The sequence below is a fragment of the Quercus suber genome, unplaced genomic scaffold (genome assembly GCF_002906115.3).
Source record: "Quercus suber isolate HL8 unplaced genomic scaffold, Cork oak 2.0 scaffold_524, whole genome shotgun sequence".
Taxonomy (NCBI): domain Eukaryota; kingdom Viridiplantae; phylum Streptophyta; class Magnoliopsida; order Fagales; family Fagaceae; genus Quercus; species Quercus suber.
Genome location: NW_027069973.1, coordinates 211,231 through 477,462, shown reverse-complemented (window position 1 = coordinate 477,462; position 266,232 = coordinate 211,231). Strand labels below are relative to the sequence as shown.

The following is a 266,232-nucleotide window of genomic DNA, read 5'->3' as shown; positions in this document are numbered from 1 at the left end:
TCTAAAAACAGTATTTTCTATTTTTCAGAGAGAGAGAGAGAGAGAGAGAGGAGAGATAAGAACAGAGAGAAAAAGAGAGAGAAATACCTTGAGGCTGAGCACCAGAGCAGCCGAGTCGCCGAGATTGATCTGCGATCTTCGAAGTTCGATCTACGATGTCGATCTGCCACGAGGGGCAACTGGCAAGCGACGAGCGACGAGCGATGGCGACTAGACAAGGACGACGATCGAGCTACGACGACGACGAGAGACGAGCGAGCTGTGCCTGCAAGCGACGTGACCGTCTCACCGTGGGTTTGGTTTGCTCTAGGGTTTGGTTAGCACTTTGCTCTGTATTGAGGTTTTTTTTTTTTTTTTTTTTTGATAATCTCCTCTGTATTGTAGTATTGGGTAATGGGGTTTGGTTTGTAGACTGTATTGGGGTTTGATTTCTGATTTCTGATTCTCTGCCAAGACATGACCGTGAGTTTGATTTCTAATTTGCTCTGTACTGGTTTTTTTTTTTTTTTTTTTTTTTTTTTTTTTTTTTGAGTGAGAATCCATGGGTTGCTACCTCCGTATTATGTTGGGCTTGCCGTGGGCAGTGGGCTTAGCTTTGTTACAATTTTTTTTTTTTTTTTTTTTTTGCTTGAAAGTAGAACAAATTTTTTTTTTTTTTTTTAATTTGAGGGTGTTCCAAATTTTTTGATTGAGGGTGTTCCTAATATGGATTAAATATAAATATTTTTTTTTTTAATTTTTTTCAGGTCAGGGTGTTCCTGGGAACACCCTGACTTGTATGTGGCATTGCCACTGATTAAATATAGTTAATGGTAACTTTGGACTTGTCAAGAGTTGACAGAAAAGCCCAAGGCCATTGGAGCTAGTGTCTTATTAGTCCATTTTGGTCCCACTCCAAGCCACACACAAAACCCAATTGGAAAGGCTCATAGGCCAACCCAATTAGATAATCAGTTAAATATAAAGGGAGAAATATACATACTTTTTTATTAGAAAAAAGAGAGACATCATTGTGAAATGGTGTGTATGTGTGAGTGAAGCCACTCGATTATTCTCCCTTGGAAACTGATTGAGAGACCATACTTCTTGGGCGTAAAGTGGAATTGGAGTGAAGATTAAAAGTGTTCCCAAGAACTTATAATCTTTTGTTTTGAATTTCACTACACCAAGGTACGCTATCTTGTTCTTAAATTCTGAAATTTACATAGTGCATGTTATCAATCATGAATGAAATAGATCTATATTTGTTGCTTCCGCTGTGTGTTTTGTATGAGATACAAAACTAGATTTTCCAACATTCTACACTCTAAAACTGAGAAAAACGAACAATCATTACCACATCCAATGAAAAGATTTTTCTTAAACTGGTTTTTCTTTGATTAAAAAAAACTACATTTTACATATTTGCAAATATTTGGGGCTTAATTAACACTTTAATTGATACATGAATATCTCTATTGATAAAACTTTGAGGGCCTTAGGCAGTTGCCTATTTGCCTTACCCATTAAACCAGCAATATTGCTTCTTTCAACAATTTCGACTTAATTTGGGTGTTTTAGGCAATATATCAATTTAAGGTCGTTCTAAAATAGAAGAGATTTTATAATTGTTTTAAAAACTTATGGCCACTAAACCAGCACTTTTGGAACATAAAGTGTGTTTGAGAGGGGTTCTAGTGTTGTTTTGTTTTAGAATTAAAAAAAGGGCTTCTAATATATTAAAAAAATAGTTTCAAAATTATAATTTTAAAATTAATAAAAGACAGTTGTAATTGTTAATTTATATAATAATTAATTTATCTCTTCTCCTATATCCATTAAATCCCTTTAAAACATAAAAAAATTATTTAAAGAATATTATATTTATTTAATCAAATCAAAATGATTAATGAATTACCTCATGAGCTACTTCAATAGTAGGCTCATTTCTCTAGGGTATGACCTAAATTTAGAGATCTTAGGTTCAATCTGCCACACTATAATAATCTTAAATGACAACTATTCAAACTTATAAGTGTAATTACTTTTTTTTCACCTTTTTAACAATTCCCTTCTATTGTGTATCTCCCCCTCAGTAGCCATGCTCTCAGAACCAAAATCGATTCTCTGGCATGGCTTATGCTGATATATTTTTGTCATATTATGCCTACTGATAAGAAGGAAGATGTATTATACTACTGAGAGCATTCGCATCAGGTGTGCCAAATGCCAAATATTTGGCATTTGGCACACCAAACACCAAAAAACCCTTCTCATGAGGTGTTCTATATCCTATAAATTTTGACACACGTGAACAATACCGTTCCATCTTTGGAACGGTACAGATAGATGTGCTATAAAAAAAAACTTTTTTATTCCATTTCTCTCTCTTCATTTATGACTCTTTCTTCTCTCTCTTTCTTTTTCTTCTTTCTTTCTCCGCCTCACTTCATCCTCTCAGTTTTCACCTCTCTTCCTTTTTTTTTTTTTTCTTTTCTTTCTTCTTTCTTTCTCCAGAACCTCCACCTCTCCCTTTTTCTTTTCTTTTTTCCCCCTTTTTTCTTTTCTGTCACTTTCTCTGTGCCTTCTCTATCTCTTTTTTTCCCCCTGTCACTCTCCCTCTCTGTCTTTTTTTTTTCCTCCGCCTAGTGGCATGTTTGGATGTTTAAAAAAGGAGGGGAGTAGAGTAGAGGGAGGGAGAGTAATGCAATTACCTTGTTTGGAAGTTTTTAAAAGAATGATGGGAGGAGTTTGGAGGGTTTGGACTCCCTCTAGCCCCCTAATTTTAATTCCCCCAAATTGGAGAGATTTGGAGGGGGAGTAGAATACATAAACTATTGACCAAGTAAATTACCTAATTTACCCTTATTATATTAACAAAATTACACAAGGGGAAGGGTTAATTACTCTCTTCCCTCTTACTAATTTTAAAAACATCCAAATAAGGTGGAGGTGAATCATTCTCCTCTACTCTCCTCTCCACTACTCCCCTTCCCTCTACTCCCTCTACTCTCCTCCCTCTCTAAACTTCCAAACAAGCCATAGGCTGTTGCCATTGAGATCGGCCGTCGCTGTGGAGATCTCTGATTCTGATCCCTCTCTCTCTTTTTTTTTTTTTTTTTTTTTTTTTTTTTTTTTTTTTTTTTTTTCGTTCGGTTGTGGATTCCATGTGATTGTGATTATGGGTGAGTTGGTTCTTTTTCAAGCTCTTTTTTTTGGGATAGTTTTGTGTTGATTTTGGGGATTTTTTTTAAGTAGTATTGGGTGGTGGTGGTGGCTAGTGGATTTTTGTTGGTGGTGCGGTTGTACCTGTGAGTGGTGGTGGCGGGCTGTGCTGTGTATGGTGGGTTTTGTTGAAGGTTTTGAGTTTTTTTTTTTTTTTCCTCTTTTGTTGAGGTTTTTGGATTTGGAATTTGTTCGAGGACCGGTGATTGTGGTTGTAGTTTGTGGCGGTGGTTGTAGTGGTGGTTGTTGTTGTGGCGGTGGTTGTAGCGGTGGTTCTTGGTTCTTGGTTGGTGGTGACTGCCATGGGGCTATGTGTCTGTATATTGTTGGGTTTTGAGTAAATATATTATTTAAATGTGTTGTATAAATTATTTTAATGTTTAGAATGAAAGAATAGAACATCTGATAAATGGTCTATTGTAAAATGATGTGCTAAAATAATAAAGTAGGTTTTTGGTATGTCAAAATGACATTTTTTATGAGAGAGCTGATAAGAATGCTCTAAGGGCTAGCAAATAGCAATAAAATGTATAATGGTTAGATAAAACAAAACATTTCTCTTATACAAAGGTGGACCATATATTTGTGGGGGTCCATCCTGTGAGGGAGATGCTGTATATAACCATTATATAGAATGTCACATTCAACAACAAAGACTTATGTTACCTAACTTTTCTACGGCCTCACATCTAAAGTGTCTCTAAATGTAGGTTTTTTTTTTTTTTTTTAGTTTATTTATTTATTTGTTGAAAATTGGATTAAGTAGACTTGTAGATAAAAACTAAGACTTTCGCTTAATAAGTGCCCTTAGGGCATTAATAAATAAACTATTTTAAAAATATTTTGATACAACTTTTATGATAAATATAAAATACTGTTCTGTTATTTTTATTTCTTTTTCCATAGAAAAATTTATAAAGTATTTCCTAAGTAGTGTTCGAACAAAATCCTTTAAAAATGTACATAAAAAATAAATAAAAAAGGATAAAAAATTAAAAATTAAAAGAAGAATTTATACCGGAGAAAGATAGTGTCCAGTGTCCACCTTGAATTTAAGGTAATTACACAACATTTTGAATAATGATTACGGTCTCACCTTGAATTTCATGCATTATTCCCTTCGTATTCATTACTCCCAGCCTTGTGGGCCGCTATGCCTTAAGCGCCTATTCTCTAACATATTTTTGTTTCTTTGAATAAGACATTTCTTCCAAGTTCCAAGCGCAATGGCCGGGCAAAATTGTTAAATTATTGAGTCATAGTATTTAAGTTTTATTAACATCTCTCTTACAAGTTTTTTTTTTTTTTTTTTTGAGTAAACATTAATATTTATTAGAACACACACAAAGAAAAAATGAATATTTATCTTACATTAGTTGTGTGTGTCTAATGTCTATTGTTTATAACTTCAGTCTACATATATATATATATATATAGAGAGAGAGAGAGAGAGAGAGAGTTACACCTGCTGTAACTCTTTAGAGTTACATCTTTTCTAAACCATTAGATTTCAAAAAAGACACTCATTAATGGTAATATTCTAATTAGGATCTCATTAATTATCCCTTATTTATTACATTCCATACCTATCTCTAAACCTAAAAAAAAGTATTCATCTCTCTCCTTCTCCTCAACTACATGTTTCTCTCTCTTTCTTTCTCCTCCACTGCTCTTCCACCTCCATGGCCAAGTTGCCGGTAGATGAGAAAAAAAAGAAGAAGCCACAGCCGCTGGTTGCACAATGGGATTTCTGATCTCCACGATTGACAAACAAATTTTGAAGGTGGAAGAGATTTTGATCCCCACGATTTCTGATCACCACGATTGACAAACAAATTTTATCCACTACAAAATTTTGAAGATAATCAGTACTAATGCCAATACCACAACCAGTCATCATTGATCATCAAAAACATTCTATTCTTATGTTTGAAATGAATGGAAATGAAAAAAATTGGTACCTTCACCCTTCCTTTTTTTTTTTCGTGCCTTTTTTCCATCTAAACCCTCACAACTTTACACCTTTTTCCCACCTTTGATAACTAAACCTCACAACATATAATTGCTTCCCAATAAACAATCGGTTGCATAGCAGTAGCACACAAGCAAATTCAATTTTTCTAGCTCGTTGAGAATACAATTCGATATCATCAAAGGTACCCAGTTCACATTTAATTCAAATTCATACAAGAACTTCTAATAATAACATAAAGTATGCATCTATAACCTCAAACACCAATTTTCTCAAATCGTCAGAATCTCTTCCACCTTCAAAATTTGTTTGTCAATCGTGGTGATCAGAAATCCCATTGTGCAACCAACGGCTGTGGCTTTTTTTTTTTCCCATCTGCCGGCAACTTGGCCGTGGAGGTGGAAGAGCAGTGGAGGAGAAAGAAAGAGAGAAACGTGTAGTTGGGGAGAAGGAGAGAGATGTATACATTTTTTTAGGTTCAAAGATAGGTATAGAATGTAATAAATAAGGGATAATTAATGAGATTTTAATTAGAATATTACCATTAATGAGTGTCTTTTTTGGCTGTTAGATCTACTTAAAAGTTAAATATAATGATTTAGAAAATGTGTAACTCTAAAGAGTTATCGTTCTACAATTTTGGGGCCACGAGACCTATAGATAGGGCCTTAGGTATGGACCTAGAGCTTATTATATTTATATAAATATTTATGAGTTTAGTTCAAGTTATATGGTTGAATTTTGGTTGTTGCTACTCAAAAATTGCCAAATCTTTTTGTTGACTGTACCTATATTTCTAGTTGTAACGTATATGAAATAAGATAATCTAGCAACACTTATTTGGATCAAAGAGTAGTAGAAGTGTAGAACACCACCATCATGGTGTCAAAGGAGAGTCGTTTGGTAACGTTATTTGTATTTTTTGGAAATACGTGTAGGTGAGAAAGTGTGTGGAAATATGTGTAATGTTGTTTAAAAACTGAAAACTGTTGCCTAAAATGCCATACCAAACAGCCCAGCATCACAAAGTCTCCCAGCATAGAATTAATCAATCTTGACATAAATGGATCCAAGTTATTTTACAAATTAGCGACGAAGAATTGTTACTTTGCAAAGTATGAAGAGTAATTGAAAACTAATTCAATCAAGTGGTAGGACATTTCAATGAGCTAGTAAGCAAGGTCAAAGACTCAAAAGTATGTATTCAAGTTTTCAAATACGAAGTAGATACAACTAATCATATATACTTCTAAAGGATTGAGACAATTAATTAGAAGTGCAATAGCCTAATAAACTACTAGGACACAGAACATAAAAATACAATTGACTTACAAACATTAATAATACTAAATAAAAATCTTCTTGCTTCTCCCCCATCACTATCTTTAATAGTATACTGGAATTGAATCTATTATGTTGTGGGCAGGTTCATCCTAGAAAAAAGTCCTATGCACTCTAACAGCTACTGACCAAAACATTTAGTTTGAAAATATATTTATTATGAAAATTTATAAAAATATACTGTAAATTATTCTACATTGCAAATAAGCGCGTACAATGATTGCAATTTAACAATCCCCACGGTTATAAGGGTGATAGGCTCATTATTTTAGGACATGATGTAAACTTCAAAGTCAGCTTAAATATTGAATTATCAATAAAAAGAAGCTATAGAGATACCTTATAATACACACTCATACTTTAATTGAAAATTTGAAATAGAAAGACAAATATGTAACATGGATATAAGAAGTTCATCAAATGCTAGTGTAATACAAACTTCTCTTATTGTTCTTTGTTCCTTTTAATAAATTAAAAAAAAAAAAAAAAAAAAAAAAAAAAACAAACAACCCTACTCATTGTATAGCATATAAGGAACATTTATGACTAATTATTTGTTTGATAACTACCTAATACGGGGCACAACATCTGATTCATACTCCAAATGAGTCATTTTGAATGGAATGCTTGAGGTTGTTAAATTGCCCTCATTTGCTATCCTTTGAGTTCTTCCATGATCCATTTCCAAAGCCAAACATTCCTCAAGTTCTGCTAACACATGACTCATGTCTGGCCTTTGGATAGTATATGACGGTATGCATGACATGACTATCTCTATTGCTTTCTAGGTAGAATTGGTGTTGAATTCTCCTTCTAATCTTGGATCAACAATGTCTTGAACATCACCCCTTTCAATCAAAGGATTATCCCAGTCAAGTATGTGATTGTTTTTCACAGGGCCTCTTACTATTGCAGTGCGGCCAGTGATTAGCTCAAACAAAATAATCCCAAAGCTATAGACATCGCTTTTCTTATTAAAGTTTCCAGATGATTGAAATCTGCACATAAAACACAAAAGGATAGATCAATGCTAGAAACTCCTAGATTTTTTTTTTTTGAGAAAGTAGTAACTCTTAGATTGATATAATTTTTCTAGTAATTGCTTCCATTATATCCAAGTCGAACTCAGTATTTAAATGATTAATTGCTAGAGCTTTAAATAGTATTTGTTGGCACTCTTATGCTTTTGATAACTTCCACTAGTGAAGAACGTGAAACGGGCATCCAAATTTTTATAGTATGTACTTAAAAACCACAAAATTTCACCAATTCTGTGCAATTAAAAGAAATTCGTAAAATTGATAGGTTTTAAACGCATTGGGAGCTTAAGAGCCAATGCTGTGATCTTTAGTGTGTAGCGGATTCCGTTTAAACATATGTACATGAGACTTGAATAACTCTTGCTCCAATTTTTAATTTTTAATTATTTTTTTTTAAAATGCATATCAAATCAGAAGACACTTACTCAGGATCAAGGTATCCCAATGTACCAGTTGGGTGAGTTGACACATGAGAGTCATTTTCAGTTGCAAAGGCTCTAGACAGCCCAAAATTAGCTATCTTGGCCTGCATGTGTTCATTCAATAAAATGTTGGAAGGTTTCAAATCTCAATGGATTATAGGTGGCTTGCAACCATTATGTAGATACTCCAACCCTGCAACTCCACCAAAAAACCATTTAAACTTATTCAAATTTAAAAAAAAAAAAAAAATCAAATCAAATCAAAAAATATTGAAGATGAATAATCATGTAATTGATTTGTTTGCAAACCATGTGCTGCATCTACTGCAATATGAATTCTCTCATTCCAAGTTAAGACACTTGTATTCGTCACTGCAGCCAAAACATATCAATTTATCTTTTAGCTGGGATGTTATCAAAAATAGCTCTGATTTTGCTATCATGCAAAGAAAATTGAAAAAATTTGTGAGCTGTTAGTCAAACTACGCATTCCTAATCAGCTAATCCTAATTGTATGAAATAGCAATAGCACTTCAGTTATATGAAGATTAGATTGATTAGTTGGCACCTCTCCCTCCCCTTATTGGTTTGTTTCAACTGTTCTTTTGTTTTGAATCAGTGTATCATGAAAAGATTAGCTGGGCCTCTGGATAGTTCCCAGTCCTTTCATCCTTTTATTTTCCAGCCTCTCCACATTCTAATATTCTTAGATAGTACCATAGTTGCTTCACTATGGGAAAAAAGTTGAATACAGTTTCATAGGCCGTGGTCGTTGTGTTTCATTATAAGAGCAGGCAAAATGGGACTGCCCACTGGGAAATACTTGACACTTTTCTCGTATGAGCTGCACCTGTTAGGTGCCCTGATCTTACTTGAAGCCAACCAAATGTAGTTATAGTGCTCTATCCAAGTCTTGCCCTATACTAAATCTTGCTTTTGATTTGACAAAAATAACTTATAAAGGGTCATATGATGAAGAGCCTTTGGACACAAATGGTAAATGGTAAATAACTAAATACCTGATAAATTTTGGAGCAGATTGCCATTAGCCATGTACTCATATATGAGTGCCTTTTTCACACCCTCATCACAGTATCCAACAAGAGAAACCAAGTTTCTATGATGAACTATCATTAAAAGTTGTGCCTGTATTTCAAACCAACACTCCAATTTATTTGGATGAAAAACTTATAGCTGCATGACTATGTAATTACAGTTTCTATTTAAAATTAAATATTCAAGTAGTTAAAAATATTGGCTGCAATGTCCAATCTAACCTCTGCTCGAAATTCCTTATGTCCTTGGTTTGATGAAGCAGAAAGCAACTTAACAGCAACTTGAGTTTCATCTTTCAATTTGCCAAGGTACACTTTTCCAAATCCTCCTCCTCCAATGATGGTTCTGAAGTTACTAGTTATGCTCACAACCTCTGAGTAGCTGTACTGTTGATTCTTTGATTTGAAGTTGGATTTGGTAACCATATCTACAAGAAGGAAGATTTTCACAATTGTAATATGCACAATCTATTAAAAAATGTTAAAGAGGGTTTTGTGGGAATATGTATCGTTTATGTTCTAAATCTCTCATTTTTGTGTCCTCAAATTGATTTCATCTCACACAGTAGGTTAAATCCAGAGCCTATAATCCCGGACAGGAAATGCAAATAAACTCATGGCCTTGGGCCACAAAGAACATTTTAGCCGTCTATGGGTAAAGCTAAAGGAAGTCCTGGATTTCATTCTCATCTATGTTTTGCACTTCAGGATGAGTTGTCCAAATTTATAAGGTCAGCATGGGCTCAAGATTGTATGAAGTGATCTCCCTAATATAAGATTGCTGGCTTTCTCATTCTGTATATCATGAATTGAAGATGACTGGAACAGGTGCTTTTACAATACAGCAGGGGATCAGGATGACATGGTTCTGGTGTATAGAGGGTAATAATGTTCTCATTTCTATATAACAGTGAACTCCATGGAGACTATGGTTGATATTCACTGACTCTGTTGCATGGTAGTTGGATTGTTATTTACCTAATTCATTTTTTTGGCAATACTAGGTGGCTATAAGTATGGATCTGGTGTGTCGAAGTAAATGTAGGACCTTGGTGGAGTTGTGGCTTCTTTTTGTGTATATGGAGATCTTATATGACTATTTGAAGTCATGCCAACTTTCCCATGAGTGTAATTATTACTGTTATTAATGTTTTTTCTTTGATTGAGTAAAAAAAGGTTCTGCCACACAGTCCCCGCATGCCAATCCTGAGAAAAATACATCCTACTTAAAACCATGAAGTTAGGTACAGGACAAGTCAAACGTGACCCAAGCAGGACTCATACCCAAGAATTGCATGAAGAGAATGAGTGCAGTTACCACTTGCTCACATGTTGAATGGTACATGGATGTATTCAAAATTGTTGATCAATTGCATAATTTTCTGTCTTGATTGTGTGGTTTGCGACAATGGCCATGGGTGAAATCTTATTTTTGATTCACTTTATTATTTTCAATTTCTATACTTATCTTTCACAACTTTCTTAAAGCCCTTGGTATATCACAGGAAAAATACGACTAGTGGGGATTGGGTGCTACATCACTTGTAGACGACCTCGCTTCAGTGAATTGTCATAACAACTACAAAGAAAATAAAGAAAGAAGTACCTCCTTTTCTTTTCCTCTTATAGATAACCAGAGCACTAAAGATGAAAAGAAGGACCATGACTACTGCTACAGACGATGCAACAATTGGAACAACGAACTCCTTTTTCTTCTTTCTCTTGCATGGAACTGACAGACAAAGATCTGGATTTTCGCCAACAATTGCATAAAATGCATCAAGGTAATAAGCCATGGTAAGTAAGCCCTTAAACATAATCTACATAAATAGATGGTGCAGTCATCATGCAATACAAATTGATGTTTGAAATATAAATGACATCTGATTGTCCATATCAGTGAACAACATTTACTTTTTTTCTAGCTTTGGCTGTATTAAAAGCAGTTATAAAGTATGAAATTAGAATTACTAGGTACATAAAATATTGGAGAATGGAAGATAAGCTAACCTCAAGACCAATTTCCCACTCCTAAACTTCTGCAGAAGAGCCTCAGGAACTGAACCTATGAGGTTGTTCCCACTTACATTACTGCAAAGATATTGTTATGCAGATCACCTCAATTTCCTCCCCCAAAAGTTAGGTTTGCAATACCAAGATCAAAGCTCAACAACTTACAGGATGTTCAAATTCGGCAGTTCTGACAAAAATTCTGGCAGTAGCCCGGTTAAGTCATTGTATGATAAATCCCTGAAACAGGAGTTAGCAAGATTTTGAGAATAACATATCCACATATGTTAAGCTAAACAATTGTTTTCTATTTGAATCTTGATATGAAACTGCAGGACTTCCGTATAGCATTTTTCAATTAAAAATTCCTGGGATTAAATCCCACATATACACTCTCCAAGCATTGACACCTTTGGCAATTAAAGGATCCATCATCCATCTGCCGATTGGTAATCTCAACCTAGCAGATGGTGTTGGTTGACTTGCCAGTGTCTAGCTAGGACTATTTTATAGTTACCGAAAGTTAAAAATCAATCACAATTCAAATTAAGACTCACAAGGACTGAATTGCTTTGAGATTGGAGAATGAAGTTGCAATCTCCCCTGTCAAATTGCTTGAGCTCAAGTTCCTGCTTGTCATTATGAAAGATGGAAGAGTTGTGTCATTGTTTGAAAGATAGTTTACAGTTCCAAAAAATAATTTCTCATTTTTGGAGAGGTGCTATGTTTGAACATTCCATCAAAATTAAATAAATTCAATCAAATATGAGAAGGCATGACAGATCATTTTTTTATTGCATTTGAAAGGAGTTTGTTCCATAGTAAAATTTCCTAATATGGTGCATCATATTTTCATATCAGTTAATATCAGGGTCCATTTTATGTGATCCTCCAGTTTGAGGTGGAGTTTTCCCTATTAGATGATATATTGGTTGAAATATCACAGCATGTGTCAACAAAAGTTTTGATGGTTTGAAAGTGCACTCACCGAGAGATGATCCTTGGATGATTGTCGTCACTGCAGTTCAAACCATCCCATGAGTATTTACTTGGGACACATGGATCGCCTTGCCAGTTTCTAGTCACATTGTAAAGTTTCTTGATGTCCATGATAGCTTCAACTATAATTTTTTTATTCAATAAGAAAGTGGCAATGAAAGTCAGGAGAATTCGTGAAAATCATATAGAAAGATGAAAAGTGACAATTAGATCCAACATTTGCAGAAGTTGAACATAGATGCCTTTGCTATGATGATGAATTCCCACAGTGCAGCATATATGATGTTTAAAGTGAACTACCAATAATTGGAATTCTATGGTGGCCAGCAACAAGGCAAGTCATGATACCACGCTGTTTCATCAAATCTGTGAAATAATTTGACAATTTCTTTTGCAGTAAATTAAAGAACTTGTATGACCCTATTCTATGTTGGCATGAAGAATTTTATTTTATTTTATTTTTTATTTTTTTTTTTCGAGAAGGGATTAACACAGATTTCATTGATAGATGAAAAAAAAATTTACATGGCCTGAAAGTTGTGGTGGTTCTGATAAAAGTTGCATGACAAGGATTTTTCAACTTAAACTACACTAAAAAAATTTCATTTCCTATTGGCAATGAAAAGAGGCTCATATGGCAGTCTCTTCTTGATGGAGCAAAGCTATTCATCAAGCCTTCCTATTCTTGGTATGTTCCATTTAAAAAAAGCTACCTCTTTTTAATTATTGGAAGGATTATCACCAATATTCTGAAGTCTAATTGTATCAGCAGTTGAAGTATCTCTTATTCATATAAGTTAGCAGAAAACTAAGCATAATCCATGCAAGGAAGATATACAAGAGAAGAAAGCATTACCATCATCTATGGAAGTTGGTTTATTTGGGAGCTCTTTGAACACAACAATCTCAACAGCATTGAGGATTGGAGGAAGTGTAGTTCCCTCTGCTGCAGATATTGAAAAGTAAATCTGCTTTCCACTAACTGGAGGATCATTTTGGACTATGGTTTGTGGTTTTAGATAATCCAGTTTAACAGATTCTGTCAGGTAGCGCTCGCCATTTAAATTAATTTTCAGTTCCCTCTGCTGGCCAGCTTTAAGCTTCTCAATCTCAGCAAAGTGAAAGTAGACATAGCATTTTGAAATAGAATCTGGTGGACTCCCGGAGAAGCTCAAGGGTATGCTTGAGTTCTGTGTTTTCGCGGCAGTCCTCAATACTACATCTGGTATATTATAAGGATTCTCGCTGCTCTTGCTATATATGGTTGAGTCTGTGGTAATTTGGATCCAATCGAATAGTACAGGATTCCAAATACGATCATAGGCATCATTTGGATACCTAATTGAAAAGAGAGAGAGATCATATTCATGTTATGGATGACACTGGAACAACTTTGCAGTTGATGAACATGAACAAGGTAACTAGAAACTTAAAATATTGTCACTATGGAAAAAATTTATGAAATGCATCAGGGAGCTGAGCTCACTTTTTTGTGCGTGGGTAATTCGATAGTTACAATGGTGTTCAGACTTTTCTTAAGATATAAGTTTGAGAACATATAACAGAAATATGATAATTCTGAGTGATGTGAAAGATCATAAAATGGAAGGCATGCAATAATTTTCTATGTATGCAATGGAATAAGTTCTAACCATGCCTTTGAAGATGAATATTCAGCGATAGACAAAAGTTCCGTTGTAAAAATAAATGAAAAATGAAAAATTAACACGAAGCAAATATGAGATCCAGAAAATTGTTGAATTAATTTGTTTCTAGCTCAGGAAGGTATAAAAGATTCACCTTACGCTTATATCAGAACTGTTCCTGCCAATGTCATATCCCCATATTTTTGTAAGTGCTCTGCCTTGAGTTTGATAATGGAATTTTCCAAATGCCGCAGTTCCAATGCTGAAACGAAGGGTACCCCACGGCCAGTGTTTATTAGACACACATCTATGTAATCCGTCAAGGGGACATGAATAACGTCATAATAGAAACCATATGGACCAGCATTTGTTAAATTCACTGTTGTCCATTCATTAACCCCAAGATGTAGGTTGAATACCGGTATCTGGTTTTCACCATCGTAATTCCCATAAACGAATGTTGCCCTGATCAAATAATTATTGTTTTTGCCTTGCTCTGGCCTCAGGGTGTAACAATTCCTTGTTCCCTGGGGAAAACTTCTCAAGTTCTTGACATACCGTTGAAGATTTGCAAGTGAATCAGAGGATACCGTCTTAACTATTCCAGTGTCTATCAACCCTTTATCTGATATGTAAGGGATGCTGGTTTCCTCATCAATGTAATCTTCATTGCTGCCACAATCAATGGTAATGAAACCTTGAAATTTTGAAAAAGAAAGACGGAGTTAATTACACATCAGCAATCTATATAGTCTCCACAAATAAGGTACCAATGAGTTTCAGAACACCCTATGTTTTTCAGTGATAAAATAACCAAAATTCCTAAGACAAATTTTCAACTAGCTTAAGCTCCAAGCTTGAGTGAGTCAATGTTGTTGCAAGTTGCAACACCTACGTTTTTATGGCCTTGTGAACTCCCTGTTGGAAAAATAATAGTGAATAAACAATTTTGATACAATAAACAATATCCCAAATAATTAGCAAGAATATAAATAAGCAATAATAATATAAATTTAAGTAAAATTAGGAACAATCTTACAGTGCTATAGAATCATGCAAAGAACGTTGTCTTTAAAGGTTGATTTGTGCCATCCAAAGTAAAACTTGGTATGATTGGTTCTCTTGGCCAAACAACTCCCTAGGATTAGACTATAGCGTCGACCTTTATAATGTGCGCACTTCCACTCACAAAAGGTTTAAGAAGAACCCTCTATATTGCCTTTTCTTAGAACAAATATTCTTGTAGAAAAAAATATGTGAGAGAGAAAGATAGTAGACTTGTGTATATCTAAAATATAAAGTAGTAAAAAGACCTTTTAGAAAATACGTTATTGTTAAGATATATGTGGTTCACTTATTAAGAACATATGTCATTTTTTTTATGTAATTGACTAATCCTTTGACAAAACGCACTTTACTTGTATTTTGATAGATATAAGATGTGTTTAATACTTCAAATAAACATATTGTTCAAGTCTAGTATTAAAGCCATAAAGATTGGACCAAGAAACAAGTGAAGAAAAGTTGTTCACTAAAGCTGGATAGATAGCTCGACACTTGCGGACAGATAGCTCAACACCTCTTGACAGCTAGGCTATCTATCGAGCTCTTCAGTTGAATGTTATCACAATCTCGACACTTTTCGATAGCTGGTGGATCAATTGAGAAAGCTCCTGTCTCCTTGACAGCTCCTCGAAACTTCTCAATAGCTGTATCTGTCGAAGTTTAAAGCTCGACACCTCTTTGACACCTCCCGATCGATCGAGGTTATTGGAATTCAGATTTTCAAACCTGATTTTTAGCTCATGCTAACATGTATATATAGAGTTTCTTTTCTCACAACCCTAAACCTATATAGGGCTTATTTTAGAGGCTGTCACATAAGAGAATATAAGGAGAACATATGCAAAATGTGACTGAAGCCTTATTCTCTTTGAAAGAAGCTACTGCGTCTTTGCGCCTTAGGGTTTTGTAACCAAGTGCTTCTTAATCTTCATTGTTGATGAAGTGAAGAACTTTGCTGCCAACAATCTTCTTCTAGTTGGTGATTAAGTCGCATACTGGGATCTGTGCAATTGGTTAGTCACGTATTGGGATTCGTGCATCAAAGAGTGGCATTCATATATTGAAGAGTTCAGAGGTTCTAAAGCGGTAGAAGGTTTCTACTGTGAGTTCATCTACAGGCATTGTAGAGTCTAGGGACAAAGATTTTGTACTAGATCTAAAATTTCTCTTTACTATAGTGGATTACTTTTTAGGAAAGTTTCCCCCCCAGGTTTTTTACTATGAAACTAGTTTGTTTCATTCGTTTTTCAGGGTCATCATATCTTGTCTTATTTACTTTTCCGCTGTGCATGATATTGATGTTTGTTTATTTTAATAAGGTTTATTCATAATAAATCTAATTAACAATTTTGGTTTAAAACTTGTTAATTCTATCAATTGGGGTCTAAATTTCCCAACAGTTATGATGAGTATTATATAGGCTATTTATAAAGATAATAGTCTATAGTTATTGGTTACTAATAACCCTTAAAAGCCCAACGGCTATATTATCAATAATTACCTAACGAATATTTTCCTCATAATTGCCCAATGACTATTTTACTCATAAATTTTCAACGGCTAGAAAATAAATAAAAATAAAAGTGTTTGGAATACACACCCACACCAACGATCCCCCACATGTTACAAACACAAATAGGAAAGGCACGCAACTAAAGAAAGCATGCATCAATATGGTATCAGAAGGTTTTAACCATACATAGGATAAATAAGTAGGAACTAAAAGACAATGGTGGAGTTAAAACTCTTTTAACCAAGCTATTAGTAAACCAAACTTACCACCCACATAACTTTCTTTATCAAGGTTGTTCTTAAGTGGGTTGGGGCCTTATCTAGGCCATGCGCCACTAGGTTTCATGAGAGCTCTAAAGACTTACCCAAAAATCTCATAGGAAGTGGCACAACTTCCATTCACACATAGGTGGCATCCATCAGGAGTGCATGCAGAACACCCCATCCCAACAAGTAGGGAGTATGGATCCATTAAGAGCCTAAAACTCAATCTCCAACAATCTGTAACTTAATTGGTGGCATCCATCAGGAGTGCGTGCAGATACACACCACCCCAATAGGTAGGGATATGGATCTATTAAGAGCCTAAGCTCATCCTCACCAAATTCTACAACTTAGCACTGTCTCATATCATAGGGATGGACTCATCGCTAATCTCCTTAACAAGATAGCGAAAAACACATAATAAATGATAGTGCCCACCTGGACCATTAATGACCTCTACCCATTTAATCCCTTACATGGAATCACCCATTATAGAGGTTGGACATTAGTCATAGTGTCACAACTTGGGTATCAGTCCAATCCCCCTAGATGTCTCACTTACCAGCCTTTTTGCGAGTGGTTTGGTCAAAGGATTGGCCAAGTTCTTTTCTGACCTCACAAAGTCCAAGGACATAACATCATTACCAATAAGCTACCTCACAATATTGTGCCTCAATCGGATATGTCGACTTTTTCCATTATAAATTTTGTTCTTAGCACATGCTATGGCAGCCTGTTAATCACAATGAATACAAACAGAAGCAATAGAGTTAGTAAAAAAGGTATATCAATTAATAAACTTCTAAGCCATTTGACTTTGGACCTAGCCTTCTCTAAGGCCACTAACTCTGCCTCCATGGTGGATCTCACTGTGCAAGTCTACTTGGTTGACTTCCAAGAGACAGCCCCTCCAACTAGTGTAAACATATATCCACTAGTGGGCTTCACCTCATCTGTATCAGAGATCTAGTTAGCATCACAATATCCTTCTAAAACAGTAGGATAGCCACAATATGACAAACCAAAATCAAAAGCCCCCTTTAAATATCTCAATAATTTAGATGTTGCATCACAATGCTCAATACTAGGATTATGAGTGTATCTACTCAATCTACCAACAACATATGCAATATCAGGACAAGTATAATTTATCAAAAACATTAAACTACCAATAATTTGTGTATATTTATCTTGTGAAACACTATCACCACGATTTTTAACCGAGCGCACCTTTGAGTCATATGGAGTAGACATAGGTGACATATCAAAATGTTCAAATTTTTAAAGAATTTTCTCCACATAATGAGATTGTGATAGTATAATGCAATTAGGAATGGGAATTTATATCCGACCCGTGGATACTCGACCCGATAAATTATAGGGTCGGGTATGGGTTTAAAAAAAACCCGAAGTAGATCCGGGTCGGGTCCGGGTTTTGTCCATACCCGGCCCGAACCCGGACCCGGGCCTAGACCCGACCCATTTAAGGGTAAAATACCAAAATACCCCATCTATATATATATATATATATAACTAAAAAAAAAGCCCTACTCCCTTAATCCCATTTCACTCAGCCGCCAACTCTCTTACACTTACATCACTCTCCTCTCCCACTCGGCTACTCTCATTCCCTCACTCTCATCGCATCACTCTGTTCTCCCCAACCTCTGATCTCTATCACCACTAGCCATCACGTGCACCTCCGATCAGGTTGTTTTCTCTCTTTCTCTCAATCTCAGCTCATACGATCTCACACTCTCACTCACTTTCAAGCAACGCCACCCAAGCAGCGCTGCCCAAGATCTCAGCTTCTCATCGCCGTTCCAAGCATTCACCACCGTCGGTCCAAGTTCTCACTCACTCTCAATCTCATCACCGGCCCAAGCTCTCACCGCTGATCTATTCTCTACTTCTCTAATTTTTTTTTTTAATATGAGTCTCTAAGAATATGATATGTTTGTTTCAATTTTTTTGTTTGGTGTTTTCTACTTAAACTATGGACTTCAACAGATGGGTTGTGCTACTTCTAGTTATTGTAGTTTAAAGACTTGAAATTTTGAGACTTTGTGGTGTAACTGTAATATATTATGGAAGAAATTGTGTATTTTGTGTTTGTTGTAAATGCAATGCCTAAACGGAGATGGGAGACAAAAATGAATTTGGGCTTCATACACAAATTTTTTTTGGTTTGGCCACAATTTGGGCCGCGGGCTAAATAGGGCCCGTGGGGCCCCGCGGGGTGGGTTTGGGCCTCAGGAAAAAATTCGATTAATAATCGGACCGGGTCTGGGTCACGGGTCTAGACCCGCAGGTCGAGTTCGGATATGTAAAAACCCGACCCGTTGCCATTCCTAAATGCAATCATTGTCCCTAGGGATCTTAATGCCCAAAATAACATTTGCCTTGCCTAAATCTTTCATATCAAATTTAGAGGCAAGAAAACTTTTAGTATCATGCACAACATTATGGCTAGTTTCAAATATAAGCAAGTCATCAACATATAAACAAATAATGACACATTTATTATTATAAAACCTACTATATAAGCATTTATCCACACCATTAATCACATATCTATGTGTAAGCATCATATTATCAAATTTCTCATGCTATTGTCTAGGTGCTTGTTTTAATCCATACAAGGATTTAACCAATTTACAAACTTTGTGTTCTTGTCCATGGACAACATAGCCCTCGGGTTGCTCCATATGAATTTCTTCCTCTTAATCACCATTTAAAAAAGCAGTTTTAACATCCATTTGATGTATAACAAGTTTGTGAATAGATGCAATGGCAAACAAAATTCTTATAAATGCAATTCTAGTAACCGGAGAATAAGTATCAAAATAATCAATATTATGTTTTTCCTTATAGCCCTTAGCTACTAAGCGTGCTTTATACTTATCTATTGTACCATCTGGTTTTAATTTCCTTTTAATTATCCATTTGCAACCAATAGGCCTAACCTTAGGAGAAAGCTCAACTAATTCCCAAGTATGATTAGACATAATAGAATCTAATTCACTATTAATAGCTTCCAACCAAAATGGTGCATCAATAGATTTAATTGCATCATAATAACTTACAGGTTCATCTTCAACAATATAGGCAAGGAAATTGTTACCGTAACTCTTTTCCTTCGTAGCTCGCTTACTCCTTAATTCTTGCACATCGTCAACAAGATCATTAGAAGTATCAATAGATTCATGCAATACTTTTTCCTTATTTTTTAAAGGAAACAAATGTTCAAAGAATATAGCATTTTCAAATTCAATAATAATGTAAGATTCTAAAATATCACTCTTGATAACTAGAAATCTATAACATGAATTGTTGCTAGCATATCCAATAAACACACAATTACATGTTTAAGAACCAAGTTTTCTCTTTTTAGGCTCAGGCAACATAACCTTAGCCAAACACCCCCACACTTTATGGTATTCCAAGTTAGGCTTACATCTTTCCCAAAGTTCATAAGGAGTTTTACCAGTTTTCTTATGAGGTACCTTATTTTTTATATGGCAAGCCGAAAGAATGGCTTCCCCTCACATATTAGAAGATAACCCAGAACTAATAAGCATAGCATTTATCATCTCTTTAAGAGTTCTATTTTTCCGTTCAGCTATTCCATTAGATTCAGGTGAATTAGGAGGAGTTATTTCATGAATTATGCTATTTTGTTCACAAAATTCTTTAAAAGAGTTAGACTCATATTCACCTCCTCTATCAGTTCTAAGTCTTTTAATCCTTTTATTTTTTTGGTTCTCAACTTCATTTTTATACTTTATAAACATTTCCAAAGTTTCATCTTTGGTTCTTAGTAAATAAAGTTCAGTGAATCTAGAATGGTCATCAACAAAGATTACATAAATTTTTTTACCACCTCTAGTCATTGTGTGTTTTAAATCACCCAAGTCACTATGTACCAAACTAAGGAGTTCGGATTCTCTTGTTACAGATTTACAAGGTTTCTTGATGATTTTATTTTGGGCACAAATTTCACATTTTTCCATGTTTGCTTCACTTAGTGAGTTTATGATTCCACATTCTTTCATTTTCTTTATGTAACCAAGATTTATATGTCCAAGTCTACCACGCCACACATCAATAGAATCAACCAAGTAAGCATAAGAAGATGAACCATTGTCATCAATGACTTGATCAACATTAAGTACAAAAAGACCATCATTATCATAACCCTTACCAACAAAGATTTCATTTTTAGATAAAGTAACTATGCCACCATCAAATAGAACTTTAATACCAGCTTTACCAAGCAAATGTACCAAGATGAGATTGTGTCGAAAATGAGGTATATGGAGGACATCGATGAGTGAAAGAGTTTTACCAGAAGTTAACTTCAAGAGTACCTTCCCTTTGCCACTCACTGGTATAGGCCTATTGTCCCCAACATAAACAAACTCAATTCCTTCCACTATTGGAGTGTAGGAAGTAAACTCCTCTTTGAATGCACCAATATGTCTTGTGGAAGCCGAATCTACTACCCGTCCTTACACACTTGAGACCAAATGTGCCTCGGACACCACTGCTGCAATGACCTCTTCAGTTTCCACCACATTTTCTTTGTTTGATATTGAGCCCATGTTGTTTTTATTGTTTTTGAAGTTGCCTCTCACTTAACAAGTTGCTGCATAATGGCTTGTCTTACCACAGTTGAAACAATTACCATTTTTCTTTTGGATTTGAGGATTTGGGTTATTTTTGTTATAAAACTTTCCTTTGCCTTTAGGATCATATTTCTTATTGTATTGTGGAGGTCTAAAGGGTCCTCCCTCTACAATATTAGCCTTGGAATAAATTCCTTAGCCTTAGAAGAAATTTCGGACATTCTATTAGTCTCTTCTATTTGAATATCGACAATAGTTTTTTGAAGATTTAAATAAGTTCTATGATGGTTATACCGGTGCTTATACTCTTTCCAAGAGTCCGGCAACTTATAAACAAGGCCTTGAGCCATAAACCTTTTGGGTAAATTATCACCCTCTTTGACTAAGTCAGAAACTAATTTTTGAAAATCTTCAATTTGGCTAGAAACAGTTTTTTCTTCACACATTTGAAAAGACATATATTTAGTTGTAGCAAATTTTTTAGCACCCTCATCCTCAAACCCATAACGACCATTGAGTTCATCCCATAAATCTTTAGCACAAGTAAAATGATAATAATTATCAAATAACTTATTAGCTAAACCATACTTAATAGTATGTGTACATAATTTATTTATTTTTAACCACTTTGCTAATTTTTCAAGATCATCAGGTTTGGGTTCATGAAGAACACTATCAATTTCAGTAAATTCCAAGATGGGCAAAACCCTTTCTTTCTAACATTTAAAATTATTTCCATCAAAAGGTTCAAGCTTGGTAATTTCTAAAATGACTTTAGGAGAATCAACAACTTGTTTATCCATTTTGAGAAACCGAATCAACCTTTAAGATTGTTGGAAAAATAATAGTGAATAAACAAGTTTGATACAACAAACAATATCACAAATAATTAGCAAGAATGTATATAAGCAATAATAATATAAATTTAAGTAAAATTAGGAATAATCTCACAGTGCTATAAAATCACGCAAAGAGCATTGTCCTTAAAGGTTAATTCGTGTCATCCAAAGTAAAACTTAGTGAGATTGGTTCTCTTGGCCAAACAACCCCCCAAGATTAGACTATAATGTCGACTTTTGTGATGTACGCACTTCCACTCGCAAAAGGTTTAAGAACAACCCTCTATTGCATTTCCTTAGAACAAATATTCTTATAGAAAAAAAAAATGTGAGAGAGAAAGATAGTAGACTTGTGTATATCTAAAATATAAAGTAGTAAAAAGACCCTTCAGAAAATGTGTTATGATGAGTATTATATAGGCTACTTATGAAGATAATAGTCTATAGTTATTGGTTACTAATAATCCTTAAAAGCCCAACGGCTATATTATCAATTATTGCCTAACGCCTATTTTTTTCATAATTGCCCAATGGCTAGAGAATAAGTAAGAATAAAAATGTTTGGAACACACACCCACACAAACACTCCCATGCTAAGACAAAACTTTATATGTATGTGAAAGCCAAAACTTTGGTTTTGGTTTGTTTAAAGTTTCAAATTATTCAGATGTTAACCTTTTTTTTATACCAAAATTGTAGTGTTAAGTGTTTACTAATTAAAAGCTACTAGCCTATTACACAAGTGAATAAGAATTAATTATTCATTTGATAGAACAACTTCCTAAACCGCCTAATTGTGTTTAACAAATTTACACAGATTGAGGAACATAGTGACTCTAGTCAAAGAGACATACAATTGAACAGACAAGTTGTATTAAAGCTTGAGAAACATTAAAATGCCGAGGCAATAGGGACCAAGGAAAAAAAAATGATGAATTGAACATGCACATGGGCAGCTATATTAACGAAAAGAATCATAAGATAAGTGAATGAAGCTCTGAAATAAATCTTAACTGCACAATGCTGTGCTGTGCATAGGGGTCGTTGTATGCATGCTAACAAATTAACAAATAATAACATTAAAATATCCTAGATAATTTTAAAAACAGTTCTGAACATGGAAACATGTTTGAAAAAATTTGCTACTCAGAACATTTTGGAAATTGCAATGCTTTTCCATTAGACAAAAAACATTACAATATCGATTGTGCAATATCTTGAACAGAAATGTTTGTCTTGACAAGGTTTCTTACAAATGTCAAAAACATTGACTTTGATAGTCAGGTACAATAATAAGTATGCATCTTCCTAAGAAAAAAAATAAAAACTTTATCTCATTTTTTTTAAAGTCTAGTTAATAAATACTCTTAGAGTATTTGTTAATGAAAAATTAAAAAAAATTAATATCACTTTTATGAAAATATATAATACTGTTAAAAATTTTAATATGTCACATCAATATTTAAATGGAAAAATTAAAATAACCAAAATTTTTCATATTCTTTATACTTTCTTTTAATTTTTCCTGCAGTTTCCCGATAATCAAACATATCTACGTTCAAAAAAATCCAAAAAGAAAAACTATACTTTTTTTTTTTTTTTTTGATAATATGTAGAGCTTTTAACGAACCAGAGAGGGATTTTTTAGAAAACAACTACAAAACCCAAACAATATTATTAGTTAGGCAACATTTCAAACATATTGTATTTTTAACAATTCGACTTCAGAAGAGTCGATTTTACTGTTCATATCTATTTTTTGTTGGGTGCGTGGATAAAGAAATCAAGTCCTTTGTAATCAATTTTTACAATACAAAGAAAACGACTCCACTGGAGTCGTTTTCTTTGTATTGAAGACGACTCCAGTGAAGTCGATTTGCCCAAAATCTCACCACCACCACCGAAGAGCACAACCCAGCAAATGAAGAACCCAGCAAACGAACCAGCAACACCGACGAACACGAACGCAGGCGCCGACGAACCCAGGCCAGCAACACCGACGAGCACGAACGCAGGCGCCGACGAACCCAGGCGCCGATTTCACGAAACCCCGACGAACCCAGGCTCCGATTTCACCAACGAGCAAATGAACGCAGCAAACACCGACGGCGAATGAAGAACCCAGCAAACGAACCAGCAACACCGACGAGCACAAACGCAGGCACCGACGAACCCAGGCCAGCAACACCGACGAGCACGAACGCAGGCGCCGACGAACCCAGGCCAGCAACACCGAAGAGCACGAACGCAAGCGCCGATTTCACCAAACCCCGACGAACCCAGGCTCCGATTTCACCAACGAGCAAACGAACGTAGCAAACACCGATGGCGAAGCACGAAGAACAAAGAACGAACCCAGCAAACGAAGAACAAACTCCAGGCGCCGATTCTGACCAAACCCCGGCGAAAGCTTCAGGTGATCGGATACGACTCCGTTTTGGATTTGATTTCTTCTGGTTCGTTTGCTGGGTTCTTCGTTTGCTGGGTTCGTGCTCTTCGGTGTTGCTGTGTGGAGTCCTTGGTGGCGGTGACCGTGGAAGAGAAACGGCGGAGAGGAAGAGAGAAAGCTGAGGAGTGGCGGCGGAGATGAGAGGAAAGTGCAGCCCTAAGTTTAGCGCCGCATAGCAGACCGTGGTGTTGTTTTTTGGGCAAATCGACTTCACTGGGGTCGTCTTCAGTATTGAAGACGATCCCAGTGAAGTCGTTTTCTATGGGTAAAAATTGATTACAAAGGACTCGATTTCTTTATCTACGCACCCAACAAAAAATTGATATAAACAGTAAAATCGACTCCTCTGAAGTCGAATTGTTAAAAATGCAATATGTTTGAAACGTTGCCTAACTAATAATATTGTTTGAGTTTTGTAGTTGTTTTCTAAAAAATCCCAACCAGAGAACTTAAGAGAAGCCCATGTTAGAACCATGGCAAATCTCCTGTAAGAAAACGTCAGCCTTTGCTAGATCACCTAGCCAGTAGCCACACATGAGGAGATTTATTAGCTTCCTATACAAACCCAATTGAAAATACATACACCGAAAGCCTTTGCTAGATTACAGACTATATAGCTCTAGCTTGAACTCCTCATCAATGCATAACTTTGACCCAGCCCCTGAATAGCCTCTGTGCAAGCTTTAGAATCACTTTCGACAATTAATCTCTCTAAGTTCTGGGCTAGATCTCTGATCAAATGGACCCAAACCCAAATCCCTCTCTTTCTCTCTCACTCTCATATCGACCCAAACCCAGATTGGTTCCCACCGCCTTCCGAGAAGTTTTTAGATCTCCCATCCCATGGTGGACTCGTTGGAGACCGACACATATGGAATGCTCGATTTCACCTTGGACTATGATTGAGTTGTAACTTGTTTTAAAAGAATCTTAAGCTTCCTGGAAACTTGCTGGGTTTTGGGGTTTCAACCACCGTATGTGGTACACTGGTGCTCCAAAATGGGTTGTAGATGGCTTGAGGAGACTGAGTTGGCTATATAGATTTGATTGGGTTTCGACCACCTAAATTGGTGTTTTCATTTCAAATCAATCTAAGATCTTTGGTTTTTTTTAGAGTTGCGGGTTTGATTATAAATGTGAATGTTTGAATATGTTTTCATTTCCGTATGTGAAGGTTGCATTTACATCAACTCAAACGAAATTTGAAAGGGTGGATTTTTTTAGGATTTGATCTCAGACTGTATTTGGATGCCAAGAAATTGAAAGGAAAAAAAAAATGCAGATTAAAAATTATTTTTAATTATTTTTTCTTTTTCTTTAAAAATTGAGGAAGAAAGATTAATATACATATTTTTTTGATAGGGAAAGATTAATATTTAATTTAATTATGATGCTGATATGGCAATCCAAATGGAAGTCTATATGGCAAAAAAATAATTTTTATTTTGGCTATTAGCCATGTTACTATTTTCCATCAATTGCTTAATGGTGGAGATTATTTTGATACAGTACCAAAAAGTTATTGAACAAATTGACACAATTAAAAGGTTAAAGACCAAATTAAAATATGGTATAAAGAATAAGGATCATCTTTATAATTTATCCTAATTTTAATTATGTGGTTATCAACACTCTTTTTCACTTTTCCACTTCAGAGGCCCTTTATTGCGCATTTTATTTTTAAACTTTTGAGGCCCTTGATCGCCACTTTTGAACTCAAGTCTTTACTTCAGCCCACAAGTTGCCTTATTAATGAGATTGCGATTTACTAATTGTGTGACAATGGCAAATATAAAATGGGCTGCCCAATAGGGCTCTACCTCGAGTTGAATCCATTCAAGCTACAATAATGTTGCGGGTATGATAATTTTTTACAATGAGTTTCACCATTTTTTAAGTGATTGATGTGGAATTAACTGACATTCATGAACTCGCTGCTTTTTTTTTCACAACTCACAGTTTATTATCTTAGTAGATGTGAAATTTGATTATGAATAAAAACTGTGTCCATAGCATTATTATTCAAATTAGCTTAATTGATAAAATTTAATTTTCACTTAAATAAGAGATATAGAATTTGAACTTTACCTAGTCCAAAAACTAATTAGTGTCTTGAGCTTTATGATAAAGAAAAAAAATATCATGTAATGAACATTAGGTTGAAATTATATCGTATTTATATAATAATAAAATAAAAAATTGTCTTCAAGTTGTGTACTAGTCTAAGAACCATTAGGGACTATGTTGTCTTTTTTTTTTTTTTAAAGAAATTATTTATGAATAAAGATAGTGCATTAAAAGAAGAAGAAGAAGAAGAAGAAGAAGGAAGAGGAGGGCTGTATCCATCTCTAACCTTTGGGACAAAGACCCCTTTATTGCAATTGGTGCACCTTTAGTGTAATCAAGTGCTCTGGGCATGGTCCAGGCCCAGGCCTCACATAAATATATATATGTATATATATAAAGCAAAAACAAAAAACTTTGGGCTAGGATAAAAATTTATAGGCCGAAATTTATGGCCAGGTTACAGCCTGAATCCATTGTTGTAAGTGCTCTTCTTTTTACTCAAAAAGCTTAATGAGTAGTGCCCAATAATTTGTAGTTCAATTGACGTGTGTGTTTTTAACGGGTCCAAGGTTCGAATCCCTCTCCTACTTAAGATATATTTAAATAAAATAAAGAGAGCTTAATGAGTGGTGATTATAAAATACAAAACAAGAGAATTTACAATCTGAAATTGGCTTTAATAGGGACTTGATCTGTTCAAAATATAGAGCCACTATAGTCGACATTCTAGACCATTATAATGTACTTGTTACTACATAACAATGTTTCTTTAAAAAACTAAACCCTTAAGCACATGCAGAATATAAATTATGCATAATTATAATTTACTTGTCCATTGGAAAATATAGAAACAAGTTATAATACACACTCGTACTTTCATTGAACAAAAGACAAAACAAGGATATAAAAAGTTCGTCAAATACTAATGTAACACACTCATACTTTCATTGAACAAAAGACAAAAAAAGGATATAAAAAGTTCGTCAAATACTAATGTAACACAAACTTGTCATATAGCATACAAAGAACACATGACCACTAATCTTTTATTTGATGACTACCTAATATGCATCAATAGAGCTTTATAACTCAATTGGCACTATCTAGTGTTTTCAATGAAGATGTCCAAGTTCTAATGCTTCCTGTCCCAACTATCAAATAACCAAAAATAAAAATTCTACCTACTATGGGGCACAATATCTGATTCATACTCCAAATGGGTCATTTTGAATGGTGTGTTTGAAGTTGTTAAATTGCCCTTAGTTGCCATCCTTTGAGTTCTTTCATAAGCCATCTCCAAAGCTAAACATTCTTTAAGTTCTGCCAACACATAACTCATGTCCGGCCTTTGGATAACAAATGATGGTATGCATGACATGGCTATCTCTATAGCTTTCCAGGCAGAAGTACTATTGAATTCTCCTTCTAATCTTGGATCAATAATGTTTTGAACATCACCCCTTTCAATCAAAGGATTAACCCAGTCAAGTATGTGATTGTTTCTCATAGGGCCTCGTACTATTGCAGTGCGGCCAGTGATTAGCTCAAACAAAATAATCCCAAAGCTATAGACGTCGCTTTTCTTATTAAAGTTTCCAGATGATTGAAATCTGCACGTAAAACACAAGTGGACAGATCAATGCTAGAAACTCGTAAGTTGGTGTAATTTTTCTAGTAATTACTTCCATTATATCCTAGTTGTACTTGTTGATTAAATGGTTAATTGCTTGAACCTTAAATAATAGTTGTTGGCACTCTTATGCTTTTGACAACTTCCACTGGTGTAGAATGTGAGCCGAGCATCGAAATTATTATAGTATATAGTTAAAAACCAAAAAAATTCACAAATTTTGTGCTATAAAAAGAAATTCGTAAATTTGATAGGTTTTAAATGCATTGGGAACTTAAAATTGAATGATGTGATCCTTATTATGTAGCAAGTTTCATTTAAACATATATACATGATACCTAAAAAGTTAACTACGCTCCTGCTTCAATTATTATTATTATTATTATTTTTTTAAACATGCATATCAAATCAGCAAACACTTACTCAGGATCAACATATCCTAATGTACCACCTGGGCGAGTTGACACATGAGAGTCATTTTCAGTTGCAAAGGCTCTAGACAGCCCAAAATCAGCTATCTTGGCTTGCATGTGTTCATTTAATAAAATGTTGGAAGGCTTCAAATCTCTATGGATTATAGGTGGCTTGCAACCATTATGTAGATAGTCCAACCCTGCAACTCCATTAGAAAACCATTGTAAACCATTTCAAATTAAAAAAGATATATATATATATATATATATAGTAGATGAATAATCATGTAATCAATTTGTTTGCAAACCATGTGCTGCATCCACTGCAATATGAATTCTCTCATTCCAAGTTAATACATTTGTGTTTGTCACTGCAGCCAAAACATATCAATTTATCTTTTAGCTGGGCTGTTATAAAAATTAGCCCTGATTTCCCTATCATGTAAAGAAAATTAATAAAATTTGTAAGCTGTTAGTCAAACTAAACATTCCTAATCAGCTAATCCTAATTGTATGAGATAGTAATAGTACTTCAGTTATATGAAGATTAGATTGGCTTGGCACCTCATCCTTCCCTTTTTGGTTGGTCTTTTGTTTTGAATTAGTGTATCATGAACTAATTAGCTGGGCCTCTAAGGGGCAAGACTTGGTTACAGTTTCATAGGCCACGGTCGTTGTGTTGCATGATAATAGCAGGCAAAATGGGACTGCCCACTGGGAAATACTTGACACTTACCTAGCATGAGCTTCACCTGTAAGGTGCCCTGGTCTTACTCAAAGCCAACTAAATGTAGTTATGGTGCTCTATCCAAGCCTTTCCCTATACTAAATCTTGCTTTTGATTGGACAGAAATAACTTATAAAGGGTCATATGATAAAGAGCCTTTGGACACAAATGATGACCAGTAAATAACTAAATACCTGATAAATGCTGGAGCAGATTGCCATTAGCCATATACTCATATATGAGTGCCTTTTTGGCACCCTCATCACAGTATCCAACAAGAGAAACCAAGTTTTTATGATGAACTCTCATTAAAAGTTGTGCCTGTATTTCAAACCAATTCAACAATTTAATTGGATGAAAAACTTTTAGCTGCATGATATAATCACAGTTTCTATTTAAAATTAAATACTCAAGTAGTTGAAAAGATTGGCTGCAATGTCCAATCTAACCTCTGCTCGAAATTCCTTATAGCCTTGGTTTGAAGAAGCGGAGAGCAACTTAACAGCAACTTGAGTTTCATCTTTCAGTTTGCCAAGGTACACTTTTCCAAATCCTCCTCCTCCAATGATGGTTCTAAAGTTATTAGTTATGCTCACAACTTCTGAGTAGCTATACTGTTGATTCTTTGATTTGATGTTGGATTTGGTAACCATATCTACAACAAGGAAGATTTTCACAATTGTAACATGCACAATTTATTAAAAAAGGGCAAATTACAACCTTCCTACTTGTGGTTTGGCTGAAATTTAAGTTGCTTACTTGTGATTTAACTCATGGGTTACGGAAATCTAATTGAGCTAATCTTAGGTGGATAAAGTGTCAAATTTTAAACCACAGATAAGCAACTTAAATTTTGACCAAACCATAGGTGGATATGTTATAATTTGCCCATTAAAAAATGTTTTGAGGGATGTGGGGGAATATGTATAGTTTATGTTCTGAATCCCTCATGTTTGTGTCCTCAAATAGATTTCATCTCACACAGTATGTTGAAGGTTAAATCCAGAGTCTACTATCCCAGACAGTAAATGCAAATAAACTCATGGGATTGGGCCACCGAATCCATCTGCAGCGACATTTTAGCCTTCTACAGATAAAGCTAAAGGAAGTCCTAGATTGCATGCTCATCTATATTTTTCACTTCAGGATGAGTTGTCTAATTTTATAAGGTCAGCATGGGCTCAAGATTTTATGAAGTGATCTCCCTAAGTTTGCTGGCTTTATCATTCTGAATATCATGAATTGAAGATGACTGGAACAGGTTCTTTTACAAAACAGCAGGGGATTGGGATGACGTGGTTTTGGTGTATAGAGGGTAATAATATTTTCAATTCTATAGAACAGTGGACTCCATGAAGACTACGGTTGATAATCTCAGATTCTGTGGCACGGTAGTTGGATTGTTATTTACCTATTTAATTTTTTGGCAATGCTAATTGACTAAAGGTATGGACCTGGTGTGTCAAAGCATATATAGGAACTTGGTGGAGTTGTGGCTGCATTTTTGTGTATCTGGAGATCTTACATGGGTACTGAAAGCTTGCCAACTTTCCCATGGATGTAATTATTACTGCTATTAATATTTTGTCTTTGGTCGAGCAAAAAGGTTACCATTACAGTCCCAGGATGCCAATCCTGAGAAAAATGCATCCCACTTAAACCATAAAGTAAGGTACAGGACAACTGAAACATTACTCAAGCAGGATTCATACCCAAGAATTGCATGAAGAGAATGAGTGCACTTACCACTTGCTCACATGTTGAATGGTCCATGGATGTATTCAAAATTGTTGATCAATTGCATAATTTACTGTCTTGACTCTTGATTATGTAATTGGCCACAATGGCCACGGATGAAATCTAATTAGGCGTTCACTTTATTTACTTCAATTTCTATAATTATCTTTCATAACTTTCTTAAAGGCTTTGGTGTATCAAAGGAAAAATAGGACTAGATGGGATTGGGTGATACATCAAGAGGACCTCACTTTGGTGAAAAGTGATAATGATTACACAAGCAGAAAATAAAGAAAGAAGTACCTCCTTTTCTTTTCCTTCTATAGATAATCAAAGCACTAAAGATGAACAGAAGGACCAGGACTGCTGCTATAGATGATGCAACAATTGGAACAACAACCTCCTTTTTCTTCTTTCTCTTGCATGGAACTGACAGACAGAGATCTGGATTTTCGCCAACACTTGCATAAAAGGCACCAAGGTAATAAACCATGGTAAGTAAGTCTTTAAACATAGTCTACATGGATAGATAGTGCAGTCATCATGCAATACAAATTGATGTTTGAAATATAAATGACATCTATTGTACATATCAGTGAACAACATTTACTACTCTCTTTTTTTTCTTTTTCTTTTCCAGTTTTGGCTGTATAAAAAGCAGTTATAAAGGGAAAAGATAGAAAACACAGGTAAGTGACAAAATGAACTTAGAATTATTAAGTACATTAAAATATTGAAGAAAGGAAGATAAGCTAACCTCAAGGCCAATTTCCCATGCCTAAACTTCTGCAGAAGAGCCTCAGGAACTGAACCTGTGACGTTGTTCCCACTTACATTACTGCAAAGATATTGTTATGCAGATCACCTCAATTTCCTTCCCCAAAAAGTTATGTTTGTAATACCAAGATCAAAGCTCAACAACTTACAGGGTGTTCAAATTCAGTAGTTCTGACAAAAATTCTGGCAGTGGCCCAGTTAAGTCATTGTATGATAAATCCCTGAAACAGTAGTTAGCAAGATTTTGAGAATAACATATCCACATATGTTAAAATAAAAAACTGTTTTCTTTTTGAAAAATTGATATAAAATTGCAGGACTTGCATATAGCATTTTTCAATTAAAAATCCCTGGCATTAAATCCCACAAATACACTTTCCAAGCATTGAATCCTTTGGTAATTAAGGGATTCACTATGTATCTGCCGATTGGTAACCTCAACCTAGCAGATAGAGTTGCTTGACCTGCCGGTATCTAGCTGGGACTATTTTATATTAACTGAATGTTAAACATCAATCACAATTCAAATTAGAACTCACAAGGACTGCATTGCCTTGAGATTGGAGAACGAAGTTGCAATCTCCCCTGTCAAATTGCTTGAGCTCAAGTTCCTGCTTGTCATTAAGAAAGAAGGAAGAATTGTTGCAATTTTTTGAAATATAATTTACATTTCAAACAAGATTTTTCTCATTTTTGGAGAGGTTCTGTGTTTGAACATTCCGTAAAAATTAAATAAATTCAATCAAATATCAGAAGGCATGACAGAACATTTTTTTTTTTATTATTGCATATGAAAGGAGTTTGTTCCATTGTCAAATGTCCTAAAATGATGCATCATATTTTCATATCAGTTAATATCAGGGTCCATTTTATGTGATCCTCCAAGTTAAGGTAGAGTTTTTCCTATAAGATGATATATTGATTGAAATATTACAACATGAGTCGCCAAAAGTTTTGATGTTTTGGAAGTGCACTTACAGTGAGATGATCCTTGGATGATTGTCACCACTGCAGTTCAAACCATCCCAAGAGTATTCACTTGGGACACATGGATCGCCTTGCCAGTTTCTAGTCACATTGTAAAGTTTCTTGATGTCTGTGATAGCCTCAACTATAATTTTTTTTATTCAAAAAGAACGGGAGAATGAAAGTTGGGTGAATTCGTGATACAAAATCTTATAGAAAGAAGAAAAGTGACAGGTAGATCCAACATTTGCAGAAAATTGAACATATATGCCTTTGCTATGATGATGAATTGTCAGATTGTAGCATATATGATGTTCAAAGTGAACTTCCAACAGAAAATTCTATGGTGGCCAGCAACAATGCAAGTCATGATACCATGCCATTTCATCAAATCTGTGAAATAATTTGAAGATTTCTTTCACAGTAAATTAACGAACTTGTATGACCCTATTCTATGTGGCATGGAGAGATTTGTTTATTTATTTTTATTTTTTGGAAAAAAAAAATACAGATTTCATTGATGGATGACAAAAGTATTGACATGGCCAAAAAGTGTTGTGGCTCGTATAAAAGTTGTATAACAAGGATTTCTCGACTAAAACTGCTAGACAAAAAAATTTCATTTTCTATTTTGGCAATGAACAAAGGCTCATACGGAAAACTCTTCCTCTTGTTGGCTCCGTCTTCCTAGTTATTGAAAGGACCATCACCGATAGTTTAAAGCGGTATTGTATCAGCAGTTAAAGTATCTCTTATTCATATAAGTTTGCAGCAAACTGAGCATAATCCTTGCAAGGAAGATAGAAAAGAGAAGAAGACATACCATCATCTATGGCAGTTGGTTTATTTGGGAAATCTTTCAACACAAAAACCTCAACAGCATTGAGGATTGGAGGAAGCTTAGTTCCCTCAGCTGCAGATATTGAAAAGTAAATCTGCTCGCCACTAATAGGCGGATCGTTTTGGGCTATGGTTTGTGGTTTTAGATAATCCAGTTTAACAGATTCTGTCAGGTAGCGCTCACCGTTCAAATCAATTTTCAATTCCCTCTGCTGGCCAGCTTCAAGCTTCTCAATCTCAACAAAGTGAAAGTACAAATAGCATTTTGAAAAAGAATCTGGAGGACTCCAGGATAAGATCAAGGGCAAGCTTGAGTTCTGTGTTTTGGCAGCAGTCCTCAATACTACATCTGGTAAATTATAAGGATTCTCACTGTAAATGGTTGAGCCTGTTTTAATTGGGATCCAATCAAATAGTGAAGGTTCCCAAATGCGATCATAGGTATCATTTGGATACCTGAAAAGAGAGAGAAAAAGAGAGATTATATTTTTGTTGGATGGTACTAGAACAACCTCATATATTATTTATGTAAGTAGGCATTCAAGTGCTTTTGTAGTTTATGAACATGAACAAAAAAACTAGAAACTTAAAATACTGTCACCCTGCAAAATTTACAAAATGCATCAGGGGGGAGAGCTCACTTTTCTTGACATATAAGTTTGAGAACATATAACAGAAATGTGATAATCCTGAGTGATGTAAAAGTTATCGTAAAAGGAAAGGCATGCAATAATTTTTTTTTCATATGCAATGGAATTAGTTCAATAATTTTCTTCATATGCAATGGATTAAGTTCTAGCCATGCCGTTGAAGATGAATATTCAGTGATAGAAAAAACTTCTGTTGTAAAAGGAAAAGAAAAATGAAGATGAAGCAAATATGGGATCCAGGAAATTGTTGAACTAATTTATTTTTTTAGCTTAGGAAGGTATAAAAGACTCACCTGACGATAAAGTCAGAACGGTTCCTGCCAACGTCATATCCCCACATTTGTGTCAGTGCCCTTCCCTGAGTAGGATAAATGGAATTGTCCAAAAGCCGTAGTTCCAATGCTGAAATGAAGGGTACCCCACAGCCAGTGTTTATCAGACACACGTCTATGTAATCCGTCAAGGGAACATGAATAATATCATAATAATAACCATATGCCCCAGAATTTGTTAAATTCACTGTGGTCCATTCATTGACTCCAAGATGTAGGTCAAATATTGGTTTCTGGTTTTTACCATCGTAATTCCCATAAACGAATGTTGCCCTGATCAAATAATTATTGTTTTTGCCTTGCTCTGGTCTCAGGGTGTAACAATTCCTTGTTCCCTGGGGAAAACTTCTCAAGTTCTTGGCATACCGTAGATGATTTGCAGGTGAATCAGAGGATACCGTCTTAACTATTCCAGTGTCTATCAATCCTTTATCTGATATGTAAGGAATTTTGGTTTCCTCATCAACGTAATCTTCATTGCTGCCACAGTCAATGGTAATGAAACCTTGAAATTTTGAAAAAGAAAGAGGGAGTTAATTAGACATAAGCAATCTATATGGTCTCCTGATCAAATAAGGTACCAATGAGTTTCAGAGCACCCGATGTTTTCAGTGATAAAATAAATTTGGCACCAAATTCCTAAGACACAAATTTTCAAATAGCTTAAGCTCCAAACATGGTTGAGTCAAATGTGGTTGCAACACCCACCTTTTTGTGGCATCGTGAACTTCCATGCAGAGACAAAACTGTATATGCATGTGAAAGCCAAAAAATTGGTTCTGGTTCGTTTAAAGTTTCAGACTATTCAGATGTTAACCTTTATTTTATTTTATTTTTTTCAAAATTGTAGTGTTTGTTCTAGTAATTATAAGCTATTACACAAGTAAATAGGATTTAATTATTCAAAGGGAAGTACAACTTCCTAAATACCCTGGTTGTGTTTAACAAATTTACATACACACCGATTGAGGACCTATATTACATAGTGACTATCTAGTCAAATTAACATACCATTGAACAGACAAGTTGTATTAAAGCTTGAGAAACTTCAAAATGAGGTAATATGGACCAAGAAGAAAAATGATGAATTAAACATGCACATGGGCAGCTATGCTAATACTACTGAAAAAATAAGTGAAAGAATCTATCCGAATTAAATCTAAACTGCAATATGCTGTGCGTAGGGGTCGTTGTATGCATGCTAAAAGATTAACAAATAACAACATTAAGATATCATAGATGACTTTAAAAATAGTTCTGAACATTCAACATTGTGAGCATGTTTGAAAAAATTCGCTATTCAGAACATTTTGGAAATTGCAATGCTTTTTCGTTAGACTAAAAACATTACAATATGGATTGTGCAATATTTTGAATAGAAACGTTTGTCTTGACAAGTTTTCTTAGAAATGTCGGAAACATTAGTGACTTAGATACTTGACAGTCAAGTTCAATAAAGTATGCATCCTCGTAGGAAGAAAAAAAAAATTATCCCATCTCCCATCTCCCATCTCCCATTTGTTGTTGGAGAAAAAGAAAATGCTTGTGTGAAGTTTAACCACAAAAATGCTAGCCATTGCCGTTGGAGATTTTAATTGGGATTAGATTTAGCTGGTGATATTACTTTAGTTTAAGTTTTAAAAGTGAATAAATAAATGACATATAGCGGCATGGTTGGCGTTTTAGAAATATCACCCTTAACCTGTAAGATGAATATCAATTTCTTCCTTGAATTTTCGATTTGCATTATTTTATTTTATTTTTTAAATAATTTGATAATCGAGAGAATAGAGATTTAAATATAGGACGTATTCATTTGATCATTTTTTTGTTGTTGATAATTTTATATTTCCATTTCCGTATCTACAATATTTTCCTCCACCAATTTATTTAACAAGCTATCACAGCATCTCAAACATGGCATCAAAGCCAATGTCCTCTGGTCATATGCTAACATGTGCTAAACGCACCTCACTTGCTCTTTGTCGTCAACGGCACGCTAAGATCGTCTTGCCACATGGCTCCAAACAGATCCTACCACCCTTTAATGAATAAGGCTGATGCTGTAACTTATGGTACAACTTGTGACCAATCAAATCTTATATTAATACTTTCTATAAGTAAAAGGATTTAATTTTTTTTTTTTTTTGAAAAACAAGGATTTAATCTAATTTAACGTTATGATAATAAAGTCATTTCCAATTATTAATGACGTGCTAGAAACCTTTTTCTCCTTTTTGTGTGTGTTTGTTTCTTAAAAAAAAAAGATTAAATTTTATGTTTACACGATCTAAGAGCATTCGCATTTGGGTTTCTAAATGCCAAATGTTAAGAACATTTGGCATTTAAACCCCAAAATCCATCAGCAATGGGAAGTTCAAATCTCAAATGTTAAAAAAAATTTGGGATTTTGCTACAGTGCCATCTCAAATGTAAGATGGCACTGTAGCTGGGTTGTAAAAAAAAAAATAATTTTTTAATGCTGTCATTTCTCTCTCCTCTCTCCTTTTAACCCGGCCATTTCTCTCTCTTCCCTCATTTTTTTCCTTTCGTTTCTGTCTCTTCCTTCTTTCTTTCTCATCTACTCTCTTCAGACCCAACACCCTGCGGTGGAGATCGGCGAAGTGGAGATCGTTGGGTGGCGAGATTGGCACGGCGGAGATCCGTGGGTGGCGAGATTGGCACGGCGGAGATTGGTGGGTGGCGGTATATGTGATCGGCGTTGTGGTGGCTGGTATATGTGATCGGAGATTGGTGGGTTTGCTGGTATATGTGATCGGCGTTGTGGTGGCTGTGGCATGGTGGAGATCGGTGGGTGGTGAGATCGGTGGAGCTGTGGCGTTGTGATCCGGTGTGGGTTTGTTGGTTTTTTTTTTTTTTTTTTTTTAAAGATCCCTCTTAATTGAAAAATCGCAAGAGAAAAAGGAGAACATAAGCAAAAACAACAAATTTTTGGTATTTTCCGTTCAAAGAAAAAAACCCAATAAAATTTCCACACGTCACGACTACTCAAATAATTTCAAATGCGTTTTTGTATAGGGAAGAGCCTCTGATTCGAAGAAAAAAAGAAGAAGCGATAGGCAATAACCTTTAATTAGTAATGCTACTCCCACAGTATCAACAATTTAATAATAAAACCTAGCCTAAAATGTACTTTTGGTCCTTACATTTTGGACCAATTTTCATTTTAATCCTTACTTTTTAATTTTATAGCATTTGGTCCCTAAAATCAAAAAGCATTCTTGTTTTTTTCCCTGCCATCATCTCACTAACGGAAAATAGCATATATGGCAGACGAAGTGCACAGTTGGCACCCAAAACGCCTATGTGGCCATTAAAACAATAATCAATTTTTTATTTGGCATTTAAATAATGCCACATTAGCATTTTAAATAATAAAAAAGCCACATAAGAAAAACAATTAAAACACAATTCTAAACTTATGATTTTAAATAAAATAATTAAAATAAAATTTTCTTTTCTTTTCTTTTCATTATTTTGTTGGAAGAACATGTCTATTTATGTTCTTTCTATTCTTCCCTAGAACATGATTGATCATGTTCATGTTCTTCATATTCTTAGCAAATTAACCCTCATTTTCTTTTCGTATCTTTATCTTTCTAGTACTTTCTTTGTAACCAAACACATCAAAATTCAAAACTCAAATCAAACAATAATCAACATACACCAACCAAAATTCAAAACCAAGAAATTAACATACACCAACCAAAATCCAACCTAGAAATCAACATTCACCACCAGTCTCGAACTGGACCTTCGAAATCATAACTGAAAGGGAAGAAATATAGGATATGATACCTAGTGTGACAGGACGGGCTAATTATGGTTCGTGGGCTGAAAAAGAGGTGAGCTTGTTATGTGCAGGCCTGACGTGGACGGACTCAGAATGGACAGATGATAGAGGAATGGGCTGATCAGCCGTGGGCCTGCTGAACCTCTTAATGGGAATACTTGTGGCCCATTCTCGGAAAACCTTAAACAGAATCCTAGTGCAAAGTGGATTCTAGAATTTACGTATATTGGTGGAGATCTTCCCCATAAGGAGAAGGCTTGTCCACCATGTTTTGGACTTTTAAAGATGATTTCTACAAGGAAAGGACTTCGACTCCAAAGGAAAAGAGGGAAAACTTTAGACTACTATAAAAGCCCCAATACCCTCACTAATCAAGGTACACATTATTTACCCTCTCCAGCACACTAGAGTTGTGAGAATATTTCTGACTTAACTTTCGGAGGGTATTTGGCCAGCACCACACCGGTGCTCTCTGTTAGGTTTTCTTCTTTGTATTGTGTAGGTTCACGATCGAGCGCGTAGGCATCGTGTGACTTACTGGTGAATTTCTCAGTTTCATCAGTTGGCGCCGTCTATGGAAAACGGAAGAGTGATCAGACGTTGCTTCATCCCTGAGACAGAAGGGTTGCATGGTGCTCACTCGCTCGATGGCAACCACCAATGACATCCAAGGAGAAGAACCACCCACAACCACACTCGAGAGACAGGTTTGAACTCTCATCGCGGCCATGGAGCGCCTCACCAAACAAAATCATGACCTAGAAGAACAGTTGCGTCAGAGGAACACAGCACCCAACAATGAGAGGGAGGAATAGAAAGGTACCAGCTCTATGCAGAGAGACCGAGAAGGGCCTAAAGGGAGCAACGCCCCAAGCAGCCCAGAACGACAAAACACGAGCCTCCCATCCCTCATGGACGTGACTCCTCTGCCTATCTTCGCAGAGATGCAGGCGATGAAGGAATAGATGGAGGTCATAATGAATGCCCCTAAAGGACGAGTGTCCAGCAATCTCGACGACTTAGTGAACCGGACCGACTCTCCATTCACCGCCCCCATCAATTCTTTCCCCTACCGCACAAGTTTCGGATGCCACAGATAGAGAGTTATGACGGAGTCAAGGATCCCCTAGATTACCTGGAGACATTCAAGACCTTGATGCATCTACAAGGGGTACCGGACGAAATCATGTTTAGGACCTTCCCTACAACACTGAAGGGTCCCGCGAGAATTTGGTTTAGTCGGCTGACGCCGAACTCTATCAGCACTTTCAAAGAGTTGAGCGCTCAGTTCACCTCACACTTTATAGGGGGACACAGGTACAAGAAATCCACGGCATGCTTAATAAGCATCAAGCAGAGAGAGGATGAGACGTTAAGATCCTACATAACCCGCTTCAATAAGGAAGCGCTCTCGATCGATGAAGCTGACGACAAAATACTGGTGGCGGCCTTCACAAACGGGTTGCGGAAGGGCAAGTTTTTGTTCTCACTATACAAAAATGACCCCAAAACCATGTCAGAGGTACTCTACAGGGCCACTAAGTACATGAATACAGAAGATGCGCTACAAGCCCGGGAGGAAAAACCTAGGAAGAGAGAGCGGTAGGCGGACGTACGACAGGATCAAGGGCAAAAGAGACCAAGGACAGGAGACAGAAGGGACGAAAGGCACTCTAAGCTCTCGGGAGGGAGGTTCACGAGCTTCACACCTCTAAACGCCCCGATTGACCAAGTTTTGATGCAAATCAAAGACGAGGGGGCGCTAACGTTCCCAGGGAAACTGAAAAGTGACCCAAGCAAACGGCCTCGAGACAAGTATTGTCGTTTCCACCGAGATCATAGTCATAACACGGCTAATTGCTATGACTTAAAGCAGCAGATTGAGGCCCTCATTAGACAAGGGAAGTTGCAGAAATTTATCAACAAAGAGAGAGCGGATCCCAATCGCCAAGAGTCGCCCCCCCAATGGGATAATGAGCGTCCTAGACCCCCTATCGGAGACATAAGGATGATTGTGGGAGGAACTACGACTACTGGTTCCTCCAAAAAAGCTCGAAAGACGTACCTCAGATCGGTCCAGAACGTCCAGCTAACAGGCTCTGCGCCTAATATCGCACGGACGGAAAGCCCTATCATTGGATTCTCTGAGGAAGACGCAAGGAGACTCCACCATCCACACGACAATGCGTTAGTTGTCAGCATACATGTGGGGGACTATAATGTTCACCGAGTATTAATCGACAACGGCAGCTCGGCAGACATTCTATACTATCCAGCATTTCAGCAAATGGGGATCGACAAAGCGCGATTGATACCAACGAGTGCTCCACTTGTCGGTTTCGGAGGAACAAGGGTATTCCCAATAGGCTCAATCACACTCTCGGTAACAGTGGGGGATTACCCACAAGAACTGACTAGGGATATAATATTCCTTGTGGTGGACTGCTTGTCCGCTTACAATGGTATTCTCGGACGGCCCACACTTAACTCGTGGAAAGCAGCAATATCGACGTACCACCTAATGATTAAGTTCCCTACAGACTATGGGATTGGGGAGTTGTGAGGGAACTAGGTGGCCGCCCAGGAATGCTACATTGCCATGCTAGAAATGGAAGATCATCATCAGACGATGTGCGTAGAAGAGCAGCGGACAGTCGCAAAACCGGTCAAAGAGCTGGAGGAGATAATACTCGACGAGTCAAAACCTGAGCGAACGACTAGGATAGGGACATTAGCCCACCAGCCGGTGCGTCAGGCCCTCGCAGCATTCCTCAGGAGGAACTAAGATGTATTCGCATGGAGCCACGAGGACATGCCCAGGATCGATCCCTCTGTCATGGTACACAAGCTCAATGTGAACCCCGCAACCCCACTCGTCCAGCAGAAAAAGCGAGTGTTCACTCAGGAACGAGACCGAGCGATAGTGGAAGAGGTCAAAAAACTACTTGAGGCGGATTTCATTCAGGAAGTATATTACCCGGAATGGTTGGCAAACGTAGTCATGGTCAAAAAGGCTAGCGGGAAGTGGCAAATGTGTGTCGACCATGGTTTTAAAAACCGGTACGGTAAAAGAACCGGAAAAGGAGCTAAATATCGGTTTTATGGTCGGACTGGGGTCCGACAGATGGTCGAACCGATGACGTCATAAATAATTTAATTATTATTTATTTAAATTATATAAATAATTAATAATTTTTTAATATACTAAAAGTCTAAAACTAACAAACCTATAATAACAAATATGTTTCCTTTAAAAAAAATACAAGAATATAAGTATATAATATAACATCTTTTTATATAATTTGACTTAATAACTTTATATTACTGATTTTTGCATCAAATTGCAAAGAAACACCTTTTTTTTTTTTTTTTTTTTGCAGTAATAATTTATTGACAAAAGCCAATGGATTGGTCACAACATAGCACTCAGCAATAGATGGTCCATAACTTGCTTTAGAAACATCACCTGTAATAAAATATATCCTTACTTATTAAAGCAAAAAAACCTAAGCAATCTCAAGAGGGCTCAAATCAATAAGTTATACATTACAAAATAATCATCTTGAAATTCTAATAAACTTTCAACAAAACCAAATAAATAAGTTCATTAGTTATTACATTTACATCCAAATGAAAATAACAAATAAGTTCATTACAACCAACAACTAAGTTTTAAAGTTTCAAACAAACAACAACTAAGTTTTAAAGTTTCAAACAAACAACTAAGTTTTAAAACCCAAGCCTCATTTGTTATGAAGACAATCGAAATCAATATCATCATGTGAACCAAATGCTCCACCACTAGCATCATAATCATCATCCTCATCCTCATCTTCTTCATCTTCAACACGAATAGGATGATTTTTATCTCTAAATCCGGGAGGAGCATCATCTTCATCACCAAATGATTTCAAATTGATGTCATCATCATCCTCAATCACTTCATTGTCCATATCTATACAAATTCCAAAACCAAAGAACAATAAATGAAACAACAATTCTCATAATCATTTCTCATAAATCATAAATAGTCTAATTAAAATATGCAACTAGGCAAAGAATTGTTATAAGCTAACCTCTTTGTACATGGCTAGAAGACCCTTCTTCAATTGGATAGGCTCCCTCTTCATATAATGCATTCTCTATCTCCTCATGATCTAGAAATGGAGGTTCCTCATCTTCTACTACCCAAAATTCAGTTTTATCGATACTTGCATAATCAATAGGATCAAAATTGAACTTCTTCCTTTTGACTCTATCATAAGATGAACATAATGAATAATTTAATTAGTAACCAAATCACTTATATTTCACAATCACAAAGAACCCATTTGACCAAATCAGTGAATCACTCATATTTTCCCACAAAAACATTGAAACAAAGAGATTATATAATATATACATTTCTTTCAATCGGTAGTTATAATGAACAAACACAAGATCATTAAGTCGTTGATGCTCCAATCTATTTCTTCTTTTGGTATGTATTTGTTCAAAAGCACTCCAATTCTGCTCACATCCTGAAGAGGCAACTGTTTGGCTAAGGATCCGAATTGCAAACTTTTGTAAGGTTGGAGCACAAGATCCAAACAACTTCCACCACTCATCTAAGTTCCATATACAACACAAAACAAAGATACAATGAATCAATAAACACAACTATACTTATCCCAAAAATATAAAAAGAGCTATGATCTTTAAAACATATTTACATTTTAGTATTAGCTAACGTAAACAATATCTTACCCGGCTGAGATGTCTTGGCTGATTCTTGAGCAAGTTGGGTTCCAAAAGTTTGTTCACGCTCTCGAAATAGCCTTAATTCCTCCACCAACTTCAATCGACCAATTGAAACTTTTGATTCAATAACATCTGTTACAGCAGATTGTGTCTCTAGCCTCTTATTAAGAGTGGATGAGTCATATTGGAATGCAGGATTCAACCAGTAAGCAGCAGCATGAATATCTCTATAGAATTGATTATCCCAACGATCCTTGATAATATTAACATAAGGCTCCCATAGTCTCTTCTTGTCCTTGAAATTTTTTTTGATTCCATCAATTACTCTATACATGCCATCATACACATAACCCATAGCTGGTTTTTCATCAGAATCAACAATAAAAAAAAAAAAAAAAAAAAAAAAAAAAAAAAAAAAAAAAGGGTGTTTCTTTGCAATTTGATGCAAAAATTAGTAATCAAAAGTTATTAAATCAAATTATATAAAAAGATGTTACCTTATATACTTATATTCTTGTATTTTTTTAAAGGAAACATATTTGTTATTATAGGTTTGTTAGTTTTAGACTTTTAGTATATTAAAAAATTATTAATTATTTATATAATTTAAATAAATAATAATTAAATTATTTATGACGTCATCGGTTCGACCATCGGTCGAACCCCGGTCCGACCATAAAACCGGTATTTAGCTCTTTTTCCGGTTCTTTTACCGTACCGGTTTTTAAAACCATGGGCTGAGCCCATTGGCCTCATTTGCGACCCGCACAGGTGACGTGGGATTTTTATAGTATTTTAATTGCTCTGGCTGCCACCTCAGCTATTTTCGTTGGTTGACTGACGGAAAGGACTAAAATGGAACGCGTAAATTGGTTTTAGGGACTAAAAGTAGAAAAAATAAAATGTAGGGACTAAAATGGAAAAACGTCAAAATGTAGGGACTGAAAGTGCATGTACGCCTAGTTTTTATTTATACCCACTATTAATATCACTTTTTCATTTGCCAATAATCACTTACCACATCTGCAATTTGTAAATATTTTTGTAAAATAGTTTGTATCTTTGAAGTTTGAACAATTATGATGCTAACTTTGAAGTTTGAATCCTTTCCCACCTAATCCCCAATTCACTTCTTGTTTTCATGGTGGTGGATGGATGGAACTATCCGTGACCATGCATGACTTTTGCATTGGTGCATGCAACAAGGCAAACAAGTATATTGATTTTGACCACAATCTTTTAGATTTAGGGAAAAAAAAAAAACCCCCATCGATATGAAAATAGCATGAACAGATCTCGTTAAACATTTACCAATTAGTTGATACTATCATGCACCCCTGAATTGATCAGTAAATAGAAGCAAGTGAAACTTTGTGTAATGTTGTGATAGCATGTGACTCGCATAGGTCACACCCGTGGTTATTGTAGAATAGAAAAATTGAATGATATGAGAAACAAAAATAAACTCTATGACTTGACTCTTATTTGGTTGTCAATCCACTTCAAGAAAGAAAGAACAGAAGAGACTAGAGCAACCAAAGTTTTCATAAATTTGTAGGAGAATTTTATAAAATCACGATGCTACCAAAAGAAGGGAAAAAAGAAACGATTTTGTATACCCTGAATGTCTTAAAAACACAAAAAGTGTCAACTAGTTGAGTTATAATATTTTTGGCATCATAGATGAAATCTTAAAACAATACTAGCCTCATGCAAAGGATACTTTATGTCCACAGACTACTATTTCAACCGCGTTTAAAACGTGGCTATAGGCCCCAACTATAGCCACGTGTTTTTAAATGTGGCCATGCCTGTGACCTACAGCCGCATTTAAAACACGGCCATTACCTATCTAATTTGGCCAGAAGAAAATAAGTAAATTTGTATTGTGTCAACTTTACTAAGTCTACCATTGTGATTAGAATCCCTTACGTTTATTTTGAAATTTTATATTAAAAATTTTGAAATCTCAACTATGAAATTTTTAAATAATTATGTAGTTCATATACGCGACAAAAATTACCTCATCAATTACTTACATTGATTTCAAATCCTCATCAAATTTTATTTTAAAAAAAAAAAGTAGATTTCATATTATGCAATACTAATTTATATTAGATTAGGATTAAGTTACACCAAATAATCCTATGTACATAATTTTTCTTTTTTGTTACAATTATTGAAGTGATCGATTGTGAGTGATGGAGAAAAAATAGTGAATCCATGCATGTTAGTGTTGTAAACCACTCACTTTTAACCACTTCAGTAATTGTGTCATAACATTATTTAGTTATATTTAATATTATTTCAAGCAATATTACACACCTATGAATTTTAAACTATTTTATTAATTATTTAGAAATTATTTTAAAAATCCTACTATTTGAATACATCTTCTCTACGTTATTAATGTGCATGTCATAGCTTGTGCCAATCGAATATTATATATTATTTAATCCATAAACTCTTATTTAATAAATTAAATAATGTTACTGATCTCAGATAATCTTGAAATTTTGCAAACATTGAGAGTATAGAGAAAAAAATATAAACCAACGGTAAACTTATCAGAATTTGCATAAAAACAAATTTAAAAAATAAAAAATAAAAAATAAAAAATAAAAATAAAAATTCCATAGACATTTGACGGTAGTGAAAAGAGATGCTAGAAAAGTAGTCAGCTGCTCCTTTTCTCAGTCGACGGCTGATTCCGCTGATCTCGTGAGTTCTGCGGAATATCATAGCTTTCTGAGAAATTTTCGAAAGGCTAACATGGTGCCCAAAGTCACGGCGATACATATCCGTGAAACATTATACCTTATACAATCTTTGCTTTTTTTAATAAAAAGTATGATAGGGGAATTTATGTACGTATTCACGAGACTTCGTACTGTTATACCTTATCCAATCTTTGACTTTTCTTCTCTCTCAAGTTTTGATTTATGTCAAAAACGTAAATTACTGAAACTAAGAAAAAGAAGAGTTTAAACGTGGCCTAGCAAAATGTTCTAGGAATTTTAGGCGGTGATTGGGCTCTCTTCAAATGCATGCACTTTAGATTGATGATTTTTTACTTTATTTTATTTTATTATTTTTTTATTCTTTTGAGAAGCAGATTGATGGAAAGAAAGTAACCTAACCAATCTCAGCAAAAAATAGAAAAAGAAAAAAGAAAATAACCTAACCAATGCGTAGAGATTCTCATGCAAGTCTAGAATGAATTTTCTTCTCCAAATTTTATTTTTTTTAATTCTTATTACTTTTTATTTTTTATTTTTATAATTCATTTGATAAGAACAAATGATATTCCATATAGAAGCCACTACAACTTTCCATTTTGTGAATCGATACTGTCCCTGCATGTCACATGATAACTTCTTGCTGGTATATCAAGTGATATATTAATTATTAAGAGAAATGTTTGATATTTATAATATGGTAACCTGTTTATTTTTTCAATTGCATATATAGATGCATGCATGGCCGTTTATACACGGAACGGATACTCTGGAAATTAATGGATACTCCGCAACATAATTTTATCTTTAATTAAAACTTAATAAAAATTAAGAATACTTTAAAAAAAAAAAAAAAAAAGCACTTAAAATGTTAAAAATTGATAGAATATAATAACATACTTAATACAAATATTAATTATTGAGATATTCCGCCAAAAAAAAAAAAGTATTACGTATTGAGATTTCTTTTTGACAATTTAATAGTTAGGGAATGAAGAAATTAAAACCTAAATGTTTTCATTAGAAACATTTCATCAGGAGGTGTTGGCTAGCATGATCTACAAGGCTCTTTGTAACTATTATGCATTCTTTGTATGCGGTAAACATAACCGGCTCAACAAATATTTTTGGAAACAAAAAATTTCAATGATCAAAGCTTTAAGTTTTTAAATATAATAATATTAGTATGCTTGTGAAACACGTGAATTAATTAAAAACTCTATATAAAGAAAATATATATTTTAAAACTATTATTAAAAATTTAGTAGATTTTCATTTAGATTAAACTATTGAAATACAAATATATTTTGACCTACATGGCAAAAGGAAAACATTTAATGTGCAAATTTCATTATATTGAAGTACAAAATTATTATGATATATGACCAAAGATTCAAAATAACTAAAACATATTTTAAATTTTATTTGAAAAATTTTCAAAATTTTTAAGATATAATTTTGTTGAAGTAGAATTTTAAATTTCTTAAAACTTAGCTAATAGACTTTTATTTGTAAATCATCTTAATCAATGAGAATGTAACGTTTGTCACAAGGAGAAGATAGCCACTTGTCGGGCCATGAGTTATAAGCCCAAATTTTTATATAATACTATATGTTATGATATGATATAAAGTAAATATTTAAATAAATACCTGAATAATAATCCCTCAAACATATGGAATCTAGCCAAAAAAGTATGGTGTTATCTTATAGAGATAATTCATTTAAATAAAACTACTCTGAGAAATATTTAAAATTTTGAAATGGAAATAATTCTTTTTTTTTTTTACTATGAAATGGAAATAATTTAAACTATATATTTTGAAAGTTTACACGGTTCTTCACAATAACTTTATATAAATTATCATATCAAAAAAAAAAAAAAAACTTTATATAAATTAAAAGATGCACTTATTAAAATAATCACAAATTATTTACTGTATAATAAAAGTTGGCCTATAAATCATGGTTGTGCCAAATGGCTATCTTCTTTCAATGACAAATGGTTAAATTATCATTAATTATTATAGTTTACTTTAGGTAAAAGCCTATTAGGTTATTGTGGGGGAAAAGGGCCCAACCCAACGTAATGGGCCGAAGGCCCATAGGAGGATTATTTTGCGACCGAGAAGAAGAAGATGGAAAAGGTAGGGCCCGGCTGGAAGTGGGACCCTCAAAAGGAAGACTTATCACAATCCGAAGAGGATATCTCATGTTCGAAGAGGTTGTAATCCTCTGACGCGATATCATAAATCAATTGAATGTGTGAAAGGCCAGAATGACCTTTCGAGGACTCCACCTGATCAAGATAAGCTCTGAGTATGCTATGGAACGATAAGGATGGATAAATATCTAAGGGGAAAGCTGCTGCCACCGTATTTAATGTACTGCAACAACTTTTCTGGCCGCATTTATGTGGAGAAGACTCCAGAACAGTGCATCCTAACCTACCGCCACTCACACAGAGCTAAAAGAAGATGCCTGACGTGACATGTACTTCAGCAAACTCATGGATGACGAACACGTGGACGATGGAGATGAGGAGAAGAGTGACTATATAAAGGAAGGAAGCTCCTAATAAGGAGGGGAGGAAGAAAACTTGATTGTAACCCTAAGATTTTTGTTCACCAGAAAAAAAAATATTGTAGCTCTTCGGATTATCAAATTTTACGTGAAAATTAATGTTGGCTTGTGTTTGAAAGCTGCGATCCATTGTTATCATTCCCATACTTAACCTAGCTCTTTCACCCATACTCTACAAATTAATTGTTTTTGGGCTTAGGCCACAAATACCAACCCTACAATTGGCGCCGTCTGTGGGAAGGGCTTGAGTGTAAGGGAAAGTAGCAGCAGGTGATCATGGCTGAACAGGGGCAACAACTGGCGGAATCTAGGGCATCCCAGCATATTGATCATTTTTTCAATTTGGAGTGGAGGCAAGACCGTGAAGGCAGTGTGCATACTACACACACTGAACGAACTCAACCTTGTGGCGGAAGTCACGTTTCTCATGCAGAGAAAAACAGTATGCAAATAGAGATTGAGAGGTTAAAAAGGGAGCTGCGCCATGAGAAGAGAAAACGTCCNTATATATAAAATTAAGTTTGAGAAATTATAACTTGAATATGTAAATTTTTAAAAAAAGAAAAAAAGAAAAAAATATAGGCATATGCCTAAACTTAACTCGCCATTATAATTGAAAATCAATGTTTCATAAGTAATAGCATTAGAAATTCTATAAAATTCACAAGGAAAATAAACAAATGTCATAAGATTTTAACAAAGTCTTTACTAAAGAAAATCTTGCTACATGTCTAAAAATTACATATATTAAATAAATAAAAAGGAAAATCTCAAACTCTAATGTGTATTTCTCTCAGTCTCTCACACACTCACACTATACACGACCAAAAAAAAAAAAACAAAAACAAAAGATGCTTAAACTAAAAAGCAATCAAGAAATAAAGTATTAAAAAAAATAAGAAAAAAAAAAAAAAAAACACCTAAACAAAAGAAGATAGTTGGTGGCATAGAGTTATATGGTCATACCTACATGCTAATTGTTGGCCAAGTACATCTATTCAGACTTCAAATTCAAAGCATAAAAAAATTTATACACAATAGCAACCTATAGCAGTAGGTTTTAAGAATTATGAAAATTGAAAAGTGAAACAATGCTTTTTTTTTTTTTTTGGATTTTTTTAAGGTTTTCTCTTGTTTAAATTACCATATTATCACGTATTTAAATAATAAAAGAGTTAATAAAGTGAATATATTAGTGTAATTTTACACAATTCACAAATCCAACCAGGTTAATAAAACCCAACTGGGTCATATGGGTTGCTTAAAACTCATTGGGTTGCATCGATTTTGACCGGGTAACATACTTTTCCGATCCAATTGATCACTCAGCTTGGTCAATGTGCCAGGTCACCGAGTCATTGGTTCGACCAGCTGGGCCAGGTTTAATAACACTGGTGTAGAGTCACAAAATTTTGCACAATTTTTTGATGTGTTGCTAATAAAAGTGAAATCAAGAACTCTATCGGAAAATAATGTCACTCCAACCAGTATTTGTTATGTCAATAGTTGTAAAAAAATTGTCGTCTCTAACATTTCTATTTATATATATGGCTTTAGCTTGCCTCCAATAGCAATTTCACTAGACATCTCCTTTTTGTTTTAACTAGAATGTAACATGTGCTTACATACAAGAATGTTCAATTGTAATTGTACTATTAATGTTAAGTTTGAGTATTTTATGGATAAAGTTTAGTTACAAAATTGATTGTAGTCTAAGGCTATAATATTACTCAATATCATTAACATTTTTACATATTTCGAAAATCTAACCGTTGAATTGTATATTTTTTATACTCTTAATACACGTCAAATTTTGTGCAAATATGGTATTATTTACTATATAATCTATAAGATTATATTTTATGCATAATTTTAAACTACAAAAACTTGCAATTTAAATAATTTTTTGATAACAGGACTATTGATTTTTAATTTTCTAGAAATTTTACAAACATGGAGGATATAAGAAGAAAATGTAATTTAACGATGGATTTGTCAAAATTTATCTCTGATAAAAAGATATTGAGTAAGGTTGTAGTTTTAAAATACAACTAATTTTGTAACTAAATTTTATCTTTAAACATATAAAATATTAGTTTGACCAAAACTTTTGTCTTTTGGAGTAATTGTGTTTTATAATTCAATTAGGGGCAGAGTTGTGCACCATTGGGCTCCCCCAAATGTTTTTAAAAATACTGTGGACTAAGTAAAACTAATGCCCCAATTTCGTCTTTTCATGAGCTGGTCACCCCATCACAAGACCTGGCCCCCCAACTTGTCTTTGCCCCTTAGTTTTTTATATGATTGCATCTTTTGCCCATTAGTCTTTCCCAATCCTCTGCTTAACACGTCAGACACCCATATTTTTACTAGCTTTTTTAGTTTAGCTTTTTTCAAAATAGTTTATAACTTTTACCTTCCAGTCACTCAAAATCCATTTATCACGTAGTATTTTCACATTCTCTTCAATTTCACTTCATTAAAACTCTTCCTCAACAAAGCATATCCTAAGAAAAAAAAATATATCTTTCTTAACGAGTTTTATAATATGTAGTTTTGTGAATTTTGAGAGGTACACAATTATTGTTTTTCCTTTTCATTTTTATTATAATTCAATCTATATTTACTAATCTTATGATTATGGTTTATGGTTTTCTTATTAAGTTAAATTTATATATATTTGAGAGGTACAAAAGTCTTGAATTTAATTTTTCATGATATCTTTTGTTTTATGGTTGCTAACAGTTATTTTGTCATATTTAATTTCTATTAATATTATTTGTTCTTGCAATGTAGTCTAGTTTTATTATATACTTATATTTTATTTCTATGAATATTATGGACTTAAAACTGTATAAAGGAATAAGAGAAACTCAAGGGGGGAAAAAAGACCTTAAGATGATCAATTGGTCATTTAGTTTTATTAGTATTTTGGGTACTAAAAAGAATTACATTTATTAAAAATGTCTAACAAATATTTTTGCACTATTATAGGTACTTCCAAATTAATTGAAAAACTGTTTTTTGAAAATTAATGCATGATATATATGAGAGAGAAAATTTATAGATATCTAATTTTTAGTTATAGCTAGATAAAAAAATAAAAAATAAAAAAAAAAGAAAAAGAAGAAGGTGATATTAGTAGTCGATGTGAGCTTAAAAGATAACTAGTAAAATCTAATATGACAATTTTGTCTCCTCCAAAGTAAAATTTTTAGATCCACCCCTGAATACAATGTCAAATAAATAACGAAAATTGTATGCTTGTGAGATTATGATGATCATTTGAAGGTATAAAAATAGTTTTTTCTTGCAATTTTGATGATATTATTTTCATCAATATGATACATATTTAAGACATCATTAGCTAAATAGTTAAAAATGTACATATAGATAATAGCACATAAACATAGAAGTAAAGAACTTCTTAACCTATTACACAATATATATTCTTAACTATATTTAACCTTAAAAAATTCTATTTTTTTATTCTATTTTGTAAATCGATTTCATGTATTTTTATCAACTATATTTAATTGGTGAAATATTATTGAAAATAATTATAAATTACTCTCAAAAACCAAATATTTTTGAACTTTCAACAAATATCAGAAATTATTATCCCCTTTCTCCTTCTCAACAATCGCCCTTTTTTTTTTTCTTTTTTTTTTTTTTAAGAAGGATTTCCCTTAAAAATAAAGTTCATTATAGCCATCATCCGTGAAATTCAAATTATGTAGTTAAAAATCAACCAAATATTAGCAAAAAGAAAACAAAATAAAAAATCATATATTTCAGTGACCACCCTCATTCTCTAATATCACAGTTTACAACATCATTAACAACAAGAGATCCCTCTACGTAGCGACAATATATATACTCAAAAGATAATATTTGGCTCCTATTATAGGTTTACATTTGCAAAGAACCATAAATGGGAAAGTATATATTTTTATATTCCTTTGTGTTTTAGCAAGCAAGCAAGTAAATAAAATGCTATTGAAACATAAATAAACTAATAAAAAACACCATTAACATTGCACACACCCAACACATATTATTACATAACCACAAAACCTTTTTAACCTCTATGTTTTCTCACAACCGAACAAAACTTTACCAAAATTTCATTAGTCAAGTGGAAGTGACACTTCAGAATATGTCTTGTTCTCTTGTTCACTGCTACGTCAATTTTAAGTTTCGAAAAAACACTGGTATATGGTTAAAAAACCGTCGATAAAGGTTATATTAGAAAATATAAAAATGCCTATAGTGACGGTTTAAAACCGCTAGTATAGATTCAACCTACTGTGACGGTTTTCAATTTCTAAAAAGTGCAAGGTTAACAAAACAGCCAATATAGGTTATGCCAACAGTTTCAAAAAGCATCGGTAAAGGGTTACAAAACTACTGGGACCTATACCGGTAGTTTTAAAATCGTCGGTGTAGGTCAGCTGTATTGTCACACTTGTTGGGCAGCACTACTACAAAGCGCCCAAAAAAAAAAAAAAGCGTCGGGATAGCCATTTGGGTCTATACCGGAGGTTTTTGGGTTATAACCGTGGTTTAAAAACGTTGCTTTTAACACTATAATGTCAGAGAGACTCACTATATGCATACAATATTCAAAGCGCCTGAAAGATTAGATACAAAATGCATATGTATTACGTATTATTGCCCTTCAAACATTAAATTGTCTTTTAGACTTATTGTTTTTCCTCTTTTTTCCTTCAAGAATCTACAAATCAAGATATTAAAAAGAAATGTACAGATTCAAGTAAAAAAATTAAGGGATTAATGAGAAGAAAAAAGGCAAATTTTCTAGTGAAAACTGAGAATATGCAGACTTGAAAAAGTCAGTTAAAGGATTACAGCCGAATTTGCTCTCAAAGCCAATATATATTGTGAAGGCGAGTTCAATCTACCTCATATGTGGACTAATTATGTGACTTATTAGGGTCATAACTCATACAAACTCTCGTACACAAAGCTAAATTAAAACCCAAACTTAAAACACCACAAAAATGAAACCCATATATACAAAACCATAGCTTTATAAGTCAACACAAAAATGAATAAAAGAATTAAGACCACACCACCACAACAAACTCATTCATACATTAAAAAAAAATCCAACTAAACAATTCCAATACCATAGATCAGAGGAAAAAATAAAAGAAAAAACTCACTTCAAAGGCAATTTTTGATTCTGCTTGTAATTGGGCGACTTCTACGTAAGTTGAGAGAGACAATTGGAAATATATATATATATATATATATATATATATATAAATTCAATAGATTTTAAATACAAAGGTGAGACATTGATTTGTTATGGAGAGACGTGAAAGAGAGCCTCAAAGTAGGACAAAAACAATGAATTGAATTTAATGCAAAAGTATCTAAGAAAAAAAAAAAGAATAGAAAAATTAGTCATTTTTGTTTGATGTGAGATGGACAACCTCCAAAGATAAGCATGAAAAAAGGGGGAAAACCCCCCTTAAGATTACCAGGAAAAAGAATAGAAAAATTAGCATTAAGAAAAAATACAAAAACAAAAACAAAAACAAAAACCCTTAAGATCACAAGGTCTATGAGAGAGAATTTTGAGGTTTTTAAGGATTGTGGATGGAACAAAGCTATATAAATTATCTTGTTGGCTTTTAAACCAAATAACTCATTGACACAAAAATTAAAATATTTACATTGGATGTTTGGTATAAAATTAGACTCCAATTGAAATTAATTCAATCTTCTCTAAGCTTTAGCATTGTGTGTGTGTGTGCGTGCGTGCGTGCGCGTGCGCGTGTTGGGGGGTGGTGGGGGAGCAATTACAGCATCCACTTTCTTAATTAGCAGTAGCAATAGGTTACAAACTAACAGCACAAAAGCTTTTTAAGTTTAAGTGTTTAACTTTATAAATAAAATAAACTCATCACACGTACTTTGCAATTATACTCTTTTTTATTTATGTATTTATTTGGTTTAATGTTATAATATTTAAAAGTGATATATAAATAACTGTTTTTTTTTTTTTTTTTTAAAGAAAGAGGTAAGGTAATGTGCCTAAAACTTAGGAACATTTAATTACTTTTTTAACAAGTTTGTATTTTTTAATTTAAAATTATTTAACTGAAATAGGGGTATTTTAAAGATATTAAGAATTTGTGTGAGAATATTTTAGTACGCAAAATGTTGAAACTCAAATAAAGAATCCTATTATTAGTGGTATAGATAAAAATAAAATAAAAATAAAATAAAAAATCAACGTTTGAAGCATTAACACACTAGAGGGATTGAGATCTAGGTATTGCACTCGGTGCAATTGCTATGAACGACTAAAATTTAAAGTTGCAAAAAACAACTTTAAGTCTCAACCATTGAATAAAAAAAATGAGAGAAAGTAAAATTAATAAAAAAAATTGTTATGAGATGGGAGGGGGTTAATTGCATAGTGCAATTATATATTGCAATTGCACCAGATCTCAGTCCAGAAACCACCATGTTGAGAAGATGCCAGAATCTGGAATAAGACACCGGAGCCGCCATTCATGAGATGTTAGAAATTAGAAAAGATACAAAGAACTAGGACACTATTACTGAAAATGTTCAATTAGTAAAATTACATTTACATGAGGCAAGGTGAACTGTTAAAATTTGTGTTGATCCAATTAAAGAAAAAAAAAAGGTAAAACTGATTGAACATTTATTTAACTCTAATTTTGCATCATATGTAAGAAATTTTCAATTCTATGCATTTGGATTTTAATTAGTAGAACTGAACATGTGACATCAACTGTTGGTGGGGGACTTATCAGGAATCATCATGGTGCTTGGGTTAAAGGGTTCATTAGATCCATTGGCCGAGCTAATAGTATGGAGGCCGAACTTGGGGCAGTTAGAGATGGTTTAGCTCTGTGCACAGACCTTGGGCTGCTTGATATTGAACTAGATGTTGATTCTAAAGCTGTTGTTTATTTACTTTCTAACAATGATAGCTCCACAGCTGATTTTGCCCCTATTCTTAATGATTGCAGACAATTCATGTCTCTAATCCCAGCTCTGAAGATCAGCCATTGCTTATAGAAGCTAGCTCTTGTGCCGATGGGCTAGCTAAGGCAGGTTCTAGAGGTGGGCAAGATTTTGTTATACTGGAAACTCCACCTGTAGAGATTATCCAGCTTTTGTTTATAGACTCTTCAAGGTCTGTTTGTACTAGACTTTGTTCTAACCCAGCTGCTCTTACTGCTGGGTAGTTGTTGTTTATAAAATTCCCTGTTAACCAAAAAAAAAAAAAAAAAAAACATCAACTGGTCAACATTAGAGTCCGTCAATTATTATTATTATTCAAAGTAGCTTTCCAGACAACAAGTGACAATGGCTCCCTTGTTTGAAACTTTCAAGTTTAAACAAAGCAATTATCAAATCACTAAAAGCTTGATTTTTTTTTTTTTTCCTTCTTTTCTGTCAGAACTTTAAGGGAAAAATGTTTTGCATTGCTAGATTACTGTTTGTTCTTGGGCTCTTGGGCCAGGACCTCCAACCCATGAAGCCTGAACTCCAAATCATGGACCACATTCATCCATTGCAAGGATTTTGAGAAAGTCTAGCATGCCTTCCGTAGGAATTTGGTACCTAATGGAAATATGTATGTACGCAGCAAAAAAATAATGGATTTATTTCATTCGTAATTAATAACATGTGCTATGTAAGTTTCAGAATATAAGAACAAGAGAGTGTACCTTGATTGGGTGAAATTTAAAACCAAAGATTAGAAGAACTTGTGAATATTTTTTATCTTCACTCCAATTCCACTTGATGCCCAAGAAGTATTGTCTCTCAATCAATTATTGTGAGAGACCACGCCCCCGGCCCGTTTTAATGAAATGTTGGGCCAAACCCACGTGAATGGGTGGAGTCGTGTTATTGCCTCTCAAAATGGAGGTTCGACTAGTTATATTTTCCCCTTTAGATTAAGGGTTTTACAATGGAGTCGCCACTTATTTAATTGTTGGAAAAAATAAGAAAACCATAGTTGAAAAATTCCTCATTTTATTAATTTGAAATTGAATTTACATTGATCATAGGAAAATTACATGCTTTGGTCCTAGATACAATCTAAGATAAAGTACATGGCTTTGTTTCCTAGTTACAATCTAGAAATTGAAAATTACAAGGATAAGCATTTGATCTACTAACCCTTGATCTAAGTTCGGAGGCTATGTTACAAAGTGGGAAGGTGTTAGGCACCCACCTTGCCCGGTGAAACCGGTCTTCTAGACTATGGTGGCCAACAATCATATCATATCATCCAATATGTCAATCAATTTACATGTTGAATTTAATGTGTGTGCATGTGATAAACCCTAATTCAATTTATTAAGCATTTCATTTGAATTGAAAAATAAATTCTAGTGAATGTGTGTGGATGGTGATAATCTAGATTCAAGGATTTGAAAGAATTATTAAACAAACATGTTTTTCATATTTTTGATGTGGATTTAAGATTAAAACTAGTGATATGCATGAACATGTGATGAACAACCAAGAACATGTGAAGAACACATAAGAACAATTAAGAACATTCAAACATATTCAAGAGAATTTAAATAATCACTATCATGCTTTAATCCTAAATTCTCATCATGGCAACACAATAAACAAGTTAGGGAAAATGATTATACCCTCATGCAAGATCCATACGGTGGAGGAGGAGACTTTTGGTGGAGGTCCTAAGGGTGAAAGAAAAGAAGAGTTAGGAGAGGAAGAGTGAGTCTCACTCAATACCTTGAGTCTCAGGAAGACAAGATATGACAAGACTACTCAACTTCACTAGAACTCAAGAGAGGAGAAGAGGGGGGTTTTTTGTGTCTTGGAATGAAGGAGGGGGAGGGTTTATATAGTGGTAGTGGAGGGAATATGAATGGAATGCCATTTAATGAGGGTTGACAAGGATTATGAACCTAGACCTCATTTTAGCCTTGGGGAAAATCTGGTGCATTAAATGGAGAGATTGGTGGGAGTGGGGAGCAAGCCAAAATTCGGTTTTCCCGTAGCTGCTGTAACAGCTTGTAGAGCTAACTTCGAAAAATCATATCTGACCCAATTCTGATCGGAATTGTCTCGTTCTTATGCTCAAATTGAAGCCCCGGATGTCTAGTTTCTGGAAAAATTAACCTCATTCACAGATTCAAAATATTCTGAGAGATATTGATAAATAGTGAGCAGAGGTCATTTATTAGAAAATGGTTTCAGCACAATTAACATTAATAGGTCCCAAATTAGCTCCCAATTAACATTAAATGGCTCCAATCACTCCCATTTCAGAATTAATTGGTTCCCAATTTACTCTAATTAAAGATAATTACACAAATTACTCATTGAATAATTAATGTTTAACTATCTAATTAATTAGGTGTATGCAACCTCACCATAAAATGTAGTCCTAACCAATTAAATTATGACACATCATTGTTCTCAAATTGATTACACCTATAACCAATTGAAATCAATTGTTCATAATCACATATAGTCGGACTCAATTTGTGATAGTACATCTTAGCCATTAAAACTTGATTTGATGATAACTTTCAATCTAATGGTCCGATTAGGGCTTATGACCAGTCGATTTGATCTTAAACATCAAGATCATTTTGGTGAAATGAGTCCAATGATCTAATGGCTAGAATCAAGATGCATATTTAAAAGTGAAAGTACCATTTTACCCTCCATGCGAGGTTAAATGCGGGTTGCAAAATGGGGTGTCAACAGAATGCCCCTCATTGGCAGAGCTTGAAAAGCGAATGTCAATGTATGAAGAGACACCTAACTTTGCAATCAGCATTTAATCGTGGTGAATGTATGATGCATGTAAATGGTCATGTTATGGATCAAAATGTGGACCGAATCTCAAGGGAGATTGCCTACGTACTCTTGGTGAGAGGATCAGGTCCAAACGTAGTTCATGCATGCAAATTTTTTTTTTTTTTGAATAAGTACAAGACATGCTTACCTGAGGTCAAAAAAATGGAAGACCAAGGATCCTGACTCATGTTTTCAGAGGACCTAGGATTTTGGATCTTGGCTCGTGATTTCAGAGGACGAAGGGTTTTTTTTTTTTTGGGCTTTGGTTCATGTTTTCAGAGGACCAAAGGTTCTGGATCCTAGCTCATGTTTTCAGAGACCTAGGATTTTTGGATCTTGGCTCATGTTTTCAGAGGACCTAAGATCTTTGGGCTTTGGCTCATGTTTTCAGAGGACCAAAGGTTCTGGATCCTGGCTCATGTTTTCAGAGACCTAGATTTTTGGATCTTGGTTCATGTTTTCAGAGGACCAAGGGTTTTTGGGGCTTTGGCTCATGTTTTCAGAGGACCAAAGGTTCTGGATCCTGGCTCATGTTTCAGAGACCTAGGATTTNTTTACACAATCAATTATTCTTAGGTATTATTTTTATTAATTATATATATATATATATATATATATTAGTTAGTCAATTGGAGCATTTTTCTTCTAATGTAAAGCTTCTAAAAAAAAAAAAAAAAACTTTTAGTTCTAAACAAAATTACAAACCATCAATATTTTCATCTAAATTTTTTATAATTTATTTATTACTTGTAATTACTTCATCAATAGATCCATTTTAAGAGTCAATTAATTTTATTTTTATTTTTTTTAAAAAAAGATGTTCATATCTAAATACATATTTTCCTAATAGACATTTATAATTAAACATATACACAGTTAATATTGATTCCCTTGCAATAGATAATGTTAGTCATGGCGTTAGTCGTTAGTGTTTTAGGATAGGTTTTAAGTTCAAACATTAAGAGGTGACAATGTAATGTTGTTTTGACTCAAGAATATTACTTCTCATCACCTAAAATCATTTGATCCTTACTTAAACCCTAATAAGAAAATGTATGCAATTCTTTAGGCCACCTAGTTGGTCTTCCATTACCTTTATATATATATATATATATAAAATATAAAATTACAATTTAAAAAATATATTTTAAGGGGTGTAACAAATTAAAACCACATGAATGGCTTAACCAACATCCTCACCCTCTTCGCCAACATGTGCGGACTAGAATATGAATAGAGATTGTGAGAAAGAGTTTAGATAGAAAGGAAATAAAATACTCCATTTCAATTTTTTTGTTTTGTTTCAAAAATTCAACTTTTCAAGGAAATATTATTTATTATTTTGTCTGCTATATAAAAAGGTATACGTTTTCTTTGCGAGACACATGGCATAAATGATATTATTCTGGAAAGTGATTCACAAATCATTATTAATGCTTTATCTAGCAATGGCAACTATCTAGCAAGTATCTCATATGTCCTTCAAGGTGTTGAGTTGTTGAGGCGGACGTTTCGCAGGTCTGCTTTCTCACACACCAAAAGGAAAGGCAATATGGCTGTGCACTTGCTAGCACAGCACGCTAAGAGCATTCACAGCCGGATTCTAAATCTCATCTTATTTTACCATCTCAAAAAGTCACTTTTTCAATTATACAATACAATTTCACAATTCTCCAACATCCCAACTTTTATATCCCAATCCTACTCATTAAAATAATATTTTTACACAATAAAATAATATTTCTCACAATTACCATTATACATTACAACACATTATTTATACATTATTTATTCTTTCTCTCTCTTTCCTTCTAGTCAGGAACCACAATCACCACCACCGCTGCCACCACCACCACCGGCAACCCAGAAACTACCATCAACACCAAAAAAAAAAAAAAAAAAAAAAAACCCAGAGAAAATCACAACAACAAATCACCATGAACAAACCCAGCCACCCCAACAAATCACAACAACAATCCCAAAACAAAAATTTGAAGAAAAACCCACCATTAACAATCCATGCCGATCTTTAAAGTGATCGGATTTGCCACTGCTGCTGAACCCCAACAAACCACCAGTCACCACCACCACGCCACACGCCCACCGGAAAAATCCATTAAACCATAAACCAACAAACCCATTAAATCAGAAAACCAACAAACCCCGTCGGAATGGAACGGATCTCCACAGCACCCACGCGATCAAAACCCCATCGGAACGGAACCCACCTCGCCATCGGAACGGAACGGAACCCCATCGGAATGGAACGGATCTCCATTGGAACGGAACCCACCTCGCCAACCGATCTCCATCGGAATGGAACGGAACCCCATCGGAACGGAACCCACCTTGCCAAACCGATCTCCACGCACGACTCGGTCACCATGTCAACACCACCAAACGCCGATCTCCATCGCGCTAACCTCCGCCCATCAGCCGATCTCAGCCGCGCCACCAGCTCGCCACCACGCCGATCTAGAAATTCGATCCGGCGTGAGCTCCAATCCGGCTTGGTGATTCGGCGAGAGAGAGAGGGGATGAGAAAGAGAGAAGGAAGAGAGAGAAAAGAAAGAGATAAAATGAGGGAGGAGTGAGATATTTGCCGGGTAAAATAAATTAAAACATATTTTTTTTATACCATTTTACTACAGTACCATCTTACATTTGAGATGGTACTGTAGCAAAATCTCAAATTTTTTTTTTGCATATGGGATATAGCCTTCCCATTGCTGATGGGTTTTGGGGCTTAAATGCCAAATGTTCTTAACATTTGGCATTTACAAGCCCAAATGCGGATGCTCTGAGGGTCTATCTGAGTTTAGAACTTGGATTGAGGAAGACCCGTGCTTCCTTATTTCTGTACTAAATGAGGATGCCTCTATGTAATCTGATTGTTTGTTGTATGAAATACAATTTTCTTATCAAAAAAGAAAAAAAGGTATACGTTTCCAAAACTATCCTCATTAATTTAAATTATAGAAAAATAATGGCATTGAATTTTTAAATAAAGTAAGGACAAAATTTAGTTACAAAATTAGTTGTAGAATAAAGCTATAACTTTACTTAATATCTTTTTACTGGAGGTGAATTTTGAGAAATCTACCATTGGATTACATTTTCTTCTTATAATCTCCATGCTTGCAAAATTTCTAGAAATTTAAATATAAATAGCTATGTCATCAATAAATTATTTAAATTCCAAGTTTTTGTAATTTAAAATTATGCATAAAATATAAGCTTATAGATCATATAATAAATAATATTCTATTGACACAAAATTTGACGTGTATTAAAAGCATAAAAAATGTGCAATTTAATGGTTAGATTTTCAAAAAATGTAGTAATGTTTGTATTTATTAAGAAAGGTTATAACCTACGGTTACGACCAATTTTGTAGCTAAACTTTGTCTATAAAGTAAAAGATAAGATATAAATTTTATTTATTAATTTTAGAAAGAGAACTTTATTTTAAGACATCTCAAAATAAAATATAAGACCAACAAATTAGAACGAAGAGAGTATACTTTTTGGTGCTCTAATGATGAACATTGTCTAATACTTGAATTGAGATATTATTGACAAATTAATTTGATTTATAAGTCGTTGGGCCTTTTGTCTGATAGCTCAAGTGATACTTTATCTGTAGTTCAAATATTCTTATATCTGATTTCAAAAACAATATCCTTATCTTAAATATCAAGTCAAAGTCAAAAAAAAAAAAGAAAAAAAAAGAAAAAAAAAAGAAGAAGAAAGAGAAAGAGGAAAGAAGAGGGTTGTTGAGCTTGGTGCAAACTGGATTCAGGCTAGTATAGTTATTATGGAGGTTTGGTAGGGTGTTTTGGAGCTTACACGTATTTCTACACTTTTACCCACATATATTTTTAAAAATGATGAAATTTAGGTAGTATCTTAAGTATTATTTCTTAAATTTCATTTTTTAGATTTAGTCATGTGCTTATTTAACTTAAAAATACACTTTTATCCAATGAAAAAAACTATATGACAAAATTTTAATAAAAAAACTTAAATAACAGCACCTAAGTACTGTACCTAAGTTTTACTCTTCTAAAAAATATAAACAACGTTATTAGGACAACGTTAACTCTATTTGGTTGGTAAGTTGTAAGGCTCTAGAGGCTACACGTTAGCAAAATAAATAAGCTGCTACAGGCCCGTTTGTCCTGACGTGGCGCAATCATATAGGCTAGTAGAGGGTACTGGAATGGGATTGGACGTAGAGGAACAGGACCCAAAGGCAAGGCTTTTTCCAACGTCCAACAACCATAGAAAATTAGGAATGGAATGCCAAAAAAATGCCTACGTCAACTCAATAGAATCAAAAATCAAATAAAATCGTTTATTTTTCGTCAAAAAATAAAAAAATCAAATCGTTTCTGCTCAAATAATAATAAAACAATATTAGTAGCAAGAAATGTTGAAATTTCCTTCTTTTTTTTTTTTGGTGGAAGAAATGTTCAAATTTCAAACTTCACCAGAAATGTCTAAACTTTTTTTTTTTTTTACGTCTTTACTTAAAAAGGAAGCTCTTCTCTGTTCTCATGATGTAAATTCCGTTAGATCTCACGACTCAGAAGTCAGCGCCACATCTACATCAGCTTAACTCTACGCATTCATTTCCTCCTCATTATTTTTCTCTCTCTTAAATAAATATTTTAAGAGAGAGAGACTCTTACATTTAATTTGTGGAGTTTAGTAGTTTTGATTGAAAGGAAAGAAGGAAAAAAGTGGTTGATAATGGAGAGGGAGTTGAGAGAAGGAATGGAACCAAAACAAGAAGAAGAAAAAGAGGAAAGGTTGGGAAATAATAATGTAATGGAAATGAACGAGAAAGAGAATGAAATAGAGCAAAGCAAAGTGGGTATCATGAGAGCCCTTGTTGAAAGAGAAGATCCCTCTGCCAAGGTACTTTTTGTTTTGTTTTTTTTTTTTGGTACTGTTTTCAGTTATGATAAATTTTTTAATCTTTGTTCTCGTTTTCTTCACCATCGGCATGTTTGGTTGTTTTTTTTTTTGTCTCTCCAAGGGGGTTTTGTGCTCGTGCCAGTTATAATGATAGATAAACAAATTTGAGAGTAAAGAAGGCCGCGGGTCAAATCAATTTAATTGGTGATATGCTAAATATAGCGTAAAATTTGTTTCAACAATCTATTCAACAACCCAAAAAAAATTGCAAAATTTGTACCGCATTTACTGCAAAAAAAAAAAAAAAAATTGCAATATAAAAAGCTTTCAATTTGCATGTCTAGGACATCGAACTTCCATATTGGAAAAAAATGTCAGAACAGGATCCTTTCCATTTCGTCGATTTCATTTTATTTTTCTGGATCTAAGAGCGTAAAAAGATTACATACTGTCACCTTATTTAAATTTTAAAATACATGTCATTGTATAGAGCATGTATACTTTTAGATTTGTAACATATAATTTGCACGGTGAAATGGATCCGTCTCGAATGGAGAGAATCCTTCCCCGAAAAGATGATGGAAAATTTAATCACAATTTCTGCATTTATGAATCTCAGCTCAATGAAACAAAGAGGCAGATACATTCATTCCTCTAGTTATATTTTGGTAACCTCAAGTGCTTATAAGCAGAACCAAAGCTCATGTGTAGACTCAAGTTACAATGTGTTTGAATATACTTTGTTATGCTTATGCAGGATGTGGATGATTTGATGATTCGGAGATTTTTGCGGGCTCGTGATCTAGATATCGAGAAGGCTTCTAACCTATTCCTGAAGTACCTGAGCTGGAGGCGTGCATTTGTCCCTAATGGCTCCATAGCCGAATCCGAGATCTCAAATGAACTAGCCCATAACAAGCTGTTTATGCAAGGCCTGGATAAGAAGGGACGCCCCATCGTGGTTTGCTTTGGTGGCAGGCATAAGCAGAACAATCTAGAGGAGTTCAAGCGTATGTTATTATGACTTCAAAACTACTATATTTCTTGAGTTTTCTATTCTCTTGTAAATTGGATTTGTGCAATCTCTCTGCTGCAAATAGGAGCTAGCTGGTGATTAGCTAAATCAAATGGAGATGTCTTTACTTTTTGCAGGTTTTGTGGTCTACAGCTTAGACAAAATATGTTCTAGGTAACTTGCTCTCCCCATCTCTATTATGACATTAAATGTCTTTGAAGAATCATTATATTTGTGAATTTGATATGCTGTGTTAATTTGAGGTGTTATATCATCACATAATAAGATATAAATTGCCAACCCATCTATCTCCTAGAAAGCAGCCTCCCCAAATTTAATTTTCAAAAAAAATAAATAAATCTGCTTTCCATACATAACATGATAATTTAGAGCAATAGTAGTTGCGGGTTTGAGCAAAAAGTTTTTTGGAATTTTATATAACATTTCCCATGCCTTTTGTTTTCTAAGCCAAGCAGACCCTGGAGTTATCTCTTATGTGTCCTACATTTGATGAATAAAGAGTCAATTTTATTTTGTAGACATCTTTTAATAGCGTATGCTGTCTTGGTCTTTCAGAATGCCAAGAGGGGAGGAAAAGTTTTTGTGCATTGGAGATCTTGAAGGATGGGGATACTCGAACAGTGACATTCGAGGATACCTAGCAGCTCTCTCTATCTTGCAGGTTTGATCTATTCCTTTATCTAAAATGCCATATTGACTGGTATAACTCAACTAAATGAACCAATGCAATTGAAGTCCACATATTCACCAATCCATTTGTGGGACTTGCTTTTCCAGTTGTGCATGATAAACCAAATTTAGGCAATGATAAAATTTTACTTTCGTAGGCTAATCATACAAAACAGGGTTGCACCAGAAAAGCTTATTATCATCAATTTGATTTTTTAATGACAGGATTGCTTCCCAGAGAGGCTAGGAAAGTTAATTATAGTCCATGTGCCTTACATTTTCATGACTGCGTGGAAGATGGTTTACCCATTCATTGACAGCAAAACGAAAAAGAAGGTAAAGTATGAGGTGTCTTTGATTGCAAAAAATACACATTCAAGCATGTAAATCAACCCTAAGACAAAGAAGCAATTATATATTACAATTATGTTTTGAAACAAAAACAACAATATATATATATATATATAAGTATTAAACATTTCATCATTGCTCCTTATTTTCAAAATGTCAAAGTTCTACAATTGGGCTTTTAAATGTTTAAGAGCACATGTTATCCAAAATGCACTGTGCATGCATACTAGAATGGTACATATCAGGAAAAATCTTTGGTATGTATTCGATCAACTAATTAAATTGTGTACACGTCTACAATGCTTCTGCAGATAATTTTTGTTGAGAACAAAAAGTTGAAATCCACATTGCTGAGTGACATTGAAGAGAGCCAGCTGCCGGCTGCATATGGAGGCCAACTGCCATTGGTCCCTATCCAGGACACCTAATTTGTTTGGGTCAATGGTAAATGGGGTTTCTGTTTCTTCTCTAAGTCCCTACTGCTCATAGGCTTGGTAGAAGATTATACACAACATATGGTTGCTGCAAATCTGCATTTTTTGTGACGTTGCTACTCTAGAAGGCATGCGGTTATCACGCTATTATATGAGATTATACATATACTCTTTTGCTTGTTTGCTGCAACTATATTAAAACAAATAGCATGTAATCTGTTAAATCCAGCATTAGATCTAGGTCGCAATAACATGTGAAATGTGATTGCAAAACTGTCTTCTCTATTGAACTCATTCTTGAAATAACAAGCTGTGAGCCGATTTAGAATTATATCAAATATGGATCATGACAAATTCATTTCAATGAATTACATAAAAAAAAAAAAAAAAATTGCAATATAAAAAGCTTTCAATTTGCATGTCTAGGACATCGAACTTCCATATTGGAAAAAAATGTCAGAACAGGATCCTTTCCATTTCGTCGATTTCATTTTATTTTTCTGGATCTAAGAGCGTAAAAAGATTACATACTGTCACCTTATTTAAATTTTAAAATACATGTCATTGTATAGAGCATGTATACTTTTAGATTTGTAACATATAATTTGCACGGTGAAATGGATCCGTCTCGAATGGAGAGAATCCTTCCCCGAAAAGATGATGGAAAATTTAATCACAATTTCTGCATTTATGAATCTCAGCTCAATGAAACAAAGAGGCAGATACATTCATTCCTCTAGTTATATTTTGGTAACCTCAAGTGCTTATAAGCAGAACCAAAGCTCATGTGTAGACTCAAGTTACAATGTGTTTGAATATACTTTGTTATGCTTATGCAGGATGTGGATGATTTGATGATTCGGAGATTTTTGCGGGCTCGTGATCTAGATATCGAGAAGGCTTCTAACCTATTCCTGAAGTACCTGAGCTGGAGGCGTGCATTTGTCCCTAATGGCTCCATAGCCGAATCCGAGATCTCAAATGAACTAGCCCATAACAAGCTGTTTATGCAAGGCCTGGATAAGAAGGGACGCCCCATCGTGGTTTGCTTTGGTGGCAGGCATAAGCAGAACAATCTAGAGGAGTTCAAGCGTATGTTATTATGACTTCAAAACTACTATATTTCTTGAGTTTTCTATTCTCTTGTAAATTGGATTTGTGCAATCTCTCTGCTGCAAATAGGAGCTAGCTGGTGATTAGCTAAATCAAATGGAGATGTCTTTACTTTTTGCAGGTTTTGTGGTCTACAGCTTAGACAAAATATGTTCTAGGTAACTTGCTCTCCCCATCTCTATTATGACATTAAATGTCTTTGAAGAATCATTATATTTGTGAATTTGATATGCTGTGTTAATTTGAGGTGTTATATCATCACATAATAAGATATAAATTGCCAACCCATCTATCTCCTAGAAAGCAGCCTCCCCAAATTTAATTTTCAAAAAAAATAAATAAATCTGCTTTCCATACATAACATGATAATTTAGAGCAATAGTAGTTGCGGGTTTGAGCAAAAAGTTTTTTGGAATTTTATATAACATTTCCCATGCCTTTTGTTTTCTAAGCCAAGCAGACCCTGGAGTTACCTCTTGTGTGTCCTACATTTGATGAATAAAGAGTCAATTTTATTTTGTAGACATCTTTTAATAGCGTATGCTGTCTTGGTCTTTCAGAATGCCAAGAGGGGAGGAAAAGTTTTTGTGCATTGGAGATCTTGAAGGATGGGGATACTCGAACAGTGACATTCGAGGATACCTGGCAGCTCTCTCTATCTTGCAGGTTTGATCTATTCCTATATCTAAAATGCCATATTGACTGGTATAACTCAACTAAATGAGCCAATGCAATTGAAGTCCACATATTCACCAATCCATTTGTGGGACTTGCTTTTCCAGTTGTGCATGATAAACCAAATTTAGGCAATGATAAAATTTTACTTTCGTAGGCTAATCATACAAAACAGGGTTGCACCAGAAAAGCTTATTATCATCAATTTGATTTTTTAATGACAGGATTGCTTCCCAGAGAGGCTAGGCAAGTTAATTATAGTCCATGTACCTTACATTTTCATGACTGCGTGGAAGATGGTTTACCCATTCATTGACAGCAAAACCAAAAAGAAGGTAAAGTATGAGGTGTCTTTGATTGCAAAAAATACACATTCAAGCATGTAAATCAACCCTAAGACAAAGAAGCAATTATATATTACAATTATGTTTTGAAACAAAAACAACAATATATATATATATATATAAGTATTAAACATTTCATCATTGCTCCTTATTTTCAAAATGTCAAAGTTCTACAATTGGGCTTTTAAATGTTTAAGAGCACATGTTATCCAAAATGCACTGTGCATGCATACTAGAATGGTACATATCAGGAAAAATCTTTGGTATGTATTCGATCAACTAATTAAATTGTGTACACGTCTACAATGCTTCTGCAGATAATTTTTGTTGAGAACAAAAAGTTGAAATCCACATTGCTGAGTGACATTGAAGAGAGCCAGCTGCCGGCTGCATATGGAGGCCAACTGCCATTGGTCCCTATCCAGGACACCTAATTTGTTTGGGTCAATGGTAAATGGGGTTTCTGTTTCTTCTCTAAGTCCCTACTGCTCATAGGCTTAGTAGAAGATTATACACAACATATAGTTGCTGCAAATCTGCATTTTTTGTGACGTTGCTACTCTAGAAGGCATGCGGTTATCACGCTATTATATGAGATTATACATATACTCTTTTGCTTGTTTGCTGCAACTATATTAAAACAAATAGCATGTAATCTGTTAAATCCAGCATTAGATCTAGGTCGCAATAACATGTGAAATGTGATTGCAAAACTGTCTTCTCTATTGAACTCATTCTTGAAATAACAAGCTGTGAGCCGATTTAGAATTATATCAAATATGGATCATGACAAATTCATTTCAATGAATTACACCAAGGTAGTTGAGAAGCATCCTTTACTCCAAAACGCAATGTTGCAGCAAGCATGACTACAATATGCTTGAAACGCCTCCTATGCTAATCAAGAGCCACCATGGCACCATTATTTAGGCTTGCACTGGTGGCAATGGGTATTCAATAATGCATGTATATACTATATAATACATAGCACTCTGTTCCCTAAAAGACATCGGCCCAAAATATTTCCAGCACGTACGGATGAAGTAGCAATTCGGCCTGTGGCATAAAAACCAGTCCAAAAAGGACGTGTCTTTTTTTTGGTTATTACATAAATTAGAGCAAATTACACATCACCCTGAACTTTCCTCCCCCACTCTTCCCCAAACTATCATTTCATTCAATTGACACCCTAATTTGAGACAGTTACATAAATAAATAAATAAAAATTCCCCTTCGTTGGAATTGAGAGTTTAATTAGATAGAAATTGTAATGTTTTTAGAAACCAATAAGGGTATTTTAGTAATTACCTCCAATTTTTGTCTCAGCTAATGCCTAATTTAAATGACGAGGGACTCATCGATACAATTCTTTCAAATTGGAGCGTCAATTGTGCAAAGTAATAGTTTGAAAGACATTATAAACAATGTGATTTTAAGGTGCAAAAGTGTAAATTTCCCTATTGCTAAAAAAAGAAAGTATAATTTTCCCTAAATTGATTGTGCAAATCTTTAATTATAAAATGGTGTGCCAACAATATGCACAATTTACTTTCTTCAATGGCTCTGTTTGTTTTGTTGTAAAATTTTTTTCAAAAATCATTTTCAGTATTTTCAAGTGTTTCATCGTAAAACCCTGATCAAACCTTAAAATATATCCTGTTGACCAGAAAATACAATGACAAAACTTATTATATATTTAACATTTCTAAATCCAAGCATGACAAGTGGACAACAACCCCGCCCCAACTCTTCTCTCTTTCCCGCACAACCCCCTCCCCTTCTCTTGTAATGAGTATTGGTCTTTTTATGTGTTTTCTAGTTTTGAAATGGAATTTGGCTGTATAATCCTTCTCTCCTCTTGTAATGAGTATTGGTCTTTTTGGGTGTTTTCTAGTTTCGAAATGGAATTTGGTTGTGGATATACAGGCATACACGTTCTGTAATGAAGGAAAATTTTCATATTTTATGTCATACCAAATAAATGATTTCCACAGCATTTTTAGGAATACAACTAAACACCAAAAAAATATGTTTTGTGCCAACAATGTGCACAATTTACTTTCTTCAATGGCTCTGTTTGTTTTGTTGTAAAATTTTTTTCAAAAATCATTCAGTATTTTCAAGTGTTTCATCGTAAAACCCTGATCAAACCTTAAAATATATCCTGTTGACTAGAAAATACAATGACAAAACTTATTATATATTTAACATTTCTAAATCCAAGCATGACAAGTGGACAACAACCCCGCCCTAACTCTTCTCTCTTTCCCGCACAACCCCCTCCCCTTCTCTTGTAATGAGTATTGGTCTTTTTAGGTGTTTTCTAGTTTTGAAATGGAATTTGGCTGTATAATCCTTCTCTCCTCTTGTAATGAGTATTGGTCTTTTTGGGTGTTTTCTAGTTTCGAAATGGAATTTGGTTGTGGATATACAGGCATACACGTTCTGTAATGAAGGAAAATTTTCATATTTTATGTCATACCAAATAAATGATTTCCACAGCATTTTTAGGAATACAACTAAACACCAAAAAAATATGTTTTCAGCTGAGAACATTTTATGTCAGAAAACATTTTAGAACGAAACAAACTGAGACAGAATGAAATTGGAAATACCATTAAAACAAAAGTTTTCAACAAGAATCCATCTGTATTATTTAGGACATTGGCACCTTCTTTGTAACTGGCAGCAGATACAAGGTTTAAAGTATATAAGGGATATGTTAACAGACAAAAAGGAAAAGAAAAATAATACCTAACCAACAGCACGCACAATTTATTTTCTTCAATAGAATGAAATTGGAAATGCCACTAAAACTAAAAAAAAAATTAACAAAAATCCAGCTGTATTATTCAGAACACTGGGAACTTGTCCAAAACTGGCAGCAGATACAATGTTAAAAGTATATAAAACATAACTGAACAGACGAAAAGGAAAACAAATTCCGTTTCCAATTAAATTATCAGACTTCCCCAGAGAAGAGGAAACTATCTTTATGAGATCTTGCAGTAAAAAATCAATTCCAAAAACGCAACTCCCTCACCAATTCTCAACCAATGAGTAACTTGTTTTCAGGCAAGAAGCTATAAGTGGGTACCTCCAAATTGTATGGTGCTGGCCCCTTGCGAATCCGTCCAGAAATATCATAGTGTGAACCATGGCATGGGCAAAACCAACCACCAAAGTCACCAGCATTTGGCAGGGGAATGCAACCTAAATGAGTACAAACCCCAACAACAATAAGCCACTCTGGATCCTTAACCCTCACTGCGTCCTCTTGTGGGTCTCGAAGAGAACCAATATCTACACTATTAGCCAACTTGATGTCATCTTCAGTTCGACGCCTAATGAAAACTGGCTTCCCACGCCACTTCACTGTAACGGTGCTTCCAGGCTCAATGCTAGATAGGTCAACCTCAAGGGAAGCAAGGGCAAGGACATCTTTGCTGGCCGACATGCTCAAAACAAACTTAAGGACAAGTAAACGGATCACAGAGGCATACACGAACCTGCCACCTGTCAGTACGAAATAGGCAAATGCACGCTTGCTGGGGTCACCAGGTGGATAGCGTTCATGGTTGAACTCATCATATACAATTTTTGAAGTAGGATTCTTCACAGCTGCCACCGTGGCTGGGATATCAGAGATCATGCCCACATCATGCCCTGGGGCGAGGACTTCAGAAGAAAATCCTGGAACAATAAACCAAGCATTTAAGGAACAAGCATAAAAAATTACTGAATCCCATAGAAACATTTTTGAATGCCAACTTGGTAATAGAGCATCATGTCAATCTCAATCCTTTTAAGAGTTCACATCAGAATTGAGCATATGATTTAATTAGCATAAGAAAATGGACATTGCTTTGTGGAGTCTTCCTGATTTTGTCAATTAGGGAATTATTAGTTAGCCACTAATGTTGCTTTGTTTTGTTGGATCTGTTTGCTCTGAGGTATTAGTGATTTTTGTTTTAAGTTTGTGGAGGTGTGCAATTGTTTGTTAAGTGTCGCAGCTTGCTGTATGCTCCTGTAACCTGCTTACAGGTCTCTTCTGGTTTGAATAAATTACTTATTCATCCAAGAAAAGAAGATGGTCCTTGCCAAAATGTTATTGTAAGAAATGTAAATGGTCTCTAGGATAATCACAAAAGACCATATTTAAGTAACCCCCTTAAGACCTATATAGATCTCCCTAGGCTTCAACCATCAAACATATAGCATATTCGTGCGGTGCACAGAAAAATGGTTGTACCTAGTCACAAAGGTCCCACTAGGATGGTTGATAGGCTTCCTTAACCTCATTCTTTTATTTAAAAAGGTTAATTCCCATACTCAAACACAGGACCTATCGCTTTTGGTAGAAGGCACTTGCCATTGCATCAAGGCCCGATATTCGTGCAGTGCACATATACAATCTTAATCAAATGAACAACCGTCGTAAAGCTAGTTCAAAAATCACCCAAGGGCTCCGATAAATAAACAAAAGCTAATCTCAATCTAGAACGGTATTTATTTTAGCCACAGAAACATACAATACTATCCATAAGTGCCCCACACATCCCCCCCCCCCCCCTCCAAAAAAATTATAAAAAAAGAAGCATTTCAAGCATTTTTGTTATATAAAAGTTTCATTTCTTAATAAAAGTCTCACATATCCAAAGAGATTCATACAATAAAATCCCAAATCCCAAATTCCCAACACGGTTGCCAGGAAAGTAATTATAAACTGATATTCTACAGAATCTTAATCTGCTTTCAATTTGTGCACCTCTAAGAAAACAAAGGCAAACACATAATTTTCCCACATTTCTGGTTCTAAAACGAATCTCTGAGATGAACTAAGCCACAATAAAAATAAAAAATAAAAATCTTAACTTAAAGTACAACAACCGAATTAAAATTTAAAATTGCAAAACATCGTCGTTCGTATAATTTTCTACGCTAAAAAAAAAAAAAAAAAACCTAAATAACAAAATAACGGTCAAAGGAAATGGAACGATAATCAGATGTGAGTGATGGAAAAAAAGAAAAAAGGAGAACCGTAAATGTTACCTCTGATGAGATCTGTAAAACGATGGGAAGATATGATGGATCTGGAAGATTGATCGGAGGATTCGTCGGTGTCATTTAAGAAGAAGTGATTAGGGGAGCGAGAGAAGAAAGCTGGGGTTGTCTGCGACGGCCTCCATGATAGAGATGAGAGCCTCCTCCCTGCAACTCTTAACATCTCTTCTTCTTCTGTTGTTTAGGTTTCAGTTTGAGAAGCGAGAGAGAGAGAGAGAGAGAGAGCTGAGGGGGTTAAGGTTGGTTTCTCGGCAACGATTATTTGATCTGGGAAACCTATTGCCAGAATAGAATACTGCTGTGGATTAACACGATGTCGTTTTGTACTAATATTTATATTGTTGTTCTACTGGTTTTTTTTTTTTTTTTTAACAGTGATACGACGGCGTTTCTCATTTTGTAATGCAAGGGAGCAAATTTTTTTTAATCAGTTGTGGTTTCAATTCTTTGTTTCTCATATTGTTGTTTTAATTGCGTCGTAGAAATTGTTTAAAAAAAATTGGGTTTAGAAATCATTGCTAAAAAAAGAAAAAAAAAAAGAAAAAAAAAAAAAAGAGGGAAACAAAAGATTTATTTATCATCGTTTTTTAGTAACTGAATGGTTAACTTGTGTAAGCAACGAAAAAACTATTGAGAACAAGATTTTAAAGAATATTATATTAATTTTTAAGATTTTTTTGGTAGTTCAAGAGATTTTTCTTAAAAACTATAAGAGATGTGAAATGAGTCTTTTTATTATTATTATTATTATTACTATTATTTATCCTTGGAGAGTATATTAAGCAATTTTAGAATATAATTATGTTCCTCCAAAACTTGGAGAACATTTTAAACCATGTACATGCAAAGTCTTTCCAGTTTCTACAAATTAAATTCCTTTAAAACAAATATATTGTTAGTGTATTTTTATTTTTATTTTGAGGGAAAAGACAGGTTTGCATATATTAAGAAAAATCCACTAAATCAGTTTGAAGTACAAAAATAAACTGTGGAGGAACATCCTTCTTCTACACAAGAAAGTCTGGAACATTAACAACAAATCTAGCCAGACTGTGAGCAACTTTTTTACCTTCTCTCTTAACATGAAAGTAACATAATTGAGTAAAAGAATTAGAACATACTTGTACATCTTCATGTAGTAAGCCATAAGGGGTTAAGCTTTCGTTACCACTTCTTTAAGCTAGAATCAGCACCAGAGAATCTCCTTCTAGGACAACATTGGTAATAGCTATCTCGGATGCAAATTGGAGAACTTTTGCAACGACCAAAGTTTCAACTTCCAGAGGGCAGTAGGCTTGTGGGAGTTGCTGCGAAAGGGAGGCCATCACCAAACATTTGCTCTTAATGATTGCTCTTTATTATCAGACCAAGACACAAAAAACGATTGACGTCTTAGTTTGATGATAAAGAGCACAATCATTAGAAATAGACATTATAAATTGAAACTCTCTCTCTCTCTCTCTCTCTCTCTCTCTCTCTCTCTCTCTATATATATATATATATATATAAGACCAAATATTTTTGGTGTATTAATCCTTTTGTTTTAACTTCATCACTTTTAAATGAATTGTGTGAACCTTTATTTTGAACAAAATTACTTGATTTCGTACATTTTCAAGTCATAGTTAGGGATGTTCACCAAACAACTCAAACAACACGATTACATCCAAATCGGCCAAAATCGCTCGTAAAATGTAGTAACCGCATTGCACTGCAAGTGATAATGAACCACACCGCATTGTGGTGCGAAGTGTGATTTTATAATAAGAAAACCATAAAAACTGCACCGATATATTTATTTCTTTTATATTAAATATATATTAATAATTTAATATTATATAAGGTAAGTGACTGTTGATGCCTCGTGGCGGTTCGACCACCCATCGTGGCGACGCTCGCGCACACTTGAAAAATGTGTGTCGATCAGGGCCGGGAGCTTGAAGGGTGCTGTGGAGGAGGGACGTACTGGTGTGTGACTAGAGAATGAGTCAATTTTAATTGAGTTACCAAAGGTAAGTGAAGTAGCTACTAATCATTGGGCTTTTCTAAGGTATGATTGGTCACTTGACTCTATTTGATTTAATTACCAATCTTAGGCTAAGAAAAAGGTTGTTTTTCCTAATCTAATATAGATGGATGAAAAATCTTGATTTTTGAGTTCAGAAATCTAGTTACATATGGGGAAGGTGTTAGGCACCCCAAACCGCCTGTCCGTAGATAGTCCTTTGTTTTAGTAAAATCTTAATTTAAGGACGTTGGCAATTAAAAATCAAGCTATTGGCATTAGCTTTCGGAGCTTTAATCGAATTGGGCTCTAAGGTTTGGTTTCGGAAAGGGTGTGGTCTTGATCGATACTTCCCTAATGTACTTGGAATCGGTGCCAAATTTTCAAGACGAAAATTCGGCAGCATTTTGCCTTATTTTCGTGGCAGAAATCTGGTAGCGCTTCACCTCAGATGCGTCATAACACACAAAACACTATTCTCACCAAGCTTTTACCATGAGAATACGGCAATAAGGATGCCCCATTTTCATGGCAAAAATCTGGCAGGGTTTCATGCCTGTGTATACAGTGCGTGCCAACATGCTCATTCTAGGAAGAGCTGGAGCCCCTCAAAGCATCAAATGTATTGATGCGCATCGTATACACGGGGAAACCAATGTCACTTGGTGACATGGATCAAGACGGTCACACTGCAATGATTGTGCACACAATATAGCATGAATATTCACCTACAACAATTGCCTTGGGCACATACCCACACTACAATTGTGGTCAACTAGGTGAGGAATTTGAAGGGCGAGATAGAAGAGCTGAAGGCTGATATTGTTGAAAAGGAGTCTCATCTGGATCATCTCCAGAGGACAAATGATCAGCTCTCTAATTCTTTAGAAGAGGCTAAGGATGCTTATGTAGACGGCTTTAAGTCGTCTAAGGACTTCAAGGATGTTTTGGATCGGCATAACACTACGAGTTTTGAATATTTTCGTCAGGAGGCGATGAAGGCTTTTTCAAATGTGGATTTCTCCAAGATCAAGCTCCTTGAGGCTGATGATGGTTCCTTACTCACTAAGAGTTTGGATGGGGCTAATGAGGAAGATGACGCCTTTGATTTGCCTCTAGTAACTTTCATGGGATTTGTTGTTTTGGATCATTTTATTTTTTGGTAAGTACATTTCATTTGTCCATGTTTTGGACATAAGTTCTATACATTCGTCCATGGTATGAAATTACTTTTAAAGGGCTTTTGGATGTTGGTCGTCTACCCTTATTGCTTATTAAAAACAAGCTAAATATATATATATATATATATGTTCTTCCATGTCTTGGACATATTATTTGTTTAAAGGTCTTTCTCGACGTTGGTCGTCCACCCATATTGTTTATTTAAAACAATACTTCGTATGTTTGTTCGTCCATGGTTTGGACTTTGTTTAAGGGTTTTGAACGTTGGTCGTCCACCCATATTCGTCAATGGCTTGGACTTTGTTTTAGGGTTTTGGACGTTGGTTGTCCACCCATATTCATCCATGGTTTGGACTTTGTTAAAGGTTATGGATGTTCATCCATATTCGTCCATGGTTTAGACTTTGTCTAAGGGTTTTGGACGTTGGTTGTCCACCTATATTCGTCCATGGCATGGACTTTGTTTAAGGTTTTTGGACATTGGTCATCCACCCATATTCGTTCATGGTTTGGACTCTATTTAAGGGTTATGGACGTTGGTCATCCACCCATATTGTCTGTTAAAATGAAATTTTTGTTTTAGCTGAATTTCTTTGTTTCATGCTATATATATTTTTTTGTCTTTCACTTTGTGAATTTAAACGATTATGTGAAAGGTGTTCATTCCTTTACTTTATAACTTAAGGTTTTGTTCCACTGTTGGTTGTATTTTTCCTTTCTTTCATCTAAAGGTGGCTTTTGACAGTACGTCTCTGCATCCAGAAATTTTATTCGTCTATGCTAGCCTTTTATAGATCATATGTAGTATTTTGAGAATACTTAGTAGAAAATCCAAACTACTTTGTATACAAAGCTAGAAACTTTGTATATAACAAATTGAAATCCATAGCCATTGCACATGCTAGTAGCTTGTGCTTTTTAGGGAATTAAAATGTTAAGAGAACATAAAATGTTAAAAGATAACATAAATAGACCACTAGTAGCAACTTATTGGTATCACTTCCTTAGATGCTCCACATTCATTATATGTTGTAACTTTCATCCATCTAGGGCTTCTAAGTAGTAAGTTCCTCATCTTTTTTAGCTAATGACCTTGTACGGTCCTTCCCAGTTAAGCCCCAACTTTCCATGAGCTAGGTCCTTAGTAGCTAAAGATACACTTTCTAAGACAAGGTCTCCAATGCCAAGGAGCTCCGTCTAAGCCTTGATCCTTTAGATGAATTGAGGATGCAAGAAAAATTAGTGAGCCACTTATCCTTCTAGAGGCGCTAGAATAACTGCAAGGAAAAATGTCACTGGGGAATGTAGACATTGCATTTTATAACAGTTAATAAACTTTCGTCCTCGGCCCCAATGATGAGCTTGACATATGTCAATCAAGGATAATTAAAAAGTTCACAATATTTGTAAGTAATCACAACTCAAAAGTGCTCAAATCGTTGAAATCGATACTAAAAAATGATCTTTGCTCACTGTTTTGACTAGGGATGGCAATTTAAATTCGACCCGCGGATACCCGGTTCGGTTTTTACCCGGCCCGATAAAGAATAGGGTCGGGTATGGGTTTTTAAAAAAAACCCGAAGTAGATTTGGGTTGGGTATAGATTTTATCAAAACCTGGCCCAAAACCCGACCTGGATAAAACCCAGTTTCCCTAAATTTACAAAAAAACCCTTTATATATATATATATATTAAGTTGTAAACCCTAATCTGATCTCATTTCAATTATCTTCTCACGCCTCAGACACGCCCTTAGCCCCTCACGCCTCAGCCTCTCACTCCCTTAGCCCCTCACGCCTTAACCTCAAGAACAAGAGCACGCAGCCATGCACATGGGCAAGTTTGGGTGGGTTTCGTCTCTGTTTGGTTGCATAGAAAATTCAGTTTTCTCGAGAACCAGATAGAAAACTCGATTAGTGTTAGCTGTATAATGTTTGATGAGCTCTTCATTGTGTTGTTGATTTTTTTTTTTTTAAATGATTGTTTTAGTAATATGTGTTTTTGATGAGCTTGTCTTTGATTTGTTGGAGAAATGATGAGATTGACTATGAGTGATGGCAGATCTGTGGATTTTGAGCTCGATAATGCTATATTTGAATCAAACTCTCTCTCTCTTTAATTCCCTGTTTTGTTGCTAGAAAAATTAGTTTTCTCAGGAACCAAACAGAAAATATATGTTGGTTTTAGTTCTATATAGTTTTGCGTTATTGAGATTTTTAGGTTCGTTTAGTAACAACTGATTTGGGCCACGTTATATGGCTTGAATGAGCTTGAATCTAGGAAAAAAAATCTTAATGGGCTTCAAAATTTTTTTTTTTTTTTTTTTTTTTTTTTTGTTAAGCCAGATTTGAGCCCAACTGCTAAACGAGGCCTGGCGGGGCGGGTCTGGGCCCCAGAAAAAAAAAAATTCGATTATTAATCGGACTGGGTCCGGGTCGTAGGTCCTGCCTCACGGGCTAGGTCCAGGTATGCAAAAACTTGGCCTGAACCCGACTCGTTGCCATTCCTAGTTTTGACCATAACTTTTGAGCCACAAAGTTTTTTTAGGTGAAGTTTGTTTCATTGGAAAGCACACATCTTGAGCTACCAACCTAGGATAATTAAAGATTTCACAATAGTTTGAAAGTAATCACAGCTCAAGAGTGCTCAAATCGTTGAAATCGATACTTAAAAATGATCTTTGCTCACTGTTTTGACCATAACTTTTAGGCTACAAAGATTTTTTGAGTGAAGTTTGTTTCTTTGGAAAGTACACATCTTGAGCTTCAATTTGAAGATGGGCCATCAGAGTTGTTAAATTAGGGTTTCTAGGGAGTATGAGTATGCATGGTCGGGACCTGTGTACACAGGCCAATTTTCTGGGTTCTAGAACTTCATTTTTAGGGCTCCAAAACATCATTCTTTGATGTGGGCCAGCCCTAGACCCTTGGGAACGTCCAAAGACCATTAAAAAGCCCAAAAAACCCTAATTTTAACTTATAAATACTCATCTTATGTCTCCATTGAAAACCCTAGCTAGATAGAGTTATTTTTTGGCCTCCATCTTCTCTAAAACCCTAATCCTCTTTTCTAAAACACACACACACACACACACACACACACAGAGCACCTTTTCACGTTTTTTATAAATTAAAAACCTCTCTTTAGTTAGTTCTAAGGCAAAAACTATTTTTCTAAATTGATTTTTCAAAACCTTTTCAAAAAAATTTTGTTCTTAAGTTTTGATTACTAACTATTGTTGTGTTCATTTGATTATTCTTGTCCTCAATCTAATCTTTATATTGTAGGCACTGAGGGGTGGATTAAACAATCTCAAATCTGTGATTCTAAAGCAAGGTGAGCCTCTTTCCCATGATTTCTCACTTTGCTACGTAGGATTCACATGGTTCTTAATTTGTTTTATTTGTTATACATGCCTAGAAATATGTTTTGCTTTGTTTGATTTTGTTTTGTTATGTCTTACCATGCTTTGAATGAACGGTTGAATTGGATATTAGAAGCAAGCTAGGTTTTGTTTGATTGTTATTTTGTTGCTACTTTAAACTGTATTTCTGGGTGTATATGCGTGTGCATGCTTTATTAATGCGTACGCATAATTCATGTATGTGCATGCATACGTATGCCTAGAAACGTAAAATTAGGGTTATTGATTTTTGTGTGTTTTGATTAGTTTTAATCCTCTATTTAGGTCTTGTTAAGTCTAGCTTTCACATGTTTAGGTCTAGGGTTAGTAGAATAACATGTTTCACATGCTTGAATTGATAGATTGATGAATAGGGTTTATGCTTTGATGAATCACATGAACATACATTGATGATTAGGTGCTGAGGTGTTATGGTGCGAAGAGGTAAGTAAGGTTAGTCATGCATAATTACATGAACATGCATTTGACTTGGTTGATGAACATGATGAACTTTCTTGATTGATGAACATGATGAATATACTTGATTAATGCCTTGTTGATGTTTTTTATGATGTGCTTGCTACCTTTGGATATATATTGTGATGTAATCTTTATATTGTGATGCGATCTTTAATATGTTGTGTGTATTATTTTTTTAAGTGCATGATGTATGTTTAGGTTAAAGATTAAGGATCTCTCAATAAACTCTTTAATTAAATATGGTTTATCAACACATAATGGAGGCTAGCCCACAAGCCAGGCGATCTTAGGTGTCTAACACCTTCCCAAGGCATTAATCAAGTATGTGGACCCATGTATGTAAGTGATTAGCCCAAAAGGCCCAATATGGTTTCTAGACCTAATCTCAGTGGTGACTCCACTTTTCTCCGCCACGGTCCACTTTGTCAAGGCATACTTTCCTTTGCCCCCACAGAGGGCACTGGTGGGATACTGGCCTTGATTTAAGTGAGGTTTGGCCTTTATCTAGGAGACCTTGAGTGGGTCTCCTTGATGGGTAAATGGAGTTAGTGGGAGCGAATTTCAGGGAGATTGCTTCCACATTCTGAAGTAGTGGACTTGTAAAGTAAATTCTATTGGTAGCATCTAAGTGTAGCTAAATTTGTCTAGATGTAGAATGACCATTACCTTAGACAATCATGATGTAGACAAACCTTATAATATGGACGATTTTTTATAATCCACCCATGTAATTGAGTGATCCTTTGTATGGACAGTCATAAATGCGTTGGAAGACACCTTAGACGAGATTGTTACTTTATTCCTTAGAATGACCATTTGTGTGGACGATTCCTATGTATGGATGACCATAATTGCATGGATGGTTGATTAAGGAGTTATGGTGGAAATAGGAAACATGTTCCTGTTCTGACTAACCAATATGAGATATGTAAAGTTGACTTTATTCAACCATGTGTTGGTTTTATTTCGTACCAAATTTTCTTGTAATTTAGCAATTAGAAACCCTGTATTTAGGTGGAAATTATGTAAGGGTTGTGTGTGAAAGAGTGTGAAGATTTGATCAAGTGTGTGCAATCAAAGAGCATCTCGTAACTGGAATTTGCGACTGACTCGCGAATGGTAACTTGCCAGAAGTGTCACACGTGTGGAGCATGCAGGAAGTTGAAAGGTCATGACAGCTGGATCACTATAGGACAAAAAGTACAGTATGGCCTTTCTGTTAGTTGGTGACTGGAACTCGTAACTCATCCCAGTCGCGAGTCACTCGCTAAAACCCCTTGTTTTGCAGAAAAATGACTTTTCACATTCCTTCACATACCCTACTATAAATACCCTTATACCCACGAGATGTAGATAGATTCCAGAGAGAATTTTGAGAGAAAAACCCCAAAGAACACCAAGATTAATTCATCCACAATCTTATACATTTGACTTTTCAAATTTCTCTACTCTTACCATTTCCATTGATATACCCTTGAGATGAGCTTTAGCCAAATCCTCACCTCACCATATTCATATCAGTAAGAATGTTATTTGGTGCTTGGGAAGCAGTTTAGAGAAGACCAATTCATTTGGTTGATGCAATGGGCTTATTGTGGGATCCGATAAGTTAGGGAAGACAAGGTTAGGCTTAACCCTGTTGGAGCAAGAAGCTTGGAGGGCTTAGGAACATTAAGTAAATTAGGCTTGGAGGGTCTATTGCTATTCATGTATTCCAACTGATTTTCTAGTGGATCATTTTACCGCTTGGAAATCGGTGGAGAGGTTTTTTGTCAAGTTCTTCGGTTTCCTCTTTGATAACACGTGCCAGTGTTATCTTGAGTTTGCATCTCTCTAACCCTTACTCTTTGCTTTTAATTACTGTTGTGTTGTTATTACATTATGGCTTAGATTAGTTTGGTTGTTTGGGTATGACTTGTACTTATCATTCCGCACATATATTGTTTGAGTATAAGCTTGTGTTAGTAATTTTGAAATTGGGGTCTAAATATTCACTAGTATTTTACACACCAAGTGAACTTTCAAGATAGACGAATAATTTTGGACAGACGATCTCCTTAGACGAATAATTATGATCGTCGGTGGGTCATTCCCTATATGGATGAGCAAATGAAGAGTTCCCTCTGGAAGAGTCTCATCTAGAAAAGCTAGCATTTGTTAGATAAGGTTGTTTGGGAAAGTTTTCCTTTTCAAATGGAAGATACCATGGTCGTCCATACTGTTAGACAACATACTTGGGTAGGTGGTGATAGAAGGCTGGCTTGGTAGACATTTTGGATGAGTTTATTGTAGAGTGGCAGGCAGTTCGCTTAAGGTTTGAAAATATTATCCTTATCAGTTGCCCCCCATTCTACCAGCTTTTGATGTACCTTGTTTGGATGGCCGTCGGAATCAAAAGCTATTATTGTTGGCCTTTGGCTTCTGACGAAATTGGTGACGAACAACTTACTTAACTCCTAGAATGAAGTTATAGTATTTAGTGGCAACTTGCGAGCCATACCTTAATTGGGCCCTTTAAAGTTGTTGGAAAAATCCTGCACATGATCTAGTTTGGAACGCCTTGGAGATGCATCATCAACTTGAATGTAGCAATGTGATCGCAAGGATCTCATGTTTCGTTATACAAGTCTAAAGTAGGCATTTTGAACTTGGACGGTATAAGATTATTTGTGACTGATGCGGTGAAAGGAGAGTCAATCATGTGGATGAGGTCATCTATGTGTGTTCTTCCTCTTGTAGAGTCCGTCATTTCTCTCATAGCTATCTTCACCTGGTCCACTTCTCTCTCCAAGTGTGGTACCCTACAGGTAGCGGTTCTTCTTGACTAATGTTCTCCTTCAACCCCACTTTCTTACCTCCTTTCCTCTAGGTTTCATCCAAACTTTTCTTTGTCTACATGTCAATGTCAACAATGACTTTTCTTATGGACTTTTCTGGTTTTGTTGTGTTAGCTCCATAACCACAACTGCCATAGAATGCAACTATTGCTGGATGGAAGCTGATGGAGGGTCAAGGGCGTGATTTGAATGACTGGAAGCATCTTCGTCATTTGGGTGTTTAGACTAGTAGCCATTGATCTAGTCTAACTTTTTTCTTTGGGAGCAAAGTGGCAGTAACTCACTTCTTCTTACAGAAGGCACCAACTAATGATGCTTGAAAATCAATAGGCTGAATGCTCCAGGTTTCAACGGAGGTTGGATGACTTGAAAAGAAAAAAAGAGACTATCGATGGTAACCAGGGTGAACCGGCCAAGGACCCTCTGACAGTTTAGTCAGTTTTCTCTCTAAGACTCAAGTTTAGTGAATGGATGAGTAGTGAAACATACCTTGGTTTGGTGAGGCTTGGTCCCTTTTATAGAGAGTTTGAAGTGGGTCTACTTATTAGGTGCCACTAACATCATGGGAGATGTGTGGACTTAGTGGGGAGAGTGGAGAAAATTTTGGGGAATTCACCCCATCGGAATAGTGGTCAGTGAAAAACACTTGAAATTTTACTAAGTGTTTGTTGCTCGTCTACACCTTCTTGTGGTGTAGACGACCAACACTTCTCTGGACAATCGGTATCTCTTTGGACAACCAGTAACCTCTCCTGAAGACCTCCTCTCATGTTTATGGTGCGTCTTTCTCCTTTCTCCTTTCTGAAGATTATCTTGGATGAACCTTGTTCTTATGGACGACTCATATGGGCAATAAACACTTTTTAATTACCCATCACAAAAAGCCCAAAAACTTTATATCTTATCCAATTTCATTATCATTATTTAGCTAAGTTTGTATGGAATGGCCTTTGTTTTGTTTTGGTTGAACTTGAAATCATTGGGTGCTTTTGTTTGGGTTAAACTTTTGTTTTGTTTTGTTATTCTTCATGGAATGACCTTGTATGGAAGTTTATGCAATGACAAAGGTTACAATATGTGGGTGTTAAATTAAAACATATTTGTTAGATTTGTAGGGCTGATCTTTTCACAATTTTAAAGTTTGCAAATATTGTTAAACTTGTTTTGGCCATTTACACTATTTACCTTTACATAACACAACACTCCCACACTTAGGGGTGTCCATGTGACTCGATCATCTGCCCAAACCGAAAAACCCGCCCAGACCGACTCGCTCGCTTCCCGATCCCACGACTCTGGCGGTCGGTCTTAACCCTCCAAACCCGATTCTGGCGGGTCGAGTGGTGGGTTTTCTCCTCTAAAATCGCAGCCACCCGACCCGCCCGACCACCACTTCAGATGAAAGCCTCCCCCGTTCAATTCGGCGACGATTACCCATCTTTGGCTTAGATCCGGCGACAATATTTCTCAGATCCACTTAGATCCGGTGACGATTACCCATTTTTTGCTTAGATCCGGCGACAATATATCTCAGATCCACTTAGATCCGATGATTTTAGCTCAGATCCAGCAATATTTTTCAAAAAATCGCTTAGATCGGTGACATTTAAGCTCAGATCAGTGACGTGTAAGCTCAGATCGGTAACTTTGGCTCAGATCCGACGATGATTAAGCTCAGATCGGTGACCTTTTGCTCTCCTCTAACCAGATCCGACGCGATTTCGTTCCCACGCTCGTCGCCGCCGCCGTTCGTCGGTTTCAACTAAACCGACTGATCGTTTTTTAGAATCTAACCGACTCGACCCGTGGTGATCGGCGGTCGGTTGCGGGTCTGATTCTCTCCCACCCGACCTGAGCGGGTCGAGTTCGAGTTGGGCACAAACCCGACCCGGCCCGACCCGTGGACAGCCCTACCCACACTACTAGTCCACACTTTCAAAGAGATAAATTTTCATTTGATAATATTAACAAGTACAAACTAACCAACAGGTGTACCATTACAAAATGTGAGAAACATAAAAAAAAGTGTACTCACTGCTAGAACTACATACATTAACAACTACATCATTTCTCTCCTCCACCTATGTAACCCACCAAAGATATTTCCACCCCCCCCCCCCTTTTGTGTCACGTGATCCTCACGTAACTAACTCTTCACGCTTAACTAACAAATAAAACCCCCAATCTAAACCAAAAATCCTAACAACTCATCCCACCAAAATTTTGCAATTGGAGCTCCTCCCCCATAGTGGATCTGCCATAACTCCTTTCCCTAAATCATAATCAAAGCTCCAAATCAACTTTGAAGCTCTAAATCAGATGGAAGCAAGCTTTTCAACTAGTTCAAGTTTAAGGAGGAGAGCACCAACGAGGTGCTTCTGTTATGAAAAATTGGTGTTAGTTGTATCGTGGACAGCAAACAATCCCAGTAGAAGGTTTTATGGATGTCCAAATTACTGGGTATTGGGTTTTAGTTTATGAATTTCACTCTTTTGTTTCAATTTTTGGATTAGATAGTTTATAGATAATAATTTTTTAGAGTTTGATTTGCATTTTAGGTTGGGCGAAAGTGTAAATTCTTTCAATGGCATGATGATGAGATATGTGAGCATTTTAAGGTGCTTATCCCAGAGTAAAGGTAGATGATTATCACACTTAAGGCTGAGGTTGCAAATTGCAAGAAGTGAGAAAAGTTTTACACACTGTGCTTGGCATTGTTATTGGTGATATATGGGATTTTTCTTTGTGTAATTTTATGTTTGGTTGGATAGGGGGGGGGGGGGGGAAATATCTTTGGTGGGTTACATAGGTGGAGGAGAGAAATGATGTAGTTGTTAATGTATGTAGTTCTAGCAGTGAGTACACTTTTTTTTATGTNTTTTTTTTTTTTTTTTTTTTTTTTTTTTTTTTTTTTTTTTTTTTTATGGGATAGACTTTGAAAAAATTCACTTTTCCCTCTACTTTCTTTTTCATCCATAAATGGGAAATTTTCCAATGGCAATTGGGTGGAAAGGTGCTCTTTGTCACTCACCAGAAATGCTTGACTGATAGTGCATGCATGTACTCCAAATGTTAATGTTAAGGTTTAATTAGTTATATAATGTTTGGATGTTCCAATTATATAATTTTATGCTATTTTTTTCTTTTTATAATTGATATTTACTAAATTATAAAATTGATTATTTATATTCGTCATTCATTGTTCTTTAAAATATTATTTAAATTAATGAAAAGTATAATTTATCTTAGTCTTAAAAAAGTGTGCATTTGCATCAGACCTAGGTGTAGTTTGCGGGTTATATGAGACAAGATATGGAAAGCGATATAGACATGTGATAATATAGAGCATAGATAGAGAGAAGAAAACTAATTCATGGCAATGAACTCAAGGAAACAAGCATGGCATAGAACCAACATGATAATGCTATTAAAAAAAAAAAAAAAAAAAAAAAAAAAAAAACGCTCCTACTCTCCTACTCTACTTTCCTACAAATGCCTGCTTCTCCTCCCACATAATCCCACACCCACTCAAGCTTGAAAATCCCAATCACAATCTATTGTGTTTCAGCTTACATAGTACTCTCCAAAGTCCAAACACTCGAAAATCCAAATGGCTCAACAAGTTTTACGACCTTCCTTATGAAGGTGAAGGCATTTCACATTTGCATGGCTTGCAAGAACAAGCCCACAGCTGAGGAATCTCTCACGTGCAAGACATGTGCCACGCCGTGGCACGTCACGTGCCTCTCTGTTCGTCCCAACTCGTTAGCCGATACTCTCCAATGGGACTGCCTTGACTGTTCTCTACTCTCTGCTAACCCGGTTTCTGTCTCCAGCGCCGGAGAATCGTCGAGCTCCGGCGGCCTTATCGCTGCGATTTGCGCGATCAAGTCAGACTCGTCGTTGACTGATCGTGAGAAGGCCAAGAGAAGACAGCAGCTACTGTATAAAGACGCGGGACCGTCGGATCATGGGGATGTGACTAACGGTGATAACGAACTCCTCAGTATTCTCAATGGTTATTTGAACTATTCCTTCTGCATGCAATTACTGGAAAGACCTGTGTCGGTTAGTACGCTATATGAGACGCTATATGTTCTTTGTAACATGGTTACTTGAAATGAATCTTGCTCCATTAATTGTTCTTTTGACATGAATCCCGCTTTTATTCCCCTACAATGTTGACAGCATTTCCCCATGGAGACACATCTTTTTAATGTTCTCATTGTGATATTATTGAGGAAAGATGGGAAATGATTTCAGTTCAATGCATTAATAAGGTTATCCTTAAAAATACAACTCCATTTTGAAACCTCAATAAGATGCTTCATTTTTTTTTTTCAATAGCATTTGAGTTATGTCAATTTGTCTATTTTCTCAAAGTTCTATATATTTAATTATCCAGGAATCTAAATTCAAAAATATTATATTAAAAGTCATCAATTCCTCATAAACTGGGAGTTGATGTGCCCAAATGCTATATCATGTGGGATGTCCAACCCGAAGGCAAAGAAGATGGTGTTCGCTCTAATTGTGGCATGAAGAAAGCTTAGATCATACTTTCAAGCCTATACAATTGATGAGAATATACACGAAATTTCCAGATCTATAAGATGCAAAAATAGAGAAAAAATATACATCAAAGAAAAATAATGACACACAAGACAGTATTTACGTGATTCGGCAATTTACCTACATCCACAAAGTTGTAGAGATTTCATTATTCTCAGGGAAAAATATAGAGTATAGCAATACAGTTTTCTCTCTCAAAACAACATCTAATCTCCAAAACAACAATTTTTTATATTCTACGCATAGGATTTACAATGGGCTACAAAAAGGGGCCAAAAATTGCTTGGGGCTATCGGCCCAAGCTTCCGCTCCATGGTAGCCTCAAAAAATCTTCCATTAAAAACCATAACAATATTATTTCGGGTTGAGTCATAATCTGGATTAAACACAACTAGGCTCCACAAAAGCCCAACAAATCTCCCACTGTAATGACAGATCAACCCATCAAGAAGGCCATGAAAAAGCTAGATGCAATTGGATGACTTGTTTTATAGGCAATAAAATTGAGTCAATTCGACATCAAGTACAATCCACAATCCGCAATCAAAGCACAAGTGCTAGCTGACTTTATTGCACAGTCCACAGTGGAAGAAGTAGAAGAACAAAATTCATATATAGGCTAGACGATTAAAGTTGATGGCTCATTAAAAAAGAAAGCAAGAGATGCAGAATCTAGTATCAACAGAAAATGAAATCTTAAGTACACCCGTTCGACTACAATTTCCAGCCACAAATAATGAGGCAGAATATACGACATTATAACATGACTATGAAGCAAGAGCTGAGAATAACATGACTAAGGCATTATAACATGATCGTTCATAGCGACTTACATCGCGTCATGCGACAAGTAAAGGAAGAATATGAAGCAATTGAAGAACAGATGAAAATGTATGTAAATATCGTCCATTAACTAATCAACTGCTTTGATAGATTCCAGTTTCTACAATTCCCAAGAGCTGAGAATTGCCAAGCGGACCAATTGGCAAAAATGGCTTTGTTAAAAGAATTTGACCAGATTGGCCAAACAAGAGTAGAAATTCAAATGAAGCCAAGCACTGAAGATATTAGTATCCTTCCAATTCAATCAACCAATGACTAAACAATTTTAACAATCGACTACTTAAGGAATGAGAATATTGTTGGGGTTTATGCCCTAAAATTCAATTTATTAGCATGTTATAAATAATTATATTTTTTAATTATATGAGACTATTTATAAATGAACTAATAAGACATTATCTTGGTCCATGAGATACATGATATATGATTTATGTGATTTAATCACAGAAGATATAAATCACAAGTTATTTGTAAACTCAGAATTTTAGTTCGTAATCGGTGATGAAATTGGGCATTTCATCTGCAAAGACTATAACATATCAACTAAGATGATTTGTCTTGATTATGGAAGTGGAGATTTCTAGTTGATATGTTAGTATGTTTTAAGAATTAAGACATATTGAACTGAACCACTGTGAGATTTATTATTCTCCTAACGACTGTCAAATGAATAATAAATCTTACGACTTCTATTTACACCAACTCTAAATCCAGAGAGAATAATAAATATAATCATGAGATGTAGGTTGTTTTGATATGTCAAGAGTGAGATCTAAAGTCACGATCAAAACCTCAATATGTTGGGTAGCCATATTTAATGTTGATGGAACATATATTCTCAAGATAGAATTCATAATCTCTGAATGAAGATATAAAATATTCTCTTAAGATAAGTTTAATAAGTTTAGTTATTCAAAGTGTTGGGCCCAACTACTTTAGTAAGAAATTACTAAAGTATATATTTATGAAATTGGATTTCATGAATATATGACGAATAACTTAAAGAATTAAACCAAGTACTTAAGGATTAAGATGTAGTAATCTTCAAAGTGACAGTCAACATTCATGACTTTGTATTACTACGAATATTTTAATGAAAGGGTTGCATGTATAATAAAATCTTGGGATATAATTTATTAATAAGCTCTAGAGTGCAATTATATTCATATAGTAGTATTGAATATAATTAATAGTAACTTCGGACTTGTCAAGAATTGACAAAAAAGCCAAGGTCTATTGGAGCTAGAGTCTTATTTGTTCCATTTTGGTCACACTCCAAGCCACATACTAAAGCCCAATTGGAATGGCCCAAAATGCTAGTCCAATTAGATAATCAGTTATATATAAAGAGATAAACATACAGAATTTCATAAGGGGGTCTTCATTGAGATCATATAAAGAATGAAATGGTGCGTATGTGAGTGTGAGACACTTTCTTACTCTTCCTTAGAAACTAATTAAGAGACCACACTTCTTAGGCATTAAGTGGAATTGGAGTGAAGATTAAAAGTATTTCCAAGTACTTCTAATTTTTTGTTTTGAATTTTACCGCACCAAGGTACGCTTTCTTGTTTTTAAATTTTGAAACTTATATAGTACATGTTATTACTTGCAAATGAAGTAGATCTGTTAATTTTTCGTTGCATATGTTTTGTATATGATACAAACATGTACTTTTCCATCAAATCTGTCGAGCAATCCTCAAGAAGCAAGGAAGATGAGACAAAGGGCACGTGGCACTTACGGGTTGCATGGTTTGGGAGTCACATACAGAATTTCATAAGGGGGTCTTCATTGAGATCATATAAAGAATGAAATGGTGTGTATGTGAGTGTGAGACACTTTCTTATTCTTCCTTAGAATCTGATTAAGAGACCACACTTCTTAGGCATTAAGTGGAATTGGAGTGAAGATTAAAAATATTCCCAAATACTTCTAATTTTTTGTTTTGAATTTTACCGCACCAAGGTACACTTACTTGTTCTTAAATTTTGAAACTTACAAAGTACATGTTATTACTTACGAATGAAGTAGATCCGTTAAATTTTTACTGTATATGTTTTGTATGTGATACAAACATGTACTTTTCCATCAAATTTGTCGATCAATCCTCAAGAAGCAAGGAAGATGAGACAAAGGGCATGTGGCACTTACGGATTGCATGGTTTGGGAGTCACTACTTGGTTTAGGTCTAAAAACCAAAATGAAGGTCTACTTATTAAAGTCTAAGTCCGGAGTTAAGGTATGAGGATAGGAAAGTGTTAGACACCTAATCCCATCCGACCTATGGGCTGGTCTTTACTAAATTGCTAGGCCATATTTAAGTAAGGAAAATATTAATAAAGCCCAAAGTCTAATTATGCAATTATAAAAATTAAAACACGCAAGACAAATATAAAAGATTACATTGTAATATAAAAGGAAACAATTTCTCGTGATTGAAAGCCTCCCCTTCTTATGATTTTTTTTTTCCAGATCTGGTTTTGGATGGTGGCTCATGACGGAATAGGTTTTGGTGGTGTTGGAGGTGGTAGTTTGGTGGTGTCGTGGGGTGTTGATGGTTCAGTGTGCTTGACTATGGTGTTGGATTTGCTGGGATGCTAGTTTTTTTTTGCAAATTTGATTTTCTCCCTTGCGGATCTGGGTGTTTTTTAGCCAACTTGAGCTTGTATTTAATTGTTGTGTTTCTAATTAAAGGAATTTGAGAATTTTAGTTTAGGTTGGTGAGAATTTTAAAAGGAACCAAACATATAGGAAAATGATTTTCACAGCATTTTCACACAATCAAACACAATAAAATATATTATAATGAAAATGTTTTGTGTAAAATATTTTTAATGTATAATATTTTATATTTAAAAATATTTTACTTCAAAACGAATGGAACGTAATATGTAAAAGCATTGGTTGAAAACTTTACTCGTGATAAATAATTAAAAAAAAAATACTACTATTAAAAGAAGTTTAGATTATCAATCAAACATTACCTTCATTAAATCTTTGTAAATATTTAAAGTCAAGTGTGGTTCGTTTAAAAGCCAAACTTGTTATTAGTTAGTTTTCATTAGTTTACATGAGTTATTTTTAAAGTCGAACTCGTTATTAGTTAGTTTTCTTTAATTCAGAAGGATGCAAAACCAGAGTCAGTTATTAGTTAGTTTTAATTAATCATATCTAATTTATTACGTCATTCTGAGCATTTAAAACCAAATAGTTTTTTTTTTTTTTCTTTTTAAGACAAACCTTTTTTTATTTAGTTTGCATTAGTTCACAAATAATAATAAAGAACCGATTGATTCATATAATGTGATATTTTCCGGATTTTAAAATTTAGTAGATACCAATTCATGCACATTTGGTATACTGAATAAAGATACTATAAGAATAATAATTTTTATTACTGGTAATAGAATGTGTTGTAATGGAATTTCTAAGCATATTTATACGTTTGGTTGTAAGTTGTAACATTATAACAAAATTTAAAACCTGTATTTATAAAATTATATTACAAAACAAAACTTCCCCTATTAGTTATTACACATTAACATTTGGAGTACATGCATGCACTATAGGTCAAGCATTTCTGGTGAGTGAGCAAAGGATCACCTTTCCACCCAATTGCCATTCTAGGAAAATTTCCCATTTATGGATGAAAAAGAAAGTAGAGGGAAAAGTGAATTTTTTCAAAGTCTATCCAAAACAAAAAAAAACGCTCCTACTCTCCTACAAATACCTGCTTCTCCTCCCACATAATCCCACACCCACTCAAGCTTGAAAATCCCAATCACAATCTATTGTGTTTCAGCTTACATGGTACTCCCCAAAGTCCAAACACTCGCAAATCCAAATGGCTCAACAAGTTTACGACCTTCCTTGTGATGGTGAACGCATTTGCATGGCTTGCAAGAACAAGCCCACAGCTGAGGAATCTCTCACGTGCAAGACATGTGCCACGCCGTGGCATGTCACGTGCCTCTCTGTTCGTCCCAGCTCCTTAGCCGATACTCTCCAATGGGACTGCCCTGACTGTTCTCTGCTCTCTGCTAACCCGGTTCCTGTCTCCGAGGCCGGAGAATCGTCGAGTTCCGGCGGCCTTATTGCCGCGATTTGCGCAATCGAGTCAGATTCGTCGTTGACTGATCGTGAGAAGGCTAAGAGAAGGCAGCAGCTGCTGTGTAAAGACGCGGGACCGTCAGATCATAAGGAGGTGACTAACGGTGATAACAACCTCTTCAGTATTCTCGATGGTCTTCTGAACTGTTCCTTCTGCATGCAATTACTGGAAAGACCTGTGTCGGTTAGTACATATATATACTCATAATTCTATTTTAATTATTTACTAGTTGTTCACTAGTGTCATTGCACATGCTTGATCATCTTTTTTTGGTTATTTTGCTCAATAAACCTAAATAATTCATAGCGTACATGCATGTATACTTTTGACAATTTCTGTGGTAAAAGTAAAACGTGTTTACTTTTGTTTATGGGCACTGTTTAAAATAGAAATGATTCAGAACTTAGGAAACCCCAATTTTAAGTGGATTTTACTAGACTAAGTCTCTTTCATATTTTGATGTATATTTTTAGAATCAAGTTTTATGAGCAATCATAATGCTATATCTATCTCAGCCCACTAAATGTTCAAGAATGAATCAAATCTAGATTCTAGATTGCCTTTCATAATTATGATGTCATATTTAAAGAAAAATGCTAACGATATTACCAATTTTAATATCTATTAAAAAATAAATGCTAATGGCATTACTGGTTTTAATACCTATTATAAAAGAAATGCTAATGGTATTACCAGTTTTATTATCTATAAAAAACATTTCTAACGGTAATACCTGTTGCACTACCTATAAAGAAAGAGAAATGATATGTACACAACATTTTTACAACATTTTTACAATAAATCTTAAGTGACAGGTTGTTACTGGTTATTATTGTTGGGACAAAAAAGTAATCTTAGTGTTATGTTCAAATTTGAACCAATAATAAATTAATAACTAACTACCTATGATTTATTGTGAAAATATTGTAAAAATGTCATGCACGTAGAATCTCTCATAAAAAAATGCTAATAGTATTACCAGATTTACTATTTATATAAAGGGAAAAAAATACCAATGATATTACCAGTTTTACTACCTCCAAAAGAATATTAACGGTACTATTAGTTTTATTACCCCAAAAAAAAAAAAATGCTAACAGTATTTATTACGAAAACGTTATAAATTAACATGTCAATAAATGTAATTAGTGTTGATGAAGTTACTTACGGTATTACTAGTTTTAAATATCTATAAAAATGAGAGAAAAAAAAAATGCCAATTATATTACTAGTTTTACTACCTCCAAAAGAGAAAAATACTTAGGTACTCCTGAAGTATTACGCAATAGTACTCTCTTCTCTTACACTTATAATGAACCCTACCATGAATTTAATGAGTGGATTTCACCATGAATATAAAAGAATGGAACATCATTTACAGTACCTAAGAATTACTCTAAGAGTACCTAAGAATTACTCTCAAAAGAATATTAAAGGTATTACTGCCTCCCAGCACCCTTATTGTGGTGATCATTTTACAATTATAAGTGCTTGTGAGGTGTGGGGGGTGAGGGTTGGGATTCAAGTTTCTAGAATGAAACTTCACACACATGTACACTTAGATTAAACTAGAGTAGAATTTCTATCTAATTTAAAAAAAAAAAAAAATTTTTTTTTTTTTTTTTGAACAAACGGTATTACTGGATTTAACTCTATAAAAATGAGGAAAAAAAAATGACAATTATATTACTAGTTTTACTACCTCCAAAAGAGGAAAATACTAAGGTATTCCGGAGTATTACGAAATAGTATTCCCTCCTCTCACACTCATAATAGATCCTACTATGAATTTAATGAGTGGACATTACCATGAAGGTAAGAAAATAGAGTACCATTTATAGTACTCCGAAAGTACCTAAAAATTACTCCTAAAAAAATATTAACAATATTATTAGTTCTACTGCCTATAAAAATAAACTAACGGTATTGCCGGTTTTATTACAAAAAACTATATAAACTAATATCTCAATGAATGTAATTAGAGTTGTATCATCAACATAATAAATAAGTTTATTATTTTATTATTATTATTATTATTATTATTATTATTATTATTTTGTAATTACGTTGATATGTAAAATCTATGTAGCTTTTCTATAAATAAATAAAAAAATGTAAAATATATGCAGTAAAATTTATAATATTCTTAAAATTACTTATATTTGAATTCAGCATTATGGTTTTACTTCACTTCTTTCCCTAAATGTCTGCTGGTGATGAATTAATTCCTTCATTCATGTGTTTAGGTTAAAGTAAAAATGAAATGGTTTTGATGGATGTTTCTGTATTTGGTGCACGTTAATGATCTCAAGGTTTCCTTCTTTTTCTTTTTTAGACTCCTTGTGGTCACAACTTCTGCCTGAAGTGTTTCACAAAATGGATAGGGCAAGGCAAACGCAACTGTGCGAATTGTCGCAAGGAAATCCCACCAAAGATGGCAAGACTTCCTCTGATAAACTCTACACTTGTCACTGTCATTAGATTGGCAAAGATGGCAAAAGTCAATGCTGCAGTTGGGACGTCAAGGGATTATCCTGTTATCCGTAACGAAGATCGCCCGGATAAGGCATTTTCGACTGAACGATCAGTAAAACGGGGAAATGCTAATGCAGCTAGCGGAAAAATATTTGTGACTACACCTATCGATCATTTTGGGCCAATTCTCCCAGAAAATGATCCGATAAGAAATCAAGGTGTGCTGGTAGGGGAGACTTGGGAAAATAGATTTGAATGTAGGCAATGGGGTGTACACAATCCTCATATTTCAGGTATTGCTGGGCAGTCAAAGCATGGTGCCCAATCAGTGACCCTCTCTGGAGGCTACGAAGACGATGAGGATCATTCTGTATTTGGTGCACGTTAATGATCTCAAGGGTTTTTTTTTTTTTTTCAGACTCCTTGTGGTCACAACTTCTGCCTGAAGTGTTTCACAAAATGGATAGGGCGAGGAAAACGCAATTGTGCGAATTGTCGCAAGCAAATCCCACCGAAGATGGCAAGACTTCCTCTGATAAACTCTACACTTGTCACTGTCATACGAATGGCCAAGATGGCAAAAGCCAATGCTGCAGTTGGGCCGTCAAGGGATTATCCTATTATCCGTAACGAAGATCGCCCGGATAAGGCATTTTCGACTGAACGATCAGTAAAATCGGGAAATGCTAATGCTGCTAGTGGAAAGATATTTGTGACTACACCTATGGATCATTTTGGGCCAATTCTCCCAGAAAATGATCCGATGAGAAATCAAGGTGTGCTGGTAGGGGAGACTTGGGCAAGTAGACTTGAGTGTAGGCAATGGGGTGTACACAATCCTCATATTTCAGGTATTGCTGGGCAGTCGAAGCATGGTGCCCAATCAGTGACCCTCTCTGGAGGCTATGAAGACGACGAGGATCATGGCGAATGGTTCCTATACACAGGGAGGTATATTCTTGTTTGTACCATTGGCATTTGTACTTGAATTCTAGCTTTACTATTGGCTTGCTTTTCACAAGAAAATTTAATGAGCTGAAGTGTATTCTTAATGTAATATTGATTTCCTCAATTCAGCAAGTTTATTGCATCAGTTTGGAGTTTTTTGTTTGTCTATGTTTAAATTTTTTTCATAGTTTGGTCACATAATTAAATGATAGTACCTGGTTATATTAGTTGAAATTAAAATTGTCAAGTTAGGATGGTTGATTATCTAGCCTTAGGTCTTAAACATGTGATTGATTATTTTCTTATCCCAACCCTTCCCTTCTTCTAATGCAGTGGTGGAAGGGACCTTAGTGGCAATAAACGCACAAACAAGGAACATTCTTTTGATCAGCAGTTTGAAAATTCTAATGAGGCATTACGAATAAGTTGCCGGATGGGTTATCCTGTTCGTGTGGTGAGGTGAGTCGTGTTAATGAACTTTATGATATATTTGGTAGTATGCAACTGCATCTGGGACTGTAATTGGTAAGTTTTTTTTTTTTTAATTGAATTAACTTGCATGTAGAAAACCTATGTAATGACCTACTTAATTGGATATCAAATCTTGGTTTCTTCATTTCTTATGGATTAAGCAGTGAACTTAGAAATACAATGGCTCATTGCTCTGGATGTCAAAGCATCGTAATCATATATTCTTTTAAGTCTGTTGATTCAAAGACAAAATAATCATAGTTTCAACCAATGACTTTTGGTAGCATATACAAAATGAATATTTTTTTTTTTTTTCCCTATATAGGCAGTTAGTGATGTATTTTCTCTTTGCAAAAAGTTCCCTATAGGGTCAGGCCAACTAAACCCTTGTTACTAGTAAAAATTTTGTTAACTACTGACTAGGAATTGTCAATATTGTTTATGATCAGTTCCTAGGTGAAGATTATTTTATTTTATTTTATGAGGTACTATTTTTTTGGCTTGAAACTTGTTGGTTGTTGCTATTGCATGAGGTTGTTCCGAAGGTATGCTCTTCCACTTCGATCAGAACGTTTATCTCTTTTCTTTTTTCTTTTTTTGGTCGGGCAGGTCTCACAAGGAGAAACGCTCTTCCTATGCCCCTAAAGATAGGTTACGTTATGATGGGATTTACAGAGTTGAGAAATGCTGGCGGAGAACTGGGATTAAAGTAAGATGCTTGTGATTGTTTAAAAAAAGAAAAAAAAAATACTCACTAGGATAACCAGTTAGGGCTGTGTTCTTGGTGAACTTGTTGACTGATGAGTGTTTGTTGCATTAGGGATTTAAGGTATGTAGATATCTTTTTGTTAGATGTGACAATGATCCTGCCCCATGGACAAGGTTTGTTATTTCCATCATACCTCTCTCTCTCTCTCTCTCTCTCTCTCTCTGTGTTTGTGGATTTGTGACTTTGTGTATGTGACATGAAATATTCAACAGTGATGTTCATGGAGACCGTCCAAGACCACTGCCCGTCATTGAGGAGTTAAATGTTGCGATTGACATAACTGAAAGGAAGGGATCTCCATCCTGGGACTATGATGTAAGCTAATGCTCTTTTACTTCATATGTTCAAAGGGGCTCTTTCTCCATTGATTGCATTTCTTCTTTCCTTCTGCCATCCATGATATCTATATAGTTTTATCTAACAATTAATATGGTTTCCTAGGAGTCTCTAAGTCTTCCTGTTGTGTTCTTATGGTTTGTAACTTAGTTGTGAGATTGATTTTCAAATGTCCTATAATGTTCCACTTGGATTCTCAGGAGGAAAAAGGTTGCTGGATGTGGAAGAAACCTCCACCATGTAGTAGAAAGCGGGCCAATAATGGACATTCAGAAGAAGGGAAGAGAACGAAGAAAGTTAAACGGCAAGCACAAAATAAGTCTGTAAAAGAGAAACTTCTAAAAGGTTTCTATTCTCGTCTAATTTACATTTACAAGCTGAATGTTACTCCCTAATTTTCATGTGGTCATTGTCGTCTTCTCCTACCTCACTATATTGTTCTATCTACAAAGTAAAATTGTGCTGTTGTGTAATTGACCGAGCAGAGTGTAGCTGCTACATTTGCAAGAAGGTGATGACTTCTCCACTTACTACCCCTTGTGCTCATAACTTTTGCAAAAGCTGCCTAGAGGGTGCCTTTGATGGTCAAAGTTTCGTGAGACAGAGGACGTGTGAAGGCAGACGAACATTACGAGCACAAAAGAACATCATGAAATGCCCTTCGTGTTCAAGTGACATAGCTGAGTTTCTTCAGAACCCCCAGGTTTGCGAGGCAGATATTAACCGAGCATTGCATTGAGGCTCAACTTACGTGCATGTGATGTTTGTGTGTTGATTACAAAAGCATGCAATAAGAACACTAGTAGATGGATCTTATATTTTATTGGTTGAGACAAGTCATGTAACATTCAGAACGAGTTTTAGTTGTTTGTTACTAAAACTATGGAAAATTCTAGTGACACAACCTTTGCGCACAATTTTGTACAGAACTCGCCCATGTGGCGAGTTGTGGTTGGTGGAGGGATAACCCATTACCACCCATCCACCAACCACAACTCATTATGTGAGCGAGTTGTGCACATAGTTGTGACACCAGAACCACTCACTAAAACTATTATTATAAGATGACATCATTTTTTTTTTTTTTGATAAAAAAATAATAAAAAATTTAAATTTAAATTTAAATGATGTCATTTTTTTACTAACGTGTTATCGTGAACGGTCCACATTTTGTGATCCATCTCTTTTGGTTGCATTCTTGATTGAAATTGCAAGGAGTTACAGGATCTTATTGATGATCTCCAAGTTTCTGTCACAGGTTAACAGAGAACTGATGGGGGTGATAGAATCACTACAACGCGAAATTGCAAAGGAAAATAAGGAGTCTAAAGAAGAAACTGATGGCATCCATGAGAAGCCAAAAAGAGTCGATGTGAGTAATGAAATTGCAGAGGAAGCCAAAGAAAATAACTTGAAAGGTCAGATTGAAAGTGAAATCCAGCTAACAGAAAAGATGAAAAAGACCAGTGGCAAATGTACACAAAAACGTGGTAAAAAGAAGGGCAGCACATCTTGTAAGCGACTTGATGATGGAAAAAGTGGCGTTGATCCTTCGGAACCTGAAAAAGCTGCCGGTGAAGAATTACAAGATCCTATTGCAGAGAGCAAAGTTTAACGGACCATCTAGTTTGCTTTGGACAATGAAGGCTTCGTATAGTTTTTTTTTTCCCCGCTCTAAAAACTCATTCACCTAGTAGATTTGAACCCCAGCCTCAGTCATCACTATCACCCTATTCGTCTTGGGTACATTGTCATCGTAACTTTAACCTCTTTTAATTTTTTTCTTTTTTCTTTTTTCTTTTAAGTTTGCGGAAGTGTGGGCAGTCAGAGAGCTTTTTGCCATGCCTGCAGAGCTGTTACCACCATACAAAAACAATATCTTAAGAATAATGAGGCACTGAATGTTCTTTGTAACATAGTACTTGAAATGAATCTAGCTCCATTGTTCTTTTGACATGAATCCTGCTTTTATTCCCCGGCAATGTTGACAGCATTTCCCATGGAGACATATCTTTTTAATGTTCTCATTCTGAAATTGACTTGCAATTTTGCAATATTATTGAGGAAAGATGGGAAACGATTTCAGTTCAATGCATTTATAAGGTTATCCTCAAAAATACAACTCTGTTTTGAAACCTCAATAGATGCTTCATTTTTTATCAATAGCATTTGAATTATGTCAATTTGTCTATTTTCTCAAAAGTTGTTTATATTTGATCATCCTGGAATCGAAATTAAAAAAAAAAAAAAATACTATATTAAAAGTCACCAGTTCCTCATAAACTAGGAGTTGATGTGCCCAAATGCTATTTTACGTGGGATGTCCAACCATTCAATTTGACTTTGCTCTGTTATTGATAACAATTAAAAAGGATTATTACACAAGCTTGTCCCTTGGGGGTATGGTTTAGGTAGGATCAGGTGCGATATAATTTTAAACTCCTGTTGAAAAAAGGGCCAAAAAAAAAATGGAAAGCAGACAAGCTCCACCTGCAAGTAAGATATTGAGTGTGCAGCTTTTCACATACTTCAGGCCTTTATATAATGTTATGGTGCTGTATAATTTGTATGAGTAAGTGGTTAACATGTAACAAGCACAGCCCCTAATTGTTGCTGGCTTTTTAATATATATAATCTTCAAGATCAAAAAGATGAAGAAAAAAAAAGATATTCTGAACCCGGCCCATACATTCTTTTCATACACCATTAGATTCAACCGATATTCTATTGCATGCCTCATTCAACATAGAAAATGCTTATACCCTGACTCAACCAGGGTACAAGGAAAAAAAAAACATTATGCAATGGTCCCAAACACAAATTATGTAGGCAAAGGAGATACTAGAGAGACAAGGGTAGGTAGAAGTTGGGTGTGAGTGGAGGTGATTCAGAGGTTGGTAAAGGAACACTAACTTCTATCACATTGTCGGGTAGTGGAATGTGAGGGGGCTTAATGACCCTCTCAAGTAGAAGGACGTAAGGACGATGGTGTTGAAGCTGAAATTGTCTTTGGTACGCCTAGTTGAAACCAGAGTGAGGGAGGAAAATTTTGTGCTATTCAGGGGTTTATGGCTCCTGGGTGGGTTTCATCAATAATTATGCTCAATATAAGTTGGGAAGAATCTGGATACTGTGGGACTGGAGTGTACTGTGCAACTGATCAAGGCTTCAGACCAGGTCGTTCATCTTATCTATAGCTGTTTCTTAACTAATACGAGTTGCTTTATACATGCAGACAACAAGGGTATCGAGAGGAGAAAATTGTGGAAGGATCTTGAATATTTCAAGCTTCAGATCAGCAACATAGCTTGGGCTATTGCAGGGGATTTCAATGTAGTCAAATGTGTGGAGAAGAAACTGGGCCATGACGAAGAATTCAACCAATGCTTATACGATATTTGAAGTCCTGGACCATCCATTTGTTGGGTGTTTTCATACTTGGTGTAATAAGAGGGAGGGAATGATTTGGTGGATAGGAAGCTTGACAGGGTTACAGTGAATGAACATTGGTTTTCTGACTTTGGTTATAGTTTGGTGGAATTTCTTGCTCTTGAAGTGTCTGACCACTCTCTTGCATTGGTGTCTATGGGTGAGAAGAACTTTGGGCAGCCATTTAATTTCTTCGATTTTTGGGCTGATAACCAGCACTTCTTAGAATGGGTTGAGCACATTGGGGTGTGAAGTTTAATGGGACTCCAATGTTCAGACTTCATTATAAGCTAAAAGTTGTGAAGCAGGTTTCAAAGAAAATGAATAATGAAGTGTATGGGGGGTTTGCTCATAAAGCGTGCTAAGTTGAAGCTGGAAGCGTGCTAAGTTGAAGCTGGGAGCTATCCAGAAATGCCTATTGTAACCTTCAGGAAATCCTGAGCTGATATCTAGGGAGAGGGAACATTGGCGAGAATATCAGTCCTTGAGAAAGGTTAAGGAGTCTTTTATGCTCCTTGGATCAATTGACAACTTTGTTTGCTCGCACTATTTTTGATTGGTGGATTTGGGGTTTCACACATTGCTCTTCTTCTTTAGAGTTTCAAGTTTCTCTTAGATTTTCCTTTTGAGACTTAAGGACTTTTTCGACATGATAGGACTGATGCCCGCTCGAAGCAGCTATTCTGTTTTTGGCTCTATGCCTTTATCCAGTGTTGGTTTTTTTTTTTTTTTTTTTTTGAGAATATCCAGTGTTGGTGTTGGTGTAACTCAGTAACTCAGTAACTGTGTAAGGTGTTGGTTTTGGTGAGATTATTAATTGTCTTTTAGTGTTGGTGTTGGTGTCTTTTGGTGAGATACAATAAATTAGCTTTATCTGATTGGTTCTAGTCTTGTGATTGGGGGCCATGGGGCATTGGGCTCTGTCTGTTGAATTGGAGAGTAGATGGGGGCATGGGGCCTGGTAGTGCAATTGTGCTCTGTGCTAGTGCTAGTGTGCAACTAATAATTAATAAATATGGTTGTGGCCTATGCACTGTGTGCTAGTTGATTAGTTCAACTAATGGTCATAAATATGTAATAAATCACTCTTTTTTTAGACTTGGACTTAAGCTATACGGCCTAATATATTTTTGTGCTGCAAAATTTATTGACTTTTTTCTTTGTTAAGTAATAGTGTGATATTCCAAGTAGGGAAGTATCAAACAACCATAGTAATTAGTTGAACTAATTAATTTTGTTTGTTTGGGATATTAAATTAACCAATAATTAATTGGGGAAAGCAACTAATAAACAATAATTAATAATTTAATTAATCAATACATTATATAAGACAAACAAGTTAAATTATGTTAGGTTAAACAACAATTAATAATTTTATAATTAATAAAACAACAATATAACAAATTATAGTTTATAAAAAGACAAACAAATTAATGAAACAACTAAACAACAATACATTTGGAAAAAATTCCTGGAGCTGCCATTGGAAAAATTTATACTTCTTAAAGAACACCCTGGAAAAAATTCTTGGAGTCGCCACTGGAATGAAGCCCAATTAATCGGATACAGACAATACAACATTAGAGTAGATACACAGTCCTAATAACTAGGATGAGATCATTTGAACATGAGTGTTCAGCCAAGGCCTGGTCAGTACATTATGGGGCTAAGGCGAAAATTTGTTGTTGTCAATGTCTATTACGGCAAATATCACTAGCTACTTTTTTTTTTTTTTGCTGAATATCAGTAGATACTTGTTTTAGGAAAAAGAGTATCAGCAAAATCATCTCCAATTTATTATATGACCAATATCGTATTCTGTACATATATTATTTTTACTTCGTAATATTCATCTCTCATGATTTTGTCAAAATTTTGTCATTGTGAAAAATGCTTAATTCTTATTCCGTAGGTCTATAGCCCACGGGTGAAATAATACCCACTCTTGAGTGGGATATGTGGTGAAACGTGTGTCAAAAAGTGTTTTTTTAAGGAAAATACTGTTACACACTTTATTACTTATATTCTCACTTAACAAAACATACAACTTGTTATAATTTGCCAATGCTAAACCTATTGAACCTAAAATTTACTTACTGCCACGCTAAGATTTTGAGAAAAATATATCAGTTTCAATCTCTCTCTTGAATATCATTTTAGCCTCTCAAATATTAAAATTGGTGCAGATAAACCCAAAAGAAAAATTTTGATAAACAAAAAGAAAAAAGAAAAAGAAAAAAGAGTATCTTGTCCATTTCTTTGACCCATAAATCCTCCAAATACATCCAAAAAAAAAAAAAATTTAACAAGTTCCCAAGATCACAAAAAGAAAAAAAAAAAAAAAATCCTTAAATCACGACTTCTCTTAAAATAAAGGCTCCCCACCCGCTAAAAAAAAATATATATTTAATATATAAAATAAGATAAATGTTATGTTTATAATATTTTTACAATACTTTTGCAATAAATTTTAAACGACAAATTATTATTGATGGTTAAAAGAATTATTTCAATTATGAATTTTTTGTGAACCAATTGTGGATTAAGTGATAGTTTTAATTTCAGAATAATAATATATTCTTGCGTTAAAGTATATATTATTTAAATGATTGGTTGTGATGGTTAAAAAAATAAAGTGAGTGGTTGTGGTTTGTTATTATTATATTAATATAATTCCTTATGTTTTTTGGGAATCATCGTATTATTATTGTACTATCAGCCAACTCACCTAACTTGTTTTCATAATAAAAATAAAATAAAATAAAATAACCAAACTCATCTTATTATAATAATTTTTTTTTTTTTTTTTAAATAAAAAGAAGCGGTAGACTATGCAGTAAGTACGAGCGGTTTCCGGCTTGCAATTGATTTGAAAATTGAAAGCTGCCTGCACTTGCAGGAGCCAGGAAGTACAAGTAAATTCCAGTAATAGTGCCTGCTGCATTCACTCGCAGGTTGCTCTAACAAGCTGAGAGTATAAACAAACCCAGTTTGTTCGCTCAATTCCATATGGAGGAAGTGGAGAACAAGCAAGTCATATTGAAAGAGTACATAGACATACTTCCAAAAGAGTCAGACATGGAAATCAAGGTTAATAAGATTAAGCTCAAGGCTCCAAAAGGGTCAGGAGCTTTTCTTGTCAAGAATCTCTACTTGTCTTGTGACCCTTACATGAAAGGCCGTATGCGTGAGATCCAAGCCGCAAATTACTTATTTCCTCCCATTGTTCCTGGTCAGGTAAACCCATCATCATCTCTTCCACTCATACTTCACTTAATTCACTCTTGTTGTAAGTTTAGTGTAGTTCTTGCTAATATTGTTTTGAGTAAGTTTTTCTAAGATCAGACAAGTTTTATCATCATTTTGATGTGGTCCGCTATGTTTGGCTCTCTATCATTTTCATATAGGTTTATCACTTTTCCTTCATTATTTGTAATTGATTACATTAGAGTTGTAACAAAATTGTGTTTTTAGACTTCCTTGTTTGAATAACGTAGATATCAATTATATGAAGACGAGGTTCCATAATCTAGTATTTCACCTATTGTTTATAGAAGTCATTTTTTCTTACAAATTCTCAACAATGGCGTGTTTTGATGAAGGCCTTGGAAGGATTTGGTGTATCCAAAGTTATAGATTCTAATGATCCAAATTTCAAGCCTGGTGATTTAGGGCTCGTTTGGATTAGCCTGTTTTCATCACTCAAATTGAGTTCTCATCACTCAAACACAGAATTATGTGGGACCCACTGAATACTGGAGTGTTTGGCTTGATTTCTTCTTCCAATTTTCATCACTCAAACTTAGTTTGAGTTGAGCTACAGTGCAGAAAACTGGAAACATCAAATTGGTGTTTTCAGTTTCTGAGTTACATAACTCAGTGGCAATTCTGTAAAATTTTTGAGCTCATGGAGCCCACCTGTATGACTTGTCCCATCAAGTAACTCTCTCTCTCTCCAACCGATTCTTCTCTGTCTCTTCTCCTTTTTCTTTTTTGTTTTCTTTTACCCAGGGCTCTCTCTTCTTATTGCCCTTCATTGCTCCTCCATAAGCCGCCGCCGCCACCATGCCAATCATCACCATAACAAGCAACCACCACGAGCAACCATAAGTCGTCACCATCAACAAACCAACATTTCTTCAAAAACCCAGCAACTGTGAAGAATGAAACCCAGCAACCAAAGACTACCCTCCATCGGATTTGCAGAGTTCTCTATATCTCCTTGGCAAGATCAAAATTTTTTGAATAAAAGAAATTATGCAATTGGTAAATGTAAAATCCAAGCAAATTTGAGTAAATAAAACTAGATGATCGAAACTCAAGCAAGGCTTTTTTCAAAGTTAATAAAACCCGAAGAATTCGAAATTAACAAAAACAAAGAAAGTACAGCCAAAAAAAAGGAAAAGGAAAACGAAGCGTTTAGTTACCGAGTCAAAGAACCGAAGATCAGTGTGAATCTAGAACAGCGATCAAAGAGCTCTGAATCCAAAACCGAGAGCATAAAATTAAGCGGCAGTGGCGGCGGATTGGCAGTAGAGCTTGCCGAAGATGTGGAGCGCAGTGACAAAGCCGATGAAGTAGAGGCTCATGATGAGCACAACGGTCGGCAAGATCTTCAGGAAGGAGGATGAGAGGATTCTGTGTTGGATTTTGGTGGTATCTCCAGAGGTTTTGGGCGGCGTCTCCGATGGCTGGGGCTGATTCCTAGCCGGTTTGGAGGTTTGGGTATTTGTGGGTTTTGAAATGAACATCTATAGGTACTGAAGGGGAAGAAAGAGAGATAGACAACAAAATTTGGTAGAAAAGAGGGAAGTCAGAGAAATGAAAGGGGAGAGGATGTGAAGGAGAAGTAAAGGGGAAGATTTTTTTTGTTAGTGGGACACAGGTAGCAACAGGAGTAACAATGGGTTGTGTCAGTGGATGGGGTCCACGGTTTTGGAAAAATATTGTAAGGATATGTAGTTGAGTTATGAGTCCAAACAGCTGTTTTGTAATTTTTAAATGAAGGTGAGATTTGAGTAGGGAGTTTTGAGTTTTGAGTTTGAGTTATGAAAACTGAGATACTTCTAAACCAAACGGGCCCTTAGTTTCCGGATTTACTGGCTAGGAAGAATACAGTTTGATTCACAGAACTGAGCAGTTGAGGAAAATTCAGGCAAAGGATATTCCACTCTCATACCATGTCGGCCTCCTTGGTATGATAACTTTCTAGTTTTGATATCCCTCGTATTTTTGTATTGCTTCACTTTCACCTATGCACACAGTAACATATTTAATATTTTTTGGCAATGATTTAAACTCTCACCTAAGTACACTATGAGTCTATAACATATAATAGTAGTTCATTTTAGGCGCTATCAGTTTTCAAGTAATATTTTTTAATGGTTATAATAATGGGAAAATTGTGAGATCCACCTAAATCTGATTTGACAAAGTTCGACATTAAGGGCTTATTTGGTATATGTGTTTAAACATATGTTTTTAGTTTTTAAATAATATTATACGTATTTTCACATATTTTTTACCCATACGTATTTTTAAAAAATACAAACAACGATACTAGAATAACAGTACAAAATGGGCCTTAACAGTGCTTTTTTCTCTCTTTCACAACTCTACAGCTCCTCTCTCTCTCTTTCAGAGTAGTTATTGTGTACTCCGGGTAATGTTGGGACCTACTCCTCATGTGAGAGGATCGAGCATTGCTACGAGAGTTTTGAATAAATTTTCCTTCCCTTTTCCTTTTTACTCTGAAGTTCATCTCTCACACCTTTCATCATCACTTTTTTCTTCTTCTTCTTCTTTTTTCCTCATGTGTTCAAGATCCCAAGGGCCCTTTTTTCTTAGTTGTCTTTTATTTTATTTTTTTTATTTTTAATCTTCATACAAATATGCATTTGAAGGTTTTTCGCTACAAGGCCTGTGAAGTGAAATTGCTTTATATTGTGGTTTTGATTTTTTTTAATAGTAATATTGTTACAGGATTGAAGTGAAATCGATGGTTGAAACTGCTTGGTTGATTTATCTTTTGGGGCGGATCTGAGTTTGTGGCATAGGTTTCTCACCATTTTGTGTCATGAGTTCCATTGGTGGTTGGTTTGGGTATGTGAACAGCACCTTTTCTGGGATTTCTTTGTAAAATTTGCGGTTTTTTAAAGTATTTCGCAAAAGAGAGGGAGATATGAAAGAAAAGAGAAATTGTGGCCGCGTCAACGTTGCTTCAACGCTTCTGGAAAAGAAAGAGAGATGGGTAGAGGAGAAGAGAGAAGCGAGAAAATAGTTAAGTTTTTTAGCCCGGACTCTCTCTTTCTTGTCAAAGGCAAAACCCACGGGATTGTGTCAAAAAATGTTCAACTTTATTATTATCAATAATTTTAAAATATTACCACAGCGCACCCTTGGTGCGGTGGTCACTCTACAAATATAAGTAATTGTGGGATGTGGGGGTAAGGGCCGGGGTTTAAGTCTCCCGGAGGGAGCTTCACACACATATACATTTAGATTAGGTTAGAGTAGAAATTTTATCTTGTATAAAAATAATAAAAATAAAAATATTAAAATATTAAGTTTATGAAAAAGGAAATATTTAATTATTTTAACTACTAGTCTAACATGGGTCAAAAAATTGTTGTTCAAGGAAGAAGTTACTTCTTGATGCTGTAAAAGCCGCCTCCATTCATTAATTAGAAAATTCTCAATTTTGCTGTGTCTAACTCTGTACTTTTTGTCAATAAAAAAGTTTTGTTGTTGTATGGCTGATTTAAATTAAAATTTAATTTCATAAATTTAATCTGAATAATTTTCCAGTAAGATTGTGGTATAGTCATCTAAAGCAGTCCCTAAGCAGAAGAAGAAAGGGGAATATGTCTTTGTCTCTGCAGGTTCTGGAGCCGTTGGTCAACTTGTTGGCCAGCTTGCTAAATTGCATGGTTGCAACGTTGTTGGAAGTGCTTGCACAAGCCAAAAGGTAAGTTTTTCACATTTGGGAATGTTATTTTATCCCATTTTACCGTTTCAAAAATTTACTTTATTAATTATACTATACAATTTTACAATGCTTCTAACATCCCAACTTTTATTTTACCATATTACACATTTTTTGAGATAGAGTTTTAATCTATGGCGTCCGCTTCTGATGATAACTCTTTATTTATCATCAGACCAAGACACCAATCAGTTTTTGGTGTAGGCGGGGATTGAACCCCAAATCTCTTATTCAACCATCAGAGACTTTACCAGTTGAGCTAACTGAAACCCACACCATACTACACATTAAAATAATATATCTATACAATAAAATAATATATTGACGTAATAAAATAATAATATATTTTAAAAAGAGAGAAAATGAGACACGCAAAAGTGCTACAGTACTGCTAAGACCGTGCAAATGAGACAGTGGAGAGACTAAAATAATAATTTTTGAATTTGCAATACTGCTGCCATTGCAAATTTGCAATGGTACCTTCACCCAAAAAAAAAAAAAAAAAAATTTGCAATNCTTCATTGATATTGATCACTCTTACTATAGGATAAGAATATTCGTAACTAATAAACTGAAAGGAAAGAAGACCTGACTAGGATAGCTTCCTGGCCTAGGTAGTTTTATGTGGTAGTTAGCTTTCTTTTCCCTAGATTGCTTAGTGCTGAGCTAAGTTCCGCCCTTTCCTATTAGCTCCGAATACCCCCGAGAGGGAAAGAGGAGGGTAAGGTACCGAGCAACCTCTCACCCGATCTTCGATCGGGAACTTCCCCCGGGTTCTCTTCCCTACTTGCCGGTTCTCCCTTCTCGCTTTCCTTTCATTAACAACTGGCCCCTGTCCCGTACCTCTCCTTGGCCTGGGAATGATAGAAGAAGGAATGGAATGAAGCCGATAGAGGAATCTGTTGAGTAAAGCCCGCCCTTGATTGAATAATTGATGGAATAAGCTTTTCCCCCAGATGCCGCCGGATGGGATCGTGAGCCTTGTCTATCCTCCAGAACTCTTTCTGTTCATCATCGTGAACATCAACTATTTTTTATTCTAATAAAATTTCATTGCTTATCAAAAAAATGAAGCAAAAATCAAGGAATATATGGTTGAACCTAGGTGATAATAACAACTTAAGTTTTCATAGAGCAGTAAACTTGAGGAATGCTAAGGTTATTGATCCTAATCAGGTTAAGGGTATAGCCGGGGGTTACTACCAAGAGTTGCTTGTTATCTTGAGGGAGTAGGTATCTCAAGATGCAATGGGGGTAGTTCCACAGATAATGGATGTTCAAATTGCTAAAAGGCATAAAGTGAATCTGCAAAGAACTATTTCTGCCAGTGAGATTAGCAACCATTGTTCTCTTTGGCAAGAGATAAAGCTCCTGGTTCAGATGGATTTATGGCTTGTTTCTTCAAGAGAGCTCGGCCTATCCTTTAAACTTTGGTGGTTCTAGCCATCCAGTCTTCCTGAGTTAGGTAAGCTCCTTAGGGAAGTAAATGATACCATCATAACATTGGTAACTAAGGTTACTATCCATTGAACATGAAGGATTTTAGGCCTATTTCCTATTTCAATACCATCTATAAATGTATTACAAAGATCTTGACTAATAGGTCCAGTGCTTGCTTAAATGAAATTATTAGCCCAAATCAGATGGCTTTTGTGCCTAAAAGAAACATAGCAGAAAATGTTTTGGTTGCTCAGAAGGTTGTCAAGAATAACCATACAGATAAGGAGAATGGTAGGTATACCATAAAGGTAAAGTTAGAAAGGCTATTGATTCAGTAGAATGGATGTCATCATGAGCATCACTTAAAGTATTTGAAAGTATGTCCATGATTCAGTTTGAAATTGATTATCATCCTTAGAAAAAAAAAAAAAAAAATTTGCAATGGTACTTTAGCAGTATTGCAAATTTTTTTGCAATTCTGGCCATTTGGTAGTTTGGGTTTTGGGTTGTTTTTGAGGTTTAATTCTAAATCTGTCATATGTATGGCATTTGGCCGTCCGGATGTGAATGCTCTAATAAAGCTTTTATGCTTATGAGCAATAGACTTTTCTTTGTATGATCAATCAACTCCGACAAGCAAGATAACTTAAATGAGTGATTTTAGGTTGATCTTTTGAAGAATAAGCTTGGATTCGATGAAGCTTTTAACTACAAGGAAGATCCAGACCTTGATGCAGCATTGAAGAGGTTAATGATTAGTTTTTGAGAATGAAGTATGATAAAGAACTTGTTATGTGAATTAATAACCCCATTTTCTTCTATGTTTATCCTTGAAATAATTTGGTTTCGAATGAATGACTTAACTAAATAGGTACTTTCCACAAGGCATTGACATCTACTTTGATAATGTGGGAGGGGATATGCTTGATGCAGCACTTCCTAACATGAGGATTCATGGCCGAATTGCACTTTGTGGGGCAGCGTCTCAATTTGGCCTCTCTAAGCCACAAGGGATTCACAACTTGATCAATCTCATAACCAAGTCCGTCAAATTGGAGGGTTTCGTGCAACACAATTACTTGCACCTATATCCACGCTTCTTGGAACATGTTATTGCCTTATTGGTTATTACAAGCAAGGCAAAATTGTTTACATTGAAGACATGAATGAAGGATTGGAAAGTGCTCCTGCTACCTTTGTTGGGCTATTTTCTGGAAAAAATGTTGGTAAGCAGGTCATTCGTGTAGCCTCGAATGATTTGTGCTCGATGTGATGCATTTTCATTGAAAACATTCCGTAAGAAGGTGAAGTGAGTTTAGGGCTTCATGATGAATCATGAATAATGAGACATTCATTCAAAGTATCTAGTTTATAATTGAAATACTCTTAATCCTTAGATCATGACTGAAACGTTTGAAATAAAAATATGTGGTTCGTGTTGTGTACATAGTTATATACATGTGTTAGTTTTAGACCCTTGAACAAACAAGGTTTAACCAAGTTTAAGGCCAAGTTGTTACTTAGATTAATTATGCAAGTTTTAGGTTAAACAAATAATCAAACATATCATACAAAATGGAAAAGTAAATAATACAATGATATGATGACTCAGAAAACTTTATGAAACAACTTGTTCTAAAGGAAAAACCTGGGCGGACTAATCTCAAGAAGAAAAATCCACTATCAAATGGAAGTTTACAATCAAAATATTTAATTCATAGTAAACCTAACTAAAGTTAGCAACTTTAGCACTGAATCCCACGAACTTCTGTGATATGGATCTGTTTCAACATGAACCTCTAGTCCATGAGTACTCCAAGACCATCCTTGAAAGTTTTCGTAGACCTACAGTCTAAGACTCCAAGATCACACTTGAAGATTTAAATTTCTAGCACCCTTGATGACTAGAATGATGGCAGCAACTTCTACAACACCGGATCTTGAGTTTCTTCAAAGAATACTGACAGTAGAAGATTTGAGAGAGATTTAAGTACAAAAACCCCAGATCTAAAATAAGAGGCACAAGAGACACTCTTCTCTCTCTATTTAAAAACTCTCTACGACTAGCTTATAATGTTCTTTAAATACTATAACAAAAAGATCATGATTTGGGCTTGAAACAGACAAATTATGGACTTTTTACGTTTGTTGATCCGCGACTCTCGATCGATCGAACTTCAGTTTTAATCGATCAAAACTGTGAAAAATCTAGATCCTTGAATCAACTTCATTCCTATTCTTTCACATTGAATACTAGTATTTTGAGCATTGTCTAATCAATTCTATATACTCTATGAGCTATATCTAGACAATTTTGTGTTCATGTGTTTGCCAATAAAACTATACAAGTATAGAACTTAACAACATATAGTTGAATATATAATGAGTAATCATACTTGAACACTAGAGGAATAAAAATTATTTTAAAGTAATAAAACAAAGTTTAAGAATTCGCTCAAAGTGAGATTTTGTTTTGTTTGAGTTTGGGACAAGTGAGGTACTGGCCAAAGTTTCTATATGCATCTTGCTTGAGAGAGACACAACTGAGGGATGAATAGGGGTGTAATTGGTTCGGGTCGGTTGGTTTTGAAGGAAGTTTTTATATTGAACCAAGGATTTTCAGTTTTGCTGTATTTGAAACCAACACCAATTTGTAAGGAAGTAACACCGAAACCAACCCGACTACAGTTGATTTCGGTTCTATTTGGTCGATTTTGGTGTTTGGGATGTGAGAAACAAAATTAGAAAGAAAAAGAGAAGAAGATGTTGGTTTAGGATGAGAGAAGAAGACATACCCATAGACAAACCATGATTAACAATAGTGTCTCCTGGAGAGAGAGATAGAGTAAAAAAATTTAGGAAGGACAACAATGTTGGAGAGAGAGAGAGAGAGAGAGAGAGAGAGAGAGAGAGAGAGAGAGAGAGAGAGAGAGAGAGAGAGAGAGAGAGAGACAACAAAAAATTCTAGCATCGCCATCGAACCAAAAACTAAAAAATTTGAAAATTTAAAACCGAATCGAAAATAAAGAAAACTGCTCGAAACTTGAAATTTCAATCAATTTTGGTGTCCATTCGGTTGGTTGGTTATTTTTACACCCTTAAGGATGAATGAAAGTTTCATGTTTGGTATTTTTATAAATGATTACTAAAGAGCTCACTCGATTAGGAAATTCTTGCTTAAGCTAGAAGACATCTCACTCGAGCAATGTGCATTCTCACTCAAATGAAACAGTAGTACTATGTATGTTTTTGTAGAATTTTGCACCCAAAAAAAAAAAAAACCGGATTTTTTTTTTTTTTTTTAGTTCCTAATAATGACTAGTAAAATTCTTGACAACATTTTAGAGTGTTTGCCTCAACATAAGTGGCCTTTTAAATGTTCTTATTAGCAACTCTTCAAGGTTTATAAATAAACAATAATAATATCAGTTTTATATATACACATACGTTCAAGTGGAACAAATATTATCTTAGAAATACGATTATTTCACACCTTTAAAATATCAAATAATCCTATTTATTTGATTTTTTTTTAATTTTATATACATTTTTATGTTTTAAACTGTTTATTTTTTAGATGTAAAATTTTTAATTAAGTCTTTTTTATCACAGTTTTTTATTATTTCACTTTCACAAATTGTTGGAAAAATTTTCGTCAATGATTATTCAGCACATTCATAATAAGTTCATTCAAACTAATTTCAAATTAAACTATATATACCCAGTTCAATGTTCTTTGATTAAGCAAACTAACTTCAATTAATCCAGGTTTCATCATGAAGATCACACACAATACAACTTCCTCTCTAAGCCACAAGGGATTCATAACGTGGCCTACAGAGTTCAAACACATAGTAGACACTAGTACACAAAATAACAAAAACCAAGAAACACACAAAATACAAAGAAAAGAAATAAAGAGGGGAGAGAAAGAGAAACAAAAACAGAGTAAAAGAACTGTTAAGAGTTAACCAATATGCCAATTTTTGGCCCAATTCAAATAAGTAATAAATATGAAATATCACTACTTAATTTTTTTTTTTTAAATAAAGAAGCCCAAAAGTTGAGGGGAAGTTTGATTAGTGTTTTAAATAACTATTTTCAGTTTTTAAATAATATTTTACGCATTTTAATGTACTTTTTCACTTACACGTATTTTTACAAATATTTTTAAATAATAATTTTTAGTTTTTAAGCACATGTACCAAACGAGCCCTGAGCATTTTTTATTTATTTATTTTTAAACTTAAACCATTCAAATTTGAAGAGCAGTTTTAGGAGGATAAATTATTTTACTACTTTTTTTGTCACAAATGTAATGGTTAACCATCACTTACATATAAATTCACAATTTTATCTCCACCAATCACACGCCACGGAAAAATGGTGACAAGGAGTAAAAAATTTATGGCCTTTGACTTTTTCAAATTTGAAAGCATGGAATCACCTGTACAGACACATAGTTGATGCTAGTTCACAAAATAACAAAAACCAAGAAACGTACAAAACACAAAGAAAAGAAATAAAGAGGAGAGAAAGAAGAAGAAGAAGAAGAGGAAGGGTCTCAGCGATTGGTGACTTGTGGGTCGTGGACCTCGTGGTGGCGACCATCGGTGACGTGGTGACCATTTCTGACTTTGTTCTTCTTTTTTTTTTTTTTAAATTTTAATTTTTGTATTGGACGATTTTTGTTTTCGGGCTAAAATGACCAATATCACCTGGTATGTCTACCAATTGGTATGTAGAGTGTTATGATATGAGAGGATTTTTGTACCAGGGCACTGACCCTGGTCATACCGGCCAGTATGGTACCATATTGACTGTCTTGCGGGCCGCTGGCTACAAAAATATTTTTTCTTTTAAATTGGAGATAAAATAAGAGAAAAAAAGTTTGGAAACACTATATAGGGCAACGTGCCAGGTTTTCTTGGTTTGCACTTTTGTTTTTTTTGGTACTCAACTCTTCCTTCTTCTTTTTTTATTTTATTTTTATTTTTTAATTTCCTTCTTTAATTTTTGTCTTTTTCTATTCTCAGCTTTTCCTCTCTCTCTCTCTCTGTTTTTTTTCCCTTCGCTTTCTTTTTTTGTTTTGTCGTTTTTGTTTCTCAGCTGTTCTTTTTTACGTTTTTTTTTTTTTTAATAATNTTTACGTTTTTTTTTTTTTTTAATAATTTCCTTCTTTAGTTTTTTGTTCTCTTCTATACTTTTCATTCAGTTGGTTATTTTTTTTAATCACCTGTTTTTTTTTTCTTTTTTGGGTTGTGTTTCATCTTTTTTTTCTTTTCTTTTTTTATCTAGTAAAACTATGAAAATAAATTTATACAAAATACATTTTATATCCTTTACTTTTTCATTCCCAAACTAAACATAAAAGGGACTAAAATTTTTTATATTCCCTAATTTTTCTATCATCTCTCCTGTTTCTATCTTTCCACCTTTTCATATTTTCAACCAAATAGACCCTCAAAATTTGTATCTAGCTATATAATTTTTGTTGTCAATGTCTATTACAGCAATATCACTACTTGTTTTAGGAAAAAGAGTATCTGCAAAATCATCTCCAATTTATTGTATGACCAATGTTGTATTCTATACATGTATTATTTTTACTTTGTAATATATTCATTTCTCTCAGAAGTTTGTCAAAATTTTGTCGTTGAGAAAAATGCTCAATTCTTATTCCGTTAGTCTAGCCCATAGATGGAACAAAACCCACTTTTGAGTGGGATATGTGGTGAAGCCGCATGTCAAAAAGTGATTTTCTTGGGAAAAAACTGTTACACATATCATATTACACACATTCTTACTTAATAAGACTTACAACTTGTCATAATTTGCCAATGCAAAAACTATTGAACCTAAAATTTTCTTACTGCTCTAAGATTTTGAGAAAAATATATCAGTTTCAATCTCTCTTAAATATCATTTTAGCCTCTCAAATATTGAAATTGGTTCAAATAAACCCAAAAAGAAACATTTTGATAAAAAGAACCAAAAAAAAAGTATCTTGTCCATTTCTTTGACCCAGAAATCCCCCCAAATACATCCAACAAAATAATTTTAAAAATCCCAAGATCACCCAAAAAAAAAACCAAATTTCTTCTAATTTACAACTTCTCTTAAAATCAAGACTCCCCACCTGCCCGCCAAAAAGAAAAGCATCTTTAATATATAAAACAAAATAAATGCAATGTTGATAAAATTTTTTCAATACTTTCATGATAAATTTTAAGTAACAAATTAATACTAACAGTTAAAAAAATAATTTCAATGGTGGGTTGAGTGATTTTTTATTCCTAATAATAATAATATATTTTTGTGTTATTTTTTTATTTTATTTTATTTTTTTGCAGAAAAAGTTTACATTTTTTAGGTGACTTTTGTTATTATATTAATATCATTTCTTTTGTGATATATATTTGTAGTAGAATTTCTTTTTCTCTACCTTGTGTGACTGTTTGTCTAAAAAAAAAAGTAGCAGACTATGCAGTAAGTATAAGTGGTTTAGTTAACCAAAAAACAGAAGTATGAGTTGCAATTAATTTGATAATTAATTGAATGTTGCTAACACTTGCATGAGCCAGGAAGTATAAGTGATTTCGAGTAATAGTGCCTGCTGGCTGCTGCCTACACTTGCAGGTTACTCTCACAAGCTGAGAGTATAAACAAAACCCAGTTTGTTCGGTTAATTCCATATGGAGGAAGTGGAGAACAAGCAAGTTATATTGAAAGGGTACGTAGACATACTTCCAAATGAGTCAGACATGGAAATCAAGGTTAGTAAGATTAAGCTCAAGGCTCCAAAAGGGTCAGGAGCTTTTCTTGTCAAGAATCTCTACTTGTCTTGTGACCCTTACATGAGAGGCCGTATGCGTAAGATCCAAGCCGCCAATTACTTATTTCCCCCCTTTGTTCCTGGTCAGGTAAATCCATCATCATCTCTTCCACTCTTACTTCACTTGCTTCACTCTTGTTGTGAGTTTGATGTGGTTCTTGTTAATATTGTTTGAGTACAGTTTTTTACTTTTCTAAGACCAGACAAGTTTTACCATGACATTGACGTAGTTAGCTCAGCTGTGGATGACTTCCTATCATTTTTATATGAATTTATTATTTTTTTTCTATCATCCATAATTGACTATGCTAGAGTAATAACAAAAGTTGTATTCATAGACTTCCTCGTTTGAGTATCGTAGCTATCAATTATACAAAGACAAGAGGTTCCATAATTTAGTTTTTCACCTTTTGCAATTTTCATTATAAAATTCATTTTCACAAATTCTCAACAATGGCGTGTTTTGATGAAGGCCTTGGAAGGATTTGGTGTATCCAAAGTTATAGATTCTGATGATCCAGATTTCAAGCCTGGTGATGTAGTTTCCGGATTTACTGGCTGGGAAGAGTACAGCTTGATTCACAAAACTGAGCAGTTGAGAAAAATTCAGGCAGAGGATATTCCACTCTCATACCATGTCGGCCTCCTTGGTATGATAACTTACAGAATTTTACAAATAATACTTATTACAATTGATTTTTAAGAAAAGAAAATTTCAAAATTGAAATTATTAAAATCCTACACAAAGTCGATATACTATAATAAGATAAAGAGAATTAGTCATAATATCAATTGGTAAAAAAGATGTAAGCGAACTTCAATACAAAACCTTAATGTATCTTAAAAAGAAAGAATAATGGAATTTTTTATAAAAACTATATTATACAATTTTAAATAAATATTATTTAAGTGATATTAAAATATAAAATGTCCTCATATAAAATGTCAACTTAGATCACAAGCTATATCCATACGGTCCAAGATATAGAGTGGAGACAAGTTCATAATTAAATAAATTGTTATGATACGTAATTTATTATTATGAATAATTTTTAAATATTAATTTTATGAAAAATGAAAATTTTAATTATTTAACTATTAGTCTAACATGGGTCAAAATATTGTTGTTCAAGCATGGAAGAAGTAACTTGGTCACTTATATGTTGACGCTGTAAAAACCCCACCTCCATTAATTGATTAGAAAATTCTCAGGTTTGCTGTGTCAAACTTAGTACTTTTTGTAAATTAAAAAGTTGTATTGGTGTATGGCTAATGTAAATTAATTAATTTCTTAAATTTAATCTTAATCATTTTTCAATAGGATATATAGTGTCGTCTAAAGCAGTCCCTAAGCAGAAGGTTTTTTTTTCTTCTTCTTCTTCTTCTTTTCAACACAGGTATGCCAGGTTTTACTGCTTATGCTGGATTCTTTGAGATTTGCTCCCCTAAGGAAGGGGAATATGTCTTTGTCTCTGCAGCTTCTGGAGCCGTTGGTCAGCTTGTTGGCCAACTTGCTAAGTTGCATGGTTGCTACGTTGTTGGAAGTGCTGGCACAAGCCAAAAGGTAATATTCTCTCTTTTTCCTTTTTGTTCTTGTTATTGATATATTTCTTTGGGTTGTGTTTGTTATACAAACATTGTATTTCATAGCTGAAAACGTAACTTTAAGTCTATGACAGGATTTTCTCTTTTTCTTTTATCTTTTGAAGGATTTATACACCATCTTTATCTTTGTAGACACTTCCTAAACACTATATATAAGGCTTTTTTTGCATAGCAATAGACTCTTCTTTGTATAATCAATCAACGCTGAGATAACTTAAATGAGCTATTTTAGGTGGATCTTTTGAAGAATAAGCTTGGATTCGATGAAGCTTTTAACTACAAGGAAGAACCAAACCTTGATGCAGCATTGAAAAGGTTTATGATTTGTTTTTGAGAATGAAGTATGATAAAGAACTTGTTATGTGAATTAATAACCCCATTTTCTTTTATGTTTATCCTGAAACAATTTGGTTTCAAATGGATGACTTAAATAAATAGGTACTTTTCACAAGGCATTGACATCTACTTTGATAATGTGGGGGGGGATATGCTCGATGCAGCACTTCGTAATATGAGGATTCATGGCCGAATTGCACTTTGTGGGGCAGCGTCTCAATTTGGCCTCTCTAAGCCACAAGGGATTCACAACTTGATCAATCTCATAACCAAGTCCGTCAAATTGGAGGGTTTCGTGCAACACAATTACTTGCACCTATATCCACGCTTCTTGGAACATGTTATTGGTTATTACAAGCAAGGCAAAATTGTTTACATTGAAGACCTGAATGAAGGGTTGGAAAGTGCTCCTGCTGCCTTTGTTGGGCTATTTTCTGGAAAAAATGTTGGTAAGCAAGTCATTCGTGTAGCCTCTGAATGATTCGTGCCCAATGTGATGCATTTTCATTGCAAACATTCCATAACAAGGTGAAGTGAGTGTAGGGCTTCACATTGAATAATGAATAATGAGACATTCATATGAAGTATCTAGTTTATAATTGAAATAATCTTATTCCTTAGATCATGAATGAAACGTTTAAATTAAAAATATGATGTTCGTGTTGTGTGGATGGTTATATACATGTAGTTGTCGTATATAATGAGTGATACTTGAACCGTAGAAGAATAAAGAGTATTTTAAGGTTATAAAATGAAGTTTAAGAATTCTCTAAAAGTGAGTTTCTGTTTCATTTGAGTTATGGCCAAGTGAGGCATTGGCCAAAGTTTCTATATAGATCTTGCTACAAGTGAGGGACGAATGAAAATTTCTTATTTGGTATTTTTATAAATGATTACTAAAGAGCGAGCTCAATTAAGAAATTTTTGCTAGAGCGAGAAGATATCTCACTTGAGCAAGGTGCATTCTCACTCAAATGAAATAGTAGTAGAAAGTATATTTTTGTAGAATTTTGCACCCAAAAAAAAAAAATCCAAACAAACAAATGAAGAAATGATTTTTTTTTTTTTTTTTTTATAAAGATCCTAATGACTAGGAATAGCCATGACAACATTCTACAGTGTTTTCAATATAAGCGACCTTTCAAATGTTCTTATAACAATTTTCCTACAAGCCAAATCTCGTCTAAGTGGAACAAATATCATCTTAGAAATACGATTATTTCATGCCTTTAAAATATCAATTAAATGCTATTTATTTGACTTTCTATTTTATATATATTTTTATGCTTTAATACTGTTTTTTTTTTTTTTTTTCTAGGTGTAAAATTGTTTATTAAGTTTGGAATTACAGTTTTATTTACTTCTCTTTCACAAATTGTTAGGAAAAATTTTGTCAATAATTATTTGACATATTTATAATAATTTTTTTAGTGAAATAGTTTATAATCGATTTAGTTGGAGATATTTTGGGAGCCTTTTTGGAAGTGGGGGAAAAAATGCAAAATTTAACTATATATTTTTATTTAAAAATAATAATAAATATCATTGTATAATTTTAAGATAATTTGTATACAATTGTAGGGACCTTTTACTTATACAACAGTGGGCTTTGAGACCCTTTAAATTTTTTTGGGACAAGTGGTTCTTAGGCCTAACAACCTTAACTTTAAGCCGGCCGTCTCATAATTTGTAGAATAATTTCAAAACCAAAACCATTCTCAGTTAAAGTGTTAAACAACAAAGTTGTAATGTAAGTTTGTTTCAACTTTTTGATATTATGCTTTTTTAAAAAGCCAAAGTTTTAAAAAGTGCAGTTTGAAATTAAGATTTTTGAAAAAGTTAAGTGTTTGGTAAAAATTGTTAAAAAGTGATTTTTTTAAAAGCTAGATGTTTGGTAAAAGCTGTTAAAAAATGTTTTTTTTTTTTAACTGAGTGTTTTTAGCTAACGCTTAAAAAAGTGACAGTTTGAGTGATAAATTACCAAAAAAGACAATGTATATATAAATGAGTATATTTCATACTTAAATCAACTACTTCATAATATTTAAATCAAATTTTCTTCATTCATTTCAAAAAACTACATTCATAATATTTTTACAACACATTCACAAAAAAAATCATTTGTGATAAATTGATATTGATTTTAATTTGAACGTACTATTAAAATGATTTTTTTCTCATCAATATTAGCTAATAATAACTTACCACTTAAAATTTATTGTGAAAATATTGTGATAGCATTTCTTAATTTTAATTTCTTATTCTTTATTTTATTTTTCCTTTATTTCTTTATTTTTTTTATCCATATTTCCTTCTTTTTTTCCTTCTTTTTCTACCCCCTCTTTTTTTTCTCCTCCACACACGTACCCTTACTCTTTTCTCTTTTTCCTTTCCCTACCACTTCCTCCAAACTCTAGAACATTCCACAGAGTTCTCTTTCTTTTATTTTTTTTAATTTTCTTTCTTCCTTTCTCTCTTTTCTTTTACCCCATTTCGTCTACAAGTTTCTTTCCCTCTATCCCATCAAAACACACAAACTTAAAGGTCACACACAACCACACCATTTGATTCTCATCAAACGAAGATAGAAAGAAGGGGAAATCGCTAAGGGAGGAAAATCGCCTCCATCATCTGCTAATCTACTCTGCCTTCACTGTTGCCTGTCTTCCTCCCCATCCCTGCTTGATCTCTTCCCCACTGTTAACGACATGCGATAGAAATAGGTCAAATTGGTTTTTTTTTATTATTTTTTTATTTTATTATTTTTTATTTTTTATTATTGGGTTCCTTTGTAAAATTGTGTTATAAGCAAAGGGATAAAATTGGGTTTTTAAGAATAATTAGTGGGAAATTTGGAAAATTTGTGCAACTTCTAACGGTAACATGAAACATGCATCAGCGCTTTTTTACAATAGAGCTCCTTCTGCTTTCGCGATTTGGACTTTTCTTTCACAAATAAAAATGTAATTAAAAAAATTAATTTTTAAAATCTTACCAAATACATATTTTATTTTTTTGGTTAAAAACAATACATTTCAACTTTTAAAAGCTGAAACAAATAACCACTTAAAATTACTAAAATATTTTATTCGTTTGTGTTCTTGTTTGCCACTAAAAAACACGCTTTTTAGACAGGTGTGATAGTTATAATCATTAAATATTAAATATCTTTTCCCAAAGCCCAAAAAGGGCCAGAAAAAACAAATATCGGTTTTTTTTTTTTTTTTTTCATAGGAGTGGGCTCAATTGTAGTAAAGAATTCAAATGACGGTGACCAACAACAGGTACTGAGTTACCATTATTGTACGACAATGGCACATCTGCCTCCACGTCCACATTGCGATTACAGATGTACAGTCTGATTGTGTTTAGGTCCCCCTAGTCAAAGGAAAGAAGTCAAGGAAAAGAACAGTACAAAGAAAAATCAATAGTAAAAGAAAATTCCAGAAATGTCCCGAGAAGCTCACTCGCTTTGGCCACTGAATCCTTATATATATCTTATCAACAATCGTAATTGTAATCGCTAGCCCCAGACTCAAAAAAAACAGTTGGCTGTTGGCAAAAGCCCAAATCATCCTCGTACTTTACAACTCAAAACCGTGTTCTCTGCATAGTTTCTATCAACATTCTTCGGCCCGTGGTATACTAGTCTATATCCCATTAAGGCCATAACTGATTGAAATGATTAGGTATAAGATGTCATTTAAAATCCATAATAGATTAATATCACAAGTATTTTTGTTTGAGCAAAATATCCAGAACTCAACTCATCATGTATTGTTAAATTTATGTCTAGTTATTAATACTAGCAATTGTTCTTTAAATCCCTTGTTTTTGGATCGTCGAATCCCGACACAACCTATAGGAATCAAACATGCTTGTCACCACCTTCATCCTAGTTGAATTGAACAATATTAACCTTTCATTGTTTCAGTCCCCTTCATCGGCTCACTATTGTATTTGTTTACTTGTGTATGCATAGAAAGGAAACCTCACTGGTAGATGTTGTGGCAATTGTCAACTCATTCTAGCTTTTCAAGTGAGAATGGGTTCTGGTCTTGAATTTATTTGACAAAGTATCTTCAACTCTGAATTTGATTATCTCTATAGTAGCATGGTTATCTTATGTTCACAGCTCACAGTAGTGACTCATACAATGAAAAATAGAAGCACCTACAGTTGCTACCAGCATATCTTAAAAGACCATCTTTTATATTACTTACATAATTGATAAGAATTGTTTCTAAAATATCAGATCGTGAAGGAAATCGGGCAAGATCTGTCAGAATTCAAGTGTGGCCTTGCTCATCTCTTCTGTGAGTGATATGTTATCAGTCAAGTGATTTTACCTTCACATTCATTGTGGTTTATTTGACGGAATTTCATCCTTTTATTTTAAACATTTTAGTGCAGCACACAAGTGCTTCTCTTACTATCAATGAGAACTATGACTCTGATGTCCGGGAAGATACTGAGACATTCCTCAACAGGATAGTTCCAGAGGTTTGTTTGCCTTCTTTCATGTAGTAACTAGAAATCTATAGTCTATATCATCTGAAAATAAATCTTAACTGGTTTTTGGATATCTATTTTCAGGGACGGTCTGCTCCTTGGAAGCATACAATGGAAGGTAAGTATGTAGTTTTTTTAAACTGAATTGGCTAGGGGCTGGTTTCTAATTCTATATATGCTCTGTATTTTCTCAATTTTCTTATACACAAGTGTTGATTCTTAGTTGTGTAACCTTTGCAGGCCCAGATGACATGCCAGCACATATCAAATCTTCAATGTTTGGCTGCACACTCACGTAAGATGATCTTATACTTGTTGTTATGATTGTGTATTTATTCTGAGTTATATCATCTGTTTTCCAATTAACCAGTCTTCATTCTTTTACAGGGTTCCAATTACAAATGGACAGCTTAACATGGGAACCTGGCAGGTATATGACAGCATTTTTAATTTTCAAAATTCTCCAAAAATATCTAACGATCAGAAGATCATTTTCATATGGATTTTTTTCATGATTAATCTAACGTGTTTCAGAAAATTAATTACTCTAGGACTAGCATTTGGATTTGTATGTAGTAAATACTAATGTGTCATGGACTTGCTAAAAATAATAATAATAATAATAATAATGTGTCATGGTTGGGGAAGCAGTTCTTATCCTCTTTTCTTTTGGCTATTGATAAAGATGTTTAGGAAGAGAATAGCATAGTGATGCATATCATTCTCTTTTACGAGCCAGTTAAAATCCTATTGATCTAGGTGAACTCCTATAACTGTAATACTTGGTGTAAGATACAGATGAAACTGAAAATATGTCCTTTAGGACACATCAAAGATATTTATCAAAAAAAAAAAAAAAAAAGACACATCAGGTAAGGTGGTTCTAATGGAATGGCAGAGGCATTTTTCTGGACTTATCTGTGTAGGGCTTAAAATCATCAAGTGTAAGAATTTTTTTGTAATTCATTAAAGATGAAAATGTTGGCGAGGATAAAACGTGGACAAAACATTGCAGATCATGCCAATAATCTTTGGCCCACATGGCATATCTCTCTGCGCCCCCCCCCCCCCCCCTACAATTTTTTTTCTCCTCTCCTTCCCAGGTAAACAAGAGGTGTACGTGAGATCATGTTTCATTCCCGTATATGCTTCACATAAATCAATTGTAGCACACATGCTTTAGGTGATACAGGTCACATCTAAATTGACTCTAGTGATTAGTTTTATAAGCTGTTTGACCTTTGCCTGCCTGGTAATTACCATATCAAAATATATTATAAGTTCCTTCTGCCATTATGCCTCAGGGGATATGGCTGTGTGAGCACCGTGACCAAGCTACTCCTCGCAAAGTTGTGGTTACTCTCAATGGAATATGAGGTTCAAAAAATTCGAAGATTTCTGTTTCTTTTCTCATCTGTGTATGTAAGCAATAATATACTTTTTTTAAGTATTTCCATGACTTGATGTGTTGGTAATGAAATGTCAGTGTTGTGCTGCATTGTCGCTTGGTTTTAAAAGGATAAAGCTTCATGAAGATGGCATCTAAGAATTCAGGCAATTATGAGAAATTTAGATTCATTAGTTTGATCAATTCATGATAATGCCAACCCGTGCTCAAGAAAGTTCAAAATTATCAAGGACAATATCAATAGATTGATTTTAAACAGATTAATGAAGCAATATGTGTTGCCAGTAAAGTTGGTATTCTACCTAGTATTTGTTGTCTATTGTCTGTCGTGTCCTTGTTGAATCAGGAGATGTTAATGGATTGCAAGCCTTCAACATCTACTGTGCCCTTTAGGACACTTGTTAACNTAAAACAATATTTCCAAAATCCGCCCCCATCAACTTAATTGTTTAATCCATAATTTGGCCTATTGGACCTCCTTTTATAAGACTTGGGAATCCCAACCCATCAAATGACAGGAATGCAAAAACCAATAGCCAAGACTCAATGACTATTAACTCTGCCCCAGTCAAGATTTCAGCAAGAAATGTAAAAGCAAATGAGAAGAAGTTTGAGCCTTTGAGGGATGACAATGGATTTTTGCGAAACAAAGGTTTTGCGAAATCTCTTTCCAACGGATTTTTGGCTACAGGTCTTTCGTACTTCTCTTTGTTTTTATGTGGATTGCAGGTGTTTAACTGTTTATGAACCATGCGCATTAAAGTTTCATTCAATAACGTACGGTCTCATGCCTCATTTTAAGCTTGCAATTGTTGTGACTAGACTTAGTAAAGAATACCAAGTTGACAACGTACCCCAAGAGAAATCAAATCATTACATGGTTCAATTTTGTTTTGATTTTTTTTTATTTTATTTGCACCATATCCCCCTTTTGGGTCTTTGCTGATGCAGGCTAGGTTCTCTCTCCATTTTTTGCCTTTTCTTAATAAAACCAATCATTATTTATCCAATAAAAAAAGGAAAGTAGTTTTGATGTTGTTGGTCTATTATCTAAGCATTTCCAACTTCCTTTTTGGCGGACATAAACATAGATAATTTTAGGTATTAACGAGTGAAAATTATTTTCCCTTGCCTTCATGCTCTGGAACAAGAAAGGTTTACCCCCACCCTCCACTACTTCTGCTCTAAAAGTTTTACTAAATAATAAAGGGCAGAAAAGGGGGAAGGGGAAAGTCAAAAGTGTAATTCGCAGTAAAAGATTATAGAAAATAAGCTATTTATTCTCCAAGATTATGGGAAATTATTTACTTTACAATGTGTAACAAACAGATTAAAGTAAGAACAAAAACCATTCATTGAAGGAAACAGACAAACATTCTCAGTAAACACTAAAAAGCAATGGATAAGACTTAGCGCATCATAATTCGGAACTCATCAAAGCTCAAGACGCCGTCTCCATTGAGATCAAACATTCGAATCATAGCTTTACAATCCTCGGTGGACTTGGACTCACCGAGTCGATTGAGCATCCTTTTCAAGCTTGTGGGGGTGATACAACCTGACCCCTCCATCTCATACATTCCAAAAGCCTCTCTCAGCTCCTCCTTCTTGTCTTCCTCTCCTCCTGTGTCCATTAGTTTCCGGAATTCCTCGAAGTCGAGCTGCCCATCTCCGTTCAAATCAGAGGTTCTCACAGCTGCTTCTGCCTCATCAATTGACAGTTCGCCCCCAACAGTCCTCACACAGCTTTGTAACTCAGAAGGAGATATTTTACCATCTCCATCCTCGTCAAAGTAATTGAACACCCTTTGGAGCTCGCTGCTGTAGTTTCTGCTTGCATTGGAACCAGTTAGGGAAAGAGAACGCTTATCTGCCTTTCTGCTTGGTGACAATTTAAGACGTAATCTTCCCAAAGCTGATTTTTTTGGTGAACTTGAACTAGGCTTTTCTTCCAATATTGTAATTGGAGAAGAGGAGGATGAAGCAGAAGAAGAAGAAGAAGAAGCTATATCGTGTGTGGTCTTCATGATGAAAACTGGATTAATTGAAACCAGTTTGCTAAATCAAAGAACTTTGAACTGGGTATATATCTGAACTAGAACCTAGTTTGAATGAATATATGTAACAAGAACCTAGCTGTTAATCCATTATATTAATAAAGCTCAAAGCTAATTACAAATTTCAACAATCAAAAAAAAAAAAAAAAAAAAACATTTCTGCTCTATTCAAGTCATTTAAACTTAGTTGATATGATACAACAGGAGTCAAGTCCCAAACAATTCAAACACATCATAATATGTTATTGAAAGACAAAAAAAAAAAAAAAAAACATTAATCTAGTCTAGCCAATAACAAAGAGTTGATGTTGTCTCTAGGGTTTGGAAATGGAATTGGTGATTTTGGTACCTTAGGGGTGATGAGATGACAACCCCTTCTCTGGGGAGGAAGAGTTATGGTTTTCTGAGCCCACTTAGGACCAGCTGCCGCCATTGAATTGGGATCGTTGGTGGTGGTCGTCGGAGTCGGTGGTCGACTTGTGTACAGCGAGTTCACGCGAAGGGGAGCCCAGGCAGCACCAGCAGCAGCTGGAGGCTTGGCAGCTAAGAATACTGAGGAGCTTTGCATGGTGGGTTCCAAATCCGAGCCCACCTTATTCAAACTAAGCCCAACAATGTTCCAGACGTAAGGTGCGATGGTCAGGGTTATAAGTGGCACAACAGTGTATTTGATGAATGCTAACGCCCACTTCGCTCCACACATTTTTCCATTCCATTCAATTGGGGCCTTTTGTGCTGTGTGTGGTTTGAAATAAGAGCAATTTTGGACACAATTTTTTTTACAATTGGTTAAGTTGGTATTAATCCAACTTCTAATATTTTTCCATTTTAAATCCCACAATTTTACGCATAATTTTTTATCAATTTTTTTATTATGTCAAAAAGGAGAGTTTTAAACCTAGTATGATGACCACTAAGCAAATTGAAGAGTTTTAAACCAATTACTACAAGTTATAAACCAAACTGAATACTTTTGACTATTAGTTGACCTTCTAATATTTTGCCACATAAACCTTGGTCCTAAAATTTTACACATCACTTTTTTATTAATTTATGTATTATGCCAAATTGAGAGTTCTAAATAGACTATTACTCAACAAACTAGAGAGTTTTAAACCAATTACTCCCTAGTAAAATGGAGTTTTAAACCAAACTAACCTACTACCACTATATATATACTGCACCACACCAAAACTCTTTATACTTTTTACCTTCTCTATGCCATTTCGGCTCTTTTGTTTTTACAAATTCTTCTTCCTCAAGCCTCAAGGTATCTTTTACATGAATTTTTCTTCGTAGTTACTTTCATTTTTCATATTTTTTTCTTTAATATTTTGTGTTTTTGTATTTTTTTTCTTCATATTTTTACTTTCATTACCCGTGTGTTTGTTTAATATTTTATTAAGAACCAAACTTCTAGACACCATGTTTGATTCTAAAGTTTTTATGGATGGAGTAAATGCTAAAAGAAATCTAAACGTAATGGGCCACCAAAGTATCTTGATTTTTTTTTATTCTCATGTTTGACATTTTAGTTTTGTTGGATGAATACTTTGTTTCATAGAATGTTATTTTTCCATCGCTTTATTTGCTTTTTTTTTTCTACCCCTAAAAGCCTCGGTGGAACTTGAAAATTTTCTTTTCTCACTAAGTTGTTGTATTTTGTTGTTCCATGGTTTACAAAAGTTTAGGGTCCTTTTGGTAATGTTATTCTAATAACGTTGTTTAAGTGTTGTGGAAATACGTGTTGTGTTGCTTAAATACGGTAAAAACATAAGTAGTGTGTTTTTGTTTCTTTATTTTTTATTTTTCAAAATATGTATATCTTTGTTTTACTATTATAAATATTGAATAGTGAAGATATTTAACAATAGTTAACTATTTAGTGTATAACACAGATTAGTGACTAGATATTTTATACATATAATTAAAGCCAAAACTGAGAGAATATCCATTTAGATTCTAAATTAGATTTCAATTGTTGTCTAATTTTGCGTCACATGTACTTTTTTTTTTTTTTCTGCATGAGTTAATGTTGTGCGAAAATTCAAACCCATATATGTGTATAATTGTGATTGTTTTTAATTGTACCATGCATATGCACATGTATGCATGGGAATACACTAGTCTATATATTAAAAGCCAAAACTCAGAGAAAATCCAATTAGATTTTAATTGGATTTTCAATTTTGTGCCACGTGTCCTATCTAATTTTTAATTTTTGTGCCAAATGAATTATTGAATGTAAAAATTAAAGAGTCCAAATCTAATAAGATTCTAAATTAGATTTCAATTGGAGTCTAATTTTGCGCCACATGTCCATCTAATTTTTTTTTTTTTTAATTTTTGTGACAAATGAATTATTGGGTGCAAAAAACAAAGAGTCTAAATCCAATTAAATTCTAACTAATATATATATATATACACACACATATCTATATATCTATATATATAATAATAGATGAAACTAAGAGAAACTAAATTAGAATTCTAAATTAGAGTTCCAATTTTGCACCATGTGTCCTAAATTATTTATTCTCAAAAAGTTTTATTTTTTCATTTTAGAATCAAATGTGGGACAACATCATAAATATTCATTCAAATGAATTATTAAGTACAAAAACTAAAGAGTTTAAAATAAATTAATCGTAAAAAAAAATGCTTCACAATAATAATAATAAAAACATGCACAATTTATATTTTATACCTAATAATAGTATCCTTACAAAAATTTGTAAATAGTTAATAAAATATAAAAATGACTATCAATAGTGTACGGCATAAGGATCCTGAAGCCCACTTGGGCCCTGAACCTCAACCCAACGGTATGGCCTATGACCCCAACCCCTTTGTCTGACTCCGAGCCCTAAGCCCTCTAAGGCTATAGGTCCAGGCCTTATGTCGGCCTAGAGCCCATTAGGCGAACACTCTTAATCTATACGCATCACATTCCATCACTGGACCTTGTCTGGTCAACCGTGTCTCAAACAAGATAGCGACTGCTCGGGGTATCGCCTCCCGGCTACCCGGCAGAACCTTGGATAGTATTGCCGCCGAGCAGTTTTCTAAAGTGGGAAGCAGTTCCAATGTCACTCCTCCCACTCCCACCTAAACACCCACTTAAAGGCAATGGAATTGGACCTCCAAACCCACTAATAAACTAAAGTAATCATAATCCTTCCACTAATCATAAGCTATAAATAGGAGATGGGAATGAGGAAATGGGGTTGTCAACTCTGGGAATAATACGAAGAAAAGAGAGAAAACACTTAGAAAGGGGCAAAGGAGCGATCCTGTGAGGAAAAGAGAAGGACTTGAGGAAACAAGATTGTATTTAGGCCTATCGGGCATAGGACCACCCACAGTAGGAAACACAAAAACCCACAAAATAAATAGATTGTGAGCAATTATAGTGGTTAAGCCCATTAGCCCTATATTTTGGGTACGCATAATTGGCGCCGTTTGTGGGAATCTCCTACAAAGCTGTGGATTTGTCAAGGCGTGTGCGAGAAAATGTTTGGAGGTCTGTCTGGGAGTTACGCTGAAAGTGGTTCTGGGAGGTCTTCACGGGGATCCACCTAGAGAGAAAGAAGGCAGAAAAGGCATGAGGATAGGGAGCATGAGGAAGAAGGGTAGTCCGGACTCGGAGAGGGGTCATTTCAAATGTACCGGACAGTGTCGGGCGCTTCGGAGCACAATCGTCTTAACAAAAGGGACAAAGAACACGACCAAAGGGACGAGGAGCTTGAACATCTTCGTAGGTTGGTGAGAGACTTGGAATTGCAAACAAGAGGTAGGCATCAGAGAAGGAGCCATGAGGAATGAAGGGAAAGGTCGGCTAGTGTTGGGGATCATCGTGGAGCGGGATCCTACCAATCTGAGTCATATTGGCACCAGGATAGTTCACGGGAATATGCAGACCGAGATTCGATTTCTCCGAAGAAGAGGGGACCTCAAAATGCGACCATGGATGCTATAAGCTGCGCATTACGCCGAGTTGCCCAGACACCATTTTCGAGGGACATTGAAAGGGCACCTATGCCGAGCAAATTTACTAGGCCTCCGTTTAATTCCTACGATGGAAAGACGGACCCGGTAAAGCATTTAAGCCATTATATTCAAATGATGTCTCTGCACACTCATAACGATGCACTGATGTGTAAAGTGTTCCCCTTAAGCCTCGGCTCCACTGCCTTGAGATGGTTCAATGGATTAAGTAATGGCTCAATTCACAGTTTCTCCGAATTGATTCAAGAGTTCGGTGTACGGTTCGTGACTTGCAGCCGAGTCCCTCAACCCGTCAACGTGTTGCTATCAATGAAAATAGGGGCAGGGGAAACCCTCTGTAGCTACACTAACCAGTATTGGAAGCTACACAACAAGATTGGTATATCGGCTTATGAGTAGGAATGGCAACGGGTCGAGTTCGGGCCGGGTATTTTCATACCTGGACCCGACCCATGGGTCTGCTCCAAAAATGAGACCCGGCTCGTTTATTAAAAGTATTTTTTCCTTAAATCCAAACCAGGCTCGTCGGGTACCCACGGGCCCCACGAGCCCCGCCAGCTATGCCACGATTTAGGCCAAACCATGGCCCAATAATTAAAAAAAATTTTTTGCCCAGATTCATTATTTTTGAAAATGTGTTTGCCAAATTCTTTATTTTTGAGAATGTATTTGCCCAGATTCAAGGCTTGAATCTGGGCAAAACATAGTTTTTTTTTTTTTACACTAGAAGGAGTATACGTAGGTAGAGAAAATCAAAGAAATCAAAGAATGAAATTGAAAAATAAAAAGAACCAATAGGAAATCATGGATGAACAATGACCAAAATTTTATGATTTTCCCTTTCAAAATCACAAAAACAAACACAAATCCTAAAGCAAATACAAAAATTTCAAATTTATAATTTTCCCATTCAAAATCACAAACACAAACACAAATTCAGATTTATGATTTTCTCATTCAAAATCACAAACACAAAATTTTAGATTTATGATCTTCCCTTTCAAAATCACAAACACAAACAGAAATCCTAACACAATCACAAACAACTCACATGCTTGAGACGAAATGAACTCAGAAAAAAGAAAAAAAAAAGAAGAAAAAAAAAAGGATAGAGAATGAGGTGGTGACAGATCGGAGGTTGAGACATCAGACATCAGACACCTTTGTCTGGTCCACTGTTCTTTACAAGAATCTATAGAAAAACTTCAACTGACCTTTACTTTCTTATATTATATTATTACAAGACTGCCATTCTAGCTCTTCAAAGTTCAAACTTTAAATAAGTAATTAAAGAACAGCCTTAGCTTGATATGAGATTTACAATTCAAATTTCAAAGTGCCATGCGGAGACAGATCTGGTTAAGTGAGAGGCAGTGACCGAGTGAGAGTAGGAGAGGAGAAAGAGAGCAGCGGCTGAGTGAATGAAATGGGAATATGGCGGTTAGGGTTTTTTTTTTTTTTTTTTTTAACTTATATATATAGGGGGTATTTTAGTATTTTTAACTTATATATAAACGGGTCAGGTCGGGTCCGGACCTGGACCTGCTTCAGGTTTTTTTTTTAAACCTATACCAGACCCTATAATTTATCAGGTCGGGTAAAATCCGACCCATTAGGGTTGGATCGGCCCGGGTATTCGCGGGTCGGATATAAATTGCCATCCCTACTTACGAGAATCTTTGACGAAAAAATCGCGTGAGTACTTTCAAGATGTGATTGCCCAAAGATTTCGACCTACGGGAATCTTTGACGAGGAGGCCTCTGAGGATATGAGGCAGTTAATGAGGCATATCGAGGAATATAAACGTTTGGAAGATGATCGGCTACAGAGCAAGGGCAAGGCACAGGTCACAAATCATCCTCGACATATCAGCTTGCAGTCTAGGCCCTGGAAGGATCTGAGGATTCAAGAGCCAGGGCCACAGATGGGAGAGGTAAATGTAGCCTTCAAGGAATTGGTGCATAGGGTCATTGACCGGATTAAGAATAAGCCATACTTTCGGTGGCCAAACAAGATGGGGGAAAACCCATCCAGGAGGAATCAGAACTTGTATTACACTTACCATAAAGATAAGGGGCATACTATCGAACAATGCAGGGAGTTAAAAGATCATCTTGAGCAATTGGTAAAAATGGGGTACCTAAAGGAGTTCGTGGTGAATCCCAGGAATCAGGAAGCCGAGTAGGGCGCCAGTCCTCGTGGAAATCCTCTTCCACCCCCACTAGGTGTGATAGAAGTTATCCACGCGGCTCCAAGAAGAGCTCAAGTGTCTAACAGTACTGGCTGTGGTATCGGCGAAAGGATGCACAGGTGATCAACGACTCAAGAAGAAGTTGAGGTGTACTTGAGAGCCTATCACCTTTAATGACAATGATTAGGAGGGCACTGTTCAACCACATAATGATGCTTTGGTGGTCACGGCCCGAATAAATGGTTTTGTGGTAAAGAGGGTAATGATAGATCAGGGGAGTGGAGCTGACGTGATGTATCCAGACCTGTAAAGGGGGCTTAGCTTGAAGAAGGAAGATCTCTTCAAGTATGATACGCAGCTAATAGGATTTGATGGCTGGATGGTGATCCCAGAAGAGCAAATCGTGCTTCCCATGAATATGGAAGGAAAAGAGGTGATGGTAACGTTCATAGTGGTCGCCTCGTTTTCCCCTTACACAGACAATGGGGGCAGTACTGCCCACCCTACATGTGAATGTCAAGTTCCACACGAAGCAAGACATTGCCACGGTGCAGGGAAGCTAACAAGTGGCCAGGCAGTGCATGGTAGCCTCTATTGGCCAGGGAATCAAATAGAGGGAATCAACTGAGAAGCTTTCTCATAGCAATTACAGAAGCCCCAAGGGGGAGCGGAGGCTAGCTGTGCCGAGAACTTGGTGAGAGTAAGAATATTGCTAGACAAGGATAGGAGTTTTCTGATTGGAGCAAGCTTAAAGGACGAAGAGAAGGTAGAGATGTTACTGCTTCTTGTATAGAATGTAAATGTGTTTGCCTGGAACCTGTATAAGGTACCCGGGATGGACCCCGAGTTTATAGTTCACAAGCTCAACGTAGATCCCCTGTGCCCTCCCAAGAGCAAAGCCGAAGAGATTAGCTAAGGAGCACGTCTACTGTCAGATAAGAGGTCAAAAGGTTGACGGGAGCCGAGGCCATAAAGGATATTTTCTTCCCTAAGTGGCTTGCAAATACCGTGGTGGTAAGAAAGAAGAACTGTAAATGGAGGGTCTGTGTTGACTTTACTGACCTAAACCGAGCATGTCCAAAGGATCCGTTCCTGATGCCAAAGATTAATCAATTGGTAGATGTCACATATGGGCATCTAAGGATGAGCTTCCTAGACGCTTTTCAAGGTTATCACCAGATTGCCCTAGCTGCCGAGGACCAGGAGAAGATAGCATTTATAACCCCTGATGCAAACTACAACTATACCGTGATGCCATTTGGGTTAAAGAACACCGGGTCTACATATCAACGAATGATGACGAGAATGTTCAGGGATAAGATAGGGCGTACAGTCGAGGTGTACATTGATGAAACGGTAGTGAAAAGCAAACAGGAAGTGCAGCACATTGATGATTTCAAAGGGGTGTTCGAAGTACTTCGACAGCACAAGTTGAGACTCAATGTCGAGAAGTGTGCTTTCGGAGTGGAGGCTGGCAAGTTCCTAGGGTATTTGATCAGTAATCGAGGAATAGAAGTCAACTCAGATCAAATTCAAGCAGTAAAACTCCTGGAACCACTGAGCAATCTGAAGGAATTCCAAGTACTGACAAGTATGTTAGCTGCCCTCAACCGGTTTATTTCCAAATTTGCAGACCGTTGCCGTCCATTCTACCAACTTTTGAAGAAGTGGAAAGATTTCCAGTGGAGTGAGGAATGTGAAAACGCTTTTCAAGAGTCGAAAGAATATTTAGTGTAAGAGCCCATGCTGATAGCACTAGAACCCGAAGAAGATTTATTCATGTATCTTTTGGTGTTGGAACATGCCGTGAGTGCCATGCTTCTCAGTGACCGGGGCGTGCAACAACCAGTATATTACATTAGTAAGACCCTAGTTGATGCCAAGACAAGGTATTTACCCTTGGAGAAGTTAGTGCATGCCATCCAAAAATTGCCACACTACTTTCAGGCTCACACCATTTATGTATTGACCGAGTATCCCCTACAGTCATTATTGAAAAGATCTAATTTCACAAGGAGAATAGCCAAGTGGGGAACTTGGTTAAGCTCTTTTGACATTAGGTACTGGCCTAGAAGTTAGGTAAAGGGTCAGGTCCTCGCCGATTTCATTGCAGAGTTTTCCCCAAGGGTGGCAAATGAGATGGTTTGTCCGGTCGAGGTAGTCCCGTGAAGGTGTTTGTGGACGGTGCCTCCAGTGCATTTGGAGCCGAGGCTGGGATTGTAGTTATCACCCCAAAAGGAATAAAGCTGGAGCATTCCTTTATGTTAGGTTTCAAAGCCTTTAATAACAAAGCCAAGTATGAGGCCCCGCTGGCCGGATTGAAAGTGGTTTCAGATTTAGGTGCTAAGGAAGTGGTCGTCTACTCGAACTCATGGTTGGTGGTCAATCAAGTGCAAGGAAGCTTCGAGGCCAAGGATCCCCGAATGATGGAGTACTTACGGTTGGTGAAGCAAATCATGGACTGCTTTTCGAATGCCAAAGTGGTTTAGGTAGCTATGAGGCAAAACCAGTACACTGATTCTTTGGCCACGTTGGTGTCTTCCTCAACTGAGGAGATCCCTCAGTTAATAAAAGTGGAGTTGGTAGCAGAACCAAGTATCAAAGCGAGGACAAGTGTTTCACAGGTGATCGCAGTTGAGCCATGTTGGATGGATCTGATCATCGACTTTTTGGCTGAAGATCGTGTGCCTGCTGATGAGAAAGAAGAAGAAAAGATTCGCCGGATAGCGACTCGGTATTGGCTATCAACTGATCGTGAGTTGTATCGAAGATCTTTTAGAGGGCCCTACCTGCGGTGTTTACACCCCAGCAAGATTGAAGGGCTCCTAGCCGAGCTGTGTGAAGGGTGTGCGACAGCCATGTAGAGGGACGTTCATTGGCACGCCGGGTAATGATTCAGGGATTTTAGTAGCCACGATTGCAAAAAGATGCTAGCAAGTATGCTCGAAAATGTGAACAGTGTCAGAAGCACACCCCAATGATTCACCAACTAGCAGGGAGCTTGAATCCCATTAGTAACTCTTGGCCCTTTGCACAATGGGGGCTGGATATCGTTGGTCCATTTCCTCGAGCAACAAGGAACCAGAGGTTTGTCCTTATGGCCGTGGGTTACTTCACCAAATAGGCAGAGGTAGAGGCACTAGCAAATATCTAAGGCGTGAATGTTAAGAAGTTCATATGGAGGAATATAGTGACGAGATTTAGGGTACCAGAGTCCTCAGTGTCAGATAATGGGTTGCAATTTGACAGCAAAGCTTTTCGCAAGTTTTACGATAGCCTTGGTATCACAAATCGATATTCTACCCTGGCATATCCGTAGAGCAACAATCAAGCCGAGGCTACCAATAAGGCCATCATGAACAAGTTGAAGAGGAGATTAGAAGGTGCTAAGGGCAGGTAGGCAGATGAGTTACCTAGTGTTCTATGGGTGTACTAAACAGCCCCGAAAAGATCTACAGGAGAAACCCCGTTCTCTTTGACCTACAGAGCGGAAGCAGTCATACCAGCAGAAGTGAACTTGTGTAGTGCCCGGGTTTCAAGATTCAGTCCTGCCGAGAATTCAAAGTTAATGCTAAAGCAGTTGAACTTGTTGGAAGAACGCCGGGAATCAGGGACTATACGGTTGGCAGAATATCAGCAAAAACTTACCCGGAGGTACAACAGGGACGTGAGGAAAAGGGAATTTAGGGTGGGAGACTTGGTACTTCAGAAGGTAGTAGGAAATACACGAGACGTCAATGCAAGGAAGTTAGCACCAACTTGGGAGGGACCGTATAGAGTTACCACCATTGCAGCGTGGGGGCATACTATTTGGAGGATTTGGCCGAGAGACCTCTTCCCCGACCATGGAATGCACACAATCTAAAAGGATTCTACCACTGACAATTAGTATACAGGGGTACCTATTAAGTAATATTCAAAGGATAGAAACATGTCCTTGGTTCGATCTCTATCACCGAGCAGGTAGAAACCTTACATTAAAATATTCAAAGGACAAAAACTTGTTCTCGATTCTATCTCTATCACCGAGCAGGTTGAAACCTTACATTAAAATATTCAAAGGACAGGAGTCTGTCCTCTGTTCGATCTCTATCACCGAGCAGGTGGAAACCTTACGTTAAAATATTCAAAGGACAGAAGCCTGTCCTCGATTTGATCTCTATCACAGAACATGCGAAAACCTTACATTAAAATATTCTGACAGAAACCTGTCCTCAGTTTAATCTCAATCACCGAGCAGGCGAAAACCTTATGTCAAAGTGTCCTAAAGACAGAAACTTATCCTCGATTCGATCTCCATCACCGAGCAGGTGGAAGCCTTACATCAGAGTGTCCTAAGGACAAAAACCTGTCCTTGGTTCGATCTCCATCACCAAGCAGGTGGAAGCCTTACGTTAAATTACTCTAAGGACAAAAACAATACCGCAGTCCAATTTTCATTACTGATCGTATTGAAATCAAGCATTGAATGTTTTCTCTAAAACTTTTCTACAGTTCAATTCTCATCGCCGAGCGGGTGGTTACCTAACCCTAAATTCAGTTCAAAGGTGGAGGCTTGTCCCTGGGAGGATTTTCATCACCCGTTCTCGATACAATCCTAATTACCCTACGCTAAATTTTCCTAGATAAATCTACACATGTCAAATTCGATTCTTATTACCGAGGAGCCAATTCTTTCTAGACATAGGTGATCGCTTCCGGAGTGGTCCCAGCCATCATACATGCCCAGGTGTTATCCAGCCTTTCAAAGATAAGGAAGCAGTTTCAATCATTAATCAGAGACAAACCAGGATTAAACTACCTAGTCATTTGGCACACGCATATTTGCAAAAGAGAAAGACAATCAAATAACATAATGGAAGCAAATAATCACAATTAAAACAAGCAAATGAAAGATTAAACCAATGTTTTGTCACCACAGCCCAGTGACCATTGGAAATTAAAACTTATAGAAATGATAAGGCTATTGTTCTGCTACCACAGCTCGGTAGCAATAGGCAAACCGATTTAGTAATAAGGGAAATCAAATAAACAAGAAAATAAAAGCAACACAAAAACAAAGGTTAAATGGAAGGTTCTGCAGGCGAGACACGCATGACTCCATTGGTTTGGTGGGTAGGCTCATTTTCGGCTAGCTCATTGGCTACTAGTGATTGTCCTTGCCCCTCCTCAACATGAAGACTGCTGGTGACCTCAAGGTCAACCATTTCCTTGTGGGTGTCAATGTCACAAACCAATTCCCTCATGCTGAGGGTATCTTCTTCATTGGCAGCATTGACTTGGCTTTGAACAGGGGGAACTGGAGCCGGATAAGGGATTTGCTCGAGATTCCTTAAAGGGGAATCCTCCACAACCCCTATAGCCTGTAAGGCTGCCAACCATCCCTCTCCGAATCCATGAGTCCGGGCTTGGTGAACAACGGGCTCCACAGAGTTCTTAGCATCTGCGAAGCCTTGGTTGTACCCCCTCTCCTCGGCAACTTCGAGAACTACCTTGAGATCGGCAATTTCATCAGCTTGAGTTAGGGTTAGACTTTCCACTTGTGCCAGTTTGAGCTCAATACCCCCTAGCTTCTCTTCTGTCTCAGCTAAATTTTTCTCGGCCACTAACTAAGCCTTCTCGACGGCCTTAGCCTTCACTTTGGCTACCTTAGTAGTCTTCGCCTTCTCTTTCATGGTATCTTCTGCCATGTCTTTCAAAGCTTTTTTCTTTTCTGCATCCTCGGCCAACTCCTTCATCATTTCATTAAGGACATGAGTCAGCTACGCAGCTTGGCAGTACAACAGTAATGAGATAAGCAAGTATCTCGAGATAAGCAAGTATAACAAAGGAATACATATACCACACAATAAATGAAAGACGGGGAGGGAAGATTACCACTATCGTATGCCATTGAAGCTGCCGGGCCAGCGAATCCTCAGTCGAGTCCGAAAGGACACTTATATCCTCAGGCAGAAAAAGGCCCTGCACCAAACTTTGGGCGACCCAACCCCTTTGGCCTGCGCCTAGGTCCTTAAGCTAGCGATCACTGGCAGCGGCTTTTCGCCAAGCTTAAAGGACGAATACCAGGCTGCTGCGATTCGAGATAAGGAAGCAACATTTGTTCTGACTTAGGCCGCTGGTCGGAGAGTGCCAGTGGATTCCTGGATGATAATCCCGTTAGACGGCCGAAAAGGGGTCTTTGAGGGAGCATCACTAGGAACCCTGGGGGGAGGATCGCCAACACGTTTTTTCTACTTGGCACGATTGGAGGGTGGAGGTGGAGTTCTTTCTCGGGCAGGAGGCTGTTGAGACTGACCAGTTAGGCGGCTTCAGGGCAGGAAACGGTTAATGAAAAGGGAACGCCTTATCACCATGTCTTCTTCAGGGTTGGCCGGTTCTTCTACTTCACCCTCAACCACTTGAGCAGGAGCGACAGGCACTTCAACGGGAATGTGCTGTTTATGACTCAGGGACACACGTTCGACTGACTCGTCTCTAACTAGAGCAAGGTCTTCCACAGTAGTGTAGCGAGGGCTGCATTCCCAGGCTTCACCGGTGGTTAAAGAAGGCGGGAGGAAATTTGCGTGACGGACGTCTATGTACGATAGAAGTGGGCTATCTACAAGCAATGCCTGGCTGAATGCTTGCCAGGTCAAGTATACAGGGTCTACACCGAGTATCAAATGGGATGCTCGGAGCTATCCATTCATATGAACAAAAATTCCTGACCTAAGTACAAAATTAAGATCTCATACGTGTACAACTCGGAGATCTGGTTGGAACCTTTTTGTTTTTGTAGCAAAGCAACAAAAAAGACCGGTTAATTCAATACATAAACAACTAATTAAAAGAAGCAAACTTAAAGCAAATAAGGGTTCTCGATACCGACCAACTTCGCACAGCGAGAACGGACAAGGGAGCTTGTTGGTAAACCAATTGCCACTCACTCGGACAAATTCTCCCGCCGAGTTTCTGTTAGAGTCGGGAAGGCACGATATCAGCCATACCCGTGTATCTCTGGTTTTTAAGTAATAATCGGACCTAATATTTCTGCACAGACTATACATAAAATTGATATCGTGTTGGTTTAACTGCAAACCGAATATGTGGTTTAACCTACTCACACAACTCACCACTAGGTAAAAATTGGGGGGGGGGGGAGTTGGTCGGGACACAAACCATAAAACCTAAGGGTGCCTATAATGAGAGGGTCAACTACGAATCTAACCCCACCCTCGAGAACAGCCATTAAAGGGAAAAAGATGGTGTTTACACCAGTACGCCTATGGAGGTCGATATTGCCCTTGTGGCAGTAGGCGATATCAACGTCTCCAAGGACATTATAGGCCACCCTAAAGCTAGCCAAAGATGCCTCTGAAGATAGGAGGTGAGAATAACCCATTCCTCAACTAAGATTAAAAGAAAACTGAAAGAAGAAGAGGAAATGAAAGGAAAGGCAAAGAGGACTTACTCTGGGACTCTAAGAAGGGATGGTGTTCTGGTCTGGAAGAAGAAAGCACAAAAACAGTATGCTCGGTAGAGAGGTAGTTTGGAGAATGAGGAATGTAAAAGTGAAGTGGAGATCTAGAAAGAACTACTTATAAGAGCCAAATAAGGGAATAAATAACATTTAATAAATGGGAAGCGGGAAACCCTACGAATCCCCATCTCAACTGCCTCATGCGCGCCCTTCAGTTCACGAACCGTCAGGCAATGATGACGGCTGAGCCAACAGTTAGATACAATACACCTTTTAAAGGCGCATTAATGAGCCTTTCAACTGTCAAGTATCTACCCGTTGGATTTCTCGGGTAATTTCTATCTTTTGGTGTCCTTGATTCATTCCCAGGGACTGGGCACGAATCAAGGGGGGCTAATGTACGACATAAGTATTCCCAGGCCCATTTGGGCCCTAAACCTCGGCCCAATGGTATGGCCCATGACCCCAACCCCTTTGTTCGACTCCGGGCCCTAAGCCCTCTAAGGCTATAGGCCCAGGCCTTATGCCAGCCCAGAGCCCATTGGACAAACACTCTTAATTTGTACGCATCACGTTCCATCACTAGACCTTGTTCGGCCAACCGTGTCCCGAACAAGATAGCAACTGCTCGGGGTATCGCCTCTCAACTACCCTGCAGAACCTTGGATAGTATCGCCGCCGAGCAATTTTTCTAAAGTGGGAAACAGTTCCAATGCCACTCCTCCCACTCCCACCTAAACACCCACTTAAAGGCAATGGAATTGGACCTCCAAACCCACTAATAACCTAAAGTAATCATAATCCTTCTACTAATCTTAACAGGATTGTATTTGGGCCTACCGGGCATAGGACCACCCATAGTAGGAAACACAAAAACCCACGAAATAAATAGATTGTGAGCCCATACAGAGGTTAAGCCCATTAGCCCTATATTTTGGGTACGCACAAATATTATTTCAATTATATATATAGAAATTATATTATGCATCTTATTGTATATTTTTAAGTATATCCATGCATATGCATGGAATTAGAAGATAGTATATATACATACATATAATGAGAAATCATTACATATTTTAAAAATATATGGTTTAAAAAAAGGTATAAGTTAATACCGTGTATAATTTGAACTTCTTCTGAAGAAAAAAAATGTATAATTTGAACTGTGTAATTATGTTTGTTTTTAATTGAACTCATGCATATGCATGAGATTAAACACTAGTATATATGTAAAACCAAAACTAAGAGAAAACCCAATTAGATTCTAAATTAGATTTCAATTGAGCTCCAATTTTGAGCCATGTGTCCAATTTAAGATTTTAAATATTTAGTATAAATACTTATGATCTAAACCACCTTAAGGTTGACTTGGGATAATATGTGGCATTTTATGGACTATGTAACATGCTAGAAACCATATGTGGGCAACAAATATGTTTCATTTTAGTACCCAAAAGAAAGATACACATTTGTTATTGACCAAATTGTAAGTATATACAAGTTAATTAGGATCAAAACATCTTCTTAAAACTATATGATAGAATATTTAAGATAAGTACTAACAAAAAATTACGTAAAATTATTATTATTTAAGTTAAATATAAACTACAGTTAAAAGAGACTTAAAAAAAAAATTACAACCTAAAAATATTAAAATACTATAACTAAACATATGACCTACAAATCTTAGTATAGGTGAAATTGTAGTCGTACATAGCATAGGTTACATGCTGGTTGGAGTTATATGACTCTTAAAGGTTCCAATTAGCTCAATTAATAAAATTTCTGATGGTTGTATAAGAGATTTAGGGTTCAATCTCCGGTTACACTAAAAACTGATTGGTGTCTTAGTCTGATAATAAAGAGCTATCATTAAGAGCGAACGTTATAAGTTGAAACTTTCTATAAAAAAAGAGTTATATGACTCTTTATATAAGTCAATTATTAATATTTTACTTTTATTTTGTACAAATCATAACATGATATATCAACCCTTATAAGAAAAACTCTCAGACAAATAGTGAAAACTTATACATCGTTTTGACTACATCTTTTCACAGATATTTGATGTATACTCTCACTCTAACACAAACTCTAACCTAAAATGTTATGAATGTTTATGCAAAGGAAAAAAGAGACCCTTAACCATAACATCTTAATTTTGGATCAAATTAGGAATGTTTTTGCATAAGATCATTTTTCCAATGCAAAAATATTTATAAAATTTTTGGGTTAGAGTTTGTGTTTAAGTGGGACTATAAATCAAACATCTGTGAAAAGATGCAATCAAAACGATATAAAAGTTTTCACAATTTGTCAAATAATTTTTCTTACAAGATTAATATATGGTTTTCACAATCAAAACAATAATTTTTTTTTTTATTTTGATTTAAATTTTGTGGTTTGAGTTATTAATTTATGTTTTTTTTAATTAATTTTATTATGGAAATAAAAGCTAGCCCAATTTGTAACCTAGACCCAATTAGCTGACGACTTCAACCCGTCGAACCGACAACTCATGAGACTTGTGATTTCGTTGGCCACGGGTCCATTCCCCAGTCACTCAATTTGATCAGGCCAAATGACGAGTTGACCCAAGCCTAACGTGACCTGACCCTGACCTGACCCGTGGACATGGCCATAAATGTGAACTACTCTTTCAGTATTTTGTTCCCTGTCGTAGGGGTTAATCAAGATGAACAGTGGCCAATAAAATGAAATGAAAGGCAAACAATTCAAGTGGTTTGGTTGTTACGCCACGTATGAGAAATGAAAGTCAGACGTGGATAAGATCAAAATATGGGTTTGGATCATTTTATTTTCATAATATAGTAAAGTGTAATAAATTGTTTATCTCTTTTTATATAGGTTTATTATTTTTTTTTCACCATTTACAATTGGGTACATTAAATAATTGTAAAAATTGATGTGAAATTAATTCTGACCATAAAATTTTTCTTTTGATTTTGACTTTTGTCAATCACATACTTGCAAGTCAAATGCAAACTGAAGTCCGTTAGAAAGTCGATCACATCTCTCGCACTAAGAATGCTTTTTCACGCATAAGACCCAACACTTGAGTCTTTAGCCTCTAAAATAGAGCAATCCAGGAAAAATCTAGCCTTAAACACACGATAACATAAAGACCCCGGATTATTGATCATACGCCAAACTTGCTTAGCCAATAGTGCATCGTTAAACTTCTTAATTTCCTTGAATCCCAAACCACCTACTTTTTTAGCCTCACATAATTTCTCCCACTTCACCCAATGAACCTTCCTAGTGTCCTCACTATATCCCCACAAGAACTTGCGTATTAAGACCTCCAATTCTTTTATAAGGCCCTTCGGAAGTTTGAAGCAACTCATTGTATACGTCGGAATGGCTTGGATGATCGATTTAATTAAGACTTCCCTCCCGGCTTGGGATAAAGTTTTTCCTTCCAACCTTGGAGTTTTTTTCCAAACCCTTTCCTTCAAGTAAATAAAGCTTTGCTTCTTAGCTTGACCCACAAGAGCAGGAAGACCCAAGTACCTTTCATATTTTCTGGTAGTTGGCACACCCAATAACTATTGGATTTGAACCTGAGTATCTTGAAGGGTATTGGAGCTAAAGAAAATATTTGTCTTGTCACGATTAATTTTTTGACTCGATCCTCTCTCATAGACAGCTAGGAGTTCAAGGATGTTTTGGCATTCCTCCTCCCTTGCTCGACAAAAAAGGACACTATCATCGGCAAAAAATAAGTGTGAAATCCTTAGGCCATTTCTGCAAATTACCCCTTGAATGAGCCCCTCAGTTTCAGCTTTGTGGATCAAACTTTGAAGTCCCAATGCACACATGAGAAATAAATATGGAGAGAGGGGGTCCCCCTGTCTCAACCCTCTACTTAGCTTGATGTTTCCTACAGGTTGCCCATTAAGAAGCATAGAATAAGAGACAGAACTTAAACAAGACATGATGAGACTCACCATCCTTTCCCCAAGCCCTAGGTGCCGCATGGTTTTCTCTAAGAACACCCGTTCTACACGGTCATAAGCTTTGCTCATGTCCAATTTGAGTGCCATATAACCCACATTTCCTTGTGTCTTTCGTTTAAGATAGTGTAGTGTTTCAAATGCCACAAGGATATTATCAAAAATGAGTCTCCCCAATAAAAAGGCACTTTGAGATTCAGGAATAGTTTGAGCTAGGACTTTTTTTAGACGATTCACCACAACTTTGGATATGAGTTTATAAATGACATTACACAAACTTATTGGCCGAAAATCAGCCACTTTTTTTTTTTGGGTGTTTGATTTTTGGTATCAATGTAATAAAGGTGGTATTAAAAGATTCATGCACAACACCTGTGTTAAGGGCCTTAAGTACAATTGCAGTTACATCGTCACCTACAATATGCCAGAAAGATTTATAAAAAATGGGAGACATATCATCGGGACCAGGAGCCATGAAAGGTGCCATTTGTTTGAGCGCATACTAAACTCCACTGCTTGAAAATCTCGGTCAAGAAAGCTTGCAGCTTCCTCGGTCATGGTTGGTTGGATGCCATTTAAAATCTCCTCAAAGCCCATTGGATCAGAGGAAGTGAAGATGGATTTAAAATACTGCTCCAGCACCCTGCCCATCCAAGTTTCATCAACCTCCCACAGCCCTGCCTCGTCCTTCAATCCCTCAATAAAATTGCAGCGGTTTCGTTGGGTGGCACGACAGTGAAAGTACCTAGTGTTACTATCTCCTTCCTTGAGCCAAGCATTCCGCGACCTTTGCTTCCACATGCTTTCCTCCCTGTTTTTAAGACTTTGGATCTCCCCCCTCAGCTTATATATCATCTTTGAATTATTTCTGTAACGCCCATTCTCTTCGGCCACCTTCAAGTCTTTAAGTTTTTTTTGTTAGTGAATTACGTACATGGCCAAATGTCTTTTTATTCCACTCCCTCAGGTTGTTTTGGCAGGTCAGAATCTTGTCATTAAAGCTCTAGGCCGAAGCATTAACAGATTGGTTTACCCAAGAGTCTTTCACCACAGCCTCACAAGTACGGTCTTTCAACCACATGGACTCGAAACGAAATGGCCTACTCTTTCTATAAAAGCGCTTGAGTTTCCAATCCAAACCAAGTAAGAGCAGTTTGAATACTACTTATTACTGAAAACTGAAAATATTATAATAAAATAATTTTTAAATATATAAGTAGTACCATAAAACTTAATTTTAAAGATATTTATTTGAAAAATGTATTTGCAAGTATCGTGACGTGCAAAAACACTGGAAGTGGCCACTGTGCAAACATACACTAAATTTCAGTGCTGGGGCACACCAATGAGTGACATTTATGAAATTTAAAGCACTGATATTTGTCAATCGGCATGGCCCACAAACGGTTGATAAGTTTTCTTTTGAAACAAAATACTTGTTCACATTCACACCACTACCGCACTCCAAAACCAACATTCTTAGCTCCTCCCTTCCTCCAACCTCAAAAAACATGACTGAGTTGGTCTCTTGCATTGCAGCAAATATCATTGAGAAGCTAGGGTCCCTTGCTTACCAAGAGATTTCCTTGGCATGGGGCATTGCAAGCGATCTGAAAAAGCTTGAGGACACTATGTCCACCATCCAGGCCGTGCTGCTCGATGCTGAGGAGAAGCAAGCAGAAAACCACCAGCTCAGAGTTTGGCTGGAGCGACTCAAAGCTGTCTTTCATGATGCCGTGGATGTGGTGGATGAATTTGAATGTGAAGATCTACGGAGGCAAGTTGTGAAAACATATGGAAGCACTGGTAGAAAGGTATGCCGTTTCTTTTCATTTTCTAACCCGCTTGCCTTCGGTATTAAAATGGGTCATAGAGTCAAGAAGATCAGAGAGAGGTTAGATTTGATAGCAAAGGATAGAGATCAATTCCATCTTAAGGTGCGACACGATGAGAAGCATATTGTGCACAGGGAGACCCACTCATTTGTTTGTGATTCTGATGTTATTGGGAGGGCTTATGACAAGCAAAAGATAATAGATCTTTTGATGCAACCAGGTGATGATGGTAATGTTTCTGTGATTCCAATAGTTGGAATCGGAGGTATAGGCAAGACTACACTTGCTCAGTCAGTGTATAATGATAAAATGGTAAAAACCAGGTTTTATCCCAGAGTTTGGGTATGTGTGTCAGTGGACTTTAATGTTAAGAAGTTAGCAAAAGAAATCCTTAAGTCTGCAGGTGGTGTTATTAGTGAAAGTATGAGTATGAATGAAGTGCAAGCTAGTTTACAAAGCATTTTAGAGAAAAATAGATTTTTTATCGTTTTGGATGATGTTTGGAACGAGGACCGTAACAAATGGATTGCAATGAAGAATTTGTTAATAGAAGGTGGTCCAGGAAGTAAAATTCTTGTCACTACACGTAGTCAAAAAGTTGCCTCGATGATGGCTTCTGGGCCCTTCCACCGCATAAAAGGTATTTCAAAGGATGTTTGTTTGTCCTTGTTATTAAGATGGGCCTTCAATAGAGGAGAGGAGAAACAATATCCAAAACTAGTAGAAATTGGAGAACAAATTGTGGAAAAATGCAAAGGTGTTCCTTTGGCCGTAAGGACTTTAGGGAGCTTACTTTATTCTAAAACAGAAGAAAGTGATTGGATCTCTATAAGGGATAGTGAGATATGGAAACTAGAGCAACAAGAAGAAGACATTTTACCTGCATTAAGATTGAGTTATGATCAATTGCCATCGTACTTGAAACAATGTTTTGCTTTTTGCTTATTGTATCCAAAAGATTTTAGATATAATAGCTCCTACTTAATTCAGTCATGGATGGCAAATGGGCTTCTCCAAAAGTCCAACAAAAGTAATCAACAGTTGGAAGATATTGGATTACAGTATATAAAAGAGTTATTATCAAGATCTTTCTTTCATGAAGTTCAGGACTATGGCATTTTTTTTACATTTAAAATGCATGATTTGTTACATGATCTTTCATTATATGTTGGACAAAATGATTATTGCTTAATTGAAAACACTCATGGCACTAGCAATTTTGAAAAGGCTAGGCATGTGTCAATTTTGGACCATAATTTGGGTGTTGATGCAATGAGAGATTTTTTACACAAGTTGAGTAATAACTTACGGACTATTATTTTCTCATGTAAAGAATGCACATATGATGAACACGGTTTTATTAATATTAATAAATCCTTGATGGAAACATGCATTTCAAGGTTTAAGTACTTGCGGGTGCTAGATCTAAAATTTTCAAGGTTAGAGGTTGTACCAAGCTCAATTAGTACTTTGAAGCATTTGAGATATCTTGACTTACGAGGGAATAAGAAAATCAAGAGATTGCCTAACTCCATTTGCAACCTGCAAAACTTGGAAACTTTGATGCTTGCTGGCTGTGAAGACCTTGAAGAATTGCCAAGAGATATAAGAAAGATGATCAGCCTCAGATATTTGTGGATAACCACAAAACAAATGCATTTGCCTGCCAATGGAATTGAGTACATGTGTTCACTTCGAAATTTGGTCTTTATAGGATGTCCCAGACTATTGCATTTTCCTGAAGGGATCCAACGCCTCACTGCCCTTCACAGATTGGAGTTCACATATTGTGAAAGCTTGACGTCTTTGCCACGTGGTATGAAACATCTAACTGCATTGGAAATTTTGGGAATTTGGGATTGTGAAAAGCTTATTTTGATGGAAGGGGATGACTACCCAACGAGGCTTCGAAGATTGACAATCGGTTTCTTGCCAAAACTAGTGTCTCTACCGCAAGGGCTTATACCATCTGCTAGTACTTTACAGTTCTTAGCTATTTATCATTGTGGGAACTTGGCAAAATTGCCACAGTGGCCCCCAAATCTCAGTTCACTTCCAAAACTTGACATTTTGAACTGCCCAAAATTATTGTCTCTGCCTAAAAAGATGGATCGTTGCACTGTTCTAAAAGATTAGGTAAGGGTTAAAATCTTCCTCATCTTCTACATATGCTCTAATTATCTATCTTAAATAATATTGGTGTTGGATTTTTTTTTGTTTGTTTGTTTAATGGGCCATACAACTTTGATTGTTTATTGTTATTGACATGACACTACCTTAATGCAACTTAATTTAAATATTTAGGGTTTAAATATTTTTTTTCTCATGTCCAAAATGTTATATTGTTCCTTCTTTATGCAATTTTTTTTTTCACTCTTTCTTCTTTTTCTCTTTGCCTCTCTTCTACTAAGAGAAATTTGTTGTGACCCATATGGGTCCATGGGACCTATGCATCACAATATTAGTCTACTTACAAAACTTTAGTACAACTAGGCTCTTTATTATAAATTGGTGAATGAGTCAGCAAGGCTCTTTATTAGTAATAGCAAGTAACAGTGTCTCGCTGGTTGTAGTGATGTAAAATTGAATGTTAAATATTTTTGGTGGTTTGTTGAAACTGCCAACTGGTGCATGAGTTTTTAGCTACATTTTCAACCTCAAATTAGTTTGTTGAGACTGTTACGAATGCTGTTACGCCCTAAACTGTCTTATTAAAAAATAAATAAAAAATAAAAGTGATAGCAACTGAAATGCAGGTCCGCTGAGCACAAATAAAATAAAAAAGAGAATATATGCTGGGTCCAAAAACTCCAATCAGAAGGCTGGGTCGGTTTTAGCTTCTTCTTAAATACTAACAACTTGATTCGTGTTTCTCTCTACCCGACCCTCCTTTTCGTGTTGAACTTTTCGAGCTCTCTTTTTCTTTCCCCATTCCTTTATAATAAATAATAAGAAGATAAAAAAAGAATATTCCTTCTCAATTTTTTCTTTTTTTTTTGGATACACTTTTCAATTTTTCTTGATCACTGACAGTTCCATCGATCTTCCAAACACGACAACAATTGGTCTTTCTAACAAATTAACTATATAGACATACATTTGTTTTAGTTAAGAACAGAGACCAACAACAACAACATAAACCATTAGGCAAAACATAACTACCATATGTCTTTATAATATAAGAGCATAACATTAAATTAAATGGGCCGCGGGCGGTGGTGGGGTTTGGTCTTAGTGGTGGCGGTGGCGGTGGCGGTGGTTGCAAGCACCGCTTCTCAAAGCAAACAAGACCACCTGGTTTCTCGAATTGCTTTTGGGTCATGCTCCGACCAATCCGACCCTCAGGTTCTCCTTCTCTTTCTCTTTCTTTTTATTTCTTCTCCTTCCACTTTCCTGTCCACACTCAAACCTATAATCATTATGGCTAAATATTATATTGTTTCTTCGTATTGGATTATTTTTAATCATATACTATTATCAATAATACAATCATTCTGTGTTGTATATGCTAAATCTAATTTAATAGTAACATAAAGGCCTACTTTAATTGTTATTCTACTTAGTTCATAAGCATCCTCCGAGATTTTTGTTGGAATATTTTTGACATTGTTAACTTTCTCTGGAAGTGCTATTATGTATGTATCAAACGCAAGGATCAAGTTACACTCGACTTGGTGTAATTCTAATCAAAGTTATTTGCTGTCTTATCTATAAACTCATGTTTTGCGTATAATATTGAAGTTAAAAATAATTGAAAATTAAACATTTTATGATGAAATGGTTAATAATTTTCAGCATGGAAAGTATAACAAGGCAGGTGTAACTTGAACCTAACCCCATATTTGTGCTTTTTGGTTTAGGGATATAGTTTCATAGATGGCACATGGTTACACAATTTATGTTTCAAATCAGTGATTATTCAACTTGTGTTTGAATGCAGCACATATGGAACGCAATAAACAAGTTTGATCCCCAAGTTTTTATTTGGCTTGGTGATAATATTTATGGAGACATCAAGCATCCTTTTAAGCTATTTGGAAAGGAGAGAACACTCGGACCCTGGAAGAACACTCCAAGGTTCACTCGTTCCTCCAAACAGGAAATGGAGGCCAAGTACAAGAAAGCTAAGACTAATCCTGGTTATTCTCGTCTTAGGGAGAACGCTAAGGTGCTTCACTCAAAACCTTCTTTCAGTATAATACTTGTTGTGAATTTTGAAGAGATTATATCCTCACAAGTTTCTGGATGAATCTTGCTGAACTGGTGCTTTTAGTTATTCTAATTAATAATTCTAATATTCTGTCTAAGTCGTAATATGTGGGTGCTGTAGGTAATTGGCACATGGGATGACCATGATTATGGATTGAATGACGCAGGAAAAGAATTTAGTGAGAAAATCACCAACCAAGGGCTTCTCCTTGATTTTCTAGATGAACCTCTGGATAGTCCGAGGTGAGGAATATTTGTATTCATCTATCATGAAATTTCAGTTGTCCACATCAAAATTTTTGTTGTTTCCTCTTTGCTTAATGAACGTTTATCAAATTAGAGTACATCAAATTCTAAGCATTAGTTACATAAATGATTTGAATGGACAATTTAATTACATTGGTTGAAGGAATGGTGCTATTAAGAAAACTTACAATTGCTTTAGTATTACAGGCGCAAGCAGGAAGGTGTCTATGCATCGTATACATTTGGTCCTGTGAGTAGACAAATCAAGGTATCAAAGTGAATGCTTTCAATTACTTCTTTGCTGCTTTCTTTTTCATAGAATTTGGATAGTCTCTGCCGGATGAGGTAAGATAATATAATTGTTATATTTTCTGATATAATGCAACAATCTGCATAGTTCTGTTTGCCTTTTTATTTACTCACCATATCCATCAATAAGCCAACAACCAGCTTGCTTCTTAACTGATTTTTTTCCAATATATCTTGTACTCATTCTGCATTAATAATTTGTCAGGTTATCCTTTTAGATACCAGATACCACAGAGATCCTCTGTTAAGCGATGGAACTTTCTTAGGGAAGTCTCAATGGGCATGGTTAGAAAAAGAGCTGAATGGTCCTGCATCAACCATTACCATAATTGGATCTTCTGTTCAGGTAGATCTGTAATATATTTCCTATCTATCATGAGGACATGTGTTTGAATGGTTAGACATTGTATATTTATTGATGCATGCTTAGTAGTTTGTTATTAAATCATATGACATGTGTGTTTTCTTTTTCTCAATGTTTAGATTTGTTTGGGAATTATTAAGATGGGTTAAATATGTGTGTAACAATAAGAATATGAAAAATTTATGTTAGTTATGGGATATTTTTCTGCGTTCATTCCTTTGAATCCAGAAGTCAAAAGGAAAATTAGGTCCTAATCCACTTGCATTGGACACTTTTTTCTGTTCTTAGTTCTCAGTTCTCACACACTCCCTGAAGTATTGGTAAATTGTGTGCATCAAATATATTCTGACCACTTCATTTTTCCACCTCCCCAATTTTTGATGGTCACTAAGGCAGGATTGATATTTTAGTCTAAGTTCAGCAGTCTCTTGGCTTCTGGAACCATGATTTTAATTTTTGGTATTGATTTGAGCAAAGATAGATTCATCAAAGAAGGTACGTGGGTCTTAGATGAAGATGTCGATAAGATGTAGAGTGGATAAAGACTTGGTTGTGGAATGGGAAGGTTCAAGTGGCAGTTAGATTAATGAGAGAAATATAGAAGCCTACCTAGATGTAGAGATAATGCATCTTATGAAAAGTATAAATGTGGCAAACAATGAAGCAAAAAAGGCTGACTAGGAGACTAGATTTAAGGCTTCTGATGAGGCATATAGTAAGTTGGGGATGAAGGATCGAGAAAATAATATTTGTAAATTTGCTAAGGCAAGGGAAATGAAAAAAAAGAGGCTTGAAGTGTGTCAAGTGGTAGTAAAGGACGAGAAGATTAAAGAAAGATGGAAGAGTTATTTTGAGAAACTTTTTAATGGAAGCCATAGAAGAAATTGTAGCAAACTAACTAATCCAATTGAGAATGGAAACTTTAGGTTTACCGTTTATTCAAAGAATTAGAATGATTGAGGTAAAATACGCATTGAGGAGGTTGAATATGGGAAAGCCGTGCGACCTCATGAAATCCTTATTGAAGTTTGGAAGTGCTTGGGTGACGTGGGTGTAGGATGGTCGAAAAACATTTTCAAACATATTTGTGTTAACAAAATGCCTTGTGAGAGAGGAAGAGTACGTTAATACAAATTATTGTGGATTAAGCTTATGGGTCATATTATGAAACTTTGGGAGAGGGTTGATTGAACATAGGTTAAGACAAGAAACAACAATATCGGATAATAAATTTGGTTTTATGCTAGGGTGATCTACCATGGAAGCAACCTTTTTAGTTAGACGTCTAAAGGAGAAATATAGTTTTAACATCTTCATATGATTTTTATTGACCTAGAGAAAGCACATGATAGAATACCTAAAGAGATTATGTCATGGATATTAAAAAATAAAGGTTTTCATCTAAAGTATACTAAGGTGATTAAGGATATGCATGAGTTAGCTTTAGCTAATGTGATAACAAGTGGATACCTCAAAATTGATTTCCTATCACAATAGATTTGCATCAAGGATCAAAATTAAGACCATATCTTTTTGCATTAATAATGGATAAACTTATTAGAAAAATTCAAGACAAAGTACCTTAGTGTATGCTGTTTGCAGATGATATGGTTTTAGTGGATGAAACTAGAGTCAATACCAAGCTGGAAAACTAGAAACTTGCATTAGAATATAAAGGCTTTAGGTTAAGTAGGTCTAAAACATAGTACATCGAGTCCAAGTTTTGTAAAGGTGAATTAAAGATGGCATTGTAAAGCTTGATGGTTATGAGATACCAAAGAATGAGTGCTTTTGATATCTTGAACTAATAATTCATAATCGGAGAATATTTAAATCATAGAATAAGAGCGAAGTGAATGAAGTAGAAAAGTGCATCAAGCGTATCATGCGATTGTAGAATACCTATTAAATCAAAGAGAAAGTTTTACAAGACTAGAATGTGCTATAAGACCAGACACATTATATGGTACTAAATGTTGGGCTATTAAGAAGCTACATCTTCATAAAAAGAGCATGGCTAAAATGAGAATGTTAAGATAGATTAGTGGAAATACAAGGAGAGGTAAGATACAAGGAGAGCAATTAATTGACCAATAATGTAAGTGATTTGATACAAGTCAAGGGAATGAAAAGAGATAAAGGAAGACCTAAAAGGAAGGTTTTAAAGTGTAATGCCCCGTGGGGATAGTTTCGTCCAGCACTCTATTCTCTGAAGATTAATAAGCTATTATTACTATCTGCTTCACCTTGTCATGACTCCATTTCTCGCTTAAAATGGTGATATGGTTTTGTGCATTTTTCTTCTTAATTTTTTCCTTCCGGTTTTGTACAAGTAATGAGTATGTTAATGAATCTTGCTCTTTTGTTATATGCTTCACCCCCTTTGACACCATGTTTGGTGTAAAATTTTATTGCATTTTTAATTTATTTGATATAGCAATGATGTAATGACCCTAAGTAAATGGTCCCTGCTGATACTATTTTTACAATGCTCTTCCTGGAAAAATCAGTCTGCTATTTGGATTTTTCAGCCACATTTCTGTTAACAAAATCTGTTTTTCTGTTACTTAGCATTATTGTTTCTATATAACTCAGGTTATTTCAAATCATTCGGGAGCAGCTGGCCCTTTATTTTATTTAGAGTGTTGGGGACGTTTCCCTAAGGAGAGAGACCGCCTTTTCAAATTGATTGCAGATAGCAAGGTGATAATTTCTACTCTATGCTTATCCATTCTCTGTACTACATTCAGTTTTCATGTTCTTGAAAAAAACAGCTGGTGTGTTTGCCAGGGTTATTTTTTTATTTTTTTATTCAAATCTTTACATGCCTTTTCTTTTTTCCCTTCCTATCTGGTCTGAGGGTGGAGGATGCTTAATGACATTGATATAATAATCTTCCACTTGCCAATGGTCTTTGGGCCAAATGGCAAATGCACCCCCCACTAGTATGGGGTGGAGGCCTACAGTGGGGGGTTCAAATCCCCTTAGACACTTTACCCAGCAAAAAAAGGAAAAATCTTCCACTTTAAAAATCCTTTCTTCTTGTGTAGAGAGATGGAGTCTTCTTCATAAGTGGTGATGTTCATTTTGGAGAAATTGCTCGTTATGACTGTGCTACTGGATATCCACTATATGATATAACGTCAAGTGGTCTTACAAAGGCAGTAGAGAAGGTAGTTCCACCACCATTACATCTCATAGTAAAGTTTGTGGCATGGCTGACACCTACTACAATGAGAGTCATGGACAGAAACTGCAGAGACAGCTCATGCGCATATGGTATGCAATTGTGTGTGTTATCTGCGCTTTCCTAGTATATGAATTTGCATTTGCTGAGGAAATACGGTTAGCTCTTCAATTGTTTAATCTCTAAGTCATGGGATTTTTTTAGGTCAACCAAATTTTGGTGCAATTGAGATAGACTGGAATGCAACTCCAGTGACCTTGAAAATTGAAGTCAGGGATATCAATGGGTTTCCTGTGATTGGTGTTAAGGTTCCATTATTGGAACTGCAAGCAGGAAGTGTAGACCCTGTTGCTGCCATCAAAGCAGGAGAATATCAAAGGCACTGTTCTCTTGAAGTTACTCTACCGTGGCTTGTCAGATATCGCCTGGCTATTCTATTCTATGGTGCTGTTGCTGGTATGTTCATTTTGATACTTGCATCATCTTTGCTCAATGCCTTTTGCATAAAAAATGCACACTAACATCTATTTCGTTGCTGCATTAAAACCATTCAGTGCTTTTTACGTGGGTGTGTTTTATAGTATGAAGATGATGCAACAGCCCTAATTTGTTTTTGCCAAGTATTTTGTTAAATAATGAAAAGGAAGGACTGTATAGCACACAATAGATGATGCAAAAGTACTAATGACATACAAAACACCAAAATGCTGGTGTCATCTAGTAGTGCACAACCTTGCTCATTTTAATTAAATCTAGATAAATAGCCAAGTTTCCCTCATCTGCCACTGATTGACTTTTTTTACAAAATGATCAGCTTATGAGATGTTGCATGGGGCTTTATTGCAAGTTTAGAGAGACATTCAGAGCAACATCATGTGATAGAGAAATCAGTTTGTTTATTCTCTGGCCAGTGGTTTTTAGAATTTGTTTTAGGGGGTGGGGGTAGTTGATGTCAATCGATTGCAATAATATTCATTAATATCTTCATTCTAATTCCTATCCTGATTGCAAAATTTTCATTTATTGTTGCAGTGTTGCTTCTGGCTTTGATAGGAATCACTTCTGGGGCTATATCAATCAGCAGGCGATTACTCCACAAATACAAGTGTGATTGACCACTATTTGTGCAACTTTAATGATTTGGTGAACACATATTCCACTACCCAGAAACTAACTTTGGGGACAATTATTTATAGAATGTATTTATATCAAAGGTGTAGGGAGGCTTTTCTGTTAGATGTAGAATCCTGTTTTATTGATGCATTGTCTTAGTCAGATTTATCGAAATCATTTTTAAGAAAAGCCTTCAGGTACCATGGTAAACACAATATGTACAGTTGCAACAACTCATTAAATTCTGCTACGAATCTGCAATTGATTTATTCCATGGTAATGAGAATAGTTGCTCGGTGAAATTTATGTGACTTGTGAATGAGCAAGCCAGATATAATGACTTGCTCATCAGCCTTCTACATTATCATTTGTGTTGATGCTTATTTCATTTTATTTTTTGCCAAAAGTATAGATGCATGTTTGGTCTTTCTATTATGTGTATAACGCTAGTTATGAAGGAAAAGTTAAGTGTGTGTGGCTTTTGTATGTTGTGAGTTGTGTGATATTAAACCCGGGTTTTCACTCCCCTCTGTGTGTGTGTTTCAGTCCCGTGTCTTTCTCAAAAAAAAAGAAAAAAGAAAAAAGAAAAAAGGCAATCAAGTGGGTTTGTCCCACATCGCCCAAGTGTGTGCCTCCCAATGGGTTTAAAGCCTTCACACAGCATTCAAAAGTTACCGGCTTCTGTATGTTGTGAGTTGTATGATATTAAACTCGGGTTCCCACTCTCTTGTGTGTGTTTCATTCCTGTGTCTTTCTCAATTAAAATAAAAAATTAAAAAAAGCAGTCAAATGGGTTTGTCCCACATGTGTTTCAGTCCTTTTTTTTTCCCTAAATAAAAAAGGTATTAATATTTCTACAAAACGTTCATCTAAAATGTAGTCATATGTTTTGCGTGGCAACTACGTTGAAGTGAGACTGTGTTTCTTGGTACTAGATGTTCTAAATTCTAACGTAGAATTGGAATTTTCAACTGCCAGTTACGCAGGGGAAGTGCATACTGTGCATATTTGAAGCAAACAATGGTGCTAGCATCATGTAACGCATTTTACCCATTGGAAGCAAAATGATTTTGAGATTTGAAATTCAAAATGACAAGAGGAGGGTCTTCTTTGTTGCAATTCTCACATATCTGGTTTGAGGATGGGGTCTAAGTCTGACTTCTGATTCTGAGTTTTGGGAATGTCACAGTGACAGTTCTCAATAGTATGTTGAAGAACTAGAAGGTCTAGTCCAGGACCAGCAAGTACTTCATCTTTAATGGGCTGACAAGACTATGGTATAGAGGAGGATATAGGATACTCCATTTTTTTGTTCAATGTTTGACTTATTCGTGCTTTGTGTCAATAAGCAATTATATGCAATTCTTGCAAATGGAAGACGAGAGTGGCAGAGTTGGAAGCTGGATAAAAGGGGTCAACCAAACTAAAGACTTGTTGATTCACTGTCACTGTCTCCTCAAAAATTCAAAGAATCAATGGAGGGTTATTTTAAGAGTTGTCACAAACTATTTCATAATTTCTTTACAACTTTGTTATGGCAAATTGTAAGTGATTACTTACCATTTATAATTTATTCATAGACCCACAGATTTTTTTTTCCCATCTCTTACACTCTGCCTCACAATTGTTGCAAAGAAGTGAAATAGTTTGTGGGACTAAATTTTTTCTTATTTTGATGCTAAAAAGTCCAAATTAGCATAAGCAGCAATAACCATCCTTTTGATTGGTACAGCAGTAGCTATTTGGTTGGGTATTAGAGCAATATTTTCCTACCTGCTTAAAAAATCTTTAACTTTAGGTCTTGATTCAAATGTGAAATAATTGTGAAATACAATATCACGATATGTGTATCTAGGAAATGGTTGTACTGAAATAAAAAAACTTATATTTGTCTCAAATTCATACTAGTTACCATATAGCATTACCTTAATGGGCAGCAGGTTTTACACAGCAATAAAATTGCCTTGTAGCAGTAGCCTTCAACCTTTGTTTGGTGAATGATCTTATGACCAATCTAATGCAACACTTCCTTTTTCTATTGAAGCTTCTACTGACCTTGGAAGTGTATATATATGTGTTGGTGAAGTTGAATTCTCATGCGTGAAAAGTATCAGTTGGCTTTGTGTAAAGTGTGGCCAATCACTTAAATAATAAGGCTCCATATATTTTCTCCTCCTAAATTCCTCCTTGCTATATCTTTTATGTTATAACATAATAAATTTTTTTAAAGTACATACATGGAATTGAGAAAGAGTTTGGCACATTTGCACAACTATGTATGTAGAAACAAGCCTGGCAAGAGACTAAGGGGTTCATTGCTGCCCCCCCCCCCCCCCCCCCTCTCTAAATAAATTCAAATAGTATACATGCACGTAAAAGATTTTATAATTTAAACTCAAAATAACTGAGTCCACTCAAAAATTATAAATTGGATCAAGGCGCTCTAAAAAAAAAGTCAATCTATGCTTGTGTCTTAGGGATGGCAATGGATAGGACAAGTTCGGATTACCCTTCTCCTCTTTAGGACAAGAGCGGGACAAGTAAGTTTGGAGTAGGTTAAAAATGTTTTACTAATTTTAATGAGAGTAATGGGATAAAGATGAAATATAAAGGAAAATAACAGTTATAATAGTACTAAGAAAGAAAGAAAGACAAGTATATTGAAAATGATAATAAAATATGTTTAAAACAAATAAATAATAATTAAGATATCTATATAAATGATTAAATTTTATATATATATATATATATATATATTCAAGGTGAGCAAAACTCGTCCTCACCTCATCACTTCCTTGGGGTGAGGAAAATCTGCATAGGGGCAAGGAGGGGCAAGTTAGGTTAAGAGTAATGAGGCTTTCTTGCCATCGGCCCACATCTCAATTGTGTTTGTGCATTGCGTGAGACTGTGTGTCATTTTCACCCTTTTTGAACACCAAAAATTATCAAAATCTTAATTTAGTTCTAATAATGTTTTTGATGAACTTTAGTTCTAATAATGTATTAGACTGTAGGGTTAACTTTTTATTTTTATTTTAAAAAAAAAAATTTGAGAAGAACTATTGGATTAATTAGAAGAGAAAAAGTGATGGCTTTTAACTAGAACTAGAATTTAGGTAAAAGCTTAAAAGGTTAACGTGAATGCAGTTGGTCTAGGTCCAGGAAGTAGTCAAATGTTGAATGGGCTGCCAAGACAAGAAACAAAATGACCCACGTTACGCGTTTTACGAGCTTGACTTTTTTTTTTTTTTTTTTTCTTTTTTGAGAATCAACGAGCTTGACTTCTGCTCCAAATGTGCACTGCATTATACAGTTTTTTTTTTTTTTTGGTAAAAGTATCGTACAGTTATATACATTCTCAAAAAAAAAAAAAAAAAACTTTTATTTTTAATTTTTAATTTTTTATGGTGTTTAAAAAAATACACTTATAAATCTAAGACTAGAGAGAGCTCATAGTTAACACTCAACATCAAAAAGTCCAAGTTGGGGAGCCTCAAGATTCCCCACTTCACTTCTCTTTAATTACCTCTTATCTCCTCTATCCATCTTCATCTCCATTTTCATGGAGATCAAAATGAAGAGGTCTAAATTCCACCACATTTGCTCCCTTTTCTTGTTGGTATTGATGTTGAAACAAAACCCATCAAACGCCCAACAAGCTTATGTGAATAACAAACAGCTCAACTGCTACGCAGACGTGAACATCACAGATGGATTTGAGTGCAACGGCGTCCAACCAAGTTGCCAATCCTACCTCACCTTCCGATCCAACCCACCTTACAATTCTGCAGCCTCCATAGGCTTACTCTTAGGCGCTGAGCCCACACTCATCTCAGAAATCAACAACTACACCAATTTCCAAACCATCCCCACCAACACCCAGATCATAATCCCAGTCAATTGTTCATGTTCAGGTAAGTATTACCAACACAACAGCACCTATAAGTTACAGTACGCCTCAGAGACTTATTTTAGCGTGTCCAACAACACATACCAAGGCCTGACTACTTGTCAAGCCATGATGAATCAGAACCCCTATGGTGATAGGAATTTATCGGTGGGTTTGGATCTAAAGGCACCACTAAGGTGTGCTTGTCCCACAAGTGACCAAAAAGCAAGTGGGTTCAATTACTTGCTCAGTTATATGATCACATGGGGTGATGACTACTCTGCAATTGCCAAATTATTTGGTGCGGATGTTCAGAGCATATTGGATGCAAATGAGCTAAAAGCGGATAGCATTATATTTCCATTCACACCTCTTCTTGTTCCATTGAAAAACAAGCCAACTAAAATTCAGGTCTCACAGGCCACACCTGCTCCAGACTCGCCTCCACAATTACCAACTACTCCCATTGAACACAAATCTTCTACAAAGAAATGGGTATTTGTTGGTGTTGGAATTGGAGCTGGTGTGTTGCTTCTTCTCTCAGCGTTTCTGATTTGGTTCTTTTGTGGGTCTCGAAAGGCTAAGCCACAACCAATTCCAGTCCCACCTATTAAGAGGCCCCCCCCACAATCACACTCCTACTCTGACGAGAAATCTTGGTCTGTTTCAACTGAAGGTGTTCGTTATGCCATTGAATCCTTAACGGTGTACAAATTCGATGACATTGAAAAAGCCACGGGGTTCTTCGGAGAAGCTAATAAAATCAAAGGCTCTGTCTACCGAGGTTCTTTTAAGGGTGATGATGCGGCTGTCAAGGTCATGAGAGGTGATGTGTCAAATGAGATCAACTTGTTGAAGCGAATCAATCACAGCAACATTATAAGGCTCTCTGGTTTCTGTGTGCATGAGGGGAACACTTACCTTGTTTATGAGTATGCTGAGAATGGTTCTGTTACTGATTGGCTTCACTCGAACAAGTATGAAACTAGTTCTACTTTGACGTGGAAACAGAGGGTTCAGATTGCTTATGATGTGGCTGATGCGCTTAACTACCTTCACAACTATACAAACCCACCTTATGTGCACAAGAACTTGAAGACAAGTAACATTCTTCTGGATGGAAACTTGAGAGGCAAGGTATCGAATTTTGGGTTGGCGAGAACGCTGGAGAATGAGGATGAAGGAGGGTTCCAATTGACAAGACATGTGGTGGGTACTCATGGTTACATGGCACCTGAGTACATTGAGAATGGAGTGATTACTCCAAAACTTGATGTTTTTGCATTTGGGGTTGTTATGTTAGAGCTCTTATCTGGAAAGGAAGCCACCGCTGGTGACAGGGATGGTGGAGGAGAGGAATTGCTATCTGCGTCAATAAGAGTAGTGCTTGAAGGAGACAATGTCAGAGAGAAACTGCGTGGCTTTATTGATCCTTCTCTTAGGCATGAGTATCCTCTGGATTTAGCATTTTCCATGGCTCAGCTGGCTAAAAACTGTGTTGCTCATGATATCAACTCCCGCCCTGCCATACCTGAAGTTTTCATGACTCTGTCCAAGATTTTCTCTTCCTCATTGGACTGGGATCCATCCGACGAGCTTCAACGTTCCAGTTCACTTACTCATACTTATGCCAGATAAGATGGTACAACATATATAAGATGTTTGCTACTAGAGATTATGAAATGCATAATAGACCTGTATAGTAATAGTATTAGCAACAATAATCATTATTGTGGTTGGACTCAAGCTCCACAATATGATCCTATCATGTGTTTGTTCTCTCGCTGAGTGTATCCAGCATTTTGCAGTTCAAATCAAGTTCAATATCAGTATCATGTTTTACTCTTGAAAAATGTCCAATCAAATTATATTAAGTTATAAAGTGTCAAATCTTTCATTCCAAATATGAGATTCAATTACTCGCATTAACATTCTGCACTGATATTTTTCCATTTTGATGCATCTGTTATATCCATATACATCCTGCCTTGCATTTGCAGAACGAAAAGCTTCAATTTTTATAGAGTAATGCTACAGACACAACAAACAGATTTTTTTTTCATTAAGATGACAAATTATAATTGATTTTGAGCCCACCACTAAATCATTTTGTTGTCTATCATTGACAAATTTCCACCTCAATAGTTGTGAAAATTTTGCATGTAGACTCATTGCTAAACAATGTCTTGTTGCTTGATTTTTTTTTTTTTAAAAAAAAAAAAAAAAGAGAAAGACAAGACTTATATTTATATGGGAATTTCATGAACTAATAAAAATCCTGATAAGCATGACCAGAAAAATAAATGATCAGTTGCAAAGAATAAGTTATAATAATAAATAAATAAAGATTATAGCAGCATCTAAATACAAGACAAAAACCAAATTAATCAAATACGGTAAACTTGGCACAGAAAATCTAAATAAGGATCAATAAGATTAGAAGCACCTGTGTAAATGTTACAAATGGATAAACGTTTCTGCAATGACTAAAACCTAATCTACAGAAGCATGCTACAGTAAAAAATAACATTACATAATTTACATACAGTGGGTAGTAACATCATGACATAATGGGCATACAATTAAAGATGAGGCCCTTCAGCGGCACTAGAGCCTGAGAGAGCAACAGAGGGATTTATTTCTCAGACGGACCGGTGAGCCCCAGACTGCAACCTTTCGTGCAGCTCATGCTTACTTTCTAAGCAAATGTGGCACAGTTGCATATACAAATAAGTCAATCAAGTAAGAGATTTTGAACAACTGGGTGCTGAATTTGGAGGTATGCCATATCCTACTCCGAATCATGTCATAAGCTTCTGCAAAACCTTCCAATATCTAATACAGGAAGGGTTTGTATGGATCGCCCGAAGAACCCATTTCTCCGGACTCTGACAGAACTCCACATTGGATGGAGATTTGGGATCTGATTTTGATTGTCTTGCAAGCAAATGCATTTGAAAAAAGAGTTCTGCAGGCCTCATCTCTGTCAATAACAGAAAGCACATCAGAATACAAAATATCTATAACTGTACTGTTGATTATATTGCCAATATAACCATCAATATATTGAATGTTGCTGCCTCTATTTAGAAAACTATATTTCCCTTTATTACATAGGCTCTGTAATTGTTTCTTTATTTTTCTCTTTCAGCATTTCCTTAAGTTCTATTACAAACTTTGTTCATTAACTTTTTATTTTTTACACCTTTTCAAAGTTTCTGCAACACTTTCACCATCCATGTTATCATCAAAAGTCTGAATTCAAATAATACCATGGGCAGCACCTAGTTGTAGATGCCTGTGTAACCTACTGGCCCTTTTTAAGAAAGAATTATACTTCTCTTTTTCAGCTGAGATAAAAAGATAAGCCCAAAACACAATCAGTAAAAGGACCAATAAATGGTGTACCCGCACACAAGTTTGGCAAACACCCCCAAACTCTTTTAGAGAGAGAACAGTGTCTTCCAATTTTGGAATATATGCATCTTCAAATAAAAACGTTTAATAGGAGTACTAGGAAAGCCAAGTGAGAGTACAATTAAATATCAAGGGCCAAATCCCTAGCTAAAGCATTGAAAAGAAATCCTAAAAGAAATTATAAAATCTTCCATAAAGTATTGCTAATGTGCCTACATCTTGAAAGGGTCTACCTGATCATTATAAACAATTGTATCACACTCAGACATACTTCACACGGATATCATACCTGGTGGCCAAGCAAACCATTCAAGACGGAGGTTTCTCTCCCACTTCTCTTTAGAACTGAGGCTTCCCTCGGCCTGAGCCAGCAACACCGAGACAACAGGTAAGGGAATGAGAGAAGTTTTTTGAGCTTCAGTGAGACTCTTTACAGCAAGTGATAAGAACTGTGAACCACGCGACTGCCTGGCAAGCTCCATACAGGTGGCACCTACACCAAGAGTTTCAAGAGATGATAAATGAATTCTTTAATCCTTAGAGAGGGGGAAAAGAAAAGAATCCCAATCATCATTAAGAGCAGTGACTGGAAAAATGTCTACTGCCATCCAATTAGACCAAATGTATTACAACACCATTACATATATTTAATTTTCATTGGATATATATATTCATGGTCAAGTCATCTTTCCAGTCAGAGAATCTTATCTGAATGTAAAACTAAGCAGTAAATATGACAAGTAATCTTCAGTAGAACAAATTACTGTAAAAAAGTGCTCAAAGAACCCAATCTGATACGGATAAATACCATGACAGAGAAAGAGGGAGCTCTCAGCACCAGCCAAAGAACAAGCTTGTGCAAGAAACTCTTCCGCAGAAAGGAAATCCTGGTTCCATATAGAAATCAAACCAAACACCAGATTAAATATAGCCATCCACATATTCCATGAATAATCCCTCTCTGTTGAGCATTCTTTAAAGCACAAGTCTAAGATGTTCAAATCAGTTTGCACAGGATATTGAGATTCCACAAATTTAAGACATATCCAACCAATATGATAATCTGTCTTGAGCTCCAAGCATCTTACGTACTCTTTCTGAAGATTTATAATATCACCTTCTACAGCATAGGCACGACATAATTGTAAGTGTGAAAAGAAGAGATAAGCATCAGGAAGCAAAAGCTTTGAAGCATTTTTGGCATGGTCGATGCAGCCAGTTTTATTCCCACTGTGCAAGCTGATCTCAGAAGCACAAAGTAAAAGCTGAAACTTTTGATAATGCTTGTCTGTCTTAGAGTAAACTTCACTAGAAAGGGCCACAGACATTAACCGCTTGAGTATAATACAGAGATGATGAGGAAATCTCTCTTCACGAGCCTTTTGTAGTAAATTGAGTATAAGCAAGTAACGGATATTATGATTCCACGGTTCTCGACGCAGGCATCTGCATATGAAAACAAGAGCAATATATGTGTAAATGTTATTTTCCTTGGGAAGAGCAACAGTTTCTTCAATTAAGACATGGAGAGAGGAACTCTTAAAAAAAAATAAAATTATAAAGATTTCTTAGCAAAGAATTCTTGGAAAAATCTCAATTAATAAAATAATAAGAGAAATTTAGAGTGCAAATCAACATTTTAGGAGAAAGGAAGGAATCTACTAAAGAATTGGGAAGCCCGTCACTCATTGATGACATTATATCCACAAATTTCCAAAACAGCACAACATCTTCCATGCTGTAACCACAAGAAACTGATTTTGAAAAATATAAAAACTTGTAGCTTTACTTCAATGATTCATAAAGCAGAGAGACAAATTGCAACAGAAAATTCATATTTAGATGAATAACAGAAAGTTACAGTACTTCTGCAACTGCTGGATAGCTCCATGTCCATTCAGGCACTGGTATGTACATGATGGGAAAGAAAACTTGGGATTGCTATTGCCAACAGCATAACAAGCAACTGCTCCAGCACCAAGGATTTCGCTTGCTGATTTCAAACCTCCTTTATTTTGATAGTCAGCGCTGTCTACATTGCAGCACCTAGTTGCAACGTGAGCATCATTCCATTCCTTGCTAGATAGCAAAAGATAGCCGAGTAGGTTCCTGTTCCAGCAAAGTTTATCAGAAGATCCTCCCGGGGACCACAATTAAAGACAATAATACGGTTTTCAAAACGAATATAATGCATCAGAACACAAAATAATAGACAGTTAAAAGATATGTTGATACAACATTAAATTAAGAATAGTTGATATAATAATGTCAACAGAAGCTGCCTAGAACAAAGAACACAAAAGGGAACAGAAAACTTAAAGGGAAAACAAGTCATGGAAAGAAGGGATAAAACATGTACTGAGAAAGACTTAGAAAATTAAGTTATCTTTTATAATTCTCCATTTTGTTTTGTGCAGTGTTGTTAAAAGCGCTAAGCGCACTTAAGCGCAAAGGCCTCCTGTAGCCTAGGTGCGAAGCACAAGTGCACGCCTGATCGATGTGAAGCGCACATTTTATAAAAAAAATTATTAACGATCAAAACAACAATCAAGTGATCAATTAATCATATAAATTACAATAAAACATTTCATATAATTTATATAACATTTATATAATTCTATTGTGCTTTACAATATAAAAGCAACCATGATATTTGATGGCCATGATTACAAAACATAGTTGAATCAAAATAGAAGTATAGAACCAAGAAGGCAAAGGCTAAAAAGTACTAGAATGTTAAGTAATGTTATATTTGTGAGTGTTTGATTTAGTGTTTGTTTGTGTGGTTGTGGTTAAAAGTTCAAAAATATCTAAAGAGATAGGCATAGGTGTATGGTAGCACACCACACTATTAGTTTTTATATATTAAATCAATGGCTTATATCAAACATATTTAGATCTAATGGCTAAAAATCAGATCAGGATTTTTTTAAAAAATTTTTTACAAAAAGCTCAAAAAAGTGCGCTTTTGTGAGGGCGCTTCGCTTTAGAGGGAAAAAGCCCCAAGGGCTCTACGCTTAAGCGCACTTTTAACAACATGCAATTTATTTCTTGTTTCATCTATTCCAACAATTTTTCCCCCTTTTTATAAGTAGCAGTTATACCTAGCAATTAATGCTATATTAGGTCTATTTTATTTCAACATATATGAACAAATAAAATATATATAATACATTTGTATGTATGTATTACACTAGCTTAGGCCAAGAAGCTGCTTTTGTATCCAAATCATGATTCATGAACATAAGTATTCTATAAGGTTTAATCTCCGAGTTGCCACTAGCTCTTCTGGATAAGCAGTGACATCAATAAACTAATTTTAAACAAGTTGTCAGACCATCTGAAAAAAATAAAAATAAAAATGATGGTAGACACCATGGAAGTAGATTTAATAAGAACTAGACCAAGATGGCAGATGCCTAGCAAGGAAAGAAAACCAGACTCAGATGAGAGTCACAAAATTCAGGATAGCTTAGAAATCAATGCCCTCTTTTCATTGAATATTACATGTACCTTATCAAACTACTATTAGGGTACATGTGAAGAGCTTTTCTAAGATGAGCCACACCAGACTGAAATCCAAGGCAAAATTCTGTTCCATGTTTAACCTGCATGACCCAGAAACATCGCAAAATCAAATCCAATTAATAATCACATCCCATAAATTAAAGTAATAAACCCAAGTTGGTTTAAGAGGCTCAAATTCCAACAACTGGAATAAGAAGCTTACCAGTTTACCAAGTGCTATCAAAAAGTGCATTTCAGTGATCTCTTCATGAGATGTAAGAAAGTGCCGGCTGCTTGAAACAACTGGCTCAAGCCGATTACATGTATCAAGAGTATGAATGGCAGACACTATAAAACTAATTCCTGAATTCTGAAAGAGTTCCTTTGGCATTTTCAGTATACTACTTATTGCTGAATCTAGTCCAGACATGAAATACAGCATTCTACAGATGAAACTAACAGGGGCAGCCACAGATGTCTGTTCCATTGCAGAAACACTCGCAGCCAGATTTCTCAACACAGAAAGAGCTAAGTCACGTTTATCAAGTTTCCATAAAGAGAAAGCATATACTTGAAGGCCTTCCACGTCAAGCATACCTTAAATATCAATAATGCAATATGACATATCAGCTAAGTGAAACAAATAGTAGATGTTCCAACATACAATCTAACCAAATTTGTCCAAACCTTCTTTCTTCAAATCTTCGCATTCCTGCAAAGCATCTATAGCATTCCCTGCCTGCACCATGTGAAACTGTTTGCTAAAGAAAGCAACAAGATGGAAACTACAGATGTATTGCTAATACCATTTGTGGCAAGATCAGATTTTAATTTTGAAATGTCCATCCCTACAGACCAGAAACAAGTGCAAAAAAAACCAAGGTACAATATGTTTACCTTACAAAGAGATCTTGCCAAATTTAATGATATATCTCTGGTATGAGATTTTGGAACACTGTCTGGAAAACTGCAGATTGCACAGCGTGCTAGCCGATAAGCAGCAGCAGCAGATTGATAATCAAATCTTGCCTCACAAACCAGCCCATATAAATTATGGGATTCAGGATATTGAGGTGCATGTTGGATGGCCTGCTGGATAGCTCCAAAAACCTGTAATGGTGATTGACAGAAGTATTAAACTAACACCTTTTGCAGCATGTACCATGTTAGCTCTTATTTTACAACAAAGAAAAACATATGCTACTCCTAAAGCTGATTAATTAGAGATGGTAAAACCTGTGAAGATGAGAGATGCCCTGAAAACAGAGCAAGCTTTGCAAGACCAATTTGGAATTCTGCAAGCTGCACAAGAGTCAAATTTTAAGTGTAGCAAAGTACAACACTTACAATGATTCAAAATTCCATCTTATTCAAAAAAACATATAAAGGAAAGAATAATTACAGGTGATATCTGCACAGCTCGCAAGCAGCTTTCAAAAGCTTCATCTGGTGAAGGATCCCTTAAGAATGGTGAAGGTCTCATTGTTAGTAGAAACTAATCAGCAAATAAATTTACATAAAACAATGATTCACATAACAATGATCACAAATTCTGACAAAAAGAAAATAATTGAGATACACACACACACACACACCACAAAAATAAGAATTTACCTAGCATTAAAATCCGCTGACATGCCTGCCCATGGTAATGAAAGCGAAGGATCTATACTTCTGGCACAATCAAATGCTTCCCTTGCCAATTGGTTTTCACCCTCTTCCCGATAGAGCTGTAAAAAGCACAAATTTACCACACCTATAGGAAAATATAGAACTTCCAAAGCTGCATCTAGGACGTTTTATACCGTATGATGCACCAAGAAATGGCGCTCTTACAATGTTTAGATTTCATGAAAATAAGTTTACATTAGCTACAAATTTTCCTCTTTTTTGATATAAGCAGTCAACATTACTAGTAGGCTACAACGCCAAAAGTGAAAGCCAAGTCACAGTCAAAAACCTCAGTTCATAAAAGCCCTTAATCCAAGCTCTATCCACATGATCTTTAGTTCATAAACCCTCAGGAAGCGCTTTGCCCACTCTATAGACAAACTTCAACACAAGTTGGACCTGCTTGGTTTAGACAGCATACAAACAACAACACAAGCCTAATTTTTGGAGTTGGCCATGGATCCTTAACAATTTAGTTAGGTCAGCCACATGTTTTTCCTCCATTCTATTCATCTAAAGTAATATCTTTGTTCCTTCATAAATTGATAAGTATTTTTTTATTATTAATTCGACTAATGTTATTTTGGGTCTTCCTCTACCTTTTTTATTTCCCTCAACTTGGATCTACTTACTCTTTCTTACTGGTGCATTAATCGCTCTCCTCTAAACATGACCAAACCATCTCAAGTGACTCTCTCATCTTTTCATCAATAGGAGCGACCCCTATCTTTAAGCAGATTTCCTGATTTTGGATCCCATCTTTCTATGTATTTTCACTTATCCATCACAACATTCTCATTTCAGCTACACTCATTTTATGAATATGTTGCATCTAAGCAACTCAACATTCAATACCATTGGTTTTGACAGCATATTAACCAGAAATAGAGATCAAGCAATTAATTGCACTCCTAAATAAGATTTTGCAACCTTCTTGCCTCTAACCATCTATTTACGTAGTTTTTACAAAGCAATCACCTACCTCGCATAAAAGACAAAATAGATGGTTAGAGGCAATACACAGATTCTCTTCCTTACAAGTATGACTACATTGGTCACTCATTTGCCACATATCCAGAATAAATTGCATCTACATATAACTGAGACTTGTTTGAGGAGTACATAAACACTACTCTCCATAAGGATGGCTTTGGGTTTGGTTACCACCCCTCATAACCCCCCCACCCCCCCCCCTCCCCCCCCCCCCCCCCCCCCCCCCCCGGGGGAGTAGACAAACAAATTATTTGGTATTAAGGTGAAATATTGAACCCCATTCCATTTGGCTTTTATATGATTAGTTAGCTTTTTCAGAATTTGTAACAGTTGTAGATTGGGCCCTGCTGTAGGGGTCAAGGGTGCTCACATGGCATCCAAGTGGATTGAACATTAGAAAGATGTCATATGCATAACAGCGCATATTCTTCTTAGGTGAAGGAAAGTCTTGACATCAATAAAAGAATTCCTTTGATTACATAGCTTTCAAATATTTAACTATTCTTATGTCTTCTTTGCTTCTTCTTTTTCCTTTTTCAAATAGAGCAACAAGTTAACACGCACACACACGCGCACACATTCACACAAACAAACTAGAATAAAAACCTTTTTTTATTGGTAAGTTACACACGCACCCAAAGGTACTTGATCCCATGACCTCATCCTCTACCTAGAACTTATAAGGGGAGCACATGCCAATTGAGTTAGAGCTCATTGGCAAACTAGAACAAAAACTAAAGTATATGAAAAGAACAATTGAATAATGTAAGAGACAATACCTTCCCAAGGTATGCCCAACCAACAGCTAGAGATACATCCAATTGCAATCCCCTGATTAAGGCATGTTGTTTCAATGCATTATGGTCAGACAAGCATCCCAATGCTACCCAAAACTCATAATTGTCACCCTCAAGTAACAAAGCCCCCAAAGCCATCTTCTCTGATAGCTGCCTGGTAAAAAGGATAATAAGTTAACAGAGCAAATATATAGCAAAATGAAATGATCTATATAAGTGGAAAATACAGAAAGATCATACCAATCATTGAAGTCGTTTCCATCACTCATGGTTAGGGAGGATATAAGATCTGCAGTTATTGCAATGTCAGTATAGATATTAGCTTCCCATGGGGCCAAGTGCAAAGCTTGCTGATAAGAACATTTGGCAGATATGGCAGCTAAAATGCAGGTTTTCTTCCAAGAAATAATAGAAGCATTAAAAGTTTCCACATCAAATTCTAAACCCTGGCCTTCCTCCATCCATGGAAAACACTTTGCATATGCAAGCTGTCAAAAAGCTAATTACTAAATAAGTCAAGTAAAAAAAATCCTGCATAAATTGATAAATATCTCCCCCCCAACCCCCCCCCCCTTTTTTTATTAGACAAATTGGTAAACATCCTGCATAGAAGAATACAGCAATCTTCCACAAACGGTGCCAAAGGTTTGAAATTAATATCTGAGGGTGGTCAAAACTAGATTTAATTTTACCTGAATATCACCATGTAACTTCCAAATACATGACATATTCTCAGCCAAATGCGTACTTGCTTTTGCAACCTCAGATGCTTCCTGCAACCAATTTGAAGTGTTCGTCTTTCAATATTGTAAGGCAGATAAATTTTTAAAAACTTTAGAAAACAACTAACCTCTAATAATGAAGCTCCCCATCTGAATGCTCCCAAGTTAATCCATGCCTTTGCCAAACCAAGTAGCCCAGAAGCAAGCCCATACCGTGCAGACACACTATCAGGTGAAATCTCTAGAGCTTGCTTAAACCGCTCAACTCCCTTAATGCAGAAAGAACACATATGAAATTTAATACAATAGGCTGCAAGTAAGCAGTTAAACATTAAGGGAAAACATCTATATACTTTCATGCTATACCCTATGTCATGAGAGTTGACTAGCAATTTGAATTGTACATCATTAGGCCAGTTATGTAGTAATGATACAATTTAAACACTAACAAGATCATATCTTGTGCTTGGTAAATTATCAAACCATGCTGATTTCTGAAAAGCATGTGGTTCAGTTTCTAGCATCTAGTAAAGTTCCATTTCAGAAGAGATAAATGTGATCATGTGACTGAACAGATAGTTTGTCAAGCACAACGTAAATTGCAAAGACAGATGTAAAGAATAAAAAACTGTGTAAATGGATGCCCATAACCAAGTACAATGACAAGCAAAACCTCACGTGATTACTATGAACAAACACGAGAACAAATCATACCTCTTTAAAGGAGCCAAGCATCAAAAAGATGTTTCCACTTTCAATCATAGCAAATACATTTGTATTGTCCAATTCGATGGCTCGCCCATAAGACTGTTCGAACGCATAGGAAGTTGGTCATGGAAGAATTGAATAACAGAGGGTGAAAGAAAAACAAAAGCATTGGAAAAATATGACCAACATACTTAACCATAAAAAATCACACTTCACCAACATTGAATTATTAAGTTACCTATTCCACAAGTTTTTCAATTCAACTACATTTAAATAAATAAATAAATAAATCAAGAAACATTAAGTACCTTAAGAGCAGCAGTGAACCTGCCCAAACGCTGGTAAGCAAGACCCAAAGCCTAACACAAAGAAAGCATAATTTATTAATAATACACAAAACCAATAACAATGAAGATTTAAAAAGCAAATAAATAAATAAATAACAAGAGAAAATATATGATCCATAGAAGACATACTTGCCATAACTCAGGGCAGGCAGGATAGCCCCGAATGGCATGTTGAAGACTTTGTACAGCTTCAGGCCATTTCTTTTGATGTGCCTGATGGACAGTAACAACAAATCAATTAATCGATTAATATCAACATAAAACAGAAAGAGATAGATACGTAGATAAAAAAGGACCTGCAAGTAACCCAATCTCCGAAATGCCCAAAAAGCTCTCGGTGACTTTTCCGAAGCTTCTCTGCACACTGCCACCTCCAAACTCTCCTTCCCATCTCTATCCAACAAATCACACAACGCTTCCTGTTTTTTTTTTTTTTTTTCAATTCCACAAAATTAAATATTCGCGCTAGTTAAGTAGTGAAGTTCCGCGACGGAATTTAAATTTAAAAAAAAAAAATTATCCAACAAATCACACAACGCTTCCTGTTTTTTTTTTTTTTTTTTTCAATTCCACAAAATTAAATATTCGCGCTAGTTAAGTAGTGAAGTTCCGCGTTGAATAATGATGACGGAATTTAAATTTTTTTAAAAAAAAAAATTACCCCGGATTGGAGATCATCAGGATTGAGTGAAACAGCTCTCTGATAACACTTGAGACCCCGTTGGGTATCAAGGGAAACTCCTGAGTAATAATGCCCTAAATATCTAAACGCGGCACCGTTTTGAGGGTTTAGTTTCGCCGATATTACAAAGTGCTCCGCCGCCTTTTCCTTATTGTTCGATTCTTCTCCTTCATTCTCCCACAACCTCACTCCCTTTTTTTTTTTTTTTTGAAGAAAAATTAGTACACAAAGAAAGAAAAGAGAAGCTAAACAAAGAATTAGAGAGTCCAATCAAGTTAAAAAGAGAGGAAAATACGAGATCAAAGTGAAGAGAAGGATCATCAGGATGTGCATCCACTGACTCCTCTAACCGTCTCAGAACAACTTCTTTGCTTTCTTCTTCTTCTTCCTGAAATCCAATCAAAAATAAAACGGTAACTCACAGACAGATCTTCATTTGTTCAAAATTTAGAAGAGAAGAAAAGAGAAAAGAGACCGTTTTTTCCATTTTGGATTTTTTTTCTTTGGTGCTAAAACCCTAAACCGCGCTTGCTTTGCTTTGCTTTACTTTGCTTTGTTCTAGTTCTTGATTTGAAACAAAGGAAAGGATAAACTGAACTGAATAGAGTAATAATGTAATATAGGCTCTACTCAGGTGACGGACGTTACTATATGCGTTAGTGTCTGGACCCACCACATGACATGGCACAGCCTTAGAGGATTAACGGCTTGGCGGGAATTATTTCAGATTTCAGTTTTTTTTTTTTTACCTCATTTTAGATCAAGTTTATTGAAATTGATGCTTTTTTTTTTTTTTTGTGTGTTCATTTAGCAAGTGATCTAAATTGATCAAGACTAAGTTTAGTATTTTTTTTCTTTTTTCTTTTTTTAAGAAGAAATATCACGAATTTCATTAAAGGAAATCAGTTATAACTTACAATCGGATTAGATTGGATTGTGTATGTTTGTAAATAAGTTTGTAAGATATCAAATTATTATTTGTGAATTTTTTTTAGAATATATATAAATCCATTTTGTGGGAAAAATGGTGAATCTTATAAATTCCTAAGGATTTTGTATGTTGTGAGTGATGTGCGTGTAGAATAATGTGTTGAGAAAATCATAATTTCATAGCTTGGATGGTAAGGTGGTAAAGTAGGGCACTAAGACTTTTAAGAGTTACCTTAAGCCAAGAGTCTTGTAACTCAAATAAAACCTCCTAGTGTTTCCAAAAAGGACATTTCAATATTCAAATTCCTCACCTCATTATAATTATAAATAAATAAATAAGCACAAAATTTAACTACAAAGTTATTTGTAGTTTAAGACTACAAACTCACTCAATATTTTTTTTATTAGAAATGAATTTTGACAAATCCACCTTTGAATTATACTTTTTTCTTATATCCTTCATACTTACAAAATTTAAGAAAATTAAAAATTAATAGCTATGTCATCAATAAATTTTTTGAATTGCTAGTTTTTATAATTTAAAATTATGCACAAAATATAAGTTTATAGATCATATTAGGGCTATCTAGACCCGACCAGAGCCCGACAGCCTGGCCAAACCATCTAACACCGACCCGATTCTAGCCCAAACTGAAGGTCCAGTCAATTGGTGGCGGGTTTCCATTTTCAAGAACCAACACCGATGGGTCGAGTGGCGGGTTTGCTTCTCCAAAACCCCAACAACTCGAACTCAACCAGAGTCATATAAAAAATCCAGCCAAATTTGTAAAAACAAGCCAGATCCAGTGAGATTTCAACCAGATCTAGTGAGATTTCAACCAGACCCAACTAGATCTAGTGGGATTTAGCCATATCTGGTAAATTTTGGCAATTTTTAGCAAAAAAAATGCAAATTCTAGTGAATTTTTCCAAATTCTGGCAACTTTTTTGTAGATTTCGATGACTTTTTTTAGTTTCTGGCAACCGACCGAATCGACTGACGCTCACCCTCACCTAAAACTAACTCGACCGATTGATTTCGGGGGTCGGTTTCGAGTTCCTCCACCCAAAACCGGGGGGTCGAGTCCGGGTTGGATCCAAAACCGACCTGGCTCGACCCATGAATAGGCCTAAATTATATAGTAAATAATATCCAATATACACAAAATTTGACATGTGTATTAAGAGCATAAAAAACATGCAATTTACCGATTAGATTTTCAAAATGTGTTGTAATATTTATTTTATTGAGTGAATATGTAGTCTTAAGTTATAACCAATTTTGTAACTAAACTTTGTTCAATAAATAAATAAATAAATAAAGAGCTGCCCTGCAAGAAAATTTGGACCCTTTTTTTCAGTTAGGATAACTCTCATATGCATAAAGATATATATTCTACCACTTACTTTCAGTCATTAGCATTACTCCAATACTTAATAGATGTCTATCAATTAGATGGCTCAATCATTTGTTGGCCATCTTTGACGGTAACAAGTACAATTTTTGTTTAAAATTTTTATCCATAAAACGCGGACTTTAGCGGTCGGTTTGTTTGGATACTACTTATTGCTGAAAACTGAAAACATTGTAGCAAAATAATTTTTAAATATGTTAATAGTGCCATGAGATCCATTTTTAATGAAATTTTTTTTGAAAAAGAAATTTGTGGGTCCCGTGAACAGTGTACAGGTCCAGGTTTGGACTCAAACATTAGACGCGTTTGCTATCTAAACGCACGCGTAATTATGTCTTCAATAAATTACGTGAATGATCGTTTCAATTCAAAAGAACAAGATTATTTTTGGACATTTAGAAACCAAATGAAAAACACGCATAATTCTACATCTTACACACGTATGTGTACTCAACTCGTAGGATACACATAAAAACTAACCGAATAAATTTCTCGTCAATTGATTAAATATAATCTTTTCAAAACATTAGTATTAATGATACAATGATTACGTGATTGACTTGGCAATGGAGCACATGTAAGGCAGAAAATCAACCTTAAAGGCACAATCTATGGTCTCCAAAGCTTAATTTAGTGACATTTTCAGGGATATAACACTTTATTTCAGTGTTTTTTTTTTTTTGAGTAAATTTATTTTAGTGTATTGATTGCTCATATCTCATTCCGGTGAAGAAACAATGAATTTATGGGCTTGATGGTGACGAATTTTGCTTCTTAATTATAGCCACTAATGACCAATATGATTTTCATCATGAGTTTTTCTTTGATTAACAATCCTTGTATCAACCTGGTGATTGTACATTTATAATGTTACCCCATTGCCATGCTAGATCAGTTTATATGTTTTTTTTTTTTAGCAACTACCCGGTTCCCCACCTTCCGCCAAATAATAATAATAAAATCCCAGATGATTTTAGATTTTAGCCAACCATCTATGACTCCATTAACCATCTATGACTCCATTAACAATCCCTGATGACTTTGGATTTTTGCCAACTATCCATGATTCCAATGACATTGATGTTCAAGCAATTCTAGTCATATTTTTATTTTTGACATATTATTTACCCATTTATTTTGATAATTCCGTAGTTAAGAGAAGGAGATTTTTAACTTTGGACGTCTGAGTTAGAAATATAAGGAAGTGTGATTTGAGCTAAATGACCATTGACATATTATTTACACATCTATTTTATTATGTATGGTTTAAAGGAGGGTTAGCACAGGGTAGGGTGGGAGGCCTGGGGTTTGCCTGTGGCCAAATTGGGAAAAGGTCAATTAGTTTCATGTCCTCACCCTATCATATTCATGGACATAAGACAATGATAAGTCTAGATGCACAAAGAAGTTTACAAAAAAAATTTACAACTATCGAGATGACAATTTGTTATCGGTAGATATAAAAGTAAGTGGGCTCAAATAAGAACCAGTAAAAATTTATTAACTAAATGTTGTGAAAATTATTGTCAGTAGCATTATTCCATGAGACAATGCTTAAATGGCTGAGGATACATATAACACTAGTCATCCCCTTTTCATGGTGACCCATTGTTAGCTGCAGATCGCAGCATGAAGTAGAAGCATCTAGATTATTCAATAGATAAAAAGGAAAAAAGTACAGTACTCTGTTGTGCTAAATGCCGGCACTCTTTCCCTCACGCTGTTTGATTTTGGCTGGGGAAGGAGGGGAGCATGCACCAAGTAATGTTCTAATGCAGAAATCATATACACAATGCCACTATCATTTAGGAAACTTGTGTTCATCAATCACTGAAAAGAGTAAGAGTTACCATAAGAGGTTGCTCGAGACTGTATATTTTGATTATTTTCCAGGAGTGTAGATATAAAACCATTTGTAGATTTGGTGGCCTGCCTGATCACATGGCCTGCTTGACCAAATCCCCTAGTAAACTGGCCTGCTCTCGAGCAGTCTCTACTAATGAATCCTACAATAAATTAATAAACCCAAGCCATATATCAAATCGGAATCTTGTGAAAAAATTGCATTACAATTGGTAACAAACCATACCTGTGCAGCTACCAGCCTTGCAATTGTTCTCCTGCTTGACTCTTGAAGCTCCCCAGCAAGCAAGAGCTCATCCAGTATATAATAAGCCTGCCAATTCCGAGGTTTTACAACAGTCATTCATCCAAAATTAAGAAAAGAGAAGCAACTCCCTCCTCCCCACAAGTGCAAGTAAAATCGCATTCCACCGCTTTGATAAATGGTCTTAAATCTGGTTTTTCAAGCACCTTTGATTTGTTCTTTACCTTTAATTTCCCATTTTAGTCTCTGCATACTCAAACAGATATCTTCTATAATTGGTTCATTTAACACAGAAGAAATAGACAAAAAAAGAAAAACTGTTGTAATTCAAATAAAAATATTTTCTGTTAGGCGTTCACTGAATTATATAAACATCGAAAGTTATAACTCCAAAAAAATTTATGCTGTTAAATGTATACTTGGGACCAGCAGCACGTGTCCTCTTCCACCATTAAATGAAACGCCATATCTCTAGTTACTCTTGTTACATACTAAAATATACTTTGGGAAGTAAAATGAGAAAATATTAAAAAAAAAAAAAAAAATCTCAAACACAAACCAGAATAACAAAAAGCGATACCTTGTGAAAATTATAAATCAAGTCCAGCTCACAGACCTAATAAGAATGCAGAAGGAAATGCCAAAAACTCAGTTTCAGATATATTACAGTTATCAGCAGTCTATTTTCAGGTGAGGGTCTAACATGCTTACATTGAGAAAATAGCGGTCTAGCATCTCAACATAATGGTGAATTATATCAAGGGTCTCCAATTCATTGTCATCCTGGTCAATGCACATACTGAAATAGAGGCCGGCATAACTGGACATGATAACATGTGAAGTGAACCAGTTATGCCTCTCAATATATGTAAAAATATAGAGCAGTGACACTATAAGAGAGCAGACAGGAAGTTGGAACAAAGAGATTAACAATCACACCATACCGTTTATAGACAACTTTAAGTCCCCTCCACTCCACAAAGTTACAAAGCTTGGGGCCCCGACTTAGTATAATGCCAGTGAGTTCTCGAATTACCTTTACAAAGTGTGCACCCATAGATTGTAACATTTTAAGAATTTAATAACTGCATATCACTTTCAAGAAATTTCAATAGTCATAAATATAAATCCAAAAGGCTTCGTTATGTGGAAACAAACAAAATTTGAAAAAGAGATAGCTCATAGCAGCACGTTCCAAACACAAGACAACAATTTTATTAATTAACAACGGGAAATAGAAATTCATATAGAAGACAAGTTGGTTGGTTCTCCAATTCTTTACAAGAAATTTATGATATTTGTCAAGCAATGTACTCATTATCTGTAAGACCAAGACTCTGAAAGAAGCGAAATAAAGGATTTTATCTATCTGGTAGCATTAGTTGAGTAGGAATAGGAAGCATGGACACAAACATGGATGTGGGTACAACACAACTATACGAGCAATTTTTGAAAAATTATAACATGACACAGCAAATACGACATTGATGCGACAGGTACGTCACCCTAAATGAAGTGTCTATATTTCCTTCATTAGGATGGTCCTTTCAAGGACCCAAGTAGAAATGTGGAGCTGTTTGGCTTACATTGTTGAAAGGAAATTCAATTGCAGACAATGCAGTTAGAAAGTAGAAAATACCTTGGATCTTTCCTTTTGAGAATAAGTTGAATACCATTTCGTCAGCCTAACCTTTCCTTGCCTATTATTGAGAATGACAAAGTGAATCTGCAATGCATCAATTGAAAGAAGCACAAACAAACAAGCCAATTACACCAACAGCAACACAGCACAAAACAAATGCTAAATGTTACATAGATTCATTAAGTAGTAACACTTATCAAAGGGCTACAAAGCCCAATTCTTTGAGACCAAGCTTATAAGTTATAATTCCTTAATTTATCAGGTAAAAGAATTCCATAAATTTTGGCTTGAATGAAATGGAAGAAACCAATTATTCGTTAATAAATAAATAAAATAGGAAGTTTGTTACATTACATTACATAATATAAAATTAAAATTATAAATCGTACCATTGTGATTGCGGTGGTGGCGAAACGAGGCTTTTTCTTTTTGATCAGATTAGATTTGTTTCTGCAGCTTGGCCTGAAAATACTAAAATAAATGGTATTATGAGTAAATAGAAAGAGTGAAAAAAGAGTGAGAGCTCACCCATTAAGATTTGGGCAGCTCCTTAAGCCACGGCGGATCAATCATTCTCGATTTCATTTCATATGCCTATTTATTTTATTTTATTTTATTTTATTTCAAGACTCTATTTCTTCGTAGTTCGGACTAGGCAAGCGGTGTTAACAGAACGATCCCCTTTTTTTGGGCTGTGTATCTGTAATCTGTTTCCGTTTTTGGGAGAGTTCTCTTCTCTTGCAATTGCAAAACAAAACGGTGCGTTTCAACTCTCATTCACAGCAGTAATGACACGTCGATATGTTGTCGGTCACTCTCTTATAATAATAATAATATACATATATATATATATATATTTTTTTTTTTTCAGTTCCAGCCCTGGGGGATTGTCCTTTGGGATCACAAAAGTCACTCGTATGAATTTGATAGAAGAACATGATATTGCTTGTTCTAGGCTCTAGGCTTGTCTCTCGGTGCTAAATTGCCTTGTAAGTTGTAATTCATGATCCCATAGCTGGCTCCTGAAATGCAGTAAATTACAAGTGAATCAATGAAGTGGCTTCCAATTCAAGAATATATATATATATATATATAAGTTGTCTTTTTTTACCGCTTTATCTCAAAAATTTTCACCTTTATATGTAAGGCATGATATCTTTTTTGACTTTTTATTTTGATATTTTTTTTTGATATATATATATATATATGAGCTGGTATCTCATGCGCTTAGCATATGAGAGATTTTTTCATAAGATTGTGTTAATGGACACTATTGACCTTTTTTTTTGGTGCAATTTTTTTTTAATAGTTTTATGTCATATTTCTCAGTGTGGGGTCAACTTTGTAGAGGAAAAAAATATTTAAATAATCAAAAGGACTAATTTTATGTAATTTTTATTTTTTTATTAAATGAGATCTACTTTTGTACAATCTTAACAAGCACTTATACGATACTTATTATATATATATATATATATAATGGCTCCCTTTTTTGTCCAACTTTTTTTTTTCCCTTNAAAATATTGATCCAAACTTATTTATCAAGTAGTGCTTTCTGAAATAGCTGATTCCTCATTGAGCGTATCTTTAGCTATGAAATAACTTATTTTCTTATCTATTTTACAACCAATAAACTATCCTCTTGTTCTCAGTCTCATTGTTTCAAGCCTTCCAAATGGTTTACCTTGTAAGCAAGTTACTGTAAGATGATAATGGACAACACTCAACTGTGGAAACAATAGACTTTCTCAAACAACCTAAATGTATGTACAAAGAAAGTGGATGTGGAAAATCTTGTATGGTCTGTTTGGATGGAGGGGTGAAGGAGGAAGAGTGGAGGGGAGTAGAGTAGTGTTGGCTAAAAATAAGCTAATTTTGTACTAAATCTACTCTACTCTACTTTCCCTTCCTCTCCCTCATTCCAAACGGACCAGTAGTTTTTTCACTTTAATTACCTCTGTACAGCTTGACATTTATCCCTTATTTGGTTAAGAAAAAACAAACTCTTTACGATCCCTCATACATACAGAGTAACAGTCAATCACACTGTTGTTCTCCCTTTGGCTAATTCTGCATGGATCACATATCGAAATGTTAAACTCGGTGGTAACCAATGGATGCACTTATCGACCCTTCCCTTAATGCATTTTTTGATAGCCTTCTGTTGAACTTCTGATAGATTCTCATGTATAACCTCCAAGAGCCCATGCATGCTTAGCGACATATCCTTTGAATAGTAGTATAGGATTTTTGGCAGATAAACCTTTGTTTCCTTGTTGATGTGGACACTGGTTTGAATGAACTCTTCTTTAGCAATTCTGAGATCCTGAAATATATTCTTTGCTGTGTAGGCTCGAACCTAGATCCAATAAGAAATGTGACCACATCAGGCTATACCAAATGCACATACTTTAAATATAAATCCAAAAGTATGGTTTCAAACTAGATTGTGGAATTAGATAATGTTACCAATCACAAAGTTGAAGGAAAAAAAAAATTGCATACCGGAGGGTCAGAGTATGCCCCTGAGCATAGCGCAAAATGAACCAGTGGCTCAGGGTATTCTAAGGCATATATATGTCTGATGCTCCCTGTCTTGAACTTCCTTCCTGGATAAAACAGTGTAGCCAGCCACTGCATTCACATTTTGTTAAAGAAGAGATTATATGTATGTTAACTATGCTTGAAATAATTATATCTTGCTTTATGCAGAATGAGCTTATACTTAACTTGAAATTATGTAAAATCAGTCTACTGTATAGTATGACTCAAACCCCAATTAAAATATTTGAGGCATCAGTGTAAGTGCAGATGGCCGAAGGCTACTTATCATCTGTACCGCAGTTGACATGCTGCTTTTCATAAAAATAGAACATGTGGGAAATAGAGGACCAACCCTATGGAGCCACGTGGGCCAACAAGATGAGGTTTGTGGTACTATAAATAGTAAATTGTAATCACTTTTTGGGGATTGAATGAAATTGCCAATTTGGGTTGCTTAGACTTGATTGTCTTGCCTTGGAGGAAGAGACTCCATAGAAGAGATCTCAATTGGAGAAGGTGACTCTCTCGAAGAAGTCACACACTTTCATTTCCATCGTCTATTACATTCAAGCTCCCATCTTTAATCCATCAACCTCCATTCTCATCTTACAATCCCAAAACCCTAGTTGCATCACTATACATTCTAAGCCTTTTACCTTCAAGAAACTATCTCAAACCCTTAATACACTTGCTGCTAGCCTTGGCCAATTATCCCCATCATCTAAACCTCTCATTCTAGTCCTCACACCAACAACTACCTACATCTACACTTCTGCATTCAACCAAAATCCCACATAAAGATACAAGAAACCCAAATCCCTCATTGTTTCTATTCAAGATTCTACTTGAATTCCCTTAAGAACACTTGAGCCATTATTGTTTTCTTAACGCAAAAATTCACAATGATATTCCCACCTGGAACACAAAGTACTGCCCATTGGTTAGGTTGAAGGCCAGGCTACTTGGAATCTCTAGGATACCAATCCTCAAAGCAATAAATGGCATTATGCAAATACAGGTCTGCTTAGGTCAATAGCAAGGGCCAATAACTTTTAAACTCGCATGGTGCATGTGAACTAGAGAACTAAATTCACCATCCACCAAAATGGTACCTGCTACTCCAAATTACCACAAAGGGGTGACATGTTAACCTCTTGGGACTTGTTACCCCATGTTGTAGCATTACTTTAACATCGATAGAACCTAACAATGAGTTTACGAAGGCTTCGAATAGTGCGAGATCCCCACTAATTTTTTCTCCCTAGATGCCTTACTCATCCAATCAAGCCAAGGCCTCAACCATCCTTATAATTTCGGGTGTTTTTACCAACTTGTACAACCCCACAAGCACTTGGAGACGGTTAAGAGACAAACTAGGAAATTTTCACAGTTTGGGAAGGAAGTCATATATGCCTTCATGCTATACATAGTGAACATAAGTCAAAGGATCTATATGTTTCATACGCAGGATATTTGTCGGATTTTAAAGTAAAATGCATACCGGTGTTGCATAGTGTGATCGGATTCCTAGAATGGAGACTTGTATGTCATGGGCATTAATACAATGACCACCCACATTGTATGCTGCCTGCAGATATATGACATTAAAATAACAGTAAGTACATTTACTGATAATATATTGTGAACATGTTAACAATCAATTCATGGTAAATTTTATACCTTAAATATGGAGGTACTTTTTAGTCGATTATGAATTCCATATGCCAAATATGCCTGCAAGGAGAAACTCATAAGCCTTACCATATGCATATTACTACTATAGCAAAAAAACCAGTTAGATCAACTGAGACAAAGAATCACTAATAAAAAAACATTCTATAATATTGGTAGCACTGTAGTAGAATCAGCATGCACAATTGCCAGAGGGCTGGTCATTTGGGGCATCTTATTTTGGGCAGCTTATTTTTAAGTGGGGCCTGTTTTATTAAGTGAGGCTTTTGATGAGTTGTACCTAGAAAATAGAAAGGCTTTAAAAAGTTGTACCTAAATAAGATGGGGAAAATAAGCTGTAACAAACAGGCACTAAAGTCTACTTAAACATAAAGGATACCATCTACTCTGAATTAGTGCTAAAGATTATCCACAGTTGTTTTTAGCTTTCCTTAATAACCCTTTTGGACAAGAAAACCAAAAATCATACAACTGGGTTGACACTGATGTATATCATTTAAGAGGGATTCCTTGTTAGCCACGTTCTTAGCATTTCCACCACATGACATAATTTTCAGTCTATAAAACATTTTTGTTTCTGAGCAGCAGCATTTATTTTAAGCAAAAGCTAAAGAACTTCAACTGAGGGTCATACATGCATGACCAAGGCATTATGAATATTGATCCAGAAAGCAAGCTTCTCCTCACGTTTCATCTTTCTAGGATCAACCTTCTCCAGAATTCGAACCAATGACCTACACAGCATAAAGAGAAATGAGAAAACTTTTGAAAGGATACCACAAATTCCTTTAACAGGGTGCTGAAATCTCCATCAGTGTCCCTTTTTTCTGGATATTAGAAGGATAAGACTAAAACAAAACAAAGATAGGGGATATAATATTTATCTAATATATTGCCTAATCATGATAACTGATTATGAAGTATATGTGGACCACCTGAAATTTTGTAGCTTTTTAGCAGCAAAATTGAAACTATCATCGTCCAAAGATATCTTCAGAACTTCTATCATTGCAGCATATGGTCCACTATCTTCTTTTAGTCCTTCAAGTTGAGGGCACACTGCTGCATCCTCAATGCAATGTGGACTCCAACTATCACATCGATTCTTAGAAGAAAATATACTTGAGGAGCTAAAGGAGGTAGTAGGAGAAGCTGACAAGCCTGAATGTGTCTGAGGGTGGTTTGCAAGTTTGCAGTATATGGAAGATATGCATCTCACAATGTCTTCAGAAAGTCTATCTGGAGTATTAAGGGTGTTATCACTGCAAGACACAGCAAGGTGATCTGCCAGGCTGCGATGACCAGAATCACCATTTTTTCGGTCCTGCAAATTCTCATCACAGAAAAATTTGTAAAAATAGACATTTATATAGCAGATGTGCATCTCAAAATGTATCAAAGATGGAATATCCCAGAGCACACATCACAAATTTATAAAGAATTGTAAGCCTGTATGAAAAAGAAAAGGGGGGTTTTATAATTCTATTAACCAATTCTAGGTTGGACAAGGAGGGGTGTTTACCCTACTAGATGTTGATTTTAGACTTGCAGCAAAACTCTGATTATCTGAACTGGGCCAACCATGTGCAGGGAGGACTTCATCATTATGGACTAAATCACCTTTGCCCGCATGTGGCTCCATTTTGTAATGTAATTGATTTGATAAAATTTTTTGTGATGATCTTGTCTTGTATTGTGAATAGGGTTCAGGAGTATTTGATAAGGTGGATTGATTCCCATCAAAAGCTGTCCGGTAGAGTGAAAGAAGATAACGTTCCAAATGCATAATTTCAATCTCAAGAGTAGCAATCTCCTCTTTCAATTCCATGGTTGACTGCATTTTTATAAAAAAAAGAAAAGAAAAGAAAAAGAATATTAAAACAATATAAAACAGAATGTTAGATAATGGCCTCATTTGGTGCTTGAACATGATTCTTGAAGATGGTAATAAATCATCTGAAGTTTGAGTAGAGTTTAGATTATGAATGCAAAATTACTTCAACAAGATCAGATATTTGCAGCCCAGGGCCCCAGACATGCATAGGAAGCACTCGACAATTCATAAAGTTACTACCACCAATGGCAATAAAGGTATGTATAATACACAAACCTTTGGAGTTGGAGTGCCATCGGAAGGGATAGAGTTGATGGAACAACCCACTGCCTTCCTGGAGTCCCAACATAGGGAAGCCTGGTCAGGTAATGTTCTCTCTGTCCGTACAATCTGTTTCCAAAGATACAGAATATAATTGCACGAAGATAAAAAGAAATGGAAAAGAAAAAAAAAAAAAACATGAAAAGTGGTACTAGTCAAGGCATTTATGTGAACGAGTCATTCTGAAGTGCAAGCTCATGATTTTTCTAGTCAAGATTTCATAAAAGATGGTATCTTAGGCCTAGTTTGTTTCAACAGATAATGAAGATTTTCATCTTTCATCAACTAGTTGACAGATAGTCAGCCTGATTCAAAGATGGACCAGGTGCTTGGCTAAAGATCTGGGGCTAATTTTGATCCAAACACCTGGCTATGAATTTGGAAGTTCAAACAAAAAATACATAAGTTTGGGAAACATAGTGTGTTATTTATTTATGCTAAGTAAGCCAAAAAAAAAAGTTTGTTGTTGCTATTCGACAAATTATGCTTGTGTATATGTATGTTTGGACACGCACAAAAAAATAAAAATAAAAATAAAGCTGATTTCCTTAATTTGGTGGATTGCAATGATATACTCAGTTCACCAATCCTCCACAAACAGAAAGAGGCTTTGTTGTGTTTGACTCATTTGATGTAACCGATTTGTATGGTCCTAGAATATGGTGTCTAATCCCCATTGACTAAACAGAAGGGTATGTGGAAGATGTTGATCCTTTTGTTCTGGGAGGAGTAGCCTCTTATCATATTGCAATGGGGATATTGTGCATGGTTGTTGCTGGAACAACGTTTCAATTGAATATGGCCCCGTCGTCTTCAATGCGATCAGGGATACTTCCACTAAGAAATATAACCAAGAGTTGGCGCTTGGTAGTTGAAAGTCAAAAGTTTATCAGAAGCCTGGTCTAAAATTCCAGAATCTAGACATTCCCACAAACACAGCCTGAGCCGAAGGAGGGGAACACACTTGAACCCCTCAACACTCCCACTAGCATGTTAACTTGTTAAGCAATGTTAAGGAAATGAAGTACTCAAGAAACAAATGGGAATAATATTTTACAAGCATTTGATGAGCAAGAATTAAGCAGGCGAAAAATGTCAAAAGTACTTACAGGATTAAAATAGGGTGATAATCTGGGTGACATATTTAGAATACTACCGGACTGTCCATTCTCAGGAGTACTACAACAACACCAAAATGATAAAAACAGTGGAGAAGAAGTTACTTGAATAAATTGAAGCAATAAAATTGGAACAACTGTACAGGAAAAAAAAATTGTTTGACTAGAAAGCTACCTTGTGAAATTCAGGTGAGGAGGAGAGAGGTAAGAAGAGGAGGAAGAGCGGCAATTCACACTCAACATCCTCTTGTTTTACACAGAAACCTTGGATAATTCTGGTAGATCATTCACTATCAACAGTTAGCATTACAAAACAAAAAGGCAAAAATAGTAGGCAACATAGAGACAGAGACAGAGGCAAAGTGAATAACATGAGATCACAAAATTGAGGCTGAACCATGAAAAGGGAAACAGTGTTACCTAGTCAAATGTTGGATACACAACAAAGCTCCACCACCTTTTTGTCATAACTAATGCATATATCATCAGCTACTACTGCCTAATACCGAGTAAGAAAGATGGAGGACAATTAAACAAGAAGTCAAGAGGCTGACACTGCCAGTTAAGGAAATTATTAAAAACAGAAACAAAAACGAAAAAACTACCAACAAAAACAATCGGACAAAACACCAGCAAATGCTTTTGGAACAACGAAACCACTCTAGTACAGCGAAAAAACTATTAATTGGGTCAAATTACATGACACAATATAGGACATGGAGTAGGTCCAAAGTCCAAACTCTAAAAGTATTTCATTTCCTTCCAGGAAAGACCCTTTAAAGAAAAATAAAAAATATGTGCGAGAAATGAGTAAAAAGCTTTCAATCAAACAATATCTTTTGCTAGGTGGGACGAGAATATAGAAGAGAGACGACCCACTAAGATGGGTTGAATTGTGCATTAAAAACAGCAATTATGAGTCATTGTCCCTTCAAATCATAATTAAAGAGTACCCAAGAAAGAAAAAAAACAAAACCCAGGAATGATGATTAGATTAGGTGGAGGAAAGTAAATGGATATGATTACAAATCTTCACCAAAAATATAAAAGTAGCTGGTTGGCTCTGCCAACTCCATCCCCACTGCACTAATTAAATCCTCGCATGCTTGCCACTACATAAATGATAAATATATACACACATTGCTCCCTGCTCTCTCCCCATCTCATGCATTGTACTATTGTAGTACAGAACTGATTAAGACTTTAATTCCAGTACTTCAACTACCCAACTAATTATGGAGTTTGGAGATTAACTACTTACCAGAATACTTACTTGGCAGTAATTACAAGTGGTGGAGCATTGCAAATATTAGTTGCAGCTTGCAAGGAATGTAAACATCAATGTGTGTACAGAACAGAAGAGTGTAAATTATGTTATAGGTGTCCGTAGTTTGAAGGAAGACGAAAAAAAGGACGAATTAATGGAAGTGCATAGGCATTAGTCACATTACAGCTGTTTGTGTAATGACTACATGGGGTCCATTGTTAAATACGATTAGATCCGATTACCTAGATACCCTACCTCTCTTTCCTGTTTCATACCTTTAACAGTACTGTTTTTTAGGTTTGTTGTTGGTACTAAATAGTAATGTAATAGTTCTAGGTTTGTGTGTGATAGTCAAAATTTTAGAAGATCTTCCCATCCAACCCCATTAAAATCAGTGTAAAATCTTCCATGGGGTAGGTTTGGTATGGGATCGTGACTTGGACAAATGTAACATCTTATGATTCTACTCTTATAGAATTTGTACGGTTTTATCCCATAGAATCAATTTGGATTGGTATAGAATTGTTCCTATAGCTTCTAGGTAATAGAATTAACCTCCATTAAAGTTATTATAATTCTTTTGTAATCAACAGTGATATGTAAATGACTTTTTAATTCTTTTTTTCTCTCTCCCCATTTGCCTTACTCTTCCCCTTTGGCTTGTGTTAAAGGTGGGGGAGGGCCATGTGGGTAGGTGTGATATAATAAAAAAATATGAAAAGAAAATTATTAAAATAAAATAGGATATACAATAGATAAACTGATGTGAGTTTTTTTTTGAAAAAATAGTAGTGTAAAATATAAAAAAATAGGTTCTTATGTTAAAATAGATAAAAAAATTTTACGTGACTAGTGCTATTACTGTAACTCTGCTACTACTTAATCGCTGAGTTTTTTTTTTTTTTTTTTTTTTTTTTTTTTTTTTTTTTTTTGTAGGTAAGAACAAAATTATTTTTGTTTATAATTTTTTAAAGGGTATGGTTGTTTATTTTTGATAAAATTGGTTGGTTGGGCTTAATTTTTTTAATTTTACTTTTAGTAATTTTTGTTGTTGAACAAATTTTTTTTGGGCTTATATATTTTGTTTTAGATTTATAAATTTTTTTTATGGTCACTAAAATGAGGAAAATATTAGAACTACAAATTTTTTATTATTATAAATTACTAATATAATAAGTGTTTATTAGTAAGTAAAAGAATGATGTAAATGATGAGTCCATATGCAAACCAATAAAAATTTGTTACCAAAACAGTTTGTAAAAATTTTATAAAAAAGTTTGTGAATATAGCATTACTCTTAAAAGAATCAACGATATTGTTAAAAGGAAACAAAATATAATTTTATAAAACAAAATTGATAAAATTAGTACACACACACAAACATATATATATATAATGTGGGAGCCAGTCCCTCACGAATTTGTCCTCTTTTACTGAGTGCAGGCAAGCCGAGGAGAGTTTTATAGTCTCAGCCCCAAGGCCTGGAATCCCACATTGGAAAGAGAACCCTCCCACTAGTGCTTTATATGCTTCTGGAGCTTGCACTAGTGTACCACTACAACACATGAGTACCCACATTAAAAGGGCCTGTAGTAGTAGTACACTAGTGCAAGCTCCAGAAGCATATAAAGCGCTAGTGGGAGGGTTCTCTTTCCGATGTGGGATTCCAGGCCTTGGGGCTGAGACTATGAAACCCTCCTCGGCTTGCCTGCACTCGGTAAAAGAGGACAAATTCGTGAGGGACTGGCTCTCCAAAGCGAACAAATCCTTTGAGTGGAGTCAAGTACCCACATATATAATAATATATTTTTTAAAAAAAATTAGGGGGCTAGTCCAACCGTGGCTCCGTCCCTGGTTGTAAAGAGCTTGCATTTTTCGTTATCTTAATACAATTGAATTTTTTTGCAAAAAAAATCTTTGTTACTTTGGAATTGGGATGATTTTCTTCTTGTAGCCAATAACAGATTTATTAATTTGCAGCTTTATGTATATTTTTGGTGTTTAAAATTTGAAGTTTGTCATGTGTTGATAATTTGGTACTAAATAGTTAGGATCTTTTATGAGTACTTTATGTGACATTTACCTTTTTTTTTCTTATAATTCTTTAGGGTTCAAATTACACATGATATAACTCTAAGCAATATTACACCATCCAATAATTCGTTATGGAATTCATATTTTAAAATTTTCATCGTTGGATTACATGTTCTATATGTTTTTAACATACATACCAATATTAATGCCAATTAGTTGTAATTTACCATTCAATTCATAAACTCATCTTTTATACATTATTTTAAACTGCAAAAATTTGAATTTAAACAGTTGATTGATGAGATGACTATTGATATTTAATCATCTTGAAGTTTTGCAAATATAGAAAATGCACGAAAATAATATACTCTAACAGTTGATTTGTTAAAATTCGCATTCAACTAACAAATATTGAAGGGTTTAACATTACTTAAAGTTACATGTAATTCGAGTTCAACCCAATTTGTTAATATATATTATCATTATAAAAAGTAGAATTTTACAATTCTTGATCTCATCCTAACATCTAACCCAGGATCCTCTCTCACTGATTTTATGTAGGATGCCACTCTCGACTACTTTCTATAATGTCCAAACGTAGTGTTACGAAGTAATCCCGTACAACACTTCAAAAGGAAAATTTAGCATGTGAGTTACTGAGTCACCATTATTTTGTTTAGATTAATTACATATAATATAAGGAAAATTTAGCATGTGAGTTACTGAGTCCTTACCATTATTTTGTTTAGATTACATATAATATAAGGTTGCATAGTAGTGTACCCTCACTTCCCTTGTCTTACACTGCATTTAGACATAGAAAATTTATCAAGTAAAAAAAAAAAAAATTAAGGAATATATTAAAGGTTTTTTTCACTTTGATTATTTTAACCCTTATTTTTGTATTTTATTCCAATTTTTCCTTTTAATGACATTCGTTAAATTATTTTTTGTCCTTAATTTCTTTTAACAGAAAATTTTTGGGGGAAAAAAAAAATCAATTTGAAATTTTCAACTAAATAGTGAGTGTAATTTCGAAATTCGTGAAAAATTGAACACCAAAGAGTTCCTTCCATTTCTCTTTCTCTTTACAAACCAAGTAAAGGAAAGGTGAAATATATTTTTCTCTTTTCATTTCTCATTCCCTTTCATTTTTTTCATTTTTCTTTCCTTCTCTCTCTGGCTACAACCAAATAAAGTTATGAAGTTTTTCAGTCAAAAAGGAAAGCCCAAGAGAGGGAAGAAGAAGTGAAAAAGAAGGTTAATTATTTAATATAGCATTTATTGAAAATGGAGCCAGCAATCGAAAAGAGCATTTATTGGTCCTTCTCTTCTAGTCCAGACCGTGCCTTTCGGAATAATCCCCACATATCCATCAATTCTCCAACCTCTTCAAAAGTAAACGTCAATCACTTTGAATAAACAAATAAAAATTCTAGTTGCATCATATGTACGTATTATTTAATATTTACTCATGGCGGTTGACTTTCTCAATTCGTAGTTTAGAAATTGTATTTTCTTTCATAAAAAAAAAAAGAGGTGAAACTGTATTCTCTCAAATTTTTTTAAATTGGTTTGTGGTGGTTTTGGATTCATAAAAGAGAAGGAGATGGGAAGAAGAGAGTGAACATATTTGTGTTTTTAGTTCTTTAAAAAATGGTGTCAAACACACTTGTTTACACTATGAGATCTGTATGGTTAGTTTTTTTATTATTTTGAAGGGCTAATTACAATTTACAAACTTATAATTTGGTAGAAATTTAAGTTATTTACTGATGATTTAAAATTTGATACTTTACTCATCTAAGCTTTACTCCGTTGGACTTTAGGAACCCGCCTATCTATTTGCCATTAAAAAAAACACATTTTAATTTGAAAACATAACGTAAAATGGATAAAAAAGATAGGGTTTGAAACTCAATAAACATTAACATGAAATTTCAAACAAATACAAATTTCAAACAAACAAAAAAGAAATTAAATTTAATCCGCTGCATTTCATCAAATGTAGCAAAAAGGAAGAAAAAAAAAAAACCCAAGACCAAGAGTATGAAACTTTTTTGTCATAATAGATAGAACTTTATTGATGTAAGCTATACGAATTACAAACTTTGCCGTGAGCAACGGGGGCAGTACAAGAGGGCCAGCAGAAAAAAGAAGAAGAAGTAAAACAATCCACAGACCGATCCAGAAAAAAGAAAAAAAGCATCCAGCAGCAGTAACAACAATAAATCTCAACAACAATAAAGCCATGTTTGAAGTCTTTCTTAATTACAGAACATAGGCTAGTGTAATCAATTTACATCTCCACACGTGCACAACATTGGGCACTCATACATGTCTGTCTCTGTGGCTGGGCTTCTATGCTTGAAATAGAATGGGTGATATGGCAATTTGGCTATGCCCAAGATCATTGTTCACAGCAATGTTCACTCATTTTTTTTGTAAAATTTCAAACCCTAACTTTTTGATTTGTTTTATGTAATGTTTTTTAATTAAAATGTGTTTTTGACGGAAAAGACCAAGGTGAGTTATAGAAATCCAACCGAGCAAAGTTTTAGGTGAGTAAAGTGCCAAATTTTAAATCACAGGTATGTAACTTAAATTTCGACCAAACCACAAGATGGTAAGTTGTAATTAACCCTATTTTGAATGTAGTATGAATAGATAATATGATATGGAGTATTTTATTAAAAAAAAAAACTTTTATGTCAAAATAAACAGAAATTTTTATACAAAATATATGAACATTATACCCTTACCAAACGGGCCACAATTCTTTGTTAATATTTACTTGGAAATGAATGTCTTTCGAGTTTTTTTTTTTTTTTTGGTTTCTAACCTTTTATAACATAATCATTTATCAACCAACTTTCTTTCTTTTTCATTTTTTTGTTTTGGCTAAGGGTGTGCAGCTAGCCTGCTAAAACTGACCCAACCCAACCTAACCTGCTGGGTTAGGTCAGTTTTTAAGGCTTGGTGGGTTGGGTTGGGTTATAATTTTTCTTTTTTTTAGCGGGTCGGGTTGGGTTTTGGTCATAAAATTCCAAATTTGCCAAACCCAACCCAACCCACCCATATATTTAATATATATATATATATATTTTTAAAATATATTATATAATTAATAAATTTTTTAAAATAACCAGCTCTTCCTATTTTATATAAAAGCCAATTAGTTTACATAAACCCTAGTAAATTACTATTATAGTTTAGTCATTAGTGTTGTTTGCCTTTAAGGAGTTACATTGATACTAATTTTTGAGTTTTTTAATATATTTATATTTATATTTTTTCTACTCAATTTAATAATAATAATAATAATAATAATAAATTGTCCAACCCATGAGTTCAACCCGACCCAACCAAACTCATTTGGGTTGGATTGGGTTGAGCTAGATTTATGTAATAAATTAGGTTAGGTCAAAATTTTTTTGACCTACCATAATAGGTTAAGTAAAAAAATTTCTTTAACCCGACCGGCCTGACTCACGCACATCCTAGCTACTTTTGGCCATAGCAAGCTTGTTTGTGACCACAGGCCTACAGCATTTATTTACATAAGGTATTACGTACAGTGTTCATGATAACTCTTATAAAATACAGTTAGCCAGTTCAACACATTTCTGACAAAACTGGAAAATGAAATAGACAACCATGCAATTCTCAAGGTAGTCTCGAGAGTCACAATTGGTTTTGTTTTCTCCCTAAAAAATTGGTGAAGTGAAAATATTGAGACCAAGACCAAGTTTATCTGATTCTCTATAAAGGAAGGCAGGAGGAAGTTGATCTGATTATTAATTAAGATTCATTGAAATAAATGATAAAGATTTACATTTTTACGGTTAATTATAAAGATTTTTTTTCCCCCCTTTTAGAAACTATTTACAAAGAGTTAAAGACACCCTTATGATTCCTAGTTACATACAATTCCGCATAGTAAAAAAAAAAATTTAAAGTTTGTTTGGAATCCGCTTATTTTGTTGAAATTTAAAACTTTTGGCTGAAAGTACTGTAAATAAAGGTAAATATTAGTTGAAATAGTATAATAGAATCCATGAATAGTACCAAAAAGTGCAGTAAGACTTATAAATAATAGAAAAAATAAGCTAAATAGTAAAATAAGTTGGTAAAAAAAAGCTAGCCAAACAGACACTTAGTGACATGATTCAGTGATAAGAAGTGAACAATTAATGAAGAACTCTTCTAAAGAAAAATTACTTCAAGGCTAACCAACTTTGTAGAAAATTCACTATAGATAAAACAATTACAATTTACAATAGTTAGAACATACTAAACCTTTGTAACCTAAACTCTCTATGCAACATTAGCAAAAGACACATTTGCTTTTGTATCATGGTGATTACAGGAACTCTATAATCCTTTTGTGGAACTTCTTCCACAGACGAACTTGTTTGTAAAATAAATTAGGCAATCTTTCTCGCCCTTTACAACATGGGAATGTGACAAGTATGTTGATTTGTCCACCATGGAGTCAATATTCAGCATATTTCTTGCCCTTGGGTTAAAGGGCACCCCCCACCCTCAATGAATGAGTAGCCAATTTCTCAAATTATAAAATCTATTTACATATAAACAAAAGAAACAAACTTGGTAGTACTCTAAGCACCATTCATGTATATTATTATCATTAAATACGTTGGGGTATATATAAGGAAGATCATGCTTTCCATTTCAAGTAAAAGAGTTTATATTTTGAATTTATAGAGTATAAAGTGCCAAATCATTAAAATTTTAGATTTATAATATTTAATTTGAATAATGAAATAGATCCATTTCATATGGAGAGGATCTTAATATTCCATAGAAAGGATAAAAACTCAATACAATAAAAAATTTAAATCCCAAATTAGCAATTAGAAAAAAAAGTGATGTCATTCATTAATTCATTTATATACGAAAAATGCTATGTCTACAACATTTTCAAACAAATTTTAAGTGGCAAATTGTTACAGGTTGTTATTAATGGGACAAAAAAGTAATTTTAATGATAGATTCAAATGATAATAAATAATAACTAACAAACTATAATTTATTGTGAAAATGTTGTAGATGTAGCATTTTTCTTTATATGCATCAAATTCTTTATCTATTGTTTTACAAAAAATTTCATCACAAAATAAATCAATTTGTCCCATTGTATCAATTCATTCAGGAAAAAATGCAGGTTTCAGTTAGCTTTATTAGTAAAGTTTCTGATTGTTAAATAAGAGATCTGAAATTCAATCATCGCCTATATCAAAAATTGATTGGTATCTTGGTCTGATGACAAAAAGCTATCATTAAGAGCTGACGTCATAGGTTGAAACTTAAAAAAAAAAAAAAAAAAAAAAATTCATTCAGCAAAAATCATGTACACTATTTTAAACACAAGCAGATCTTCAGATTTTTATTGTTAGGCCCTGGTCCAAGCGCAACATAAAATTTGGGCCATTCGGCAAGGCCGTAGCCCGTAGGACAGGATGGAAAATCTTCTGGAAATGAGATTAAACCCTATCATATCTATTCAGGCAAAAAAAAAAAAAAATCATATTTTTTTTAAGGAGAAAGAAAAACCTATCATGTCTAAAAGAAAAAGTCAATAACACAATTTTAATCATAATTTCTTTCGCAGTTGGTAAGATATCATTAATTGAAATTGATACACTACTTGTTACTATGACGAATCAAGTAGTACTCGTTAAATCATTCAATTTCTCATTATTGAAAGGAGTTATGCAATGAATTGTTACAACAATTTCACAATTGTTAATGTGTCAATCCTTTATAGTTTAAAAATAAATAAAATATGAGACTGAAACTCTCTGCAACCAAAAATGAAGATTTGGCCAATTTATCTGCTATTACATTCCCACTAAGTGAAAATGTGATGTAACCAATCTTGTAACTCTTGACAGAAATTTTCTGCCCTTCTAATAAGAAGATCTAACTGGTTTCTCAAAAAAATAAAAATAAGTAATAAAATAATAATATAATAATAAAGAAATAAAAGAAAAGAAAATTAAGATGTTGTGACAATTTGTTATGTCATAACATCCTTGTTTTCAAATATGATTAGTCTTTCTCTATTATGTCTCACAACCATTTCACAATAAACTCTAAATTGCAGTCTGTCACTAGTGGGCAAAAAATAATTTTATTAGTGGATCTAGATTAAAACTAGTGACAATTTATTATTTAAGATATATTATGAAATTATTATAAAAATATTGTGGAAAGCGGTAATGAGTCTACACATGGTGCGTGGTGGTTCGGTGGACGTATCTTCTTGGACACCAACCAAATTAGTGTACAATGTGGATAAGTCAGACAGAAAGTATATTTTTATTTATAAAAAAAAAAAAAAGGAAGAAGAAAAATGGTCCAGGGTGTGTGTGAGTTTGTTTGTTTAAAAGGTCCAGGGTCAAAAATTGGACAATTTTTTATTTTCGTGGTCCATCAGGTCTTGGAACTAATAAGTTGATTTTTGTCCTGGGGACCAAGTTGTGCTCGCAGGCCCATTAATTATGGTCGGCCCACCAAGACATTTGTTTTGTTACGTCGAAAGGGAACCCCTAGAATGGGTCGGTGACCAGTGGCCCATATGTGTAATGAAATCAGCTGGCGCACACGCTGTATAGTTAGCATGCATAGAAACAGGGAGATCAGAAAAGGCAGACATGCATGACCATATGAATTTATGATGCCTATTGAGGGTGCTCAATCTGCGGCCATGGATGTCTACTTTCCAATGCAAATATCTCACGAAAAAATTTAAACGGTCTAAGAGATATTCACGAAATAGTGAGTAAAGGTCATTTCTTAGAAATTTTTTTCTGCACAATTAACGTTATTGGGGGGCTCCAAGTAACTCCTTTCATCCAATTTCATTTCCTCAAAAACTCACAGGCCCACTAACTTCATTGGCCCAAATTGTTAACAATTACCAAAGGAATAAAATTAACCACCAACCTTTACTACCAAGGAGGGGTGCTATATATATGAGCCCTCTCGTTTTTGATAAGATGCAAGGTGGAGCATGAGGAGGAGGTATAAGTATAATTGCCCTTTGTCCTGAATTAAAAAAACTAAAAAAAAAAAATTTAAAAGAAAAGAAAAGAAAATAAAGAAGCAAAAGTTTTAATTAAAGAGAAAAAAAAAAAAACCAAAAAGGGTTTTCTTCCAAGAGGGTTCAAAGTTCTAAATTCTTCATGTGAAAAAATAAAAAAGCTAAAGTTTTAATTGAAGTTAAAAAAACTAAAATTATTTCAGCAGTGTTATGAGTTAAAATCTTCATGTAAAAATTTATTATCTTTCATACAAATGAGTGTACAAGTAATAAAATTTGTGAATAATTATATTATATGATAAACTCCATAATTTTATATTATTTTGAAGTTAAACTTTAAAATTTTGGGTGTATAATTTAAAATGGTTATTAGAATTAAAGTTAATTGTTATAATTTAATATTTATGATTTAACATGATTGATGTAAGTTATACTTGACTTTTATGTAATTACTAAAAAATCATTCCAGTGAATTATAGGTTGAACTTTGACTATGAGAAAAACTACAACGCCGTCTACCACATATAAAAAATCTATAACAATTAAACATGACATAATAAATATGTTGTCTTTTATGGGTTTGAAACATTAAAATACCGTTCACTATTAATAGTTTTATAACTCAACTAGTATTTCTTAATATTTTTAGTAGGGAATATGGGGTTCAAATTTTATCCCCAATTTTCAAAATTATATATATATATATATAAACTGCTTACTATTCACATGATGAGTGGTATTTACATGAGTGTGTGTATACATATGTGTGTGTTGTGCCTCTGTAATATGGATGGTAGTTATAAATTTTTGCCCCTAAAGTCAAAGCTTAAGTGTGTCACTTATGGGGTGATGAGATAAAAGTAGAAGATATTAGGTCATATCTTCTGGTTTGCAATGGTAAAACTTAAAGGGAAGGAGAAATAGACAAGGAAGGACTATAAAAGTGGAGTTGGTGGAGCCCTTGTCTACGTGAATAGGCAACTCGTGTGCATGTCCATATCTGTGTATCCTATCCAACTTTTCTTTTTTCCTCTCACAAGAAATCTATTTTCAAGCAAACACAAAGATATTGGGGACTCTCTTATAGGGGACACAAAACAAAGTAATCACACCCCGCTGGAAGTCACCAAATACATGTTCTACAACAAAACAGGCCTTAAAAAAAGATTCAATAATTAAAGGTCGAGTCAACAGTCAATCGCATAATCATGGACTCTGATGCTTCAGTTTATGGATATGCATGGCAACAAGAAGAAGAAGAAGAAGCCAAGAACAAGAGCTATAGTATCACAGATGATAGGACAGCTCAACTTATGGCGTTCCTCTCTAACTAATTTTCATAAAGTTCTTGCTTATATTTGTAGCATCTTGCCCGTGAGGTAGCGATGACCACAAAATTAATGAAAGACAATGCTTGTTGGGTCAATTTTTCACATTGATTTTATTGGATCTTTCTGTTTCTCCTACTCTATGGAATTGAGCGTGGGGAATATAATTCAGACACTAAACAGCAAAGGAACAGTCAACATGAAGCTAGATGCATCGTTGTAAGAGGCCAAGGCCAACAAATTGATACATTTTAATGCAGACAAAAGCTGTCCCTAGCTCCCTTCACTAATTCTATTTGCCTGTCAGCTATATATGACACTTCCCATTCCAATTTATTATCCTCTAATTCCTCATATATATAGACTTTGATATTCGTTTGTAATCACTAATCACTAATCCCCGCGTTGCAATTCCTGTCTCGCCCTTCCAAATGCCATTCTTACTTGAACATCTTCACCCTTAAAATGGCAAATTATCAAATTTGGGTTCTTACCTTGTGGTTGTGGACCTTTGCAAAGTCTGGGGGAAGGTCCCTTATTTCAAAATTAGTACTCCTTAACCGCCCAAGTTTTTTTTTTTTTTTTTTTTTTTTTTTTTTCAATAATTGTAACGGAGAAGAGAGATTTGTACCCTATATAAATGTCTTGAAAATACCATGAAATAGCTAACTATTAAACTACAAAATTCTTAGCAATTATAGTGCTCAATTTAATGATAATTATAATTGGATTTTGTTTAGATATGTACGTAGCTAGGTAGTAGGGGAAAGGGGGGGGGGGGGAGTTGGGATTTGAAGAAGGGGCAATTGCCCTCCCCCACCTCCCCCTTGGCTCTACCTATGATTGCAAGTAATTAGCACAAACTAGCTACAATGCTAATATTTAAAACTTTGAATTATGGAAAGCATGTGGTTCTTTCACTTAAAATGACATGGTATATATATCATTTACACGGTTAAATACAAAAAATTGAATATGAATTATGAAATTGGAAAAGACAAAATGTTGTAGGTTGGATTAGTTTATTTTCATTGTCTGTATTTAAAAAATAAGCAATTTAAAAGTACATTTGTACTTAGAAAGAAAAACGGGGCTTTTGGAGGTAGAGAAGTTTTACTTGATATGATCCATAGAGTAAAAAGGTTCTAATAGTCATTCTATGATGAAAATAGAGTACATAATCTTACATTTTATACTTTAAAAACCCCAAAAGTTCTATTGTCACATTAATTTTGTTTTTTAAATTTTTGAGAAAAATAAAATATTTTGCTGATTTTTTTTCCACTGGATCTTGGTGATTTCTTTTTAAGTTTGATAAACTATCGTTAATTTATCCACAAAACTTAGCGACAGAAAAGTTGGATTAAAAATTAAACCAAACTTTTATTTACTGCCCTCATGCACATGCTCAAACTCTCAGTGTACGAGTGGGCCAAACACCTAAACCTTTTGGTGTGGTTTGGACACAACCACCTCTATATCCATTGTGTACATATATAATTGGCTAAATCTCTTACTAATCTCCATCATAATTAATGACAATGCATCACAACTCACAAGCTTTCCTATAGGAAATACAATAAGACAAACATGGTAATAGTGAGACAAACAGTTGAGAGTCACGCAATTAAATAGCATAACTTGGTGTTTCTATGAAAGTGTTGATAAATCCCTTTACCTAAAATTATTTATATATAGAAAAAAAAAAAGACATATGTCAAATTATGATATATAATATATAATACTATCCAGTAACAAAATATTTATTTTTCTTTTATTTTTATTTTGAGTATAAAATTGATAATTGTGGTAGCTATTTAATTACTAGATGTCTAATGGAAAAATATAGAGAGGCACATAAAGATCTTATATTGTTTTGTTGATCTTGATCGAGATCCATATAAAGATTATTTGGTGAATTTTAAAAAAGAAATAAGTTTCTCTAAAGTATATTAAGTTGATTAAGGATATCTATGGCAAAGCTATAACTAGTGTGAGAATACAAGTAGATGAACAATAAGTGCGTTGCCTATCACTATAGATTTGCATCAAGGATCAACACTAAGTCCATACTTCTTTGCAATAGTGATGGATGAGCTTACAAAACTAATCCAAGAAGTCTCTTGGTATATGCTTTTTTGTTGATGATATGATTTTAATAGATCAAAACTAATGGTTGAATTAATGCCAAGTTAGAAATTTGGCAAGACGCTCTAAAATCTAAAAGTTTTAGATTAAGAATGACTAGAACATAGTATATAGAATGTTAGTTTTAGAAAAAGTAGAGACATAAATGAATGAGTGGAAAAATTTGATAACATTGCCACCCAATTAATTCATTGGGACTTTCTCAAAAAAAAAAAAAAAATAATAATAATAATAATTCATTGGGATTTATTGATATGGACTTGCCTCTAAGATATGATCTGCTCTAGTTTTTTCCTATTGTGGTGGAGAGAGAGAGAGAGAGAGATGTTGAATTATTATTACTATTATTCTTAAAAGGAAATTTTTTTTTGCTAAACTACCACTTAGATTTAACTATGGCTAGCAATTATTTTCATCAACTACAAAGTAAACTATCCCAATATTGTTGATCCTCTTTTTTTTGAGTTAATTAGCCCATTTTTTTCTTTTTAATGATGGGTGAGAGAACTCGAATTATATATTTCTCCGTTGAAAATATCAAAAAGTATCGATTAAGTTATAAGGTTTTTACCTCTTGGCTAATTGAATTAACTTAGTCCATTGTTAATGCTCTTGAAGCGTGAAGGGTAAAGATGCCCTGCCATAATTGTTGGATTTTTATTTTTTTATATTATACTTTTTAAACAATAAATAAGTTACACAACATTTTCTATTAATTGATTTTAATAAGGACTGAGATAGCCTGTTGGTGTTGTTGTTGTCGTCATTATCATCGTTGTTGATGTTTTTTTTTTTTTAATTTTTTTTAATTTTTAATTTTTATGTATTTAGATATCCTGTTGTTATCAGTGCAAGATACAATCATTAATAAATATATATCGTTGTTGATGTTTTTTTTTTTTTAATTTTTTTTAATTTTTAATTTTTATGTATTTAGATATCCTGTTGTTATCAGTGCAAGATACAATCATTAATAAATATATATATATATATATATGAAATATTCGAAGAGATCAGAGAGTATAAGACTATAGTTTTTCGTTGCACATCCGAACTTAATTAGATATTTTTATCATTTATAATACATACAAGCAGTAAGAATAAATTTTCCTAATTAAGACATGAAGATCGGAAACCACATAATACATTGAAATTCACTAGTACTACAACTACAGTATAAATACTAGTCCAAATAGCAACAACAATTTGGTGTTGGGGTTGTGGCTCCTATTATGATCTGAAAAGAAATATGCTGAGCTCTTGACCAGAACTCCCAACTGGGTTAATCATGTGAAAGGCCTCAGAGTCAGTCGAGCTAACTCGGTCAAAGCTAGCTCTAAGGTACATAAGGTCACCATCCTCAGACTTTGGAGCAACAGGCAGCACTCCAGCTCCAACAGACACTGTCTGCATCTGCTTCAACACAGCCAAATCACTCTCTGTCATCTGACGCCTTATGGCGAACCCAACTTTCCTTCCGTTGCAGTACATGGACCAAACAGACACGTTGAAGATCGAGCAACCAGTGCTGGATTTGGAGCCCATGTTCATTTCCTTTTGTCTGGTACACTCGAGAGCGATTCTGAGCAGCCCGTATTGCATCTCTCGAGCGAGGTAAGCTGTGGGGACAGCAAACTCGAGAAGGAGGAGTGGGGAGCTTCGAGTGTCATCTTGGAGACAGAAGCTGACTCTGCCTTTTCTGTAACCGAAGAAAGTTCCGGTTACTGTAGAGGAGGAGCCACCGTGAGTTGATTCGGTATCGCTGGAGAGTGAGTCGGAGGGTTGGAACCCACAGCATGGGACCATGCACTCGACTATGGATCGAAAGGATCTCCTGAACCTTACTTCTCTGCCACAGTCTACAGAGGTTGCTGTGTCCATAATATGCAAAGGGCCTCTTTGGCTTCCCAAGTCTATCATCCTCATGTTTGTATATATGTTTTACAAGGTAGCTAGCTAGGTATAGAAGGAGAGAGAGAGAGAGAGCGTATGGAAGGTGGGAGATATGTAAACCAGGTGGAGCTATAAGTAGGTGAAGAAGGAAGGAAGGGTATGAGAGAGTATAAGGAGAGTGGTGAGAGCTAAAAAGCCAATAAATAAGCAAAAAAGAGGAGCAAAGTGACGGAAAGACATTGGGGAATGAATGAGAGAGTGGGGGCGAGGAATCGTGGGCAATAATTATGCCCACGAGGGCGTGCGGGGGCCTCAATCTTGGAAGTACTTGGGTGAGTGGCATGCCTGATGCTGAAAGCTTTGCAACACTGATATCATCTTTCGGATTCTTTCTCCTAAATTACCAATGTCAAATTAGCTAGCACAAATTACTTACCTTTCAAGTTTTGCATCATTGATTCTCATACACTCATTATTGTAATTATCTCTTACAAGTCATCAATTTCAAGTTTTAAATATGGATATAAAAAAGAAAAAGAAAAAAAAGAACATCATGTGTGGAATTCTAAATAATGTGTGCAAAGTGTACGTTAACAAGTGTGAGAGAATAATTACCAAAATAATATTGTTGAGTTAAAAGGGTTAAGACTAGCATTTTTTTAGAGTGTGTAAAACTATGTAAAACATTTTGTGTGAAACAAATTTAAGCCTAAAGATATTACAAATGCTATTGTCTAGGTCATACAAATTAATACATAGTTATTGATAAAAATAGATAATTTGAACATTTATATATGTATTTTTAATATATAAACAATTAAGGTTGAATTATTTAAACCCTAAATTTTTCTATTAGAAATATTTGGAAGTATACTTTTCTCTTATAATAAACGGATAATAACTTTAGGGAAATGTTAACGAGCATAGTAAAGTATTCGTTATGGACAAGTTATTATAAAATTTAGTTAATAAAAAATTAATATAAATTGATGAAAAGACTGAATATACTACTAATGAGTAAAACTTAAAAAGTAAACTTTATTGGCTCTATATTTTATAAAGCTAATAAAAAATCTAACATAAAGTAAAGATAGAGTTTTTTTTAACTATCATCCTATGTGTCCGTTCACACTAATCTTTACTTTAATATTTTTTCAAAAATCAAGGCAAGAAAAGAAGCACCATTAGCTTATATAGTTATAGGTCATAATAAGGATCAAAATAAAGCTAATGTGTAGTCAATATGAATGCAAACTGATGTGTGTTCAAAACCGATCTCCACCATATATCCCGACCATATTACAGGCTTACAGCATTGACTTTAGGTTGTATTGGGACAAACGCCATATCTTTTAGGGGTGGAAGACTGAGTGTTTAAGTTTTAACAACTTTTTACTAATTGACCTCTTTCCGCCAAATTAACTTTTTTTTCCAATACATCTTAGCAGTTGGAAACGATGCCATTAACAATTAAAAATAGAGAAAAGGAAAGGTGAAAAAGAGCACAATAACACGAAACTGGATTGGAAGTTTTACCAAGCGAAAAGCAAAAGAGAAACACAAAAGAAACAAAGGTTCAATAAAGTGGATGGGATGGCATGCATGAGTATGAGCAGGAAGCATGCCCGAGGCAATGATTAGACCCAATTAGTCCTGTCTGTCCCGCAGTCTGCCACCCCAGGATTCTAACACCAAATGTTTATCCTTTCATATATATATTTTTTAATATAAATAATAATTCTAATAATTTCTAATTTTTCGTAAATGTTTTATGTGACATATCGTAAGTAAGTAGTAGGAAAAAAAATTTATGAATTTATATATATAAAAAAGTTAACGGATATTTAAAAGTATTAGTTTATGAATTATTTTTAAAAATTTCTTATAAGAAAAAAATTATTTTAACAAATTATTTTATATTTTTTATGAGGGTTATATTAAAATTTTCTAAAAATAATTTATTAAAATTTTCTCTAAAAATACTCATTAATAAGACGTTTTGCACAAAATATAAAAAGTTTATGGTACTATAATTATTCACCATAAAATGAGTAAATGGCTAACCAAATTTTAGAGTAAAGTGGGCCTCAATATTTTGAGAACTTTCATAGGTAGTAGTAAATTAGTAATCTAACCAAGAAACAAAAAAAGAGCAGTAGTAGTAGCCTAGTAGGGTGGTTAAGGGGTCTTAGGTTAAACTAAATTTCTAATCAATCTGATGGAGACTTCATAAATTTTTTTCATTTCTATTATTTAATTCGATAATTTTTTTTAATGGAGACTCAACAAATTAACACAATAAAAGAACAAAAATATTTGAAATTCTCATAATATTACAATAGTAAACAAGACCATGATAGGGGTTAAATTATTGTTCATAGCATCCATCATGTCTTATCCATTTTGGTTTTTGGTTTGTCAATGTACAATAATTGTGTAATCTCTTTTTAATTTTTTTTTTTTTTATAATTTCTTGTTTGCGTAAAGTACAAACATATTTGAAGGCCTCGTAATGACTGAAGAAGTAATTCTGTTGATGGTTGTACGAAAACACTTGATACAAAGTATTCTTAATTATAGACAGACTTAAACAAATGGTTAGAAAAGCTAATCATGATCAGAGGTGCGATACAAGAGAAGCAAATACAACAAAGGCGAGTGATTAACTATGATAAACAACATAGTGGAGAGAATATTCTTTTTAGATGGAACTAAGACCTATATATGTGTGCTTGTTTGGTTAGGCATATTTTGCAGTTTACTTGATTTAAGTCTTTTTTTAAAGCTACAATTGTATTTTTATAGAGTTGATCTTTTTGAATAATATAAAACATTAAAAATAAGTTTATACCTAAATGTGCTCGAGTCTCTAACTCGATTGGTTTGTGTTCTTAATAGTGTTATAAAAAAATTGTTTTACTATTGGAAAAAAAAGAAAAGAAGAAGAAGCTTTTTGGTGTTTTCAAAAAAATTTTTTTTTTTAAAAATATGTAACTTAAAAATAAATTATTAAAAATAAAAAACTATAAAAAAATTGTGAGAAAAAAGAAACACCTTATATATATATATACATACATATACACACACATATATATTAATCCTTTCAACTCCACAGGTAATCATCCGGAAAAAGAACTCTTGCTAAGATCAAGCTTCACCAATCGAGAAAGACCGCCCAATTCACCAGGTATTAAAGAAATGATAAAATGGTTCTTTAGATTATCAAATTTTTAATTATGGGCGGTTTAATCCCTTTTAAAGGAATCTAACAATTAACATGGAATTTAAGTGATTAACCGATTAAAGAATGCATGGACATGAAATTAGGCATGAATAAACAAGTAAAGCATAAATTTTGAACAACCCTAGAAAGTAAAGGACACAATATTACCGATAACACATAATGCGTTATCAAAGAAGAAAACCTAAAAACTAGGTAAAAAAAAATCTCTTTGTGACACCACAAGCAAAAAAATCCACTAGAATGAATACTTGCAAAACAAGATACACACAAAACCCTCCAAGCCAAGTACTGTCTGTGTACTCAAGCCTTTTGGGCTTCTACTAGCAATTGGCTTCACCAAAGCCTTTTATCAATTTAATTAACTACAGGATTTGCAAGTTGAGCTGCCAACTGTAAGCAACCAAGTCTCCTTGGATTTAATTATAAGATTGCTTCAATGATTCCCAAGGCTCCAAACAACACTCACAGCACTTAGGTGATGATGGGTGTGAAGGACCTAATCTCCCTCATAGGATATGGCTATCAGTTACGGGAATGTGTTAGGCTCTCACAAATGAGTATGGTCTGGACGGATCTAGAGTGGCGCCCACCCCCCCGGGGCCAAAGAAAGAAAAAATGAAAAAAAACAATTGGCCCCCCTAGCCCAAAGAAAAAAAAAAAGATTTTTTTTTTAATGGTTATATATATATATATATATATATATATTTTTTTTTTTCTAGCCTCACTTTTCTAAAAACTTAGACCATTCCCTTTTAATTAGCCTAACCCAACTAACAACTACCCAACTAAAAAACTTTAAAAAAAAAATTTTAAATAAAAAATCTCAGTCAACCTAGTATTAAAGTACAAGCATTTGGTGTTTTAAATGCTAAATATTTAGTATTTAGAACACCAAATACCAAAAACACTACTGTATGAGACATTTTAAATACTATATTAAAGTAGCAAAAGTAAGTTTTGGTTTGTGAAAATAAATTTTTTTTTTTGCAACAATTGATGCTCTTAAAAAACAATATTATTTTGTGTTTTTTTTGTCTTTATTGGTAGATGATTGCATTTTAATGTATTAAGAAATAATGATTTTGTGTATTGATTTTGGTTGATAGTTTGTTAGTACTATATGGATACCTATTTGAATTTTTTTCTTCTTCTTATACTTCGCCCCCCTTAGCTTGAAATCTTAAGTCCGCCCCTAGTTCTCTCACTCTCATATGGGATATCTTTTCGTGGAAAATGATGAATTAATATATATGATAGGATAGAATTGGTACAACATAGGAAGTCTTAACTGAATTTTCTCAGGTTCTACCATTCGTAGGAGCAGAAGTCCCATGAAGGTCTCACAAGATGGTCCTCAACTGAATTTCAAACTGAAACCATGTGTCCATTTCGCAGGAGAAAGATGAATTTCGTAGGAGAGAAATGTTCTTCTTAGCACACCAACATCAGCTCTAAACCTTCTACCCGATTACAAAGAAGCCACAAAATTATTGAAATAAATTACAAACAAATTTGCACAAAATTAAGCCAACACAAAATGAGAACTTAATTAGTCTTTATACTTCCATTCACCTTGGTATGCTTAAGTTGGAATTGTAAGTGTACAGTGAATAATCACACCATCACGTGATGCACCCTCATGTACTAAATTGTATCCACGAAATGATGGTTTATTTCACATTTATTAGTTATATAGTTTAATTTTGTGAAGGGTTTTGGCCCTTAAGGGAGATACATCTAGGCCATTCTAATCTTACTACAAACTTTCTTTCTAATGTGATTACCACCCTCACCAAACCAGTCCTTATCTAGGACCAACAAAAGTAAAACATGATTACATTTGTATGGGTGAAATTAGGAAAGGGAACAGTGGAAAACGCCATAAAAGGCCTCAGTTTTCAATAATCTCTCAAATTATCTTGTTATTAAATAAATAAATAAATAAAAACTTCATAGCTGACCCATCCATCCTTTATTTCATTCATGTCAAAAGCTATTGGCCCACCGCCCACACTAGTGATTAAGAGAACTAGGTTTTTGCACGCTTTGTTGCTTTTTCCCACCTTATGATTCAATCATTCATGCTTCCCTATATAGCACTATTTCCACCACAGCTGCAAAAGCTTGTGCTTGTGTTTATTTTATTTATTTATTGTATATATGCATATATTTCCATATTGTTGTCCAATTGGACCGAACTCTGTGCTCTCTGTAGGAAAAGCCATCTCCACCTTTTTGTCGACTCATTCCAGGAAGAAAACAAAATGTTAGGATCGATATCTCCCACATCCCTCTTTTCTTTATACAAAAGCAAAGCCTTCCCCTTTGATTTTTAATAATGGGTCGCAATCGTGTCATGCCCTACGATAAGTGGCGTGCCTGATATGAGGGCACGACAATGTACACATTCATGGGGTCATAGGAGATTGGGAGTATATTGCAAGTCAAATTGATATTTGTTTCAATATCACCACCCTTTCAAAAACACACAAAGCATGCATATACTCCAGAGTCCTCAGTTTTTCTAGTGATGCGTATTTTACCAACACAGAAAGTATATATTCTAGAGTCCGACGCATACATTGCCACAACTTACTTGGATATATCAACTGATGATAATTAGATTACTTTTCTAGAGACATATACTTTGCCACAATTTGAAGACCACTTTCCTAGTATTAATTAACACTCTAGCATTGTGACAAAATGTATGTCAAAATGTGTATCCTATAGTTTTTGGTATGGAATATAACCAACTCGAGGGTATATAGTATTATGTATTAGGAAAGTGACCTTAGTCCGTAGAGGAGACAGACAGCATAAACTCACCGGAAGAGGTACTTTATATATTATAGAAATAAAATAATGCCCCCACCTTCTTTTGTATTTGTAAATAATAATGGAATAGCTTTTGTATTTTCCATTATGTGTCTTTTATTCCATTACAGATTATCCTTTTTTTTTCTTTGATCACCTTTTATAGTTTATAAAGCTATATGATTAAGAGAAAATGCAGGTGCTTATGTCCTATTATTAGTGGAGGACGGAGGAAATATATGTTAATATTACTATTCCCCCCATGGTACAAGGGCGACTTTGTATAACATTTCTTTTTTGTTAGCAATTTGAACGGATGACATGTTTTCATAGACTGATTTTTTATTTTTTCACATATTATATATATATGTGTGTGTGTGTGTGTGTGTGTGTGTGTACTGGATGGAGGCCGATTCTCAGTGTGGATGACATTTTTAANACCCCCTTTTTTTTTTATTGCTTGGTAGTATGGGTATGCCGTCAACCCACCAAAACCAACCCGACCCAACCCAACCCACCAGATTAGGCCGGTTTTTAGGACTTGGTGAGTTGGGTTGGGTTACAAATTTATTTATTTATTTTTTTTTTTTATGGCAGGTCGAGTTGGGTTTGGGTCATAAAATTCCAAATCCAACCCGACCCACCCATATATTTAATATATATTTAAAATATATTATATTATTAATAAATTTTTTTTTAAATAACTAGCTCTTCGTATCCTATATAAAAGCCAATTAATTCACACAAACCCTAGTAAATTACTATTGTTGTTTAGTCATTAGTGTTGTTTGCCTTTAAGGAGTTACATTGATACTAATTTTTGGGTTTTTTTAATATATATATATATATATGCTCAATTTAATAATGATAGTAATAAAAAAAAAAAAAAAATTTCCCAACTCATGGGTTCAACCCAACCCAACCTGACCCATGTGGGTTGGGTTAGGTTGGGTTGAATTTTTTTAATCCACCATGGTGGGTTGGGTAAAAAAATTCCCTTAACCCGACCTAACCTGACCAATGCACACCCCTAGTTTGCAGTTTAGAATATGTCTTACAAGTTTTTAACTAGCTTTTTCTTGTATGAATTAACTTTTGACCAAAAAAAAAATCTTTTTTTTTTTTTTTTGGGAAAACTCACAATATTTTATTCAGAATTGGAATTGGATAGTACATCGTGCATGCACACATGCTCAATACACCCTAGGCATTCCTCAAGCCATACTACAAAGTCTTCCACGTTAACTGCATGCTGAGCCAATACGTGGGCAAGGGCATTCCCTTGTCTTTTGGTGTGGGAAAAAGCAAAAGCGTGAAAATCTTGAACACGCTTAAGGATTCCTGTGACTACATTCTGGACCGATATATGGAGCTGCTTCAGTCAAACCGTGGATAGCATTTTATATCACTGGCAAGTCACCCTCAAAGGTCACGTCCCTGACTCTGACCTCCATCGTGAAAGTGACCCCTATCTCCATAGCCTTAGCCTCAGTTTCCAGTGGCCCCAGCAGGGTGTACAGTTTCCTACATAGCGCTGCTATCACCTGTCCAGCACCATCCTATACTACCACTCCCACCCCAGCCTGCTTCCTTTTAGAAAACACGACCCCGTCTACATTCACCTTACAGCATCTTGCAGTAGCCGTTGGTCTTTCATTCACCATCTGGAAATCCTCAAGCAAACTAAGAGAGCTTCTTGTCATAGTCTGTCCACTCCGAAGCCTACCCCCGTGTCGAACTTCATTCCTATATTTGCATACCCCCCAACAAATCATGACAATCCTCTCCAAAATTCCTAGCCGTGACTCCTCCCACTTTTGACAACTTGACACAACTCAAGCGATGATATTTTCAGGTCATGTTTATTACACATACTTTATTACATACAAGTTTACATTGAAATCACAATTTTGAATTAAGATTAAGTAACAATTACAATGCATTTTATGGCTAGGGGCGGAGGGACACATAGTGGCCCTCAAAAATTTTTGAAACCCTCTTATAGTATTGTATAAAAATAAATTGGGCCCTTATAAAATGTAACGATTGGCCCCTCCAAAATTTTTTACAAAGTCAGGATTACTCTTAACTTAGTTTAAATCATATCATACTAAAAGAGAAGATAACCAAGCGGGGTCCACCTACTTGCATTACATACCAAAAAAACTGGAGTTTTCTAAACTATTTGATAGAGTTCTAATTAGCTATGGATGTTCATCGTCTTCACAATTCATGATCATTTTTTTACTGTTGTTTTGGTTTGTTTTCGTATGATGAAAACTTATGACTTTCCTTAAAAAATGACACAAATGTCAGTCCAATGTTAGTTTTTATGTTTTTTCCCTTTAAAATCTAGCAAGGACTGCATTTAGGTATTTAAAATTCCAATATTTAGTTAGTTTCTCAAATGTACACCCAAACAAAACACACACTTTTACCAAAACGAAATAAATCTCTAGCCTCCAGGTGCCTTTCATTTTATTTTTTCTAAGAATACAAATCGTTTACAATCGTGAAATGCAATGCGTCTAGCTCGAATTGGTGTGTTTTTCTTTTTCATTCTTGGTCTTCAAATTTAATTTATTTATTTCTCTCAACATTATCACCACCATCATCATTTTTTCGCAAAATTTGATCTTTTCCTCATATCACCAATTTGTTTTCCTTGTAGTTATACTTTATTTTCTCACATTATCATCATAGTTATGATTATATTTCAATAATAAAAAATGGTTATTAGTTATTAGTTATAACTAACCTATAAATACATTATTCACCCCCCTCCCAGTGAAAAATCCTGGCTACGCCTCTGTTTATGGCTAAGTGTAAACATGTGTGAAATAGGATGTATGTATGCTTCCTTTGTTTTGGAGTAAAATAATTTTTAGAAAATGATTTTCCAATTTTATTTTTCATGTAAAATGTGGTCAAACTTGTAAAATATTTTCCATTGATCGTAAAATCTTTTATAAAAAGTTGTAAAATGTTTTACCTTTAAAAAATTGGTAAAATACTTTACAAAAACACATAGTGACTTCCTTCACCCCGTTTGTGGGTAGTCACTAGCTTGATAGGTTAAGCAACTGGTGCTCACAGTCTAGTAGCTAAAGCCACCACTTTAGCAACCAGTGCCAAGTTTGACCACCAAAGATACTATTCGACCACCAATGATAGCGGTTCAGTCATTGGAGACACCACTCCAATAGTAGTTACCAGAGCCACAATTGTAGTTGCCAGTTTCAGCAATCCAAACACTGGACCTCCACACCAGTGATTTTGGTAGTTGAGCCACCGATTTTGGTAGTTTACTTGAAAATATTTTACTATAGATGTTTTACATGTAAAATCTTTACACGTAATATATTTTAAGTTTGAAAGTATATTAGTTCAAAACAAACAGCGTGGTAGTAATATTTACCCTAGAAAAATGCTCCGTAAGACCAAATACATGTGCAATTTTTTTAGTAAAAAAAAAATTGCTACATCTTTTCAAAATAAACATATTATTCCATTAGACACGTAAGGAAATATATATATATATATATATATATATATTAAGAGAGAGTTTCAACTTATGACGTCTGCCGAGATTGAACCTAAGATCTCTTATTCAATTATTAGAGACTTTACCGGTTGAGTTAATTGGAACCCACAATTGATATAAGTTAATAGAGAGACTAACAATGCATACTTTTTTATAATTCACCAATCAATAATGCTCATTTAAAACTTAAATGACTAAAAGTGTTTACTAATTGTACGTTTGGTACACTGAATGTAGATTACATTAAGAATAGTAATCTTTATTACTAGAAATAGAAGACAATTAATGGAATAACTATTACTATCCATAAATTCAGTTGTTACATGTGGAAAGCTAGTAAGAGATGATGTATTAGGAAAATTTATATTTTTGGAAATATATTAATTTTAAAATCTATTATATGCTCTAAGCAATAACTATTACATCAATTTTAACAAAGAATTACTATTCTTCAATTTAAAGAATAGTTATTCTTGTATAATAAATAATTCATGTAATAAAGATGCAACCAAATGACCAAATTACTATTACATGTGAATAACTATTTTATTACAGAAGTTGTTACAGTATACCAAACATATCCTAAGGAAATTTTAAAAACCAATAATTTTCACATTTTCAAACTATCTTCCTCACTAACTTTTTGACCGGTTTTTTTTTTTTTTTTTTCTCAATTTTATTTAAATGAACAATCTTTTTGACTAGATTAAAACAAATTAGTGATGGTAATATCTGTGTAATTATATTTTAAGTGTGAAGACTAAAAAACAATCAAATTCAATGATCCAATTAATCAAATCCTTTTTTTTCTCTTTCCCACCATCGTGAAATTAATTGCAAGATACTCATCCAAATCTTAAATGGATATGGTTTCTCTCCAGATCTTTGAAAATTTAACCATTGGATTGCATATTCTTTATGTTCTTAACACACATATCAAATTTCTTTCAATTTGGATGTTATCTACTATTCGATCAATAAACTTTTTTATGCATAATTTTTTACCTCAAAATCTTGAAATTTAAACATGTCATTGATGAAATAGTTATTGATCTTTGATCTTCTTGAAATTTCACAAGCATGTAGGATATACTAAAATCATACAATTCAACAATTAAATTTTCAAAATTTACGTTTAATAAAAAGATATAATGGGAATTTGAAGGATTTTTCGTCAAACTAGTTTGAAGAGAAATCTTTTGAGTAAGTCTAGTACCAAAACTATTTCCACAACTTTGCCACAACTTGTCCACGTGGCGACTTATGAGTGGTGAAATTGTAAACCCACATGGACTTATCATTTTTTTCTTACCACTTATGACTCGTCACATAGACAAATTGTAGAAATTGTTGTGGTAGTAGACTTACTCAAAAATTTTCTTCGTTAGACCTGTTTTTTCATGATTTCAAAAATTGGTGCAGTCAAAGAACTAGAAAAGGAAATGATTCTCAATTTTATGGTCAAACCGGGGTCAGACTAATGACATCATAATTAAGTAATTAATAATTTTAAATTATAAAAATATATAATAAGTTTGAAATAAAAATATTTAGTTTTGAATAAATAAAAATTTTAAAAAAAATATGTGAGTTTAATTATCATGTCATATATTTAGAAAATTAAAATAACAAACCCACACCTTAGATATGATATTATACTATTTAGTATGAAATTAGCAAAGCATAATAAATTAATAATTATTTTTAAAAATAAATAATAATAAAATTGTACTATTATTTATTATTTAATTTATAAGAATCATTATTGTACATATATAATATATTACTTTTTTTTTAGAAAGATATAATATATTACATTAATTATTAATTACTATTGTTTATTTATAAGTAAGGTGGCTCATTTTCTTTAAGTCAAAGTTGAAAGTAGCCCAAAGGTGACTAAAAGCCCAAAAACAAAAAACACATACACACTACAGAAAAAGTGAACAACGACTCTTTTATAATAAAATAAAAAAAATAAATAAAAAAATCTCTATTAAAAAGCCATTAAATACCCAACCACCAACCCCCACAGGCGCTTGTTTCTCTTCTTGTTCTTTTTCCCAGCTACCTCATCTCAGTCATTCATCCCCCACTTTTTCTAAGCCACCCTAGCTGACTCTTTGATTGCATTGCTTGCTTGTGGCCGCTTAGATGCTCCATTGAATCCCTCTCCTCAACTACCTTGTTTTTTGGGGGGCTTTTTCTTCAGATCAATGGCAAACAATGGCCATGGATGATGGCTTGTTGTTCAGATCTTCTGCGTTTTGGTGTTTTAAACGAACCGCTCCATAACCGGTTGAACCGTCCCGGTCTGACTTTTAAACCCATTGTGTTTTTTTTTTTTTTTTTTTTTGATTGGTTGGCTGTTTAGCTCTTAAAATATGTGTCACCAACCAAGTGAACCAACTAATCAAAATCAAATATGTGAAGACTGAAGAATAGTCAAATTCAATGATCCAATTAGTCAATTCCCTTTTTTTCTTTCCCATCACAGTGAAAACGGACCAAAATCTTAAGACTTACAAATGCTGTGGGGAGAGCTCAGACACTTTAGATAGAATTCTGAATCAGTTGGCAACTTGTGAAAGAAAGACACATGGCATTGACTAGCTTCAAAAAAGTGTTTTCCCTCGTTGCTCTGTTCGCGTTGGTCATATTACATTTCTCATTCAATGTTGCTTCTGTTTCTGTGAAAGAAGAGGCAGAGGCAGAAATAGATGCTCTACTCAAATGGAAAGCCAGTCTTCAAAATGAAACACAGTCACAGCCACCCCTGCCTTCATGGACTCTCCTTCCTAATAATGCAACCAATTCTTCCAACAATCAAAACACCAGCTCAACCCCATGCAGTTGGTTTGGCGTTTCTTGCAACCATGCAGAAAGTGTTACTAGATTAAACCTGACGAACTCAAGCCTAAAAGGTACACTTCATAAATTTCCATTCTCATCTCTCCCCAGTCTTGCTTATGTTGATCTTAGCATGAATGAGCTCTTTGGTACAGTCCCTTTTGAAATTAGTCACCTCTTCAAACTCGTATATATTAATCTGTCCTTTAATAACTTTTCGGGGGAAATCCCACCACAGATTGGCCTACTGACCCACCTTAAGGTGTTGGACCTTAGTGAAAACCAGTTAAACGGCTCAATTCCCATAGAAATAGGTAATTTGAGCAACCTGGCTTACTTGTATCTCAATAATAATCAACTCTCTGCCTCCATTCCACCAGAAATTGGAAACCTTACTAATTTACTTATTCTTGAAATAAGTCACAACAATCTAAAAGGTTCCGTCCCTCCTAGTATTGGAAAATTTGAAAAGCTAATATGGTTGCACATGTATGAAAATCAGCTCTCTGGCACCATCCCCATAGAATTAGGGAATTTGAAGTCTCTTGTATCTTTAGGCCTTTATACAAATTATCTTTCTGGCTCCATACCCAAGTCGTTAGGAACCCTGAGCAATATATTTATCTAATATTTATATGAAAATCAACTTTCTGGCACCATTCCAGAAGAATTAGGAAACTTGACGTCCATAATTGAACTTGATCTCAGCATAAATCAATTAAATGGTACCGTTCCAATTTGCTTGGGCAATTTGAGCAACTTAGAATGGTTATCCCTCCGCGATAATCAATTTTCTGGTCCCATTCCTCAACAGATAGGAAATCTAACGAAGTTGGCTGTGCTACAGCTGGATACAAACAACTTCACTGGTTTTTTTGCCTCAAAACTTATGCCAAAGTGGTTCTCTTCAAAAAATTTCCGCAAACGACAATCATCTCATAGGTCCAATTCCAAAAACTTTGAGGAATTGCACAAGCTTAATAAGAATCCGCCTTCAAGCCAACAAATTCTTTGGAAATATATCTAACGATTTTGGTGGCTATAGTAACCTGGAGTTTGTAGATCTCAGCTACAATAGATTTTATGATGAAATCTCACACAATTGGGGGAGGTGTCCACAACTAACTACCCTACGGATTGCTGGGAACAATATTAGTGGTGGCATACCACCTAATATTGGAAACATCATTCAACTCCAGGAACTTGATCTTTCTTATAATGGGTTAGTTGGGAAGCTTCCAAAGGAATTTGGGAAGTTGACTTCTTTGGTGAAGTTGAAGTTGAATGGAAATCAACTTTCTAGTGATATACCTTTGGAGCTTGGATCATTAACAAATCTTGACTATCTAGATCTATCCAATAATAGATTTGGTAAGTCAATCCCTAGAAATATAGGGAACCTTTTGAAACTAAACTATTTGAATATGCGCAACAAGTTTAGCCATGACATTCCTGTTCAAATGTGTGTTTTATCCCATTTGTCCGAGCTAGATTTAAGTCATAACTCATTCGAAGGAGAGATTCCTTCACAAATTGGCAATCTTCAGAGCTAGGAGATGTTGAATGTCTCCCACAATAACTTATCTAGTGTTATTCCAATTGCTTTTGAAAAAATGCACGGCGTTTCTTATGTTGACATATCCTATAATAAGTTGGAGGGTCATCTTCCCAATAGCAAAGCATTTCAAGATGCTTCCGTAGAAGCACTACAAGGTAACGAAGGGTTGTGTGGAAATGTTACCGGATTGCAACCATGTATGGCAAGAAGACAAGTTTCAAAGAAGGGTAACAAAATCATTTTCTTAATCATTTTTCCTCTTTTGGGAACACTTTCACTTGTAATGATGTTTCTTGGAATTTTCTTCATTTATCAAAGAAAAAGGAAGCACCCTTGTACAAACCAAGCAAATAACATGCACGATGAAAAGGTGTTTTCGATAGCAACTTTCGATGGAAGAACAATGTACAAGGAAATCATTGAAGCAACTCATGGTTTTGATGCTATGTTTTGCATTGGAAAGGGAGGACAAGGAACCGTCTATAAAGCAAATCTACCATCAGGAAACATAGTGGCAGTAAAGAAACTTCAATCTTTGGGTGATGGTGAGATTGCACAACAAAAAGAGTTCTTCAATGAGATAAGGGCGCTAATAGAAATTCGACATCGAAATATTGTTAAATTTCATGGCTTTTGTTCACATTCACAATACTCATTTTTGATTTATGAGTACCTTGAAAAGGGTAGCTTGGACATTGGACACAATTTTGAGGAATGATGGAGAAGCTAAAGAATTGGACTGGAATAAGAGGGTGAACATCATCAAAGGTGTGGCTCTTGCTTTGTTTTACATGCACCATGATTGCTCACCGCCAATTGTTCATAGGGACATATCAAACAAAAATATTTTGCTGGACTCTCAATATGAGGCTCATGTTTCAGACTTTGGCATGGCTAAGTTTCTTAATTCAGACTCATCCAATTGGACTTCACTTGCCGGCACATACGGATATATTGCACCAGGTAATATACCCCATTTTAAAATTAATGTAGAACATAGAGTATATAAATACATTGGCATAATATTCTGTTTGTTTGCAGAGCTTGCTTATACAATGAAGATAACTGAGAAATGCGATGTTTATAGCTTTGGAGTTTGGGCTATTGAAGTGATCAAAGGAAGACATCCAGGTGAAATGATCCCCATTCTATCTGCTTCAATTGTGGGGCAGAATTTATTGTTGAAAGATTTGTTAGACATACGCCTTCCACCTCCCACAATTCAGGTTGAGAGTCAACTGATGGTCATCACAAAGCTAGCAATTACATGCTTGCATGCTAATCCAGAATGTAGACCAACTATGCACATGATTTCTCAACTGTTATCAACTCCAAATCTACTTTCCTAGGGTCACACAGTCTCACCAGGAAAGCAAGGATATAGTGAATTGTTTGGAATGCTATATAATCTATCAAATTTACGCTGCTGTAGGCGATTGCCTTTTTAAGATTATGTAATGCCTCTTGAATAAAACTAGCACTTTCATTGCAAGTATCTACAATGTGATGATATATGCTTTATTGCCTTTTTGGTATGCATTAAAAAGATTTCAAATGTAAAATAAAGATTAGGGACGTATTGTAGTGATCTTTGGTTTTAGTCATTTATATTCCAACTGATTTAGTTAAGGCATATTAAAACAAGAAGAAGAAGAAAGATGTAGTTTCAATATGCTCTGTATATCCCTGTTGTGAAACTCCAATCTTTGGGGTGATGGCGAGATTGCACAACAAAAAGTGTTCTTCAATGAGATAAGAGCGTTAACAGAAATTCGACATCAAAATATTGTTAAATTTCATGGCTTTTGTTCACATTCACAATACTCTTTTTTGATTTATGAGTATCTTGAAAAGGGTAGCTTGGACAAAATTTTGAGGAATGATGGAGAAGCTAAAGAATTGGACAGGAATAAGAGGGTGTACATCATCAAAGGTGTGGCTCTTGCTTTGTTTTACATGCACCATGATTGCTCACTGCCAATTGTTCATAGGGACATATCAAGCAAAAATATTTTGCCTGACTCTCAATACGAGGCTCATGTTTCAAACTTTGGCATAGCTAAACTTCTTAATTTAGACTCATCTAGTTGGACTTCACTTGCTGGTACATACGGATATATTGCACCAAGTAATGTACTCCAGCTTAAAATTAATGTAGAACATAGAGTATATGAACACAATTCTTGCTTATACAATGAAGATAACTGAGAAATGCGATGTTTACAGTTTTGAAGTTTTGGCTATTGAAGTGATCAAAAGTAGGACATCCAAGTGAAATTATCCCCATTCTCTTTGCTTCAATTGTGAAAAAGAATTTATTGTTGAAAGATTTGTTAGACATGCACATGGTTTCTCAACAGTTATCCCTAAATGCACTTTCCTAGGGGCCTCGCCAGGACCAGCAAGGATATAGTGATTTGTTTGGATTGTGATATAATCTATCAAATTTATGTTGCTGAAGGCAATTGTTTGTTTAAGATTATGTAATGGCTAGAGTACTACTAGATCATTAATTGCAAGTCCTAATAAATTATCGCTGGTAAGTGTAACTTAGATTTTAGGACACTGTACATGATACATGTTTGGATGGCTATTTTGAATTCGGTATGCATTATAAAGATTTCGAATCTATATATCTATATATTACTAAAAGTTAAAGTTTAGCGTTTAATGCTGCTGCTCTCATGTTGCACCACATCAGCTGCCATGTCATTTTTTTTTTTTAATATAATTTGTTCTACAATTTTTAAATGGTTTTTACAATTTTCAGCCCTATAAATGCAACCCACTACTTATTTATTTACTTCCACTATCACCCTATAATAAATCTGTATAATTAATCCAGCCCACCTTTTATTTATTTAATTCCACTATCAAGCTCAACCCAAAGCCTTTTCAGTTCAGTTTTAAAGTTTTGTGTGAGCTTTTTCAGCTTAAAGGAAAAAAATATATATTTCAATTTTCTTACAATTGTTTTTAACATTTATTTTTTTAATATTACATTTCTCCAACCTTTCTCTCTCCCTTACCATTTCATCTCCCCGCTACTTCTTCAATCTTTCTCCCTCCCTTGCTTTTTCATCTCCCCACTACCCTCAACATTAATATCATTCTTCCTCTTTCCCTTCATCTTCCTTTATTTTTATTTCTTCTTATTTACACCATCTTACTATAAATTTGTTACTATCTCTTTTATTCTATGCATAGTTTTTCCTCACCAAAAAAAAAAAAAAAAAGAAGAGGTTCTCTCTCTCTCTCTCTCTCAATTTTTTGGTGGGTTTTTATTTTTTTTATTTTTCTTGCGTCTCTACTTTAGGTTGATAATTTTTTATATTCTTTAAAACTCTATTTTGGGTTAGTGCGATTTAGGTTTTTTTTTTTTTTTTTTAAATTGTTGTTTTTTTTTTTTAAAAAAAAAATTATTCTCTTTGATTGTTAAATGTTATCCTATTGCATTGTAAAGAATTAAATATAGCATATAAAAATATAATATTATTCTATTACATAGCATGATTTGGATAATTTGCTATTTATTCTGTTACATAGCATGATTTTTTATAGTACTCAATTTAGATGTTAAACTATGAGACTTTACTAATTTTTGTTTATTTTCTAATTCTTTGTAGTGGGCAAAGTACTCTCTAATGCCATTTATTTAAATTAAAGCAAAGGTTAGCCAAATGAAAATAATCGGATAGGTGACAAATTTTAACTTTTGCAATTTTATTTTAATTATTATTATTTTATAACAATGCATGTATAGAAATTTAATTCTTAGATTTTGCTAATAATTTTTTATTTGATAATATGATTTGGGTGGCCAAAATTATAATTTCTACAAAGAAAATAACTTTAATAGATTATCGAAAACAAAATTTTATCCTAATATTGGTTCAATTAATCATTGTTAAGTTTTATTAATTTTTTTAAGTTTAGTTTTTTTTTGGTGTTTTGAATTGTTTCTATATTACATTTATGATTGTTCCTATAATAAATGAAAATATAATTATGACATACATTATTCATTATTAGATTAGTTTAAATTGTAAAAAAAAAAATTAATAAAACTACCATAAAATAATTATCACGCGCAACGCGCGGATTCGTGACTAGTATATCTAAAACCTGAAGCATAGCATTTGTTGTTGCTACGCTCCAGTTGAGCCACATCAACATCCATGTCATTATTTTTTTTTTCCAATTTTCCTATAATTGTTTTTAACATTTTTTTTTTTAATATTTACACTTCTTCAACATTTCTCCCTTCCTTGCCTTTTTATCTCCCCACTACTTCTCCAACCTTTCTGACTCCCTTAACTTTTCATCTCTCCACTACCCTCTACATTAATATCATTCTTCCTCTTTCTTTTTATCTTCCTTTATTTTTGTTTCTTCTTATTCACACACTCTTACTATAAATTTGTCACTACCTCTTCCATTCTATGCATAGTTTTCCCTTACAATAAAAAGGTTCTCTCTCTCTCTCTCTCTCAATTTTTTGGTGGATTTTTTTTTTCTTGTATCTCTGCTTTAGGTTAATAATTTTTTATATTCTTTAAAACTCTACTTTGGGATAATGCAATTTAGTTTTGTTTTTTAAGTTTTTATTTATTTTTATTTTTTTGGGTCTCTTTGATTATTAAATGTTATCCTATTGCATTATAAAGAATTAAATATAGCATATAAAAATATAATATTATTCTATTACATAGCATGATTTGGATAATTTGATATTTATTCTATTGCATAGCATGATTTTTATAGTGCTCAATTTTTAGATGTTAAACTATGAAACTTTACTAATTTTTGTTTATTTTTTAATTATTTATGGTGGAAAAAGTACTCTTAATAATTATGTTAGAAGTACTCTGTAATGCCATTTATTTAGAGAAAAACAAAAGTTAGCCAAATGAAAATAATCGGATGGGTGACAAATTTTAGCTTTGCAATTATTATTATTATTATTATTATATAACAATGCATATATAGAAATTTAATTCTTAGGTTTTACTAATAATTGTTTATTTGATAATATGTGTTTGTGTGGATGAAATTACAATTTCTACAAAGAAAATAACTTTAATAGATTATTAACAGCAAATTGTTTTCCTAATTGGTCCAATTAATCATTGTTATTTTATTTTATTTTTTTTTTACTTACGTTTTTCGGTATTTTGGATTGTAGGCTGAAAAAATAAGGTTTGAAAAAGTTTATTTAAAACAAAAAGAATAATTTCCAAATTTATATTCTTTTTAATGATTCAAAAAATGTTATAAATAACTTTTATTAAAAAATGAATATTTTCGTTAACTTGAAATTTGAAATTTTAAAAAAATTGTATTGTTTTCATTTTCGTACAACAAAATTTATATTTATGATTTATGATTGTTCCTATATTACATTTATAATTATTCCTATAATAAATATAAATATGATTAGGAAATACATTACTCTTTATTAAATTATTTTAAATTATAAAAAAATAATAATAAAATCACCATAAAAATAATTATCATGCGCAACGCGCAGATTCATGGCTAGTGTAACATAAAGAGTAAGGACTTAATATAGTGATGGATTTAGTCTTTTTTTTTTTTTCTTTTTTTTTTTTTTTTAATTTCAACTGATTTAGTTAAGGCATAAAAAAAAAATAAAAAAAATAAAAGTAATGGGGAAGATTTTAGTTTTAAAATGCTCTGTATATCCCTGTTGTGAAAATCGCATATTTAGATGCAAGATCCTTCCTGGCCAATGGTGGTGACATTTCTTGTCTACAAGGTTCATCAAGGAATGCAAGCAATCCAATACCTCTTGTCACCCTTTCAAAAAAAACCAAAGAGCAAGCTTTTAACCCTTTAATAACAAAATTAGATCGATATTAAGAAGACATCTGCTTCTTGAGGCTGCAACTTTGAAGCGGTCTATCACTTTATCATGGTAATGCAGGAAATAGTTTTTAAAAAATATATTTGATTTGAGTGAACTCTAACCCCCTTAACTCTTCAAGTTAGCTTCTGTTTTTCAATGCTCAAAAGTTATAACTTTGATGAAGTCTATCAATTTTTTTCTGCCACTTATAGCCGACCACATTAGAGTTATGATAAAAGTTGTCTATAAACTTTCTCTTTTATCCTTTACAAATATTATATAGATGAGTTAAAATATCCTACAATAAGAAAGATAAGAAGATTTTTTTTTCTTTATGATAATCGTAGTTTTTAGTAAGCTATTTAATTTAATTTAATTATTAATACATTTACCATTTTTCTGAACTTTGAAGCAACTTTATCTAATAATATTACACTGTACCAATTGGTTTTCAAGGCCTCTACCTCTGTCAATAACTAATACAGTATTACTAAATAAACCATACGAGCCATGATATTGATACCCTAGGAAAAGATGAGTCTTTGAACAAGTATTGAGAACCTGAGAAGACCAAAGCCATTACAAATTGAGATGACCAAAACCAATGCAAACCTTTCAGGAGGGGAGGCTTCAGCTTCAGAGGGTGGCAATAATATGTAGGCAAGCTTAATGGCATCTTTGTTGCAACTGATGACGAGGTTGAAGCAGAGATATCTTCCATAAGGTTGGACATTTTCAAAGATGCATATTGCAGATGTGAGTCCACAGTGAACTTGAAGTCCACAGTAACAAATACACCATTTTCGTACATCTCAGCCGCTCCTTTCAAATATAGGTTTTTGATTGTTAAATGAGGTGGAGCCATCAGGAGCCCTCCGATTATGGACACCATGTTCACACCTCAATCCATAGGTCAGGCCCATGTTCTCTTCTCGGCTAGGGTTTTTGATAGAGCGTGCCACAACTAATCAAATGCAAATTTTTAGTCAATTCAATTGCATGAGAAAAGCTAATTTAGACAAAAATATGTTATTATTTAAATTGTGATTAACAATTGCTAAAAAGTAAAAAGTACTTGAAATCATTGTAGTAGTAACTTGTTAATTAAAAGAAAACAGCTATGTCAACAAAATTTTCACAATACTTTCACAAGAAAATCTTAAGTAGCAGGTTGTTACTAGTTTGCCCGCTAATAATAAACAGTAACAACCTTCCAGCTAATATTTGTTGTGAAAATGTTGTGAACATAGAATTTATCTAATAAAATGTGTTTCACAAGAAAATCTTAAGTAGCAGGTTGTTACTAGTTTGCCCGCTAATAATAAACAGTAACAACCTTCCAGCTAATATTTGTTGTGAAAATGTTGTGAACATAGAATTTATCTAATAAAATGTGACTATAGTAAGTTCCTCACCCAAAAAATAAAAATAATAATAAAGAACGAAAAAATATTAAAATTTGGGACATTTGGCTAACTTCAACTTCAAAATAATAAATAAATAAACAATCATAATTTCACATATAAACAATAAAGTAAAGTGATAGCATAAATTCCTTGTTTCTCTTTTCAAACTACTCTGTCCTCCCAAAATTAGAGCTTTTGACTTCAAAACTCTGATCTATAGGATACGTTTTAACTAGGTACACATAATCATCTAAATATTTAACTTTTTTAGACACTTAAAATAAATATAATATAAAATTTACCCATACCAATCTTGGAATTTCTTTTAAAAAATTACACTATAAAGTATAAAAACAATTGTGCAATAAAAATTGAAATTCCAAATTATTCAAGGGGTTGATTCTTATATGTCCACTCATAAGTCAACCACTATTTAATAGTCTGTCAAGCTGTTCTTATCCTATATATCCAAGTATAAGGCAACTACCCTTTAATTGTTTGTCCATTCCTATACAAACTAGATCGGTATTATAATCAAATAATTATAATAATGTTTTGGAAATCTTATAGTTCATATAACTTTTTTTCCCTCTAAATATTTTAGAAGGGCTGTTGCAGAAATGGCTTTGAGTGGACCAGCTCCCTTAAGGGAAAGCATAGGAGGAGGAGAACAAGTGGTGGCGCACTGGAGGGGCAGCTGAGACTATGCTCAAGTTCTACACAGATGATGCCCAATGTAGTTCTTGTCATGAGCATGAGCACCAGCTTCATAGGTCACAGCCTTTGTTGACATACTTCATGTCAGGGGTAAACTGTACTTCGTGCATAGAGAGGCTTAGAACTTAGAAGGGTACTATAACAACAGGATACTAAGTCCAATGATGTTAAACTTTGGGTTAAATGAATAAGGGGCTTGTTAATTGACGAAAGGTAGACTTCAATTTGTAAACCCTTCTAATGACTGAAACAACTGTAGTTTGTCTGTTTCTCTTACTTAGAAAAATAGGTTGCAGAAGGTGGTTAGTGGTTACATTTCTCTGAACTTCTTGTTTCAACACTCAAGCATTTAATTTTTGGATCTCCTAAAGAATAAGATATAGTCATTGGAAAACATTCCTGTTATATGGTTGGCAATCGTATGATTAGCATTGGAAAACATCTGTGTGATATTTTGTGGTGGGACAGACACACAAATAAGGGTCTCAACCTAACTGATGAATTATAATATTCAGAAATTCACTTTTGCGGTTTCGCCGGTTGCCACCATGAAAAGAAATACTAAATAATTTAAACATTCTACTAGACAATAGAGTTGATTCAACTTCTACTTCTACCTACCTAAGCCATGCAACATATATGATATATCTTCAACATCATAAAGGGAAAAGAACAGAAAAAGAAAAAAGCACCATACGGAAAACGTGTGGCCATTGAATCCATTTTTTCAATGCTCAAGTGCATATGGTTCCAAATTTTCCAGAGAAACTCCCAGGCCATGACGTGAAATACAAGCTTCCTCATTTTTATGCTCCATTGGCAATTGTATCGTATATTTTGCTTGGAATTTCTTCCTAGTTACTGAGATATAATGAAAAAGAGTTTGGAGATTTTCACGTTCGATCTTTCCTTTTTCTTGACTGGGAAAATGACAAAGTCTTTCCACATCAAAACAGTCCAAAAGTAAGTCATCCATTATGTCAGATCCCTGTTTCTCTTTGCCATTTAACGATGGAAATTGACCTCAGAGACTGACCAAATCTTAGATCCTGTAAATAGCAGTATAAGAAAATCCTGGGGGAGCTTTGATATACGATGGTATGGATATGTTTGCAATTTGTAAAACAAAGACCATGGCATTGTCCACCTTGAATAAGTTACTTTCCCCTGTTTCCCTAGTTGTATTGGCCATGTTTCATTCCTCATTTGTTGCTGATTCTGTTTCTGTAAATAAAGAGTCAGAGACAGATGCTTTACTCAATTGGAAAGCCAGTCTTGAAAATGAAACCCTGCCACTCCTGTCTTCATGGACTCTCCCTCCTAATAATGCAATCAATTCTTTTAATGATCAAAACACCAGCTCAATACCATGCAGCTGGTTCGGCATTTCTTGAAGCCATGCAGGAAGTGTAATTAAATTAAACCTGACTAACACAGACTTAAAAGGAATTTTCATTCTCATCTCTCCCTAGCCTTGCATGTGTTGATCTTAGCATGAATGAACTCTATGGTACAGTCCCTATTGAATTACTTACCTATCCAAGCTAATATATCTTGCTCTGTCCTCAATTCCTCAACAAGTAGGTCAATTAGAGTCTCTTAATAACCTTTTTTTGTATGCCAACCATCTCAATGGTCACATTCCGATTTCTTAAGGTAATTTAAGCAATTTAGATAATCATCTCTCTGGTTCTATTCCTCCAGAAATCAGGAAAGCTCCCCAATTTAGTTGAACTTGACATAAACAACATCAGTCTAACAGGTCCAATCCCTTCTAGTATTGGAAACTTAGAATAGCTAACATTTTTGCATATATACAACAATCAACTCTCAGCATATCAAGAAAAAACTCTAAGGCTACATTCCCCCAGAAATAGGGAATTCAAAATCCCTCATCTCTTTAAGACTTGAAAGAAATAATCTCTCTAGCTCAATTCCTACATCATTAGGTACACTCCGCAACCCTACTTTCTTACACCTATACAACAATAAACTTTCTGGCACCAATCCTGATGTATTAGGAAACTTGAAGTCCATAACAAGTCTTCAACTAGGAAAAAATCAGTTAAATGGTAATGTTCCAATTTCCTTGGGTAACCAACTTTCTAGGCCCATTCCTCAAGAGATAGGAAATCTCATGAAGTTGGTTGTGCTGCAATTAGATACAAACCACTTCACTGGTCTTTTACCTCAAAACTTATGTCAAAGTGTCTCTCTTCAAAATTTTACTGTAAACAACAATCATCTCATAGGTCCTATACCATAAACCTTAAATAACTGCACAGGCTTATCTAGAGTCTGCCTTGAAAGAAACCAACTCTTTGGAAATATATCTAAATATTTTGGTCTCTATAGAAACCTGCAGTATAATGATCTAAGTTACAACAGATTTTTTGGTGTAATCTCTCACAATTGGAGTAGGTGTCCACAGCTAAGTGCCCTACAGATTGCTGGAAACAATATTAGTGGTGGCATACCCCTTGAAATTGGAAACTCCATTCAACTTCATGTACTTGATCTTTCTTCTAATCACTTAGTTGGGAAGCTACCAAATGAATTTGGGAAGTTGACTACTTTGTTGGCATTGATGTTAAATGGAAATCAACTTTTTGGAAATATACCTCCAGAGCTTGGATCATTAACAAATCTTGAGTATCTAGATCTATCTAATAATAGATTTGACAAATCAATCCCCATAAATATAGGGAACCTTTAAAAACTAAACTATTTGAACATGAGAAACAAGAAGTTTAGCCATTACATTCCAGTTCAAATATGTAATTTAGCTCATTTGTCCCGGCTAGATCTAAGTCATAACTGGCTCAAAGGAAAGATATCTTCACAAATTGGCAATTTTAAAGCTTAGAGATGTTGAACATCTCACACAATAACCTTTCTGGTTTTATTCCAATTGATTTTGAAGAAATGCGTTGGTTGTCAATTGTAGACATATCCTATAATAAGTTGGAGGGTCCTCTTCCCAATAGCAAAGCATTTAAACAAGCTCGCATAGAAGCACTACAAGGCAATAAAGGGTTGCGTGGAATTGTTACAGGATTGCAACCCTGTCTAGTAGGAAGACATATTTCGAAAGAGGGACACAAAATCATACTCTTAATCATTCTCCCTTTTTTAGGAACACTTTCACTTGTATTGATATTTCTTGGAATTTTCTTCATTTTTCTTTGAAAATTGAAGCACCCTCATACAGACCAAATGCATAACATGGATGAAGAAAAAGTGTCTTCAATATCAACTTTTGATGGAGGAGCAATGTACAAGGAAATCATTGAAGTGACCTAGGGCTATGATGCTTTGTTTTGCATTGGGAAGGGAAGACAAGGAATCGTCTATAAAGAAAATCTAACATCAGGAAACAAAGTCACGGTGGAAGAACTTAGATCCTTGCATGGTGGTGGGATTAAATAGCAAAAAGAGTTCTTAAATGAGATAAGGACATTAATAGAAATCTGGAATCAAAATATTGTAAAACTGCATGGCTTTTGTTCACATTCACAATTCTCAATTTTGATTTACAAGTACCTTGAAAGGGGGATTGGCCACAATTTTGAGCAATTATAGAGGAGCAAAAGAATTGGATTGGAACAAGAGGGTGAATATCATCAAAGGTGTGGCTCACGCTCTATCTTACATGGACCACGATTGGTCACCACTAATTGTTCATAAGGACATATCAATTAAAAATGTTTTGCTGGATTCAAAATATGAGGCTCATGTTTCAAACTTTGGCATAGCTAAGCTTCTTAATCAAGACTCATCCAATTGAACTTCACTTGCCGGCATATATGGTTATGTTGCACCAGGTAATGTACTTATTTGTTCAATCAATATAGAATATAGATCATATGTATACATTGCCATAATATTATGCTTTTTTGTAGAGATTGCCTATATGATGAAGATAACTGAGAAATGCAATGTGTTTAGCTTTGGAGTTTTGGAAATTGAAGTGATCAAAGGAAGGCATCCTAGCGAAATCATCTCCATCATATCTACTTCATCCGTGGAGGAGGAGTTATTGTCAAAAGATTTGTTAGACCAATGCATTCCACCTCCCATGCTTCAGGTTGAGAATCAACTAATACTCATCATAAAGCTGGCAATTGAATGCTTACATGCTAATCCATAATCTAGACCAACTACACTCATGGTCTCTCAGGTGTTATCAAGCCTAAGTGCACTTTCCTAAAGCCATCCACAGATTGACTAAGACAAGCAAGGATACGAATTATATGGGACACTAAATTTTGTCAAATTTAAGCAACTAAAGGAAATTTTTTGTTTAAGATTATGTAATGCCTAGAGTACTACTAAATCCTTAGTTGCAAGTATCCATAATTGCAAGTATCCAACTTAATGTTTGATTGGATATTTTATCAAATTTTCAAAAATAAAATACAGATTAGGGACGTATTATAGTGATCTTTGGATTTAGTCATTTATATTCCAATTAAGGCGATATAAGAAGTAATGGAAAAAATTTTATTCATAGTTTGCACTATTGTCAAAATCACATATTTCGCTGCAAGATCAGTATCCGTTTAATTTTTTCACTCATGCTTTCAATTTTATTTGCCCATCTACACATGCTTTTAATTTTCTTTTTCTTAATAAAACAAAGCTATTGACAAATGAGGATCAAGTGCACAAAATTTTAGCATGTCCATGAACTAAATTGATCTGTAAATGACATGCGTGAATTCAGAAGGCAAAGAAATTTTATTGTTGACATGCATAGCAAAATGTTATTGTGCCATAGTTGGATTATAAAACGAAAGAATGCTAGCTATTAAATGAATTCCAAGTGCCATACAACCAATATGTACGTGCGACCCAAAATGAGTCTACTGCACATTCAAATGACTAGTTACGAAAAAAGAGTCCATCAATGTCACCACATTGAACCAACCTTTGGTATTAAATCCAGCACCTTTTGTTCTATTCCCAGCTTGAATTTGTTTCTCACAAAGGTCACAAAAAGTAGTTGTCCATGTTGGATTAATATCCCAATCTGCTCTAGCCTTTTTACCTCGAGGTTGGAAGTGGTGTTTTTACCCATCTATAAAATTAACTAACCATAAGAAATAAATAAAATTGCATGATCTAATAAATCCACAAGAGTGGAATAAATAAATAAATAGAAAGGGCTAGAGAGGAATCTCATCATGTCACAACTCACAAGAGCATCGTTTGTACACTCACTAGTTAGTGTTGGTACCTGGTGGTTTTTGGTAGCAGATCGGTGTTGCTTGGTGTTTGGTTGATCAAAAATCTACCTTTAAAACGTATTTCTCAGATCATATTAGACAAATAAAAAAATAAAAAAATTACAGAGGAAGGCCCGCTGAAGAAGACGAAGAAAGAAGAAGAAGATGAAGAAGATTTTCAATGGGTGACAAAAGAAAAGAGAGACTTACGCGCAAGGAGACACATAGAGGGCAGAGCTGAGAGGGGATGAGAGGCGGGTGAACTGGCTTGCGCAGAGCAGAGGGATGAGAAGAAAATGTGCTGGGCTATGCGTGATTTGAAGAACTGGAGAAGACACTTGCCCTTTATTGAAGGGCAATTTTGGTAATTCAACTCACCCCAACGGACATATATAAACACCAACTCCAGCTTTTACAAAATGGACCGCATGTGATGCATAACTGAAACGCGCATTTCCTTTGTAATATAAAATGCAACTTTTGTCAAAAAGTTGCGTTTTATTATCACCAAACACTGAAAAGGGGCTGGCTTTTTTAAAAAGCCAACTTTTGGGCTCAAAACGCCCAAACAAACGGGCACTAAATCTCACCAAAGACGGACAAAATTTCCCCAAATTTTTGTTTGGCACCGTTTTTAAAATCACCAATCACAGTCAAGCCATGTGATATTGCAAAACTTTTTTCTTTTGGGCAGGGGAACAATGTTTTGTTCTTAAGCCACATTTTTTAATTTGGAATAATTTGGTTCCTATAGTTAACCCAATATGAGTTATATTATAAATACAAATTATTTTACAATATTTTTACAAAATGTTGATATAGACAGCCTCTTATTAGTTTTAATTTAATTCACCATTAATATCACCTTTTCATTTACTAATACTCACTCACCACATCAGCAATTTGTAAATTTTTTTGTAAAATAGTTTGTATTTCTAGTATTATTTCAGAAAATATTTATGTGGCTAATAAATTGCACAGTTGGCACATTAGATTCATAGCTACTAAAATTATAATAAACAATTAATTTGACATTTAAACATTGGCAAATAAGATCTAAATAATAATAATAATAAAATTTAATTTAATTTTTCCAAATATTTTTAAGAACAATTTTTTTTTTGGGTATTTCAATTCTTAATCTCATATTTCTTTTCTCTCTAATTTAATTTCTCAAATTCTTCTTAAAAATATTTTGAGAAACTAAACTAATTTTTGGTTTTTTTATTTATTTAGATCAGACATGGCATTTTTTAGATGTCAAATTAATTTATTAATATCATTTAGTAGTCATGTAAGCATCTAATGTGCTAACTATGTAATCTGTTAGCCACATAAGTATTTTTCGTTATTAAGTTAATAATAGAGACTAAATTAACTGCAAGTTGAAAATAATATGAAATAAATTGACTACTACTAAAATGTAAAGATCAAATTAAATGTGACTCCAAATTGTAAGGATTAAAATGGTGTTTTTGCTTTCTTTTTTAAGTGAAAAATGAAAATAGTAAATGATACTTATAAGTATTTAGTCCCAAACCTTTTTAAAACAATTCCATTATTTTCTAACATAATTTTCAATGAAGCAACTAATCTTTTTACATAAACCTCTTCTTCGAAAGCATAACCAAAGTAGATTAAGATGGGTTGAAATGGACCGAATTATTCAGAATTGGATCAAATTGGACCGAATGGATCAAACTCGATCGAGATGGGCCAAACTAGACCAAACTGAACTTAATGGATTGAAATGGCCCAAAGTTAATAGAACTAGACCGAAATGCTTCACTGATGTGGTTCAATATATAGGAGCATAAAAATAATAAATGTTTCGTTTCAACTTTTAGATATTATACATAAATGTTTTGAGAACAAAACAACGCGTGTGGGTCCCCGCCACTTTCCATCTAGTATGTTTTAAATCATTAGTTTTGTTATCGTATTATTGATTTAACTTGCTAGTACTTAATTTGATAGGCCATAAACTGAATGACCCATTGTGATTAAACCAATTAAATAATTAGCCAAGTTATTAATTAATCAATTTAACATGCAAATGCGTGGAAGCACAAACAAATCACCAATAAACTAATTATGCCGCAGAAAATAAATAACACGGTAATTTGTTTACGAATGGGGAAAACCCTTACGGCAAAAACTCCACCGGGTGATTTTCAGGTCACCACTCCTGAAACTCCACTATTATCACAATAAGCGGTTACAAGTAAAGGAATCCCAAGTACCTTACCAACCTACAGTTGAACTCTTACCCCAATGCCCAATTGGACTTGTTCTGTAGTGACAGTTCCCCCTTTTGATGCACGGCTCCCAAGTACGTGATTAACTAATACGTGGATCCCAGTACGCGACTTCAAACACCAATTGAAAGAGAGGTTGGCTGCAAAGTTCTTCAGTTCATCCTACACGATGAAGATCAACAAGATGCTTGGTCACAAAACTCAAAGGTGCACATACATAGCAACTTCTTCAAGAAGAGATGAACTAGGGCAAGAACTTTGTCTCCGATCACAATTTGCTTCAACAGAGTTTTTCAATGCTTATGCAACTTGTGAACTCTTTGACGACCCTAAAAACAATCCTTTTATATGTCTAGGGTTAGGAGAAAAGAAGGCCCAAACACATATTCACGGATCCCAAGAAATCATATCAGAATTCTGATTTTCTTAAATCTCAACAGATAGGAGTTGTCGAGAAGCTGTCGAGCAAGTGTCGAGCTTACGGGCTTGAACAGCTTTCTTAAGCTCGATAGATGCAGCTGTCGAGCTTTAATGAAATTGCACTATCAGCTTGTTTTCTTGGATAGACTTGATGACTTCAACACTTGATCTTGAAACCTTGTTTCTTGAAGTATTAAAAACACCTAGAAGTACCTAATTACAAGTAGAGTGCGTTTTGTCAAAATGATTAGCCAATTATATAAAAGAATGACATATGTTCTTAATGAGTGAACTATATATGTCCTAACAATCTCCCCCTTTAGCAATCTGTGACAAAACCACAACAAACAAATGAGATATGAGAGAAGTCATAAATCACTCAACTCATATTCACTTGTTGAATAAAATAAAATCTATCCTAACACAAACCCTTGAAAAACTTTGCAAGAAAAGAGTTTATGGCAAGTAGACTTTGACAACTTGTATTTCTGAAACACTTTAAACAAAACTCATCAAGGCATCTTGTGTGAAGCAGAAATAATAGATTGCATACAAATATAAGAATCATGTGTATAAAGATAGAAAAGAAACAATACATGTAGAGATAGGTGAAAGAAACATACATTCACATATAATGAATATAAGTACAATGTATGTAAAACTGGTCATAAGACCTCATATACATGAACAATATATCTAAAAAGAAAGAAAAGAAAAGATACATCATATCCTCACTACATCCCTCAAGTATCAACACTTCCCTTAACAAAAATGTCCTATACTAACTCTCCCCCTAAGATGACTACTCTCATATCCCCAAAACTACTTCCCCTTTTTGTCACGAGTGACAAAGGGTAGAGTGTCAAGTAGACATCTCATCAGTAGAGCTAGCATCTCCATCATCATCATTCGAAGCATCATCGTCCTCGTCATCATCATCCTCAGAATTAGAAGCCGCTGGAGGAGGTGGTGAAGGAGTAGCCTCAGGAGCAAAACCACCCATGGTCGCCTGTCGTCGTGCAATACAACCAACACTAATATTCACCTGATGCAACTCAGTAGAGAGTGTATCGAGGCGAGCATCCATGCGCTGCAGTTGCGCCATGATGTCTCCAAATGAAACATCGCTCATAGATGTAGAAGGAGCAGATCCGGATGGAGCTGAATGGGAGGGAGGAGTGGAATCCTGCTGTCTCGACCTAAACTGAGCCTCACTAAGTTTTACAGTAGTGGCATCTATGGCACACATGAAGGTGAAAGGGTCGGACACGGGAAAAGGAATGGAAAAATGGCGTAGAATCCTCGTGATAGCAGAAGGAAAGATGAGCTTATCATGGGTCGCCACATCCAAATGAACATCTATGATAGACAAAATGAAATGAGAAGGAAAATCTATGATAAGATGCTTAAGGATGGATAACAAAAATCGAGCACGAGGCTCTGTGATGGAGTTATAGTGAGAAAGTGGATAGAGTACAAAAGTCATCACCATGTTTAGGAATTTAGAACCATTAGCAAAAGCCTGACATAATGTGTATTGACGCTCACCCCACTCCGAAGGGCGCTCACAGAAAGCAGAAATGAGCTCATCTTTGGACACAATTCTCAGACGATCACAAGAAGGATAGTCAAGAAAGTCTATTCTAGGAACCCTAAGCACATCCGCAACTAGCTGCGGTGTGACAAGGATGTGCGTACCTCGAACGCGAGTGAAAAAGAGAGGTATTGAACGATCAATCCCGTGCATGTTGGAGTAAAACTCCTGAATGAGCACGAGAGGACATGTGACCGGGATGTCATATAGTGACTCCCATCCCCTATTGTGAATGACAGAGGGAAGGTCAATGTCGGCGAGGTCCGCCAAAATGACTTGGCGTTCCGAATGAACACCTCGTCTAGAAAAGTTCTCTGAAAATGCGTTGTGGGCATCATCATCACGAAACCGAAGATTACAAGGAGCAGAATCAGAAGATGAAGAAGCTCCAGAACGCAGAGGGTTCCGAGCTGGAGTAGATTTACGCTTAGGTGCCATAGACACTACTAACGTAAACAGAATGAGAGAGAGAGAGAGAGAGAGAAAGAGACAATTAGAAAAGTCCCAAAGCATATCAAATATATCAAATATATTGAATAGAGAGTACGTATGCATGGGAATGCATGAACATGTGACATGCAAAAGAAATTTCATAGTTCACATATCTAAATGCATGAAAATACCATTCTAATGCAAATGTGATGGAATGTATGACATTTTGAACACATTTAAAGGAAAACCCATCCCAAAATTTCAAGAAAAACTCATAAATTTTGAAAAACCCAAAATTTTTTTCAAAACCCCAAAACCTAAGATTCAAAACATGAAATGCATGAAGAATGAAGAGAAAAGAGATCATACCAAGTGATTTGAAGCAAGGAAGGGCCGAAAATCACATGGGTTGAAGGTTTTGAGTGAGAAAACTGGGTTTGGGAGATGAACAGGCGCGGACAGACCGAGAGAGATCGAGAGAATGAGAACCAAACCGCAAAGGAGGCTTATATAGGAACCTCAATAATTCTCGACAAATGAGGAATCGAGAGGTGTCGAGCCATCTGTCGAGGAAGGTGTTGAGAAAATGCACGTAGACAGCTGTAGGTGTCGAGGAGGTGTCGAGGAATGAACACTAAAACCAAGAACAGAAGCTTGATCGATCCATCAGGTGTCGAGAAGGTATTGAGAAGACAGAAACTTTCTCAATCAATCCACCAAGTGTCAAGGAGGTATCGAGATTGCAATAAAGAAAGGCTTGAGAAGCTCGACAGATAGCTAGGTATTGAGGAGGTATCGAGGAGGTGTCGAGCTTGCTTTTGAAAAACAGTTTTTCGAAAAAAGAAAAACACAAACATGAATGCAATCCAACATGAACCTCAACCAATGATCCAATCAACATATTAAGCTCTCCAAATCATCTTTCATCAAACATTTTAAGCACATGGATCCTCAGAAACACACACAAACACACTAAACAAGTCTAACCAATTTTATTTTTCTAAAACAAGTCAAGACAGTTTAGTGAGCGTACATTAGCACATGTAAACACTTGTGATGGCCAAATCACATTGTACCTGCACATGTATCAAGAGTAACAAAGAATATTACGTGTTGTGTGTAAAAAACATCGCAAGATTGCATATGTGTATACAAGTTATGACGATCTGAGATATGAGAAAATAACTATAACTTACACACAATCATAACTATTTGATGGGGACTATCACCTTCGAGGTACATCCTATAACTCTCACATCTCTTAGAAAACACGCTTGCAATCATATTTAAAGCATTTTAATCTTTTTGCTGTTTATTTTCTTTGCATATTTTCTTTTAAGCATATCATGCATGGGCATATAAGAGAGAGAAAAGAAATACCCAACATGTTAAGCATAGACATTGCACTTTTGCTATGCCGAAGTATACAGGTGTTTATGACACTGCACTTTTGCTATGCCGAAGTATACAAGTGTCATTTTATGATTAGCGGGCAATAATGGTGAGATGGTTATCTGTATCTTTCTCTTATGATTTTCTAGTCCTACCCGTCAAAAAGAGTAATATGAGTGTTAAGTTTAAGAGATAACTTAATCTTACTCATCATAAACAAGAGTCACAAAGCTTCCTTGCTTAGTTGTGCATAGAGATGCTCATCTAAGTTACAAGAGATACAAAATTTAGAAAACTTTGTTTCAATGGCCATCCAAGGTACACAAGTACCAATGTACACAAAACACACACTTTTGTATTTTTTCAATTTTTTTATTTATTTTTATATCAAAAAAAATAAACAAAATTGAAAATAAACAAACAAAAACATGTTATCAAAGAAAAGCATAAACTAGAATGACTAAAAAAAAAATGCAAAACACACAAGTAATGCAACAAACAAGAACAAGAAGATAGAAGAAAGTGATGAAATCACTTAGAGTCCTTTTTCTTCCACACTTTAGAAGAACCTTTTCTTTGATTGAACCCTTGAACAGGCTGTGAGGGGGAAGAATTGAAACCGTTCAAGTTCGAAAGGAACATGAGGGCTTTCAGAAGATCTCCAAGAGGAGCAAGAGAGGATTGAAGCTGATATTGGCTTCCAAATGCTATCATGCCGTTGCTCTGTTGAGTGGTTAGCCTCTTGTAGCAATTTGGTCGAGTATGACCTACAGCTCCACAATGATGACAGAGATGCTGCTTCTTCTGTTTAGGCTTTTGAGAGTTAGCCTTCTTAGCCCTAGGGTTTTTAACATCTTTCTTATCCTGCTTAGGGGGTGCTCCTAAGATAGATTTACCCTTGTCTAGGTTCTCACTAGCTAATTCAGTTTTAACATCAGTGTTTTCAATTTCAGTATTATTAGCAAGAGAAACAAAAACAGTAGCACTAGTAGAAGCAGTATTAGAGGAAGAAAGACCATACCCTAAACCTGTTCGATCCGAAGCAGATTTCTGATTGCTGAGTATCTCATCAAGCTTTGTATTTGAAGTTCTCTCTGATTGAGCTCTGACTTGAAACAGCTCCGCTTCAAGCTTCTTAGTCTTCTCAGCCAAGAAATTGTTCTCAAACCTCAATGTACCAATTGTTTGATTAACTTCATCAAACTTTGTGGAAAGTTCTTCACGATCAAGTTCCACATCACTGAGCTTCTTGGTGGTCAGCCTATACAGTTTCTCATGCTTCTCAGAAAGCTTGTATAATTTCTTATAGGCTGAATGGATATCATCTTGATCATCCATCTTCTCACACTTAGAATCCACCAATTCTTCTTCTTCTTCCACTTCATCAACAATCCCTTCAGTAGGATTGATTGTGGCAGTGAAGGCATTTAAGATTCCTTCATCCTCATTGTCGGAATCATCTTTAGACTTAGTGTCACTCAAGGTTGCAGCAAGTGCCTTACTCTTCCCAATGCTCTTGAGATATGTGGGGCATTCATGCTTCATGTGACCAAATCCATGACATCCAAAGCACTTTAGTCCTGCAGGAATAGTGTACTGACTGCCATCCTTAGCATCCTTTTTCCCTTTGTCTTGCCCCTTAGACTGAAAGGAAATGGATTGTCTGCGGTCCTTATCGAAGCTCCTTCCATTGGCATTCTTCATAAACTTCTTGAACTGCCTTGTAATGTAGGACTTCATCTTTGAATCTTCATCATCGGAAGACTCATCTGTATCACTGCTCTTTGCCTTTAAGGCCATGCTCTTGCCTTTACCCGACTTATCAATCCTAGATAATCCTATCTCGTAGGTCTGCAAGTTTCCAACCAGCTCAGTTAAAGGAATCTTGTCAATGTCCTTTGATTCTTCTATAGCAGTAATCTTCGCATGGAATTTCTCGGGTAGAGATCTGAGCACCTTCTTTACAATCTTGGGTTCAGGAATGGTTTCCCCAAGATTGAAGGCTAAGTTCACTATGTCCTTGAGCTTGGCATAGAACTCATCGAATGACTCATCCTCCTCCATCTTTATTTCTTCAAAGCTTGTTATGAGCCTCTGAAGCTTTTAATCCTTCACAGCCTTTGTGCCCTTATAGGTTGTCTAGAGGATGGTCCATGCTTCTTTTGCAGTTTCAGTAGAGGATATCTTCTTAAACTCCTCATTGGTGACTGCGCTGAATAGGGCATTCAACACTCTGCTGTTAAAGTTTACCGCCTTGATCTTGGCTTCATCCCAATTAGCCGGCACTTCCTTTGGCTTAGTCTAGCCAATCTCTACAGCTTGCCACACTTTTTCATCTAAAGACTGCAAGAAAGCTCTCATGTGTACTTTCCAGTATGCATAGTTCGTGCCATCAAATAAAGGAGGTATGATTAATGATTGTCCTCAATCTATGACAAACAGGGGTCAATGGATCAATACAGCAAAGATTAAACCTAATCAGAGTGTGCCTGCTCTGATACTACTTGATAGGCCACAAATTGAATGACCCCCTGTGATTAAACAAATTAATTAATTAGCCAAGTTATTAATTAATCAATTTAACATGCAAATGCGTGGAAGCACAAACAAATTACCAATAAACTAATTATGCAGTGGAAAATAAATAACACGGTGATTTATTTACGAATAGGGAAAACCCTTACGGCAAAAACCCCACATGGTGATTTTCAGGTCACCACTCCCGAAACTCCACTATTATCACAACAAGTGGTTACAAGTAAAGGAATCTCAAGTACCTTACCAACCTACAGTTGAACCCTTACTCCAATACCCAATTGGATTTGTTCTATAGTGACAGTTCCCCCTTTTGATGCACGACTCCCAAGTACATGACTAATTAATGCGCGGATCCCAGTACGCGACTTCAAACACCAACTGAAAGAGAGGTTGGCTGCAAAGTTCTTCAGTTCATCCTAAACGATGAAGATCAAGAAGATGCTTGGTCACAAAACCCAAAGGTGCATATACACAGCAACTTCTTCAAGAAGAGATGAACTAGGGCAAGAACTTCGCCTCCGGTCACAATTTGCTTCAACAGAGTTTTTCAACGCTTGCGCAACTTGTGAACTCTTTGACAGCCCTAAAAACAATCTTTTTATATGTCTAGGGTTAGGAGAAAAGAAGGCCCAAAGACATATTTGCGGATCCCAAGAAATTAGATCAAAATTCTGATTTTCTTAAATCTCGACAGATAGGAGTTGTCGAGAAGCTATCGAGCAGGTGTTGAGCTTACGGGCTTGAACAGCTTTCTTAAGCTCGATAAATGTAGCTATCGAGCCAATTGTCGAGCTTTAATGAAATTGCACTATCAGCTTGTTTTCTTGGACAGACTTGATGACTTTAACACTTGATCTTGAAACCTTGTTTCTTGAAGTATTAAAAATACCTAAAACTACCCAATTACAAGTAGAGTGCGTTTTGTCAAAAGGATTAGCCAATTACATAAAAGAATGACATATGTTCTTAATGAGTGAACTACATATGTCCTAACATAATTCACAATTCTGTTGCATAATCAACTTTGGTGGGATCTAAATCAGATTTCTCACAGCCTTTTAGGTGAGGGAGAAGTGAAGTTTCTAGAGCGGGATTCTCTTGCTTGTGTGAGCTTGCTTGAGTGGGCTATATATATGCGAGCAAGAGGTAACATCTCTAGTTGGGATAATTCTAAGCTTCTCTCATGACAGCATTTTTGGACGAAGAATTTCAACCCAATTATCAATTACATTCTTACGAATATTTGCTGATTTAAATCTTAACATAAGAGAACGTAATAACATGAGTAATACTATAACTTTTCATAGCAATTAGCAAGTATATAGTTGCAGCTGGTAACACTCAGATTTATGGGTACTGTAGGGTACACATGTTTTTTTTTTTAATGATTTTATTAATTTATTTTTTATGAAGTAGGTAATATGTTTGGTTTGCTATTTTGGAATGCATTATAGATTTTAAAATGTAAAATAGAGATTTATAGGATCTATACTAATGACCTTAGGCATTTGTTTTAGAAACTTTAAATTTTGAATAATAATTTATATATATATATATATATAAGGCCTATAAAAAAAACCCAAGAAAAAAAAAAAAAAACACAATAGGATTATTCAGTTTGCACTTTGTGCTTCGCATATGTGCTTGGTGTGAAACTTAAAACTAGGGATGACAATTTTTGCCCTACCCGCGTGTACCCGGTCTGGCCCGACCCTAATGGGCCAGGTTTTACCCGGTTCAATTAGGAAGAGGGTCGGGTATGGGTTTTTTTTTAAAAAAACCGAAGCGGGTCTGGGTTTTATTAAAAAAAAAAAAAAAAAAACCCAAAACTCGACCCGAAACCCAGCCCGAATAAAACTTGATTTTCCTGAAATTACAAAAATACCCCTATATATATATAGCTATAATCTAACCCTAAATCCCTCATTTCTTCAACTGCAACTCATGCGTCCTTAGTCCCTCCTCACCTTCACTTCCTCATTTCAGCTCGCTTACTCTCAGTCACTGCCTCATGCCTCGCCTCCCCACCACCATTGAAATCAACTTAACAACAATTCCAAATGAACTCCCACTGAGTCAAATAAACCCACCACTCTGAAATTAGCCGAAATGGGTTTCGGTCAGAGCAGTCGAACCGTTTGTGAGAGAGAGAGAGAGAGAGAGAGAGAGAGAGAGAGAGAGAGTGAATCGTTGATGAAGATTGAGTCTAGATGGCGGTAGATGGTAGTGGCAAGCGGCGGTCACAATTAATGGGTGTTAACCAACAGAGAGCTTGAAATGTGAAATGGAGAGAAGAGAAAGAAAAGCTGGCCATGGAGTGAAGAGAAAGAAAAGTCTGGCCATGGAGTTCCAATATTGAACGGTAGGGAACGGCGAGTTGCAAGTTGCGAAGAGAAAGAAAAGTGGGGAATGGCGAGTTGCGAAGCATGAAGGTCTGGCCATGGAGTTTCAATTTTAAGGTTGAGAGAGAGAAAGAGTTTTGAAAAAAAAAAATTAACTAAAATCGGTAGAAGAATTCTAAATTAAAGGGTTTCTGTAATCGGAAGAGAGAGGGCTCGACAGGGTTGCAGTGTTTCTGAGTTTGTATTGTTCTGGATTGTAGTGTTTGGTTGCCCAGAACATTCAAGAAAAGCTGAGGAATATTTTTAATTTTTAAAAAATTTTTTTTGGTTAGGCCACGGATGGGCCTAAATTTGGCAGGGTTTAATGGGGCCCTTGGTGCCCGGTTGGGGCAAGTCTGAGCCCCGGAAAAAAAAACCAGCTTAGTAAACAGGCCGGTCTGGGCCGCGGGTCAGGTCCAGGTATGGAAAAACCCGGCCCGAACCCGACCCGTTGCCATTCCTACTTAAAACTTTCATATAGACTAGCCTCTGAGCACATGCTCACGCATGTGCTTAGAGGCTTTTCTATTTATTTATTTATTAATATTTTTTTTTTGTAAATGTTAATAATTTGAATCCATTATAATTTGAGATTATTAGATTTTTCAATCACAAAATACCTAGGAGTATGATTAAAAAAAAAAAATACCTAGGGGTGTGATGAGTGTTATGCGTTTGTAGATGGAATATTGTTTTCATCACACCCCTAGGTATTTTGTGATTGAAAAATATAGTAATCCCAAATTATAATGGATTCAAATTATTAACATTTACCAAAAAAAGAAAAAAGAAAAAGAAAAGCCTCTGAGCACGCGTGTGGGCGCATGCTCAAAGGCTAGTATAATGTAAATATCTTGAATCCACTACTAAAATATTTGTAATTTTTTTTAATTACTTTAAAGCCTACAAAGTATTTACTATTCAAGTAAGAAAACATTGTATTAGTGTCATGATTAATATGATACAAAATTAAGACTCAACTTTAACTAAAATATTCTTAAAAAATCTTTATAAAAAAAGTTTTACAAAGCAATAATTAAACTCTTGTTCTTGAGTTTGGTCCAAGGGAGATTTGTGATTTATGATTGAAATTTTTTTTAGCAATTATTTCATTATTATATAATTTGGACAGGACAGAGAAATAGAGCAATAATATTTCTACATTGCAAAACTCATCCAAAAAATAAAAAAGCATGTATACAATTTATATTCCTTATAATTAGAATATAAAATATATAGATAACTATTCAAAAAAGAAAAGAAAAAGAATCTATAGATAACAAATCCAGAGAGAGGGGTTCCTCGTATAGCCTAACCTATTATGTATGTTGTGTGGATTCTTTAGACAGTGGTTTTAAATTTGGAAAGAAATAGACCATTACATTCCTTACTTGGATAGAATTGATCATTTGACTCAGAGTCCACTCCAAGTGTGTTGTATTTAGCAGCTTTAATCCCTTGTTAAGGGCCTAATCAAGGAATTCATAATTAAGTTTCTTTCTCGTTGAAAATAGTATAACAAAGTAACACAAAAGAAAAAAAAAAAGGAATGGTCTATTTGCTAATAAAATTGTATAAGAAATTCTTAGATCTGGAAAAAAAAAAAAAACTCAAAGAATAAGGTATAGATATAGCCATGAATATCAATCCACTTGAATTATCGATCCTTACTAAACTTTTTTTTTTTTTTTTTTGGAGAAATGTTGATACTTACTTAATTGAATGCAAAGACATTGCTCCAATACTAGAAGACCTTGTCCATGCAAATCTTCTACAAAATACACAAAACCAGTAGACAAAATCAACATGCCATAATTTACTAATAGAATTATATAAGAAATTGTAAAATCTAAAAAGAAAAGGAAAAAAAAAGATTTGGTTGCAATAAAATTCTAGGCATGCAGAAGAAACACTATCTTGGAATAGTTTAGCAAATAGAATCCAATAAGGCAGTAAACAAAAAACTAAAAATTTAAAAGAACATGAGGAGAGAGGGATGCCTAGCATATAAATGAGATATACCAACTGTAAGAACCCGGTTTGGACTTCAAGCCCAACCGGGGTGTGGACTTTAGCCCAAAAAGCCAAAACAATAAATTTGTAGAGGATGGGTTAGAAAACTAGGTTTTAATGAATCAAGTGACAAGCTAATATATTTTAATGACAAGGAAGGAAAGATAATAGACATTTCCTTAAAGAAAAACGTCCTCGGCCAAGTCCGAGGAGATTGATTCTTAGGTATTTCCCTTAAAGCTTTATTACAAGTCTAGTTCTAGGTTGCTACAGGGTTTCTTTCTTGATTCTCTGATCTCTCTCCTCATGGAGGGTCTCTTACATTATATAGCTCCCTTTATACCATCTTGACCCTACACTTGTTGATCATCTGAGCCCTTACTTAAGTGCCTGTCCCATCAGATGCTCCCTTTGGCTCTCTGTAAGTCGTGGTAGCCAAGACAGCACTGTTCAGGGATCTTCTCCACATAAATGCGGTTAGAAAAGTAGTTGATGTCCATTTAATGTAGTGGTAGTAGCTTTTCTTTAGACTCCTCTAAGCTCCCATCCCTTTTGCACGATCATATCGCCTGTCTCTATCAGTAGATTATCCTGGAAGGTTACCTTGAATGATAAGGTATATGTTTGATCCATGCCTTGCTTATCCGAGGAGATGATCCTCCTCGGACCAACTTTCTCATCCCTTCCATTTGTACTTTACTTATGGGGTTTTGAGCTTGACACCCTCGCTGCTGTTTATCCTTCTCGGACAGACAAGGTCCTCAGCGAAGCCCAAGGCCCAGTACATGAATTTGGGCCCTTATCCCTACAATAGCCCTTCAAAATTTCGGTTTTCCCTCGCATTCGAGGAGAAAAAATGGGGTTTTGATCTGTTAAGGGTTAAGAACACCAAATCCCTAGGTTTACACATGCGGGAGTACCGTTTTATGCGCCTTATAATTGCTACTGACGCTTCGGAGTCCGCAAGGCGTCATTAATTGCTCCAAGCAGCGTTATGTCCCTCACATCCAACGGTAGGGCACTAATCCAACGGTCTATCTTTCTCTTGAAATTTCGAGCAAGATAACTCCCACTTACTTCCACCCCCTATATAAAGCCCTGAGGGAAATTATTTTCCCCTCATTTTACGAACCCTCAAGCTCTCTAGAAATCCCAAGTGTTCAAACTCACAAAGCTTTCTAAGTTACTAGACTCCCCGCACCTTTTCCCTAAGAAATCTTTGAAAACTTTTCTGAAGTTTTTAGGGATTATCATACATCTTAGTTCTCATAAGTTTCTACTTCTTTAAACTTTTCCTTTTCTCCTCGGCCGGTTTCTTCGGCCTTCCATTTCTTATTCTTTCATCTACCAACTTTAGTCGTTCCTCCTTACCTAGTCCAGATGTGCAGATTTAAGCATCTAGTAGATACTTCTGCCAAACTAGAGGCCTTCAAGGACAAATACCACATACTGCAGGGAGTAGCCTTGTGATACTGCTCCTCAGAACAAGTAGTGACACACAGGGAGGAGGGAGAAGTCATCATCCCCATGATAGCTTTCATAGAAGGGGGATGACTCTCCCTATGTGTAGGATAACACGGGAATACCTCCTCAACCATAGGATCTACCCACGCTAGTGCGCGCCCAATTTATTTAGGGTCTTAGGTAGTGTTGATGCTCTCAATGAGTATCTGGGCTTAGGGCTCACCTAGCACGACGTGGTCCATATGTACGAGTGCCATAACCTTAAGGGGGCGGGATTTTACCTCAAATCCTGATCTAACATTGTTAGGCTCATCTCGTGTCTCCCCAAATTTAACAAAGGGATGAAAAACAACTACCTAATTGCTTCGGGGGCATGGCATGATGGGCTCTATTGCCCAGTCCAAGAGGGAGAGCTAGGTGGGATGCCTTAGAGTTAGGTTCCTTAGCAAGAAATTTAGATTCTTTAACCCAAACCATGCCATTATTACTCTTTCACTTTGCTTTCTTTTGATGATGAATTTTAATTTTCTAACCGTGTCTTGCTCCTCGGCTACTTTTGTAGACAAGAATTATGTGGCGCGCCGGCTCAGTCTAACCAACATTGAGGCTCTCAATTATTTGCCGAGGTTCGAGATCTTCATAAGCAAAGACAGGCAATTGAGAGCAGTCCATTTGATTTTGGACTTCCAGCCCATCTCAAAAATATACCAAGAAGTAGGCAACGCCATAAGAGCGGGTGATCAACGGCTGGCTCGGATTGACGTGTCAAAATCGAATTTCCTAGCCCGAGACGATCTTCCACCAGTTATATTGCCACTTCGACAGAACCCTTCTTTAGTCGTATAACCAGTCCAACAGGTCCTGCCTGAAGCAGCAGTAGGAGAAGAGATTACCTCCTCAAACTCCTCACTCGAAGAAGAAATCGACAAGTTTCATTTTGAGGAGGGAGAGACTCAGGGAGTGCAGGTGATTCCTATCTCGGATGCCGAGGATGAGCTCGATAGGCATTCTAGTGCCCACGTCCTGATCCTTGTGACTTCTCGTCAAGAGACTACCTCTGTAGAAGAGAAGGACGAGATGGCTTTGAATAAGGGAAACAAGAGCCTAAGGGACTTAATGGCTACAAGGAACAAAACGCCAACTCCGAAAGAGACCTCCAAGCCTCAAGTTCCGCCTACACTCCCCCTTCCTCCTCCAATTCCCACCGACCTTGGATTGAAGACCATTCTGGATCTAAAGAAGAAAAGGCGATTAAAGGAGCAGGAAGAAGGAGAGGTGGGCTCTCAAAAGGGGTCTAAGCAGCAGAAGATGGCCAAGGACCCATGTGATAAGAGGTCCACCTCTGTAGACAGTTAGGAGGAGGAGAATAGGGTCGAGGTGCACCTCCCGCAACATACTTAGTCCCCTTAACTAAAGGTGGATGGCGCTGCCATTCCTTGGAATGCCTCGGTTAGGGACTTCCAAAGGGGGTCCGCAGGTTATGTCGCCGAAGCCNATAGCAAGGAATACCCATTCAGCTTTTTATCACTACAGAAAATTAAAATTTGAATTTTTATTAAAAGCCCAAAAACACAATCTTGATTATTGAACTTGCTAACAAAATAAAGAAAACTCCTTAATCCATTTATTCTCAATCCCACCAAAACGAAATTCTGATTTCAATGACATCTATGTCTACAAATATAAAGCAATTTCAAACAAAACCCAAATGGGCATGTATCAAAAGCAACTGAAAACCCAAGCAAATCCACAACCCAGAAACAAAAACAACAGCAGCAACAATGTGTAACCCACCATGCAAAAAGCGCAAATATTCCCATAAAATTAATTCCGCAACAGAGGAACGGAGAACTTTTACCTAGCAAGCGAGCTGAAGAACGAAGAAAGCAAGCTGAACGAAGACAACAAACAACGCAGAAGAGAGCCCGCGGAGGCTGAGAGCACAGGGTGATTTGGGACTACGAGTGAGTGAGTTTGAAATTTTCGAGTGAGAGAGTGGAGTCTGAGAGAGTGGAGTCCGAGAGAGTTTGAAATTTTAGAGCGAGAGACTGGAGAGTGAGTCTGAGAGAGTGAGAGTGCCGTTTTAAGAAATTAAAAAGTTTGTAAATTTTAAACAGAAAGCAAGTTTTAAAAACTCGAGAGCCATAAAGCGAGTTTTTAAAACTCGCTATCACGTGCTATGCACGTGGAAAAATTTTAAACAGAAAGCGAGTTTTAAAAACTCGAGAGCTATAAAGCAAGTTTTTGAAACTCGCTATCCACGTACCATGCACGTGGAAAAAATTTTAAACAGAAAGCGAGTTTTAAAAACTCGAGATCCATAAAGCGAGTTTTTGAAACTCGCTATCCACGTGGAAAACTTTGTCCAGTCAGTAATTGAAAAATAACAAAAACGAGTTTTCAAAACTCGAGATCTAAATCAAATCTCGAGTTTTATAAACTCGAGATGCTAATATTACATATTCTTTCGTAATTGGCCAACTAACAAAATAATTACCGTATTACAGTTATTTAGAAACAGTGTCCCAGTTACTTGACTGTCCATGTTGTGGCCTTGTCTTAGTTAAATAGTACTTGTGTTGCTTCGGTTGTTGGTCTTAGTTTTGTTTGGTTGTTGTTTGGGACTTTGCTTTTCGTTATTAGTGATTGACCTTTACTTTGCCAAAGCCGAGAAGAAACATTGAATGGTAGTATAATTTGGGATCTACTTTGTTTATCAGTCAATTTACCCATTCTTTGACTTGTAATCTCTGATATTTGTGGAAAACCTGCCGTCCAATTTATATTTATATATCTATACCTATTTTTATTTTTATATATCTAAAAATTGAAATATAGTATTTATTATTTTTATATTTATGTTGAAGTGCATAAACTATTATGTCATGTACTTTTTTTCAATACATTTTATCTTACTTTCTTCTTCACTTTTACATTTTAATTCTTCTACTAATGTATACTTTAACGTTACAATCTACTAAAAAAATTTGTTATTCTCTCTTTCATTCAATCTTTTTTTTTTCTTTTTTTACATCTATTCTATTCAATCTATAATTTGCCCACACAAAGAAAGTGAATATTATCTTTTTATTTTTTTATCTTTCTTTTAGGTGGTTTTTGAGGGATCATTTCCCCTGGAAAAGGCTCACAAAAGTTTGTATAGCTAACCAAATTATCCAAAATTTACAGTAAACTAGATTGATGTAATATCGCAAAGAGCCTATTTCTTAAGGTTGTCATTTCAAAAATCCAGTCACCAAAATCTTTGATTATTATCTAAAGATAATATTAGACATACCCATGATCTACTGCAAAACTTTGTCCCAAGCCAAGCTTTAATTAGACTTCATTTACCTCACCAACCACGTTTATATTTCTGAATTATATTAAAGCTTATGATTATTAGATTCAACAAATTTTAAAAGGGTTTTTGTAATGGGTGTGTGGTAGCATAAGTAGTTCTCTCTCCTCTCCTTCAACATCTATGAAAATTTTTGGGGAGTTGGGGGATTTAAAATTTTTGAAGTGTTAAATCTAAAATTAAAGGTGCTAAATCTTATTTCAAATCCAAAGATTTCAATTGTCTTACAAAAAATTCAGAGGATTTCAAGTTTTTAAATCATTGATGAATTTGGCCCAAATACAAATAATTGACATTTAAACTATTTAATCAAAGTATTTAGACTTATAAACACAAATCCGAATCAAAAGGCCCAAATCTTGCTACCCAAAGTATGAGTAAATTAATATAATTTGAATTTTGGAAGAGAAATTTTGGGAAGCACTTATTTTTTCCCTTAAAGAATTCTTTTTGAAGTGGCTTTGGAATTAATAGACATTTATAAACCTTCATCCACTTAAATTCTGTCGTTTCTTTTTATTTCTACTTGGAGGAAAAAACAAAAACAAAAACAAAGAAAGTCACTAGACAAATGTTGCTTTGTCATATTCTTTAACATATTTATTCTTGGTTCCGAGTTATATAAGCAATATGCAAAACAAGTTCCTACGGCAAGTCCATGTTCTTCTTTCCATGCAACAAATATATTACTAGCAAACCTATATATCTCATAAACAATTGCAAATAAATAATGATGATTTAATAGTAAGATATGACTAAAAGAAATTGATATTATATATATTGCAGCTGGAGTCCGTGGTTCACTGCTCTGTTCTTTCTCTGTTTTCTGCACTGCAGAAAGTATTTTGTTAACATCAAACAAGAAATTAATCATCCAATCACAGTGACAAACTAGAATACAAGATTACCTGTTCTAGTGTATTATAGCTGCACCAACGAATGTATCATAGCCAAAACACCACTTCCTTGTCATTCTTTTCCTCTATAGCTTCAACATAATCTTAATTCATTCACATAACACCCTCTCAAGCTAGTGCTAGCAAATAGAAAGATTTAATGTAGAGTAAAAATTGTAAAACAAATATCGATAAATAAGTTCCATAACTATTTTAATAGAAGTTTAGATTGACCAAAGTTGAGGAGGCTCGCTCCTTAAAACTGCGTTGCACACAGCAGAGTGATTTAAAACAAAGAGGAGTTGAACCATTTGTCACATAAGTTGAAGGTTTGATACATTTTGAAAATTAAATACAATTGTCACTCATCTTCCTCAACTAATGCATTAGCAAGAAAAGTAACTCAAAAAATAAAATCAGCAACTGTTATTACTGTTATTTTTCAAGCATATAAGAAGGAAATACTTAAGTAGCAGACTGTACTGTGTTGCACATGCCAGGGTTCCTAATGCACCAAAGTGGCTGAATGGGTTCAGCTCCAATACCTCTTCGCACCATTCTATATCTCCACTCATTCAACCTATCAGTTGCCTCAGCATACCTTTTCTTACCTGTCTCATCTCGATTCCCAGACCACAGTGTCTCTGCCATTGCTGAAGCTCGTGGCCATATTCTTGCATCTAAAACTGCAGGGTCTGCTTGCTCGGACCACAATGCCACCTCCCCACCTAACACTAGATTGGCCTCCTCCTTGCTCAACCCATACGTTATATCATAGTCATATATGGTTTGCCATGTCTTGAAAGGTGCACACCATGATCCTCCATTTCCAGAGGTACCACTTGTTTGATTATCATACTGGCTATCATTCCCTACAAAGCCACCATGCCCACAGTCCAGATAATAGAAATTCGCAGATGATACAATAGCCCGGTATCCAGAAGAAACAATCTTTTTGGTGTTATTATGGCCATTGTTCCATGTTTGCAAGATGGTATGCTCTGGAGGAAGAGCTGTGGTTGGTAGCTTGATATTAGCATCCAATATAATATCTTCCCAGTAGACCACTGTTCGGTTGAGGGATACAATATAAGGAAAAGTAGAGTTGACAAAGATCTCAAGTAGCTGACTGAGAGTTCCACCATTTGAGAGGAAGGACTGAATGGCCGGATCAGCTTTCCAACAACCAGGGACGATCTCATCAGCTCCAGCATGGTAGAATGGTTCCGGAAATAGGGTGGCTACATCGTTAATAACTCGTTTCAGGACTTGGTAAGTCTTGGGGTTTAAGGGGTTCAATTGGCCAGTTCCAGGTTCAGAGGCAAGACGGTCTTCCCACTTGCTTCCTGCTGGCCACCAGAACATGTTTGCACATGTTATAATGTCGGGGTAGGCTTCTGCCCATGATCCCGTATGGGCTGCAAGTAAAAAATATATATATATATATATTAACTCCTTCCATTTCACCAAAACAATTACTAGAGTTTAACTAAGTAAAAAGGAATGGACTGAAATTTACTTGATATCATTGTATGCATTATGATTCTGGATTAAATGGTTCAATCATTTGAATCATCTTGTGTTTTATGTCTTTCAAAAAGCCGCACCCAATCCCACTGTCAAAAGTTGTAATAGCTCGTGCATATTCACCATATTGTAATATAAGAATTATCAAGGTTTCTCCAATTATATTTGAGTTTGATTTTGAAATTATATCTTGTACATATTCAAATTCAAATATATAAAATGATTAATAAGTTTTGGCAAACAAAGAAAAAATAATGAATGCATCTAATGGGAAGCTGAATGCTTGATAATCCAATATCCTGTGTAAACTAGCTTGGGCTGCTTCCATTTATCATATTTGACGCCAAGGGAAGAAGCACCATGGACAAGTTAAGGCAGATGAAAGCATCATTCAATTAAATAGGAGGTGAGGGCTTGGGTTGATTTTGTGGGAATTTTTGCAGTACTGCAAAATAAAATTCCACGCAGTCAGTGGGGGATGTTTTCTTAAGAGGAATAAATGTCACTCTAGAAAAGCTTAGGGTGTGATTTCTGTCATGTTTTGTTGATTAATTAGATGGTAATGGTAGTTATGGTTAGTTTTATCTGTATTATTTGTCGTTGTGTAAGATCTGTTTGTACCCCTGGCAGCTTTGGATGAATGCTTGTTTTTGTTCCTATGCAATGTTTTTGTAAGTTCAACAAAGTTCACTTGTTCATCAGAAATTGTCTAAGCATTCTAATTTTTAATTATAAGCGCAAGAGATGCATATATGGTGCTTGTTAGATTAGATTTAGACTGATTGTAGTAAATAGGTTGTTGAAACAGCTAGCTAAGAACTTGTTTAATTGTCCTACAAAATATCTCTCTCAAACCCAGAAAAGTGACAATTTTGTGTACTAGATACGACCTTTATAACTAGCAATACAATCCCAGAAATTTTGCACTAAAAAGAGAAAAAGAGTAGGATATCAAACAAAAGAGTAAAGGCAAACAAGAAAAGTTTTACTGACCGGGTGTGTCAATCTCTGGAACCACTCTAACCCCATGCTCCAAGCCAAACTGCACAATTCTGTTGACATCATAAGGAGTGTACAGCATGTCAGGACCATATGACCCCTTAGCTGCCAAATCAGGCTCAGACGGCACCAAAAGTGGGAAAGAGTGTGAGTCAGTGATGTGCCAATGAAACACATTCATCTTATTCACACTTATAGCCCCAATGGTCCTCAATATATCCTCAACTGGGTAGTAATTCCTTGAAGTATCCAACAAAACCCCTCTGTGAGCAAAAAGTGGTGCATCCCATATATACAACCCCACAGCTACACGTAAAGGGTCACCCCAAACGAGCTGAGAAAAAGTCTCAAGGCCTCTCATGGCACCCCACACAGTCTCTGCAGTCAAATTAGCAGGACCCCATGTGGGAATAGTGAGTGTATAGGACTCATTCACGTTGTGGTGAAGTGGGGCAGTGAGGTCTGAGACAGAGACCAAAAGGGTCTGTAAAGGAGGGGTGGAGGTGGTAAAGTTGAGAGTGGGAGGGACTAAGGGATTGTGGTGCTCGGTTTGAATGAGATTGAGGTAGCGCTTGATGGCGGAGGAGAGGTGTATATGTATTTGGTTGGGAGTTGAAATGGTGAAGGTGGGAGAGAGGAGAGTGGCTTGTGGTTGTGGCCATGAAAAAGTTCGTGGCTTTGGCCATACTTGGATTGTAGATTCAACCGCTGAGATTGGAACGGACAACACTGCTAGTCCTGTGGAGATTATGAGAATGGAATTGAAGAAAGGAAGAAGCATGTTTCCTCTGTTCACAATAGGTTAAGTGAGGTGGGGAGACTTTTTGAGCACTTTGAAAACAGTGATTGACATGGTTTTCTTTGTGACACGTTGCTTTAGACTAAGTTTAAAGTTTGAGGAATTCTAACACCATGTAAAAATGTCACCATTTTTGTTGCAATTATTTTATGTGATAGGCTGTAATTGATTATTTGTCAGTTTTAAATTGATTTATAATTTTTTTTTCACTGCTGACAAATTTTCATATGAATAATTGTGACAAAAATTGTGATTTATGCTATGCTCATGGAATTTTTGTTTGAAGTCTTTGTTAATTATATGTGTTGCTTTTTTTGTTGGTCATAACTTTTGGTTGGTTATTGTTTGGGACTTTGCTTTTGTGCTAGCAGTGATGGACTTTTTCTTAGCTGGAGCCTAATAAAAGAAATAATATTGAATTAGTATAATTTAAGATCTACTTTGTTCAGTCAAGTCAATTTACCTCTTGACAGGTAATCTTTATTATTAGTAGAAAACTTAGCCATCCAGTTTGTATTTAATATAGGATGAAGAAGATAAGACCAGTTGTATTGTGAATTTTGGATATATTGGATCCCTTTTGGGGTCAAGGGATTGAAAAGAAATTGACAAAATGGTCCTTTCTGTTCATTATAAATTGTTCTGGTTTGTAGAGTCTTGCTAGTTTCATGCATTAATTTTTTTTTCTGGTAAATTACACTTTTAGTCCCTCAAATATTGTTTACGTTCGATTTTGGTCCATTATTTTCAAATATTTAAAATGTAATAATTTGGTCACCCCAATCTATTTTTATATTTAAGTGACTGCAACTTTTTTTTTTGAGAATCAAGTGACCGCAACTTCAAGCTTTTTTTAATGCCATTTTTATATTTGGGTCCATCACTTTCTTATATTTTCTTTATTTTCGTGTGGACTAAATCCATTAATTTTTTTTAATGGGATTTTTGAAGGAACATGGTATGAAAGCAAAGAGTATGACCTATTTGAGCTTAGCTATGGGCCCATGAGGTAGAGTTGTCTAGTAGGCTTGAAACTCTTGCAAAAAGTATAATTTTTCTGTATGTCCCTAAAATTTGTTGTATTTACCAAAAAAAAAAAAAGTTTAATTTTTCCGTATGTCCCTAAAATTTCAGCCTAATCATCTCAAGCTATGAAAAGCTATTGAACCACATTTAATGCTAAATAACAAGAAATCTCAAATTTAGCAGGTTTTTAAGCAATCATTTTCCCTAAAAAGGCTTAGAAACATTTATATTAACTAATCAGATTATCTAAATTCAATAGCAAATTAGACCGATGTAATATAAAATAAAATAAATAAATAAAAAATTAAAAAAATTAAAAAAACCTATTGCTCAAGGTTTGCGATTGCAAGAATCCAGCTACCAAAATTTCAATTATTATCTAAAGATAATATTAGACATATCTCTAATCTACTACAGAACCATGTCCCTAGCAAGCTTTATTTAGACTTCATTTACCTCACCAAGCACATTTATATTTCTTAATTATGCCAAAGCTTGTGATTATTAGATTCAGGAAATTTTAAAAGGGGTTCTATGTGCGTGGACTAAAGCAGAGTATTAAAAGGCCCAAATACAAGTCTTTAGATTTAGGAACTTAACTTGAAATCAAAGGGCCCAAATCTTGCTATTTAGTTTGAATTGTGGAAGATAAATTTTGGGAAGCAGTGTTTTTTCTTTTTTTTTTTTTTTTTTGAGCTGGCTTTGGAATTAACTGACATTTAAAACTCATCCACTTAAATTCTTTTTGTTTTTTTATTTATTTCCTCTTGGAAGAAAAAAAGAAAAAGAAAAACAAAGAAAGTCACTTGACAAGTGTTGCATTGTCATATTCATTCACATATTTATTCTTGGTTCCGAGTTAAATAAGCGATTTGAAAAACAAGTTCCTACAGCAAGAGAATGTTCTTTCCACGCAACAAATGTTTTACTAGCAAACCTATATCTCATAAACAATCTCTATTTATAAAGGCAAATAAATAATGATGATTTAATAAGCCCTTTCCAATAATATAAACATTAAACACAATAAAAACACTACCATAGAACATGACAAAAAGATCTGCTTTTGCTAAAAAGAGGAAAAGCTCTTCTCATCTAAAAAAAATGAAAAGCTAAATACAGCATATAGATTATAGATTAGAATACACTCTCAGTACTGGAAGTATTACACAATATAGAATATTGCATCATGAAAAATCTAAAAGAAAGGAGATCTAAAGGGAATCCCCTTTAATGATGATTTAATAAGTAGAAATTTCTACTTCTTTTGCGATTTGATTGATTAGGTTCATCTTCATGTTCATGTTCATCTTCTCTTTTTTTTTTTTTTTTCTTTTGTCAAAAATGGTGTTAGAACATATGTGATTTGATATTAGGAACATATGTCAAATATAGAATTGGCTAATTTTTTGACAAAACGCACTTTACTTGTAATTGGGTAGATCTAGGACATGTTTAATACTTCTAAGAACGAGAGTTCAAGTCTAGTATTGAAACCATGCAAATCTATCCAAGAAACAAATGAAGAAGGGCTGTTCATTAAAGCTGGACAGATTCCTGACAGATAGCTATTTATTGAGGTCTCGATAGTTACCTGACAGATACTATTTATCGAGAATTACGAAATCAGAATTTTCAGATCTGATTTTCGACCCATGCTGACATGTATGTGTAGGGTTTCTTTTCTCAATTAAAACCCAACAATTTGAACTGAATTTTTCTAGATTATTATTATCAAATATAACTAATAAATAAAAAAGTATATAATAATCACTAAATTTAATTGCTCAAGCAAATACTATCAATTTAAAAAACAATAAAGAAAAGCTATCATGTGGCAACTAAAGAGACCATTCATATGTAGTTTAGACCTCTAGTCACATGACTTTTTTATGAGCCATGTGACTTGTTTAAATAATATACATATATAATTTTATATAAACCTCATAAAATGGGTTGGAAAAGATAGTTTCAAACATGTTTAAAACCAAATTTTGCCCCTTTTGGCTTTTGGTAATCACTCAAAAGTTAACAATCTACATTAAAAGCTACTAGTCCTCTATAGTACTAAACTTTTTTTTTTTTGGTCTAATCAAAGAATCATTCTTGATGCATACCAAATTTTATAACTCGTTGATTTATACAACTATGAGCGATGAATATTTTCTACCTATTTGAACCCAGTACTTTTTATTAACCACTCATAATTGTATATGCCAACAACTTATAAAATTGGATGTAAGAATGGTTGTGTTGACAATATTGTTTGCTTAAACTATAAACGTATCAAAATTAGAAAATAATGCTAAGAGTTGGGTTTTTATTTTTTATATTTTCATATTACATATAGAGTAAAAAATTAATATATTTAATGCGTGACTATAAACATGACAAAGAAAAAATGCTATCAAATTTAATTTGCGTTTTTGTTCATAACTGTTTCTTTTGCTTTCCAAATCTCCAAACGCTGCCTTTGTTTTTCAATGTATGACATGAGTTCAAATTTGTAAAAGAATGAAGTTTCTGGAAACTAAGAACTAAACATCTGGAAGAGAAAGAAAATTCTCATTGATAAAATTGAATAACGAAAAGTGTACAAATAATTAAGCTATGTTTCCTTATATTAGGGGTGTCAAATGGGTGGGTTTGGGTGGGTTTGGGGTGGGCATAATTGGGTTGGGTATATAAAACTCATTTACCCATTAAAACCCATTTAATTAATTAATTCTAACACAAATCCAACCCAACCCAATTATTATGGATAAACCCCAACTCACCAAATTACCCAATTAACTGAATTACCAAAATGCCATTAAATTGAAAACCCAATTCTTTCTTGGCTCCACTCTACTTTCCTGGAAAAAAGACTTTCCCAGGAAAAAGAAAAAACTTTTCTTGGATCTAAAATTTCTTTTTCTTTCTCCTCCATTGCCTCCCCACTTCAATTCTGACCAAACAACTCTCAGTTCTACTCTCTCTGTTTGATTTCCTACTGAGATTTGATCCGAACTTTCCGGGAAATTTTAAAATTTTTTTTTCTTAGAGATTTGCTATGGCTAACGAGAAGATTGACAATCAAGATCACGTGAACCAATACGACGGTGAGGAATACGAAGACTCCTTGTTGTCGTCGATGTCGATGGAGGACTCGGTTTCGTTGTGCGGTGTTGGATCTGGAGCGAGTTCGAGTGGTTCGCAAGAGAACAACGAGTCGAGGAGCAAGATTGGGCTGACGGAGCGGTTCGCGAGAGAAAAACGAGTTCGAGCAGTTTGCAAGAGAAAAAAGGAGCCATGATCGACGACGGCGAGAATTCTGGGTTCATGGGTTTTGGATTGCTGGGTTTGTGGGATTTCAATATGTTTTTTTTTTTTTTTTCTTTTCTGGCATTTTTTGGTTCTTCGCTTGGGTTTTTTGGTGTTTGATTTTTTTTTTTTGTGCATTTTTTTTTTCTTAGATCTGAAAAAGGGCTAGGTTTTTTTTTTTTTTTTTTTAATGGGAAGGACTGACTTGAATTTGGGGATATTGTTTTTGGGTTAAATGGGGCCCAGTGGGTTTTTAATTAAAACCCAATAATCATTGGGTCTAATTGGGTTGATACCCATTTAACCCAATTAATAATTGGGTGGGTTTAGGTTCAGTTAGAGTAGGCGGGTTTGGGTGGGCAAATGGGTTTGGGCTTATTTTGCCACCCCTACCTTATATACACCAATAGAGTTTCCTTATATACAGTAACAGAGTCGGGAAAGCTTAAAACAGAACTAACTAACTCCCTAATCTAACGGATTTTCAACTACACCGTTGAATGCTTGACACTTGGTCTTGCTATTTTTTTTTTTGGGTCAAACTCCCTAGTCTTGCTATAACTGATTTTGACTTGCTTCACTAACATTAAGGGTGTGCAGCCAACTCGCCAAATCTGACCCGACCCAACCCAACCCACCGAGTTGGGTCGGTTTTTAGGGCTTAGTGGGTTGGGTTGGGCTACAATTTTTATTTATTTATAGCGGGTCGGGTTGGGTAACTAGCTTTTTCTATCCTATATAAAAGTTAATTAGTTCACACAAACTCTAGTAAATTACTATTGTTGTTTAGTCATTAGTGTTGTTTGCTTTTAAGGAGTAACATTGATACTAATCTTTGAGTTTTTTAAATATATTTATATTTATATTTTTTTCTACTCAATTTAATAATAATAAAAATAAAAATAAAAATTTGTCCAACTCATGAGTTCAACCCGACCCGACCCGACCCGACTCATGTGAGTTGGGTTGGGTTGAATTTTTTTGACCCATCATGGTGGGTTGGGTCAAAAAACTTCCCTTAACCCGACTCAACTCGACCCATGCACACCCCTAACTTACATGATCTGCACATGCCTTCATTAAACAATACGTTGCCGTTTTTCTTCTTCATTTTATTCTGTTTCTTCAATCTTTCTATTGCCGTTTTATCTTTTATTTGTTGCTTTGCTCTACTGTTTTCCTTAAGTGCTTGTTCAACTGCCTCAGTCTCAACAATATAAATATTTTTTTTTTATTATTATTTTTTTTATATTTATGAATTCAAATACTTACATAAAGAGAAATTAATTCAAATTATAAACAGTGTTTTTTTTTTGGGTGGAGGAAACAGTAATACTTATTACAATATACAAATACAAATTAGAAATAAATGCATTTATAATTTTCATAGCATATAAATATATAATAAAGATGTGGCAACCGAATCATGCTGCAAGTAATTTGACATGTATGTGGTTATGAACGAATTGTGACTTACCAATTACCATGGCCACATGTTAAGTGTTAGGTAAGGTTGGGAATGAATGGGCTAGGTTTTTGGGTTGGAAGAGAAGGCTATAAGCCTGGCCCAGGAGATAACGTCTTAAAAATAAGATGATTTATGAATAGATACTTCTATTGGACCCAACTAAAATCAAATCCAAATCAATGAGCCCAAACTTTCTATTCAGTGTAAAATTACTACGTGTAATTTACTTTGAGTTTGCATTTTGGAAGATAAATTTTGGGGAGCTGTTTTTTTTTTTTTTTTTTTTTTTTCCATAAAGAATCCTTTTTGAGGTGACTTTGGAATTAATTTACATTTATAAATTATAAGATAAAGTTTAGCTAAAATTGGTTGTAACTTTAGGCTACAACCTTACTTAATATCTTTTTATCTTTTTATTGAAGTGAATTTTGATAAATCCACTGTTAGATTGCATCTTCTTTTTATATCCTCCGTGCTTGCAAAATTTCTAGAAAATTAAAGATCAATAGCTATGCTATCAATAAATTGTTTAAATTGCAAGTTTTTGTAGTTCAAAATTATGTATAAAATATAAGCTTATAGATCATATAGTAAATAATATTAGATTGACACAAAATTTGACATGTATATTAAAAGCGTAAAGAACATGTAATTCAACATATAGATTTTCAAAATATACAGTAATATTTATCTTATTGAGTAAGGTTGTAGCTAAGGCTACAACAATTTTATATTTAAAATTTGTTCTAAATTGTATTACTGTCAAAGCTATATCTCATAATTAAACAATCTCTTTTTAGAAAAGGAATAAATAATAATAATATATATATATATATATTCGTTTTGGATTTATGCTTAATTTAAAAAAAAAAAAAATCTCATGATTTTCTGAATGAAATCAATAGAATTTTTTTTTTCTTGAGAAAAGAAATCTATAAAAATTTATTGCTAAAAATATGAAATTACAAAGTATATATTGGCATAGGCCAAGAGAGCATTACAAATTTATAGTTAAAGAATCATGATCTAATAAGCTCTTCTCTAACTTTAAACATATAAAAAGCCCGTTTGCTAAAATCTTTAGAGTTCAGACGTTCTCACTAGAAACATTACATAATATAGAATACATCATCATGAAAATTCTAAAAGGGAGGAGATCTAAAGGGTGTCCCTTTTCTTCTTCTTTTGCGATTTGATTGATGAAATTCATCACTCCTATTACTTGCCAAAAAAGGCACTTCACAAGAAGGATCTACTCTTGATATCACATGAAATTCATCACTCCAATTACTTGTCAAACATGACACTTCATGTAAGGATCTACTCTTGATATCACCGTATCTTTCACCTATAATCAAATTATCGTTCTAGTGAGAAACCTATATTCAAACAAATCAAATAAAACATTAACAAATAGTATACTGAAAAAAAAAAGTTAAAAAATAAAATTCTTACTTTGCATGCAATTGAACAGAACTTGAATGAAGCTCTTTGTTTATCGGTATAAAAATTGGATATATCCAATAGCTCATATCCACATACTTGACACTTGTAAGGTGCATTAGCCCGATATTTATTTGTTTTATTTCTTGTTTGAAGAAAAACTATTTTTTGTGGTTAACAGTGTAATGGTGTATATCAGAGATATCCAGCAATCCACTTATATTGCTACTTCGAACTGCATAATGATGCGAAGCTTTGCGAATCTAAAAAGAAAATAATATTAAGATTTATGAGTACAACAATATGATATTATATATTTATATATTAAGAAAGTAACCATCATTATTGACCAAAAAAAAAAAAAAAAAACCAACTTACTTGGAGAACTTTGTGTTTATGACCTTCAGCATCATGCTTGTTTTTGCAACGTTCACAAAATATTTTGTTCTTTTCGCAGTCTCTACAGAAGAAATTACAGAATGTATCTTTGAGACCGTGTTTGTCACAAGAACAAGGCTCATAGAATTCAGAATTTAAGAAAGACGTTAGCCATGGTGGTGGAAACTTGGAATCCATATATTGATGCTTTTGCGTTGAAACTATTAACTCAGACTCGATCTCTTTTCTAATGCTAAAATAAAACACCTTAACAAAATAATCTCTCTAGCTCATTGTTTTTGTTAATGAAATAATTGTTCCCTCAGCCTAACTTGTTTTTTATACTACATTTGTTATCTCGAGTTCGAAGAGGATTACTAGACTGAGTACCAATAGGAATAGGATAGAAATAAATCCTATTCCGACTAGGGCTCTAATTATGAAAGACTTAAAGGGGTTTTTTTTTTTTTTTTTTTGAAAGGGTTTTGGTTTATTAGTGCGACTTTATTTATATATTGTATATACACACATCCTCATTCTCTAAAATAAATAAATAAAAAACTATATATAAACACATCGTTTAGGGTCGTCCCTATATTCCTAATTTTTTACATACCTTTTTATTTTAACTTTTAATTTTTACATTGGGTCGCTGAGAGAGCAACCAACGGCATCCATTGAAGCCACATGCTTAACTCAAACTAAGAAGAATAGAAAACAAAATTCTAGCTACAACAAATTGCTACTCTTTAAGTTTAAGGTCTCTCCTAACGTGATGATGATAAATAAATTAGAGGAAATAGAAAATAGATGTAAAGCAATGAGAGAAAAAGAGAGGACACGAAAAAGTTACGGAGCATAGTGTCTAACTTTTTGTTGACCCCCCTTGTTGCTACATAAGTTTTAAAGTTTTATATAAATAAATAAATAAATATATATATATATATAAAAGGTAAATTGCAAATTACACCCATAAAATTTGAGAGTGTTTGAATTTTACACTCTAAAATTTTAGAATTTGGATTTTACCCCCTAAAATTTGGAATGTTTAGATTTTACACTACGATATTTCAGAATTTAGATTTTACCCCCATAAAATTTAGAGTGTTAAATCTAGAGGCAAAGCTTTGAGTGGGGAGAAATGCAACAGACGACCTTTAAAAGGTTGCAGCAGATTATGATGAATCTTCCTACAATGCAGGTGCCAATCCGTAAAAGGCCATTGCTACTTTACTTAGCCACCAACTCGTATGCCATAGGTGCATTGATTGCCCAAGAGGATGGAAGTGGCGTGGAGCAGCCGGTCTGTTACATCAGCCGTGCCTTGAAGGACACGAAGACTCGCTACACAAGGGCAGAAAGAGCATGTTTGGCCATAATATATGCTTCACAAAGGCTACGCTATTACTTTCTGGCTTACAAGGTGTGGCTGATGACTAAGTCTCATGCAATCAAAGCTTTTTTTGTGGCAACCAATTCTTTCCGGAAAGATATCCCAATGGTTACTATAGTTGTCATAGTATGATTTGAAAGCGGGAACACCCAAAGCAATGAAGAGCCACGCTATAATAAACTTGTTGGCACAATTCCCAGGAGAGGAGGAATTCTTGCTGGACGATGAGGTCCTAAGGGAGGTGGCCATGGCAGAAGAAGTCAGAGAGCAGTGGGTAATGAAGTTTGATGGATCCTTGACGGCCCACTCAGGAGGCATGGAAATAGTTCTGTATCATAAGGAGGATGAGGCTGTGGCGCTCTCATTCAAATTGGAATTCCCCTACTCAAACAATATCGCAGAATATGAGGCTTATCTCACTGGGCTAGCCACGACCCTCGACATGGGGGTCAAGCATTTAAAAGTGATGGACGATTCGAACTTAGTAGTCTGCCAGACCAAAGGGAGTTTCTCTTTGAAGGAACTCAGCTTAGCCCCGTATAGAATGATGGCCCAGAAGATAGAGGAAAATTTTTTAACATTTGAGATATAGCATGCTCTAAGGAGTGAAAACCGGTACGTAGATGCGCTAGCCGCGTTAGGGTTACAAATAGTTTTTGAAGGAAGTAGCACTAGGATAGAAGTCAGCAAACGGAAAGAGTCCATTATTGAAGTACTGAAGGAGAGGTTCCAAGAAGAAGAATGTGAAAAAGATTGGAGGATTCCTATAAGGGAAGCACTGATGAGAGAAGGAAACATGGTAGAATTGAAGGTGTTGAAAGACTATGCCTTGGTAAAAGGAGAACTGTATTGTTGGATGCCAGGTGGGGTCCTGTCGAGATGTGTGGGGTAAGAGAAGGCCCAAATAAAGTTGAAAGAAGTGCATGATAGAACCTGTGGGTTCTGCTGAGAAGTTAGTCTTTACCGCAGACTTTAAAGAGCAGGTTTTTATTGGCCAAGTATGGGTAAGGACGTGGACCAAGTCCAAACTCAATATGAGGCCTGTCAACTTGCAGTAGACAAAGAAGAAAGCTATGCTATATTCGTTAGTGAAGATTGGAGGAGCCTATTCGTGGAGTACCTGATAGAAGGTATCCTGTCACAGAAGTACAGTGAAAGATACAAGTTTAAGAGATTGGTAACATGTTACTTTTTGCATGACGGAGTCCTTTTCAAGAAAGGGTATGATAAGGACCCATTACGATGTTTGGGTCATGAGGAAGCAAGTGAGATGATAAAGGAAGTACACGCAGAAGAGTGTGGGGAGCACTAAGGGAAGAAAAAGTTGTAAAGATGGGTTATTATTGGTCCACCATGAAGAGGGACACAACATAATTTGTGAAGAAGTGTCACAGTTGCCTAATACAAACCAACTTGATTCGCACTCACCCACAAAACTTACATAGCATGGTTACCCCATAGCCCTTCCACACTTGGGGGCTTGATTTGGTCGGGCCAGTTAATCCACCGTCACGTGGTTACATATGGATCCCAGTGGCTACGGAGTATTTCACCAAGTGGGCAAAAACAATACCACTTTGTAAAGCCACAAGAGGAGCAGTGGCGAATTTTATTAAGGAGAACATAATTGCTAGGTTTGGAGTGCTCCATAGGATCATTAGTGACAATGGCACGCCCTTTGTCAACAGTGATGTAAGCAAAATGCTAGAGTTTTATCAGGTCAAGCACCATCGATCATCATCCTATTACCCTTAAGGGAATGGGCAGGCAGAGGTGACAAACAAGACCCTTATAAAGATCATCAGTAAAATGAGCTAAGAATATAAGGGACGATGGGTAATGCACCTACCAGATGCCCTTTGGGCTTATAGAAATTCACCGAAGTCAGCCACAGGGTTTTCACCCTTTTCCTTAGTCTATGGAACAGAGGTGATGAGCCCAACAAAAGTAATGACTCCCTCCTTAAGGGTCATGTAGATGAGGAAGAAGGAAAAGAAGAAGGAAGTCTTTGCGGTAGAAAGGTGTGAAGACCTAGAAGGGCTTGACGAAAAAGGAAAAAGGCCTAAGAGTGCAGTTGTAGGTACAGATAAAAGATGACTAAGGCCTATGGCAGGATGACTAAGGATGGTAACTAATAGTGTATTATTGTGTGAACTTGTGGCTATCGTTTTCATCGAAATAAAATAAAATAAAATAATTGTATTGTGCTGTGTGAATGGTGAACTTGTGAATGCCTAAATGGATAGAGGGGGTTGTGGCACGTGTTTGCTATAGTGCTAGATGGAGTATATATATTTGTCAAACTTTTGGTTCAAAAGAAGTAACTAATGATAAAAATTGTACTCATCCAAAATGAAGAAGTGTAAGGTATGTCTAGATAACACATGAAGAGTACTCACTCTACTATTTAATTAATTTTGAGATACTTCATTATTTCCCTATCTTACAAATCTATAGTTCCAAAAATTAGTTTCAAACAAAAACCAAATAAACATTGATTTTTACATTGGATAAAATCTCATGACTTTACAAGTCAAGAAATTGTTTGAATGTTATGTACATGTAAAATAAACCCTTATAATTTATAGGACTTTTTATATGATTTCTAGATAATGGAAAAATCAACTATAATGTTTGATTATTTGAAAGAAAATACAAACAAATTCGAAATCATTACTGATATCCTATTTTCTAAAAATCATCGAACAACATTTGATGAATCACTATTGATGAAATATGTATTAGTTCATTGCAACATGATTATATATTTTTGTCCACAAATATGTGATTAAGATGTTAATAGACGTTACGAAATTCAATGAACTTATTGTAAGCTTGCACCCCCCCCCCCCCCCGCCCCCAATTGCAAATCCTAGTTCCGTCCCTGTTTTAAATTGCATCCTTAAAAGGTAGTTGTTAACAAATATCTAGAATATATATAAAATTTGTGTTATGTATATGAATCACATGTTATTTTGCATAATGTAACAAAACTACATCCTTTCCTCACAATGCAAATTTTCATGTGTTTATCAATTTCTTTTTAATCTATAAATGCTTTGGACTTATTTTGGCTCCTTTTATTTATTGTTTATAACTTATGGATTGTATTTGTCGCAATGAGACTAATTTTTGAATGGTTGATAATTACAACAATGAGGGGAGAATATTCAAATACCAATTCTTCTTTACAATGAGGGAGGAATATTCAAACTCCAATTCTTTTATTAAAGGAAAACAAGTTGTCAAATATGTGTTCACATTTATTTAGCAAATAATAGTTATAATGGTAAAAGTATCTAGGGGAAGATATGTTGATGGAGTCTTTGAAGTGCCTGTTTAAATTGTTTAGAAGCCAAATCCGAAAGTAGAAGAAAAAGAAAAGAAAGGAGGATGTAAAGCTAAACTGAATGTCTTCAAGAGATAGAAACTAAGAGATAGAAACTGGCAAAGCGTACGTGAGTTTGTGGGTCTTAAAGTGGAGGAGTTTTAATTTACAAATTTATTCCTGTTAGTTGAAAACTTGTAAGTGGGTTTGATGAGGGTATTTTAGGCATCAAAATTGAGGAATCGAAACAGGAAAAGCCCCTTAAATAGTAGTATAGAAAGTATTTAAAGCAAAAGCTTTGAGGTCATTGATGGGTATGTAAATTTGAGAAAATTTTTTTTCCAATGAATTAATCTTTAATAACACCCAAAAAAAAAAAAAGCTTAATGGATCAGAATATACCAAAAGCTAGAAGGAAAAGAAGAAGGAGAAAATAGGATTTTATGAATGGGGGTGTGGGGGGGGGGGGGGGGATTATAACATCTTAACATATAATGGTGTATTTATTATGTTATTATTATTGATTAACATTTCTAGATTAATTTTACTTTCAAGTTTGTCTTTTTATCTTGTCCCACGTCACCTAAAATCATGGCTCTACCACTAGTTAAAATATATATGGGGCAATATATATTTTAACCTCCTTTTGTAATCTTTACTAAAAAAATAACTGTAATGTATTTTACTTTAATTTAATAATTTTAAAAAATTACTGGTGGTATTGCATTTTTCATTTAACTATCACATGCAACATATTAGTGACTAATTTTGATATGATGAACTACACATTATAGAGAATCCTATTAGGGAATATATAAAGACTAGCACGTCTAGTGTTAGGTAAATATAGATGAGCTTTACACTACATTTGGGCCTTTTGGGCCAATACATAAAATACTCATGTTCCATTTGTTCTCTCACTCACACTCTCTCTCCAAAAAAAAAAAAAAAAAGGTGGGAAAAAAAGTGATAAATAAAACTTAAAAAATAATGAAGTAACATAAATACTCATTTTAAAATAAGGCTAAAATATTAAGTTTGTCCCTAAAATTTGCATGAAAATCATTTTTAGTCTCTCTAAATTATTAAAAATGTTATATTTTATGCCTTTCCATACCCTCTTTGATAGGCCAAGAATATATTGACCCTTTTGGTAATTTAATCAATTAATTTAGTCAAGTGAAATTAATTAGATTCAATTATATGCAATAAGCGTGGTAGCACAAACAAATCACCAACTAAGTTAAATGCACCGGAAAATAAACTTGACATAGGTGATATGTTTACAAATGGAGAAAACCACCGAGGCAAAACCCCACTGGGTGAATTTAAGGTCACCACTCCTAAAAATCCACTATTATCAAAACAAGCGGTTACAAGTAAAAGGAATCTTAGTACCTAATACCAACCTACAGTTGAACCTTTATCCCAATACCCAATTGGACTTGTAATGTAGTGACAATTTCTCCTTTCAATGCACGGCTCCCAATATGCGACAAACCAATTGATGCACGGATCCAAATATGTGACTAACACACTAACTTGAGGAAGATGATTGCTACAAAGTTCTTCAATTCATCCAGCAATGAAGATCAAGAAGCTCCTTTGTTACAAAACCCTTGGCACATAGACGCAACAGCTTCTACAAGGAATATGATTAACTAGGGCAAATTTTGTCTCCGGTCATAATTTGAATGCACAATCAATTTGCATTGAGTTGCATCACTTTGCATCACCTTTGACAGCCCTTAAAATGATTCTTATATATGTCTAGGGTTGTGAGAAAAGAAATCCTATACAACTACATATGGATATACATGAAATCAAATTTAGAAATCTGAATTTCATAATTCTCGACAGATATAGTTTCTATCGAGCTGCTGTCGAGCATCAGCATTAAACCTCGATGGATATGGATCTGTCGAGCTTTAATGAACAACACTTCTTCACTTGTTTCTTGGACAGATTTGCATGGCTTCAATACTAAATTTGAACTCTTGTTCTTTGAAGTAATAAACCCATCCTAGATCTACTAAATTACAAGTAAAGTTTTTTTTGTTAAAGGATTAGCCAATTTACATAATATATGTCTCTAACAATATCCACATATGTCCTAACACTCTTGGTAATTATTATGTGTCTATAAGAATGTTTATTTTGCACCCACGATGGATCCAAGATTCTAGTTCAAGGCCCAAGAAATGTCAAAATAAAGAGTTTGAAAAAAAATTAATTCAAAAAAATTTCATTAATATAAGTAAAACGTACTTAATTAATTAAAAGTTACTTATGTTGTATATATGGGTATATACAAGGATAGACTGTAATAATAATATTTGAGTTTGGAGAATATGGTTTCATAAAGTGAAAATTCAAGTTCTAGAATTTTCTAAGTGAAAATCCAGAAATCAGAATTTTCTGGTGATTGTTCAGAAAGGTTGAAGAGGTTTAATCTTTGTTAACTATTTTATGAAAAAATAACTAACTCTCCATGCATGTCTTTTCATGAAACATAACCCTATGGGTATAAATAAAGGCTTATGTTCACTTGAAAAAATTACTAACTTTCCATACGTGCCATTTCATAAAACATAACCCTATGGATATAAATAAAGGATTATGTTCACTTGAAACACAATGTCTTGGTCACTTGAAACTCCACAAAATAGTAAGTTTGAGAGAAACACAAAAAGTCCTGTGGTCATTCTCCAAAATTGCTATTTGTAGAACCCAACATCTTAGTTGTATTCTGGAGACAAATTTGTGAGAACCCTTTAGCAACAAAAGTGTTGGGGAAAAATATTGTCTAAGAAAAACGATATAGTGCCTCTACGTTATCTATTTTATGTTTGTCTTTTGTGTTAACCTTGTTCTTCCATTATTACTTTGTGTAATATTCCCAACAACTTAAACTTATAAAATATAATTGATATCATGAATAAATGTTTATTCACAGAAGCATCAATGATTATTTCTAACTATTCAAAAACATAGTTATTAACCATTTTTTAAAATAATATAATATTGGAAAAGAATAAAAAATAAAACAACAATAACAATGACAAATTCAGACTCTATTTGGGAGCAAATGAAAGTTTCAATTTATTTTAGTTTTAAACTTCTTTTTGGTATTATTTATAGGCCTTGTTACACTTTTTGGTATTATCTATAGGTCATATTGTATTATTCAGCTAGCTTTTAATCTTACCGGGCAAGAGATGCACCCGAAATTGCATGGCAAGCACCCTACAAAAGGGCCTCATTCATATTCACGTAATCTTTGCTTCTATGATTGAATGACTAATGCATTGGACACATCTTAAAAAAGACACAAAATTTTAGATGTTTTACCTCAACAAGTTGTTTAAGTGTCTATGGGATGACCACAACATTATGATATCATGTAGCCCAACATTTGTTTTTTGAGAAAAATGTAGCCCAACATTTCATATGTTTTTCATGAAATATCACAAAATTTACACACAATTATTTACATGCAACATACTATATATATAATGAGTGTATATTTTAATGCACATTCCATTATTCCAACTAATAATTAAATACTTGATAGTTGATACATTTTAAATCAAAGACAGAACTATGTTTAGACTGAGGAGGGCCATGCGC

At 34.9% G+C, this 266,232-nt stretch overlaps 19 protein-coding genes, 1 long non-coding RNA gene and 2 pseudogenes across 27 annotated transcripts; 12 read left to right on the top strand and 10 right to left on the bottom strand.

Moving 5' to 3' along the window:
• Window positions 1-7,003: 7,003 nt before the first annotated feature.
• On the bottom strand, window positions 7,004-21,134 carry LOC136063415 (putative leucine-rich repeat receptor-like serine/threonine-protein kinase At2g19230; annotated as a pseudogene).
• A 6,302-nt stretch (window positions 21,135-27,436) lies between these two features.
• LOC111994286 (putative leucine-rich repeat receptor-like serine/threonine-protein kinase At2g19230) lies at window positions 27,437-34,685 on the bottom strand. Of its 2 annotated transcripts, XM_065763782.1 has the most exons (12): window positions 34,547-34,685; window positions 33,587-34,059; window positions 32,776-32,908; window positions 32,337-32,408; window positions 31,947-32,018; window positions 31,778-31,858; window positions 31,324-31,481; window positions 29,733-29,938; window positions 29,478-29,604; window positions 28,865-28,927; window positions 28,567-28,756; window positions 27,437-28,123 (listed from the first exon to the last, which is right to left on the bottom strand). In XM_065763782.1, the coding sequence occupies exons 1-12, from the start codon at window positions 34,591-34,593 to the stop codon at window positions 27,691-27,693; spliced, it is 2,055 nt and encodes a 684-aa protein (XP_065619854.1). In that variant the 5' UTR covers window positions 34,594-34,685; the 3' UTR covers window positions 27,437-27,690. The 2 variants fall into 2 exon arrangements, with proteins under 2 accessions (XP_065619854.1, XP_065619855.1); XM_065763783.1 differs by lacking the exon at window positions 28,865-28,927.
• A 5,452-nt stretch (window positions 34,686-40,137) lies between these two features.
• LOC136063414 (uncharacterized) lies at window positions 40,138-40,962 on the top strand. Its single transcript, XM_065763775.1, has one exon. The coding sequence runs from the start codon at window positions 40,138-40,140 to the stop codon at window positions 40,960-40,962; it is 825 nt and encodes a 274-aa protein (XP_065619847.1).
• Window positions 40,963-42,311: 1,349 nt separating this feature from the next.
• On the bottom strand, window positions 42,312-42,916 carry LOC112024425 (uncharacterized). The gene is made up of 3 exons (XR_010625080.1): window positions 42,802-42,916; window positions 42,476-42,654; window positions 42,312-42,354 (listed from the first exon to the last, which is right to left on the bottom strand). It is a non-coding gene; the product is annotated as an uncharacterized LOC112024425 (long non-coding RNA).
• Window positions 42,917-62,820: 19,904 nt separating this feature from the next.
• Window positions 62,821-66,075, top strand: LOC111985042 (uncharacterized). Of its 2 annotated transcripts, none has more exons than XM_024016660.2 (6): window positions 62,821-63,247; window positions 64,005-64,257; window positions 64,400-64,436; window positions 64,839-64,944; window positions 65,178-65,288; window positions 65,615-66,075. In XM_024016660.2, the coding sequence occupies exons 1-6, from the start codon at window positions 63,080-63,082 to the stop codon at window positions 65,729-65,731; spliced, it is 792 nt and encodes a 263-aa protein (XP_023872428.1). In that variant the 5' UTR covers window positions 62,821-63,079; the 3' UTR covers window positions 65,732-66,075. The 2 variants fall into 2 exon arrangements, with proteins under 2 accessions (XP_023872428.1, XP_065619840.1); XM_065763768.1 differs by lacking the exon at window positions 62,821-63,247 and adding an exon at window positions 63,609-63,915.
• A 109-nt stretch (window positions 66,076-66,184) lies between these two features.
• Window positions 66,185-68,647, top strand: LOC136063412 (uncharacterized). The gene is made up of 6 exons (XM_065763769.1): window positions 66,185-66,487; window positions 66,577-66,829; window positions 66,972-67,008; window positions 67,411-67,516; window positions 67,750-67,860; window positions 68,187-68,647. The coding sequence occupies exons 1-6, from the start codon at window positions 66,395-66,397 to the stop codon at window positions 68,301-68,303; spliced, it is 717 nt and encodes a 238-aa protein (XP_065619841.1). The 5' UTR covers window positions 66,185-66,394; the 3' UTR covers window positions 68,304-68,647.
• A 2,050-nt stretch (window positions 68,648-70,697) lies between these two features.
• LOC111985034 (cytochrome b-c1 complex subunit Rieske-4, mitochondrial) lies at window positions 70,698-73,245 on the bottom strand. The gene is made up of 2 exons (XM_024016650.2): window positions 72,922-73,245; window positions 70,698-71,562 (listed from the first exon to the last, which is right to left on the bottom strand). The coding sequence occupies exons 1-2, from the start codon at window positions 73,094-73,096 to the stop codon at window positions 70,919-70,921; spliced, it is 819 nt and encodes a 272-aa protein (XP_023872418.1). The 5' UTR covers window positions 73,097-73,245; the 3' UTR covers window positions 70,698-70,918.
• An 18,786-nt stretch (window positions 73,246-92,031) lies between these two features.
• Window positions 92,032-99,301, top strand: LOC111985047 (E3 ubiquitin-protein ligase ORTHRUS 2). The gene is made up of 10 exons (XM_065763784.1): window positions 92,032-92,553; window positions 94,706-95,138; window positions 95,697-95,796; window positions 96,127-96,252; window positions 96,874-96,973; window positions 97,085-97,146; window positions 97,246-97,348; window positions 97,570-97,714; window positions 97,855-98,072; window positions 98,628-99,301. Exons 1-10 carry the CDS (start codon window positions 92,104-92,106, stop codon window positions 98,982-98,984), a joined length of 2,094 nt encoding a protein of 697 aa, XP_065619856.1. The 5' UTR covers window positions 92,032-92,103; the 3' UTR covers window positions 98,985-99,301.
• A 4,506-nt stretch (window positions 99,302-103,807) lies between these two features.
• Window positions 103,808-110,496, top strand: LOC112024584 (2-alkenal reductase (NADP(+)-dependent)-like; annotated as a pseudogene).
• Window positions 110,497-113,648: 3,152 nt separating this feature from the next.
• On the top strand, window positions 113,649-118,633 carry LOC112011857 (2-alkenal reductase (NADP(+)-dependent)). Of its 2 annotated transcripts, none has more exons than XM_065763767.1 (6): window positions 113,649-113,844; window positions 115,808-116,146; window positions 116,531-116,708; window positions 117,456-117,622; window positions 117,896-117,978; window positions 118,102-118,633. In XM_065763767.1, the coding sequence occupies exons 2-6, from the start codon at window positions 115,919-115,921 to the stop codon at window positions 118,478-118,480; spliced, it is 1,035 nt and encodes a 344-aa protein (XP_065619839.1). In that variant the 5' UTR covers window positions 113,649-113,844; window positions 115,808-115,918; the 3' UTR covers window positions 118,481-118,633. The 2 variants fall into 2 exon arrangements, with proteins under 2 accessions (XP_065619839.1, XP_023899964.1); XM_024044196.2 differs by having other exon boundaries at window positions 113,650-113,844; window positions 115,863-116,146.
• A 2,815-nt stretch (window positions 118,634-121,448) lies between these two features.
• LOC112024585 (UPF0047 protein C4A8.02c) lies at window positions 121,449-124,009 on the top strand. Its single transcript, XM_024057203.2, has 7 exons — window positions 121,449-121,509; window positions 122,235-122,315; window positions 122,408-122,502; window positions 122,596-122,629; window positions 122,752-122,806; window positions 122,899-122,941; window positions 123,816-124,009. The coding sequence occupies exons 1-7, from the start codon at window positions 121,449-121,451 to the stop codon at window positions 123,885-123,887; spliced, it is 441 nt and encodes a 146-aa protein (XP_023912971.2). The 3' UTR covers window positions 123,888-124,009.
• A 1,169-nt stretch (window positions 124,010-125,178) lies between these two features.
• Window positions 125,179-126,056, bottom strand: LOC112024586 (putative calcium-binding protein CML19). The gene has a single exon (XM_024057204.2). The coding sequence runs from the start codon at window positions 125,944-125,946 to the stop codon at window positions 125,329-125,331; it is 618 nt and encodes a 205-aa protein (XP_023912972.1). The 5' UTR covers window positions 125,947-126,056; the 3' UTR covers window positions 125,179-125,328.
• A 19,073-nt stretch (window positions 126,057-145,129) lies between these two features.
• Window positions 145,130-147,589, top strand: LOC112024582 (putative disease resistance protein RGA1). Its single transcript, XM_024057200.2, has one exon. The coding sequence runs from the start codon at window positions 145,130-145,132 to the stop codon at window positions 147,587-147,589; it is 2,460 nt and encodes an 819-aa protein (XP_023912968.2).
• Window positions 147,590-148,391: 802 nt separating this feature from the next.
• Window positions 148,392-155,192, top strand: LOC112024588 (uncharacterized). The gene is made up of 9 exons (XM_024057209.2): window positions 148,392-148,798; window positions 149,394-149,621; window positions 149,784-149,905; window positions 150,116-150,176; window positions 150,423-150,563; window positions 153,177-153,284; window positions 153,632-153,860; window positions 153,973-154,224; window positions 154,801-155,192. Exons 1-9 carry the CDS (start codon window positions 148,655-148,657, stop codon window positions 154,881-154,883), a joined length of 1,368 nt encoding a protein of 455 aa, XP_023912977.1. The 5' UTR covers window positions 148,392-148,654; the 3' UTR covers window positions 154,884-155,192.
• Window positions 155,193-158,331: 3,139 nt separating this feature from the next.
• Window positions 158,332-160,674, top strand: LOC112024590 (protein LYK5). The gene has a single exon (XM_024057211.2). It carries the CDS (start codon window positions 158,444-158,446, stop codon window positions 160,406-160,408), a length of 1,965 nt encoding a protein of 654 aa, XP_023912979.2. The 5' UTR covers window positions 158,332-158,443; the 3' UTR covers window positions 160,409-160,674.
• Window positions 160,675-161,187: 513 nt separating this feature from the next.
• LOC112024589 (tetratricopeptide repeat protein SKI3) lies at window positions 161,188-172,221 on the bottom strand. Its single transcript, XM_024057210.2, has 22 exons — window positions 172,090-172,221; window positions 171,910-172,002; window positions 171,594-171,806; window positions 171,229-171,351; window positions 171,062-171,145; window positions 170,894-170,944; window positions 170,592-170,684; window positions 170,006-170,146; window positions 169,848-169,928; window positions 169,396-169,643; window positions 169,138-169,309; window positions 167,309-167,424; window positions 167,097-167,154; window positions 166,931-166,996; window positions 166,592-166,804; window positions 166,382-166,433; window positions 165,918-166,291; window positions 165,701-165,795; window positions 164,054-164,296; window positions 162,996-163,633; window positions 162,477-162,680; window positions 161,188-161,753 (listed from the first exon to the last, which is right to left on the bottom strand). Exons 1-22 carry the CDS (start codon window positions 172,099-172,101, stop codon window positions 161,572-161,574), a joined length of 3,552 nt encoding a protein of 1,183 aa, XP_023912978.1. The 5' UTR covers window positions 172,102-172,221; the 3' UTR covers window positions 161,188-161,571.
• A 3,198-nt stretch (window positions 172,222-175,419) lies between these two features.
• LOC112024583 (AP-1 complex subunit sigma-2) lies at window positions 175,420-178,422 on the bottom strand. Of its 2 annotated transcripts, XM_024057201.2 has the most exons (8): window positions 178,237-178,422; window positions 178,098-178,170; window positions 177,706-177,792; window positions 177,011-177,102; window positions 176,778-176,886; window positions 176,647-176,682; window positions 176,049-176,135; window positions 175,420-175,965 (listed from the first exon to the last, which is right to left on the bottom strand). In XM_024057201.2, the coding sequence occupies exons 2-8, from the start codon at window positions 178,098-178,100 to the stop codon at window positions 175,897-175,899; spliced, it is 483 nt and encodes a 160-aa protein (XP_023912969.1). In that variant the 5' UTR covers window positions 178,101-178,170; window positions 178,237-178,422; the 3' UTR covers window positions 175,420-175,896. The 2 variants fall into 2 exon arrangements, with proteins under 2 accessions (XP_023912969.1, XP_023912970.1); XM_024057202.2 differs by lacking the exons at window positions 178,098-178,170; window positions 178,237-178,422 and having other exon boundaries at window positions 177,011-177,161.
• A 1,014-nt stretch (window positions 178,423-179,436) lies between these two features.
• Window positions 179,437-186,621, bottom strand: LOC112024587 (uncharacterized). Of its 4 annotated transcripts, none has more exons than XM_024057207.2 (12): window positions 186,479-186,621; window positions 185,638-185,716; window positions 185,393-185,492; window positions 185,209-185,278; window positions 184,055-184,168; window positions 183,467-183,778; window positions 182,880-183,268; window positions 182,579-182,678; window positions 181,933-181,986; window positions 181,754-181,840; window positions 180,214-180,342; window positions 179,437-180,067 (listed from the first exon to the last, which is right to left on the bottom strand). In XM_024057207.2, the coding sequence occupies exons 3-12, from the start codon at window positions 185,458-185,460 to the stop codon at window positions 179,750-179,752; spliced, it is 1,641 nt and encodes a 546-aa protein (XP_023912975.1). In that variant the 5' UTR covers window positions 185,461-185,492; window positions 185,638-185,716; window positions 186,479-186,621; the 3' UTR covers window positions 179,437-179,749. The 4 variants fall into 4 exon arrangements, with proteins under 4 accessions (XP_023912975.1, XP_065619851.1, XP_023912976.1 ...); XM_065763779.1 differs by having other exon boundaries at window positions 186,491-186,621; XM_024057208.2 differs by lacking the exon at window positions 186,479-186,621 and adding an exon at window positions 186,254-186,317.
• Window positions 186,622-200,097: 13,476 nt separating this feature from the next.
• Window positions 200,098-201,193, bottom strand: LOC112024581 (protein MIZU-KUSSEI 1). The gene has a single exon (XM_024057198.2). It carries the CDS (start codon window positions 200,987-200,989, stop codon window positions 200,294-200,296), a length of 696 nt encoding a protein of 231 aa, XP_023912966.1. The 5' UTR covers window positions 200,990-201,193; the 3' UTR covers window positions 200,098-200,293.
• An 11,967-nt stretch (window positions 201,194-213,160) lies between these two features.
• Window positions 213,161-214,964, top strand: LOC136063413 (MDIS1-interacting receptor like kinase 2-like). Its single transcript, XM_065763773.1, has 3 exons — window positions 213,161-214,008; window positions 214,120-214,280; window positions 214,354-214,964. Exons 1-3 carry the CDS (start codon window positions 213,161-213,163, stop codon window positions 214,962-214,964), a joined length of 1,620 nt encoding a protein of 539 aa, XP_065619845.1.
• Window positions 214,965-247,220: 32,256 nt separating this feature from the next.
• On the bottom strand, window positions 247,221-250,313 carry LOC111996177 (beta-hexosaminidase 2). The gene is made up of 2 exons (XM_024028129.2): window positions 249,459-250,313; window positions 247,221-248,356 (listed from the first exon to the last, which is right to left on the bottom strand). Exons 1-2 carry the CDS (start codon window positions 250,243-250,245, stop codon window positions 247,404-247,406), a joined length of 1,740 nt encoding a protein of 579 aa, XP_023883897.2. The 5' UTR covers window positions 250,246-250,313; the 3' UTR covers window positions 247,221-247,403.
• Window positions 250,314-254,341: 4,028 nt separating this feature from the next.
• On the top strand, window positions 254,342-259,866 carry LOC111993363 (uncharacterized). Its single transcript, XM_065763772.1, has 3 exons — window positions 254,342-254,557; window positions 259,083-259,304; window positions 259,402-259,866. The coding sequence occupies exons 1-3, from the start codon at window positions 254,342-254,344 to the stop codon at window positions 259,864-259,866; spliced, it is 903 nt and encodes a 300-aa protein (XP_065619844.1).
• The last annotated feature ends 6,366 nt before the right edge of the window (window positions 259,867-266,232 follow it).

What these genes read in the sequence shown, in the direction of transcription:
- LOC111994286 (XM_065763782.1), bottom strand. Translation starts at nt 34,593, where the DNA reads ATGTGGGGATATGACGTTGGCAGGAACCGTTCTGACTTTATCGTCAG. An exon ending in CTCAAGGCAATGCAGTCCTT is followed by an intron (nt 32,019 to 32,336) that starts GTGAGTTCTAAT and finishes CTACTGTTTCAG; the next exon opens with GGATTTATCATACAATGACT. An exon ending in CATGGGAAATTGGCCTTGAG is followed by an intron (nt 31,482 to 31,777) that starts GTTAGCTTATCT and finishes CTTTTATGCAAG; the next exon opens with TGTTGGCGAAAATCCAGATC.
- LOC136063414 (XM_065763775.1), top strand. Translation starts at nt 40,138, where the DNA reads ATGCAAATCAAAGACGAGGGGGCGCTAACGTTCCCAGGGAAACTGAAA.
- LOC111985042 (XM_024016660.2), top strand. Translation starts at nt 63,080, where the DNA reads ATGGAGAGGGAGTTGAGAGAAGGAATGGAACCAAAACAAGAAGAAGAA. An exon ending in GAGAAGATCCCTCTGCCAAG is followed by an intron (nt 63,248 to 64,004) that starts GTACTTTTTGTT and finishes ATGCTTATGCAG; the next exon opens with GATGTGGATGATTTGATGAT. An exon ending in ACAGCAAAACGAAAAAGAAG is followed by an intron (nt 65,289 to 65,614) that starts GTAAAGTATGAG and finishes ATGCTTCTGCAG; the next exon opens with ATAATTTTTGTTGAGAACAA.
- LOC136063412 (XM_065763769.1), top strand. Translation starts at nt 66,395, where the DNA reads ATGATGGAAAATTTAATCACAATTTCTGCATTTATGAATCTCAGCTCA. An exon ending in CAATCTAGAGGAGTTCAAGC is followed by an intron (nt 66,830 to 66,971) that starts GTATGTTATTAT and finishes TACTTTTTGCAG; the next exon opens with GTTTTGTGGTCTACAGCTTA. An exon ending in ACAGCAAAACCAAAAAGAAG is followed by an intron (nt 67,861 to 68,186) that starts GTAAAGTATGAG and finishes ATGCTTCTGCAG; the next exon opens with ATAATTTTTGTTGAGAACAA.
- LOC111985034 (XM_024016650.2), bottom strand. Translation starts at nt 73,096, where the DNA reads ATGTTAAGAGTTGCAGGGAGGAGGCTCTCATCTCTATCATGGAGGCCG. An exon ending in TTTTACAGATCTCATCAGAG is followed by an intron (nt 71,563 to 72,921) that starts GTAACATTTACG and finishes TTATTGTTCCAG; the next exon opens with GATTTTCTTCTGAAGTCCTC.
- LOC111985047 (XM_065763784.1), top strand. Translation starts at nt 92,104, where the DNA reads ATGGCTCAACAAGTTTACGACCTTCCTTGTGATGGTGAACGCATTTGC. An exon ending in TGGTTCCTATACACAGGGAG is followed by an intron (nt 95,797 to 96,126) that starts GTATATTCTTGT and finishes CTTCTAATGCAG; the next exon opens with TGGTGGAAGGGACCTTAGTG. An exon ending in AAAAGAGAAACTTCTAAAAG is followed by an intron (nt 97,715 to 97,854) that starts GTTTCTATTCTC and finishes TTGACCGAGCAG; the next exon opens with AGTGTAGCTGCTACATTTGC.
- LOC112011857 (XM_065763767.1), top strand. Translation starts at nt 115,919, where the DNA reads ATGGAGGAAGTGGAGAACAAGCAAGTTATATTGAAAGGGTACGTAGAC. An exon ending in ATACCATGTCGGCCTCCTTG is followed by an intron (nt 116,709 to 117,455) that starts GTATGATAACTT and finishes TTTTCAACACAG; the next exon opens with GTATGCCAGGTTTTACTGCT. An exon ending in CTTGATGCAGCATTGAAAAG is followed by an intron (nt 117,979 to 118,101) that starts GTTTATGATTTG and finishes TTAAATAAATAG; the next exon opens with GTACTTTTCACAAGGCATTG.
- LOC112024585 (XM_024057203.2), top strand. Translation starts at nt 121,449, where the DNA reads ATGTCCCGAGAAGCTCACTCGCTTTGGCCACTGAATCCTTATATATAT. An exon ending in TGGCCTTGCTCATCTCTTCT is followed by an intron (nt 122,316 to 122,407) that starts GTGAGTGATATG and finishes TAAACATTTTAG; the next exon opens with TGCAGCACACAAGTGCTTCT. An exon ending in TCAACAGGATAGTTCCAGAG is followed by an intron (nt 122,503 to 122,595) that starts GTTTGTTTGCCT and finishes ATCTATTTTCAG; the next exon opens with GGACGGTCTGCTCCTTGGAA.
- LOC112024586 (XM_024057204.2), bottom strand. Translation starts at nt 125,946, where the DNA reads ATGAAGACCACACACGATATAGCTTCTTCTTCTTCTTCTTCTGCTTCA.
- LOC112024582 (XM_024057200.2), top strand. Translation starts at nt 145,130, where the DNA reads ATGACTGAGTTGGTCTCTTGCATTGCAGCAAATATCATTGAGAAGCTA.
- LOC112024588 (XM_024057209.2), top strand. Translation starts at nt 148,655, where the DNA reads ATGGGCCGCGGGCGGTGGTGGGGTTTGGTCTTAGTGGTGGCGGTGGCG. An exon ending in GTCTTAGGGAGAACGCTAAG is followed by an intron (nt 149,622 to 149,783) that starts GTGCTTCACTCA and finishes TGGGTGCTGTAG; the next exon opens with GTAATTGGCACATGGGATGA. An exon ending in CTGTGAGTAGACAAATCAAG is followed by an intron (nt 150,177 to 150,422) that starts GTATCAAAGTGA and finishes ATAATTTGTCAG; the next exon opens with GTTATCCTTTTAGATACCAG.
- LOC112024590 (XM_024057211.2), top strand. Translation starts at nt 158,444, where the DNA reads ATGGAGATCAAAATGAAGAGGTCTAAATTCCACCACATTTGCTCCCTT.
- LOC112024589 (XM_024057210.2), bottom strand. An exon ending in GGTTCACTGCTGCTCTTAAG is followed by an intron (nt 170,685 to 170,893) that starts GTACTTAATGTT and finishes GCGTTCGAACAG; the next exon opens with TCTTATGGGCGAGCCATCGA. An exon ending in AGTTACATGGTGATATTCAG is followed by an intron (nt 169,644 to 169,847) that starts GTAAAATTAAAT and finishes GCTTTTTGACAG; the next exon opens with CTTGCATATGCAAAGTGTTT.
- LOC112024583 (XM_024057201.2), bottom strand. An exon ending in CTCAAAAGGAAAGATCCAAG is followed by an intron (nt 177,103 to 177,705) that starts GTATTTTCTACT and finishes CACTTTGTAAAG; the next exon opens with GTAATTCGAGAACTCACTGG. An exon ending in TGATTTATAATTTTCACAAG is followed by an intron (nt 176,136 to 176,646) that starts GTATCGCTTTTT and finishes CGGAATTGGCAG; the next exon opens with GCTTATTATATACTGGATGA.
- LOC112024587 (XM_024057207.2), bottom strand. Translation starts at nt 185,460, where the DNA reads ATGTTGAGTGTGAATTGCCGCTCTTCCTCCTCTTCTTACCTCTCTCCT. An exon ending in AAAAAGCTACAAAATTTCAG is followed by an intron (nt 182,679 to 182,879) that starts GTGGTCCACATA and finishes TATGCTGTGTAG; the next exon opens with GTCATTGGTTCGAATTCTGG. An exon ending in GGGCATACTCTGACCCTCCG is followed by an intron (nt 180,068 to 180,213) that starts GTATGCAATTTT and finishes TATTGGATCTAG; the next exon opens with GTTCGAGCCTACACAGCAAA.
- LOC112024581 (XM_024057198.2), bottom strand. Translation starts at nt 200,989, where the DNA reads ATGAGGATGATAGACTTGGGAAGCCAAAGAGGCCCTTTGCATATTATG.
- LOC136063413 (XM_065763773.1), top strand. Translation starts at nt 213,161, where the DNA reads ATGGCATTGACTAGCTTCAAAAAAGTGTTTTCCCTCGTTGCTCTGTTC. An exon ending in TCTGGCTCCATACCCAAGTC is followed by an intron (nt 214,009 to 214,119) that starts GTTAGGAACCCT and finishes ACTTGATCTCAG; the next exon opens with CATAAATCAATTAAATGGTA. An exon ending in GGATACAAACAACTTCACTG is followed by an intron (nt 214,281 to 214,353) that starts GTTTTTTTGCCT and finishes ATCATCTCATAG; the next exon opens with GTCCAATTCCAAAAACTTTG.
- LOC111996177 (XM_024028129.2), bottom strand. Translation starts at nt 250,245, where the DNA reads ATGCTTCTTCCTTTCTTCAATTCCATTCTCATAATCTCCACAGGACTA. An exon ending in TCCAGAGATTGACACACCCG is followed by an intron (nt 248,357 to 249,458) that starts GTCAGTAAAACT and finishes TTTTACTTGCAG; the next exon opens with CCCATACGGGATCATGGGCA.
- LOC111993363 (XM_065763772.1), top strand. Translation starts at nt 254,342, where the DNA reads ATGGCTAACGAGAAGATTGACAATCAAGATCACGTGAACCAATACGAC. An exon ending in GAGAAAAACGAGTTCGAGCA is followed by an intron (nt 254,558 to 259,082) that starts GTTTGCAAGAGA and finishes CCTACAATGCAG; the next exon opens with GTGCCAATCCGTAAAAGGCC. An exon ending in ATTACTTTCTGGCTTACAAG is followed by an intron (nt 259,305 to 259,401) that starts GTGTGGCTGATG and finishes TAGTTGTCATAG; the next exon opens with TATGATTTGAAAGCGGGAAC.